This window comes from Pempheris klunzingeri, chromosome 19, assembly GCF_042242105.1.
Source record: "Pempheris klunzingeri isolate RE-2024b chromosome 19, fPemKlu1.hap1, whole genome shotgun sequence".
Classification (NCBI taxonomy): Eukaryota; Metazoa; Chordata; class Actinopteri; order Acropomatiformes; family Pempheridae; genus Pempheris; species Pempheris klunzingeri.
Window position 1 is genome coordinate 18,425,013 of NC_092030.1, and position 288,358 is coordinate 18,713,370.

Here is a 288,358-nt window from a genome sequence, read left to right on the forward strand (position 1 = left end):
AATCTTGATCCAAAATTTTAAAATCTTGATACATTTTACTTCTGTTTACTTGATTCAGTCTCTGAAATATGCCTCCAAGAGATATATCACTGTTTCTACAGTCACACATAGTGATGCTGGTCGTTTCTCCAGATTTTCCACAGAATTTCCATAAATAAACATATTACACTGCATTTTGCTTTCAAATTTGAACTCATCTCCACTGTTCATCTTATTGACACTACCAATTTGGCTCAAGTCCCCATTGAATTTTTAGTGATTTAGTGTCGTCACGCAGTGTAATCTGAATAAAGTTTTAAGTAAGAATGTCACAAAGTTCTCTAAAAAGAAAGGAAAATCTAAACAGATTTTAAGTCCAAAGGGAGAGAGTTGTTTTTTTTTTAAGTTTTTTTTTAATTTTGTTATTTTTTCAAAAAGTACTGCAGCAGCAGATTTTCATGACACGATAATCTCAACTCAAGGTCCACTTACTGTTTTTTTCTGAAGCTTCTCTCCTTAACAAATGAGCAAACATTGTAACATTGTAACATTCAATAAAGACTTTAAAATAAACAAACTGAATATAAACTGTAAAGCTAAAATGCAATGATGAATGAGAAATAAATTAAAAAGAAAAAAAAAAAAAACACCTCTGTGGTACTTTTTATCGTGCGGAGTTACACAACCCTGAAAGTTCATTGTGGGATACAGACAACTTTGTCTGCTTTTGTCAATGAAATCTACTGTATAATATCCCACATTTAAAGCTTCGTACTTGTTAAAGTCATATACAATTCTCATTGGAGCTTGAGCCACTTATCATATACAAAATGAAATACTCTTTTTCCACATGACATGTCCCCCTGCGGTTTGACAAAGCACTGACCCTTACAGAAGACACATGTAATTGCACTCAATATACAGTTAAATACACCGTGGTTGCCCCCATAACACATATATGGTTATTTCCAATATCGCAGCAGATGACGCTGACCTCCCTGTGCCCCCCCTGAATGAGCTGAACACCTGCTCTCTGAGGTGAGCCGGAGAGGGAGTTCGGCCATAAAAATAGAGAGGGGAAAGTTATTAGGGGGAGGGGGGAGGTGGGGCTGAGACGGCGAGAGGGAGATGACTTTATCATGGCTACATGCAGTCGTTGGCTTACAGTCAATAAAAAAAGGAAAAATGACTTCAGTGCAGCTGATAGTTTCGCCACATTAGATCTGAAAACCAGTGGCAGTCATCTCAGCCTCTATCTCAAAAAGTGTGTGTGTGTGTGTGTGTGTGATTGTGTGTGAGTGAGTGTGTGTGTGTGAGTTTTCCAGCCAAGTTGGGTTTGCGTATGTAAGCATGCACCTACCTGTACGTTTGTGTGATCATGTGTTGTATGTTAGAGAAAAACACAATTGTGTTCTTCGATGGCTGTGTGTGTGTGTGTGTGTGTGTGTGTGTGCGTGCGTGTGTGTGTGTGTGTGTGGAGGATGAGTATGTAAATGGGTTATTATGCTGAGGAGGTCTGCAAATCATTTCCTGTGGGCTGACTATTTATCAGATTCCCTTGAGGTTTAGATGCTCCTCTCACAAACGTGTCTGCTTGTGTTTGAGCGTCTTTGTGTGTTTGAGGAAAACAGCAGAAGGGAGACAAAAAAAAAACGAGACGAAAGATTAAACGAGTTTGTTCCCTGCATTTTAAGGATTAAAAAAAGCTGATAATTTGTATTTTTCACCACCTTCACCACCAGTAGACGCACAATAAAAAGTGCGAGGACTTTAATCTGAAAGTGACAAACAAGTCGAATCAGTTTCAGAGTGACTGTACCAAAACAGAAAACACTGAATGCATGTGTGCAGTGTGTGAGCCTCTGGGTGCATGTGAGTTCACTTCACATGTGTGTGTGTGTGTGTGTGTGTGTGTGTGCGTGTGCAGCCAGTAAACTCCCTCTACCTTCCCTGCACAGACACAGACCTGCTCACTGGGTGGTGACACTGCTGGCGAGGGAACTGAAAACTGCAAACGACAAAAGCTGGAACAACAGGAAGATAATTCAGATTTGATTGGTTTCACGTGTTCTTTATAAACAACAAAGTTTTCCTGTGCCTGCAGCATGTTTTCCTGCAAACATGGAATCCATTTGTCCCCTGTCTTCATGCCCTGTAGTTGCAACAGACTCTTATGTAGCAACACACACAGACACACACACACACACACACAGTGAAATGAAAGCAGGCGCACAGAGCGAGCCCACCACTGTGGCACTGGGGATCTTTTGATATACGGTCAGGAACTTATTTTGAAAACAGCCACTTTCAGCTGCTAAAAATAATCATGAAGGGACTCTGAGACGAAAATGTGAATGAGGCTCACCAGATCTGCCTCTCCCGTCAAAATAGCCAGAATGTCCCGACGGAAGATTGTCCCCTTTTATGTCATTGTAATGAAAAGTTTTCCTCAAGTGCAGCCAGTTCCACACATGCATCTAAAGGGTCAGTCAACTCAAATAGAAGAAAAGATGTTTGTTTTTTTAAGTTTGGGTTTTATTTGTCCGGGTTTTGAGACGTACGTGTCTGAGTGGACGTAAATGGAGCTTTGTTTGTGGTATTCACATTAATGGGAAAACAATAGTTTTAGTAGTTTAGGGTCATAAGACAATTATCTAGGTTCAACATTTAAGGAGATTAATAAAATAATCTATATAAAACTATGTTCTTTTCTATATTTTTTTAAATTTTGCTTCTTTTTTGCCCCTAAGGTCTCTAAATATTCTTCAGATTAATTAATCTGAGAAGAGACAACATGATGCTCACAATATATACGCATGCAACCTGTGATGAGAGGTCACAGTTGGTTTGTATTATGACGTCAAAGGCAAAAACAGGTTGGGAACCGCTGCCTATTTTTGTATCTTGGATAAACCTTTGATGGAAGCTCAGTTACGTAACAAATGTGTAACTGAAAAAGTTTACTGCTGATAATTCACTTAATAAGTCAGTTGGTTCACTGGCAATTAAGAAATAATTAACCTCCTAACAAACAGAAGTCATTAGTGGACCGTTCATTAGAGGCTGATGCAGCCAAACACTATTCAAACCTTCACTTTAAATTCTAGCTGAGTTTCCAAAGACTCATAGAAATAAGTCAGGCTACATGTGACAAGACATCTACTATATTTCTCTTTTAAGGAAAATACTGCAGGCTTAAGAGTCTCTCAGTGTAAACCTCAAATGGCTCCAGTGAAGACAAGATCAAATAGAATATATGAAACAGTCAGACAGTGTGAAATAAGATAATTTGAGCTCAACACGGTGGAACAAAATGGGGAAATGCTGTGTCATATGGTTAAATGAATATTTCTGATTGAAAGGTTGAAAAATCGCTGAAACAAACATGTTTTTTTCCAAGTTTGTCTGCACTGTCAGATATGTGTCGCAGCTTTTAGTCTGTCAAAACAACGCTTCTTGTTGAGTGCAATGTTATCGCAGAATATCCACACAATGAGCTCAAGTTACAGCCTAAACACCAACCTCAGCTGTTTGTGAGTAGCAGAGACCAAGCCCTCCCGGTCTTATTAGCATGCACCATATGGGAGTGTGGTGGTGTAACAATGCAAACACAATGGCTCTGTCCACCCACTGCCAGCATGTAGAGTAAGGTCAGCGCTAATTACACCAGTCTAATCATGATTTCCAGGGATTATCTGACCCTTTGGTATTTTTGATTTCAAAAGGAAAATGCCATCTCAGATGTAGTTTCCAAATCCGTCCACAAATGTTTAGCTGGGAGCACATGTGGTTTAGTGAGAGGGCCTCCAGCTCAGGCCCTCCTGCACAATCAAACCACTTTAGTGGCCTCACAATACACGCTCATCCTGGAAAACACGTGACAAAAAAACACAGACTGAGTAAGAGTTGGTCCAGTCCTGCAGAGATGAATAAATAAAGAAAAACACCTGTTGCCTCCAGGGAGAGCTTTAATGTTATGGACTAAACTCGTGGACTCTCTGGAGTCTATTTCTAAGTGGCAGAGTTAATTTATCCAGCTCGTTATAGAAATCATCATGTATTAGGACATATTATGGGCTGCCAAATAATTTCAACAAGCCCAATTTTGTATATAATTATAAATAAATGAGTGTTGTTGCCGTGTTGCTTTAAAGGAGCTCCAGCTGGAAATGATAAAATGTTTTCCCTTATTATTAACCACAAAAATTACTGATAATAATCTATTCATAACCTTAAAACACACATAAGGACTCACGTTCTCGTGGGATTTTGTTGCTGAATATTTCCACTTTCCCTCCCTCTCTTTTATTTAGGAGTTGTTATCGTTCAGCATGTTCCGTAATACTTTCAGAAATCGCCTCCAATGCTCCAAAATGGTGAAATAATGGGCCTTGTCGGCCACCCGCATTTTACTGTGCTGTAAAAATAATGAAAGTCATATTGCGCTGCGGTTTTAAATGTGCACAGGCACACGGCACAAGTCTGACGGAGGTCCTGAGATGTTTTCTGCTTTGCAACCAATTTTCAGTTTTCGACATGTTTTTTAGAAAGTTGCTTGGCGTGCGCGTGCTTTTTTGGAGCAAAGCCGACGGTTCATTTGAAGGGGATTTGAGCAAGTGTTTGGAAAAAAATGATATTTTCAGCCACGGAGTGAGCATCTACAGTGACATGTCACCTCTCCTGCACAAAACAAGTCTAAACTTTGATTTCCTATACCAGTGAGATTCAGTCTGCGAGTCACGAAGCATCAGTGAAAACACAGAACACACTTGTGGAGAATATAGTCCCAGGCGTCAAATATACATTTGCCTCGATTGTAATTTTTTTCTACAGTTCTGTCATTTTGAGAGCAGAACCGGTGGAGGAGCGTTCAAGTCAAAGAAATAAATCAACAAATGAAGTTGAAATAAAGTTTTTTTCCCCCCAAAGGTCTCATTATTCAACTGAGTCTCAAAGTAATTTGATTAAATAAGATGTTTATTAATAGATGAATAAAAACAGTGATGTTTTATTGTTGTTTATTCATTATTCTTTAGGACTTTATGACATGATCCGGTTTTTAAAACGTCACCTGCTGCTGCTGCATACAGACGTGTTTCTGTGCTTCAACTTCACATTATTTATTTATTATTTATTGTTTCAGGCACGTTTTATTCGCGTGGTACCTAAAGTTCTGCACTAAGACAGAGAAGAAGAGACGCATCTAAAAAAAAAAAAAAAAAAAAAAAAGTAAACGACAACAGGGCAGAAACAGGCTGAAGTTGAATAAAAGCTACAATAAATTTCATCAATTTATAATCATTTTTTAAAAATTATTATTATTACTATAGAATTCCTTAATCCCGGGATAAAAACCTGACATGACCCTTGAATGAAGGTGTATTGATTTGCTCAGTGTTTCTGCCCCCGTGTGGTGCAGACACACTTGTGTTTATCTTGCAAACACAACCCTCCTCAGTAAACTATTACATGTAAGTGAAAGATTGTGCAGGAACACTGGAAATAGACGAGTAGTATAGCAGAAGTACAGTACTTTAACTTTCATGGCATTTTTAAACACCACACAGAAATATAAGAAATGCTGACAATATGTGAACAATTACAATTAAATGCTGAATGGCCATTATGACTTTTCCCTCTTTTGATGTTAATTTTCTCCCACTGTTAAAAAAAATCCCTTTTTCAAAGTATCTCTAAATCATAAATGATGCCCAGATTTGTTTCAGGCAATAGTGACTGACTGCATTTGGTTTGTGCAGCTGTTGAGAGACAACAAACACTGGATAAATGTGCATTTTTTTATGCAGAATATAAATTTAGTATCTTTAAGTCTCCAAAACCTTAGAGCCCTCAGATAGAGCCGAGCTTGTCCATAAATCTCCATTTTAATGATGTTTTTTGACTTTGATTATATGACTTCATCCATAATTATTGTGGTGACGCTACATGATAACAGCTGCGAGAGGAAAGTGAAACATAAGTGAAGTTACTTTTGTGCTGCTGTGAAATGAAACATCAGGGACACTGAAGTTTGTTCTGCAGGACATCTTGTCATATCACTTTGACGTTGAACCTTCTAACAAGAAAGAGGAAGAGTGTGTTGGCTGCGACAGACATGATGCCAGAGTCACAGGAGGACTGTGTATGTGAAAGGAAGGGTAGATGTCTTCACATGAAGGAGGACGTGAGCAGGTAGAGCCGCTCTCGTCACCACGTCCTCTGTCTTCTCAGTCCTACAAGGAATCAAACAAGAGATCTCAGGCAGCCTGAGTTTGAGAGAACGCCTGGCTAATATCCAAATGTTTACAGGCCCAATTGGTTACGCTCAAAGCAAATGTTAGGAAGCCGATTGCCCTTTAAAAGAAAACACTGAGGTTGAGCAATTTCTCCCTTGATCGTTCCTCTATTTGGCATTAACCACTGGAAACATACTGAAACAGGTCAGAAGTTGTGACAACATAAGTGAGAGCTGGTGAGCGGAGCATGTGTTCATATGATCAGGGCAGCAGTTTATAGTTATCCTAGGTTAACTGTATTATTCCTGCTGTCTGATTTTATTAAAGTGAATTACTTTCCTGGAAACCTGCTGGGAGTAATTGTCTAAAAGCAATAAAAGAAAGTGAAAACTTGTAACTTTCCACTAACGGAATGCAGCTTTGTGTTTAGCAGGACATCTGTCCGATGATATTTGATTGGATTTCAAATAAATAAGATCCTGCAATTAGTGGAAAGAAACTTTTTTTTATGATAATACACACTGTTGTGTTTCCCTCAGCACTTGGTTTAGGAACAGGTGGAAAAATATGAATTCATGCCACAACTGGCTTTTCCTTTACAAAGCACACACACTGTGAAATTTCTTTGATATGACGTTACACAGTTGATTCTGCACGGTGCAGACCACATTGTGATGATACAGCTGAGCTGAATGTTTACACAGCAATGGGTGATTAAATAAGAAGACGGGGAGCTATTCTGGTCTTACATGTTCCCATTTCACTCACAGCACGCTTATTTTATTTTATGAGAAGGCTGAGATGATGTTAAACTGATCATCTCTCCCCTCTTAATTAGGAAATAGTTTTGTTTTGTTCCCTCTTCAGAGTGACAATAAACATAACTTTGAGTGAGTCATTTATGTGAATCAATACCACTATGTTGACTATCACAGAGAGATTAATTGCACCATAATTGGCTGAGAGGACACTGATGGCCAAAAAACTTTGAGTAGAGTAGAAAGTAGAAAGTGATCTTGCAGTTAATAAGAAATGAATTCTGGCACACTGTGTCTGTTTAAATGAGCGCCGTGAGAAGCTGTGAGTTTTTAACAAACTCAAATCTAACGTTCTAAATTAACTCTCTACCTCTGCAGGTTTTTATTTGCACCCGTATCAACATGTCTGGGTAAAAAGCAAAACCTGTGAATGACCTGTGTTGTTTTTTTTTTTAATTTCTGGAAAAAGTTACGCATGTACCTACCCTGCAAAACCACACATTCATCATTACAGCCTGTTTAGGTAATGAAGGGCCCCAGCAGGCATCTCAGAGGTTTGTGCTTCCTCAAACGCTGGAGCAATGTCTGTCATGTGTGCACTGTTGTTGCCTACCTGCTTCTCCTGCAGTTTGTGTTATCCACGGGGCACACAGCGTCATGTGGAGGGATAGCTGCATGGACGCCATTCATAGACCCGCCAGGCTGGAGTTCACAGACGTGGCATACTTCTTGGGTCACATAGTTATATGAGGGTGGAATACATGGTATTGTTGTGGCACCGTGAAACATGATTGGTTGATTTATGTGACTTAACGTAAAGGAATGTCCCGTTGAGGTTTGCTCCATCACAGGCAATACAAGCACTTCTTCATCCAATTGCCTGCAGGGCCAGCAGGAGAGGACCCCAAACCTGCAGACACTGCTAAATATGAAAGTGCCTCCGACAGAGAGAAGGATGGGGCCCAGGAGTTGGGTCGGGGTGAAAGTTGGGGTCGTCTTTGTACTGCTGAAAACCCATTATGGTAAAAGTGGCACCTACAAGGAATAGGAACACTCCGGAGAACAGCAGGGCAGCTCCAGTCTTCTTGTAATCCGACAAACTGTCCGACTGGTGAGGACGCGGCGCTGGTGTGACCATCTGAGTCAAGTCACCAGGAGGCACATTGAGGACTGTGGTAGGATTCCTAGCACTGTTGGTCTCCATTACAGGCCTTTGCACCACCATGTTGGTCCAGAACCCTTGGGGTCCTTGTTGATCCATGAGTCCACTGGGTGTCACATACGTGTAGAGTAACTCAAAAGACAAGCCAGCCAAGAAGATAAGTTAACTGGCACTTGAAATCTGTTGGTCATAAGAATATGGTGTTCCTGTATCAGTCACCATGCTCACAGAGAAACTTCTCTTTTCCAGCATGTGTGAATGAACTCATGTGGACAACAAGCTGCTTATGAAAATGACTGCACGCAAAAGAAATAGTCCAGGGTCGGTGAATTAGAGAAGATTATGGCTCAGTTTTGTTGTAATAAACGAACTCTTATGCAGTAAAATACAAGCTGGCAGTCAAATAATCAAACTAGTAACGATAAACTCCATGTGGTTAATATTTCAGTCATGTGTGAGACATGTCACCAGTCCCCAGGGAGCATAACGTGAGGTATTCGGACCACGAGAGAAGATTTGGTGTGTTTAAGGTCTGCCTGAGAGGCAGAAAAATAAGAAGAAAGGGGGATTCTTGCACGCATAGAACGTGATCCAAAATCCATCTTCTCATGTTATTTCACCCAGACACGTTTCCCATCTGCGCTGTTATGCATAACTTATTAGCGACAGCTCATGCTGCAATAGTTGAACAATCAGTCTAGCATGTTAAGTGAACGGCTTAAAAACACATCACGCAATACGTGTTACAGCTAACTGAGCTGCACACAAAGTGAAACCTACACACAAACACGCAGGCCTCCCACTGCAAGAGGCTCTGCTACCAACAGTGTCTGCTAAAGCTGACTCCACGTATGACAGGCCTTACTCAGTCAGTTTAATTCCCCTTTTATGCTCATTGGACACATCAGAATTTCTATCAGGCTTGCTAATCTATTCCTCCTAAATAGTCTGATTCAGTAGCAGCCAGTGTGTCTCCTCCACAGGCTGCAGCAGGGCTGTCTGCAACACAGCTAGACGTGTGTGTGTGTGTTACAGGGAAAAAACACCTATGTTCATGAATATTTAACTCAAATGCAAACACAGTGACATGCAAACATGTTTTTCAGTTGAATTTCATAGCAGTCTGCTCCTCTCCCAGCGGACAGCTTGCATTTGCCTACATAAAAGCACAGCGGCACCACATTGCGTGTGTCATGGCCTGCTGATCGGAGAGCAGGATCATGCACCGCTTACAGCAAAGCAAAACAAAAGGTCTTCACTGGGAAACAAGTGACTATCAAACACACAATGCCACTGGCTGATCAAACCTAACCTGTGTGTATCTGTGCCCTTGAGTGTGTGTGTGTGTGTAGTCTGTCTTTATGTTTACCATAGCCTCAGCTCATTTCACTCGGCACTAATGAACAAAGGGACAGATAGCTATACAAAGAATCCATATGAGTGCAGTGTTTAAAGAACCTCCCAGAATTGAAGCTGCACAGATTCTTTCAATTAGCAAACTCCAAATATTTATGGACTGAACATTTCCTCTCTGGAAGGAAGGAGAGGTCTGTGTGTGTGTGTCTCCTGTTGAGTCACACTGGGGTGTATTGATCCCCTGGGCTTACGCTTCATTTCACTTGAGCTCTGCCACCATCCTTTAAAAGCACATCTGTCCAACATCTATACAGTACACTGTCCTATTTATCACATGTAGTCACAAAGCATCTACATATCAAATGTCCAGTACAAGAGGTTAGGGGACCGCTGTTAAAAATCAAACAATGATGCCTCTTCACAGATGATGTCCTTTAAAGGATAAGATGCTAGCAGATTGGGAGAACCCAAATTCCACCCTCATCCCTCCATTTCCTTCACGCACCAAAGCACATTGTGCACCCAAAATCATCCCTATGTTCACCTGGTGGAGTCTGCAGCTTTCAATTGTGTACAAAAGTAATCGAGCCTCACCTCTTGCCTGTCTCTCCCTCTGAGTGAATGGTGTCCTTGCCTCTCTCCTCCTGTGTGAATAGTGTCCCTCTCTCTTTTCCCTCTGTGTCAACAGTGTCCTTGTCTCATCTCACTCTGCATGAATGGTGCCCTTGGGTTTTGGATCTCTATGGAGTTTCATGGTGAAGAGGAGGTCATGTGGCTCAGATCCTACCTGTTCTGGCAGCACAAGGAAGTCGATCAATGCCCGATGTGCTCTGCATTCTTCATTCTAATCTATCTACCTAATACAATCATTCTGATTTTCCAAGCTGTAATTTTCCTATCGTCATCAATGTTGAATGCCTACATGTTCTAATATGTAGAATTGTGCAATTTCTGATTCTGGGATATATAAATAAAAATAATATGACTTGACTAGACAACCAAGGTGATTTCTCCCATCTAAAATCTTCAAATTCTAAGGACTTCTGTGCTCCTCTATCATCTTCATACAAGGAAAATCCAATTGCAATGGTAGATTCTGCTGGGCCAATAAAGGAAGGCTAAAGGATCACCGTAGGAATTAAGATGTGGCCATTTCTCAGTCATCCCCTCCCCCAAACACACACACACACACATTCTTACCATGACAAATAGCCTGTGACGTGCCTCTGTGAACATGGCACGGAAGGGTCCACTCCCTCTCCCCAGGGCGGATAAGGCAGTGGAGTCTGCCAGTGGAGTGTTTCCTCACTGGATCTGAATTTTACTTCCAGCGAATGATTTCACCTTTCTATCGCAGTCATTCATGTTTACCTAACCCCATTTACATATCACCTGACTCAGTGCCTTGAATGTGCAAAAGAATCCTAGGAGTGAAGGAACATACGACTGCTTGCTCTGAGACCAGCCGGCCAGAATGCAGGATTTAATCACCTCCAGCTACATCAAGTGCAAATCCAGGTAATTATTTTCGAAATGAAAATAAATGGTTGTGTAGGGTACAATCCCAAAAGAAGACAGGAATACGTTCTATTTGAATGACAGCATCCCTATGGAGGCTTTGAGCGTCAAAATTTCACTGCAAAGGTCAAGTCATTTCTCCCTCCAGGGGAAAGATCACTGTAATGTGCTACTTTTGGTTTATCAGCAACTACATGTGATGCGTCACATACGTTGGAATGTCTGTGTAGAATGAAAGAACAACTGGGAATTGGGCCTGTCTGCCTCTGTCTCAAGGCCTCGGATGACTTACTTAGAGACAGAAACCTGTGATGATGCAGCCTATTTGCTCTTCTGGTGCTTTGCCTGGATTTTAGATAAGCTGACCAGATGTTTGATCAGGACAAGCCTCTGAAAGTTATCAGGTCTCCTGTTCCACCATATCTACAAAACACTCAAATCATCCAATTTTCAAATCTGACTTACACACTGACGTGTTTATAGGACGATCACTCATTCATAGCTGGAAGATTTACAGGACCAGTTTGTGATTCATGTTCTTTTACTGTAAACCTGCTGGTTTGTGTCAAAACGGAAACCAAGCTGTGAATAGTACACGTGTGACCGTTAAACAAAAATCTCAAACTACGATATTTAAACACACATTGTGTATATGATTGATTGATTGATTGATTGATTTATTCATTCATTCCTGGTAAATCTGGTGATCTGCCAGTGTCAGCCAGATAAACGCGGTTTGTCTAAGTCCTTTTGCAGTGATAAATTCCCTGTCAGTTTTCTTAACAGTGAATTGTGTTCATATTTATGTTGCCAGGGGGAAGCAGTTGACAGAGTTCTGCTTGCTGACTGGAAAATGTGACAGACGCCTGTGGATGTGAGTCTGACATGTTCAGGGTTTGAGTTATTCAAAAGAGGTCTTCTGGGTTTTGGAGTCTGCAAGAGAGGAAGAGGAGAAGAATCCATATCAATGCAATAAACTTACACCATCCTTGTTTGTTCAGATGGTTTTCCTCCTGGTGAAGAGAGATCAAATGGGCACATCAATTATAAATTGTCCATAAATGTTACTGATGTGGGGCTCGCTCTCTGGACTGTAGAATAACTCAAATCTATGGCTCCAGTGGGCCTTTGGACAAACATAACTGTGACGGTGGACAACAAAGACTGAATGCTCCCTCTGCTCCGACTGTTTCACGGAGACGATTCTGATGTTCAGACTCTCTCAATCGACACCAGACACGGACGACTAAACCATCCAAGAACCCAGACGTTCCTCGGTTTTTAAAGTTAGCTTGATATTTTGGAAAATACGCTAATTTGTTTTCTTGTCAAGAGGGAAACAACATGATTGATCCCACTCCCACGTGTGTATGGAAAAACGCTTAGCTTACAGATTAAAAACAGGGCAAAAGAAAGTCACATACCGAACCAACTAGGTTCGGATCATAGAGGTGATGGTAGGTGCCTTTTGTTACCTTCCTGAGTCTTTTTGCAAGCTAACCGCCTCCTGGCTGTTGCTCCATATTTAGTATACAGACATGAGAGTGGTACCGAACATTTCTCCTAACTTCCAAAATCTTCCAAAACTTAATTGGAAGAAAAAAAAAAAATAAATAATTTTTTTTCAACTGAGGAAGGTTAAATAAACATGATATAACTTGTATGTTTGTGAGCTTTGGTGGTTCCTGGTAGATGGTTACCGTTTGACAGAGCCACACTAGCAGTTTCGCCCAGTAGCTTCCTATTTCGCGTACAAGTGTGAGAGTGGTATCAATCTTCTCATCTAACTCTTGGCAAGAAAGCATATAAGTATTGTTCCCACAATGTCAAAGCACCCCTTTAAGGTCCTCCGATTCTCTCTACCAGCCTGCCACCTGTGCAGCCCACACACTCAAACTCACTGATCCTCTGAAGCTGTATAAAATGCCTGGCCACACACAAGAGTCTACATATGGACCAACAGAGTTTTTGGATATGACTTCAGCTCACATATCTCACTTTGGCCTTTGAGAGAATAACATTATACACATGAGACCCTAAGATCTCTTCCTCTTCATCTGAGTGAGGCGGACAGGGGAAAGTAGAGTCAACACTGATGGCTCACACATGTGGCTGTGAAAAAGGCAGCTCAGACTTTGTATTTCAAACAGCGAGGAGGAGGTCTGTAGGCGGAGGGACACAAGGCATGACTGAGTGTGTAAATATGCACAAGGTGTTGATGTAGTGCTGAGCGTATACGCACGATCATGCACACATCCTCCTAAGCAAAGCACTGCATGAGGTTCTTGCAGTGCAAACATTACATTAGTAACACATGTGTGGTGGTGTCTCCAAGCTTTGTTTTCATGCTACATCCTACATGGCGGTAGAGGCTTTAATGCAAACCCTTTGACAGGGATTATGGTCATAAAAAAACTGACAATAGATTATGTTGTAGTATTACTGCTTCTGACTTTTCAGCCAGAAAAGTCAGGAAATCTGTATTTTCTGTCATTTTGAGGGCTTTAAAGGGCCAGTTCGCCCAAAGAATATATTTTTTTTTCTCTAAGTGCTTTATCTGTCGATTCAGGTCATTTTAGTGTGAATTTCAAATATTTCAGTCAGTCAGTCTTTATTTATATAGTGCCAATTCATAAAAAAAAAAAAAGCTATAACAGGACACTTTTCACACAGAGCAGGTCAAGACTATATTATTTAAAGGAGTCACCAATGATTCAACAAGTATTCAAGAATCCTCACATGAGCAAACAATAAAGAAATTTAAAAAAAAAAAGCACACTCTCCGTCAGTCTCCATACATAAGGAATATTGTTCACACAAGCTTTGTCTTTCAAATTCAATTTTTGTTGCACTGAGCACAGCAGTAAACTCGTATAAAGCTCGTATAATCAAAGAAACTCGAGAAATATTGTAGCTTGCAGGGGGAAAAAAGTAAAAACCTGTAAACACGACTTATTGATTGGATCTACAGAAAAACACAGAAGGACAATGACCTGTAAGATCACGCCACCTGCCTAAAGTTTGTAGGTAACAATGACTTGGAACCATGAATGTGCTAATCCAACTGGTACATACTTACATATTTCAGTAGATAAATCCTGCTGGTGCCACGAGAGGAAAGGTCAGGGGATCACCGAAGTCACCGGGCTCCAGTTCTGGGGACCACGAATCCATCCAGTAATTATTGCCATCCCTAGAGCGACGCTGCTAGCTTGGCAAAAAAAAAAAATTACATAATTGACACTGTTACTGTATACCGTCATGATGAGGCTGAAAGGAATCACGCAGACCACACTTAGTCATTTTAATATATTTGTATATATTCATATATTACACATTTAATACAGGCACAATGAGAAATCATAAAGTAAAGACAAAAAGTGGCTGAGATATTGGTAAAAATGTACAATTTATGAGAATCATTTACACAATTTTGCTCTCTTTAAACTCTGTTTAATACAACATATAAAGAAAGGAAGAATGTGAAAGTGACCAAAAAAAAAAGGAGCCTTGTGAGTTTATTCTGAACATTTTGTAGGGACAGCAAGAACCAGCTTGCTTTGAATACAATTACAGAATCTGTGTTTTATTTTTAATGCATTCGGCTCATCTGACCAAAACCACTGATATAATTAATTAAGAGAAAACACTATACAAATGTCTGCTGCTACAATTTTAGGATCTTTTGTAAACTCATTCATCTCGACTACCTTCAAATATTTGGCTGATCAAAATTCAAAGTGAGATACAAAGTTTTAGTTCAGACACGACTTAAATGGGCATTTCCTTCAGCTATTTCAGATTAATGTCTGCCTCTAAATTATTATCAGGCTTGAGTCTTAAACCAGGTACTGGGTACAAGAATCATATCAGACATTAAAAACTGGTCATTACATGTAATCACCCTGGCCAGATATGATGAATGAAATCAAATAAATGATAAGTTTCCAAGCAAGATTGATAAAATATGGATATGAGTTCAAATCACCTACAAACCAATGAGTTAAAAACCCCATGGGCCATGTTTTGTAGCACAGCGGACAGTAAAAAATAAGCCTGATTTGCAGTTATTTCCAAACATCTTCTATGAAAGATCATTTGGCCACATGATGCACAGTGTATGAAACTCCTGCCCTAAAATGTTTCATCAATTTTCAATCACAGCTTCTAGGCAACGAATCACATCTCCAGCCATGTCACATATCAATACTTTAACCAATTTAACGTCAATGAAAAATGTCCTACACAACATAAAAGTACTCCATCAAGAAGTACAACAGCCTCTACACCAGCAGCCTTCATTAGTAAGAGACAAGAATGAAGCACCAAGCGCCAAACGTGGCAATTTACCACCCATCCATCCTTTTCCTGTACCCACTTATTGTGCTATTTATAGTTGCAAGAGGCTAGAGTTTATCCCAGCATGCACTGGGTGAGAGGCAGGACAGGTCAGTAACCTATCACAGGGCAATGGCAGTGCTGTGTCACAATATCTAACCACAGTCAACAACACTGGATTACTCAGTGTCAAGTAGTTGTGATAAGGCATTTTCGATCATGAATTTGGCCTCATTGTGCTACTGCTCATTTACATGGTCTACTGCACAGTGAGTGTGTGAGAGGTGAAGGTCAAACTGACCAGTAAGAAATAGAAAAAGACTAAATATAAAAGAGTTCAATGATCAAACTCAATCACAGAAGGCAAACACGAGTCATTCACTTCTGGAAGACAGTCGGGTTGTAAAAACATTTTCCCTTCAACATCCAAATAAAGGAGTAAAAAACACAACTGGCACATTGTTGGTGCTCTTCTCATTAACTGTGCTGTAGTATACAAACAATGATTAGAGAAAAGTTAGATTCAGGCACATTTCTCTAGTAATAGGGCACAAAAGTGGGACAAAAACACTGCAGGTTTAAAAAACAAGGCTGCAAGGTAAATTTGGGGCAATGTCCCTTGATTTTTCTTTAAAGCATCTAACGTTTGACACAAAGTTTTACAGTCAAGGTTGCTGAGCATTCTTTTTCTTTTATGAACAGTAAAAATTAAGGGCTTAAAAATGTAAAGAATGACAAGCTGTGACTTGACAAGGGAAAAAAAAGTTCAATTCTTAAAAAGACCACACTGATTGTTTAAAAAACTCCATGCATGTTATCACAGAGAAATGTAGCTTAAATCTGGAAACCCAAATTCAGGTAAAACATCTGCTGCCTATTGATCCACAGTATAAGAGGAGGCACTGAGGTCAGATTTTTTTTTTTTTGCATTTGTTTGAAAGCACTTCAATGTCACTTTAAAGGTCGAGCTTGTGCCACAAGTGTGTGAGTACTGTTTAAGACAGATTCTACCTTCATTGCTTCATTGCACATGATCAAAAAGACAAATGGTGAGGAGGAGGAAAGAGAAAATTCAGTAAACAGAAGAGACCGGAGAGCTGAGTCAGAGCTGGTCGAGCAGAATGTTCAGTGTTAATATTTACAGTTCGGATGCAGAAACCTTTTTTTCTCCACGCAGAAATGATTTTGTTTAATATCCTTATAGGCCCTTGAAAAAAGTGAATATAAGAGGAAAAAGAGCATCTGAAAGATTGTTAGTGCACTTTTTTTTCTTTTTTTTATGATTTCAAATACAATATAGATTTATATCTAATCCATAAATTGTTTCTGACTATACAAAAGTGAATTGATCAGAAAGCATTATTAGACTTCATATCTACACATTTCCTGAAAGCTCATCTTAGTTTTCTTTTATTTTCTTTTTTTAAACAGTGTTCAATACTCAGTGCTGTTTTATTGTAGTGAGATTCTCGCTTCCCAGGCAAAAGCACGACTGCTCTCAGGTGGATCCAGGGGTTCAGGAAACCTTGAAAAATTGCCAACTTTTGTGTCAAGCGAGATTTTTTTTTTTTTAATTGAGAACCAGAGTGGCGAGTCGCCTCAGCAATCTGCCATATAACGCCCTGAAGAAAAGAGCAAAAGACAGGAGTTTGAGTCGTTGGTGCATTAAATTTGAGGCCATCAGGTACGTATGGATGATCGAGCTTTCTACATACCTGTGGCAAATCTCTTCTTGTTGAGAGAAAGCCTGTATCCAGTGCCCTGCAGCTCCATGTCCACGCCTGACAGGGTGCTCCCCTCACTCATAAACTGCACTGCCAGAGTGGAGGGGTTCGACGGGCCATTTGAGAGCTCAAACTTGGCCCTTAGGGAACCTGCACCTGGGGTCAGACACAAACAAATACACTCTTCACTGCATGCACTGTTTATGAGGGGGATTTTGAGTGTATCGTCTCTAATTGCAAACAAAGCAGACAAAGATGTTCACCTTCATTTTCAGACTTTTCTGAGATGTCATTCAGCTTCCACAGACACTTATTCTGCTCAGCATTCCTAAATAAGAAAGAAATAGCATCATAAGCTGCTTCTTTTTAACTAAGATAGACGGTTTCAGCGCTTTCCACTCATCATACCAAATGGAGTTTGGCAGTGACTGCATGCTGGTGACTCCTCCGTCAACAGGCACTAAAACCTGTACGTTGGTGAGCGGACCAGGGGAGGCCATGGACTCCGGGTTGTATCTGTAGTCTACCCGCAGGTCTGATGTGCTCGGTGTACACTTCCAGTACATGGCCAGGTTGAGAGGAGTGGAATGGATCCCATCAGACAGCACCTGAACACAGCGGTACAGTATAGAATACATGACCAAAGCTGCTTTGAGTTTGAGCAATTAGAGGGATGTTCCCAATATCCTCTGCTGCAAAGAGACTATGTGAAATGTTTACAGAAGTCAGAATCTCCATTTAACTCACAAACATATTTAGCTTGTTCGCTGCGTTGAAAGCACAAGTGTTAAAAACAAAGCTAATGTTCCTCCAAAGCTTTATTGGAAAGCAGTTGTTTGCTGAGCTGGAGTTTGTTTTACACTTAGGTGAGCTTATATTTCATTACATTCCTAGATTTCATGATCCACCACACGTAAACTAAACGTTTATATTTCAAGAGAATTCCAGCCTGATTATGGGGTGGCAGGATGGCCTTCAGTGGTTAGTGAGGCTGTGAGCCAGGTGGAGGGCCAAGGCTTGAAGCTTGATGACAGTGTGGATGAAACTGCTGAAGAATCCCATAACAAAATATTTAATTTTTATTTGTATTTTATGTTATGTTATGCTTCCACTGCTGCACAACCAATTGCCCCATTGGGGTCAAATAAAGTCATTGATTGATTGATTGATACTATTTCTCCTTAATTTTGGAACACGGTTATCAAAAGAAGCATATTTCGCATTATGAAATACAGCCTAGTTGTCCACACGGCTCACTCCCCCACTGTCATGTTCTTTCTAGCTTCATTCTCAGACTTGTCTGGAAGCACTACAGAAAAAATGTTTTCAGAAAGTATTTCTTAACTATAGTTATTTTATCTGGATTCTGTTCTAGGCTCCATGTTGGCTGACTGACCTGGTATTTTAGGATGTCCACATTATAGTAGGAAGATGAGGGATTCTGATCTGAGGCTTTTCTGAGGTAGGATGTCAGTGCTTGCATGTTGAACCAGAAGTCCTTGGAATTTGAGTCACTTTGGGAAGGATCACTGGATAAAAGACAAACAGGACACACACACACACACACACACACACACACACACAGAAAGAAATAATAAGAGGCTCAATTATTCATCTCTCTTCTTGGCTTTGTGTGTCGAGCTCCAATAGCTTGGAAAAAATGATCCTGTTATATCCAACCAGCTACTAAATCATGAATTCCATTTCATTCAATTAGTCCAGCCATGTGGTCTTGGGATAACTGAGAGGAAGCAGAGCAAGGAACAAAACAAAAAAGCAGAAAAAAGATATTATTTTTCTTGACCTTTTGGAGGAAAGGATATAAAACTGGCCACATAAAATTTGCTTTCAGTTTTAAAATGGAACCAACAAATTTCATGTCATATTGAAACTTGCGCCGTGTGTGGTAAAATATACATTAACACCTCCGACTGAGACAAAAGAGGTGAAAGATAAAATATGTTAAATGAAGCAGCTGTTATATGAAGTTTGCTGTTCTTTGCCATCTTAGGGCGTGAAGTATTTCAGAAGAGACATGGGCTGTTGAGAACCTGGCTGTTAAAGTCTGGTGGAAAATACTTCCCTGACAGCTTAATGATAGGTTTATGTCAGATTACTAATTGAATTTCCTCTCTCTGACGCAGACTACATTTCCTCCTTCCTCACTCGTATCATCAAGTACAGATCCCTCTTTCCCTTAACCACGACAAGTTATCAACTCATAAGCTCTGCAAAGCCAGTTTGCATTTTACCTGTTGAGGGCTGAACTTTTCAGGACGCCTCACCTGTATAGTAGCTGTTGGTTGGGTAGGATCTGCTCCAACGTGCTGGTGTTCTTCAGTTTGAATGTGAGCACAGGCGGGGAGGGGTTGGTGGTGAACACCTTGATGATGCCCATGGGGAATGACAAGGTCATATCCCCCGTGATCTTCACAATGCACCTGTGGAATGTAGCCATGTGAATATGAGATACGTCTTCGATCGATCAATCAATACAATCAGTTGGTTACTGTTTGGTTTACCAAAAGTCAGAAAACTGTGAAAGATGTCCGTCACAACCAGTACCCAAAATATTCAATTTTATTCAATAAGCAAAGACAAACAACAGACAAAAGTATTAAATCCTCACGTTTTGAAGCTGGAAACAGAGAATGTTTGGCATTTTTTATCAGGATTATTGTTGTATTGTATCTTATTTTGCTATCTAACTTCCAGCTCAGCTTTTCACCACTATAACTGAGTACAAAGCTACATTGGACATATCTGCTCTAAATATGAATTATTCTTTACGAATGTACTTTTTTTTTTTATGAAGATCTAACCAAAGTAGATATTGAACACACTGGCTTTAGGTTCCTGGTATTTCACATCTCCACTTTTCATCTCCACATATATCTGTACGCTGCTATCGTCTAATATAGATAAAGTTTCTAAACAAACTGTGGGTTGAGAAGAGTCTTCTTTCAGTTACAGTTGGTCCAGGCTATGGTGGTAACGGCCCACAGCGGGTCTCAACCTCGCTCCGTGTCTCTGCTGCATTGCTTATGAAATGTTCCATTTGCTAATCCCTGCAAAAATAAGCCTTTTGCACAGCAGCAATTTAGCAGCAGTTAACCAATAAAAGGCTGTATGTTTTCTCTGCCCCAGTCTATAATCTGCCTCATGTAGGTTATCCACTCTGAAAGAATGGTGTCAGACTAACGCAAAACATTCCACACAAGCAGAGCGATAGGAAGATGCACTCTGCAAAATGCACAACCAAAGATCCACCAAGTGTAGTGCACATTGGACAAGGGACCATGCAGTAAGACACAGAGTACTTTACTCATAACATCATATTTGTTATAGCTGAAGTTCAAATATGGACAAAAATGTGTATGCGTGCAGGTCCATGTCGGGCCCTTTGAGCAGCAAGAGGTCATGTGAGACTCACTTAGTGGGATCAGCTCCTTTGAAGTAAGCATTAACTGACTCTGTGAAGGCCACGGCAATGGGCAAAGCATCTTGGGATGCCAGGGTCACAGGGCTGGGACCGCGAGACGTCCCTGAGAACGAGAAAGTCAGAGTTTGAGGTCTGTTGACTCAGCTGCAGATCAGACTTTTACAACAGCGGGGTCCAAAGCTTACATCAGAATTAGGAAGGTCTGATCATGCAAAAGATTCACTATATAGTCTAGAATATTTGGATTATTGCATTTCATGAAGTCAGTCATTCATACATTACAAGTCAGTACATTCTGTTATTTTTCAAATAAACAGAAATATGGTACGTTTTTTGAGTAAATCGTGCTACAGCTGCTTTAGTTTAAATTATGAAGGGCAGAATTACCTCAGATAGCAAATTAAAACTAAAGACGTGCCACTCAAATCACTCATTACATCATTATTATAACAATAAAATCTTTATCATGTTAGGAGCAGATGCTGTTGACATGAAGACAAATGTGAGAAGAGGTGAATATGGAGAGGACACAAGACACGAAAGAAATGCAATCACTGCAAAGCGACATATCCAGTTGTCCATCCAGCCCATCAAGCACTGCTGTTAGTTTTAGTTAAACACAGAGGAGAGTCCTCTTGTATGAATTTCAACCATACCTGCCGGTGTCTCACAGCGCTTCTCAAAGGTAGGCAGCTTTGCTATGAACACATCATCCTCTTTACGCCATATTAAAAGGCATAAAGAAGGAAAAAGGAGATAAACAAACCCAAAGAGGACAAATGTGAGGAGAGATGATGCTGAGCATGAACTGAGCGAGCTCCTAAATATGTCATGGCAGCAGGTGAGCCCTAAGCTGACAACTCTGACACGATCACAGAGACGAATGAAGAGCTAACAGGCCCTAATGATGACATCCTTAGCAACAGTGAAATGTATGCAGGGTAGAGATGATGACTGTAAGCACCACAGAAAGGAGTGACTCACTTTGGCTTAGTAGAAAGAAAGGGGAGAGGGAGAGCAGTTCTGGCTCTGGGGAGGAGAGGGGGAGAGTAAAGGTGTGCTCAGCTCCTGTAAGGAGAGGAGTCAGGGAAGGGAGGAAGCAAGGAAGGAGAAAGGAGTGAGAGAAGAGGAAAACAGCACACTGTGTTGCAGAGACAAAGGTACAGTTTGTGGCAGGTTGGTGAATAAAGGGAGGAAAAGGAGAATAAACAGTTAAAGAAAAGGGAGATTCTCTACGCACAGAGGTGGCTGAGGAAGCTTACCAACAGTGGGGGTGTTGCCGGCACTGAGTGAGGCATTCGAGGACAAGGAAGAGGAGCTCTCTGCCCGGGCGAGTGGTGCAGTAGGAGGGGGGCTGGCGTTCGATGTCTTGGGTGGGCTGAACGGCCGTACCTGAGTGAGTGAACAGGATGGTTTTAGAGTGTCATTTCAACAGCAATCAGTCTTGTGTTGCACTTATGTTGTAATTACTCACAATCTCATTGATTCCTGTGAGTTTTCCAGTGGGGAGTTTGGGCCTGGAGGAGGGTCGTGGTGGGGGCACAAGGGCTCCAGCTGTCAGTGGGGTTGTAGGTCGGTTTGGTACTGGGACTACAGAAAGAAACCCGTTTTAGGTTTTAATGGTGAGTGACACTTAAACAGAAAAGGAATCGAGCACAAACAAAACACGTGTTGCAAATGTGCTTCATTCAAGCAGATGCAAAACCATCATGCATCTAGCATATAAACTACAATGGCAAAACATGTTTACAGAACAGGAAACACGTTAAACACATTCCAAAATTAATTTCACAAAAAGGAACTTAAAGACAAAGAAGTTGCAAACCAAGCAGTGAGTTAGAGAAGCTTGTCTGTGAAATAAAAGAATGACAAAAACACTCAAAAATACGCAACTGACAACTTCAAATCTGAAATAAATGCACAAAATGAGAACATAGAGTTAAAATAAAATATAAAATTAAAACCAAACCTCAGGCGTATGACAAGTGTCTAGCTTCAGTAATAGTGTTACCATTGAATATTTTGCCTGATGGAGCTGCTGCCATTGATCTATCTGTAATCCCAGAGAAGACATCAGAGAAACAGAGGCTGCCATCTTCTCTGCAGCCTGTCTCTTTGCAGCAGGCTTCAGCTGAGTCATCAGAGAGGAAGCGACTTGACCTGCCAGAGCCGGACGGAGGCCTCTGGAGCTCCTTCACAGATGATCCGGAGCCCTGACGGCGAGGCGGAGCGAAATTATCACTGAAGGCGATCCACTGGCTCTGGGACCAGGACACAGAGGAGAAGGCGTCGACGCTCTTTGGAGGGCTGGCAGCAGCCGGGCTTCTGATGGGGTCAACTGGCTCATTCGGCAAGGTGATGGGGGCGCTCTGGGCCCTCGCTGGTGCGGGCTTGAGTGCTTGGAAAGGGTTTTCTGGCGAGTCCCAGGGGGAGGATGTGGATGAAGAGAAAGAGGAGACATCTTTGGATTGTTGGCTCTCAGCCAGGGGAGGCGAGTGCTCCTGTTGTGGCATCGTTTCAGCTGAAAGGGGCGATGTGATTGACAGAGGCAATAAGCATGACAAAGTGTAGAAGGTAAACCAATCAGACTTTTAGTATCACAAGCAAATTACAACGTGACCCCTCAGCTGTCAAGCAGAATCTTATCATTTCAAAGTCTTTATTCGAAAAAATGAACTCATTTTTTTTACCATTTCAATTCTAGAAGAACAGATACATATGCTTTATTGCTTTTATCTCAAACATGTGAAAAAATACTTTTCTACCAGAGTTTGCTGGCCTGTCTGTTATATACTAAGATTGATACTGCAAGTAAGGTGGTTGGTCTGACCGATCAGCTGTGGTCCTATGTGTAAGAAAGAAGCTGGCATAAGTAATCATACACCGGTGTCAGATCTATAACTAAACTTGCTGCTTTCTAATACAATTTGGTTTCTGAACTGCTGAGCTTTGACACCCCTTTAGCGTGATATTGATGAGTTTTAGATCAGCGGGTAATGTTCAGAACGAGTGATGTGTTATCACATGACTCATCCACTGACATAACAATAGTGCATCTGAATTTGCACACTCAACCCTGTATCATATGAAGTGGATGAGGCTCTATGATGACTTTGTAAAGTCAGAATATCTGGGTTAGTACATGGAGCCAAAATAATAATATTACCGTTGGTGTAACTTTGAGTTAAAACTGTATGCACATTAGTATTAGTATCTTTAGTTAGTGACCGTTGTTGAAATTACTACACATTTTTCTGTAAAATGAAAAAGGACTCACGGCATCTATGTATCTACTGTAGCAAACTGCATCCTAAAATGCATCCTTTTATCAGCAACAAATGTGTAAAGCAGTGAGCCTGATTTTAGACACGCATAAGGACAAAAGTATGAGTCAGTCTGACACTCACATATGTTCACATGCATGTGAAACAAAGAAATAAAGAAATCTCCAAGGTTTTTACATAAAAAGAAACAAAACTCAAACAGAAATACCATGCCAAACAGTAGCTGATGAATGCCTCATGTTGTTCAAACAAGTTTTCCTTGAATGAATGAAGCACCCATGTTTTACCTGATGCCTCTGGCAGAAAGACGTCTGAGTCATTCATCAGAATAGATGGAGATGGAGGGATTGAAAGGAAGATAGAGGCAAGGTCTAACAAGAGAAGTTCAAATAAATAAATACATAAATAAAACAAACCAATAAAACATCACGTAATTTAAACTCGGACATCATTGTAATAAAACAAAAAGCAACGTAAAAAAAAATGTAAAAACAGATGAAAATGTACAAGGAAAATCAAAACACAAAATAAATGGATAAATACAATATATAACATACAAGAAATGAAAAAAAAAATCCACATTTTCACAAATCCTGTTTAATTCAGTGAGTGTTTAATCTTTTTAATTCCTCAGACTAGACTTGTTTAATGTGTCATGTGTACATTTGGAGCTGTTAATACTGCTGCACTGTACACAGGGAGATTTAACAGGCTGTAAGTGGGGACTTAATTCCCATCACCGTATCTTAATCAGGGCACTGTACGATGCTCTTTTGACTTCTAAGCCGAGACCTTTGACAGTAACGAGACACTGTTTGACAACATACGTGCCAGTGGGCTTTATAGCCGACCCTCTGACCTTAACTAGGTGCCAATTAACTGTGGATTACGCTTAACCTAGGCAATGGGTCAGCGCTAATGTCACTCTGTTTAAACACTGGTGTCATGCACGTAAAGCCATGAGAATCACACTAGCAACCCAGTGTGTTTAAAAAACCTTTAAAGTAAAACAAACACTTTTTAGGGAAGTATGACTGTAGAAGCTTTAAGAAAATTAATATGCAACAAAAAGTAATGCATTTACATTTACAATGTTCTACATATATATTCTATATGTGATACAGATTTATATTTTAAAATAGGCAGACACTATTTAATACTATTTAAGCATTGAGAAAAGACAAGAGAATGGAGATCGGTACAAAATCAGAAGATGATTTAGAAGACAAACCGCAAACTGGAATAGAAAAAGCCAGCCATTTTAATTCCCTAAAGTCAAATATTCTGTTGACCTTAAGGGTCAGTTCCTTCATCTGGGTCTGCCCTGAGAGGAAAGGCTCCCAACTGAGTAGCTCAGAAAGAAAGAAAGGGAAGGGGAGGCTACAGGGAGAGTGCATAGAGAGATGGTGAGATCAAGGAGAGAGCAGACAGGACTGGATTACTGGCTCAGTTAAGTGAGTAAAATCCAAAATGTTCACGATTTGGTTGTTCCTTAAAGTTATAATCCTTCTTGAAATTAAACCCCGTTTTTCATACTATATGTGCATAGCATTTCTTCTAAAATAGCCATTCACTGTACTTACAAGTAACCCTCTATACAGTAGCTTGTACTGGTAGTGGCGGAGTCTGCCATTCCTGCACTCAATTCAGATTGCCTACCTAAACATGACAGAGGGATCCACAGGAAACAATGTGTGCATGTAATCCAGCGCAACTTGACTTTATTGATTTCAGCTTCACTGTTCACTCTCTTTACATTGTGCCAGAGCTGGTTAAGTTACTGCCAACTCAACATTTCCTGCTGCTTCACATTAAAAGTGCTTAAGTAGTCATAGAGGCAGTTCTTGTGCTGCATTTCAGTATTTTTTCCATCAGTGGATAATTCTCAATTTTTGCGAGGGATTAATGCAATAAAAATGAGCAGCCAGATGAAGAGCTGGTGACAGGCTGCACACCTCCAGCTACTCAGCAAAATAACCAACTCCTTTTAATGTTTTCTGTTGTGCCACAAATTAGTTGTGAAATCAGATCACTGCTGCAATTATTGCAGAATCTAAGTTAGTTTGGCAGCACTGTAAACAAATATACCATTTGCTCTGTTGTGTTTGCTGTTATTACTAGAGACCATGGGTGTCAACAAATCAACCAAGGCTGAAATCTTACAACTTCTTAATGGAGGTACACATTTTGTTGAGATACTGAGTGAGAATGTATGTATGCAAATTTGGCTTTTGGAATTACCTGTTGATGAAGACACAGAGAGAGAGGAGCCTGTTGCAAGAGTTGGGCTGAACGGGTCCAGAGACAGAAGGTCGTTGTTGGCCAGTCTGCCCAGAGGAGAGAGTGAGAGAGAGTCAAGTCAAACTTCGGCATATTTCAAGCAAAAAGGCAGCACGATCTGAGTCACGAGCAAAAGCATCCACAAAACACATACTAAAACTTTAAAAGGCATAGTAAACATGCAGAAAGTAGTGGCAGTCATGAGCACTTTCATACATACTCATATGATGTCGGCGCTCTGGGTTTTGCCAGCTCATCACCTGCAGTGAGGGAAAAACAAGCAGAAAATTAGAGCCCGCAGACCTGCACAGAGTGATGACAGCAAACACATTTCACAGCAACTAAAACTGAAAATAAAAACCCAACACAAGAGGTTTTCAAAAACCTAGTATTCAAACACACTTGCCAAAAGTCATGTTTACACTACATCACACCTAAAACCAGAAATATAAACTGAGGTGAGAACCATCTGCCATGAAAAGTCAGAGAAATATATTTGCAGTAAGATTTAGGTGAGATACAATATGTATATTATTTATTTCTGTATTGGACACTAAAACCTTAAAATCTTACCCAAATACTGCAAGGGGTTAAGTTCAAGTGTCTTTTTAATGTTATAGTAACACTTTACAACAGGGGATGGAGAGGTTTTGCAAAAAAAAATTGAAAAATAAAATCAGGCATTACTTATGTTATTCTGTGCCCCTTTCTAAAGTGTTACAATACAATGTAAAGATCCACATAAGCAAACTGAAACGGCATGTAAGCACCAGAGGTAAGAGGATACAATTGAGAGGCCCAGAATAGAAATCCATACATGTAGGTAAATTCTTCAAAATAAACTGAAAGTTTGGAGTGAGAGAACACAGTGTCAGTGTAGTCAGCTGGCTCCAATGAGGGGGCAGAGATGAGGGCTGAGGCGGATATTTTGAAGGGAGGGCGAGGCAGGGTCTACTGTAGTGAAAACATACTTACCAGGACCCTGAGCCTTAGAGCTTAATGTAGATACTCCTGTCATCCCTATTGTATGTAGAGTACACATCTATCAGTGCATACCTTGTGTAAACTGGCCTCAAGTTGATCAGCGCTTTAGCTGCAGCATGTGAGCTTCGCACCACTAAGTTACATACAAACACGGTGAGTGAAAGCACGTTTTGAAAAGAAAGAAAAGCATTAACACATAAAAAACACTTCCTGAATTAATGTTCAGTGCTTTTTCAAACCTGCACCGAGACCTCATGATACATGACCTGTAGGTATAACTATTCTTAAAGCATTCCTCAAGCATGTGGGTAAGAAATCAAACACACACAAAACTTCCCTTCTACATACTGTGCCAGTTGGCAGAATGGAAAAGATAATTTCTGACATGTCAAAATATAAACAGCTAATTAAGCAATTAATCTTATTTGTACCATAGGAGGGAAATATCCCTCAAGCTCACATTTACAGAAAGGATCAGTTATTTACTTTTTCTCGGGATATGTTGGTTTTGGCTCTGTGTCTGGATTTTCCTTTTAAAAGACAACCTCTTTAAAAACAACTTGCGCCAAGAAAAATGTAGTTGAGAAGTCGTACAGTCGACCCCCTTCACAGTCATCCACCAACACACAGATACAGAGAGGTCAGACTGAGAAAATACTCACTGGACTGGTTCCTTCGCATCTGTCCCTGAAAACAAAAACAGACATTAATTAATCAAAGACGCATGCGACCCACCACGAATTTTCAACCTTTGCTTGCCAGAAATTTGCTGCATTTGTTGGGGGAAAAAAATCCCAACTAGGACAAAACTGACAAGGCAGAGCTGATTAAACTCTGTGCAGGACACATAAAACAAACTGCTTTTTACACAGTAAAATGAAGTATTTTACGGGTCAGCGTGTTTTTTCTCTGCTTCGTTACAACTTTTGGAAACTCAAACTTCTTCTTTGCCTTTTACATTTCAAATGGGTTGAAACCGTGAGCCCTTTTGATAGTATTTATGATACAATATATAAGATTTCAAATATATAAACCAAAATGAAAATAGGGAGAAAAAGCTTTTAAGGGTTGAAAACAATATTATTAATTACTCCCAGTGGCCAGGGGAATTTTCCACTTCAGAGTTAAAGACAGTAAATCACAGGACTACTCTCAACTCACACATACCAGACGTTAAACCTAGGGTGAAAAATTCAGCAGTGCAAAACCGTGCATCGAAGCCCATACCCTGATCAGTCAGGGACAACGGACAGCGTGCCCCCAACACTTCGCAAACTTCCTTTACGGAGCCTTTTTTTTCCTGGACATAAATCTGACGCGTCATGCTGCTTAACACAAGATATGCATGATACACTCTTGAGGGTCACCAACCCGATGGAAACTTAGAGCATCAATTTCAATAAAGAATTTTTTCGCACAAGGAGAAAGGTTGGAGGGGGGTTGTCAAGGGAGGAGGGGAGAAAAAGAAACAAAATGGGTTTAAGGCACATAGCAAAAGCGTTTAACCACCATAGAGCTGTGAGGCCAGGGTTTAGTCCCACAGGCGCTAAGCGGCAAATGGGTTCAATTACGGCTCTTGCTGGCCACACACACACGACTTCCATTGCTATTTCAATAAAGAGAACACCGCAGAGGGGGAACTGAACAGGAGGAGAAATGAAAAAGACAGAAAAATGAGCACTGAGGAAAAAAAAAAAGAAAATCTCTTAATAATTCACACCAGATGATGCAACTTTCGTCATCACCTTCGATGTATGTTTTAACTTTAATCCAGAACTTTTTGGTAAAAACAAAATAGGAAAAGGGTGTGAAACATAAATGTGAACAGACAGAGAGGAAGGCACACATAATCTAATTCTGGTATTTAAATGCAAATCAGAGTCAGCACACAAACAGCAGTCTGTGTTTTTTTTTTTTTTTGTACTTTTAGGATGAGAAAGTACTTGTGGGTTTGAGTCTCAACAACAACCAAAACCAAACTGCAATGAAACAAGTCAAAGGTTTGAAAGAGAACATCTTTCCTTCTGAATCTTACTACATTAAAAAAGGAAAAAAACCATCCTCTATAAAGTTGTAACTTATCTTTATCATTAATTCCTTGGGTGGAAAAAAAGAAAACATTTGTAAAAAAACTAGGCAACTAACCCCATAAAGTATTCATAAATAACCACAAAAGAGTCCTGTCTAGAACAAGTGGGCACCAATAAAACCAAAAGAGTTAAAGCAAACAAAGAAACGAGGAAAAAAGAGTGAGGTACAACACAAACAGTGAGGAGAAACAGTGGTGAGAGCAGAAGGGAGAGGCTGAGGGAGTGAGCCGGGATGAAGATGCCGTGACAGGCGTTTAATGTGCAGCCGGGGAGTGTGGCGGGTGAAACCCACTAGACCCCCATCGTGACACTGAGCGTGCCCTCTCAGCCGCTCCACAACAACATTAACAACAACAGCAGCTCAGTGCGCACACGGTGCATGTTTGCACACAAGCAGTAGTGGTTTTAAAGTTTAATGGCAGCGGCTATTTTCATAGAGCAGCAGAGAGTGATTCAGAGATTGAGTGATGGTGAGAGACAAGGGGCTGAATGAAGGGCTCCATGACTGAGGTCATGGATCAGACTGGCTTCTGCGTGTGTGTAGGCTGGCCATTGCTGCTAAGCATTCCCTTAAGTGCCTACAAGGAGGGCAGTGAGCATGTGTGTGAGTCTGCAGTTGAGGCCAACAAAATCACATACTTAACTCAGAAATGATTCTTTCTTGATATTTTTTTCTTAAAAGGAAAAATAGGGAAAGTATCCCATGGATGTTTGACATGAAACTGAATCCAAAGTAAAAGCAAAACATGAAATGTGTGCAAACAGGCACCTTAGTGAATCTGAAGTCAATCTGGCGTGTGAAATAAATTAGACATAATACATGTGTCTTTCCAATGTAAATAAAATAAGCCTCAAGAAAGAGTGACGAATGGTGAACATCTACAGGAGGGTTAGTTTGGGATAGGGATAGGTTAGATATTCCCCTGTTGCCCTCTAGTGTTGCAGAAGCAGACTTCTGCTGCAGCAGAGCAGCAGAGCAACAGGTATGTGTTTAGGATTTTAGGTATTTGGCGTATTTTAAGTACGCAGTGAAGCCATACCGAGGTCGAGGGCGACAGGATGATGTTTCCGATGGAGGCTTTGAGCTCGTCTATGGTGGCGCGGTTCTGATGCGTGCCATTGTTTGGCTGAACGGGCTTTATTTCTACGTGGAACTTCCTGGGTTCATCGTCATCCTCTGAGTCGCTGGACGAATAGAAGGAATTCTCTTTGGCATGTGAGCAAAACACAGTTAAGGAGATAACAACAACAGAACAACAGGCACAAAGCAGAGAGAGAGAGAGAGAGAGGGATCGTCTGCCTTCAGCTCTTATTTAGCTCTGGTCTCAGACTGCAGATGCGAGAAGAGGACAAGAAAAAAAAAAAGAAAAAAGCAACAAATCCTTGATGTCTTACAAGCTGGACTGAGCCTCAGAGTGTGAACAGCATCAAGACAATTTAAAAGGATATCATTTTCATTTGCCTCCGGTCTGATACAGAAGCCCTCTGCATCCACTTGGGGGACATTCTACAACATACAAACAGCAAAAGTCTTGTTTAGAGTCAAACTTTGGTGAGCTATTAAATCAAGAAAAGGATTAAATAGATGTTTTGTATTTGTATTCTTTATAATTAAGTTTTAAAACAGCTTAATGATACTAAAATTGTATTTATCGTCATTTACACTTTTGCACATTTTATAGTTCTTACAAAATTCATTTTAGGCAAGAAATTCTTTCAGATTGCTTTAAATCAGTCAATCCATGTAATGTACAATGCAATATAGGAAATATAATTAACTGTTAATAATTAATTAGTTAATTAGTTGATTAACTAACTAGTACCTGATTAGTGATTACAACCATGTTTTTCACTTTGCATATTTACCATAAATTTGAACAAAGTCAAACTACATTTAGCAGGTACACAGTCAAGTCAAGTCAGTCAAAGAGAAAACACTGGAAAATGTCCAAAGAAACTTCTACACATAACGTTTGGCTGAAACACATCTGAACAAACATGTTGTCATGTGCATAGAGAGCTTAGTGACGCTAGCCAACATTTTTACAACTTGGATAATCATATTAAACATTTATATATCCTAGTTTAGAGGAAATGTCTAGAAAAATAATTACCCCTATTTTAAAATGTGTATGTTTAGAAAATGTATTTTCTTATTGTGATTTATATTTTAAAAAAAAGGTCTGGCTATGAATATTTACATGTGTGAGTGTGTTTCTGTGTGTATTAGCTTGCTTACAGCATTCTGGATGTCTATGGCCCCATAGTATCCAGGGGGAGCACCATTGGCAGTGTTCTACAAGCACAGACAGAGACAACTGAATGAATAAATGAATGAATGAAAGAATGAATGAGCAAATCTACAAAACAAACAACAGGCAAGAGTGAGCGCAACAGAGAGAGAGAGTGAAAGAGTCGTGCATTCAGGTCGCAAAATACACCGCAGAATAAAATGAACATGGATCTTTTCCACCTCCTCCTGTTTGAAATCAAAATAACACACAAAGCCGAAGTGTCGGCCGAAGTTTCGACTAAAAGATAAAGAATGAGGGTCCGTTTTGGTGAACATTATACTCACAGCAGCTTCAACTTCTGTGGACTCCCTGGAAGACAAAAATGTCACATTATATTGAGATATTTCTTTTTTTTACAGGAGGGAAAACAAAAAAATAAGTTGCACACATTGTGTTGATGTGGTGAAAATGCTGATGTCCTCACTCACGTGGAGTCTGTGTCCTTGTCTTTCCTGCGACCTGGGATGCCAAATGGTTTTCTCTTTCTGGGCTTTGCACCTTAATACAAAAACAATACATTTTTCAACCACAGACTGAAACATAACATTAAATGTGTTTGTGATCAACAATATATAAAGGTACAGGGGTAATTCATTCGTCAACACACTACTACACAAGGAAACTACATATCAAAATAACTTGCTTTGAACATTCAGGGCTGTATTTAGTGATCCATTTGTAGTGTACTTTGTAATTTTGTAATGAGACTTACCTTCAGTAGCAATAGCTGCATTGCACTCCTCAAACTCAATGGGTCCTAATGAGACAAAAAAAAAATCATTTAGGTTCATTTGGCACGGAAAGGGTCAATGACCCACTGCTGTGAATGCTGTGAATGTACATCACGCAATAATCGCACACACACACACACACACACACACCAAAAACGCAATTTGGCAAATACACAACATGCAGTCTGCCGTGTCATACAGAGTGTGTATACAAACAGCGCTAGGCTAGTCCCAGGGGGCAGACGGGGTCACTGGAAGAGTCAACTGTGTGTCTGGTGGCCCTCACAAAAGGTGCAACACTCCCTCCTGGGAACACAAAGCATTAACTCTTCCTCACAGAGTCTTCCTCACCGACACGTACACAAACCCTCACCTGGGACACATGAGTCGCCACAATCGTAAACCACTTCTAATTGAAAAGCAGGAGCCTTGGTATTGACAGCAAACAGCAGGTATGAAGACTAAACTGAGCAAAAACTAAATCTGCCGACACGGGACACGCAAAGTCACTAACCTTATTACAATAAGATAAACAAGATTACATGCAGTGAAGTGTTTAAAGCCACATGGGCAAATCTGCTCTCAGGCTTAATAGATCCGCTTCCCTCTGGCGTGCAATAATGGACAGAAAGCAGACTAACAGGCTGAATATAAAAAACCAAACGTAAGCAAGCGCACACAAACATTTAAATCCACTAAAGAGATCGTGGCAACCTTGATTAATACATTAAACTAACAAACTGTCATATCCATTCCAGCCAATGACCATAATATCACTTCGAGCATGACCAGCCATGGATTTATTTGAATAAAAAAAACACAAACAAAAAAAACCAACAAAGTTTACACTTAATTTGATGCTCATCAATTATTCACATACACCTCCAAGGTCCCGCACTTGGATTGTCACGCTTCAAATGTGCCTCCAGAAACATTTATGGGGGCTTCACATAAGGACAGGCGCCTTTACACACACATGCTCACACAAACGCACACGCTAAAAGCTGTAGGAAAACCAAAGGCAAGGCATGCAATCAGTGTACGCGTCAATCAGAGAAATCTGGGAGGTTGGGCTGCTTTGTCTTTGTGATGCTGTTGCCCATAAGAAGTAGTGACACCTCAGCTATACGATTAAACAAACTAAAATCATTTACATTAATGTAATATCTATATTAGCCCATCTAATCCATATATTAGGCTATATATCTCAACACACGCAACAGCGTATTTCATTCCCATATGTAACAGCAGTTCTACAGATATGTGACATGAAGAAAACAATATATCAATGCTCAAATGCAATTTTTAAGTACTTGAAGCAATTTTTTTCTTAAAATGCATGACCTGGAAGACATGCAGTCTGTGTTTGCTATTAGACCAGATAGACACAGATATATGCTGAACATAACTAGAAAGCTTAATAGCTTGCAAGATGAGCAAGAGAGACAGAGAGAGGGGGAAGGACCCTCTGGCAATATAACCAATACACTAACATGCCTTGACCTGAAAACAACAAAGCTAATGATAATTTAACTCAAAATGTATACAGTAGCAGCAGCCCAATGCGATCTCCCCAGAGGATGCCAGTCGCGAGCAGAATTGACGCATTGTTTGGCGTGTGCAATGCTGAGTGAAGCGCAGGGAAGCGGCGAGTCACGAGAGGCATGCATCACGCCAAGTGAAGTGGATAAAGTACACCAATGACCGATCTACTCTACTGTGCAATATCAGGCCTCTTCACCGCCGGCGAATACACAGCGACAGCACGAACGACGAGAGAGTTTCATGCCAATCAAAACAAAATTGGCATGCTCATTCAAGAACTTTCTCTCGTGGGAGGAAGTGAGAGGGATGGTAATTTCATTGTCTCCATTCGATCACTGTACTGACATAAAACAGGTAAGCGAATCTGAGCTCATGAGGTGTACCTTTTCCTGGAGAGGAAGCCCATAATCATTATCTCATTTGACATCATCTTTCATTAAATGCATCAGTTGTAGATATTGTCAAACAAAAGAAATTAAAAAAGGACCCAGAAAGGGGGGAATTACTGGAAAATTACAAATTCCATTCTTTATTCACGGGATGTTTAACAAATGCTGTGGATCTACGTAAGGCCCAGGCAGAGCAGGAACTCTTTGCCGCCAGCATCCTGCGATTGCATCTGACAATATTTATGCACACCAACTGCAAAAAAAGTCCAAACACTAGACACATGAATATTACCTAAATCTGGCCAGACATTAGGAACTGTTTAAACATCTCCTAAACAGACAGACGACTTTGTTTATACAGGGGAAGATGTTTCTTTTCTCTCTACTCTCTGTGAGGGAAGCATGCAGTCACGCATGAGCGGAGAATGGTTTTTTAAATTGCATATGCTTCACATGGCACTGGGAGTGGAAGAGGGGCGGAGGGGGTTTGCGTGTCTGGCCCACCGCCAGTTGACAGCTCAGCTGGATATCGTTGAACACTCCGAACCCCCCTGCCTCGCAGCGTGTCACTTTGGGATTGTTTCCGCAATAGAAAGTTTATTCAACCTCTCTCTCTCTAAAGGCACTGGACCGGCCATCCGTTCAGCTATTTAATCAGGGGACAGACAGGTTATTTTTCTGACAGGGCCGGGGCTGCTGCGCAATCCCTAATGAACAGCTTGATACAAGAGGAATTTTCTGACCGTTTTTTTAGCCTCAATTAATTCTGCTGTCCAAACAAATGAAGGCCACCACTCCTTGGACGCAGCGTCTGGACACAGGGGTCACCATTTGTGTACACACAAACACAGCAGAGGTGAACCTTTTGTGTCTGTGACCTGGCGTAATGTAGTACAAGTACAGGGACCAGTGAAGTAATTGGATATTTACCACAGGGCTTTAAGCTGTTCACATGCATCAGGTTTCACAGACTGATTAATATCATTAAAGGTAAAATAGTTGGTTTCAAAAAAAAATCCTCAAGGCGACTACTGTACAACAACTGCAACTGACTATCAATGAATGAGCTGTGCGTGCGTGTGTGAAAAAGAGGGAGGCAAGGGGGTAGAGCCAAAGGAGTCTGAGGAGTATTCCCTTGATTATTGTGGCATGGCAAAGTTTACACAAGAGTCATTGTTGAGCTCTGACCTCCTGAAAAGGTTGGTTCTGCCTGCTTAGTCTGCAAGCACAGCAAAGCCCCCTGTGTGTCACATGCTTACTGGAATGCCAAGCCTGCCTACCTTTATAGCAGATTACTATGATTGACTCTGATGGCCCTCTCCTACTTCTAATTGCCCCTCTCCATACACCCCTACCCGCCCCACAAGGCAGGACAGGCAGAAGGCCCATTCCCCTGGCTACTATTTTATTTATGCGCAGCACAGACACTGACAAACATTTATCGTAAGAATAAAACATGCAAGAGTCCGGCGGCTTACCTGGTCTCTCCTTTCCTGTTCCTTTGCTCTCGGCCAGTTTCTGTATTAAGCTCTCCACTGAGGTGTTCTCAATGTTCCGCACAAATTCTTTGTGGACCTACAAAATCCCAAAAAATAAATCATACGTTAAACTTAACAAACTGGGCAAACAAGTTAAACTGCAGCAGATTCTCTCATAAAATCTGCTGCCAGATTTTGGATTCTTTTAAGGTTAGGGATCAAGAATTTACACAGTTAATTGTTGATCAATTTGTTCATTTAGATTCACTGCAATTAATAAATGAAAACATTTATTTTGGGTCATTTAATGGGGTCCAATCCTCTTATAGAAAATGTCGCCAGAACTCTGACTACACCAAGATCAGATTAACTACATATCCTTGTACTGGCAGCACTGCCACAATTGACCTCATCGGCAAAGATGGAACAACACAAAGTACTGTGGTTCATAAACACACTATACCTTATATACTGTGTTTATGGACAATTTGAAGCTGCACTAACTGAATCCTTTGGGATGGAGGAGATGTATAAATCAATACATCACGCTGACTTTGTTGGTGAATGAAGAAATATAAAGGATTAGTGTCACGTAGTGAGTGTTTGGTGTGATTTGGTTTATGATGTATGGAATAGGATACAAATGCAGTGTGTTGCCGTTAGTGTTCCCTGTAACGATAAACTCTATTAATGCCTTTAAGTGGTATTTAAAACATTTTCAGTAACTGCCTGTGGAGACACACTGTACTTTACTGTCATTCTATTGTGTCAGGTTGAATCATTGTTGCTGGCACTGCGGTCTACTCATGCCCTTTGGGCAGTATCAGAGGAAGGATAGTGCTTGTTTGCTTGTTTGTTTTGGATGTGCATGTGTGCTTGTGTGTTTACTGAGGGGGAAGTGAAAGGGATGTATAGGCATGGGGATGAAGAAGAGCGGCTGACTGCCATCTCACCAAACCATTTAGATGTGCGTGATACTGTAAGCGAAGAGTGGCTCCACTATCAAACAAACACACACGCATACACACACATATGTGTCTGCCCCCTGGGCCCCTGCGGTGAGGTGGAGTGCATTAGCCTTCTGTGCCCTGGCAGGAGAGGATGTTAGGGGGAGGATGATGTGGGTGAGGGAGGGGGCGGCAGGGAGGTTGCCGCGGTGAGGAAGTATGCTCAGTGCAGCACACGCGATCTGTCAGGTGCTGCTGCCATGACGGAGGTCATCAACCTGCGTGCCCTGCTCGCCTCTCCCTCCCTCTCCCTCCCTCTCTCCCTCTCCCTCACTCCCTCTCCCTCACTCCCTCTCCCTCTCACACATACACACAAACCTCGTCCCACGGAGACTTTCAACCACATGCTCAAAACATGCATCTGCCTTCAAGGGTTCCTCACACACACAAATGCTCGCTTACAAAAACAAACACAGCACGCAAACTAACAGTCACACCTGCTCTTCTGACTTTAAAGCTCTCTACACAGGAGAGAACACTTCACTTCTGTCTACTCATATTTAAACTTTCATTTCTCTTTATTTACACTGCTCACTTTTTCCCCTCTTATCCTTCCTGCCCACTGAGCTGATGCTGGCTGAGCCTTGTCTTAAAATTCCAAATGCTTTGGTTTCATGTACTGCACTTCCCTGTGATCACTTGTCTCTGGTAATTTAATATCCCTGGACTGACAGCAACTCCTAAACTGGACTATTGGGGAAGCTTCATCCCCCCTCCCCAGAATTCCCCTGTCACTACTACCTCACTGACACTGGTGGGAGTGTAAACAGCCATGTCTCCTCTGATAAACTGTTACACATGGGGTCCCCAGCCGTTCACCTGCCAGCGAGGAGCTTCACTGGGAGGGTGTAACACACACTCTCAGATTCATGCTATCCCACACGAGATGTGCAGGCATCTTTGCAGGTGCTTCGACCATCAATTAGAATTCATGAGTTCACAACAAGCATATTGTAGCGAATCCACTTCCCACCAACCAATAACAGATAATGTAACGGTTAATGTCTATACAGATAGTAATAACTATAATTTCAAAATCACATATGTGATGCTCTACCCAGAAAAATGATGATTACCAATAACATACTACATATAACTAACGGACTCTCTAAGGTACCACGAAATTGCTAATTACTGCATAAACAGTTGTAGCTTCAGTCTAATGGACTTTATTATTGTACCACCAATTTAGCATGAACCTCAATTCAACTAAGCCTCAGACAGGAGATTCGGGTGTGTTAATGACTAAGTAACCTTGAGCCAATAGCCTCAAGAAGAAGTGAGGAGCGACTGTTTAGTTTTGTTTTTTCAAAAGTGGAAAAACTAATGTTGTTGTTGACCCTGCTGGGTACAGATGATGCATTTGCAAATGTACTTAAAAACTGTGAATCGAAATAATTGGACAATGTGTGTGTGAGTTCCCACTTATTGCTTGGCTCTTTAAACTGTATGGCCAGTGTATTGAATGTTCTACTACAGAGCATGTCATTAAAAAAATCATGTGGGTATAAGAATATTATTGAAGAAACTAGACGAAATATAATAATAATAATAACTGTGCTTTAGACGCAAATATTCAAACAGTTTCTTACTCAAAACAAAATACAGGCTGAAATTAAAGGTAGCACGGATATCATTAAAACAATCCCCAACAACACAGCACAGTGGCTGTATGTCTTCGGTGTGAGTTTCATCGTGTGTCACTGTCTAACCATAACAGCACTCAATATTTTATATTTTGAATGGAAATATGTGTGATTTTATCTGTGTGTTTGTTTGTCAGCATGAATGCCTGTGGACTCAGTGTCTAAGCACAATGTTGCCCCGCTCTCTCCCTCCTCCTTCTCAGCGCACCTTTATGTGATATATAATAATATTCACAAGGTCCCTCCTTGCAAACTAGTTAAAAAAATAAATGGATGAATTACAATTTCTTAGTCTGCTTGTGATATTTCAGCTTTGGAAGGACTGACCACTTGTCTACAGGCATTATTTCAATTTGCCTCAGCAACAGGCAGCAGCACTGCCCATCTCCAGCTCAGAAGCAGGAAGTGTGTGGCTGAATAACCTGCAGTAGCCTGTCTCTCCACAATCTTTCCAACTTGCTGTAAGAGTAGCAGACTGGACTAAGTTACTGTTGGTGGAGCTGCATCGCCCTCTATGGACAATAAGAGAACTAGAGCAGCAGCAGCAGCAGCAGCAGCAGCATCAGCACGGAGCAGCTTCAGATAATGATAATCAGAGTGGAGCACCAGATTGTGGTTGGTCTTGAGTTATTCTGTTTGGCACTGGTAAGGATGATTGCTGAACAAATAAATGAAAATAAAACTCTGCTTAACATTATATAGTGATTAATATAGCTGCGAATTATGTTTGAAAGGCTTCACAATTGGGCTTGATCGAACTTGATGCCATTTTCTCAAACCTAAACACACTCGTCCAGAAACAAACAAGCCCATGCAGCACTTTTAACTATCAGCCTCAGTATCTGGCAAGTGTTTGGACTTCTGGAGGTGTTTTAGATAGCCTGAGAGGGAGTTTTGATCAGTTTTTAATTGCTTGGCATAAAGGGCTGAATGGACCATTTCCTGGTTCTCAGTTAAACGATTAGCGAGATCAAAGATGACACTAATTGATATGACACACAGTGAACCCAATGAGCACAGCCTCAGGTCAGCAAGACACCTACTCCACCCACAGGAATGTTTCAGAGAATATATGTCAGGATATACGTGTACGTATGTGTGTGTACACACTCACCTCTCCTATTTGAACGTGCGTTTCATCGACAGACTGCGAGTACGACTGAATGATCTCCTTCATGTGGAGAATGTGGTTTTCTTCAATGTCTTGGAATTTCTGTAATACAGGGTGAGGGTAGTTATGGCACGGCTATGCAACAAATCATCGCTTGAAATCAAATAAACTTCATGCCTACAAACGTGCATCATGGTGTCAGTCTCATCGAACAGGCATGGAAACAAAAATAAGTGCAGCCTAGGAATCTTCACTTCCTTATTCTGTCCCTGCCACTTCCTGTGTGTCTGTTTGGGTGGTCTGTGGCGCTAACACACACACATAGCTCCTCCCATAAAATGTCAATTATTCAGTTTTTGGCTTTGAGCAGCAGTATGGTGTAGATTACAACCTTAAATGCTGGTATTTACTTCCATTTGTATCTGACTCTGGGCATCTGGGGTGAACCACGGAGAATGAGTATAAATAATCATAAACTGGAAAATCACAGTGTGGATGGAGAGGAGGATGAGCCCTTCTAACCACAAACACAAAGATAAAGGGCCACTCACTCCTCAATCTACACTACAGAGACGTGCACACAAATGAGGCTATACTTTTGTCATTTCACCACGATAACAGCAAGCATGCGCTCACACACAGACACACTCAGACAAACAGAACACACATGTAGGAGCCCCAGTGATGTCAGAGAGCACATGTGTTCGGTGTTTATAACTCATGTCCACATGTGCTGCGTTTGAGATGAGCCGTAGACTGTGATCCCGGGGAAGCAGAGCTGCAATGCCGCTTACTCTAAGGGAAAACAAAAACGCCAGGCTAACTGGAACCATTTCTGGTGGCGGAGCTGCTGCGGTGCAGGAGGATGTGGAGGCCAAATTCTGTTGATCTGATTTTAATTTGGAGTTTATCTAATCAGTTCTTCAGATGGATCCAATCAGAGCTTTCCACAACGATTCCGTTACGGAGGAAAAAACACAATCTGGAGATGATACAGGACAAAAAATGTGGAACATACACACACACACACACACACACACACACATGCACAGCGCTGACAGATTACACAATGAAAGTGTTGCATTCCACAGAGACCAACAATAGACAGAGTTTATGAGCACATATTTCATTAAAGTGCATGCAACCAGAACAGTCAAAATCAGTTTTCACAATACCTGTGCAGTTTCCGCCATCTTTTGTTCAAACTCTGACTTAGCTATGGCATATTTCTCCACATATGACTTGTAGGTCTCTGTGGCTTTTTTGGCTTTCACTCCAGCCTGCAAAACATAAACAGACAGATAAATGGCTATCATCAGTTTATAGACTATACACAATGGCCCTCTGTTTTCCCAGATCAACTGAAAAATCTGCAAGGAAACCAAGCTCCACTTAACATCTGAAGGCAAGCAGCTTTGGAGGTTAAAGTTTCTGTATAGAGTGGAGTGTTAAGGCACTTCATCAAGCCTTATTACCATACCACGATTACGTGGGTGTGTGTACGTGCGAACGTGACCTCCCACCTTGTCCACATCTCTCTGGGTGGCCCCTTCTTTACGGAGGCGCTCCTGCTCCACAGTTTTGGCATTGTAGATCTCCTTGGACTTCTGCAGAGCCTGAGAGGTGGTCTGGATGTTCTGTACGGCCTCCAGGGTAGACGCAACCTCCTCTTTTGTCTAACAACACACAAATATCTTATAAAGCAACTCAAGCTGAATAATAAGTGCAAGTGGCACCCATTGCTCTACTGTCTATTGTACGGTTTGACGTTAACATAATGCACAGTCAACAGTGGAATCCCCTGGTTTATTATGGCAAAACAGACAATTTTTAGCACAGACAGAGATCCTTTATTGCTCTTGTAAAACACTATTGCAGTTCCTCTGTGCCATTCTACAGCATGTGACACAGAGCTGTTTACACAGTACAGTACAGCAGTTAAAGCCCTATAGTGGCTATTAAAAAATGTATAAGACTGAATTTCTTCCATCTGTATAGCTCTTCACATCAACTAACTTTATAGGACATGAAAAGAGTATCATCAAATGGTAATGAGTGTAAATTACAGTGATCACACAGTAAGCTTGGTAGTTAGTCATCATCATCATCATCATCTGTGATGATATAATGTAAACATAATTGGAGTGAGCAAAACAAAACTAGTGAAATCCTAAATCTAAATTTAGAAAGTTTGAGATTGGTGTTCTTTTTTTATTTATTTATTTTTTTTGTTATTCACACTGCTTTACTACATGATGCAGTGTATCTGTTAGCCATAAAACACAAAGCAGAGATGAACAGAGAGTGTAGGGAAGAGAAACTGGGACAGCCTTTTTGTCATGCTGAAAGCACAAAGACAGCTCCACTAATTCTGAGCTTCTATTTAACTTTGTGTTCTGTGGCTTCATGCATGAGATATCAGCTCATGGTGTGTCTAAGGAAGGAGAGATAGACGGGAGAGGTGTAAAAAAGAAAAAAGCTTGACAGAATAACACTGCACATCATGTGTGTCAGAATGAAATCAACTATTTATCAGCTTCTCTTTTCTTGTTGAGGGTTGACTTCTAGCCCATATTGTCAACTTCATTCACTAGGGACAATAGCGAGAGTTTAAAGAGCAGATAAATGTATTTTTAACAGTTACTTTTCTCAGTGAGCATTGGGGCATCAAACTACATGTGATAATTGGAAGATGGGTATCACACCTCCTCTTCTTTGCTTCTCATTTCAATAATTGTTTCAGTTTTTTTTTATTTTGGCAAAGTTTTGTATAGCTGCTTATGTTTAGACAACATTTAACATGAAACTCACGTAACAGATCAACAGTCGTATAAAAAAAAAAAAAAAGCCCTACCAAGCCCTAACTGCCTGAATGCTATAGTTCCCTTAATTCTCCATATCCTTACCTTTTTGTGTGCTTTGGCCTGCTCTTCCACATACTTCTGAACCTCTTTTATAAGTTCCTGCAGTTTCCTCACTAACTCCAAGTGACAGCTGGCCAGCTTCTCTGTTGAGCTCTTGAACACATCCCACACTGGAGCAAAAGTCCTGGGATAAAAGGTGACACTTTAGAGGCTAGAGCACAGCAAGCCCCTCTTACATTCGTTCATGCTCTTTCTTTCGAAAACTAGAAAGCTGTACACACTCACCCAAGCTGAGAAAAGTTGCCAGCCGACTTGGCAAGTTTGGTCATAGACCTGGCATAGGCTTCTTCAATAGTACTCCTAGAACAGAGCGAAACACACAGATGTGACTTGTTATTAAGTCACTGAAACAACGGCTCGATTAACCATAAGTTAACAATATCATGTGTCAATAAAGGTCATGATTCTGCTTTTTAAAATGCTTTTAATGTATAATATGACAAAGTTTTACCAAATGCATTCACCACTAGGTTATGGCTAAAATACAGCATGTCACTAAACAACTGAAGATCCCGGCCAAAAACATCCGCTTGGACTTGCAACATAAATATTTGGCCATATGCACTGCGTGTGGGCAAATACGTGTGGCTTGGCTTGTGATTTGTTCATAAACTTCATGTTGAAGTTGACAAGAGTCTGAAAGCTAGCGTTTGAATCCTCTGCTTCACTCAATTTCCCTTTTTATTCCCTCACTCTGCAGCAAAGTGACAGGAGCACAAAAGCAAAAAAACTGCGGCAGTGTTACAGTGAAAGCCTGAATTATGCATGTCTCATTTAGCCAGCCTCTCTCTGCAGTTACTTCACAGGAACAAGGTCAGCCAGGGGGAAACAGAACAAACGTGCGCACACAGACACAGACAGACAAACAGAAACACACAACCATCCGTAACACACACAGACAGACAAACATCCAACGGGGGACTAAATAAACCCACACACAGCACAACACACAGATGAAGGGACAAGCTGGAAATGCATTCCCACTTCCACACCTTTGTTTGGGCTCAGAATGGCAGGTTATTTTTGTACGTGATCATGTGGTAAAGCGAACTAAATATTGTTTTCCTGTTTCAGGTTTTGCACGTTGGAAGTTGTTTTTTTGGTTAGTTCTCACATACTGTTTGTATTTGAACTCTGTTGCCCAAATTTGACTTGAGGCTGAGATGATCTTAGCCTAACTATACTGACTCTGTGGACTAAGACCTCCTTAGTTACCTCTTTTATTTCATGGGAACATGACAATGTTTTGACCATAGATGAAAGTTTATTCTTGACCTTGGAAACTGCACTTTGACCAAAACATTTTATATCTTAAAGCATACTGGACATAAACATGGTGACAACTGATCTATCTCCATGATAAGCCATACCACATACCATTCTAAGCAGGTTTTGTGTGTAATTCAATGTGCCCCAATTACAAAATAAAGAATTCTCAAAACAGTTGGTAACATATGGCTGTTTCTTTAGCAGGCTGCTGATGGACACAATGCAATGCACCAAACTAATGTAGTAGATGCTCACAGCTGGAGAAATTGAAATAAAGTGTGACTGGTGTAGAGATACCTCAAGATCTTGAAAAACATTTGACATCTTACATTTAATTGGCAGTTATATTCCAAAGTCGCAGTTTGATTGGCGTATGATGTTGCATGCGTTGAAGTATGTTGTGTTTTGTTTCCTAACTGCTACAACAGTGTACTTCCACAGGTCACTTCTTTGAAATGTCGTGTCCGCTTAGAATAAAAGAAGAACTGAGAATGAGACGGCAGCGTGAGGGTATTTTTCCATCTTTCAGTGAAAGTAACTGTGACAAAGCACCTACAAGGGGTGTTATGGATGTGTGTGTGTGTCTCTTGGAGTTTTATGTTAAGGATGCTTTTGGGAGACCAGTTGCCGATAGATGCAGGGAATGTGTTAAGACAGTGCACAGAGCTTCTTTCCCCACCAGAGGGAGTCACAGTGCAGTTTTTCAGAAGGGAAAGAAAACATGAAACATCACCCCTCTGGTCTGTCTGCTGAAAAGCCAGAGCCAATTGGGAAACTGGCACAGTCTGGTCACAGTTACAAAACCACTAGCAATAAAAGTTATTATTGTAAAACACAATAAACTAATCTCTACGTGAACTTGTGTGTGTCCTTCGTGAATGATTTATTGATTTATTTGTACACTAACAATATTACTGCTGACCAAAAAGAGTATTAATGTTTAAGCAAAGTGAAAAGCTAAAAGATGATTATAATTAGCTTTACAAGTGGAGCATTGGCAATCATAATCCAATCCTCTGCCACCAAAGGCGTGACTGTAGATGAAGTTTAAATGTTAGCCGTGTGTTATATTAAACTGAGTGCATTCCTCAAAGGCAGGTGGATGGTGGAATCCACTGTTGAATGCCAGTGGTAGACTATCTATCATGTGGCCAGGTTATAAACATGCACCTCTGCCACAGTGAGGCTGTGGAAAGAATTTGAACAGAAGCTGTTATTATGGCATTATCACGCTGCACTGACACTGAAGGTGTGTAACATTATGCCAGGTTACAGGTGGGCTAAGAATTAAGCTTCTTTCACAAAGAGATTAAGTTTGCATAACATTCACACTCATCTTCGGCCAGCTTTAGTCACAAAAACTGACTAAATTAACTAAATGTGGAGAATCTCAAATTCAAAGCAGATTTTAGTTTAGTTCAGATAAGCATTTGGATGTTAACACGTCACAAGTTTGCTGACTTGGAAATAGATTTAAGTACCAAGAAAACCACAAGTCAGGTAAGACGTGTATTGAAGAACCAGACACGTTGGAACAGGTTAATGAGTAATGCGTTGTATGTACTAAATTAACATGTTGTTAACTATGTAGAAATGGCCAGAACAAGACTAACTGTGTATGAGACTACAGCGTCTTACCTTTCTCTGATGAAGTCTGTCACCTCTTTGGAGGATATTTGGCCATGCTTCATGTTGTGGTAGAGCACGTCAAAGCCATTATTTTTTTCACCCTGCATTTCAGAAGACAAAAAAAAGAACATACAAAGATCAGTTATCAGAAAAATCGCTGGGTCTGACAAACAACAACGCCTCAGATATTGATCAGGCATTACCGGCAAGCCTTTTTCAACAAGCAGCATTCTCATTGTCTGCATAGCTTCCAGGTGCATTTGCAGCAGCCTCTGGTCGACCATACTCATCTTTGCCATTTTTGAGAGTAATGGATGTTAAAAATGTTTAGAGTTGTCGTCAGTTAAGGATAAGGCTCAAGAGTAAAATGTAAGAGATAGGCAGACAACTGTCTGTCTGTGTTGCCGTAACCATGCCACTGGGTAATGGTGTCCAGTTGCACTGATGCTTTAGAAATGCAAATGTACCTCTGAATAATTAATATGAAAGAAAAATGCTGAATTACCCTTCAAGAATATGTTTGATAGTCACAAATGACCATAGCCTTACAATACAGTTACAGTAACACCCTACTACTACTACATCATCATCAACAATGGTTTACATGGTAAACATGATGCACAGAAATAAATAAGACAGTGAATAAAACATGAATCTAATTTCAAGTTATGGCAAGAAAAACAACCTATGATTTCAAAGGACAACATCACACTAATTCTCATACTCACTAAACTACTTCCTGTATTAGAGCTAAACTGATCTGATCAGCCAGCCCAATGTGTCAATATTAGCTTACAATAAATATGTCTGTATCTGTGTATGTTGGCCAATTAGCTAGACGAAATTGCAGAACAGAAACTGGGTTTGACGTAATGTAGCAACAGTCTCGCCATTACCATTTGTCCACCAGGAAGCTTTTATTATTATTGTTAGCTTTTTTATTACTATTGGCTTATATATCGTCAGACTCAAATATCCAGAAATTATTCTTGACACATCTTCAATTCAAAGCCATCTTGTCACTTTTGAGAAGAGAAGAAGACGAAGAATCACCTCACTTCCTCATCACCCTCCATTAGGCTATTTCTCCATTGAGGGAGGAAACCGACAAATCATGGCATCATCATTTGGTCAGAGAAACAGGGCATTTTAAGATGTCACTTGGGATTCTGAGAGATATTTTTTCACAATTTTTGAGATTTCATAGACTAATGTATTAATCCATTCATTAAAAAAGGACCAGATGATTAGTTAGAGTACATCCATGAGATGTACATGTGTAGCAATCAGGCAAATTCGAAGCAGATTTTTAGCTTAGTTCACATTAGCATTTGGATGTTATCACAAGCACAATAGAAGGAACCAGAACCCAAGTTTACTGACTTGGAAATAGATTTAAATACCAAGAAAACAACAAGTCAGGTAAGACTGACCTATTGTCCAACAAATGACAATAATAGCCACTGATTTAATGGTTTTCATTGATGGCTTGTGGGATCTTATGTTGAGAGGAGTGAAGCACCAGCTCTAGATAAAGGAAACTCATTCTTTGGATAAAACACAGACTGAACTGAACATGATAACACCTCAGGTCACCGCAGTTCATCCTCATTCTTTTGCAGGCCAACTTCTCTTCACCTCTACCCGAGACTGTCACAGATATTTCCTGGTTCCTGGAACCATCCACTGTCAGCAGTTTGGTGTGCAGGCTAACATCAGTGCAGCTTTGAAAAAAAAAAAAAAGGATTTAGCCTTGTTTTTCCACGTTGGCAGAGATGAAAGGTCAGGAAGTTTGTGTCAAAATGAAGCTCAGAGCTCACGCCAATAGGACTATATTTACAGAGCAAATAGACATGAGAAGGTAAGCATCCTTCTCGAGGCTATAGATCACTGGCCTGCCTTTTAGCCCAGCGAGCTGAGCACTGAGATGGGCTTCCTGTTGTAGGAAGATACTTTCAAAAAAGAAGTACAAGTTTAGCAGTTAGCTTGTCTTCATCAAACAGCGTGATATGCAAACTACTGCACACATAGCATATCAAGACAGGAAGGTGAGACACAGGCTGTGACACTAACACTTGCTGTATACCACCGAAACTATAAGAAACACAAAGTGAGACGCAGACGATTGGCCAATCAGTCTACAAAACAGGGAAGTGACCAAAGCGAGTGAAAACACAGCTCCAAAGAGAGCACAGCAGCAACAGGAAGAGAGTCCATTCTGTCCAACAACTGTGCTCATGTGGAATGTGATATCAATGAATACAAAAGAAAAATAAATACAAACACAGGAAACACCCCAGGGCGTTTGACTTTTCAGCAGGTTACAATACTGAATTGATTCTGAAAAAACATAATAATCCAACAAAGCAGTAGCCAAGAATATGAAAACATGACCTTGACAAACCTGAAACATTTGAGATTTATAAGTTAACTACAAATCAATCATAAGCGTACAGGCTAGCTTAGGACTGTGCGACTACATCTACATAAGCAGTGGAGAAGGGAGGGAGACACAGTCTCTCAGTCTCCTCGTCTGGACACTCATTGATGAAAGCCCTCGTACCGGGTGTTTAATATTCCAACCACACATTGCGAAATTCAGACGTACTCATTATGCTGTGATTTAGACGGAGAGGTTTTTAAACTCTCTGCCCCGCCACCAAAGGCAGGAGAACATGCTGAGAGGTTAGCACACATGTCAGTCACAGTTTGTTTGAGCAATAGCACAGTTTGCAGCTGAGGCAGCTTCCAACAGACTGATAGAGTTCATGAAAAAGGAGGAGACTGAACAGTGTCAGTTGCCCAATATTTAGTCTGGGCCAATACTATTACTGAAAGGGACACATCCTGATATGAAGTTAAATCCTGGCGGGGACACATGGCACTATGTCTGCAATGCACAGACTACAGCGGGAACCAGTGTCTTTGTGTGCTTTAGGTGGAGAAAACAAACGTAGGTAATAGCTCAGGCTGACAGCTTATGTCATGGCTGAACGTACACTAATGCTTTTACTGGAAAGAGCAGTTCTATTCATATATGAGCTACAATTGAAAATGCGTCAACCTCACTTACCTAACTATTAAATGCAAATGTGAACATACAGCAATAAACTATAACTTCAGGTTATACAGTGGTACTTCGACTGGTCTGTTCTCTTCCTGGGAAAAAAAAAGCTCCTATGACATGACTACGGTCCCTGGACACTGAGTGAGAACTGCTGAGGGTTCATGGGCCTCTTGAAGTTATAATAATGTTATAGCAAAAGCTTAACCTTAGTAAAATAGCTTTGATTCTTTCTCCTATTTCCTATGTATAATTTGACCCTTTAATTTCAAATGACTCCTGTTCACTTTTGTGGGCAATATTAACAAGTCAGGATAGTTAGTGTGGGATGACCATTGGAGAGTTCATGGAAAACTGAATCTAAACTTGGAGTGTGGACTATAAGGTGAGAAAATGACATGAAAGTGTATCACTTAACTGTAAATCAGTAAGAGCACAAGAAAACACAACACAACACAAGATACTTGAAGTTTGGCATTTGAGCTGCAATGATCAGTTGCCTGACAAAAACAATTAGCAGCAACTCTTCTGATAATCAATGAATCGTTTAGAAATACCAAACACTCCCTTGTTCTAGTTTCTCTAGTGTGAGGATTTGCTGCGCGATAGAGAGCCTTAATATCCTTTGGTTTCAGACTGCTGGTCGAACAAAACAAGCACTCTGAAGGCATCAGCTTGGGCTATAGGAAACTGTATGGGCATTTTTTCACCGTTTCGTGATATTTTAAAGGACCAAACAATTCACTGACAATGTGAATAATTATAGGTTGCAGCCATTAATGTTTTGCCTTTAAATAAAAATGCATGAATAGAAGACAAAAAGCCAGAGTACACAAGATTAAAATAACCCAAATCCCTAATGAACCGACCTAATCTCACACCACTATATACACTATATTCATATATTGCCCTGCTCCCTAAACAACAAACAGACTCTGGATAAGGTATTTTACTGGCCAAAGGATGAGATGCAGGCAGTGGTATAATCAAATAACCACAGACTGCTTTTAAACATACACTGTATTTACACAGAACAATAACATCGGTGTAATTACAGAGTAAAATCAACACAAAAAGAAACTGTTGGGGCTACATGGGTGACATACTTAATCTCAAATACCACCTTAAAGGACAGATAAAAAAAACCCACAGTGCTGCAGTTTATCATGTAGCATCTGCCAGGCAGAGGAGGAGAGGAATTTGCTCTGTGTCTGTGAAAGTGCAACACCAGTTTCAATATCCTGTGTGTAGGGAATCAAGTGTTTATTGCCTGACAGGCAGTAATGCGACCCATGACACGGAAAGAGACCTGGTTATCTCTCAATGTTATACTGTCTTCTTTGTCAAACAATTACAGACAAGTAAGATGTACTACGCTCTAATTTTAGTTTGCTTATATATTGTTTTATTCACAATGCAGTCTGCATCTAGAGCTGCAGCTGAGCTATTTAGTCAAGAGATCATTTCATCAGTTATTTAAATATCTAAAATTTAAAATTTCTTCAAATCGTCAAATGGCTCCAAAATATTCAGTTCACCATCATTTGAGACAAAGGAAAGGCACAAGTCCTCACCATTGAGAGGATAAAGTCATATTAGTTTGAGAAGTAACTTAAGCAATTAACAGGTTGTTAAAATAGTTGCTGATTATTTTACTGCCAGTCAACTAATAATAAAAAAATAAAATATAACACATACTTCTTAACAGAGTAAGCAAATGTATGCAAAGTGGAACTACTTTTTTCACTTAACTTTTAGGGAGAAATAACTAAAAAACGACTTTGTTCTGGCCATTTAAGTCAGAGTGCTGCAGTGTATGTAGTATGTGCATTAATCACATAATGGTGCAAAATACATCATAAGTAGCTTAAGTGTGTTTTAGACAGTCTTGGTCTTATAATTTCCACAAGCAACTGAGTAAACAGGAAAAAATCATTTAGAATGAAGAGTGTCCCGGCTGAAATGACTCATTTTGTATGCATGTTCAGGTAAAAACAGCGGAAAGAAGTCCAACCGCACACTTTCACTGAGGAATTTGGGAATAGCTAAACAAGACTCAGTCTCTCCAGACAGACTGTAAACGCCGGCCTGGTGCAGCCTGTGGACCCCAGAGTGTTGAGCGGCAGGATGACATCAGAGTGTCTGGCCTGGGTCATGTGACCAGGGAGGGCTGGGAGCGGTGCGCTCAGCTGTCACATCAGACCAACAGCAACAAACGCGGCGGATGTAGCATGTGGTAAGCACACAGAGGTCGGGCTTTGTTTGCGTTGCAAACACATGTAGAAATTGACTACTACTTATGGTCAGGGATGTGACATTCAGTGTCTGGATGGGTCGCAGAGCAGGTTAGTTTATCACACATGCTCTCCACACCCTGCTTACAGTTCACGAGACCTGGGACACAAAAAAGACAACCACCGCCATGCTGCAGGATTCCTGTGTCAAGCAAACTAGAAGCCAATGTTGACCAGAACCTTTTCACCCTGGGGTAACATTACAGCAAATTCGCTGGTTTTTATGGCTCTTGGCTGTAACCTCACTGTGCTTTGCTGTGTATTGAGCCTCAGCTGTGTGTCACCATTGTCAATCCCTCCTTCTTACATCAGTCTTTGCTGGTTTATTGCGACACTTCATGTGTCTGAACTTAACTTGTGGGAGTTTGAGCGTGAAACTTGCACACAGAGAGTTGTGTGAGAACCTAATAGACCACACACACACACAATACGGACACCAGGGGGAAAAAGGCCATCCTGGGGCTGTTGGTTGTATCAACACTGTTTGCTTATCACACTGCCATCTTATTTTCCCATGACTCGCTGGAAGCTAGCAGACGGCACATTAAACATGAGTTCATCATAGATGCAGGGCTAAAACTAGCTAAAACCCAATTACATGTCACCTTTATTAACCTCACATAATAAACCACTGACATTTGAGCACCTGTGGGGATAGTCAGCAGTCAAACTTTCATCAACAGGCCACAGTGAACTTACTCATGCAAGACCACACAGGAAAAAAAAGGAAATGGGCATTTGAGATGTGCAAATAAATCTAGTGAGCGGAAATGATGATGCTGTGTCCAATCCAGTGCTCCAGCTTCGACACAGAAACAACATGGCGGTAGCATGTCTGGCTCTTAATTCCTAAAGAACTTGTTTATTCAGCTGAGGGGAGATATTGTCTGCATCAGAGATTCAAGCCGAGATTACACACAAGGAAAAGAACCAGCAAAAATGTCTCTGCAGGGAACAAGAGAGCGACAAGAGCACAGGATGGAGACACGCTACATACTCCTGCATGCCGTGCAAATGTTACAAAGATCGGAAAACCTTTCAAACCTGACCGCCTTGTGAGTGTGTATGCGCCTGTTTGTGGTGATGATTTGTAGTCAAGTCAAAGGGAAATGGACGCATCTCCTAATGCCAAGTGTGTGTGCGTGTGTGGCCTGCATGTTAAACACACAGCTGATCTTTGCCATCACAGGATCCTCTTGTGGCCCACTGCAGGGCACAAAGGGCAGATTGAAGAATCAGGAGTGTCTCGGCTCTCCTCTTTTCCATTTAAGTTAATGGTGAAGTCTCCTTTAGAAAAAAGGCTTTAGCGGTTGACAGTACTGTACTTTCTTCAGTGCTCCATTAACCCAAACTCTCAGCTTAGTGTAGTTCTCAGTTATTTCATTTTACCAGCTTTGTCAGAGGAAATAGCCTCGACCACCTGGAGCTGAGGTCAAATGAGGCTAAAAACTAGAGCTGTATTTCCCAGCTTAGAGAAGACAGGGATACAGCAGGAACGGGTGCCATCTCTAGCTGGGGAGCTTTGCAAACACACAGCGATACTGCAACAGTGTGCAAACTGGACATGAATGAACTTCTGTTTCGACACATCAGCACTAAAGCAATACTGAATGTAAAATATACTGTAATACTGCAGGACTGGGAACACAACTGATTATTGAAAAACAACAGAGCAAAGCAATAACACATTTATTAGTACATCTGCCATATACTGTAGTACTCTGCCAGCCCATTTACCTTAGAAAAGAGTTTTAAAGAAAACCACAGCGTGTTAAAGGAAAAGGCTGGTTAGTCAAAGAAACCACAGCAGCTTTTTAATACTGCAGATGACTCATTACAAGACAAAAAAGGAGCAATAAACATAGAAAGCAGGACCTTCCTTGATGCAGTGGCTGTAGTGCAACACAGGGGCTTAACTTCCAGCTGGCCCTAATAAAGTTATGGGTTGTTTTCAGTTTTAATAACACCGCTTTTATGGCTTTAGTGTTGTGCACAGAGCAATAAAAGAAAAGGGTCGCTGGGTGACATTCAGGTCAGTAATGAGGACTGGCTTTTACTTTTCAACCTGCTGCAACACAGCCACGTCAAGTCGGGAGAGAAATGACCCTTCGGCAGTAAATAGACAGCAACAAGTCACAGTAGCAGACACACTACAGCTCCGGCTCTGTAAAAGTACGAGCTAACTGTCCATTACAATATGAGGGTGATTCCGTGTTTTTAAAGCTCTTCTCTAACTTACTAAACATCTGGCCTCTCACTGAAACTTAGTGACGGAAGAAAATGACGCGTCCGGCCAAGGGCTATGACTGACAGCCGAAGCGACCAATAGGATTCATGGAACTGACCATAAACATTCCAGGCAGGCCCGAGAGAGCCAATCAGCTGGAGCAGGGGTGGATCCCGTGAGCTTTCAGGTTAGATCGGTTTACAGAGGCCCAAACCCCGGGGTGGCAAAATAATTATCGCTGAGCAAAATTAACGATGGCCGGGCCGCTGCTGACCGGTTGGCCTGGCGACACCGGACACCGCCGCTTCAGCGACGGCGAGCTCATGGAAGAGACGACTACCTCTGCGACGTGAACAATACTTGATTCCTGGCTGACATGACCGTGATAGGGAGGGAACACAGCAAGAGAATAATAAGGAACAGCACCGGTGTAAACACCGTCAATTAAAAGCACCACCTACCCAGAAATTCTCTAGGAAGTAGGGCGTTATCATCTTGTTTTATTCCTCTTCGCCGCAACTCCTGGATGTGTTGTAATGCAACTTTTAAGGCGTAAATCATCCACCGTCCTCCCCCCGTTTCTGTTGTATCTGCCTTTCCCCGTTTTCCTCCTCTCCCCTTTCTTCTCCCTCCCCACCTACAGACTCCACCTCCACTCGGCTGAGCCGACTCTCTCCCCTATGCTTTTTTTCCCGTCGAAATTCAGACTTTTGGGCGGATGAAACAGCGCTACCGATGGCGACTAATGACAGTGAAGGCAACGACGGGCCGTCGCTGGGTAAAATGCTGCTGCCTTCAGGTGCTCCACGTAAACTCTTGAACTATGAATGAATACTTAAATGTATTGAAAACTAGAAAATAAGCACACGCCAGACCAAATAAATATACACAATAACCCCTAATTAAAGCATAAAAATATTATATCCCAACCCAGCTGTGAACATTTAGGGAAAACTCATCTCATTAATTATATAAAAATAAAGGTTTCTCTTAAACAGGTGCGTACTAATTAGTCTGCTTACAGCTTTTGTTCATCATGCCTATAGAAATGTTATTTTTTGACAGGGATCAGGTGAATTAAGGCAGCAGATTCCACAAATAAGTATTTTATATTTATATATATATACATATATATACATACATATATACAAACCTTTTCTCCTGTTGCTGTAACAGGGGTACATTTTCCCAGTGAGGGATGAATAAAGTCTCTCTCATCTTGTCTTATACTTGTCTTATAATGCCCAATTACTTGTAGTGACAAATGAGGACTTTTTAGCTTCATGAATGAATATCACCTGTGATGTGAATTATGCACTAAAGTGCAGCACATACCTGTATAACTGTCTTTTGCCTAACTGATATCCACAAGTTATCTCATTAAATAATCAAATATAAATCTAGCTTTATCCTGCTTTTTCTAAACATAGGAAGACTAGGTTTATCTGAAGTTCTTCTTGTAATGGTCAAACACTGAGACTGCCTCAGAGTTAAGCCTTTAACCCTAACGCTTGATTTTAATTACACACTGGACCTGCATTTGTGAACTGCGACATGTATGCAAAGTGAATACATCACTATAATCTACAGCTAGAATCTAAGCCCTGGTTAGATGACCTGAGCTTCAGCCACTGTCTGAGCTGATAAGAGATAGGAGAGGCCTCAGAGACAGCAGTTACCAGGAAGACTTGACAATTGTGCCTCCTCTATGTTTCCTTGCACGTTAATATCATACAGCAGCAGCAGGAAAAAGGCTCCTCCAAATATGAGAAAATCCAAAACAAAGGCCCATAATAATGTAAACAATTTATTGGAACAATGTACAGATTCAAGCAATGGTAACCAGTCACATCCACTATATCATCTTACAAATATTACAAAATTACTACAGTACAATATAGATTCTTTGCATGATCCAAAATATTTGGTGGCCCCAAAAGTATTACTTTTTTAAAATTCAGCAGCTTATTAAAAAAAAAAAATCAAACCATGTCTATCAAAATGATGGGTTTTTTGCTTTTATTAGCAAAAAAGATGAAGGCAGATAGTCTAATCAAGTTCGAAGGCTAAATGAGAATACAGGAGTTCTTTGACTAGACATTCCTTAATATTGGTGGGTGTTTTATAAAATACAAATTTTCAGTAAAGCTTCATAGAAAGTCAAACTCATATTTGCAAACATTATGTTTGTAACAGTAGGTTTAGAAGTTGTCACCCTATTTCTTTGCTTTTAAATTAGGTCTTACCTGTTTCTTTAAATACAGTATACTGTATATCTATCGCAAAACAACGCCTCAAAGTATTTGCTCTCAAGGCATCGTGTTCACATTACACTAAATATTTACCGAAGCCCGATAACAATCACTTTTAACAAAAAGCACATTAAGTATGTGCAAGTTACCATTTTATTCTCCCCCCTGCCTTGCAACTGTAATCACATTTGACAGCTAGCAGTGTTGCACACATATAACATTAATGTCATTTAACACCCATAGTTACCCATTTTTAATATGAAGGGGGAGAGTTTTACTAATCTTCAGTTGTTGAGAGGAGATGCATGAAGGCATACACATTGGGGAATCGATAACAAATAACACTGAACACAGACAACCTGAGGTTAACACATAGAAAACACATATTCAAGTAGTGAAACACAACTACAATGTATAGCAGCAGTCAAGTCAGAAATACAGCACAGTAATGGTGGGGATTGTTTCGTGTGCGTTTTATAGGCCGACACTCTTTCAATGAAAGAATAACAGGACTGTGTACACACACCCCATCAAGCCGTGATTACTCCATTTTTTGCATGCCAAACAGCTGGAATGTGACAGACAAAATCACTTCAAAACACAAAATGATGTGGCACATACAAGTCTTTGCCTCTGTATTCCATGATGCATCATATCCTGCATTCATCGCTGTTTAAATCTAAGAGTTACATATTTTATGCTGTGAAAGTTCATCTACGACACTAAACTGTTTCCACAATCTAGTAACCCCATTGCATCGACATACTTATTGCATTAAGTTAATACATTTTAGCAGCAATACTTCATTAATAATCTGTGTTAAAACTAAGGTCATATTCTTAAGGGTTTGGCTACATCATTAATTTCAAGCACTTGCTATTTAAATTTTAAGTGCATGTCATGTGCATCGCAAAGGGTTAAAAATACTGCAGTTATTACTCTGGCCAGCAGAGGAAAAATGACTGGCTGGGCATAAAAAACAAAACCATTAAAAAAATCTTCCCATCTCTCCAACCCATCATGGAATACATTCAGGCTATCTGTAACTCAAACAGTCACGCACTTTATAAAATATAACAGCGCAAAACAACCAGAGACGATAACAATGTTGTAGTTTCACAGTATTTAAAAACTATACATCCAGCTATAGGGTAAAAGTTTAGGGAGAACACTCCAGCAAGAAAGTGTGAGTTAGAAAAGTCTCAGTGGTGCAATACATAAATGGTTACTGTGTACTTTTAAACCTTTTAATTGAAGCTCCCCTCCCTCCCGTAATCCCCCTCCCACTATATGTTGGGGTGTGAGGGGCCACCAACATGCAAGAGATGAAAGCATCCGAGTACCCCACAAAAGACAACCATCCAAACATTACAGTCATCCTCAAGATCATGCTTTTAGCACAAGAAGCCCAAGAAAAAAAAAAAAAAAAAAACCCCCAAAAACGTCAGTACATTGAGAAATAAACATTTAACATTCATTCGATGGACTGCATGGTTCTGACAGCCAAAGTCACAAGAATCACTAAGACAGGATTTGTGTCATTGTGGTGTCTCCTACGCGTTTCTCCTTCAATTTCCTTCACGAGGCTCAGACAATATAAAGGATTGAAAGCATCTAAAGCTTTGCTATGCTTGCTGATGAATGTCAGGTCACATTCACACCACAAGACCGAACTGAGAGATTCACTCCGACATTACATCACAGCCAAGATTTTACACGTTTCCTAAATTCGGTGTGTAAACCCAGTCATGCTACATTACAGCTGATTGCTGTAATTTTCTGGTAGAGGAAACAAAACGAAAAGTACTTTAAATAGATAAATTACAAGGTCAAAGAAGAACCTTATCACAGGGCAATGACAGCTGTCAGACGCAACGCACGTCACTAATGTTCCACAGCTTTTCACAATGATACAAGCATGCTACCTATTCCCAGAAAAGCTGCTCTTTAAAGAAAATCTTGCGTTCTCCAGTGACACAATAAACAGCCTTTGCCCTGCTAAATAATAGGATCGCTGGAAAAAAATCTGATAACTATATAGATGATAACTTATTCTTGGTGATATGCAGCATTATGAAATCATACTCTCCAGAGTCGGATCCAATATGATGCGTTTTTTAGCATCAGCTGCTACTCTTAAGCCTAAAGCCGTCCTTGTATTTAGTGAAAATGTCTCATGATGAACCTTCAACTTCACTCCACTTTTTAAAGAACAGTGTGTTGAGAGCTACCACTGCCATTTATCTGTACGACATAAATGCTTATCTGCTCCGACGACCATTTTCTGCACTAACCTTTCAATGTGTGTAACCTCCTCGTCTAACCGATATTAAAGAGCAAATGCTTTCCAGAGTTTTGCAAAGTTTTCTCCATTTTTCCATACATTTCCTTTCAGTAGTTCAGGTAACAGCAAATAAGATGTTTGGGGAATAAAATGGAGAGAAAAAAGGTGATACATTTCAGTATTTCTGATTGAGATAACATGAATTTTCCTCCCATGATAAGGTTGTTCTGCCAGTCCCTTTACCCCCTTGCCTGTGCATGGGGGCAGTGGGCACTGCAGCTACCACCTCCCTCCCTCCCCTTCCATGAGGTCGGGGAGAGGTCCGCACCCCTTCCCTCCCTCAGCAGGCATACCCTTCCCCCCAGTAAAGGGTAACATGTTCCCTGGGTAAAAGAGGTTCCCTATATTGTCTCCCATAGTGAATGACCTGTGCAGAGAAAGAGAGGCGTCATTAGAACACAATCAAGCAACCTTTCTTTTGAATTAAACACTGAAATCAGCATGTTTTTCAATTTATTTTCTACAATAGTGAATTATATGTGAGAGGAAACTGACCCCAGTGATGAGGCACACTGCTGTGGAAACAGTTACACCCCGTAAAAGGTTGCCAGTCGTTCCTTCAGTGGCATGGGGAACTGATCTGAGAAGCGCCTCCAGTTGTCCTCTCCCACCTGGTTCTTAAACCCGTGAAGGATCTGAAATTAAACACCAGGAGAAGTTCATACCAAGTTATAGCGGACTGCTGCCTTTCAAAATAGATCTTGTGCATGACAGAGTTATCAGTGTGTCAACCACAGACATATATACAGACGCAGGGCAGTGGCCACTGGATCGTCAACGCCACATTTGACTGGGCAGGACTGCTCCATACGCACATGCAAGTAAACAGCAGAGCTGTGTTTTTTCAGGATAAAAAGCACTAAAACATTAACACTTCTCACCTGATTTTAATGAGCTGTTTTTATATTGAAGGATTTATAATCTACAACTCATTGAAACTGGTCGAAAAATGTAGACCCAAAAATAACCCCCGACAAAATAACAGAGCTCCCTTGTGTAATTGCATGTGTTTACAGGCCAGTCTAACCAGCTGAAGTCAGTTCATGTCTGTGCTGTCCACTGCGGACACTGCTATTCCTCCATTTGGCCACTGGGGGGCAGGCGGGGTCACTGAGCGAGTGAAAGAACATGAACATGAACATAAATGCATGATTTAATCCTGTACCTTGTAGAACATGTCTCTGAGATCATCCTTCGGATTTACCCAGGAGGCCACTGCGTCACAGAAGAATATAAAATCCTGTTCCAGAGAAGAGACGTAAGGCAACATTTCAACTTGCAGATCAACTTACAACAAAGTGACCACGCTGCTGTGGTATTGCTGGACCTCACCTGCACTACACCTCCAGGATTTACACTGATCATAGTGCAAATTCCTCTGAATGCAGAGTCTTTCTCCTCATTGTCTCTTATATTTCGTAGAGAGGTGCACCTGACAACATGGACGACCACATTTAACATCAGACATATCAACTCCTCATGAAACAATTTTAGAAACTTGTACAAATCTACTAACAAATTCTACTACGAATGACTACTGCAAATACCTATATGAATCAATAACAGTCTATTTGTGAGAAATTAACAAATAAGTTGTATTTCTACCCTTAATATACATGTAATATTTAGGTTGATGATTAATACTTGTGTTCCTTATCAGTAAAAAACATAACAGACTCTATGTGTATACATCCATGTGAGGAGAAAACTGTGTCTATCATGACCTGAGAGATAACCACAGCAAGCATGCACACAAAACAGAGTAAAATAGAACAAATCAAACATTGTTACTTTAACAAAAATACTTTGAGCTCTTCACTTTTGTCTATAAGCAGTGTGTTCAGTAAAACCTCATCTATAGCACCTTGAAAATAGCATTACTTTTTGAAAGATTGACTAGAGAAGGTTTGGGGTCATTTTGGGACAGGCACATGCAGCTGGGTGACTACTATACGAGAAAGGGATTTAGAAATGCTCTTTTGCAGCAAAGACTGCATCCTTTCTCTGTTGTTGAACCAGCAGGCATGTGACAAATCTGATCCCATGCATCTTTTAGGTTAGCGACAATTAACAATGACAAAAAACTAGAAATTAAACAAATTAATGTATAATACATGAAGGTGCTACTGAGGAAAAAAACAAATCACAAGTAGGACCTAAAAGAGGACAGGGTTAGTCACATGGTTGGCAATGATTACAAACTGATAAGAAGAAACCAAAAAATAAAAACAACTGAAAAGACTTCTTTTGAGAAGGAAAGTGAGGAGTGAGGAGAGGAGAGCAACAGGGGAGAAAAGGGAGCAACAGGAGACAGACGAGAAGATAGGAAGAAAGCAGAGAGAAGATGAATTAAATAAAAGATTGAATAATACACACCAGGGTCTTATAAACTGCTGTAGCATGGGTGCCACCTCTTGAGGACAAACGTAACCAAGACGACCAATTGTTATTGCTAAGGTAACGCAATCACGGTTACACACCACCAAACGCCAACCAAGACATGAGCAATGAGGAGGGGAGGAGAAAAATAAAGAAAAAACAAACAACTCAGAGACATAAAATCAACAGAATCTGTGTATGATAATAAATAGAAGATTTCACTAGTGTTGATTGTTACTACCCCTTCAATCATGGGGAGGAATGTAAAATATGACACTCTAAAAAAAACATACAACACGTTTAAGGGAGAACACATTGACAACTTTGACAGGACATTCATAGAAAAAGGCAAACAATGGCATCTGCTTTCAAAAATCATATGGATCGAACAGCTATTTAAATCTACTGTGAGACTGATTGAAATTCATTAGCTTGATTTAGATGTAGATCGCAATGTAAAGACACAGGCTAGGTAAAATATAGCATGTGTGTGTGACTGGTCTAAACAAGAGCAGTTCACTTGGGCTTGCAGAGATTTCTCCCTTAAACTCACAAATGTTAATTTTCCATAACAAACAGAAATATGTGTGTTTTTTTTTTTTTTTTTTCGTTCTTTTGAAAAGAAATGACAGATTACTCCAAGCCAACTACATGGAGGGAGACTAGTATCCAGCACAGCAGGTTCTTATGAGGCAGAGAGGAGGGAGGACCTAAGTTTAAGAGACACAAAACTATGCAACATTCTCATTAACAAACAGGCATTTATGAACAGTCCAATGACACATGCAGAAAGCAGATGGTATGCTCATTAGAATAAAGTTCAGTGCAGGATAAGCTGATCAGAGACAAACTGAAAAGTGCTGCCATGCACCGTCTAAGAATTTCCTGCCATGACCACCTCTAAGCAACTGTGGTATTACATAGCCATCTATTTAAATTTAGCTCCAGTGATAAGCTGGTCCTCTTGGAGATCTCTATGGCACACATATGACTTAGAAATTGGCAAAACATCTGATTTTATTTTGTACGCTTTGGCTCGCAGTCGTGTTTTCAATCAATACATTGAAAACATGCAACAAACGGTGGAAAAGTTCACCAGTCTGATGCAAATATTAATAAATCCATATGAAGTTCAATTGGCATGACACAGTGAGGATTATCATGTATCCTGCATCAAACATTGGCCATTCTTAACAACATTTAACATCTATTGGCAGATATGCATCCACATTTAAAGAACAGTAAATAAAAGCAACAAATAAACTGACAGCAAACAAACAGGAACACATCTACAGAGTCCCTAGATTTTCTTTACTTTAAGCAGGTTACACTTCACCCTTGCATGCATCTTTTTGATGAAATGGTCAAATCATAGTTTCTAATTCAATCATTAAAAACAAGAGCACAGTGTAACCTCTTGGTTTTTGTTTAAATGCTCTAGGCTCGGTGCCCTACGTTAAGTCAGTTTAGGTGTTCTCTCAATCATTTATGAGTAGTTATTGTTTAAGTGCTCAGAAAATGTCTGTCTTAAGTCTTATGGTAACTGTTAACTATGTGAGGCTGTGAACTCGCCTGTCTAACTCACACACTGCCTGTGCTTGGCATTTTGTTCTGCTTCGGTATTCTACTTCACTTGACGGTGCAGTCAGTCCGCATTAGTTAATTCCAAGACTGGGCACTTACATGGCTCGCTCAATTCAAGAGTGTGAAGAATTTCACACCAAGGCGTGCCCAGGGTTTCATTTTCTTTTATCTCCATGTATGGGCCACGCTGCCAAGTTGCAAATCATTAACTGAAATATTTTACATGCTTTTGTGAAACCGGCGAAACCTGTAAGGCACATGGCTTGGGGAGGGTTTTTTGGATAGAGGATTAAAGGGCAGAACAGGCACCCTAGTGAATGGCATCCTGGCTGAATGGGCCTGAGTGTGTGAGCACCTCCCTGTGTGTGGCGAGCTGGCTGGCTGGCTCAGCACTGCCACCGAGTGGTACCTGTGTTCTCCAGTAGAGTCTTTGGGGTATTGGGCCTGTTAATGATCTCCACCAGCTGGTGCAGCACCATGGCAATGTACGGCTGCATTTCAGGCCCTGAGGGTGTAGGAACAGCAAGAAATGATGAAAAGAAATCTGTAGATTGTTCACTCTGGTGACTGTACTTTGATAAGAAAATATACAGTGCTGTGAATATGTATAGAAAGTGAAGCACTCACCCATTTGTATAGATATCTCTCCAATTGCCCATGTTGCATTGTTGCACACTGATATTAATTCTGGGTTTAAATTTGTACCCAGTATGGGCATGAAATCAGCTGGAAAAAGGAAAGCAAGTCAACTTAGCAACTGGCTAACAACTTCTTGGCGAACAGTGTTTCAGAGTTCACTGCACAGTGCTTACCAATGCATGGTTTGACGTGTTGGAAACAAGCCTTCGTCAGATCTCCCAGCAGGGCAAAAGAACTCTGACGCACTTCTGGCATTTTGTCCTGTACGGTTAGAGAGAACAACAAAAGGTGAATGATGCATGTGCCTTTATCGGTTTATCAAATGGCATATTATACACCTTAATGGCTTTTCACCTGCATGCACTGGTACATGAGGGTGAGGATGTTGCTACGAGCAACCAGCTGTTCAATGGTGCCTCCCAAACCCTCGGCCAGTCCACTAAGAAGATCCAAAGCCACAATCATGAAGTCTTTGTCAGGGGCCTCGTACTGGTCTGGCTGTGACTGATGAAGCTAGAAGAGTGACGGGTGGTAGACAAGAGGATAATTCATTAGCAAGTGTAGCATCTAGATGATCATATTACTTAAAAACTGTGAGTTATGAAGTCTGCACTCTATCCTGGATTTACCTTCCAGTCTGTCAGTGATTAAAGCTATAGTTTGCCTGTGCACCAGTACATTCAGCCTACATTTATTGGTTTTTTTGCCACTCAGGTGCAGTGCACCGAGCTTTAAACACAATGCTGACATATTATCACCTAATAAAGTTTATACAGCGAATGTTACAGAGACAAAAAGCAACTCCTGGGAGACATATTAGTCTCTTAAGCTGCTACATGCTCCATAGCGTACGATGATTCTAACAAAACTTTATAAGATGAAAACATCTTGAAGGGAGGTTGATGAGAGTGTGAGGCTGGACTAAAACCTTAAGCCATAAAACCACAAGCAATGTCCTGAAAGATGCTTAAAAGTAGAGCTTAGAGTCAGGTGATAATTCTCTGTGGATTTGTCAGTACAAGCAATTCTGTCAACTAATAAGCATTTATTTGATTCATTGTTATACAAACATATCGATGAGAGCAACTTTACATTTACCGTGGCACTACCTCCTGTAGTGCCACGGTAAATGTAAAGTACTAATAGTACTACTTAATAGTTTAAGTGTAGTGAGAGAGAGTGTGTGTGTCATTGTACACATCCGAGGGTCCTAGGCACTCACCATGGCCTGAGCAAGGGTCTTCTGGACCAGGTTAACACAGCGTTGGTACACAGGCTCACAGTAGGGCAGGAATCCACTCTGCAAGGCAGTGGCTACAGATGACAGACACTGAGGGAGGCAGGCAGGTGGTACATACAGTCAGCAGCCTGTTCATACAATATTATCACCATAGACCTTGGACTGGCACGACAGACTCACTGTCCATTAAATAATATGGCACGGGCAGAGGCTAAACTCACTTCTAATAAAGGGAAGAGATCTTTGTCTTCATCTTTCAGCTGGTTCCATTTCTGGATCAGTGGCGGCATCAACATCTGGATGTATTCCTAACAAATAACACAGTTTCAGTTAAGTCTTCACACAGACACAGTACGCATCATGAGTGAGTATGGCATTTGCTGAGGTTATTGCAATTCACCCAAACATTCAAACAAAACTAAGAAGCATGGGGAATTAGTTGATGCTTATTTACCTTCTGGGCATGATGTCTAACACTACAACATCAGAACGAACACTTACCACTACTAGCACTACAAGAGTGAAATGAGGAAGAAGAAGTAAATCATACATGCTAATTTCAGGTCCATATTGAAATGTGAAGTGAAACTGAGTCCTTATTTCTGTTCTGCATACCGGTTTATTAAGATGGTGCCCCACTGAGTCTGCGAGTGTTCCTATGGCGTCGTAAAGAATAAGCAGATTTTTGTGCTGGTACTTGCTGAAAGCGAACACCAGCGTGTCCAGGATGAATGCCAGGTAGGGCACCAGCTCTGTACAAGCCTCCTCCTCCAAAGTGGCAAAGGCACTGGTTGGGAGAGATTAAAAATTGGGAGAGGGAAGAAAACATCGTACGACAGGTAATGTGTGACTAGAACTCATTAAGAACTCTGGATGCATCTCAACACCTGAGGGAAAGCTGTGTGGGTAGCACCGATCCAAATGTGCTGTAAAATGACACAGCCTTATCAACACTTGGTGCTTACCTGCAAGCAGCCTCCTGCACACGCTTGTTGCTGTCCAGAATACGTTTGAGCAGCTCTGTCATTAGAGGCTTCAGGTAGGTATCTGGCGGCTGGCTGACAACCCAGTGGGCGTAGCGGCTCAGTGTCCAGCAGGTGATGGAACGCACCAGGGCCTTCTTGTCTGACAAACACTGGACGAGATGGGGAATGAGCTCAGGCAGGTACGGGATCATGCCTTGCATACAGCCTGGGGACAGAAGAAATAGCAGCTCAAAATGACTGTTCTTATCTGATTACATATTCTGGGGGAAACCTTATTCCCTCCTTCTTACCTTCAGCTATAGCCCCCAGCACTAGAATGCCAGACTCTTTAACTACCCACTCTGGGTGGAAGAGCAGCTCTTTGAGTAGGGGCAGAATGTGCAGCAACAGATCATCCCTGAACACGTTGGCCAACACGTCCAATGCTGCAGCCGAACACTTGCCTAATGTTTGGTGAAAAGCAGAGAGACATACATACAAACATAGAAGTGTGTGGACAAACATCATACAGACATCACAGGTACAGCACACACAAACACAAGACAAGTGATCAATGCACTGTAGGGTTGCTAGCTCCAGAGAATGGGAGATGATGAAAAGGGAGGGAGATCTAGACGGCTCCATTTACACAGGCACTGAACTCACGCAGGTTCCAATCAGAGATAGTATCATCATCATCATCCAGTTCATCGTCCTCATCTTCCTCTTCTTCGATCCCATCGCCCTCATGCTGCTGGGCGACGGTGCGGGAGCGATGGAAGCGCGGCCTGATGTCTTGCTCGTTGTCTGGAATGGCCTCGTCTTCCTCAATGTCCCCCTGATGACGAACGTATGGGACGAAAGAAACGTATGTATGTTGCAACTAAATTATATTCAACAAACAAAAATCAAAAGCAAAATCACAATTGCCATGAATGTTTGTATTGAACTGTATAGAACTCACATGTATTTTTACACCGCAGTCACAGAAACTGCTTAATTGAACTGCATGTCGTCCTGAGTCATGGGGCAATTCATTGTCTGACATACAGGTACAAGTGTTAGGCTATATAAACTGACCTTGAGCAGGATAATGTCAATCTCAGAGTACTTCATCCCGTTGACAAGCACCGGAGTGAGCCTGGAGAAGCAGCCGGAGTAAAAATTATGAGAACATAGGGCAAGGATAGGTCACAGCCCACAAGCAATCATTCACATTTGATTCCTGCTGTGGGTGCAGTTCAGTGTGACAGTGTGGTGACAGATGTTACAGCCGAGGTCAACGGCCAGGGTTCCTAATCAGCTGTCCCGAGGTGAGGAAGAAGAATATCATCCTGGTACAACGTCTCTACTAACTTACTGTCAAGGTTGCTGTGAATCAACAGCTTTCAATATTGGCACTAGAGTGTCTGTCTGTGTGTTGTATGTACATGTGTGTGTGTGTGTGTGTGTATTCTTACTGGGAGAGGTGTCCACACAGTACTTCTTTACACACCGGCTGCTCCGCCAGAGTAAGCCAGAACTCACAGGCCTCCAAAGCGACATTTTCATCCTGGTCTTGAGTCCTCTGAAGCATGTACTGCCAGGAAATAATGAGAAGTTTTAATTTAAATGTAATATATTTCATATTAGTAATTCCCTAAAACACTGGGGCCTGTTGTTTTCAGCTAACTTTATTCAAACTGGAATAAATAGTGTTTCTGTTAGGACTATTTTCAGCTGAAGATTCGGCACACACGCGAATATTTATGACAGCCTAGCGTGCATGGGATTGACTCAAATTAAATCACAGTGCCCATGTAACCACCAGTGACCTTGAAATCTGGTGCAACGGTGTGGCTCACTGATGTGTTTTTAATAGTTTCTAAACAACAGAAGTCTAATTGCACAGAAGAAAAATCTTTATCAGGCTTTAGCTAGACAGACAATGCTTGTTAGAATGGTCAGTGCATTACTGGCAGTTTTTTAGGAGAGTTGTTGACAGTAAGAAATATTGTATATAAATATAGAAAATACCCAGACATGTCCTATAAATACATCCGTTCAAATGTCATCTTCCCCCAGGCTCACTCACCTCTATGATGTTATGCATGTGTGGGAGGAGACGATCCAGTCGAACTTCCAGCAGCATGACGAGAGCTCTGCACACATTCTTCCTCACTTCTGGCTCCTCGTCTGTCGCCAGTGCAAACAGATTCTACAGAAGATGGGAACGACACCAGGGTCAAATTTCTTATTAAAACAGTGTGACATTAGAATAACTAAATAGTACTGATAATAATTATACAGCATGTAAAATACAACGTGAGTTTCAGTCGATACAGTAATATTTCACATTATATTCTCTTGTGATACAAATACACAGGTACTAATTTTGGGTCAAGATTTTATTAAGCACTTGTATCTTGCTATATGTTATATTTGCTATTAACATAGATCCAATTTTCCATATGACATTATACAAGAGGGGATTTAAAAGATGTTACACAACCAGCCAGGCTTCTTAGAGTAGCCACCAAGTGGCTGACAAGAGCAACAAGCTGAGAGTAAACCACTGACAACCTGTCAGTGCAGTAACTAACATTTACTGAAGTGAAACACCCAAGGGAGGGAGGTCATTCTAACTGGGGACGGACCATCTGTCTTCCACATTACATGTTTATGCGCCTTTGTTGTGTTGCGCAGTCAGACTTGCCTCAATGAAAGGGTCGATGTGTAGCATAAGAGCTTGAGTCCTGCTGATGATGAACTGATTGACGCAGGCAATGGCATGAGACCTGCAACACAATAACCACAAGTTGAGAGCCACACGGACTCAGCTTTCCTCACATGTTGTGCACTATGAATGCAGCCCCTGTCTTCTTCTTCTTCGTACCATCTCCACTGATTTAGCCTACAAATATAAGGAACTCTTTTCTTCTGACAAGAGGCCTGTTGCATTACTTCAACGGTACAATTATATAGACCTTTAGTCTGCCTTGTAAATGTATGTGTGCATATGAATGCACTTGCTGCATAAAACATACTCACTAGTAGATGATTAATTTATGAGATAAGATATGTTCCAGATAGAAATGCTCTATGTCATATCTTAGGAAAGGGGAACGCGGGACTAAAAAATAAATGATGGCCTATTTTCCACTAAAGATTTAATAGGTCATAGTTTTATGCAACAAATACAATAAATTATGTAGTAACAAATTAACTCATAGGAAATGAATTAACCTTGTTGGAGAGAAACGAGCTTCATGTGGGCACGATTGGAAGTTAACTTTATCCTTGATAACAACAGAAAGGAAAGGAAGAGAACTGGATACCTAATTTTAGGACTGCTGTGCTTGAAAAACTGCAGGAACTTGGGGATCATGATGTTCAGAGGACGATCCAGCATGTCACTGTCCAGGATCTCAGCAGAGTCCTCACAGATCTTCTGCAGGGCTCCAAATGCTCCCTGAGGGAGAAAATTAAAAAGGAAAAAACATCAACAGTGAATGTGATGGAAAAACAAGCTCTGAGATTTCAGAGCTCTGTAATTCTACTAGGCAGCTGGGCATGTTATACCCCAAACTACTGGGATACTGTGGCTAATAATAACAGTGATGTTACTGATTTCTGAAAGGAAATTCTCTTTTTGCTCATCCTCCCCCACCCAACCTCAAGGCAGGTTAGACTGCAGCTATAGACGACGGCCTGTGGAGGTGGAATGGATTAGGTTTCTGTTTTGCCTCTTTTGTCTTTTTTGGTATCACATTTTTGCAATATGTTGTCAGCTTATTGTTGATACGCTGTATATGTTCCTATCTTATTGGCTTTGCAGTGAACAAATGTTATCTAATGTGTGTTAGACATAGGAATCCTTCATACTGGGGATTGTGCGCAGTTTTTGGACAGTACAAGTGCTCAAAAAGGACACACACACACACACACACACACACACACACACACACACACACACACACACACACACACACACACACCTCCTTCTTAACACTAGCTGCTTCATTGATGGTTAGTATGCATGTTCACAATATGCTGCAGACTCCACTGTCTCACAAAAATGCAGTCTGAGAAGCAGATACAACAGCACCGCACTGACACCGACGCTGTCTGAAATGTGTTTCCATGGAAACTGCTCCTATGTCTGCACTGCTTTGAGATGTCAGATACAGAATGGGCTCAAAAACACACAGAGGAGCCAGTGGCACGAAATAAGACGAGGGGGATAAAGCCGAGTCTGTGTCAAGGTCACAAATAGGAGGAGACAAAGTGCAACAAAGGTGAATAAAGACATTTCCCTCATTAGTATACAGATTACTCACTTTCACCTTGCAGGGTAAAATAAACATGAAAATAAAATCAGTTTCAGAGCCGGCAGAGCTTTTTTGGGGTAAAAATCCTATGCATGACACATTGAAACAGACAAAAAAAAAAAAGACACTTAGAGTGATTTGATGTGTATGAGACTTGCTGGTGTTGAGGTTTTGAAATGAGAGTACCAGATTTGGACATGATGTAACTGAATAGCGCTAGATTTAGTATACTCACATAAATGATGGCAGATTTAATGCATTTTCTGACTTTGTATGGACAGATTGAGAAAAATTATCATCTGATTAATTGTTAATATTAGTGTCCAAATAGCTATGATTCATTTTGTTAATTATAAATCAAGCACAGTCAGATTTGTACTCTGGAAGCACTACAATATACTGAAATGTGGCTCAGTTACATGTGAGAATGTGTAGAGCCGCACACAGGACCACTCCCACTGTGGTGTGCCCGTGTGTCAACAGAGAAGGGCAAAGAAATGGGAGTGGCCTTCAAGCATTCCAGTGATGGTGAAGCATCCAAAGAGTAATCCCCCTTCCTGCTATGGAAGGTCATTAAACACGAGAATGTAAGTCATGCTGATGACATCGAGCCGGGGAAAGGAGACGTGTGTATTTGGTCAGCTAAGCAGCTCCTCCAGATTCCAGCTCTGGTCATTTGAATAGCGTTAAGTTACAAATGAGCACTGAGGTGACAAAGCATTTCCACGCATGATTGTTTGCCCTCTGGAGTGGCTTCAACTTGACCCTCAAAACACCATCACAATCACTGCCATTCATCAAAACAGTAAAACTGCTCTCAGGCAAAACTATATAAAGCCATCCACCAACATTACACTTGGCATCCAACACACCTGCTCGTGTCTTTTTATAGAGCATGCAGAGAGGGGTACGGTGTGGTTGCACAGGGGGCTCTTCCTACAACTGCTCTTAGCCTAAACCAAGACAGGACCAATGGTACAGCAACTCCTGGTGTTACTAGGGCGATGAACTGGTGTTGATTTTCTGTACTTTATACTGAAAATAGGGTTGTAGAAAGAAAATAGTGAAATAGCCCAACTTCGGATAACACATTGCTGAAACTGTACACCCCAATTACACCACGTATCCAACCCTCTCTTTCTGCCCAACATCAGCAGACATTAGCTGAGTCTGGGGCTGTTGTGCACTTAGGGGGAAGATAATTCAGTGACTAACAGAGGCATAGAGTACATGTAGACTGATGAAGTGGATCTCAACATGTATTCACAGCATGTATGCACACGTGTTTGTTATTGCTTAGATTGCAAAGTGCACACAGCTCAGAAACTGTACACTCGCAGCCACCAATAATAGATGTCACAGTGCAGGTGGTGACGATGGTGTGGCTTATTTAGTGGTTACTATAGCAACAGAAAATGTTAAAAATGAGTTAGCCAACAGTAGAATAAACAGTATTCATCCTGGGCAGACTGACATTTATATCCATTTACCATTTATTCATTTGGCTTTTGTCCAAAGCAACAAACAACCCTAACCAGCCACAACAGATTAAGGGGAACCTTTAAGATCTGACTGAAGCTTCATCAATTTGAAGTCTATTGTCAATTTTCTATATTATATACGCAAAACTCATTAATCAATGACAAATTCCACTACATAATTGGAAATACAGTCTAATTCTCTTCCTCGTGTAACAATAAACAGAAGTTGATCCCTGTTTTGTTTATCTCATGCACATGCAACGGGCACATGGAGACAAAGAAATCTCCGCACCAGCCAACCCTATGAAACCCTGCAGATGAACTGCAGTGATTTTGAGCTAAAGAATGTTAAAAAAAAACAAAACATTTTATTGCCTCTTTAAATCTAACTGGTCAGCTCTTGTAACAGTTTAAATCATTTTAAGTATCAGTATTACCATTAACATTACTGTGGAAATACACCTCATCCATTTAAAAAAAAAAAAAAAAAGACTAAAAATATAAATCAACACTGGTGGCTCTGTCAGGCTATAATTGAACAGTATGAAAAGATCTATGGGAGTGTAAAAACACTTTTGCTTCCCCACTACGTTGACACTGGACATAAATATGATCATTTATAGCCAAAAAACATATATTTTGCACCTTTTATCACAAAATTAGAAGACACGTTTTTTGTCCAGCCCCAACTTAACCATCTTCAACATCAGACGCTAAGAAGCTTTCCAGCCTGCAAGCTGCTTTTCAAAATTATAGTGAGTCTTATGAGGAGTTGCTACATTTGGTCACTGTTCGGCGTTAAGCCTTGTACACACACATACACTTCAAGATCCTCTGCAGTAAATAGCTGACCTAAATCTCCGCTTCTGAATGAGCTTTATAAGAGAGGCAGGCTGTGGTGCCACAGGGAGAGCCATTTTTCTGTCACACCTCTTCCTTAAATTTCAGATAGTACAGCTCAGAGAAAATCATATGAGCACTTCTGCTGCAAGGGGTGAGGAGCAATCCAGTCAGGATATATTTAAAATACCCTATCACACAGCTGAATTTAGTATGACTGCTTAACATGCTATTTAAATGTGTGTGTGTGCTTTCCAATGTAGTGTATCCACCTTCCCTATAGTGGCTGATGTTACAGGCACATGTAGCTGACATGACAACAAATTAACGACCGGGGGGTTTATGTGAGCCTGAGAATGGGTGCGGCACCATTAAAGAGATCAGATGATCCAACATCCACTTCATGCTGCTGTATTGTAATTTTAGCGGTTGCTGAGAGGGAGCATTTATCCACTATTCTGATGTAGCAACTGTAGAAGTGCTGATATCATCGAGAGCTGACGGCATCCAGCACTTCTAGTTGATCAAATCAAGAACTGACAATAAGTATTATACAGTAAAGCAATCAGCGAAGTTAAAGCTATTTCTCAAAATAGAACTGGATAGTGACTACAGAGAAAAACAACACTTGGAGAAGAAGACAGAACAACACTTAGCTGTTTTTGCTGACATGCACGTTATAAAAGCTATTCTGGGGGATGATGTGCGTCAAGTCAGAAAATGGGGTCATAATGGGGTTTTCTGGTAAAAAGGATAGAAGGAGAATAAATGATTCCATGATGAATAATCTGCAGTTGTGGCTTCTGCTCCAGCTGTGAGACTGCCTTTAGCTCATCTGGCCAGCAGGATGCTATCCAGATGCTGCTTTATAGCTGACCCAGCTCTCTTCCCTTCCCTTTCCACAGTAAATAAATTAACAAATAAACAGGCAAGCAGAGCAGTGTGCCCAGACTTATAGCAGAGGTGTGCTACAACACACGATCACAAATGCAACATATTTTATGCAACAGCATAAAACACATTTCCATCTTCTGATGTTCAAAGTAAATCAAGAAGAGAATTTGCCATCATATCCAAATAAAGCCAAGAGTAATCCCTGCCATATAGATACTGATTTTATCCCTCTGGTCTAACGCTTGCCAATTAATCTGGTTGAGGGGTCCATCATGGTATGTCAAACATGTTTAATTTTAGGATTTGAGTGTGGACAAATCCTGGCAGTTCCCCTGTGGAGTGAGAAAAGCATGACTAAATATAGCTCAGCTTTAACTTTACATCCATGTGTAATGCTGAGTTAGTTTTGTCAGAAGATACCTCTTATTCAGAATTCAAATGTCACCCTATCTGTGATTTATGAAATAAAATGTTAAGCAAACCGTATGCAAATGGTTTCTTTCATTTTCACTATGGTGTTATGACAAAACAGTCGATTTGTAGATGTTGCAGCATCCATCAAATTCAGTGATTTACAGCTCATATATCAAGCTCTTTACATGTACATTTGTGAAAGGATTTTTACGGTCTACTATTCTGTAGACAAGCACTAATGTCCATACTGGGAGGTCTTTTCTTACATTGGGACGGTGTAATGTCCAAAAGATACTCCCACATACTGTAAGCCCCCAGCTGATGAGCGGAGACTCAGATCCCACAATCACAGGACCCCACCTACATCTCCCATGTTTATGCTCACCTCACATGTGTTGTAGTCTTCAGAATCCAACAGCAGGCAGAGTTTAGGCAGAAGCTCCGGCCAATTTTGTAGCTCTCCCTTGGAGGCAATTGTGGTGATGAGGATACCTGTTAGGGAAAGGATTTAGTATTAGTTACAATGGTGTGACAAAGCTAAACAAATCTATCTAAACAAATCCAAGAACATAAGCAAGAATCAATTGAATTCACTTTAAATGATTAGAATTTGTAGGGACATGCTTGAAGTTGTGGGGCTGCTACAGATGTCAGCATGTCTCTGCACTGTTAACCGCACATAAACTTGGATGCAGCAATAGTAACAGGGAGTAACTGGCAGCAGATTGACAACAACTGTGATTTATCTGTTAACGTGTGCTACTTGACTGTGAGTTAAGACATCAAAAGCTGGCCTTAATCATGCTGATATGTTTTTGGTGCTCTGTGCTAATTAGGCTAATTACAAGCACCTTTAGAGCTGCTCTGTTCAATGCCCTGCTTTAATAGGGAATGATGCGTACAGTGCAAAAAGGTCCTCTGCCTGTCCTACAAACAAGTTTATCTAATGTGTATGAAAAGGAGACTCCATCCCAAAATACACCATATGTAATCAGTATTAAATGCTCAATAAGCTCTAGAGGTTATTTTGCAATTATTAATTCTAATTTATGTCATTGGTAGACATGTTTTACTTCAGTCCGCTTTTGCCTATGTCTAAACAATAATAGTAGTAAATTTGACTTTTTCCAAGTAATTTATGTGTTCACTAGCTGTAGGTTCAATGTTACAGTATGTTCAGATAGATAGGAACATGCAAGTTCACAGTAATTTCATGTAGCATCTTAAATGCAAGCCATCACAATCAGCAACCCTCGAGGATGCTACGTACCCACAGTGGCCCGGATGAGGGGAGACGAGTCTCCGATGTTTTGGAGGCACTCGCTCTTGATGAAATCAGACACGCCATTGGGGAAGTTCTGATAGTGGGCTTTCACATTGTTCTTTAAAATCAGTCCACTCAGGGACCGCGTCGGTTCATCTTTGGGGGTGGAGAAGAGACATATTATTGAATTTTAAAATAATTAGCTGGTAGAATCAAGACAAAGATTACTGTGTTGGTGACTTGGTCTTTAATTGCTCACAGGATCTTATTGCCTTCATATTATTTTCTATTCAGCCTAGCACAGTGCTTTAACTGGACAGCAATAAGAACTATTTGGATGAAATACTGAATACTTACACCATATTTTTTCCTTTTAAAAGGCTAACTAATACCTGGACTTAGCGTTCTATTCATTTCTGAATATACGTGGCTTGTTTCATCTCAACTAAGAGCAATAGTGCAACAACATGCTAAAATGTCTTAACACCACTTAACATTTCGGTCATCTACTGTGCAGACAGCAAAGCCAAGAGTTGAGTGGTGCCAGGAATTAGGTTTAAAATTAGAGTGACCCATATTCTGAGTGCCACATCATCTGTGGCAAAGATGCCATCGGGTCACCCGAGTCATGGCCAAACAGACCTGTCACTGAGCAGTTACATAAAAATGACATGTCTGTCCAGTAGCATGAGATGATTTAGGATCTAGGAACGGACACAACAGGACGACATGCTGGGACAGACAGACAGACAAACAGACAGACAGACAGACAGACAGACAGAGAGAGAGCCTACCTTCTGATTTTAACTTCGTCAAAACAAATATCAAGTAGTTGTTGAAGTCTGGGTACTGGTTCAGCTGCTCAAGTCTCTGGGAAACGTGGTTGAGGAAGACAAGGTGCTAACTGTGCATGCAGGGTGTTAAAAGGTTGTGAGCACATAAGCACTGCAGCCAGTTACACGGTAATAATGGCAATGGTTTTATTTTTTCTTCCTGTGAAAGGCCAGAAGTTTGTGTGGTGAAGTGGTGGTGTCATATAACAGTATAACTGTTTGTGAGAGAGAGAGAGGAGTAAGTGTGAGTTTGTAGGGGGGGCGGGGGGTCATAAATATATCATATGACGTGACTAAATACTGTACGTAGCCAGGCAGATGGCGTATTTAGGGCAAAAACAGCAGTTCGTCGATGAGTTAATGAGGCAGGGCATGCTGTATGAAGCGCTCCATAAGCAAAGCATTTAGGATCAGCGTGCAATGAAGAGAGGAGACACACAGGCCGGCAGCATGGAGCGGTGGATAATGACCGTTCTCTGATGCATGTACAAAACACTGTGCTGCATTTTGCATTTGACAACATTGCAGAGAACATAGGATAGATTTACCATGCATTATTATTATTCATTCTATTTATATTAATCACTGCCTACCATCTCTGATCACTAGCTTTTTCACTGTTATGACAGAATTGTGCATATTTGGATGCTGATGCATTTCAATTGTAAACATCATTGGAAAATTTGCATATATTTGCAGAGTAAGATGATTTCAGATAACAGACAGGCACTAATTGGATGTATGGTAACATTTTTCGACCCTCATTAGTGCTATAGTTATTATATCATAATTACAATGCTCATGATGACATTTCACATGTCAGATCTTCTAATGCTCCAGAGTTAAATGAATATCATGTTTAGCTATAAGCTCATTACAAACTAAACTGAACAGCACTTTGCCCAGTGTTGTTAGAGGATTAGCTTGTGGGTGATATACAGGAGTGTTGCATAAATTGGCTGCTAATTTAATTATTTCTGCTGGAGCATGAAGCACAGTGAGGGTGTATAAGGGGGGCAATTATCTGCTGGGTCAAACCTACATGCGACGTTTGCGTGCAGGGCAGCAGACTGTAGTATGGACCTGGGACGATACACCAGCTTCCACTGTTAGAAATGGCCACACATGAGCGGTTCAGCACGGCCCGGCCTGCTTTGCTGAGCTTATTAGACACAAAAAAGCACCAACCGGTCAGCACCTGCGTACCTGCTTATAACAGCAGCCACCTCGGCTAGTATTAGCCATCGCTAGCCTGTTGAGTCTGTGTGACATTACTGAGCACTAACACGTCCCTAAACGTGCGTTATCAGCCGTGAAAGGATACTTGCTGGACGGATCTCTGCGTGGACGTATCTGGCGACTGAGACTCTTTCAGCAGCTGTAAAATTTGTTGAAGTCCTTGCTCGTCTGGCTTCCACTCACACTCCATCTTGTCCTGCTGCTGCTGCTGCTGCTGCTGCTGCGGATAAAGAAATAACATTTGCTAACACACAGGATTTGTCATGAAACGACTCCATCGTGCGCACCCGCGACACACAAGAGCACGTAAACGTTGCATTATCTCAACACATGAGCTCGTTCTTCTCGCAGGGAGGCGTTTACCTGCTCTGGCTTCGCCGAGGTGCTCGAGTGTTGCTGACTTTCTGATGAAATGTGACCGTCTGTCTGGGTTTTCAGACATGGGCCTGTTACGGCAGGCACATCCGTTTTCGCAACAAGCTGAGAAAGCTGCGGGCCATAAAGGCTCCAGTCGCATATATGTGGCTGCCCTATCAGCTGACACACGTCCGAGTGGTCCTAGTGCTAGACAGCTTTACTCAACAGTGCGCACAAATCAGCATCCTCCTTTTTATTATCTTTAACACATACACTTCCAAACATGGCTCCGGCTCTTTAGGTTTTCACGTAAGAGACAGAGTGGCGGCGACAGAAAGGAGAAAAGGTGAAGGATATGAAAGATATGGAGGGCAGATGAGAAATCTTGTAGATTTCTGATAGCCCTGAAGGCATCACGGCTCTGGTGAATGCGTCGTGACGTCATAGTTGGTTTATAAACGCAGTAGCAAAGTAAAACAGTGACATCTAGCGGCTGATTGTGTTATTAAACTAGTACACCTGTACATTTATTTAGCTTTGTAGAGGATTAATTCATTTTCTAAACACCACTAGATACAAAAATAAACTATATAATAAATAATAAACTATCTAAAATAAATTATAATTAAGAATCTGAGCAAAAGATATCCAACAGACCCCACAATTCTAGATTAAAAGTTATGGGCATTGCTTTTTAATTTTCTCCTTCTAATGCTGGGGCATGCGCTAATTCTTAAAAATGGAAATGAGTCAAATATATACATGATTACATACTAACTCATTATATATCATATTCTTGGATGGTATTGTACTATTAGCTCAAATACAGCAGTAGATGTGGGTACTGTATGCATGTTTCTTTTTTATTCAAATTTTATCGTACATTTTTTATCTCTTTATCTGCACATGTTTCTGTCTTTGTGCTGCTGTAACACTCGAGTTTGAATCAATAAAGGTTCATCTTAGTGGGCTTATCTTAACATTATTATATACACCATTTATGTATTGTAAATTCTGTGTAACAACGTTGGCATGCTTGTATTTTCACATCCCAGTTTCTATTTTATTACACATTTGACCACAGTTACAGCTACATTATGTGTATTATTATGTATTATTATGTCATCAGTGTTCAGTCGTATTATTGAATAAAGTGATAAGTGTATATGTTTACAGATATTGATAAATCAGAATGATTAATCTACTGTTTTGTAAATGTATCATGGCGCTGCTGGTGTAGTGGTATCATGCAAGATTCCCATTCTTGCGACCCGGGTTCGATTCCCGGGCAGCGCATGATCTCTTTTCCCCCTTTGGAGATCAATTAGGATCTTTTTGTCTTACCCCGAAACTCAAATTAGAGAGCAGCAGTGGTGTCGATGTTTGTCCAGCAGGTGGCAGCACCTGGCAGAGATGCGTCTGATCGCCGCTGAAGGCCAGAAGAAGAAGAAGTCAGCCCCACATTCAGTACGCTGCTGCCTCTCAGCGTACAGAGCAGCATCCAGAAGACCAGCCAGCCTCTAACACTTCTTTTCTTTCATTTCATTCTTACGCGTATTTATTTCTGCTGCAGTCTTACTTAGGTCGGACTTTTCACGAGGAAATCGAGGAAAGAAACCCGAGAAGAAACCGAGGACGTGTGAGACTTGGGAGTTTTTTTTTTTTTTACCAAACAGCCCCTCCGGTCTGCCTCCACTCTGCTTGTTAGCCATTTGCCAGGAGAGTTGTATTCAGCGGTCCGAGGAAACATGAGCTTTCTCTTGTGAGTTATAATTGTGTCGTGAGTGCTTATTTTGCCTTGCGGGTTGGTTTTGTGTTTGGAAATATCCGTGGTGTTAGCGCTAGACAGCTAGCTGGCTAGCGATAGCATGAGACGGGATGAGACTACTTCCTGGACTCCCCTTCGGGTGTCTGATGTGATTCATTGTGCTTTATGTGGATTTTTACGAGAGTTAACATCAACATCGTTAGGTGTTTATCTGGAATGTAAAAACACCTGGGTGTGTGCTCTGCCTCAACACTTTTACCTTGTCAGCATCGACCCCAGACTAAATTTGAACTGAGAGGGGTTCACAGTCAGGCCTGGATATTTGCTGGTGTGAACACTTTGTCGTCACGGGTTTAATCATCCCCGATGTCAGAAATCAACCTGACGACCAAATACTCGATCAAAATATCACGACTGTATATTTGATATCATGCTAGCTACTTGGTAATCCACCCTGTTTGTGTCTGAAATCAGTAGGTGGAAGGGGAACACTGAATGCGCCCTCTGGTGAGGATGAGAGTGTTCTTAGATTAGTGGAAAAAAGAGGAGCCGAGTTATAATAAACCCAGCACTCAACCCCAGGAAAGCATTTACAGAATAGTTCAGCACCTCTTCCTTAATCCTGGGATGTGGATTCAGACTTCTGACATGTCCTGTGCGCTTTACAGCACACACGCCACCTCAAAAACCTACTTTTCATGTTTTATCGTGGTGTCCATCAGACAGGAGGGTGCAGAGACTGTAGCTCCAGCTGACTGCTGCTGGCTCAATGCTAAGTTGATCAGAAGGAGAGATCATTAACAGTTTACTTCCTAGACCTGTGTGTTTGGTTCAACCATTGTTCTGTCACAAAAGGATCATTTTATTTTTTGAGCTTTGAGCTAAATATAATCTGATATTCTCTTAAAATGCTAAAGTTTTGATGTAGATTGTAGTTTCGTAGATGTTTATGCTCCAATCAAAGGGAAAACTGTTTTAGTGTGTGGCCTACCATGTTGTGATGACTCAAAAATTCTTGTTTAATGGGGCAGTGAGAGGGACTGAATACAGTACCTCTACAAATGGCCTCATTACGCTTTATACACAGAGAGACATACTGTTCTGGTGCACCACTCTGATTCTGCCAAAGCCATCTAGTCAACGAGAGCTCAACTGTTTTGTCAGCTTTTTAAAAAGATCCTGACATTTTGTTATCAAAAGTCCCGCCACACCTAGGGGCGCCCGCAACTCACGATTTGTCATCATATCACACTGCCTCCTTATTTATCCCACTATTTGTCTTCTTCTTTGAACTGTGACTCACAGTGGAAACCGTTCATCCAGGACGTTCAAGCCCAAAAAGAATATCCCGGAGGGTTCTCATCAGTACGAGCTGTTGAAACATGCCGAGGCTACACTTGGAAGTGGAAACCTGCGCATGGCAGTCATGTTGCCTGAGGGTGAAGACTTGAATGAGTGGGTCGCAGTCAACAGTAAGCACAAACTTTTACCTTTTTTTTTCCCCCCACCCTTGTTTAATACACCCTTTTTAAGTTCACATTCCTGGCAGAGAAACGTCATCTTCACACACCTTTGTTGTTTTTATTTATCTGTATATCTGCTTCTAGCTTTTATATTTGCTTGTTTCTCAGTAGTCCTGTTCCTGAAATCACAATTAGTCCCCCGTCTAGAAGCAGTTGAGAGTGAACTATCAGGGTGTAAGATCTTGGCATTCCCTCTAAAGACCACGCGCATTCATGCTGGAAAAACCACTGTGAATGTTAAATAGACTTTATTGTCGGCGCTGTGAGAGCCCTGTTTACTTTCCTCTAAATTGAGACAAATGGCTGGTCAGTAGAAGCTTAACTTTTCTCGCGTCAGAGTGCCTTTAGGGTGTGAGATGTTCAGTGTCTCGGCCTGTTAACATCTGATTTAAGTCCTTTTTAAAAAGCTAAAACCATGTGTGATAAAGACTTCAGTGCTGATTTTCTACACTGGTGTAATGCAGATCACGAGTGAATGCCGCTTTTAAATGAGTTTTTCTTTGCTTATGCTGTCTTGAGACCACATTACATGCTTCTTCCAAAGCTTTGTTGTACTTTTGGATCCTTTAGTAGCACAAGAAAACAAAAAAGAAACAAATTCACACACTTTTTGTTATATGTGCCTGAGAGCCTCTGCGATGTCGTTGTTGCAACACGTGTGCTCTCCAGTTTTCTAAAAGGTTAGTAGGACGGATGTTAGTCAGTACAACACAAGCTGCTTTAACTTGCTCAACAAAGGGAAGTTAGAATAACTTCTCCCCCCACCAAGTTTATATGACTTTCCACCTGATCTCTGTCCTCGAGAGGCAGTTCACTTCATTTTTTTATGATTCTTTTTTTTGCCATTTTGCTTGTAATGGATAGAGCCAGTAGATGAAGAGAAAGAGGGTTATTGCATGCAGCAGAGGTTCCCTGCTGGAACTAAACTATGCTATAAATCTTAACCACTCAGCCAGGAGTGGGTTTCACTTCATTCTGACTTATCAAGCAGTTCATTCTGTATCACATTAGCGTCTCTGGTGTTCTGTAGCTCCGCAGCCTCTTTGCATGTGGAGCTCTTGGTCAGTCTGGGCTCACAGAAAATCTGTCATGCTGACGCCAACTTTGGCACCTGTCATGGAAAGTCAACAAGTTGACCAATTGAGAGGATGGCAGAAGCGACAGACATGATTTATTTGCTTTTCCCAGTCTTCCAACCAGTGGCTTTGTGTCACCATTCCAGATAAGAAGCATCTAAAATGTTGCTCAGTGATTTGGTAGTAGAATAAACACATTTATTAAGAAAGATTAGCTGGATATTTCCTTTGAATATGCATTTTCTGTAGTATGAAGACTACCTCCAGTCCTGCTCGCCCTCACTGGTCATAAGCAAATATCACATTTAACACCAAGAGTTTTAGTGGTATAAACAGCAGTGTGAGGGCTTTCAGGTCCTCACCATCTATGCATATGGTATTATAATGATATCCGTGCATATTTTTAAGGTATTATCAAGCTATGACTTTGTTTTGGACAAAAATATCCCAAGTGCATCTTATTAAAAACACAAAAGGGAGCTGGTGTCTCCTTTAACAAGACCTCACACAACACATATGCCACATCAGTTGTTCAGTATGTATTTTTTTTTTCTGTGAGATTAGCAATTGGCACACCAACACAAACGCTGCCAACACTTTAAATGGATCTGTCCAACTGATGGAAAGCCAACGTTGGCTGTATGCCCCTGGGAATGAGCGATAACACATTTTGTTGCAGATAACTGGAGTGTGGCCCTGGTCTACAGTCTGGACTGGGCAGTCAAGCGGGGCGGGTAAAAGGGCTGTGGGGGGGTGGGGGGGAACTTGATGCCAGCTATTTGTGCTGGCACACATGGTATTTTGTGTCATGTATGCTCGATTTGAATATGTTCTGTTAACTTTTTTTTTTTTTTTTTCTTTTTTCAGCTGTGGATTTCTTCAACCAGATCAACATGCTGTATGGCACCATCACAGATTTTTGCACAGAGGAAAGCTGCCCAGTCATGTCTGCTGGTCCTAAGTAAGTGTTTCATTGTAGGTGTGGAAGGTCGTACTTTGTTTCACTCACCCTGCTCTCTCGTGGCACAGCAGGCTGTGGTTTGGGGTGTTGTAAGCGGGACTAAATAATTTATAGCGATTTGCATGAAATGTGACAATTAAAATTTAATCAAATTCAGAATGCAGCACACTTGTTGTGCTTATGCAAAGCACCTTCCGTAGACCACTTAGTCAGCAGTCTGGGCTCCTGCCACTAGGCTCAGTGGATGTTTTAAATGCTAGTATCTCATAGGAAAGAAGTTTAAGATCAGCCTCTGTGAGGTCCATATGAGAGTGGTGTCCTTTGGTGACTTGCAGCAGCCTTTCCTAAACAGGACTGTGAAAATTAAGTCACAAATACCATTTTTTCGCACATAAAATGGCATCAGTGTTGAATGAATGTGGACCTAGATGAGCAATGCCTGACAAAGAGTTGGATCAAAACGCTGTACTGTTAAATTACATTTGCTTGCAGCTCTCAGTACTGTGTCATCTGTATCTCCTGTAGGTATGAGTACCATTGGGCTGATGGAACCAACATCAAGAAGCCCATCAAATGCTCCGCTCCTAAGTATATTGATTACCTCATGACCTGGGTGCAAGACCAGCTTGATGACGAGACACTCTTCCCTTCAAAGATCGGTATGCTTTGTATCTGTCCTCCCTATCCTGTCAAGCGATTTTCTTTGTGTGGGTCTGATGTGTTATTCTCTGGTTCCTATTATTGCTCAGCTCAAAAGACCAACGTACACCCGCCCAGTGCCCAGGTGTCAGCTGATCCTTTTGCCCAACATCTGTCTAATGTTAAAACGGCACTGCAACCCACAAGAGGGTTATCACTAGCAAAAACAAAGTACACACATCAAAGTTAAAGCTGTGTTATGTGGAAAAATTTAAAACGACGGCATGGGAAGATGTTGTTGAAGTCCGTGATGAAGATCTTCTGAATTGTTAGCAGCAAAGTGTGTGCAAATATTGTCTTCTGTCTTATTTACATATCCTGTAACAGCATATTTCATAAACACATTCCGTATTTTCTCTGGTTTACAACGAAGAGGGTCATTGAAAAGAGTTTCACATTTCTACATTTGCAGTTTTACAAACACACTAACAGTTCTCAGCCTACCAACTAGCAGAGGCTTGTGCTGTCCAGGGTGGAGCCTTATTAGAGCTGGATGGCTGCCAGCACAAATAATGTCTCATCTATCCCTCAGTGCATCTCAGTAGAAGGAGCCAGTGACTAAAGGTGCTCCCCTGGAGCGACAGAATTTGCTTAATTTTCCACGATCAATAGATCTGTAACTGACATCCATTTTGTACCAGGATGAAAAACTCCAGAGTGCGGGTAAAAGAGCCATGTGCATGTCCAGCCCTAGGTGCTAGCTTTAATCAAGAACTCCTTGTCCTGTCTGTCAACCACATCTTTTGAATAATAGATGTTGAGTTGTACTGTAGATACTGTAGCTATCTGTACACAGAAGCAGCTCTCCAGGCTTCTATGCTCCCCAGCTGTTCACTGAATCATAACACATCTGAGGTGTTGAGGGCAGTGCTGTAACTACATCAGACTTTCCTAACTGCAGATGAACACTCGACTCATTGTTAGCATGAGGTAGTTCCGTCACGATTGTTTGCACTTCCCTTAAATCGTGCTGTGGCCTGCCTGTGAAGACATTTGCAATCCAGAGAGCACACCATAGCTGCATCTGCCTCTATTGCTCTGACTTTCGGGGCTTACTTGGGTAAACAGTTGCAACAGAGAGATAAAGAGGGAAAAAAGCCATTCACAGCTTGATGGATTGGCTGAGTGAGCTTTTTATCTGTCTGTTAATCCTCCCAATTCACCCCTTGCATCTAAGCTATGTCTGAAGAAACCAAGCACAGTTTGAAAAATATCAACAAAAATTGGGCATTTCAAAGCTATCTTGAGGATCCCTTTATCTGAAGAAGCTGAACTGACTTTAGGATCTGTATATTTGGTTGTGCATTTGATGACAACCTGAATACCAGCTTTTCTTTCTTGCCTTCTCCTCTCCAAGGTGTCCCCTTTAAGCGGAACTTTATGTCCGTGGCAAAGACCATCCTGAAGCGCCTTTTCAGGGTCTACGCTCACATCTACCACCAGCACTTTGACTCTGTCATGCAGCTGCAAGAGGAGGCCCACCTCAACACATCGTTCAAACACTTCATCTTTTTTGTTCAGGTTCAGTATCTCTGACTTTTATGTATTTTTCACTTGAGTCATACTGTATATTAGCAATAAGAGGGGAAAAACCAGCGATAGTGTGATAATGTTTGCTCTCTTTCCTTTGTCTTTTGCAGGAGTTCAACCTCATTGACAGGAAAGAGCTGGTCCCACTTCAGGAGCTGATTGAAAAACTGACAACCAAGGATAGATAAACAGCAATGTAATCCTTATTTTATTGGTCTTCTAGTTTTTTGCACAAATACCCACCCCACCCTGGCTGTATGTATGCAGTATATACTATATTTCCATTTGGGGAAATGTTTTTAATAAGGCCAGGAAGAAGGAAGGGTCTTGATAGGTTTAAGGCACCAGGACTAATGCAATCAGGGATTACACATTTAATTGAACAAACCACAGATTAACATATTGGAGAAAATGGTTATAGCTCTATAGAAAGATCCCCAGTGTTCAGTCATTGCTTACATTTAATGTTAGTTTTCTATTTTACGACACGCATTTTTTCCTCTTGGATTTATGGCAACACGAGGCATTTCCGTGCTCTTAGATTCCTATTTCCAACTCACCCGCAGGGAAGAATAGTGAGCGAGCAAAGTTGCTGTATCACAATAGGAAGGCTTTGTTGGTGTTATGGCAAGAATTTAGGCCAGCCTTTAAGCCAGTTGGATGACAGTAGCTAGTTATTTTATTCATTAATCCACATAGAAGGATCTGGGTTGTGGTCTACTACTGTTCACATCTGTGAGAGTCCACATCTGTAATACAAAATAACCCTAAGTGCCTAGCATGGCTCATAATTGCCCTATATCAGCAGTGAGAACTGTAAGAAGATAAAGGCCATATACCACTGACTTGATTGACAAAAGAGAAAATTTTCCACCCCAACTCCCTTTTAAGTTCTGTTATTCCTAATTCCTTCTTCCTTCTAATTGTACTGTAACTTGGTTCATCATTTTCTCTGTAAAACCACACACACCACACCAACCTTATCCTTATTTAGTTAGTCTCTTTACCAAGTGTTCTGTGCAGGTTATGATAAATGAATGTGTTGAAGGACATAGAAGTGAGGCTAGAATATCGTCATGTTGTAGCAGGGACTAAAACTGAACTGAACTTTTAGCTTTTTCTAGTGATTAGTTTTTTTTCCCCTAAAAAAAAAAAAAAAGTAGAAACAGATTTTAGGAAAAGTCTTCAAGGGATCTAAAACCTTAAATTGTACATAAATATCCACAAATAGAAGTAGAGACCCGTGCTTAAAGTCACAACCTCCACAGATTCAAAATGCAAGCGTTGTTAATTGGATTATGCTGCATCCCTCGTTATTTCGCGAGCCATAAAGCACTTTGAACAATTATCCTGACCTCTCTTGCCTGAATGTGTATTCTGCATAGACTGTGCTTTGTGCGAAGCTGCGTCATGTGACTGATCATAGTCGGTTTCCTCCCTCTTTTTTTGCCCAAGTGAATGTTGAATTGCTTAACCTCTGCTGAAATTGGCTAGAAGGCACGAGTGAGATCTCTTATGCTTTTTGTATGATCGGAGTTGTTTGTCGCCGTGCTTCAAACAGCAGATGCATGCACCCTTCCCACTCTCAAAGTGTAGTTTACTATGCAATAATTGACACAACACTAAAAGGGTTACAAGTTGGCTCATTCATACTTTAATATACTTTTCCTTTATAGTGCTTAAATTCTGGTGTATGATATAAATAGAATTGCTTCTTTTCCAGGTTTGGTTTCAAAAACAGTGACATGAGCATTTTATATATCTTCTTAATCTGACATTTGTCAGAGAGGTGTAATACTTCGATGCACACGTGTAAATACTGAGGGTTAGACCTGTCTTAAAAATATTTTTCAGCGAGCATGGAGTGGTAGCTTTTGGTTTAAAGAATGCATCGAGTCTTTTTAGAGGCTGCTTCCCCTCCCTTATTTGGATATTAAAATATTGTTTGTTTTAATTGTTCGGTATCTTTTTCCACTTCCTTAGCCATTATGAATGTTACTGCTCACCAGATATCTGAAAATGTAATAGAAAATCAGTCAACCTTGAAAGCATCTCATCCTTATGAAATGCCCGTAACATAGCCTATTGCCTACAGTTTTTCCTCCTTGACTGTAATTGATGAAATGTTTGTAAATATTGGCTTGGTAGGGGGTTTTCAATGCTACTGAATTGATTTATGCTGTTTACAAGGCAAATAAAGGTGGTCTTGACTCTTTGAATGAATAGTTTGTTGCTGTGTGGTTGCCATATTCACTACGTAGGCTGAACTCAGTGCAGCCAAAAGTAAGGAAAGTATTTAAGTACCTTTACTTTCTCTAAAGAAGTAAACTTAAGTACTTTCTTTGCATGCTTCCCCAATACACTTCAAAGTGAAATATCGTACATCATGGGCGCCTGGTTATAGTTAAAAATGAGGGTGCACGATTAGTGATGTGCAAGGGAATGTAAAACAGGAACATTTTCATTTAATTGACCTGAAAATGCCGTTTCCCACAATACAGATCCTTGAAGTTTTATGAGTTTCATCATTCATTCATGTTCTTTATATAAAGCGTCCAGATAAAGTGTGGATGCAAAAACACACGTTTGCTCCACCAAGTCTTGTAATGGGGGGGGTGCACCTGCTCCACCATTGCTCAGGCACCTGTGTTGTATGTTTTACTCCACTATAATTACTGCACTATATAGTTCCTTTTAAACCCACGTCTGCCAAGTACAGTATTCTAATGCTGCTGACTCTTTAATAATAACAATGATTGAATAATAGAAGTTCTGCGTAATAAGTACATGTATTTATGATAATTAAAGTACATTATTATATACTGTAAGTGTACTTAATCAACGTCAACGGGATTGCTACTTTTATGGTAAATGCAGTGGTGGAAAGTAACCGCATTCACTCAAATAATGCACCGAAGCAAGATTTTGAGATACATAAGTACAGCATTTCCATTTTATGCTTCTTTCAGGAGGAAATGCTGCACTACTTACTGCATTTTTAAACAGCTGTAGTTCTCAGATACTGTTCAGATGAACATTAGACATAGAAAACATGACCAGATTGTTAAGTGTGAGGCATTCAAGTGCTGCTTAGACATTAATACAATAATGATGCAACAATACAACACTGACAGTGGAGGGAATATAATGCATTATCTTAGCATAATACTTTTGATCAGTAAAATTTCAATGCAGGACTATAATTTGCAATGGAGTATTTTTGCTATGGTGCACAGTTAAAATACTTCCTCTCTTCTGGCTGCAGCAGCACAACACGAGCAGCAGCTGCTTCCTGGGCGGAGCCACATCTGTGCCGCTTCCTGACTTTCGTTGCCGCCAAACTTAAACAACAAGTAGCCTCCACCGCAGCAGCTGGAGTATCAGCTGTCAGTAACGACGACGACGACGACTTATTGATTCTCTGAAAATGTCCCTCACTCCGAAGAGGCCCTGTCCCGACTCAATGAACGACTCTGTGGAGAAAACGATAAAGCGGATATCAATCGAGGGGAATATCGGTGAGTGCAGCGCTGTCACCGTAACAAGCTAGCTGTAGCTTAAAGGCGCAGGCTAACTTAAGATGAAGCTAGAAAAAAAAGCTTAAGATTAAGCTAGACAAACCAAACTAACTAATGTTGGACTGTGATTTCTGTGGGTTTCTTTGGATAGATTTTATAACACTAAAATGTCACCAGACTAAAACAAACTATTGTTACCGCCTCCACTAAACTGTTAGCTAACACACTCAGAAGCTAACGCAAAGCTAGCAGTCTGAAGGCTACATGCTAATTGTGCTGCTGTGCTGAAATTTCTGCATCTTTTGTGTTCAGCGGCGGGCAAATCCACCTTTGTCCGCCTTTTGGAGCAGGAAAACACGGACTGGGAGGTGGTACCAGAGCCAATCGCCAGATGGTGCAATGTCCAAACAAATGGCAGCGAGTTTGAGGTATTTGCATGTTGCACAGTGTTATTGCACTTAACAGTGTTGCTGCATAATGCTCCTAACTCAGTGCTGCCAGCTGACACCCATGTACAGCACTTGGTGTACAATGCTGTGAAATGGCTGCCCATCTTCTTGTGGACAGCTAGATACTCCCCCAAGAGGAACATGATCCTCTCAGTACTCACTGATTCAACATGCACGGCACAAGTTAAGATAAGTGGGAGTATCTGTATTTAGAGAGCAGCTGCCGTCTGTCCATATATCTGCACTGGTCACTTCCACCGCACACACCCTGCAACAGCAACAGATGAACATGCCATCATCGGGGTGGACATCGCCAACCTCCCACACAACTGCAGGCCTGCTGTAGCCTCACCCTCAGGCTCATTTTCAGTGTTTCAGCATGCCCATATACAGTATACACCACGACTACAGTAGGTCTGGCAATAAACAGCATATTGAGCTGCTCGCTTTAGTTATTTGAGCTAATATTCTGAGGCATATCATACCACATGATACTGTCTTATGAGAGTCTGCCCCAACTGAACTAATGTTACTTGTAAATCATGTGAAAGCAGATTTCATTATATTGCACAACCATATAGACGCAGTATTGGGATGGATCATTATTTTTACTGTGAGCTGGAATATTATTTTTCTCTTTCATTATTGACTAATCAACTAATCTGTCAATTATTTCCTCAATTTAACCGAGTGGTCTTCAAAACATTAGAAAATGGCAAAAAATGTCACAATCACAATTTTGCCTATTATTTCTGCTGTCTGACCAAGAGTCCAAACCCCAGAGATAATTGGTTTACGGTCTCTGAAAATAAAGAAAAGCAGCAAATATTCATTTGTGCAGAAGGTGGAACTGGAGAATCTCGGGCAGAACAGTGTAAACTGCAAAATGATACTATATGCTGCACAAGGCAGAGTGTAGTGTCCACTGCACACTGTAGTGCAGTGTAAAATGATAGGACAGGGGTATTATCAGTATGTACAACTGTTGAGGAGTCCTCTAACAAGGCTCCTGATGCCACAATTCTGTAACATACAGTTTGTGCAACTACTGTTATTTGATCATGCGCCCTCTGCTGATCGTGGGACAGACAGAGCTGCAGCAGAGCTGTGGGGTGTTAACACACATTCACTCATGTAGCTTATTATAGAGAACTGAGCCACATTTGGAAAAATGGGAAGGTTTATGGATTAAGTTTCACTTAAGTCATCATAGGTATGCCCTTGGTATGGACTGCATAAGTTTAAGAAAAGCCTGCCTCAATGGTTGGTCTCGGATGATCATTTTAAGCTAAGGATAAAATTTAAATTATTTAATTTCATTGCTGCATTCACAGAAAAAATGCACAGTAGGAAGGAAGATGACGTGTATAGAGAGAGTATTACATTACATTGGCACTAACATAAGAAATAACAAGGTGATCTGTAACAATTTAAAAAAAAAAAAACTAATTGCAGCTTTATAGTTCAGAACTGTCAAGTAATGAAAGAAATTACAAGACTTTACCAATATAGTTCTAGTACAATCTATTCAGTTTATGCACAGTTTTAAATTCACCCTGTCCCTTATGTCCCAGGAGCTGACCACATCTCAGAGGAGCGGAGGAAACGTATTACAGATGATGTATGAGAAGCCAGAGAGGTGGGCCTACACCTTCCAGAGCTACGCCTGCATCAGCCGGGTGCGCGCCCAGATCAGGTCGGCCAATGGGAAGCTCCAGGAGGCTGACAATCCTGTGCTGTTCTTTGAGAGGTCCATCTACAGTGACAGGTATCGACAAATCTCCAAATATAATCAAAAGAATTCCCTTTTTTTTTAAATCAATTAGTTCGTTTAAGACCATTCACCTCATATCACATGTATAAAAATCAATTTGGACATGCTTGATCGCGTGAATCCCTGTTAATATTAATTGATTGGAGCTCGTTGATTAATGTTGAAACCATTGAAAATTAACCCAACAATTTTTCAAACACACCAAACATTCTCTGGTTCCAGCTTCTCTAATGTGCAGACTCGTTGCTTTGTCCGCCATTTTATAAAATTGTAAACAGAATATTTTTGAGTTTGGGCAGTTGATGTGATAAAATAAGCAGTTCGGAGATGTCTCCATGGGACTGTGGTAAATTTTTTTTTTTTTTTTTTTTTACAATTTTCTGATATGATATACATAGAATTATTATTATATTCACCCGAAAAAACAAACGGCAGGTTAATCAGTAATGAAAATTATTAGTTGCAGCGCCACTGTGTAATTTCAGATGTTGGAGCATGTATCCAAAGTAGGCTGCTGAACTATATCCTTTTAATGAAAATAATGTGTTTTGAAAGACGACAGTAGTAATATGAATGAGCAGCTAGTACATATTAAAATATATTTAATGTTATTGTGCATTACTTCCCCTGATGTTCCAGGTACATCTTTGCAGCCAACCTCTATGAGAGTGAGTGCCTGAATGAGACAGAGTGGTCTGTCTACCAGGACTGGCATGGCTGGCTGCACAGCCAGTTTGGCAAGCACATCGAGCTGGACGGTATCATCTACCTCAGAGCATCACCAGAGGTGCATTCCTCGAGTCATTGTCATTAGTCTCATCTAAATAGAGTTGCCCTGTTTTTACTTTCAACCATTGGAAAAACATTTACAAGACTATACACAAAAATGTCAGCTTCCTTTTTTGTGTGTGTGTGTGTGTGTGTGTAGAAGTGCTTGGAGCGGTTGCACCAGAGGGGCAGAGAAGAAGAGCAAGACATCCCCCTGGAGTATCTGGAGAAGCTGCACTTTAAGCATGAGAGCTGGCTGCAGCACAAGACCATGAAGTGAGCACATGCACACACTTGTTTGGCACGTTTGCATCAGAAACGGTATGCAGTTGTGTGAGGACAACAGATGTATTTGTATTCTAAAGGAAAAGGGTCAGCAAGTTCTTTTGTCACACCGTGTTAGTTATCTGACTGATCTTAGCCAACATGGGGAAAAAGGCCCCATTAATGCAATAACCTGAGGGCAACTAAGAGGTTGAAACAGATTCAGTACATGTGATATTCATCTACCACATTCACGCATTCAAGAAATGTATGAGGCTGGAAATGGGATGTTTTTCTGCTGATGTGTTTTGAGCAACATGACAATGAATGCTGGATTTCATGGAGCTGCACATCACTAACCGTGTCCCCTCTGGTCCACAGCATGGAGTTTGACTATCTCAAAGACGTGCCCATCCTGACCATAGACGTAAATGAGGACTTTAAGGGAAAAGAAAGCAAGAGAGGTGACATGATTGAGAAGGTGAGCGATGATTAAGCCTGGTTAACGATTTTACTTGAATATTAGTTTCTGATATTAGTTTCTCTTCCACCTGCTGCATTACAAACAAATGTTCCATAGAAGTCATTTTGTCTTAGTGAGCCCGAAAAGTGTTTTCTTAAAACAAGTGAAAAGATCTGCCAGTGTAGAAACATGTTTGAAATACAAGTTGTTTAAAGACATGCAGTGTGTTCGTACAATAAAGAAATGATCTTGGTTTGTTTGTTTGTTTTCTTAAATTGGAAACACTTTCAAATTTTGCCAGTTTTCACTTGAAAGTGAGACTTTTCAGCCTCAAAAGATTAAAAAAATGACACACCCACCCACCCACCCAGGTTTCAGCTATGGAAATGAGACCTGAAGAGTTCCTTAGGTAGCAGTTTCATGTTAATGTTTTTTTTTTTTTTGGGTGTTTTTTCGTTTATAGTCACCACGGGCAGAAATTTGATCCAAACAAAGAAAAGGAAAGACATGATTGTCACTGGTGTTGTTCACTAGTGATGCTGACAGACTGTTGTGGTTCCTTTTCAGGTGAAAGAGTTCCTGAGCACGTTGTGAAGCTCACCTGGTGACGATATATCATCTGATGACTTTTAAACCATGAAGAACATCCATAATTCCATTTTTTTTAATGTATTAAATCATCATTTAAAATGATCTGAGCTGTAGCATTTTAAAAATCTCTATTGCAGTCTTCCTACATCTGTTGTTTTATTTATAAATGTTTTGTGTGCAAATGAAAACCTGTCCATTGGTGTTCAGAAATGACAATAAACTTGAAGAACTTTAGTGCTTCGTCCTCTAATATGTGCAATGGTGCAGTTAAGCTGCAGAAGGAGTGTTTCTGATGAAAGTCTCTTCCTTTTATAGGAAACCAGAGTCACAGTTGGTCGTCATGTCTCGCAGTGTCGCAGCTCTCCCAGATGGTGTCGCCAGTCCTCACACCAGCAGTCCACTCAGCTATTTTTGACTGCTGAGCTGGCCTTTACCTGGTAGCACCAATAGGATCTGATTAAAGCTACCTGAAATAGGTGCCTCCATTTTCACTTTGGGTGACTATTTTATAATTCCAAAGGTCAGGATGTGTAGTGAGGTGAAGCTCGAGTAAACAAAAAGTTTAAAATCAGCACTGACTGCAGTTCAGTCCAGTTGATTTTTTTTTTGTTTGGGAAGATAAACTGATCCAAACTGTTGGAAGAAGCATCCAGACGCAAAAAGGTGCGTCAGGCTTTTCCCCATCAATTAACAGATCCGGTGAAACTGTAAATTTCTTCTTTTAGATGCAAAGTGAACAACAGAGAAACCGTTTGTCAAGTTAAAGGTTTTGGTGCGCCACCCAGGAGTAACTTTCTGACCTCCGCCCCCACCCCCCCGGTGGCGTCACGCAGGAGGAGGGATGACACTTTAAATATGGAAAAAGACACGCTGCGCTCACAGAGTCTCTCCGCGCGCTTCCAGCGAGACATAACTTACCTTTTCTCCACGATGTCACCGAGCCGCGACCTGAAGAAGCCCGGCGCGATATGAGGAGTGTGCGCAACGCGTTAAATTTGATTTGTAGAGTCGAAGAAGTCATTCCAGCGACACAGCTCCAGCTCCTCGCCTCCTATCTCACTGCTATCCAATCGAAAAGCGCGACAGCGAGAGAAGGTGAAGATTTTCCAACATCGACTACAAAAGAAGTTTTGAAGTGAGCCGAACTGATCATCTTTCAAAGGCGAACTTTGGCACCATGAGTTCCGACAAGACCAAGTAAGTCCATGATTATCCTCTCTTTTCTTGTGAACGTGTTCTCACGTGTTGGGAACTTCACCATATATCTTGCAGTCCATACGTTAAGGAGATTTCCCGGCCAGGTGTGAATTAGACGTCAGGTGTGTCATTGTTGGATTTTCTGTGCGTAAATCTGGATTTAGTCTTCCACTTGTGCCATACCTATTCAGTGAAAGTTCAGTGGAGGATCAATTGAGCTTTTTTCTCACGTTAAGAAATGTTTTCATTCATTCGAGTGGCACCCTTGGCTGGATAAGCCACTGCTGCCGCACCGTTGTGGCTGTGAACCGCCGGTAATCTATTTTCCGAGAACCTGTCATGATCAATTAGAGAGACGCGGGAAGCGCCGGCCAAATGTTGCAGAGCTGTCTCCAGTGTAACTTTATGAATAAAACTGTGAGTGTGAGTGGGTGGGTGTGTGTGTGTGTCTATGCCTCACACTCACATACCATGTGGTCCTTGAGCAGACTCCCCAAAAATCCACTTGCATCATGGGCCAGCGTATGTGTCCACGTTGCGCAATGACGCGGATGCCAATAACAAAAACTTTACGGTTACTATCGAACAAGGAAACGCACTCATGAGTCTGCATGCGCTTTTCTGACATGCACCTGGAATCCATTGGCTGCTTGGTAACCCTCATCTGCAGCCAGTGTGAGTTGATTATAGATATCAGGATTTACAGTCTGGTCTGCTCCCCCAGAACCTTACTAGTAAAGTCTTACAACCCCCCCACCCCCAACACATAGCAAGGAGTGAGACCAAGAGTACTGTCCACAAATTGATTCCTCATTCTTTTGTAGACCTTGTGAAATCTGTTTACAATAGGGAAATGTTTTTCTTGTCTTTGTCTCCATCTTTGTGTTAACTGGAATCATAAAAGCTCTTTTGTGCACTGCTGAGTGATCATCTGTGTAAATAAGGTGTCCGTCCATTTCCTCATCCATACAAGTTATGTCATAGGAAACTCTGACAAAAGTCACAGCAGACCTGAAGAGCAGGGAGCCAGTTACATCTCACCTATTGTATAAAAGTTAGACTGTAATCACTTTAGTGCAAATGGCATGTGTCCTTTGTCACTTTTCTGATCAACTTATTGACTTTTTTTTTTTTTTCCAAAATCATTGACCCTTTGATTTGCAGACATATAAACTACTCCCGCAAATGTCTGTGTTCCCTAAAAGTCATGTTTCAAACCAAAAACACACAAAAAGCACATTCCCACTCCAATGTGGGAATGTGCTTTTACTTTTCTTTTGAACAAGACATGAGAAGATGTCCCCTTGGACTCTGGGAAGCTGTAAAAGACTTTTCTTTTTTATAGACCAAAAAATGGAGAATTGATGAAAATTGTTACTTGCAGCCCTAATACTTGCTTAGTATTAGCTGAATGAAACTCCTTCTAGTATCATCCACCTGGGCAGACTTGAAAGGTAGCTGTAAAGTTTGTCAAAATGTGATTACAGTTAAAGTGGCTGGTGCAGTTTCTGTAGACGCTTTAGTACTTTTAACATCTGAACTCATGTTAGGGTTTGACACCCAAAAGATCATTGTTGTGCAAGTTTCACTTTAAGGCTCATAAATCATCCATGCATTGCTTGTTGCTCTGACTGTGCTGGGGGCACCCCCCCCCCCATAGTGAACCTGGCTGGTGGGACTGGGTGCGTCATTCTGTAAAGAGATGGGGATGATCCCTGATCCCGATCAGCTGATCCTGGCTCCTCACGCACTGACAGGTTTATCCAGCCACACGAGGTCACCATGAACAGAAGAAAAGTGGGCAGTTCACCAGTGCAAGATGGATGAATGGCTGCTCTGACCCTTACCCAGCTTCTTTTTTTTTTTTTTTTTTTTAATCAGCCAGTGGAAGTCATAGCAGGAAATGAAAAAGAAGATCAAGAAGATTTCCTGCGTTTACAATGACGTGAATGAGGATCTTATCTGCCTTATGTTTTCATACACATACGCAAGATATGCATTTAGCTTCTGCTCTGCTTCTTGCTACCTGATTTGAAATAATGCTGAAGGAGATTTTAAGTTTCTTATTTTCTCATCATTGTGCAGCTCCCAACATCGCCTCGATACGTTTCATCCCACTCACATACTGGTCCAATTTTAATTTTTTTTTTTATTTTTTTGCTTTAGCACTCAATTCAAAACAGGAATGCTGAACTCTTCCCCCTCATCCTGGATGTCTGTGTACCACCTGTGGTATGTTTCTCATCATGAGGGTCCCCCTGTCTGAGGCCTCAGTGTGGAGTGATTAACATGGCTCCGTTGACTGGCTATAGCCAGCAGTAAACCTGCAACATGAGCTTCTTTTGCTCTCCTGTGTGGCCAATGGTTTTCTGAAGGCCCTCTCACTGTGTTACATGACCTGCCTCCATGCACACACACACCCATGCACACACACACCATCACTACCTTGTTGCAGGAGTAAATGCCACAAGACTGAGATGTGTTCCTGCAAAGATCCTGAAGTGTATCTCCCATATGTACACGTTTGTACAAGAATAAATTAAACTAGCTCCACCCATTAGTTTTTCTAGTTTTTTAATGTGTCCCCTCTGACCATATTCTCAGTGAACACTTAAAATTGTTGAATTCAAGACCTTTACCAAAGAAAACAGTGTGACAAAAGTAACTCCCTGAAGCCGGTGGTATTTTCTGTACACCCTGTCCTGGAGGGAGCACATGCAGAACAGAGAACGCGGTGAAATCTGGAGCTAGATAGCGCCGACCCTGTCCACACGGTGCCTTGTGGGAACTTGACCTCTCTTTTATTTGTGTGCAACAATGAGCAACAAAAGGAGGGTACAGAGGCTAATCACTGTATAAGTATTGCTTGAAAACTTGGCACCAAGCCCGGCCACTCCTCATCACTTTGTTTGATCTTGGAGCTGGTGGCTCAACATTACGTCTGCTATCGGCGCTATACCTCTATCTCTCTCAAGGCCAGATACCAAATCCACTGGGGAAATTCAGATGAGCTCGCAGTGCAATCGGAGGAACAAGTTGTATCCTTCCTGACTTTGTTTATTTAGTGGACTGTGTACACTGCTCCCATCCCCTCATTTTTCAAATTTTGTCATGCTCAGTTGGGGGTTTTTCAGTGGGAAATGGAAACTGTGTAATTGACATTCTTGATATGCGTCCGAAATCAAATATTTATTTTTTTCTTGCTTTATCAAAACCATTTGCATACAGCAGTAGTCAGATTAGCCAGATGGCAGATGAAGTCTTAATTTGATCCTGCACTTGTATAGTAACGACTCAGATGCACAGGTTATCTAAAGTGTCTGCATTTTGAGATGAGGCCTTAATAGAAATTAGATTTATCCTCAGTGCCATGAAATGTTAGTTTTTCTTTACCTTTTGTACTTAGAAGTGGGTGTATTGTTTCCTTTTTGGTGCTGTTTTGGCTAAAGTATATTCTGAGATTCCAATATGTTGTGGCTTGAAGCACCATTCATGACCTGGATTAGTCCATACTTTGCTGCACTGGAGGAGCCACATTCCTTCCAGCCTTTCAGGAAGGTTGAGGCTGGCCGATCAAAGGAAACTCCAGGTCATGAAGATGTCTCTTACACTGCTGGGATCTGGAAATTAGTATAAGGCCTTCTTTGTGCAATAGAAGTTCCAGTGTGACATTAAAAAAAAAAAAATTACTGATAATGCAGGTCCGTCTTACTCATGGCTGAAATGTATTCATGTGAATATGTGAAGCAGTGTAGGTGAATAGGAGGGAGACATTCTGGTCCTGTGTGGGTGATTTGCCATAGAATCAGAAGTTCTAATGCATTTTAAAGCTGATTTTAGAAGCTGTATGCAGTTATTCATCAATGATTCTGCCTAGGCTTTGTATAAAATATCACATTCAAATCTGAAAAACAGCAAGAGAGAGATGGTTCAAAATGTACTTGTCACTCTCTCTTTAACAAGGTTCGTCTGTCTCTTTTTGTTGTTGCTGTGCCACAGTTGGAGGTAGGCGGTTGCTAAACAAGAGAGAAATGGCTTGTCAGGCTAATATTCAGCAACATTAGGTAACTGAATACGATGTTGCTGAATAGGAGTCATTATCAGGATTGTGTTTCACGGTAACCCGACTTTAACTCTATTGGCCATAAAAATGGGACCTGAATTAAAAACAAGGCTTCAGTTATTCTTCCGAAGGGTGAAAATGATGCTGCTGAAACAATCTTTTTGATTTTTATTCATTTGAAGATTTGGGTGTGTCATTGTTTCAACTTAAGTTCTATAAACTGTTGATGATGATGGTGGTGAAAGACTAACAGTTGCATGCTTTTCTTTTTTTTTTTTTTTTTGCCTTGTAGAGTGGAGGATGAAGCGGTCTTGGACAGAGGAGCGTCCTTTGTCAAACATGTCTGCGATGAGGAGGAAGTGGAAGGTAAGATCAGTGATGAATGCCAGCACATTGTCTAACAGATTGGCACGTCACAAGCTGTAATTTATCTCTGTGTGTCCCCACATACTGCACTGTGCTCCATATATATCACTATCACCAACGCATAACTGGACATATTATAGAAGATGAATCATTTCCGCTTTAGCTTGACATTTCTGCACAGGAAGATGTTTCTTTAAGTGTTCTAATCCTGTCCAGTGCCGGCTGTCAGCTAAAGACACAAAAGAATTTATCTGGAGACGCCCTCATGGACTTACTGAGGCATTCACATGTTTCACAAACTAACATTTAAGGGTGCACGCAAGGGGAACCACGTCAGAGTTTCTGGCATTATGTCAAGTAGTTTGTTTGTATGCAGCAGCACAGTAGTTGCAAGCCCCTTTGCTTTACTACCTGGGAATGTGGTGGAAGTGCTTCGTTTAGTGTGCACCCCATGTGTTCTTTGGTCAGTCATGCATCCTTGTAGAAACCACCGTGAAGTGTGAAAGATGTCATTAAAACCTGCAAGATGTGTTTATGGAATGCATGGTTGAATTGGGAAAATACGTGGTCACTTCAGTGCTAACTTGGTCAGTTAAGCCCGGTATTTGTAAGAGTCCCCTCTCTCCCTCTTTGTCTCTCTAATGACTTCCTGGAGACATTAAATCATCATTTCCTGTATGAGCTGCTCTGTAGGAAGTAGTTGGCATATATTTAATTTGACTGATGACATGCTGTATCTCTTCCTGATTGGGAAATGAGTAATAAACAAAAAAAACTATGTGATAAGAAAAACATTTTTTACAACATCACACCCGATCAACCAGTCCCCATTGTGTTTTTTTTTCTGTGAATGTAATCTGATCTGCATCGCCTCTATTGTATTGTGTTGTGGCAGGTCACCACACTGTATACATTGGTGTGCATGTTCCCAAGAGCTACCACCGGAGGAGACGCCACAGACGCAAGTCTAGCCACAAGGAGAAGCGGGAACGAGCTGAACACAGTACGGAAGGATCCAAGTCAGATGGGGAGAACGCAGACGAATGCACCGCAAACATCCTCAAACCACTCAGTGAGTTCTGATCATTAAATAAAACCCAAAAGATCCAGTGAAAGCATCCACTGTGCAGAATATAATTTCTAGCAGCCACATTAGCAATGGTTATGTCACTTTTTTAGTTTTGTTAAGACCGTTGGGTGAAGTCCACTCTGCAAATCACAGCCTGCAGGATATCAGTGCTTCTGTAGTTAAGGAGGTAGTAATTCAAATGGAGCAGGGAATGCTGGGTGGGGTGGCAGCCAAGAGAGTGAAGTTAAAAAATAAAAATCACCAGACAGAAACCTACACTCAACAGAATTAATGGAGACGGGGAATGGGAGCATAATGAACACTAATCTGAAAATGACACTGGTTTGGCTTAAAGTGTGTTAAGTACATACAAGAGGGGTATTATCTGTCACCTTAATGATTAACACAGTACTCTGTGGGATTTGTGAGAAAGGATTCTCAGAAGCTGAACGACAGATGGGGAGAGAGAAGTAGCAAAGCAGAAGAGCCAGCAAAAATGGCAAAATATCAAGCAGTTTCCCAATCTAGATGAGGGCATTGCTACAACAAGCGGGCCTAATACGACCCCAGTGCTGACAAGAGCAATGAAAAAAATAAGGAAGGATAAAATGATCAAATGTGTGACAGAATCCATCAAATAGTGGTAAACCGAAGTATGAAAGCAGAACCTACCAACAGTACTCTGACTGCTAGTCCTCAAAGTGGTATGACATGCAAAATGCACATTAATATTGTTGTCAGGAAAGCACACCAGATGTCTTTCCTTATCAAGGCTTAGGAGCAGGGCATGGCAGAACCAATAATCCCAAGATCATTTTCTAGAACAGGAAGAATTCTAATTCTGAGAGTCTTTAGATACAAGTCAGCTTTAGCCTATATGTCTTGTGACTGCACAAGAAGAGATTTTATAGAAACGCTGTAACACAGGTGGGAAAAGATTATACAAAGAGCCTTTAGTGTCAACACCTTGATTTAGCCTCTGTGTACAGTAACTGAGCCTTATAATTGTTGTATCCATAAACCTTGATGAATACCACCATGCAAACCTGTTTGTAATGTTGGGTGGGTAATTTTTTTTAAAGCACCAATTTGGCTAAAAGCTATTTGCAAGATGTACAATTATCTCAATTCTGGAATTCACCTTTAAATGGCACACACTGGGAACTGGAATAATGGGAGACTGTTTGCTCTCTGTTTTATTGTCTGTGGAGGTAACCATTAAGGTCTCAAAATGGGCTGGTGATGGGAAAGGACAGGGATTTGCCTGCAAGCCAAGTATTATAAGATATAACTGAACTGGTGATTACAATGATATTTCAAATCACACATTCAAATAAAGCCTTAATCAAGCATGTTGTGAAATATGGTAAAATATAAAAGGGTGTAATGGCAACTCGGCCATTGCAGGTACTTCAAACAAGAGTATAAAGACATGGCAAGGAGAGTTTAGCTTATCTAGCAACTTCTCCAGACAACTGTGTATTAAGCAATAGACCCTTCTGTGGAAATGCAGTGGAGAAATTGTAAAGTGATTTGAATGGGAGCAAAGTTTTGAGCAACTCCCTTAGATAAGGTATACTAGTAAAATGGCAGATGCATCAGGAAACCTGTAAGGCATGCTCAAATAATTCAGGGACAGAGGATCAGCTGAGGAGGAACCACGGGGAGAGAGGTCATAGTTTTGGTGGGGGGGAACAGGACATGTAAATGATTTGCTACCTGCTTGAGATAACAGTGAATGCAGGAATTTACATCTATCTTTTTTTTTTTATGCAGCATCTCTTACAGTCTGGTGTTGTGACTGGACCTCAGTTTAGATATAAGTTTGTTCAACTAGGATCCAGATTAGCTGAGAGGAGAAGGTCCGTGAAGATGCTTTAACATTATCCGTTTAGTAGTAGCTCTGTAACGTCTAGCAAGGGTATTAGTGATTCAGAATCAGAGTGGAAATAAAATGGTGCAAAGGTGACTACTGTAAGAAGGAAAGCACGATCGGGTCAAACGAGAAACCAGTTTTACTTCTGTCATTCCCATCTTGGATTTGTTTACCCACCTGCGATCACACATCGGTCATGCCGGCATCACATCGAGCTGTCGGTTCGTAGACTCCACGCAGCAGACAAGTAATCCTCTCACAACACACTGCTGGTTCCTCTGATGCTGTAATCCTCCTTTGTCACACCTCATGCTCAGGTGTAAACCGGCCTGTGTGCTTAGTCACTCGAAGGTGCTATGATACGATAAGAGTTTTGCTCACATTAATCTCTCTCTAGATGTTGTAGGCCCCATCTAATTACTCTGTGAGTCAAATTTGATTGCAGGTAAACACTTGAACACAAAATAAAACTTCTAATAAATGCGCATCCGTTTTCTATTTAAAAGTTACACACGTCTCAAATGAATGCCCTTAGTTTACCCTATAGCATTTTATGTGTGTATGGTCCAAACATTGGTCTAAATGCAAACAGTGTTGCTGGTTGCTCATCCATAGAATCAGACTGAAAATCAGCAGGCGGGGGGGAACAGGCGTGGAACCAGAGTAAACACAGAAGCAGATCTGTGTGTGCTAGGAGGCATTTAAACTGAACACTTGAAATGCCTCCTAGCACACACTGACTTCTGCTTCTTCCTCATCCTACTGTATCTCTGTAGAGGATCTGAACTGTAAACAGTCTTGTATGGTTCAATGAGAGGGCAGACCCAATTGCATGATGAGGCTACAGCCACTGTTGGGATAAACATTTTTCTCCTCTTGTGCAGTAAACCACTGCAGTGACCCCCTGCAAAGATTTTCATATTAGATTTTTGTCCTTCCTTTAGTAGGAGGGAATGTTGCCTCTTGACTCGCCTTCACCCCTCTGCTGTCCAAGTTAACTTGTGCCTCACTGTGAGTAATTAAAGTAAATTATGATCTCTGGATCGGCGTGTGTCCTTAGGTTTAAGATGATGAGATTAGAGTTCTCCAGTGAAAACGGTGACATAGTGGGGATTTGTGTGTGTGTGCTGTAACAGCACATAAACATACATATGAGATAATAGTCTGAGAGGGTAGCGTTCAGGCTGACATGTGTCAGACGGCAAAAGCCCCAATTCAAAACACACACAGGCACTCACTGCTAGACAGTGCATACAGAGCCCTCTACTTGTTGGATTTTCCGCTGTTTTGCCCTCCATCTAAATCCCTGTAATCCTGTTGATTCTGGCAAACCCTGTGGAGCTGTCCACTTGAAAGTTGTGTGTAACCACAACAAAGACCTAGTTTTCATTGATAACACTAGTTGAGAGACCTAAGAGGTGAGCGGTGTTGTGTACACCATGTGGCGTCAGTAAGTGTCGCGTTGAAAGTCAGCCAGGGAAAGGACAGCAGGAAAGGAACACCGAAAGATCTCTTGAGTTTCTGTTCTGGGTCGTTGGTGAATGATGTTGGCGCTGCACAAGAATGCTGATGTGCGGGGAGGTGGGAAGTGATCCGTACCCTAATGCTCCATGTCTCCAGTGTTTCCAAGACATTGATCTTGCCCTTCATGTAGCTTAACGTTAGATTTTCTTGCTACAGCTGAACAGTTCCAGCTGTACTATTTTAAAAACAAGCGTCCTAAATTAAGCCTGGCTGCGCTGTGTCGGGATTAAAAGGTTACAGGCACTGTTACGTTGTTGAGGTATCAACCTGTGAAATCCTGACTGGTACAGTATGTCGGAAAGGAGCACAAATAGCCTCTTGGGACTTGCTAATTAAACCCCCACTTTGTCTCATCACAGTTGCACAACTTTCCTAGAAGTGTTAACAGAATAACTAGTTCTTTTTACAATCTATAACACGCACGATATAAAACGTTGTATAAGTGGGCCTTTGTCAGGGGTCCTGAGGTCATAGGTACCTCTTTAGGTCTGTAATATCTGTAGAGGAGGATGTACATTTACTGTAATGATCAGTATTCACAGTTCAGTTTGGTGACACAGAGCTTGGCACACCTTTCTCAGAAGGAAATGTAAGAGAAGTTCTTTCTCCATGAAGGTGTGTTGTGTCTTTCCCTCTTGTTTAAATGGCAGTGAACACTTTGTGTTCAACTTTTCATGTTTGTGATTCTGACAGATTGTCAGAGCAATCAGGGACTGGTTACATATGATTTCATGATTTGAACAATCTAAGCTAAGTTATATGCAAGATTTGCAACTGCTTGGCCTGTTTCTCACTTACACTCACAGTAACATATTATTTTCAATCATCATCAGTCAGATGGCTGGAATCTTTTTCTTGACATGAAATGAAAGCAGGCATAATTGATTTGTTGGTCCCTAACTTTCCTCTTTTCCCCCCCACAGTTTCCCCAGCTGAGAGGATCAGGTTTATCTTGGGGGAGGAAGATGATGGTCCCCCACCTCCTCAGCTCTTCACCGAGCTGGACGAGCTACTGGCTGTGGACGGGCAGGAGATGGAGTGGAAGGAGACGGCCAGGTGAGCCTCTGAGCCTAATGTCTTTGGCCAGACATGCGATCTGTCACCGCCCCCCCTTCCTTTTTCTTATATTAAGAGCCGCGGGCAGCGTAGCCTGTTTCCTGCTTCACAATCCCGGTGCAGTCAGCGGAACACAATCCCGTATGAATAATCGTGTTTTGTATGGGTAGGGAAATAGGCCGTACTCCAGTGAACTCCCAGTCTATGCTTATCTGATTGAGATCTGGAGTACCTGCTCTGTGGGATCAGGAAAAGGCAGAAACTCCCACATAGTCAGAGCAAGACATAATGTTACAGTTAGTTCTGGAGCACCTGGAATTTGGACATCGATATCATTAAACTTTCACTGCATGGGATTAATAAAGTTGACCTCCTCTTAAATGGGAACTCCACTGATTTTTACACATCAAAGTCAACAGTCTGCGACTCACTTGCATTGTGGGTAATGTAGGTGTTGATGAGGAAGAAGATTGTGTGTGATAAAAGTCTGTGGTTCTGCTGCATAGGTCTATTCCTGTTTTATGTGAAAAACTGCACCATGAGTCTGTCAATAGTCTTTATTTAAAGCACAACATCTATTGTAGCTTAATTAGCACCAACTTCTAAGAGCACTGCACTGATTTAGTAGTGTTCTCCATTAACACTGTCAAAGTAATGGATGTACCAACTTCAGTTTTTGGCCTTCTCTGGAGTAACATAGACGCACTCAAAAGATTTACAGACTCGTGATAAGCATTTCTTTTTCAGTGCTTTTGGGAAGGGAAAGTGGGGGTTGTTTGAAAGGGAAGACAAATGAACTCCTTGAGGTCGACGGTGTCTCCATGGTCAGGCTCCTCTCCAAGTAAGATGGCTGGTCACAGGCGTGTGGACCACAGCCAGAGGGATACTCTATCCCCAGAGGAAACCCCATCCTCAGGCCTTAGGAGAATGGCTCTTTGTGATGGTGACATGGAGGCATTATTATTAAAAAGAGTCCTTGTCCTGAGTCTTACCTTCATGGCTAAGCTCACCCATAGTAGTAACAAAGCCATGTTTCTCCTGCTACTATGTGGTCTGAAAGTTGCAAAAGACTGTCGCCGTTCCAGCGTGCCATCTATTTATTTTCTAAAGTCTCATGATTTTTTTTTTGATTTCTTTTATTTCCACGCTGTCCTGCATCCCCTATTGTTGCCTTTATGAACTGTGACCAATTCAAAACAGTGTAGGATTGTTTTGTAAAGAAAAGAGACCCCATCTTGTCTCCTTTTGTTTGTAGCCTGTATTTATTCATAAACTTATAAAGTCAACGTTATGTACTTTCATTTATATTTTGCAGTGACCTTTACTTTCAGGAACCGGTTTGTTCTGAGAGTGGAAAAAAATGAAAAGATTATTTTGGCATCTGGCAGCTTCTTCAGGAACATTATGTTTATTATTAAGATTGAACACAGTCCAGGACTGTAAATTCTTCTCAACACTCTCCATACTTGTGTGTCTTTTGTCCTCCCCAGGTGGATCAAGTTTGAGGAGAAGGTGGAGAAAGGTGGCGAGCGCTGGAGTAAGCCTCATGTGGCCACGCTGTCCTTACACAGCTTGATGGAACTTAAAACGTGCATTGAAAAGGGCACCATCATGCTGGACCTGGAGGCCTCCACCCTGCCGCAGGTTGTCGGTAAGTGGCTTTGACCAGAAAACCAGCACAGTCTGAAGGGTTTGAAGAAAAAAGAGTCACGATCTTCAATCTATCCCTCTAACAGAAATGATCACCGACAGCCAGATTGAGATAGGTCAGCTGAAGGCGGACCTGAAGGAGAAGGTCATGTACACTCTGTTACGGAAGCATCGCCACCAGACAAAGAAGTCCAACTTGCGCTCCCTTGCTGACATTGGCAAGAGTGTTTCCAGTGCAAGTAGGCTGTTTTCCAATCAGGAGAATGGTAATGCAAACCTTCACATTTTTATTTCTTTTACCCTCCATAACCCCAAAAGTTCCACTTTTATTCTCTTCACCTTCTGACTTCTGATTTCTGATGTGAACTCCTAATACTAACAGCTGACCCCTCATTTCTTTTCCTCCTTGTCTTTTCTCTGCTTTTCCTTATTTTTCTTGTTTTTTTTCCCCCCCTGTCTTTCCTTCTCTTTGGATCTATGCTGCCTCTGACCTCCTGCATCGGGGGTGTTGTAGCACGCAACCCTTTTGAGCAACCCGTGCCTTATTTAACCCCACGAGACTCAGAGGAACCATGTGAGGTCGTAAGGAGCTCCAGCATGGGATACCTCTGTAAGTGAGGTCACAGTACTGCTACTGAAGGCAACATAGTTGGAATATACAGCACTCCATGTAAAAGTAGCAGCATTCAGTAGCAAAAAGCTAAATGTGTTTATTGAAGCAGATCAGTTTAGAAATACACAAGGATAGAATGGCTTCACCCATTAACACCCAATGTACTAAATATTAATTTGGCTAAAATGTTGCAGACTCTGGAACTCGGTTTGATACGGTCCATTTACTGTTCCTGACTATGTTGGAGAACAAAGTTTACGTTCTCACTCGTTTGCCAGTAGTTGCCTAAGCATGTTTCTGCTGACGTGTATAAGCAGCAGACGTAGTTCTCTCTCTGAAGCGCCTGAATGAACGACCATCTGGCACTGGCCCCAAAGCTTAAGCCTGGCCACATTTAGCTAGGGTTTTCTAGCTCTCTTCATGTACTTTCCTTGTGCTTTTCTTTTCTTGGACTCCTCTCACCTTGATCAAAAATGTCTCATTTGAAGCTCTGCAGTCTGTGATGCTAGACGTGTCTTACCTCTCTGCAGGTAGCCCAACTACTGCCCATCGGAACCTCACCTCCAACAGCCTGAGCGACTTCTCTGACAAACCAGAGAAGGATCAGGTAATATGTTTGTGTCTCTCTGTATTATTGCATAGAGAAGACATGGCAGCACTTATGCAACCTAATAGAGGATACTAAAGGTCTCCAGTCACAAAGCAGCACTATGCATGGTCATGTGTTGGGCTGTGTGTATGCAAGAGCTTGTGAGCCTCACATACTGCTGGATGAGACCCCCCTGGCTCTCCCTCGCTCTATCTCACTCTGTACAACAAAGGCTCACTGTCTGCCGTCTTTGTTGTGCGAGTTTCTGTCATCCACGAATGCAGTTTCTCTCGCTGCCATGACTCATGATTAACTAGCTAACTGTAATTTGTCCCCGTGGTTTACAGACACGCCACACGTGGATGATGACAAACGCAGTTAAACTGTAACAACTGGAATTATGCTCCAGCAACAGTTAATGAATCTGTAGGTTTGTCCAAATGGTCTGGCCTTTGACATAACACCAAGGCCTCAGTTAATCATCTCCCTGCAAGGGAATTTTTTCACTTTCATCCACAGCTTATGTGCGTATGCTCTTTTAGCTAAATCCAAAAGGAGCGCCGTGTACTTTGCAAGTTAGTTTAGTGTCAGACTGTAGTAAAGTGTGTTTATTAGGTGGCATAAAGTCAAGCTGCTATTCAGCACATAATTCTAGGAAAGGGCAGGTACCGCCAGTTACATGCTTTATATCCTTCTCTGGTCTGCCAGTCACATTTATTTAAAATGTCACATCTATCATTGGTCATACTGCATGTGACAGCTATGGAGCAAGAGTCTGTGTGTGCGTGACCTCCCTCATAGGCCTGTAGCTTGTAGCAAATAATCGACATTCATTGTTACAATACTGGCTGACATTTTCATTCGCTGACTGCTCTCTGCTCTCTCTTCTCTGTCCTGACAGCTGAAGAATAAGTTCATGAAAAAGCTGCCCCGTGACGCTGAGGCATCTAACGTGCTGGTTGGAGAGGTGGACTTCCTGGAAACTCCCTTTGTGGCGTTTGTGCGTCTGCAGCAGGCCGTCATGCTGGGGGCTCTAACCGAGGTCCCTGTGCCCACGAGGTAGAGCGGCCGCATGATTCACTGAAAAACCATCGCCATCACTTAAGATGAAATGTGCCCTAACATCTCATTTTCTTGTTTGTATTTAGATTCCTCTTTGTCCTGCTGGGCCCCAAAGGCAAAGCAAAGTCCTATCATGAAATTGGAAGAGCCATTGCCACCCTGATGTCAGATGAGGTACTTTATTTATTACCAACTGACATTTGTCAGTGTACTTTCACTGCTTTTAACACTCAGAGATTCGATCTGTTCAACCTCTGCATGGCATGTTTCTAAAGTGCCTCTTTTACGGCAATGAATGAGTTTCTGCTTATGTAAATGGTGTGTCGAGCTGTGAAGCAGCAGGACTGACGCGGAACGCTAAATTGTTCCCGACTGCTCTAACATGTTAGATCATCCTTTTTAATCTCTGATTGGACTAACTAGGCTCTGATTGGTTGTGAGCCTGAGATAATAGCATCTTGAGATCTCTTTAGGAATGAGGTGGCCTATTCTCCAGACAGTGAAACCCCATTAAGGTTTTGAAAGTTGCTTGTCTAGAAATGAAGGATACTGATTCTTATGTGTCCACTCAGTCTATGGGCAGTAAATGAATGACTAATAAACTGCATTAAACGGTCACCTGAAATGATGCTACTAACGTCAGCATAGCATAGCATGCTCACAATGACGGTTATTGATAATTATTGATTGAAGTTTGTGAAAACCCATGTTAAACATCTTAGTTTAGGCCGTTTGTAATGCAGTCAGTTTTTCCATTATTTGGTCATGGACGTTTTATGTCAATCCATCCAATAGCTGTTGAAATATTTCAGTCTGGACCACAGTGGCTGTGGCCTGACGCCATCCCTACAGCCACACTATCATATCTAAGTGATGACTAGATGATGCATAATTAATACTGATCCTTTTCCCCTATTTCCTCACTTATCGGTATTTATAAAGTCCAGGTGCAGTGATTAACTAGTGTAAGAGGCAGTCTGCACACACCTCCTGCAGCACTTGTCCTCTTGCCAGATCTCTGGATATTGCTGTATTAAGCATCGCAGCAGTTTGCCTGGCCAGTCCTGTTGGCAGTGACCAACTTAGTTGTTAAGCTGTGTGTTAAAGCTGTGAGACAAATTTGTTTTGGTGTCAGCTGAATAAATGCAATACAATAAGGCAAATTATACATTTAAAAAAAAAAAAAAGTCTCTTCATTTCTTTTTACATCCTCCAATATTTTCAGCTCTGTCTGCTTTGTGTCTCCAGTGTCTATCTTCACTTATTCTAATTTAACCTGTCAGTGTTGTCGTAGTGTTTTTAACCCTGAGAGCTCTTTGCCTGCAAATTCCCACAGGCCTCGGCTCTTCCCAGTATATCTCATATGTCAACATGGCAGGAAGTGTTTTTCCAGGATTTCCTCAGGTTAAACTTTAACCCTCTCAGCTCTGTGAGAGTTAAGAGTTGTATCATCATCAGTACTAGTACTCATATTTGCTCGTCCACGTGGTCATGTTTTGCACAGATGACTCATTATTTGTGTGCATTGTGAAAGAGCTTAGAAAATTCTTAGCTTTCATTATGATAGTGGTGAGCTTGGTTGCCATGATTTGTGTTTAGATGACACGCGGCACTCTGTGTCCCAGTAATCAGAAGTGAGTGGGCAGTGTTTTTCAGCGAGCCATCGTTGTTGCACATTTTGTTTTTTTTCTCCCAAGGCCTGTATGAATAATATAAGGACATGTTGCATTATTGACTGGCTGATTACTCATAGGTTCGTTATGTCTGTTTGCTGGCAGGTATTCCATGATATTGCCTATAAAGCGAAGGACAGGCAGGATCTGCTGGCTGGTATCGAGGAGTTCTTGGATGAAGTCATCGTCCTGCCCCCCGGAGAGTGGGACCCTGACATCAGGATAGAGCCACCCAAGTCCCTGCCATCCTCAGACAAAAGGTCCGCTCTAATCCCCTTGACCTAATCCAAATTGATGAAGTCACTGCCCATAATTCCATCCAGTGTGTAGCATGAACATGTATTTGACACCATGACAAAAATGTGTTTGTCTGTTTATGAAGGAAGAACATGTATGCCGGATTAGAGCCGCCTCAGATGAATGGTGACACTCCTCATGATGCGGGACATGGAGGAGGGGGAGGTCACCAGGTTGGAGAGGAGCTCCAGTGCACTAGAAAGTAATTAAATAAAACTTTCCTAAATGATTGTACACACAAGAAAATAAGAAGAAATCATAATATTATCCTCAGAGATGGCGGCCTTTAAAAAAAAAAATAATAATAATAATAAAGGCATGATGCTTTCTTGTCTAAAGAAACACTTTTTCTCATTTAAAGAAGTTGTAATGTAAAATTGCCAAAATCTGAGGACACTTTCAACCTGATTATTATCCCAATGACATGTGATAGTCAGTGAAGTAAAAATGATAACTTGGAAAAAGTTTCCATAGAGGAAATATTCCACACATTCCACAACACTGCAATAAGGGAAAACTTTATTTTCATTCGGAACAATGAATTTTCCTTTCTTTTGACAATATATTTCCAAAGTAATCTCTTTTCCAGTGTATGCACATCATGTGTCATTTATATAGCTAAAGTAAGCCAAGTTATGACATGAAATGATGGTGCACCCACTAACTCGACTGGTTCTGTCTTTTTAAGGTTTTGTGGAGGTCTTGTCCTGGATATCAAGAGGAAGCTGCCATTTTTTGCCAGTGACTTCTATGATGCCATACATATCCAGTCTCTGTCGACCATCTTGTTCATCTATCTGGGCACCGTCACCAATGCAATCACATTTGGAGGCTTACTTGGTGATGCTACGGAAAACATGCAGGTAACCCACCCTATTTATCATAAGCATGCACATCATGGCCATCATCATGTTTTTTGTGTTAAGTTAAAATGGAGCAGCATATAACATGCTGTTTCATCATTTCCAGATGGCTTCTGATATTTTGTTAATGTTATTAAATTAGAGAGCTGGTGGTCAAGTACTGGTAAACTGTCTCCAATGCACATATCCATGCATAACTATAATATATAACACAAATGGGTAGTATTTCTCTGTATATATTCCTTTTTTTTTACCTTTTGCTTTTTCCAGTGTAACAAAAATAGAAAATGGTGCACTAGAGCTGGATTCTTTATGTATTCTTGATGATATTAGACCAGATTCAATCTTATTTTAAGATGTTTGTACTTTTTACCTCTGTCATAGCTCTGTCACAAACTAATGAACAACAAAAAGAGTTAACTTCAGCTGATTAGCCATGCTACTTTGGAGCTCAAAGGCTCTATCATGCATCCATCTGCCGTACCTGCTGTTGGCTGGACTGCATGTGTAGGCGTTATGAATTAAAATCATGTTCTAATGGTATGTATTGCTGCATCCATCCGGCTGCTCCTTGTAGCTGAGTGCATAGCGTAGCCCAGTGACTGCTGTACTCTCTCCTGGCAAAGAGCTCCATCCTAGCAGACCTGCAGAGCACCAGCCTCAGGGATTTGCCTTGGCTGTAAATAACCACAGATCCAGATTACTCAGCCACTGCAGCCTCGTCATGCCTGCATTTCCAATGCCCCCCCACCCCCACCACCAGCAGTGCTCCTCAATCCTCCACCCTCTTCCAATCTGAGCACAGCGGAGGGAATCCCTGCCCTTATTTGACCTTTCCCTGCACAGGTCTCAGAAATACAGCCTAGTTGCTTAGTTGTTAATTGCTCATCTGTATGTATTTTAAAGGCCTAAAGCTACAGACTCTAAACTACTGACACAAATGGAAATTAGGTGAAGCAGGAAAGCTGTACGTTGTTTGTAGGGAAAACAAAGCTTCCAGCTGAGTAAGCAAAATTACTAATTCATGTTTCATGACACAGAAAGAGTTGCAGTAATGGAGTTTTAAAAATGTGCTTAATATTGATGAATGTGTGAATGATTTCTCTCCAAGTAAGTCACAAGTCATGCTCTATGTACGAATGTGCCGTCTCCTCGCCTCTGTATGTTCTGGGCCTAACCCGCTCCATGAGCCGTGTGTAACGTCTGTATGTGTTTTTCCATGTGTGCTGTGCTGCAGGGAGTGTTGGAAAGTTTCCTTGGTACGGCACTGACGGGAGCAGTGTTCTGTCTTCTGGCTGGTCAGCCCCTGACTATTCTCAGCAGCACAGGCCCCGTGCTTGTTTTTGAAAGACTCCTCTTCAACTTCAGCAAGTGAGTAGTTACTAGTCATTCAGTAGCACAAAAACAGTGAGCAGGAGCCTGGGAGATATTTATAGGTTGTGTATCCCCAAAAGGATGGATGCTGTTTTTGTGTTTACAGAGAGGCTATTCTTATGCCCTTATAAATAAATAAAAGGAAATAAAAATAAAAGCTTGAGGAATGCATTTATAGTAAGTTGGCTGTTTTGCTTTAAGGTTTGTTTGTTCTAGTATCTCACTGGAACTTTCTCTGCGTACTGTAAATCTCTTGGCAGGTATAGTTGCTCAGTGTTAATTTCCCATCTGTTTTGCCTTTAACTTCCTGTCTTGATTGACAAGATCAGCAACATGCACATCCTGTTGTAGAACCAAATGTCGGAGACGGTGTAATAAGACCCATTCAACAACCGCAACACATCCTGTATTCACACAATTTGTTCACCATGTAATTTCACAACGCCTGATGGGTAATAAAGGCTGTTAATTGCTGAGCTCACCCTGCTCCTTCCACTGTACTCCCTTCCTCTCCCAGAGACAGTCTTCTAGCATTACCAAACGCCGCGCTGATTATGTTCCATTATTAATAATTCACTCTCATTTAATTTTACACTGTGAGTGAAGAATGTTTCGGTGTCTGTGTTCTCCAAATGTTTCCATGTCGCAAGTCAGTGGTTACTGAGTGAGTGGCAGCTGCTAGCCTGTCTGCAGCTGTTGGATACGTATAGCACAGGTGCATATTTTCCATACAGAGAGAAGCCCACTGACAACTCTAGTTGCAAAAATTAACATTGTTTTATTTTGAAGGGATCCAGAGTATAACTATTAACCTTAAGCTCGACAGAATTCAGGTTAGACAGGAGTGAAGTGACAGTACTGTGAATTCATGGATTTCTTCTCCTCAGGGACAACGGGTTCGACTACCTTGAGTTCCGGCTGTGGATCGGCTTGTGGTCTGGTATATTCTGTCTGGTGCTGGTCGCCACAGACGCCAGCTTCCTGGTGCAGTACTTCACACGTTTCACCGAGGAAGGCTTCTCAGCGCTCATCAGCTTCATCTTCATCTATGACGCTTTCAAGAAGATGATAAAACTGGGCCACCACAACCCCATTAACTCCGGCTACGATCCCAACCTCATCACTCAGTACGACTGCCACTGCATGCCTGGTACGTAGTCTTCACTTTTTCTGCAGTAGATTAGGACATTTCTGGAATGACCGTGTATAGATGGATTACAGGAGTGGCTTCACTATATCCAGTGTCATAGGCAGCAACTGATCCCACCACTGTAATCTCGAATTGTCCTTTTGTCCAAAGCCCATCAGAATCTCAGTATCACCAGTAATGCCAGACGGTGCAAACTGAACAATTGTGTTTGATTTTGTCCCTTTTGGCAGAGATGCTGCTACTGTATTCTAAACAAAGCTTTCAACTTAATTTTGCTGTGCTAACTTTGGAGATAACAAACGATACTCGTATGTGTCGGCCTGTAGATACCTCTGTTTACTTTCTCAACAGCCCTATCAGTTTCTGTGTAGTGAGTGACTTGGCAGGATTGTTCAGCAAAGAGAGACTGACACAGATCTGAAATGGCAAGTGTGATACTGGAAATGATAGAAGTATTCTCATTTTGGTGATTAGATATCATTGTTTCTCTTTACCAGGCAACTCATCAGAACTCATTGATGTCTCAACCTGGGCAAACAGTACTGATCTGGTATGTAGTGTGTTTGTAACATCTAGTAGAATGGGTTCAGAATTCAGTTTTTCTCTAAATATTGTTGCTTGTTGGTTAAAGGAACCTCTTTGTTCTTGCCTCTCCAGCCAATAAATGCCACCTGGGCGTCCCTGACCAGGAAGCAGTGTCTGAAGTACGGAGGGCGGCTGGTCGGAGAGACCTGTGGCTACGTGCCTGACATCACCCTGATGTCCTTCATCTTGTTCTTTGGGACTTACATCTGCTCCATGGCTCTGAAGAAGTTCAAGACGAGCCGCTTCTTCCCCACTCAAGTGAGTGATGGCAGTGGCACCCATTAGTCTGTGTATAGCAGATTTTCTTTTTTTTTTTTTTTAAATGCAGGATGCAAGTGAACATGGACTCAAACTGTTACAGACTTCACAGATGTTAGTGGCTCTCGATCTGACTCAAGATGAGTCAGATCCATAAATTATTGCTAATTGGTACAAAACACAAAGTACAGCTTAGGCTGGTTCGGCCTAGTAATTTAGGTATTTGGTCATAAACCAAAGTTGCCAGATGGAAACAGAAGGAATCACCAAAGTTATATTTCATCCTGAGGGCGTCATGAATGTCTGGTCCAGACTGAAATCTTGCAATACTTTTTGGATGGATTGCCATGAAATTTGGCCTAAAGTGTTGGACTGACATTGCCATCTAGAGCCATGCCACTAGCATGGTTAATAAAAACCCAGCATTTAGTGGATCTTGTGGTATTGGGTACCTAAATTACCAAATCACATTTGCACAACTATCCATTTCCATTTTTCTCTTGCAAATAATGTGACTTGAGCTTTATTGGCCTCTGTCAGTTGGTGACTAATGATTGTTTCACAGGTTGTAAACCAGACCAAACAACTGTGTTTACTTACTAAAATTGTAATTGCACTCACTGCACTTTGAGTAGCAAAAGTACACACTCAGCAAGGTAATGTCTGCCAGTGCTTGTTTTCCTACAAATGTGGTTAAGCAGGTTGCAGTTTTGCATCAGAGCCAGACGTTCATGCTGCCACAAGGTTAAAAAAAAAAAACCTTTTTAAAACATGTTGTAAATTTCCCCCTCCTGTTCCAGGTGAGGAAGCTCATCAGTGACTTTGCAATCATCTTGACCATTCTTCTCTTCTGTGGCGTGGACGCCCTTATCGGTGTGAACACTCCAAAGCTCATCGTGCCAAGTGAATTCAAGGTAGGTGCCACACATGGGAGAAATATATGTATCAGAAATGTGACAACAAACTATTCCATCTGTGTTTGTTTGTAATCACTGCACTGAAGTGTTTTCAGGAGAATGACGATGGCCAGCCAGGTGCAGTTTCCTCTGATTACACAGATAATGATCCATGTTTTTGCAATGAAGCTGAAATTGTGAACTAAACTAAATCTCAGTATAATGAAGTCTTTGTAGTTTACCCAATAAGTGAGACCCATTGCTTGAAACTAAGGCACAGTCAGTCTCAAATGTTCCCCAGCTGGCATTAAGACCACCCCCCTGTCTTGACATAGAGGAGGGGTATGATGGGGTAGAGGATCGGGTACCTGCATCAAATAACAGCTTGATTATAGGTGATGTGAGAACACAGAGGATCTTATAGTTGGTAGTACAGAGACGGCTTTGTTTGACCACAAAGTGTTAATTCACAGATTTGTCCTGTAATGATGCACCAGTAATTTTAGACTCTGTTCGGTGGGAAGTCTCTCTCAAAGTGTGGAGTAACCACTTAGAATTAGTTTTTTTTTCTTCTGCGCTATTTGAGATGTTATCCGTGTCTGAGATCTGGACTGTGTACATGCAGAAATAAGACGGTGCACTAGTCAGGTGTCGGCATGTAATGAGTTCACCTTAACATTTTCATTCTTCTTATTTTTGTTTAGCCCACGAGTCCACTGAGGGGCTGGTTTGTTCCCCCTTTTGGAGGCAACCCTTGGTGGGTGTACCTGGCAGCTGCCCTCCCCGCTCTGCTGGTCACCATCCTGATATTTATGGACCAGCAGATCACTGCTGTGATTGTCAACAGGAAAGAGCACAAACTCAAGGTTGGTGCGCTGCCTCGAAGTTTTAGTCAGTTTAAAAACTCTAGGATACAGTTCCAGCATGCAATTGTGCCGAAAGCTACTGAAAATAAAGGGCCGTGCCTAATCTGAAGTCAAGAGTAGCTACCCAAATATAGCTTCTTGCTTGATTGTCTAAATGCTGTCTTTCAAATGGTCCCTTCATTTTATTTTCTGTCAAACTTAAAACAGTCAAATGTACATATATATGTAAATATATTTTATATATAATTGTAGAATGCATTAGCATTTGTGAGCACCACAAGATCATTTCCATGTCTGGAGAAATGCTCTTGATGCTTACGTCATCTGTGTACTTTGGTGCTTGTGATATAAACCCATTATTCTGCTCTCTTTCCTCATGTCTTATCTCAGAAAGGTGCAGGGTATCACTTGGATCTGTTCTGGGTGGCGATCCTGATGATAATCTGCTCTTTCATGGGCCTGCCGTGGTACGTGGCTGCCACTGTCATCTCCATAGCCCACATTGACTCTCTGAAAATGGAGACGCAGACGTCGGCCCCCGGGGAGCAGCCCAAATTCCTGGGTGTGAGGTGAGTTTACGCTGCTGTCGGACACACTGTTGACATCATTCACTGATTAAATTCTTTCTTGATGGTGATGGTCCAAGCGTTTCTACCCCTTTCTCTACTTTCCTAGAGTATTTTTGGTAGGTAGTTAATTACATTTCTTCTGGTGTAAAGAAATCTCTCAGCAGATGGCTAGAAGGCAGAATAACACTGTTTTAGGACAAAGGGGACAAATGTTATGTTTAAAGGGAAAAGTTTATACGTACACAAAAGACAAAATTGCACGTGTCATGCTCAGTTTTCCTTTTTTTAGAAATCACAATCAATTTGAAAGTGTATGCAAGTAGACGAGCCTGATGTCCTCCTGCTATACTGCCATAGTTAACTGTAACTGCTTGGTGCAGAGCCTTCTTTGATTTAGGTTTGTGTACATAAAGAAACCCTGCACGCAGAGACAGAATTATTTTCTCACGATAAGAGAAAGGGGGGAATAATCCAGAAATAAGCAGCTGTACATTACAACGGCTTCATTGACAAACATCAGTGAAAAGGAAGACGTTTGTGGGTGAGGTGGAGGTCATGAAAAATGTTTGACTGTTCGCCAAGTCTTTAAAGATCATGTACCATGGCTTTGCACATTTTTGATTTTGAGTCGACAATGACTTCCTTCATGTTACACAAGACCTTTACAGTGTATTGTATATTAACTTCTACTGAAATGTGTGGATTAAACTCTAGAAACATGGTATGCATGTGAGGGTTATTGATTAATTTTGTGTTTGTTTTTTTCCCCCGCCTGATTTTCCACCAATCCAGGGAGCAAAGAGTCACCGGTATCTGTGTGTTCCTCCTGACGGGACTTTCTGTCTTCATGGCCCCAATCCTCAAGGTAGCGCTCAAACTTCTTAAGTCTTCCATGGAAATATGGATTACTGTCCGCCTCTTTTAGGACAAACTCCTGTCACCCCTCTCAAATTCAAAATAATTAGGAACTCCCATAGTTGAAGTAATGCAATGTGAAATAAGCATGCTCATCAGGGCTTATACTCCGATTGCAGCTGAGTGCCTTCTCAAGTTTCCATTCCCACATTAAGCTGCCAAACAAAAAATGTGAAATCGCAGGGAGGAGATTGTTGGAGCTGGTCCTCCCCCTGGTGGATATTCTGAATACTGTTCCTGCTGCTGAGAAAACACTTTTCTGGGCAGAGTGGCTTGACTCTAAACATTATTATAGTGACTTTGGGAAAGATGCAAAACTCTTAATATAAATTATGACTTATGCTGCAAATGTCTCTTTAATGCTTAAATACTGCCCATTTCTTTTGATTGCAAATTTCTGCACCAGCTTGCTAGTTTATATTGGATTTTCTTGCACTGCTTTAAAGTTCCATGGCTAATACTAAACAAGATGTTACCAGACCTGCACCAAGCACCAAGATGTTACCAGACCTGCACCGATAAAGCCAAGTGGTTGGTCACACTGATTTTAGTAGACACTTTAGAAGAGCATTCTTAGAAAAGCTGCTTGTGGACTATTTTTAAACAAAGCAATGGTGCCTAAAATAGACACTCACCAAATATATAAGGAAAGCAACATCTCTGGTGTCTGAATGTTTTTTTTAACATAAACTGACATCACTACAGCAAGTCAAATATCACATTTCTAACTCTTTTCATTGTGCTTCGTGCCCCTCAGTTCATCCCCATGCCTGTGCTCTATGGTGTGTTCCTCTACATGGGTGTGGCGTCACTCAATGGTGTCCAGGTGAGTCAGACTGAACTATTCAGTTCCTTCTAACCAGTGCTGGGAAAAGTAATCAGTTACGCATCATTGGAAAAAGTAATTATGTTACTATACAAATACCCCAACAGCATCTTTTTTGAATAATATAGAAATAAAAACCAGATTTTAATAAGCAGAAAGTCTACAGTTAGGAAACATCTAATCAACAGCTAATGTTGATGTGATGGTGATTAGTAAGAGGACTATAATTGCTGAATTTCAGTGTTCAGCCATAAACTAAAGGGATAACGAGCTCATGAAATGTTTGCAGCATTTTGCATATGCCATGCAAATATTGTTAAACCACACTTGTGACTGCAGCATGTCTGTTCTCTTGGCCTGACTGACCTGACTAACCTGTTTGCCTGTTGGCTTGTTAGTTCATGGACCGCCTGCAGCTGCTCCTGATGCCGGCCAAGCACCAGCCGGACCTTATCTACTTGCGGCACGTCCCCCAGAGACGCATCCACCTCTTCACCTTCATCCAGTGCCTGTGTCTGGCCCTCCTCTGGATCCTCAAGTCTACCGTGGCTGCCATCATCTTCCCTGTCATGGTGAGAAATGGCTTCAATTGCAAACTGCACACGCACAGCTCTATGTGGAAACGAAAGCTAATCAAGCTGTTTCTCCGTCTGCAGATCTTGGCATTGGTTGCTGTTCGTAAGGCAATGGACTACGTGTTCTCCCAACATGACCTCAGCTACCTGGATGATGTCATCCCAGAGAAAGACAAGAAGAAGAAAGAGGATGAGAAGAAAAAGAAAAACAAGAAGAAGGGAAGCATAGACAGTGAAATTGAATTTGTAAGTACTCTTTCATGTGTAAATGTTTAAACAGTCTGTATATGTAGATGAAGTATACCAAACTCCGTTGTTGTTGTTATGTGATTGTCTACAGCTTCCTGTAGATCCTTAAAGTCTGTAAGTGTTAATGTTCTCCCTCCCTCCTCCTACAGTCTGACTACCCCTACCATGAAAATATCCCCAGTATAAAAATCTCTATGGATATGATGGAGCAGGAGCCCATGTTGGGGGATAAATCTGTGGATAGTGAGTACTAGCCTGGATTTGTTGTACCGTCTCTCCGAGAGCTGCTGAAGTTTGCTTCTAAAGGCTTCATGCTTTCTCCTGTCATACTAACAACTACTCCTTCCATGCACAAACAAATTGAACGTCTTAATTTTCCCTTTTCTGACTAGACTTTAACACTGCTCTAACAAGCCAGTATGAATAGGTTTTTTGTTTGTTTGTTTTTTTTTTTGTCAGTTTCTTTATAACATAACCCCTAATAGCTTTCCAGTGCTTGCATTTTTGGCTTTTTTCTTTTTGGCCCATACCTCCAGTGTTTTTGAAGTATGTTTTTAAGATTGTTTTTCTTTTCTTTTCCCTGCAGGACATCAATCCCCGACTTTCCTTAACACGCATTCGCCGTGCTGAGCACTACTTTGAGTCTCCCACGGTGGCCGAGTAAGTGAGTACCAGCCGGCATCTGCATCACACATTTCCTCTGGAAAAACAAAAATGCACAAGTGATGCACATTATATGGTCTTGAGTTCATAAAACACCGTATTTATACCACTCTATATCTCCTCCTCTCTCAGCCTTGACAGAGGTTCTTGCACAAAATGTTGGCCTCAGATTCGAATAGACAGGGACTCGGAGGATAGCAGTTTCTTCTGGAAGAAGGGCTCTGAAACTGATCTGTGAATGAATCTTTCAAAGATGCAGCAGAAATGCTACACCAAAGCAAACATAATCATCCTCTTTTGTACTAAAGTACCTCTTTATGGCGGTGTTTTTAATATTCCTCAGAATGGCTGGAAGTGATTGTCTTCAAATTGAAACACTTGTGGTGGTACTGAATTTTAATGAGGGCTAACAAAGGATATGTTGAGCGGTCTCCATCTGCTGAGTACTTGCAGAAAACAAAAAGGGCTTCTTAAGGTCATTTATATGCAGTTTTTATGGGACATTAATATCTTATTAATGTGTTCGCTAATTATTTATAATAAGCACCCGGCTAATGTTTTATAAAAAGATTTCCAGGATACAGTAGGTTTGTAGAATACAGATGGATTTATAGCATCTACACCAATTTTTATTTCATTCCGTACATATCAGGGTGAGCTCTTTGTTAGATTACGTCCAAATAACACCAATCATAACCTGACATAACCAGACTCTTTTCTGATAAGTACTGTGTAATATATTCTTTATTTCGCAATGTTCTTTTAAGTCGTAACTACTGGAATCCAAAGATTAAAACACAGTGGAGGTATTGCATGTACACAGCGAACACATGACAAATCCTCCTTGACTTGTGAACAAAAACTGAACAAACGGGCCACAAAAGGTCATCTGTGCACACTAATGAGCGGACATTAATTTTGTATTTATGGGCATATTAATTATTTATCAACCGTCCATTTAAGGCTGCATAAGCATTAAACACGTCCAGAAGATAATGTAAGAATACCACGTTTGTTTCAGTGGGGTGAGATGTAAATGGTTCAACACCATACAGACTGGAACTTCTGTTTTTGTTTCCTAATAATCTACTTTTTTGTCCTTTCTCTGTATTTATTATATTTAAACTCTGGGCAAAATAATTAGCTGTTTGAATTTCAAGGTATGGCTTTATCATTTAACTTCCCCAGTTGTACAAAACTGAATTCTGTCTGTGGTCCGTATCCACCAAGCTCCCTGCTTTAGGGAGACAGTAGAGGTATTATACCTGTATGTAGCTCTACCTCTTATTTTTCTGTAGGTGCCAGGCATTATATATGAAAAACATCTGTTGTGCAATTATTCATGATCAAATACTGATTATTATATTTTCTTTTAACTGGCACTACATAGGATCTCTGAATCTTCATTTTGAGTTCCTTTTGCTGTTTGACACTTAAGATATTGTCTTTTTGTTTTTCTTGTCAGTATGAAATAATTATGTATGATTTCTGCAGTATTTTAAAGACTAAATCCACCAAGATTACAGTTTTTTTTTTTTCATCCCAAAAACATCATTATTTCAACAATCTCTACGGATACAGGGGGAATAAATTTCATCAGCTGAAAATAAAACATCAAACATTTTTCTTGGTCTTTCATGTACTGTAGTTGGAGAAGGGGAAGTGATTGCAGATCCTTTTTTAATCTATCTGAATGAATGCAGTTTAATGTTCTCACACGGTTGACCGTGAACTCTTAAAAGCCTATTTGCGTTGAATTTTCCTTTTTAAAATGTGATCATATTTAAAAGCTGTTAATGTGATAATTTTCAATCTTTCTTTTTTTTTTTTTTGTTTGTTTTTAATTATGTGGTGTTTCTTTTTTTCATGCAAATCAACAAACAATCACTGTGAGGCAAGGCAATGTTGTCAATTCCATTCCTGGAAGAACACTGCTTTATAGTGTACAAGTTTAAAAAGTGCTTGTGCGACAGTTTCATTTTTAAAACTGACATTTTGCTTTGACACTATCTTCACTGTATCATTATCTAAAACCCATTTAGTGATGGTTTGATGAGCGATGTCTTAAATTTTCCTGTTTTATTCAAATGACCTGATCATGCTTCTATTGCTGATTCAACTGATTCAGTCGATTTAGGATATCGGTGATGCATATCTGAATGTAATTCATCTCAATCATTTGAAATGTACACATATACTCCTTGAAGAAGAGGACATGCGCAATCAGTGCTGTCTCTTATATTTGTACTAGAAATAAGGGCTTTAATCAATGCATTCACAGTCACATTGATATGTTGTGAAGCACAAGACTGTTAAAGTTGCTCAGAACCAAAAACCAAAACTCACATTGTCTTCCACTTTGTTCTGTGATCTGTATGTCTTGACTTTGTGGTTCTGATTCCACAATTAATGTAACACTTTTCATGTTCTAAGTCTGAAATCCATTTTATACAGCATCTTATATGCTCAATTCGTTACTCAGAAGGAGGCAGATGTCGATGTGTTTTTTATGGACTAGTGTTTTGAATGAGAGCAATAAAACAGTCCAATGATTCTTAAATACACAGTGTTGTGTATATGTGCTTTTTTTTGACCATTCTTAGATTTTGAACTATACAGCTCCAAATGACTGAGAGCTCAAGACAAATTTTGTGTGAACTGACCTTTAGAGTGGACATAATCAACGCTACACACAGATGGTTTACTTCTGAACATACATTTTTATGCAAACATGCGTGTCAGTCAAGAAGTCACACAGTGCTTCCTCTGGCAGTGCGTGGAGCACACGTTTCTTTTTTTTTTTTAAGGGGATGAATTGAGTTGAATTCAAGCACACAGCTGAGCCATAACGCCTTCATCACATTCTGCTGTAGTGCTCAGTCTCAAAGCAAAGATGAAAAAAAAAAAAAAAAAGGCTGCATAGTTTCCATGATCACAGGACTTAAGTCTGCTGTAATGAAACTAATTGGCTCATTACTATGAGTCACTGTTCTTGTCATTGCCAAGAGGGGGGGAAAAAATGTGTAATAATTAACTCTTGTGGTGTGGGGAGAGCGCATCAATGTTGGTGGATATTTAGTGTTGCCCAAGTGACTGAATATTAGTGATGTGACTGTCACAGCTCAGGAATGGATTACCTGACTGGTGTACCTTAGCAAGTAACAGTAGACAGTCTTCACAAGTATGATGAATCCAATATATTTGTAACATGACATCCTGATGAGTATTGCCAAGGTCATGTACACACATTTCACTATGTAAAACAAGTAAATATATATACTGATTATCTCGTCACATGGTGTTTAATCCCAAACTGCATCACGCTTTCAGCTCAAGGGGGCAGTGGTGCCTCTTTTCAAAAACCGCATGCACTCACTGGTAGAAAAACATGAACCCAAACAGATCATTTCCACTCACAACAACTGTTACGACATCAGCGAGAGACGAACGCCTGCACAGTGTGACACACTCCAATACAATAGTCACTTTGTGAAACTTATGTTTTGTCTGAGAAGGATGATGATTGAAGTCAACATACTCAAAGTATGTTTTTGCTTCTCTACCAAACTAGAAACTCATTAACTTTTTATATACAATACATACAAGATACCATGAACACCTTTTAAAATATAATGCAATGTACTAAGATAACAGCAAATTACTCAACTTTTCCTTATCAACACTGGGATTGGCAAGTTGGGAAAACCACTTTGGTACTCTTTCTGTTTACTAATAATGCAGTTATCAATGTTGGTAATCCATTAATCAATACTCTCAACACTCAGGTCACTGTGGAGTTGGTCATTTATAATCAGCAGATACACAATGCAATCAGTTGTCTTCATTGGTCTTCACCCGCTGGCTCTCGACACACACTGTACATCCCTCCCATGACATGGTCTCCAAAGGTCCATAACAATGTCCTGTGATTGTCTGTCCAGACTCTGCTCACTGTGTCATTTCTCAGTGAGGAGCCATTAGTGTTTTTTCCCTGTGGGTGTTCGAGGCACTTCAACAAGTCCACACACTGTCCACACACAGCTGCGGCAGTCATGGATTTGTTATCAACAGTGTCAGTTAATAAAACCAATCTATATTTATGATTTAATTTGGTTTGGTCTGTCTGCCACCTCTGTCACTGCACATATGGTGGTGTGTGTCTGTTAATTAATAATCATCTGTGCCAACTCACATATGGAACATAAGGTGAAAAGAAAGGTGTTATGGGAAGGATGTTTAACACTGTCACACAGTGTGTTCTAATGACTACAAAAAAAAGCTATTTAGTTGTGCTCATTACAATGTGTATATAAGTAAAGAAAAGCATTTCCAAATGTATGTATGTGCAATCCAAGCACAGTGTGAAAGGGGAAGCTAATAAGGTGAGGAGAGGGATTTCTGGTAGACAATTTAATTGAGGTAAAGAGGAAGGGAGAACCATTCTGCGGCAAATTTCTTTTCAACTCGTGAAGTCTGTAATTATTGTTCTATTTAAAATCTGAGAGTAGAAAGTTATGCTCTCAGCCCAGATTTGCAGAGTGATTTCTTGGTGGTTCGTATGTGTTCAATTAATTCAATCTTTAATTCTTTCATTCTTATTCATATAGCGCCAATTCATAACAAATGTTATCTCAAGATGCTTTCCATAAAGAGCAGGTCTAGAGAAAACTCTTTAAGAGAGACCCAGTGATTCAAGAATTCAAAAAAGATTTAATAACTGAGCTTTTTTTCCTCTGGAAAAATAAAATGAGGTCCTTATTTTTATTCTGATTTTGGTGTGACGTTGCCAGACCAATTAGCAAATGTGAATTTGATTTCCAAGGGGTGTTATCAGCCGGCACAGACCAAAATACCTCTGGACGTAATTGGCTAGACCAACAACCGATCACAGCAATGGAACATTTGGAGGAAAAAAAAAAGCTATAAATGTATTTCTTTGTTCTTTTTTATAAAAATATACCATCCAGTTTGGTAGAAGTGATGTGATAACAGAAAATGCCTCGACAGCATATCGTGTTGTATCACACCCACACCGTTAGACAAACAGTTGTTACTGGCATTGCCCCAGGTTGAGCTTGGCCTAACACAGCAAAATGTATCAATTATACTAGTTCTATTCTGTATTAATACACAATTGTGGAAAGTTGAAGCTCTTTACAAATACAAGGTCATTACTTCAGTTTTGTCTTTTCAAATGGGCACCAAGTTGTAACTGGCATGTACATTTGTGTCAGGCCACAGCTTTCCATGCTATGATACAGGGCCATGCATTTTACAATACAAAAACTCATTTCAGTAGGTTTTATTCCCTCACAATCATTTTAAAAGGCCCATTACAAGCAGAGCAAACTCTTGTCTTCCACCTCAGAAAGGTAGAAAAAGGTTCGGTCTCCTGATGACACTGAAAGAGTAAATGCATGTTTTTTTTTTGTCATTGTTCATTTTAAATTTTTCTTTTGAACACATTTCAATCCTGAAGGTATGATGAGTGAAATAACCCCCCCCCCCATGAGAATAATTTTACTGAGCTGTTTACCAGTTTATCTGCAAGTAAGTAACATGACTTTAATTCTAATGCGTACCATTCACTAGACATGCAAACAGGCTTAAAATATATTTAATCAGTTCATGTTACTGTTTCATCGAACATGTGCAAAAGATGTGCTTTTGGAGTTAATGGAGTGAAGGTTACACTAATTGTTTCTCTCCAGAGGGACATGGATTAGCTTTGTTACACCTGTCTTTACAAGTTAGGATGAGTGGATGCAAACGGTTCAGTCACAATCAATTGTCATCTTTTTGTCTTGCCCTCCTCTTTTTTTTTGCGAATTAACACTCCAAGACAGATTAAATGGAAAAAATGTCTTTTGTTCGGATGTTGCATCACATAATCAAGTTATATTTTTTCAGTGGTTATGTAAAAAACACAAGACGTGAAAAATGTTCTATCTTCCAGCACTGATCAGAATCCTGCAGAGGTCAGTCAGGTGAAATGTAATAATGGGTTGTAAAAGAAATGTAGGACGTCAGCATTTTTTAATCGAGGGCACAGACACTGCACGATACGAAGCACAAACGTCGCCTGGAGGGATGAGCGCAGGCAACCGCAGGAGAAACCCCTTAATGTGCAATTCTAGCACCAATGTTTTACTGTCTCTCATTCTTATTTCCCAGTAACACTGAAAGGAGTTCCAGAGTGATGCATCTCTGTGAAAGAGAAACCAACAAGCCAAACAGCAGCATGGGCACCTTGTTGATATTGATGACGTCTTGCAAACATTAAAACACATCTGTCAGAGAAATCTAAGGGCCAGAAGAATGCACCATCTGCCATCTTTTAGCCTTTTTGTAGCCTTACTTTAGTTTTGTTACCTATTTTTAGCCACACTAGCAGCATAGCACTATGGATGGAAGAGTTGGTCTGGGAAAACACTGTGGTCCAGATTGAAAAACATCAGCAACTGATGGATGAATTGGCATGAACTTCGGTACAAACACTGCCGTCCTCAGGATGATGACTTTTCATCTAGCTTGTTTGAAATTCTTTTTTTTTTTTTTACTAATTCTCATAACTACTTAACTTCACCCTGAAAGATCTATTTTTACAGTGCCTTGAAACTTCATACACAGTAACTGACTGTATGTTTCATCTCTCTCACGTCTCTCTAAGGTGAGAATCCCCACAGTTTTGACAGAATCTATGCTAAAGGCATTTTTACGTGTTAATTAAGCATTCTGCTGCAACTGCAGTTACAGTAGTCTAAAGGGTTTTCTAAAAGTTCATTGACTGACAAAAAGCTGGCTAGAACTAACTCTTCTATATAGACACATCAGTAGCCTTGCTGCTGCTTCCATTCTCAACCATCCACCTATCAAGCATCAACACTTACTTCTCACCTTTAAACCCATCATCTCTCTCTTTCTACCATCTAAGCCAATACTCTCTCCGTCATGCCACTAATTGTGAATTTTGTTTGCAATATCGTGCGTTTTTTGCAAGTCTTCACCGTATAATTTGGGGGACATGCTGCAGCTTGAATTACTTAAAATACCGTAGCCGACATGTGCCTCAAACCCAATTAAAATACACTTCATCGAAGTCGGATTCATTTGCAGAGACTTTAGTGCACTACTTCACATTTCACTTAGGCAGCATAGGTGTGAGGGGTGAGTAGTAAAAGATGAGACCTGATATTTGTAAGACCTGATCAGGGGTGAGCACTAAGAAGGACTGCTTGACAACTGGGCTGTTTATCCGAGACAAGCAGTGACATTCCTGAACATCTATTGGCCAGACAAAACAGGTGTCTGATTCTCTTGAGATGCTCAACCTCTGCCCCTCATTGACATGGTGTCAGTGCATAGAGTGGCAGTTATAAATATTATATTCAATTCACACAACGCCTCCAGACGTGTATTGCTCCTAGCGCCAGCAACACCGTGCACATCTCTCCCAAGTGAATCTCATCTCGTCTCTGTCATCTATAAGCACTACAGCAGTCTGTGCCTGGCAGGCGGACTGAGCAGACGCACACGTTCTCACGTAAGGATAAGACCCAGCGAGTAGATTTTTTTTTTTTTTCTCTCTGAATGACCGGGATTTCTGTCAAATGGATATGCAGCATATTTAAGGCTGGGCTAATACAACTCAGATTCTGCTTCCTGCAAGGTAAGTTACAGTTTTTAATCTAGTAAATCTACCTCTGGAAGAGCTAATCACTTTTCATCCATTCCAGCTGGGGTAATTAATAATGCATATACTGTAAGATTTGCTTTTGTTTGTAAAACAGTGGAGATGTGTGCAGCCATAGAAAATATCTAATATCATTATTGGATAGTTTTTCTGACTGCACAACGATAAAAAAAGACTTTCTCAGAAGAATAAAGACTTTTTTTTATCAGTTGAATTGAACAGCCAAACCTTGAGATACTGTAGAAATATGAAGAAAATACATGGCATGACTTTTGAAAGCGTAGTGAGTACAATAACTTAATATAAACAACATTAAGTTACAACCATCTGATTTTTTGTATATCACAGAAATATTGAAGCTCAATTCAACTACGGATCTCCATGAATTGGTTTTTGTGTTCTAAGATGTATTAATAGCATTTTTGAATTGAGCTCAATCATCTTGTCAGTCATCCATGTAATTGTAACACAAATGACAGAACTATCCGTTGTATTGATTCAAGGAAAACAATAATGTCGTCAATAATTTCAGCCAAATTCCTGCTGATTAAAAGAAAAATACAAACTACAAACCAAACTGGGTTTTCCAGACTTCATTTAACCATTATCACATGATTCAGTTCAAGTTTGGTACAGTAAAATGAGCAATGTGATTGTATGAGCAAGGAACTATAATGACAGTAGCAGCACCACTGTATTCAAATATCCTCTTTTGGTCTGATTGTCTTTTGAAGACAGGGTGACACTAAGGGTGCAGAGTGACTCTGATTCAAATCTCAGAGCAGCACTGTCAATTAATTTGAGGGGTTTACGGCTTAAGGCAAATTCTATTACAATTTATGATAAATGATTCCAGGTTTTTTAAATATAAGTATATAATACAAATATAAATACGCTTATATAAGTAAAAATAATCAGTTTGATAAAACTGATTTCAAATGGAATCACTTATTGAAATATATATTATTAGGCAAACGACATCAATGAAATATTAATCACTGAGTGAACCTGGCCTACTTTGGTCTGTTTATAATGCTGTAGATATTTTTCACTTAAGAAAGACTGCACTTTGATTTGATAATCCTTTAGTTGTACAGTGGATGCTGAGCTGCAAGGAGGAATTACATTAAGTAAGTAAAAAACACAAATTGAATCAAACCTAATTCAGGCCATTGCTCTGCAGAAGGCGTGAGCATGGTCTTGCAGAGAATTTGAGAAAGAGAGTTGTGTTCAAAAATCCATCAAGATGTGTGAAATATGTAATACTTCAGGTGTATCAAGTGTAATACTTATATAATAACCTCATTTTCTTCCCATGGTGCTGGTTTCAGGTGATTGATGTAACCAAGCTATTGACCACACTTTCCCACTGCTCTCAGAGCAGATTGGTCATTTTGGTCTGCACATTGTAATAGAATGTGAGAGAGCATACACTTGACTGAATCAACCCATCCTAAAAAAGACACAAGAATTGGACTATTGGTTACTGGATAGGTTATTTTGTTCTTATGAAATTACCAACTGATTCCTTCTTCTTATCTGCTGGATTGCACTCCCGCTCGGAGGATGTGTGTAGTAACGATCTGCTCCATAATGTTTATTGTGTTCACGGATGCCATTGAAATCAGAACACATGCTGTGTACATAATAGCTTATCCATGTATTATACCTCTGCCTGTCTCTATTTCTGTGCCTCTCTTACACCCAGATATCACCATGGACCACAATTTAGCTCTCAACACTACAGTGGAGAGCCTCATCCCTTCTAATTTCTCAAGATTGCAGGAAAACCCTTTGACCCACCAGAACATCACCTATGTTGATTTCTACCTCCACAAGCCCTCTGTGGCTGCAGTCTTTACCGTCTCCTACCTGCTCATCTTCCTGGTGTGCATGTTGGGCAACGGGGTGGTGTGTTTCATCGTGCTGCGCAGCAAGAACATGCGCACGGTCACCAACCTGTTCATTCTCAACCTCGCCATCAGTGACCTGCTGGTTGGCATCTTTTGCATGCCAACCACGCTGGTGGACAACATCATAACAGGTCATAATATATGTTTTTAATTGTGGTTCAACTTGTTCTCTCTTTCATCGTATGCCAGAATTGGAGCTGGGTTATGAAAGGAGAAATCGCTACATGATTTATATACCTCTAACTTTGATTAGCAAATGGTAAAATATTCAGCTTGTTCAAGAGTACAGGAAAGCAAGTCTAATACTTTGTGATCATTAAGAGTAATTTTAGAGTTTAAATTATTCATGCAGTCTGTTCGCCTTTATGTTTTTGCACTCTTTAACAGTTTTTCTTTTTTCTGCAGGATGGCCATTTGGCAGTGTACTGTGTAAGCTAAGCGGAATGGTTCAAGGGATATCTGTATCAGCATCTGTGTTCACTCTGGTGGCAATAGCTGTTGACAGGTGAAGGCTGTAATAGTGTTCATGGCTATTATGTGCTTGCCCGTGTGGGCGTGTGTTTTATCCTAAGAGCCTTCTTGGCCTTTATTTCTTTATAGAATTAATTTAATTCTCTTTGTGTCAGGTTCCGCTGCATTGTCTACCCTTTCAAGCAGAAGCTGACCATCGCCACCTCAAAGCTAATCATCGTCATCATATGGGTGCTGGCTGTGTCCATCATGTGTCCCTCTGGTGTGATGCTCCAGGTCACAAAGGAGCAGAGGGTACGAATAGTCCTTGGCCGCAACAATGAAACCCGCCCCTTCTATTGGTGCCGGGAAAATTGGCCCAATCAGGAGATGCGGAAAATCTACACCACTGTCCTTTTTGCCAACATCTACCTCGCTCCTCTCAGCCTTATTGTCATCATGTACGCCCGCATTGGCTACACTCTCTCCAAGACCACTATGCCTTCGATGAGGGGCAGTGGAATTGTGTCTGAAGAAGGCATTGGCAACAACAAATCGAGTATGGAGGGTCGTCACACTATTTCAAAGAAGAAGGCTCGGGTGATAGTGATGCTGCTGGTGGTGGCTCTGCTCTTCATCTTATCCTGGCTTCCTCTGTGGACGCTGATGATGCTGAGTGACTACGCCAGCCTGACAGAGCACCAGTATCGCGTCATTAACATCTACGTGTATCCCTTAGCTCACTGGTTGGCCTTCTTCAACAGCAGTGTCAACCCCATCATTTATGGGTTCTTCAACGAGAACTTTCGCAGAGGCTTTCAGGCTGCTTTCAAGTTCCAGCTGTGTTCTGCCGACATGGAGCGCCAGAAGACCTACTCCCATCGGATCCGAGGGAACGCTGTGCTCCCGGTCCAGCCTGCTGCTCTCAGCAGGTCGGGCTCAGAAGTCAGATCGGTGCTAGTGGGGAATGGGAAGAACTCATGTCAGGAAGAAATGCACTTGGCTCATAGAAATCATAGCAAAGAACAGGACCTGATCATGGAGGACCTGGAGAAGGTGTCTCAGATTTAGAGAGACTGAAATACCTGACTAAAGTCCATGCATATTTCCAAGTGAATGTACTTGCAAACTCGGATCATTTTGAATATATCTTGTGAGTGTTTGTTAAGGTGTACATATGAAATAACTGTATAAACAAATAGAATGGCAATGTTGGTACTGGTATAACTTTAAAAATACATGACTACATAAGCAACAATCAAAGTTAAAGTTTGGAAAAAAAAGTCATCATTAGGATATCAGTGGCTGATTTACAGCTGTAACAGCAAACGCAGTTTGCCAGCTAGTTTGTCAGGTTTGTTTCGATCAAATTTGATTGACAGTGACCTGCTACAACAACAAAACAACCCATTGACTCTCACCATCAGATTTTCGTTCAAATCTTGTTGAATCCTGACAGGTGGATGGAGTGCGGCCTTGTTACAGCTGATCCTCATCCACTTTAAACCACGGGGAAAAAAACTGAATATTGTGTGTACATGAGAAACAAACAGGCCGTCAAGATAGGAAAGATAATCTGAATGTCCATTATTTATTGTTCACATACTGCGAACCAACCATGTTAACTCCTGCTACAAATTCTCTCTGCAGGCGATATAATACCTGTGAGGGTGCAGTTCAACCAGGTTCTTCTTCAGGACTTCACTGAACATAACTCTTGCTATTACTCCTAGAAGTTTTTAACATTTCAGGAAGAATGAAAGCCTCTTAAATCATCTTCGGGAAACTGAAAGTAGAATAACATGCCTCTCAAGGGTGAAGTGCAAGGCAATATGATGAGAACTGTGTCATCTGCAGTCAAAGTGCATATTCAGGGCCCGCAGGCAGTAGTGCCGGGCTGACGGCTGTGACATGCAGTAGCAGGGGAGGAGAACTGCAACCTTGTTTGGAAAGTCTCCATGTGTCCTTGTGCTCTCTATTTCCTTGTGGGGCACTGGGGTATTTTGAACACTTGAAGCACAGCTATGTCAAAGGGAAGAAAGTTTATTAGGAGCCTCACCTAACAGTAGAGCAGATAGGATGAGATGAAAAATACAATACCAACTGAATGCACGAGCGCATATACATAATGTAGTTATGTACATAAAGAGAGAGTGCGCTTAACAAGAAAGGGTGAGAGACTCACCATCAGTTGGGGACTGAATTAAATATGGAAAAAAAGCTTATCAATATATAATGCTTAATAGCCTTTCCTTGATTTTGCTTTGCACAAGGCGCGTTCTGTGTTTTTTCACAGCCGTTTGGACATGACTCCAATATTTAACTGTATATAAGGTGATTACAACTTTCAGATCTCAACATACAGTACATGTCGACCATACCAGTATGTATAGTGTGATATAGTTTGATAATAGCTGTGCACGAATGTACAGCAATTACATTTGAAATGTCATAATTACCTCAACATGGGATATGTATGGTGAAGAGTGCATTGCATGTTATTTTGTACAATTTTTATTTTTTTTTGTGCTAATATCATTTCAAGCTACAGTACACGGTGTGTTTGTGCTAAAACCTTAAAGGTATCCTGTCGAGTTTTTCACAGCTCCTAGCGCTACAAAGCCAATGAAGGCTGTGAAAGCAAAGGAAGGCTACAAGCTAGTGAACATGGATGAAAAACAATTGCACATGTTTCATGAGGAATGTCAGGCAATGTGTTTTGGTGACAAACACAGAATTTTATTACCTTTGCTTGCTCACAAGAAAACTCCACGCGGCACCTTTAAGGTCTAAAAACACAGTAGTTTTAATGATACATGTAGTTCTTGCTTCGACATTCTGCTGCCGAATAAGTATTATGTTATCAAGCGTGTTCCATTAATGAAGGTATGAGTCATGGTAATGGGCTCTTCTGTGTGCATGCTTTCCTTTATTATGGTGTGTCAGTGAAAATTCTTCACCATATTTCTCTGAGTAAATTTTCTTTTGGACAGCAACGCATACTTCTAAGTCCTACATGTGTGATTGTAATGAAGGTACACTTAGTGACACTACAGAGAGCAGCCAAATAACCAGCCTCAGGGATTGAGGGAAAGGAAAATGACCTCACAGACAGAGCCATGAAGTGTATGCAGTGTATTCAGTGCATACTTCTATCATCTATTTTACTGATTATTCTACTGACATTGGCTGTATCTTTATTTTTGGTCCTCAGCTAATCTGCATATAGATTGCACTGAATCACTGAATCTGAGGAAATATGGTAAATGGACTGCAGTTACAGTAAACAGTACTTTTTATCCAAATCGCTTCACGTTCACCCGTTCACACACACACACACACACACACACACACACACACACACACACACACACACCGAAGTGCTGGCCCAACCGGTGGGGGCACCATTTATTGTTCCATGTCTTGCTCAAAGACAGTTCATGGCAACCTTTATGTGTGTGTCTTCTGTCCTCATACACATAAATATGTTTAGAATATATAGCTTAAATTTCAACCACCTGTTTGGCTGATTGCATACTTTGATTTGCGTTTGAAAAAAAAAATGGGTCAACATATTGTATTGCCGGTGTTCTTTGCTGCTTGTTTGCAAATTGGAAAAAGTGATTTTTAGACAGTTTGCTGATGAAAAATAAAAATGAGCAGTTCCAAGGCAGAATGTTGTGACAATCCGTCAGTCTATAATTATTGTTCTCAAATCACAGAGGTAAGGCTACCGAGAACACGTAATGGTTTTATGAGAGATGTTTTATTCATGATCAAAGTTTATTTCAGGTTTTCAAGAGAGGCATACCACACAAAATACACAGGCACAACATGAAGGACATAACTCAATAGTGAATATTCAATATTTATGACTGCTAAAGATCCAAACTTTGTTAAATAGGTATCATGTACCCTAAGTGAGCATTTACATTTATGAAAATATATCTCCCCCCTCCTTTTTTCAACGATTTTATTTAGGATCTAGTCTCCTCAGTCTTAAAGGATAAGGCTTATAGTATTTTATATTATTGCATTGTCAACAAATCCAATTAAATGACCAAAACCAACAATATGTTAGTTTGTCTCTCAATACTTCTTTACCATGTCTGTGGCTCCCTGGATTTTAAAAAATCAGTTTGTAAATGAGACACAAATATACCCACTGTATTAATTGATTCTTTTTGTCTATGTATATAGATATATATATATATTATACACTGTGCTACCACTGTAATTTAAAAACAGGAAATTTGCTTTTAGCCATGTTTTTACCCCTCAATGCCGCGTGACTTGGCACACTTAACGTTTAACGTTACGGAAGACTGGCTGGTGTGTTGCTGGTTGCCAATAAAATTATAGGGGGCAATGATTCCAGTGTACGGGCACTCCTTGTGTTACACTTAAAGTTCCTCACAGTTTTGTAATTACTGAAGCATTACTACCAGCTGATTGTTGCTGTTGTCACTGTTGTACTGATAAGAATAAGAGGAAGATGAGGGAAAAGAAGAAGAAAATCACCATGGAGACAAACTCTGATCTTCTGGCCTTTGCAACAACAAGGCAAAGACTTCCTCTGCATCATTTGGACCTTTGTTTGTGAGCAGTAACATCTGCATCAACACAGCACTACTCTACAGATAATGGACATAATGATGCAGAGAGAGATGAGAGATGAGAGATGAGAGATGCAGGTGTAGACATTCATCAAGAATAGAATCGGACAGTTCATCTATGCTTGGCATTATGCTAACAATACAAACATAATGTGCTGCCATACAGTGTGTGCTCCATTTACCTCGGACTGTGTCTACTGATTAGGCTTCCAAGATATTACATGTAAGATATGTTGCTCTAACCTGAATTCATTTCAGTTACACATTATGACAATGAGCCTGAGTGAATACCACATAAAGGTTTAATATGTAGGTTTCAGAAGGATCTATTAGCAAACGGAACATAATATCCATAAGTATTTAATCACTTGAAACTAAGACTCATTGTGTTTTCTTTACCTTACAATGAGCCCTTTATTTCTGCATTGGGAGCGAGTCCTCTCTGACTGCCATGTTGCATCACCATGTTCACAATAGCAAAGAATGAACAAACAAGGTCCTTAACCCTTTCATGCATAGAGGTCACTACAGTGTACAGCTGTTCAAAAGCTGTTTTCTAGTATATGATGGCATAGTTGCACATCAGCCACTGCAGTGGAAGCTACTGCATCATCTCATACACTGCTACCCAGTGCTAAGCCATTGCAAGTGAAAAAAAAAACAGTTAAACCAAGATGGTCGACAGACAGCCAGAAACACCAAGTTGCTAATTTTTTTCTGTTCAAACCTTCTATAAAAAGAGACCTTTGCAGGTAAGAAAAACATGGTGACATCAAGTAACATCTAAGGAGTCATGCAATTGCCAAGTGTTGATTTTATATTGGGAAGAAATTATGATTAATCACATGTTCACTGAATTGTACATCATGCATCAGTAGCTAGATTTCAACTACTGGACGTGTAAATATATCTTTCTAAAATATGGGTTGAAAAAAAAACAGTTCAAACCTTGTTTTTCATGCCTAAAGATGAATAAAAACACAAAAAATCCTGACTGAGGTTATCATAATTCATGCATGAAAGGGTTGATGCACTGTTAAGCAGCTGAGAGATATGAAAAGCCAAAAGAAAATCTCTGAAGCAATTATATATCATAAATATACAGATGGGAGATCCTATTTACGATCTAGGGCTTCTTCACTACTTTCAGTGATCCAGCTTGTCAACTGCCATCACAGCAAAAAGTGAAGTTTCACCTGGCGGCTCAGACGGCCTGGGGAGAAGTTGCTTTGGACAGGGAGGGAGGCGCAGCGCTGACTCTCAGATGGGTCTTCCTTGAACTCTTGGGCAGACTTGATCCCACATCGTGACTCGGATTGAGTCAGTTTTCTTCATCTCTCTCGCAGCAGGCAGATGACAGGGGAATCATAAGCCAAATGATCAAAACACTTGAATTATCCACTCACAATGATCAAAGGGATAAAGACACAACTTGTCTGGTTTGCAACATTATGTCTGTGTCCAATACAGAAAAAGTAAGCTTCGAGTCTTTTACACAGATCAAAGTGCTTTGATAAAGTATCCACCTCTAAAACTGAGAGGAATTTTGCTCTTCTGCTCATTTACTTATTCCAGACAAAAGTTTTATATGTTTAAACTTTTATTAAACTTTTGTTATGCCATGGTGAGGTAAAGACGTTTGGTAATGCTGCTGAAAAGCCTCTCGGAAACGCTTGGAAAAACACATCTCCCTTTGGTATATTACTCACTCTATTTCCTTTTTTCTCCTCACATTTTAATATGCACCCATACTCATAAACTATAATGAATCTCTGAAAGAGAAGCATGTCAGCAATCTACAGTGTCACTTAAGCCATAAATGCAAAAATGTCAAATGAAGATGTATAGTCCTGTGTGCATCTTTTTTATTTGGTTTAGAAACTAAAAACCCAACTAGATTAGTGGATGAGTCGTTCATTGCTTCTTTTATCCTTGCTATAGTGCCATATGATTATATTTCTAAATAGAGGAGTATGTTGAGTCCTGTCTGGGAGATTTTCTGAGAAATTGTAGAAAATTACTGTGATCATACTTATATATATATATATATATATATAAGTATCAAAGCAAGACTGAAAGAAAAAAAATAAGACTAACTCACAAGCAGGATCCGTTTGTCTGGACTCTGTCTGGTTTGTTTTCTGTAGCCACAGTACACCCATAGACATGCAAATTGTAAGATACGTATGCCTTAAAATTGGGATCATTAGACACGAATGACAGAGGACTAACAATGGATCAGAGAGAGAGCAGGCTCCCTCTGGGCTGGAATGCAGACAGATTGAGATAGACAGTTTGAGAAAGGAGACAGGTTAGCTTGTACTGAACACACTTGCACTGAGGATGATAAGCACCACTGGTAATACATCCACCTCTGCTACTTGCTCAATAATAGGTGGAGCTTGGCGGAGGTTGGATGTTGAGAGCATGTTACATCATTGTGTAATGTTAGGGATGTATGAATTTGGATTATACCATTGAACTGCCTTGAAATAATTCCAGGGCTGAGCATAAATAATCCTCATGCAGTTTTTGACAGAACAATAAGAATAACGATATTGTCAGAATAAATCATGGGTTGTGTTACAATATTGGGCTTTAACGAGGCAGCAATTTGAATGTATGAGACATTTTACAAATAGAAAGAGAAATTTTACAAATATCTCATACATGTTTGCATTATTATTTTCAATTATAGGATGATGCTTGCCAAGGCTTAAACAGCAGATCACTAGATTGCTGTCATAAAGATGCAAAGAGCACCGTGATTTTGTGTAAGTGGTGAATTCTGGAGTAAATATTACTTCACTATTATTAACATCGATTAAGTCATCAGTTAAGTTGATGAGCGAATTTGACTTTAAACTGATAATACCATTTCAGTGTTTCTACTCACTAAAATCCTTTCTCCATACAGCATAGTGCCAAAGCCCAATGCTAAGTCAAATTGTCACTGAGATAATAATAATAGTTTCTAGGTGCACTGAGTGTGGTCAGTGAGGCAGAGCACAACAGCACTGGCAGAGAAAATACAATAATTTAATTATTGACCTTTACATTCAGGTCATTATTCCTCAACCTGCTCAATCAAATAATATTGTATACAGCGGCTCTGTCACATGTGAGCACTCTGACCTCTGGGTTAGTGGCTTGGAAACACAGTGTTCATTAGTTTGGCCTCCTGTGATGGAGAAAAATATGTGACCACTTCTGTACAGGTGTTTCAAAATTAGGTGGGAGGAGCTGCTTGAAAAACACAAAATAACTGTGAAATATCATACAAATGATGAGAAATTCAAAATTACTCAACGACCCAGTGAAGCATAGAATCAAAGAAAAACACTGGTGTTGACATTTACCTACCAAGACTGACAGTGAAAGAGCAATTAGGTCAAATGTGATCGGCTGATAGGATAGGTGATTAGCAAAAGCCATGACAAATGTGCACTAAATATCTATTAAATCTGTATCCTATGGGCAAAGAGAAAATGGACTGTCTTTGCAACAGATTAAAGTCAGCTTCTGGGCCCACTAATCTCCAAAAGCCATTAGTGTGTCTACCTTCAGCAATAACTCTATCCCTGCTCATCCATTAGGTTTATGTGTCATTTTATGTGAGACTGTCACCAAGAAGACATACGTGCCACTTTGTTTCCCCGAGCTATTTACTCTAAGAGCCAACGCCTTTTAGCTCCCCCCTCGCTCAAGGTGTTGTTAATCTCTAAATATCTGTGAGGATGTTTTTACTTCTGACGCTCTACACTTCATTAAATGTTAAGGAGCATATCTCAGTGCTCTAAATTGATTTGATTAGTTTTCATTATCTTATTCCACTTTGACCAAAGAAGATGACACATTGTATTGATCTGGATCACTGAGGCATGTTGGCTAATATTCACATGAGCTATCTGGTGATTGATGTGGGATTTGAATATACTGTAGACATACAGAAAAAGAACTGGTTGGCAGTTCAGATTCAAATATTATCATCTAGGAAAACAAATACTTCCAGTTTATTAGTGTAACTTTTGTAAATGAAGGGTTTCAGCAGTGTTTTTAGATCGTCTGTCTCATCCATTAGGTTTGAGACCCACATACTGGGTTACGGTCTAGTCTTGTTTTCTACGTGAAACACGTTGAACTTTTTGAGAGGAGCTTCAATAAGAATGCTTGATCCCCACTGACTTGTGCTTACATCTAGTCTTAAACTACACAGACTCTCTTCCTTCCTTTTTTCAGTCCATGTAATTTCATCTACAAAAAAATAAACTGCTGTATTTCACTGTCTGCTTGTAGCTATAGCAATGGCATCATATGATGCCTTCACTCATATCCTAACAAAGACATGAATTCATATAATAGAAATGACAGTGTCATTGCATTGAATTTTAATGGAAGGACGCTGTCTGACAACACTTGCCACTTATCCGTGCTCACAGATGCACTCCTGTCTCTGCATACTGATGCTTGATTGCAGTGTATGTTCAGAGAGCATTTTTAAAACTGTGACAAAAATAGTTTTGACGCTTTAGTAGTATTAATCCCACAGAGAATCAACTCAAGCTGCATCTCTCTGCCCACATGGTGTAATCCCAGTGGCTCTCTCCCGAGTATAAACCCATGGGAAGCTGCTCTCTAACATGCTCATATAAGACCATTGTATGTTACCTTTAAAGTGGAAAACTGTGGAAAACCAAAACAGCTGGCAGGTGGAGTGAGCTGGATATCTAGCGAGCAAAAGACATTTTTTTCTAAAGAGCTTTCTGACCAAAACAAGTCTAAAATGCAACAAGTGGTCAGAACATCGACTCCAATGGCACATTCATGTGTCCATGTGAGCAATAACAGTTGTTTTAAGTTTGGTTTGGAACCTCTCATAGCCCCATAGCTGTCAAACAAGTTAGGTAATGCGATTTTAAAGGAACAGTGCAACAACTGGAAAACAGACTTCTTTGCTCTCTTGGCGAGAGTAAGATGAGAACATTGCTCAATATAATATCTGATGCTGCTCATGTGGGAATTCTTGAATCCTTAATGTTGAATTCCCGAATTGTTGGGTCTCTCTCCAATTAAAAAGTTTGATCATGTACTCTCATAAAACACAAGTTCTGGTTATTTCAGCTGTGGATGGATTGTATACAAGTCACGAGCACAGCATGTGAAAAATGTCCATCCTACAGCACTTACGATTTGATTAGCACCCTAACCGTCTTTAACTGACATAAATTGACATTTTTCAAGGGGTGGGAGGGTGTTTGGGCCCAGATTGGCTGTGACATAGCCACAGATGGGCCCCTTGCTACAAACGTAAAAAGCAATTATTATGGGAGATATGACAGAAGCAGAGGCGAGGGATGATCATCAAAATTAAATATTAATTACCAATCGGGGCCAGGAGTACACATGGCACACACACTCTTTTGTTTTAAACGTTTGTTGTAAAAGAAACATGTTTGAAAGGAAATTGATGTGATTGCCATTGAGATGGTATTAATCTTTTGTTGTTGGTGGTTTTTGAGCCTCACTGTTCACCCACAGTCTGATATGTGTAATAATCGCATCAATTACAGCATTTTATGTAGAGAGAATAAAGTAAGGAAATGCTTAAAACACACACACACACTAACAGAAATGCTAAGAAAAGAAGAAACAGTTCTCTTGCACCACCTATTGGCACTTTATCAAAAATACATCACATCCAGTATTCACACTCTAAAGGGATTAACGCTGACTCTGGCAGTAGCTCCTGTCTTCATGTATTTGTTAAACTGCTGTATGTGACTGAATAATTGCTGCATTTAAATTTAAACCTGCCTAACCATATGTTTTTAATGCTTTGGTGACTATTTCACTGCACTGGAGTGATTTATACATGCCCTTATGACTACAAGTACTACAATAGTGATACTGCTTGTGCTATTATTAATAATAATGACAACAATAACCACCAACCACTGGGACTTTTTGGTAAAATTTATTTTCCAAGTGTTTAAGTGATACATGTTTCCAGGGATTGTCTTAACAATGATGTCTTTCACCTCCCAACAACCAGGAAAGTAAATGAAATTTAGTTTTTCACACAAACTGTACAATATGTGAATATACTGCAGCACAAGGGATACAAATGTTCAGCTTGAGTACCCTTGATTAGACCCAAACTACCGCCATCAGGTATCAGAAACAGACAAAAGTACTTTTTGTACCAGTATTTGTCAATCATCTTCTCACTTTCACCGTGGTTTTTATCAAAGATGTATCGTCTCTGAAATCGCATTCAGGGATTTTAAACAAACAAACAAACTGTGTTCATTTTTTCTTCTTTTCTTTAAAAAGACCTTCCCGTGTGCTTCAGTTCTGTAGCCCTGAACACATCAACATTGTCATCAGCGGGTGCTGCTCTGGAGGGGCCAGCTTCAGGAGAGATATACGCATCATGCTCGAAGACATACGAAGGCAATTCATACAATCAAATATATGGATTAAAAACAGTCAGTGAGACTGGTGTTTTACATAGTATTCGCTGAAGCAATCACAGGGACTAAGGCAGATAAAACGGAACTTATATTTATTGTAAAAGACAAGCGAAATGAAAAGAACAGCGCTATGTGCAGCAAGACATGTCTGAGTGGCATGAGTCCTCTATAAGAAAAAAAAACACTGTTCCATAAGTACCTCTCTTTGAGTGGGATTTCCTGTTTTATTTTCAAATATCTTTCTTTTACTTAGAAAATGAAGAAACCGATGAACATGGATGTGGCAGAGAATAGACAGAATACAAAAATGGAGGGCCATTCAGTTCAACCTTCATCTTTTGTGGTATTATCCTCTAGATCCTCATCACTGTCTAAATCACTGTGGAGTCTCTTGGCCATGGTATTTCTGCTTCTCTCCTCCTTACTCCCCTTCTTTAGCTGGACTGGTAATTTCACTGGTTACAGAAAGAGGAAAGAGGATAAGTTTAATGAAAAAAAGCGATGTATTTGTAATTTTGTTTGTATTACTTAAATAATGCAAAAGTCAAGTTGTTAAATGTAAGAGCAAGCAGCATATAATAATCATAATAATCATCTTCTTTTCGCTTTAATTTGGTCATTTGTAATAACACAACCATTCCTGAAGTGTGTTTTAACTCTCACCAGCTGATGGAACGAATTGGTCTTCAGCCCCGCCGCCATTATCGCTGTGACTGGCACTAACCGTCTCTTTCCGTTCCTCGTCTGTGACAATTCTCTGTCTTGCGCTCTCAAAAACAGACTTAATGACAATTGAATCCTCATAGATCTGCAGTGGTAAGCAGAGACACGTGCAAACACACACACACACACACACACACACACACACACACAAACAGATAAACAGAGCATGGGTTGTTCTTCAACACATCAAGATCCAAACCCATTTACAATAAAAATAATAGAATGGGGACTGTAAAAAACAATTTTGTTGCTTTCAAATGAAAGAATTCCTTGGGGTTCACCTGAGATCCCTCCAGGTTATAAGTCTGGGCATTGTGACATAGGAGGAAAATATCCTTTTCCAAATCCCCCACACTTCTGTACTTGTGATTACGCACACGTTCCTGTGAAAGAGAAGGTCGGCATCAAACCTCGATGTGACCATTGCAACCAATAATAGAGCTTGTCCAAGAGAGGGTAGTCTAACAAAGAAAAACTACATAAACATTCAAAAATACAAACCCAGACAAAATATTAAACCTTAACTGAGTTTCCTGTCTTTAAGCAGTAGTTCAGTATTTTGAGAATCACGCTTATGTGATTTCTTGCCATGAGTTGGATGAGATGACCAGTGCCACTCTCATGCCTCACTAAATTTTACACTGGAACGAGCAGGTTAGCTTAGCTTAGCATAAAGACTGGAATCAGGGGGAAACAGCTAGCCTGGCTTTATCTATAGGTAAAAAAGAAAAGGACACACATACACTATTCTGCTGCTGTAAATACTCTCAAGAGCGTCAATACGTATCACTCCGCCACTAAAAATAGTCCCCAACAAATACACTATTTATTCCAGTTTGAGTAATATTAGACTAATACAATATAGAGGTGCGCCATATTGCCTCTGACACCTCAGTCATGTGTGCTCTACCCGTTCATTAAGATATAGGCTTGTTGCTGTGGTGAGTGTGTGACTCAAGACCACTTGTGCTCTTCTGCAAGTACAGTTCAGACTGATTGTAATCCCTTTTAAAACTTAAGAGAACACAGTTGTGAAAGAGAACTGCCTCACTGTGATGTGGATATACATATTTTACTGGTTGGGGGGTAACATGAGAGTGAGTAGGAGATTTGATCAATTTTTCATCTTTTCTATTTTTTAATCCTTTCGATGTGACACAGAGTAAGGTGGCTGACCTTACCTACGAGTATTCAGTTCTCCTTTACATGATAGTCTGGTATTCATGCTGTTCTTCAAGCTATTTTTGGATTGTGTGTATCATATATTATTTTGACCTATTATGTCAAGAAATGAGGATTTAGTCTTGTTTCGTAACCCCACTTACAGCAGTAGCATAGTGGGTAATTCAAAGAAATAACATGTGGTATATGATAAATAGTTGTTACAGGTGTTAGTTGTTGTTTCTTTGAGCAGATAGCAATGATATATCTGTTATGTGAATCCTGTTCAGTGACACTCACCCTGATCCTCCTGAAGTCCACAGGCTTTCGGATCAGCTCATAGTACTCAGGTACCTCTTTCTTAGAGGGAAGCTGCACAAAACCTTTACTGATCTGTCGACCCAACCTGGAAGCACAATGCGACAGTACACTTAATCTCATGTTATCATGAAACCGTTTGATCAACACGTCAGTCAGTGCATGTGCATTTCCTACATGGCCGTGGTCTGCAATAATGTCTTTTACACAGAGGTCATGATTTCTGTCATTAACTTGAGATAACAAAATTCAGTTTTGTGGTGCTCACAGTCACCAATTAAAATATTCTTATCTCTGAATGACAATGTTGCCACAATGCCAACTTCATTGCTACATTATGTCACACAGCCGGACAGAATAGACACAAACAACACTATTGAATTATTGTGTTGGAATAATGAAATATTGTAACTTTTCAGCTTCATCACTGAGCCAAACAATTAGTAACACGTTTATTTGTGAACGCAAAGCAGTGCTTTTCACAGCTAGTTCATGTACTTTGACTTAGCCTGCAATTAATATAGTTGTATCAAAGTAATAACGGTCAGCAAATAATTGAACGTCCTCACCCGTCCTTGTAGTTGATAACCATATCCACCAGTGTGCTCAGTGTTCTGGTGAGCTCAGGTGGATTTGGAGGCAGTTTCTCAGCTGGTGGGCGTCCGCGCTTCCTTTTGACCTTTTCACCAGTTTCCTGCCCGGCCTGCAGTTCTTTCTCCCCAGGACGATCACTTTTACGCTTTTTCAGACTGATGTCTTCTTCCATCTCCTCCAGGGATCCGTTCTCTCCTGCCTCAGGCTGCAGGAAAAGGGAGCAATGAGTGGGGACATCTAACAAACTCAAGCAAACCTTTAGGGGTAGAGCAACCGGCCGGAGCATCGCTTAAAAACATGTACTTTATAGATTGTACGCACAAAGTCTGCCACGGCATAACAAGGACAATAACAACAGCAGGACAACTATAACTGATTTCCATCAAAAACTCATCCCATTCATTTGAACTTCTCTGACTTATTTGACAGTTGGGATGCTCAGAATCTGTTACACACTCTATATGCTTTCATGCTTTCAACATTAATTTGCCACAAAGCCAGAAACCTGAAGCACTTGAGATAGCGAGCTATGGAGACTATGTCTGAAGCCCTCAAATTAAAGCACTCCGTCTCCAGCTAATTAGCAGCACTGGCTGAAGTTGAAGCGTTCAGAATTACAGTGTATGGTTTTGTATTCAAATGAAAGAGGGCTTATTTATTTATTACGGTCGCATCTAAATTTGCATGGACTGGAGCGACCCAACTGCTCTGCTGTCTCTGCAAATTTAGGCTGGATTATTTCATCTGGAGGCTTTGATGTCAGATGATTATGAGAGGAGGCAATTTTTTTTTTTTTTTAAACACACAATGAATGTGAATAAATTTGAAGATGCCATGTTATCCCAAAGCACAGAGTCTAATGCACTGAATATTAACCCATGTTTCCCTGGTTTGTGCTTGTCTTCGTGCACAAAAGTACATAGAGATAGAAACATCATTTTAGGCGTGTGGTGTTCAACAACAGAGCCTGCTGCATCCTGACATATTTTCAACCATTTCATCGCTCCCTTTCGAATATCTGCTGCAACCACTGTATTTTCCACAAAGGCAATTAGAGGCCAGAAACACGGGTATGCATGCAGCAGGAGCAGCTCTAGCAGCAGCAGCAGCAGCCGAGGACGGAGGATATAGAGAAGGCATGCTGTCCAATCCGAATAGAATAATGATGCATCAATGATGCAGGCGCATACAGGACACACACCAGCATTCAAATCATATAATAGAGCATGTGCCAGTGAAGACAGATTTCTCAAGGACAGAGATGAAACCATGCTGAAATACTGAATTTTGCACACACTGGTGAGAGGAACAGGAACAGCATCATGCAGAATTATTACTGAAAAACAATAATAATCATGTAACGCCTCAAAAATAAATAGGAGTGATGGTGACAAACGGTGTGATACAGAGCAAACAAAAACAAAAAAAAAGAACAACAACAAAAAAAACCGCACGCCTGCACTTCCGAATCAAAAGGCATGGCAGATGATAGAGTAAGAGGAGACAACAACATTAGAGAGGTAACAAAAGAAATCCTGTTCATCATCGCTCGGCTCAAATGGAGGCTTTGAAAGCCCCGCTACTCTCTCTAAGGGGCTGCAATCGTTCCAGCGGAATACTGGAGGGATAGAGGGTAATCCTCAAAGATGTATAACGCAGCTGAGAGCTGCCTGATTGACTGTGCATGTGTGAGCGGAAGGGTGTCAGTGTGTGCATGTGATGCCCCATGCCTGTGCTATCTCCTAACAAGCCTGCCTCTTCCCTGACTAATCTGGCAAAGATTCCCTCTCATCTGTTACAACACACACCTACACACTCCCTCCCCCCCCCCCCCCCCCCCCGCTCTCACTCTCTCACACACACACACACGCGCACACACACACACACACACACACACACATACACACACACAGACAGACGCACACGAACTCGCAGACACACTCGCTCTCTTTCCCTGGCGCGCACGCACGCACACACACACACACACATCCAGACACAAACCCACACATACACACACATTTTATCCATCTCTTCCTCTCTTCCCATGCGATGTAGCCTGGCTGAATCCTGAGCCTGAGAAGAAAGACATGGAGGAGGATATTTACCTGACTGCAATCTGCAGGCTGGCTATCAGGATCGGCTGCAGCTGTGGGGGAGAGAATTAGCAAGCCAGCATAGCGGCGAGCTGCTAGTCTCTTCATCAGCTGATCACTCAGAAGCAGAGCCCAGAAGGGGGGAGAATAAAAGCGCTATGTTTTCATATACAAATCATTGGGCTGGGGGAAAGTAGAAATGCCATACCCATCTCCTGTCTGCAGCTCTCCGAAGTCTTTTTCCTGACTCTGGAAGGCCCCGAGCTTGTCTCCCTCTGCATGTTTTTAATATCGACTGGTGCCAGACGGTTTTTTTTCCTGTTCCTACCCTGCTGTTAAAGTTATCGGGTCCATTTTTATTTTTTTGTTAAAAAAAAAAAAAAAAAAAAAATGTTGCATTGCATTTCAGAGGGAACGTGAAGACTTCGTGTCAACTAATGCAGTGATCTTAGAAACACGAGTCCAGCCTGCTGCAGTACAGGACAGTCATGGTTCACACTGTGTGCGCACTTTTCTACCAGCGCGTAATCGGCACTGGAGACGGGGGGTCACGTCCCCTTCAGTGTATGAAGTATGGACATTTGCCCACTCTCAAATAATTGTGATGGCCAGGCACGTCATTAGATCCTAAAAAAAACTGAAAGACAACTATTTGTTCCCCTCAAAATTAAGTGTTAAACTGACTCCAAAACTCACTAAATTCTTCTACTTAACTCCTCCTGCTTCCTGTTGGTGCACGTGTCAACCAGCAACACAACATCTGTGTGTGCGGTTCAGGAAGCTGGCAAAGTTTTTGCTCTGGTCCTGCATCCCCCCTCCTCTTGTATCCATGTCTCTGATGCATGAGTTCATCTCACCCATGTCTTTACAAGATGAGACCACTGTGCCCGAATCGCCGCCACGAATAATTCATGTTAGATATGTGCCACTGTGTTGAGGAACATCTGGACTGATGTTCTCTGATATAGTAGGTTGGAAGAATCAAGCTCCACTCAGTGACACGACTTCAGAAAGCTGTTGATCGATCACTGGTCTGTGGCACCACCAGGCTTGGTGCTTGCAGGCTGAACATGGGTGAAGAAATAAGAGGAGCACCAGCTTGCAAGAAGTTGTGCTGTATTTGTGGTGAAACAACCCAGATAATGAAATGAGATTTTCTCAATACACACATCTAGTAGAACTATTTACCGTTTAATAATTTAAAGGCATGTAGAGGTCACCTTGTTTTCAAGCTTGCAAGGCAGCCAGGGGACCACTGTGTTGTATTTTCTCCATTTTAAGGGCATCTGTTATTGCACTGCATCACGTTTTCCTCACTGGAAAAGCACCCTGGGCACATGCAACCCCAGAATTCCAGTACAGTGATTAATGCATTAATATCGACTCAGATTACTCTTCATTTCTGTGCCAAGACAGCAAGAAAAAACTCTCTGCACCACTGAGCTGCTGAGCTTTAACATTTGCAGTAATAAGTGGACTTTTTCCAGTTTGGGCTGATATTCAAACACATCTGGTTTCTGTGAACTAGTTTTGTTTTTTCCAACATGTGCAAAGCGCTGCTGAAAAACAGCACACAATGTCAGGACTCACAACAAAGGAAATTGATGATACACAAGAAAACAGGATAGAAATTAAAGATCCTGTTGCATGTTCTTCGAATAAAGTCCAATTCACAATGACAGAGAACAGCCCTTTTGTACAGAGCAGAGACTTGTGTGGCTGGAACTGGAATTCAACGGAACCGCAGAGAAATCCTGATGCACATGAAGTGAAGAGACAATCCACAGCAGGGCTTTCATGCCACGCAGTTGACTCAATCGTCTAGCAGCTCGCCAAGACCATTTGTCATACTTAACTGTTACAGAGTGTATTTCCCGCTCCTCTAGCCTTACTGAATGTAGATTAAAGGTCTTTATGCAAAAATGAAATGCTTTCAGCGAACACTTAGGCTAACTAGTATTACATTTGGAACTTTCTTTGTTAAAGCATGGATGGTGCATGGATATATGCGTCATCACCTTTTTCCAACTGAGCCCAGCCGACTTCAAACTAGCGAGATGGGAACGACAAAAACACAACAAACGCAGAAATCTCTCATGTGAAATAACCAAAATGTTTCCTGCCAAGGCAGAAAATAGGACGTTCATGTAGAACAACATCAATATTAAGAACATGAAAAATTCATTCAATTTTTAGTTTCATTTACAAATTTTTGAATGCCAAACTACGTAGAAAGGAGCATGCACCAGTTGATAATGGATCAAGCAAATTAGTATCAACTAAAATGCTGAATATGTTAATATGCACGTGTGTGGAGGTGTTACAGCAGGGCTACAACACATTGGATTTTATTGGAGAAAATAAATGTGAAACCTTTTTCAGTGTGACTTTAGCGGTGCATTTCCATCAGCGACGGAGAACCCCCCCCCCCATCTTTGCATTGGTGAATTAATGCAAAGACAGGGGGGGTGTGAAATGCAAATTTCTCCCTTTTGACCGCTGATTTTTTCTCTCAAAGGAAACACGTGATTTACAGAGCAGATCTGTACGCTGTAGCAGACAAAAAAAGATGCGTTTGTAAACTGTAATGGGAAATAATATAGAAAACATTTACACTTTAAAGGAGGAACATGGCATTATGCCTGCTGATTTTCCCTGACTGCCACATTCATGTGACATTCATTAATGCTTCTGAAAATGAAAAAAGAATACAGCCCTCATTATTGTTTTGCTTTTTAAGATGGCTTATATGAAGGTGTAGTGGTTTAAAGCATGCCCACGTGAAGTGACTGGATTAGCTAAACCCAGTGAAATAGAAACATCATTTCAGTATTATTTTCCCAAGAAACACTTGCTCAAAACCGCTGACTGTTGCCATGGCAACTGCAAATTTTGATGGTGGACCTTGTATATCATTGTATTTTATTGCTGTTGCTGGGAAATGACTCAGAGTGCTCTCAGTCACACATGCACAAGCTCTCACTAATGGGACACAGTTACACACTAGGAATGTGTGGGGGGGTTGATTCAGGCTATCATGAGGAATGACATTATAGTTTTATACATCTGAAAAAACCTTTGAAAATATCATAAATCATATCCATAGATGCAGAAAACAAAAGCACAGGGACAGACTGACAATCCACAGTGATAAACTGACTTTCACATATATAGAGAAGACAGAATAATAGTCTCTCATTTGAAGAGCTGGTGCAAAACGTTACATTTTTTTAAATACATATTTTGTGTCCAAAATTGATGGATACAAAGAGTTTTGGAATTGATCCAGTAGATTGCCCCAGCCAGCAGCTACAAATGGGCTGCGAATGGCCTTCAAAGGCTGCAGCGTAGTCCTTTGGGGCAACCTCACCGATCAAAGTGCGTCCACTCAAAGTGCCTTGTTTCTGCCGCTGACAGGAATGGATCAATATTTTAAGTGTCCGGCAACATTATGGAAAGGATCAGTACAGACATTGATCCCTAAGATCCATAAGATCCTTTCTGTTTAACCAGAAACAGCATCTTTCCGTTCAAAGGCATCAGACTCACAGTAAAACAGTAATTTTATCTACAACAACATGGGAGTTGCTGCTCTGCCTCCATCAGCAATTTTTTGTGTTATTGTGTGACTTTGGTGTTTTAAAAGAGTTTGAATTAAAAAAAAAAACAAAAAAACCAAAGGCACAGCAACTAGACTTGCAACTCCTGTATTTTTTCAAGGTTAAATCAATGCTTTTATTAATGGGGTTTGGTGGTTTTCAACCAAGCGATATAATGACTGTTTCTGGTTAAAGAAACAGGATCTTACAGGTTTATCTCCACAGGGCTCAGTTTGATAATGTTGTTAAACACCTTGGATAATATCTGAGCCTGTCAAAGGCAAAAACAAGGACTTTTAGTGGACATACTTTGATGGGTGAGCTTACCCCAAAGGAATACACTGAGGCCATCACAGCCTGTTCACAGCTGCCAGCTGAGGCGAACTTCTGTTACAATTCCAAATTGTTTGTGCCTACCAGTCATTTTGAACTCAAAATATGTTAAGGTTTGAAAACACTGCAGTGATCCTAGGTCTTAGGGAATATTCTTAAAACAGGCTGAACTGTACCAGGACACAGGTTATTCTGGATGTTTGGTAAATAATTTATAGCTCACTCAATGCTGAAATTCAGTTTTATTTAAATTTGCAGTGGTGCAAACATGGCCAAGAATACTTTGATCAGAAATCCAGGCTGTAATTTGTACTGTCATGCCACAAAGCCAACTAATAGGGAGCCAGTCGTTTCTATGTGTTTTCTGAGAGGATGATTCAAATTGAAAGCATCTCGCTGCCATATCCCAATGAAACAGTCAATGAGAGGTCACTGAAAATATATGGCAAGGTAGAAATTAAAAAGTGGTGAGTAGATTGTGGAGAACAGAAAGCTGGGAATGAATGTCTCAAACTGGTGTCAGGCTGACAATGGGTGAGAGAAGTGTTGATGACCTACTGGTTGATCCACTGGTTGAGTTACTTCATGAGAAAAATATAATAATATATTAATTCAAGACACCTTCTGAAACCTGCTGAAATGGAGACCTTTGAATGTAGACTGAACAAAAAGGCTCCACAAAAGCTTTTTAATTCTATCTGTGTCTCTTTGTACCTTTTTCTGTAGGTGTTTTGCTTCAATTGATTGAATTGAAAAGCAGGACATAGTGCAGAAACAAATTCGGGAGAATTTTAAGTAATGGCCCCTCTTGAAATGGATATAACCAATGTAACTAAAACATATATATATAATATAAATAACAGTAACACAATAACTACTGTACTTGTGAGATTTCAGGTTTACAGACAAACTATTGACAGTCATTCATGAGATCTCACTTTATTCACACAGAAGAGGAAACATTGGGTTGTCCAGTCTTCATCAGCATTAGAATCATCCATTCTCATGAAGACACCACTTAAAGGAGTAGTTTGACATTTTAGGCAACACAATCATTTGCTTTCATGTCGAGAGTCAGATGAGAAGATTGATACCACTCTGTCCATCTCTGTCTGGCCAGCAGCTGTTTAACTCAGACTGATACAGGAGGAAACAACAAGCCCTAACAAGTGTCTGTCTCCCCTGCCCTTTCTCCCCCCTGTGCTGTCTCCCCCTACGTGCCACCTGAGCAGAGGTTACTCCAGGTCACTCCGCCCACACACCTGCAATTCACACACCCCTGACACCAATCCCCAATCAAACCACCCACTCCTTCCCTGCCTACATAAGCCCAGCCCAGATCACCACTCACTGCCAGATTGTCTGTTTCAGTAGGTACACTTCAGGCTCCTTTCTCCAAGACTACGTGTTATTTCGCTTGTGTTTGCTCTCTGTCCTGGTTCTGGTTTTTGTCTCCCTCCCCTGTCTGTCCTCCCCGGTCTCTGTCCAGCTCCTGCTCCCTGTTCCATCCGGTTGTCTTCCCTGGTCCCCACCCCGGTCCTGCTTCCCGCTAGCCCCTTTTCCCCGTCCTTGCTCCTCTCCATTGGTGTTAAAAAACCCATCTGTCTCCCAACCACCCAGTTGTTCTGTGTCTGCATTGTGGGTTCAGCCGGTCTAGTTCCGCACAACACTAAGATGTGTTTTTTCCCCAAAATGTTGAACATTCCTTCACAGTACATGTCATCGACAACAACACCTCTCATCAATCTTAGAAACAGAAGCGCTGTCGTTGCATGTAACTGCATGCAGCTGTGGTGTTGGTGTTTGGTAAAATGATCAAAATGATTAAAATACATGTATGTATACATACAGTGGGGCAAAAAAGTATTTAGTCAGCCACCAATTGTGTAAGTTCTCCCACTTAAACAGATGAGAGAGGCCTGTAATTTTCATCATAGGTACACTTCAACTATGAGAGACAGAATGGGGGGAAAGAATCCAGGAAATCACATTGTAGGATTTTTAATGAATTAATTGTTAAATTCCTTGGTAAAATAAGTATTTGGTCACCTACAAACAAGCAAGATTTCTGATTCTCACACACCTGTAACTTCTTCTTTAAGAGGCTCCTCTGTCCTCCACTCGTTACCTGTATTAATGGCACCTGTTTGAACTCGTTATCAGTATAAAAGACACCTGTCCACAACCTCAAATAGTCACACTCCAAACTCCACTATGGCCAAGACCAAAGAGCTGTCAAAGGATACCAGAAACAAAATTGTAGACCTGCACCAGGCTGGGAAGACTGAATCTGCAATAGGTAAGCAGCTTGGTGTGAAGAAATCAACTGTGGGAGCAATTATTAGAAAATGGAAGACATACAAGACCACTGATAATCTCCCTCCATCTGCCCCAAAACATCACTGCTCTAGAGGAGATCTGCATGGAGGAATGGGCCAAAATACCAGCAACAGTGTGTGAAAACCTTGTGAAGACTTACAGAAAACGTTTGACCTCTGTCATTGCCAGGGTATATAACAAAGTATAGAGATTAACTTTTGTTATTGACCAAATACTTATTTCCCACTATAATTTGCAAAGAAATTCTTTAAAAATCAGACAATGTGATTTTCTGGATTTTTTTTTCTCATTCTGTCTCTCATAGTTGAAGTGTACCTATGATGAAAATAACAGGCCTCTCATCTTTTTAAGTGGGAGAACTTGCACAATTGGTGCCTGACTAAATACTTTTTTGCCCCACTGTACATCTCAACATCATCAACTATCAACATATAAATACAAATAATATCATGTCAATGTCATGTTTAAAGATTTTAAGTTTCTTTTCAGAATAATGAACAAAATCAAGACTTCAACTTATTTTTCCTCTATTTGCTCTTATTTAGTAACCATTCTACATCTTTGGGTGTGATGCATCTACACCACTTGTTGGTTTGTAACTTATTTTCCTTTGCAATTATAAAATATTGCAATATAAATGTCATTTACAAAACAGAGAATTAAAATGATTATATTATACACAATAATAGATGACTACAGGATTGAGCTCTTATGAACACAGAATAGTAACATTCTCTGCCATGCATGTAATACCTGATGAGTTACAATATTATACACACTATGCAATGTTATGCAAACGCTACACTAGAATGCATGTCAATGGAGGATTACTAACATTTTGTCAGTTTATGGACCAACTTGGTAACCAAATATAAGTTTGAAAATGAAAAATACACTATTAAAATCCACCTTTTGATACAGAATCACCTCATAAGTGAGATTCATGAAGCATCCATTCAAGCTTTGGGGCATCAACTTATTCAAAGCTATTTCGGCCACCAGAGGAGGAGAGAGACTTGCCACTGAGGCGAGCAGCTGCCTGTTAAGACACATAAACATTCAGATACAGGGACACACACACAAACACACACACGCAGTAAAACCTTTTTTTAAATGCTGAGCCACATACCCCTGTTTGTCCTTTGGAGAAGTTGGCATGTGCATAAAGGAGCACTGCAATGTCATTATGTCCTGCTTCCAGTGCGATGGACAGGGCTGTGCTTTCATCCTGTAAACACACAAACTCATAAACATTATGAGAGGCTTTGTTGTCTATTGGACATTCACAGATGGAAAAAGCATACTGCTCATATTCAGTTATATGCAACTTCTACCGCTTTGTTCTCCTGACACATTTAATGGAAACTCTTCAGCAAATGTTTCCTCTGTGCTTTTGTAATACAATATGTGAGATGAAGTTGAAACACTTCAACTTCACAGCTTAAAGCCATTAGGCTCATGCAGCAATGACTCACATACACTGTCAGTCAGAGTGGCATCACAGTCTGGCTGTGCCAGCAGTAGTCTAACAATATCAGCATGGCCATGCTCGCTTGCACACATCAGCGCCGTGGAGCCCTCGTCATCCTGGAGATTGACCTGCGCCCCCTGTGCCAGGAGTGCCTGCACCATGTCCATCCTGCCATGGCTCACAGCCAGCATCAGAGCTGTCTGGCCGGCCTGGGTGGCAGAAGGGAGGGGTTAAGGTTAATGACGAGTCCACATATCTCAGCCATTTCAAATGTAGAATCAAAGCTTGTTTGAGGAATCATACAAATCACACTTTACTTCAGGCTTCACTCACATAAGATATGCACATACAGGACATGCACCCACTGATAAATGCATTGTTTCATTTTAAAACTCTGTAGAGACCATATTGCCTGTTATACCCTGTTATCTATAGAAACCTTCTGGCATTTACCAGAGCAACACAGTTGAACAAAAAGGAAACAATATGGAGAAACAGCAGTACATCACACCCACTACCGTTAGGTGAGAACGGGCTGACCTGGCTCGCCTTGGCATTGACGTCTCCTTTTGTGAAGAGCTGCTCCACAACTCTCAGGGCCTCAGAACATTCCACAGCAGCGAGTGCAGCCAGCATGATGGGAGTGTAACCTGCTTTGTTCTGCTGATTCACATTGCACACCTCTAGGTAGTGGTTTGATGGTGGTCAATTGGACCAAGTAGAAAAAACAAAAGAGAAGAAGGCAAAGATGTAAGAAAGAAAGAGGTTCATATCTTTTTTTAGTTGGTGATACATGCAAAATCTTTCTAACTATCCTGACTGTACAAAACATGACTTTTCTAAATAAAAATGCCAAATGAAATGGCCACAAAAAGTTATTCATTTGTACAGGTGTGGCTTCATAGTCGAAGAAAAGGTTGGCACTCTCAAAAGCTATAGCAGCCAAATATACAGGCCTTGCTCAGAGTGTCCTCAGGTAGCTGTGGCATCAATGCTGCTGTGCAATTAAAAGTTCTTAAAAGCACGATAAAATGTGGCATAGTATATATTATAGCAGGACTCGGACGCGAAGAATGAACACCTAAATTAACTCAGATCAGTGCATGCTGCGAGGCGTCAAACTACCCTGACTCACTCTTTGAAATGGGGTCCACTGTTTGTTATTTTTTAATTCTCAGATATAGAGTACATGGATGTACTGGATGTAGTTAAGCTTGCCTTTTAGGGCTAGGTCCTATTCATTTTGAAAGACACAAAAAGCTTTAGTCATGAAAAGTTTTTGCTGATTATACATTTCTGTTCCACCTGTACCAGACAGAGGTAGATACAATCTCTTCTGAAAGCAGTAGCAAGTCTTTTAGATAGAAATAGGGCATTTTTTAAAATGCGGTTCCATTTCTAATTTTCAGAAAGCTTGTGTTTGGGCAAACTATACCATCTGTACTACCGGTTACTGTAGCAATACACTACTTCTCTGGATCAATATAGTATTTCAACAAGAGCTTTTAAGCTACAAGAAATGCATACACTTTCTAAGTGTGGTGTAATTATTGTTTTGTAAAACAAGCAGCAGTAAAAAAAAAAACAACATTGGGGAGAGATAGAAAACACTGGAATGTCACTGGTGTACCTGCATCAAGCAATTTCTTGACAATGCCAAAGTTGGAGTGAGACACACTGTAGTGCAGAGCTGTATTCCCGTTGCCGTCAGCCATATTAGCTATATGTTGCAATACTGAGGCTGAAATGGCCCGAAATGTGGATAAGTAGTCGTCCACCGTCTCCGGAGCAGCTGACTTGTGACTGGACACAGAGAACCACTCTTGCTGGAGTGTTTGCAGACAATCATGCTGCAAGGAAAAAAAGAAGAATACAAAAAAGGGATGTCTTTATAAGAAAACATAATCATAAATGTCATGCAAGTTTTCATGATATACTGTGCGTACTAAACTAATTCAAAATAGACAGGAACATTTCATAATTACAGGGATGTGAATGAAACAGAAGACAAAGAAAGAGCAACAACTCACTATTAAAATCTCAAAAAAAAAGAAAAGGGAGAAAAGGAAAGAAAAAAAGGTTGCGGCATGTTGAGAGTTTTGTTAGTATTTCATGCAACATTGTGAAATCTGCCTTAATTTTCCTTTTCATGTGTACTCCTGCTTTTTGTGTCCATTTACCAAATTACTGTCAAAGCGAGAAGTCTCTTTCACGCAGAAATATCATTGTTTTGAAGTTCGGGGAAAATGCAATGACAGAAAATTATAGAGCCGACACATTCCTGCTCTTTTTGTATCCAGCACCACAGTCATTTCTTTTTAAATGACACACTTGAACACACCCTGCCCCAGCATCTCTCCGCACCCATCCAGTGACATACCATTAAACACACACACACACATGCATGCGCACACACACATGCACACAGTGACCTTCACTGGCTCTCACACTGAATATGCTCTACCAAACGTACCAACTCCCTGCTGGATAAAGCTGTGTCATCATTCAGGTGCAGCTTTAAGGCTTGACAGGCAGACAACATCTTTTCACTTAACTTACACCTGAAAGGAGTGAAATGCTATAGGTTACGCGCTGAAAATTTGAGTAAAATCAAAAAAAGTTTTGGCATTTGGCTTTTTTGACTACATTACCTTTGTTGTGCATGTGATTTTGAAGACCCTCTCGATCCCTTGTTGCCACCTTTGCCCTTTCTTGCTGGCGTTCCATCTTGTGAGGCTTCCCTTGATTTTTTGCTTCCTTTCTTTTCCACTTCCTCAGAGTTAGCCTTCTCACCGGCAGAGAGCTCGTACGATGATACGGGGTCCAATCTAAGGACCAAACACAAGAGTTAATACCCTGAATAATGTTAAGATACCAAGTTCTGGAGTCTTGTTGTTGTAAAATATTAGTTAAGACATTAGATGATTACCCTGTGGTCACTCTCATAAACTTCATGCTCTTCCTGTTGCTGCCACAGCCTTGGTCTCCATTCTGTTTCTTCACTGCAGACCGCAGCACACCAGCTTTAGTTGATCTGTCTAGAAGCAACAATGCAAAACATCCCTCTGAATATTAACATAAATATTTTACCTATAATTACTAACAAAATATAGAAATCATGAATTATATGAATTTACAATATCAATTTAGCATTGTGTCATCTGCAGTGTGTTATAAAGTACATTATGTAATGAAACAGATACAAACTCACTAGGCCAATCTGGGCAGGACTTAGTGAGGATGTATTCAAGAGGTTTCTTATATGTATATTCTCACAAATCTGAGGGCCTCCTTTTAAAAGACAAAGTTTTCTCTGACGCCAGCTCCTCCCACAAAGCCATTCAATTTTAGATCCTAAGCCACAAACTGGTATGTGTGTACTAGACGCTTTCCAAAAACCAGATATCATTCCAAACATTGCAAGTGTGTCCCTCAGAGAGTCAACTTGCCAAGCCAAAGGCAGCCACTTCCTCTAAACCTAAGACAAGTTTAAACTGGGACTTGGGAGCGGTCCGCAAGTAAAATATTTTTAAACTAGTTCTGCACACTATTTGACAGTATTCTTACCCACCAAAATGTTACTTTTTCTTTTCTTATGAAGATTTGCTTTATAACACATTGACACACACACACACACACAGACAGACACATATTTACCTTGCATAGCTGAGGATGTCTGTTGTTCCAGCATCTGTATCATTCGTTTGACCTCTGAATCATTTGCACCCTGTTGGCAGATTCCTGGGTTTGCTTTGTCACACTTGGAAGAGTCAACTAAAAGCTGAGACGGGGATTGAAACTCTCTGCTAACTGTAAAGAAGGAAAAGGATATTAGTGAAGTTTTTGAATAGTAACAGAACGATAATACAGATGTGGCATACAGTATGTTACAAAACAACAACAATAATGCAACATTAAAAAAGTAAAAGGTTTTGACCATTAGCGGCACTATGGAGCAATGTTTTGATCTGTGTCCCCATTTCGTTTGCAAGCACCTGACTGATGATTGCAGAGGACAATAACACAAAGGGTTTAGCAAGCCAATGATGTACTCTGGTATCATGCTATTCGGCTAACTGAGAACTGGTTGCCTTAAGATGTGCATATAAACCACTTTGTCAAGTCAAAAAGAAGACTGCTGGTCAACATAAATGTGTATGAAAACACCACATATTTAAAAATAAAAATCAGCTTTGCAAATGCTTTATGAAGACACACAATTGCCAAGCCATGCTCTTTTATTTGATATACTATATGTAAATTTAACTGTTTATGTTCACACAAACTGCAGAAGGTACCTTTAACACTAACTAAAGCTCTACAGTGTTACCTGGTGGCTGAGAATCTAAAGGATTGACTTCTGCTCCTTCTTGTCCTGCAGCTTTGGTACTGTTATTGAGGGACAGCTTGGAGCTGGCACCTCCTTGGCTACTGTGCGGCAGGACTTCCCTTTGCTGAGTGTAGTCATCTGTAAGCAGGTCCCCATGCTCCCTGAGGAGCCTATGCATCTTCTCTATGTAATGGTTCAGCTCAGCGTCCCACTGGGTCTGTGAAGATTGCTGGAACACCTGGCCAGGTTTACTGGTTGAAACTGACAAATCCCGTATCCTACCTTCCCCTACACCAATGGTCCTCGTCTTGATGGGGTCAGGTAGATGGGATGGTCCAGAGGCCATATTTCGGGTTTTCAGTCCAACCAGGAAATTCTCATTAATGTTTGTGAATCCAACACCAGTGTCTCGGGTAACCTTGGTGATTGTCCCTGGTGTTTGTTTTAAGGCACTTCCTAGCAGATCTGCAGTTCCGACACCAACTGTGCAGGTTTCTGGGATGCAATTGATGTCTTTGACCCTGTTGCCGACTGACACTGTTCTAGTAACAGTCTGATTGGTGTTGGTGTGTTTGTCTTGTGTACTTAGGACAGTATTAGTGCTGGAGTCTGTGTTGAAGGCGTGTCTGGTGTTGGTAAAGCGAGACACTGAACTGGAAACAGTGTTGGTACGCTGAGAAGTGGTCTGGGGTGATGCCATGATTCCTAGATCCACTCCTCTGACTTGATCTGTGGCAATACCTTGAGAAACCATTTCCTTTGCCTCACAAATGATCACATCAACAGAACAGTCTCCACAAGCCACCGAACGATACTCAATCTTTTCTTTCTTAGACCACAGATTCTCAACTGGTACATCAGTGTTGGTTTCTGCATCACATAACTTTATCTCCACCCCAACCCCTTGTGAATTTGTTAAAACTTGGATCCCCACACCCTTTTCTGTGGTCTCCACTCGCTCCCTGACCTCCCAGTGGCTCATGGGTATATCTAGCCCTGTGCAAACACTCTTCTGCTCAGGCCTACAAGATACTCCTACAGTCTTCACCTCTATTGCCTCCCCAGTGCTGGCATCTCTGAGCTCAGTGTGATTACCCACTCCCTGGGTTGTGGTGTTAGGCCTCACCTCGATGCCTGTGCTCACAGTACAAGGCCTAGCAAGTGAGGCTTTATCAGCTCGGTTCCTTGCTCCTGCAGCCTGAAGCTCCAGTTTCAGACGGCTCATCTCTGTCTGGAGAGCTGATTCTTTCAACTCCGCTTCTAAGTGACAAATTCTCTCCTTCAAGGTACCAATTATTACTTGTTGGGCATCAAGCTCTGCTTCTCGTTCTATGAAAATTCCAAGATTAACTTCAGACACTTCTGTTGCAACAGACCTCATCTTTACTTGATCAGTGTACACATATTTGTTTTCTTTTGTGGCTTTAGACAGGGTGATATCAATATCATTATCTTTTACAACTTTGACTGTCTTCATAGCCTTGTCATGTAGAGGGCTAGAGCCTTTTCCATGCTGTGCCTGCAAATGCCCGCCCTTGATAGTTCTTTCCAATGCCTGCATCTCTTCAGTCAGCTGCCTGAACTCTCTGAGGTCTGTGCAGTCTCCTCTCACTATGCCCTCAATTCTTTCCTCGGTATTCTCCTTGTTCTCAATGTCAGACTTTCCCATGCTATATGCGGTCTTCCAGATCACATCATTTATATCCTCGTTGTCACTCTGGTCCTTGAGTTGAGAGACCAGTTGCCTCTTTTCCTCCTGAAGGACTGAGATTTTTACCTGGAGAATAGGGATGATTTTGACCTGCTCCTCTAGCTCTTTTAGCCTCTGCAGAGCTACCACCATCTGGTCACGGACATGCTGCAGGTGCATGGGGCCGAGACCTGTAACTGGTGTGGTTCTACCAGAGCTTTGAGGGCTCAGCCTGAGGCATCCTGTGCTTCCTCTAATGCCCAAGGATGAGTTAAGGTGGACATGCATATCACCATCTGTTCCAGTAGGCTTGTTGCCATTGTTGTTTTGATTATATGCACCCAGGCCAGTGAAGGGGGAGAGCGACCCTGGGGAGCTTACCCCTCCAAAGCTGGCCAGTCGTCGACGTGGATGGGGCTGAGGGGGAGGCTGGCTTGTCACATCCTGATCGAAGAGTTTGCTGGTTTCCACAGTGTTTTTTTCCACCACGGGGCTTTGTCTTTGCGAAACAAGAGACCTTGCAGCAGGCTGAGGTTTTGACTCATTGAGTATCTGAGAGGTTGCTGGTCGTTCATTCCTGGAGGGTTTGTTATCCAATGAGGAGCCATGTGGTGGAGGAAGAGGAGGTCGACCTCTGGTTGTAGAAGACATGCAGAGTAGTCTTGTATCATCACTGCTACATGATGACAGGGATTCTGCAGAATGCCACTGGCTCGATGAAACGACATTCTGTGTTTTTTCCACATTATTGATGGCCGCTCTGGGCCTCCTCTTGAGGCTTAGCCGCTTAATGGTGGTGCCTTTTTGGAAATTGTCCACGCACTTGAAGTAATCAACGTCCGACTGACAACTGTAATCAATCCCCAGGTAGTTAGGAGTACACTCCTCAGTGTTTTGTCCTGTTAACCCAGCAGTGGAATAGCCATAGATTATTAAATCATTATTGATAAAATAGTCAAAAAACATTGAGCTGGAAAGTGGCAAATTTCCACCTGATTGCATGTGATAAAAAATAACAGAAGAACATTTCATGCATTGAGTTTAAGTTTAAAACCAGCTACAAAACTAGACAGCAAACCACTGACGATGAACGTAGAAATTGCTCTTAACTCTTTTAACAAAAAATACCATAGGCAAAATTTACAAAATGCTATGGAAAACACAATCTCTTTATACTTCTTTATGCTATATATTTTCTGCCTTTACATTGTTTTCTTTCCTTACCTCTGTATTATAAGTTCATCAGACACTGTTGCTATTCAAGTCTAGAGCCTTCCATCTATCGCCTCGAAATGTTTTTGACTATAAACTCTCTAAGCCTGTCCCACAAGGGGAGGGACAGAGGAGGATTTACCAATTGTGTAGACACTCTGTTTTCAGTAGTCGCTTCTCTCCAAATGGCATGCCTCTCTACATAGACTGAACCCACTCTATAATTACTCTGCAACTTTCCTTCTAAATGCCTGACCATACTCAAAACTGGCAGGTTTTCTCAACCACAGACATCTCCCAAGTATTTCAGCTAGTGAACACAAAAAAACACAGACATCTTGTTCATTTATCAAATGCATATACAATTAAAAATTGCAATTCCGGTATAACTGTATTCAAACTGTAAATGTTGAAGACTATAGTTGAGAGACAATACGTTAAAGCTGATGGAGATATCCCCTTCTTCACAATCATTAAATTCTATTATAGCAGCTACAATCAAAAAGCTGAACATAGTATGTGCATTACACATAGAAAAATGAAAGTTATGAAATCCACATCAAGCAAAAACTACAATTTAAGATATCGGGAAAGTAATAGTAACAGTTACCTGACACATTTCTCAGGATGTAACTGCCTTGAGCCATGAATATGATTCACAAAGTATCAATAATGGAGTGATCCATGAATATCCAGTTAGTGGTTTGAATAAGTCTGTAAATAAAAGAAAAAAGTAGCAAGTTTAACTCCTCACATCTTGATAACTACCTTTTACTGTACATGTACTGTCCTACTGCATCACTCGCTCAGTGTCATTGTTTCTCCCAGCCCAGGCCAGCAGTCAATAACAGCTAGCCTTACAATGCTTACATAAAGGAAATGCAATACCAGGCCATGACATATTATAGTTAATTCTGCAAAAGTAAAGTGAGCAAAAGGCTAAGCCTCAGTGCACAACAGTGACTCACCACATTGCAATGCCATATCACTTTCTCACCAGTAAGCACCTTCTGTACTCAGCATGTGGAGGTTTGAAGAGAGTTTTTTTTTTCTTTGGCAAAGAAAATGCACATAGGCTTTAGTCCTGTCAGTGTCTCAGAGTCATTTACATTTGCAAGTCAAGTTGAACAGTGTTTTCTGTATAAATTAAGACTACACGAGGTAGGTAAGGATAAATGAGGTTGTTTCAGCAGCAAAAGTATCACGACCCAGAGAAAAGAACATATATAATATGCATGAGAAAAAATATGAGCAAAAATATGGTAATAGAGCTAGAATATCACAGCCCTGAATATTTTAAAAAAAGCAGAATTATGTAAACATATACTGGTGTCAGCATCAATATAGTTATCACACTTAAATAGCAACTTCAAGTAAATATGATTCCAAACATTTATGGATTTTCTTCCAGCTTTTACACACACGTGTCACGACTAAGTCACTGCATCGGTCAGTGACATACATAACATTTAGAGAAATCACATCAAAACTGGGCTGTCTCCTCGCTGGCATCGAAGGAAACTTTATTTTTCATTTGAAGCCAGAGGGAATAAATAGACACGACATCAATCTTCAGGCAAGAAATCCAATAAGTTTAGCATGTTCTCCTTAGACTCAGCCACAGTGCCCCGAAGTACTATTTCTACTGCTGTCGGATGGATGCTACAGTGTGACTTGGGAAAACTCAGTGTAGGAAAGCAGTAAAATTTACAGCTAAACAGACAGGAAATGCAGAAATGTTTGGGATGCATGTAACGTATGTATGATAAGATTTAAATGTGTTTGGTTTATGCCTCTTCAAGGTGTCTACACCACAACATTATACTGCTTATTTATACATAATTATTCAAATAACTTTTTGATACAGAGCATCTTATGTAAGCACAACGCAACTCACATATCCTCATTTTATCACTCAAATAACTTGCACACAGACCGATGCCCGAGGGCCATTTAGACGTGTTCTCTCTATGTTGCTTGGTACATAAACAGATACAGTACGCTTTAGCTCTTGAATCAAGCTGTGCTTGGACTCAGGGTGTACTTGTTTCCAGTAAATGAAGTGGATACACCATCCACAGATCAAAATCTCAGAAGAAGCTGCTTTGCCCCTTAAAGATGACCCTTATGTTTCTGTGCTCAGCCTGGTAGTGGTGTGAACCTGCATTTCACAGGGTGGCCCCCGCCTGATGATGAGATGCACTCACATGTGTAAACCTACACTCTGGAATAATAATAATGTAGTTATCTTTCTTATCCTATTTGTCATGGTAACGTTATTATTGTTACTATCCTCATTGCTTATTTATGATATTACATGTTTAGGTACCCGACACTTGCACCCCTTTTGTTAGTGTCATTACTATTGTTGTTGTAAGGTATTATTAGCAATGTGATGACAATGATCATTATCAATTACATTTATTTACCCTTCTCAGTTTCTCCTGTCCCCATTTATTAACAAACTTGTTTTACGCTGTTGCTGTTACTGTTATTTAGTCATTTATTTGAGTTAAATCTATCTATATATTTATTTATCTTTTATAATTCATTTTCTTCCAGTCTCATTACCTCCCCCTTGCAGGGGGACCTATGACAACAAAGAGTCATAAGTCATAAGAGCAGAATAGAAAAACTACATGTGACACCAAACTATGCTTATTTTTCCAGACTGTAATCTTTTTAAATTGCTTCACAATTTCAAGTCTAAAAGGATCAAAATGAAATGAGAGAAGGAAAAAGTGAAGAACTTTTTTGTTGTGCTGGTCAGAGCTGATGAACATAAACCACTGACATCTTTCTCTATTCTGCAGGAAGATTTGGGAAGTCATTATTATCATTTAGCCTGGAAGATGAATTTCACCAAAGAATTCCTCCACGTTTGGCTCCCAGCTAGACGGATAGATGTTCCTGTAGAATGAGACGCTCTCTGGTTAAAAATAAACCAGGCCGGATGTTGCTAAAGCCTGACGCCTTTTTGTCTCGCTGCAAGAATACAAGGTAGAGTTAGACTGCAATGTGAAGCTGCTGTAAAACTGGACTTTTTCTCTGTTTTTCCTGTTTAAGAGTGAGATCCAAGTCGGTGCGCATTCCCTGGTTAGCCTCCATTAGCTAGCTACTGTGAAGAGATGCCACTCACCTGAGCAGAAGGTGGACACCTCCAACAACAGGTTCGGGTGATGTAGAAGTTAAAATGAATGTCATACAGGCGCCTTTATCAGTCAGGAAAGACCGACTGGCATTTAATAGACATTAAAGGAGCCGCGAGTTTATCTTTTATCTCCTTTTCTCCCTTGTTTCACCCTTTTTGCTTGTGAAACGTCACTCCTGGGAAGAAAGTTTTCACCCTGCAGGAGCAGCAGAGCCACTGCGCATGTGCAGAGAGCTGTCAGCATGCACAGCAGGTGCCCCTGGGAGCCAGTCAGGTGATGAATGGTGCTCTGTAAAATATTAATCATGTCCTTTCCTCTAATTAATCGATTATCCAGCATGAAGACTTACATGATTTTTGACTTTATTGTGTCAGAAGCATCTTTCTGGAGCTTTGCAATCTTCTGCACGCTTATCTCCAAGGGTCTTATGTCTTATAACATATTTTATTTCTTAACATGAACTCCATAGTGTATGTGTTCTGCAAGAATCTACTCAAAGTAAATAAAGAATATATTAATAAATTCACAGTTTTCAAAAGAGAAATAAAGTAAACTGCATGGATTGAACTGCACCTTTCCAACAATTTAAATTAGAATAAGTTGGTCATTTGTACATTATGCAGGGTGGTACTGTGCCTGACCAGGCCAGTTTTGGTGGTGCTGAAAACTGAAGCATAAATCGATTGCTTTTATTTGCAGAGAAAACTCAAATTGATTCAGGGCACATCAGAGTTAACAGCAGGGGACGACACACGTCTTGGAGTTGAGTCTTTGCCCAGACTTCATTTATATTCAATAGCTCGTCAGCTGCACAGCGACATCTTGTGGACACAGTGCAGAAATAACAATACCACATTTGTTTTTGTACAGTTTGACAAGGATAAGCAGAGAAAACAGTTTATTTTAGTGTAATTTATGTTTATGTTTTATTTATTTTTTTTAAAAAGTGAAGTGTTTTTGATGTGTGTGTGTGTAAGAGACCCATTAAACCTAAATATGTTGTGCAGTTTTTCTAGCTCTCACATGCTGGTCTGCACAACTGACCTTTGCAACTACATTTTTATCATTAACCTGAACAAGCCATGCATGGTGTGTGATTAACCATCATACCTGTTAGCCCACGGTGGTGGCTGTTATCATGCCTGGTCTCTTGTTGAGTTCAAAGTTCAACTTTAGCTTAAGTTGTGAAACAGGTCTCTGGCATATTTCGTGGAAGCTTATTTTGCAAGTCTAGTAACTCCACGGATGATGTGTAGTCCTTTTACCTTCCTGTGTGTGCGTCACAGACCATAAACTAATTAATTATGTGCATGCACAGACACACCGGCACAGAGACAGCACGCGCACACGCTCCCTCTGAACACAGCTGTCTATCTGCCTTGCAAATACTGTTTTATCAGCACATTATATTCTATAAATTCAAGTAGGCACGGACAGTGAGTCCCATGATGTGAACTTTACACTTCTTTGGGATCACGCGTGTTCAAGCAGTTTCCACTGTGTATCCAGAGAAGTGCTGAGCTGGTATGTTGAATTAGCAAAGTGAATCTTACAAATTACTTGGTACTTGTGAAACTAAACAAATTGAATTTGTTTGGTTGAAAATAATAGGAATCTGGCAACTATTTGAAAAGCAGAGAGCTTTTGTTGATGTACTGTAAGTGAAATAGGACTTAAGACAGGAGATGAATGTAGTGCTGTGTAAACATTGTTTCTGATTTTGGAATAATTCTGCACTTCTACACCATGCACAAAGTGAAACAAGACCCTGTTTCTTGGACTATTTCAAGTGTAACATCACACAATTTTGATTCACTAATGTGATTTCATTCATTCAAACATTGATCACAGCTTGTATTTAGCTAAACTTTACAGTACAGACTGATTGAAATATAATCTCAAATCAAAGGGATTGAATCAGATGAAGGCCATTGTTACTTTAAAACAAAAAGAAATCGACACTATCTTTGAACTTTGCTCTTTTAAACTCTCAGTAGCAGAAGTGATCCAACCAACCCCTAATTGTGAGAAAGGACACTTTTGATTGGTTAGAAGAGTTACACACCCCCATCCCTTCCCCTTTCTCACTTCTAGAGGCCACTTCTTAACTTTGGAGCTACACTCACCTGTTTCACTTGTGGCATTAGGTCCCGGTCCCACACCTGACAGCAACATGTCTGACAAAGGAACCTTCGATACCAACGTGCAGACCCTCACCAGGTTTGTTCTGGAGGAGGGCAGGAAGGCCCATGGAACAGGGGAGCTGACAAACCTGCTCAACTCCATCTGCACAGCTGTCAAAGCCATCTCAACTGCTGTCAGGAAGGCTGGGATCGCTAACCTGTGAGTAGTTTCTCCTTTATAAAATAAAGAATGAATAAATAGAATGAAATATACATGCCTCTGAATATGAAGGTGGGTACAAGGGTGTCCAGTAACTCCTGGACTGATTAATGAGCAGGGGTAGCTACAGTGTGCAGCCTATTAAACATTCATAATTTAATGATGTCACTGTTATTGGATGACCTCCATTTGCTTTTATCTAGACATTACTTGGGTTTAGTTTTAGTTTTAGTTACATGCAGAATGACATGAGAATCTGTAGGCATGTTTAACTTAAGCCTCGACCAAAGGTAAACTCTGCACATGTGTACAATCCTCCAGGGCAGAGGTCAGACAGATAAGCTTCTCATACCTTTCTTGCCAGTGCAATATTATACAAAAAATAAGACTGTGGAAAAACAGAAACCCTATGGGGATTATCACATTTCCTTAACTGTGCCCATTTGCATCAGAATGGATAGCTTTTAGCTTGATTCAGGCCTTGATCACATAAGTCCGCTCCCCTTCCCACTTTTGGAAGATATGGCATCGCTGGAAGCACCAACGTAACAGGCGACCAGGTGAAGAAACTGGACATCCTGTCCAATGACCTGGTCATCAACATGATCAAGTCCTCCTTCACCTCCTGTGTGCTGGTGTCAGAGGAAGACGAGAAGGCCATCATTGTAGAACCAGATAAGCAGGTACTCACACCCGTAGTGCATATAATTATGCACGCCTCTGCAAATATGTGTTGTTTTCTTAATGTTATTGGTTTTCACATGTTTTCCTGGTACTATCTTGACAGGGAAAATACATCGTGTGCTTTGATCCACTGGATGGTTCCTCAAACATCGACTGTCTTGTGTCAATTGGAACAATTTTCTCCATCTACAAAAAGGTTAGCAGCTACGATAGTGCATGCTCATTGAAAACATCACAGTTATCACAAGCCAGTTATGGCTTATGTGGCTTATGGCATTCAGTTATGTTTTATATGGACTTTCACTGAATTTATATTCTTCTCTGAAAACCCTCTCCATTTTGCAAATGAACACCTAGGAAGAGTAGGGTCCAGTGATGGAATATAGTTCATGTACTTTTGTACAAGTACACTACATATACTTTACTAGAGTGTTTCCAGTTTTTGCTTCTTGATGCTATTACTCCACTACATTTCAGTGATACTTTTTACTGTACTTTTTGTGACAGCCATAGTGAATTACCTTATGTTTTCTCATAGACCACAGATGATGAGCCAGCTGAGAAGGATGCTCTGCAGCCTGGCAGAAACATCGTGGCAGCTGGCTATGCTCTGTATGGCAGTGCCACCATGATGGTCCTCTCCACTGGTCAAGGAGTCAACTGCTTCATGCTGGACCCTGTAAGACCAAGTTTTTACTGTACAGACGACATCACAGCTCTTCTTCTTTTTTTTTTTTTCTTTCTCATCATTACCTTGCATTTCTTTTTCAGTCAATTGGCGAGTTCATCTTGGTGGATCGAGATGTAAAGATTAAGAAAAAGGGAAAAATCTACAGTCTGAATGAGGGATACGCACAGCATTTTTATCCAGATGTGACAGAATACATAAAAAAGAAGAAATACCCAGAGGTAATGGCAATGAGTGTACAGCTTACAGCATACTGTTCCTTTAAAACAGTACTATATTGCAATGGTCTAATGTGGAATTATGTCTAGTGACGATTGTTAATTATATTGTATAAATGAATATGAAATATTTTGACATTCTGACTTGTAGAATAAATTCTACTTGTTTTGCTTGTAGGACGGCTCTGCCCCATACGGCAGTCGATACGTTGGTTCAATGGTAGCTGATGTTCATCGGACTTTGGTATATGGAGGGATCTTTTTATATCCCGCTAATGTCAAGAGTCCTAAGGGCAAGGTGAGCAGGGGAGCTTATGCAAATGGACAAAAAAAGTCTTTAAACATGGAACCATCTCAGATAATCTATGTCAAGTTGCAGTAAAATCCACTCATAGATTATTTGTCATGTATCTTCTCATCAAGTCACTCCCATTTCTTGCCTTGCAGCTGAGGCTGTTGTATGAATGCAACCCCATGGCCTTCATCATGGAGCAGGCAGGAGGCATGGCCACTACGGGATCCATGAATGTCCTGGATGTCCAGCCCACCAACATCCACCAGCGGGTTCCTGTGGTCCTGGGATCTCCTGATGACGTGCAAGAGTATATTTCCATCTGGAAGAAGCACAACAAATGAGGTATTCAACTCTCTTATGCATCTACTTTATACAAATTCATATAAAATATAGTAGGTATCAATAAGCAAACTGCCTGGGGTTTTTTCTGTGTCTTTGAATTCAGCAGGTCACATCTGGTGCTGAGCAACCTAAAGCAGGACTAACTGCACTGTCAAGAGGCTCAATCAGGACATTCACTGTTCAGCTGATGGTGATGAAATATAATGTAACGAAGAAACCAGAAACCTCACTGGGTCTGCCACGTCTGCCTCACACTATGCTAATTCCATCTTGTTGCAGTAAGTGTTATTTGTAGAGACTTAGCCTGTATTTTTTAAATAAAGACAACACTAAAAGGTGCATGAATGTGTTAAAGTCTCAGTGGTGGGATATGGGGCACAAAGGTAGAAAGATAGGCAGGCACGACAGAAACCAGTTTTTTGGTCCGATGCATCTGTCACTAGGACTAGATGAAAAGCAATTTGTGTTAAAACTCTCTAAATGAAACATTGAATGGCTTTGCTTGTTATTGTTATTCTCATCTAAATCTGCCATTCTGTTACTCTTATGGCTGCCACACTCCTGCTATTCAAATCTCAGCTTCTCTCTCAAAAGCTGAAAAGTACTGTGTAATTTCATTGACCATCTGCTCAGATTGCTTTAGAAAGGAACAAGCCTAGTAGAACACTTTTGGCTAAGGTATAACAAGATGTGTATACACATACACACCTGGAAGCCGCCAAGTACACAGTCTTTTGTCATTTTTGCTTAGATTTGATTTACTAGTCTGGAAATCCAACCAGCCTGCTTCTGCCTTTTATAAGAATGTATGAACAATGCTTTCTTTTCATATTCTTGTTGAGAAAGCTGAGACCAACTCGTCTTACAACATTTTTTTTTGGACATAATGGGATTTTGGGACGCAAGCCCAGATATCTCAGAACAAGTAAAAGGACGCCATTGTTTCTAAGAGTTCTGACTCACCATAAATCAGTAACAACAAGACGATCCAATGTGTATACATACATATTTCAAAACTGAAAATCCAGTGTGACAAATAAACATAAGTCTCAGAGGTTTTCTGGACATTTTATTAGCTTTTTCATGTGGTTCATGATTTATCTCACATTTAGAACGATTGAACCTTGAAGGACTAGTTCAACATCTTTTGAAAATCTTCTTTTTCTGCTGTTTTATAGAGCTAGAGGTAGCAAGCAGTTAGCTTAGCTTAGCATAAAGACAGCAGACTGGATCTGTCTGAAAGTGACCTCTGAACTGAACTCACTGTACCTGGCCGATCTTATCTTATCTTATATAAGGATATTCCAAAAAAAATGAACTGTTCCTTTAACCTGAGGAGACACAAAGTTAGAGGGCAGCAGAACATCATTTTTTTTTCTTCTTTTGGATGAAAAACAACATTCATTTCTTCCAGACTTTTTGTTGCCTGGTTAGCCTCTGATGAGTTCTGGCAACAGCAAGACACCCTGTCAGGCCTTAGTAGAGCCAGAAATGTTTCAGCTTTGCCACTTAACTAATGAGCCATGAAGACTCACTGAGAGAAACAAAATGATCCAACAGTATGCTAACAAAAAAGCCTCATTGAATCAATCAAGTTTATCTAGGAAAGCAGCCATTATTGTCCATGGAACAACAAAGTCTTCGATGTCAGCACACACACAGTCTGTGTTTTCCCCAATATTCTACTGTAGCTTCCAGCGAAGGAAGGCAATTAGATTGAAAGTCAGATATGAAACTTAATGAGGTTTTAATAACATTACAACACAACAATAACACGTTATGTGGATCACTGGCAGCTGATGTCACTTGGAAACTTGGCACTGAAGTTCCTCTGAGAACGTGATGGAATTTTTACTGCCTTTGTTACTTACTTCTTGGCATTTTAAAGCCTCTTGATGTGACAATATAGTATGTGAGTCATGTGTAAGTTACATTGTGTAAAGTGGTAGCAGATGTTTGATCAGAGATGAACGCTCAGAGCTTCTTTGTATATTTAAGGAATACAAAATCATTTATGTAGCTCAAGCGTGCTGGATGAAATCCATATTGTCTGGTATTCACTTAAAAACTGAACCACTTGTTTTATGTGTTTGTCAGCGTCGGCATTCAAGGGCCTCAGTGCCCATGAGACATACAAACACTTACACATTACAGACACACTTGTTTATTTCGATTTTGTTCAGACTGTGTATGATTATAGGTTACTGAGTCAATATTTAGATTTTGCAGGAAAAGCAAAACCCAGCCTGTTTATGTTTCCCTTGCTACTGTGTGTGGTGCGCATGTATAGTATGTACTATATGTACGTGTGTACATATATACAATATAGACACAATGAGATGACATATCCTAGTTTGAATAATAGTCATACTATTCAAATACAAACTCAAAATAAGTGGAAAACAACAAAAACAAAAAGGATTACAGTTGAATGGGTTTGGCTGCACTGCAGTCTTTGCCATGCTTTTCAAGGCAGGCATTTCCTTTCTTTCCCCCAAAGGAGCTACTTGTTACATCTAGCTGCATCACTGTCTGACTATTAATTTTTCTCAGACAAAAACAGAACACTGTCAAATTAAAATTATATAACAAGAGCTTTAAAACAACAGTGGCAGCATACTGGATTATTTAAGACAAATCATGTTGTCATGGCGACCTCTGCCAAATGATTTAGTGTTCGTTTTAAGGAATAAGAAACATTCATTACAAAATGTCAGCGCTTTCATTTTTTGCTGTTCAACTATTTTCATATGCAGCGCTGTTTTGTCCTTTTCTTTCTGTCTAGCCATGACAGGTCAGTACTTGTTGTTTTCTGCTGTAGCCCTTCACTATCTGACTTACACCAGCCCGTGTCCAGACAGGCTCTGTTTACTTTACCCACTGATGAGGACTGTTATCTGTGGTGTGTCTGTGCAACTGACAGCTTATTCAACTGACAACCCTCCCCCCCTCAACTCCCCCTCCTCTGCAGCCCATCTCAGCCTTGCTGGTGCAAAATTGGAGGATCACAAAGACAACAGATAAGCAGAGTGCCTCTGTCTGTAATATCTCAACAACTACTGCACAGATTATCGTGGAATTTTTGTTTAGACATTAACAGTCTCCAGAGGATAAATGACTTTGATGATGCTCTCACTTCTCCTCTAGCGCCACCATGAGGCTGACATCAGGGGCTTTAGGTGAAATATCTCAATAACTTCATCATCAAAGCAAACAAAACCTTTACATTTTATCAAGATTATTTTTGCTTTTACCGATAGTTCTCTCCCCTCATTTGCCTCCTATGGCTAACTAAGTGTTTACACCCCTTTTGAGCGTTTATCACATCACTTTGGCACTATTCGCCGTCTGAGGAAGAAGCTGCTATTGCATGGACGTGGTCTTGGTCATAAAATTTAGTACAGACATTCACATTCCTTGCAGGACGAATTGTAATAACTTTGGTTATCGCAGCATACAAGTTATTCTCAGGTCAATGTTTTTGTAACAAGTAATCAATCTCCACCTGCCTCAGCTGGTAAACTATATTTGGTTGGAGTTATAATATTTCTTGAGGATTTTAAAACTAAAATGAAAGAGACAGAGACATTTTTTTCCTCTTTCAAGATAAATTTGTGTTTTAGTTTAGTATATAAAAAGGAATAGGAATATATAGAAATGTGAAACAGCTGATGCATGTGCTGTACAGTAGCTTATAAGCAAGAGAACTATATATATATATACTATACTATATATATATATATATATAGAGAGAGAGAGAGAGAGAATATACAGAATTATAAAGTATCTCTGCCAGGCTGTGTACAATAAAAAGGTTTTATAACTTCAGTCATCAGACTACACATTAGACCATCTCGCCCCTTGTTTAACTGATCAGCATGGCTTTCTTCAGCACAGTGACACTACGCAGACTCAGAAAGCCTATGTTTAAATTGAACATAAACTCCCTATCCAAGACCACCCTGACTGGAGCTAACTGCTAATCCAAATACTGCCGCAGCCCTCATCCAGAAAGGAGCCATATTTGTAGCAGATAGCCCATGCTTTCCAAATCCCGCCCCCCCACCCTATGAAGTACTCTTACTTTGGAGGTAACAGTCAAAACATCTGAAAGTTTCCTTGGTAGTTTCCCATGACAAAACCATGTTCCATACTTCCACATACAAAAATGTCAAATTCCATCTGACATCTAAGTGACTGTAGTACAGAATGAAAATCCCCCCATAACTCTCTGCTTCTCTACTAAAAGCTTTTTTGCCTCTTTGGATAAAAAACGCCTGTCTGAGACTGGAACCAAAACTGATGTAGGTCGACTGAAGTCCAAGTTGGATGGGAGAAACCATTACTGCAGTTTAGAGGGCAAAGATGTGAAATGTTTTGTCCAAAGTTATGTAACTAGGCAACATTAATACTTGCAGTGCACTGAGTCGGCCCAGTAACTTCTCTCAAGTTTACCTTTGATAGCAGATTTTATTATATGTCCACTGACATGCAATGTCTGTACAGCCATTTTATGGTGTCTATCTCTGCAAAATAACTACCGAAGGATCCGCAAGAAAATTAATCTCAGTGGATCAGGACAAAATAATATTCTATTACAAGAATGTGTGTCTACTGAATGATCCCTGAATCCTGCAAGATGGTTGATGTGGCAGTCCAAAACCAGTAGTAACCATGGTATTTTGTGGTATTTATCTATGGAAGTGGGAAAAAATCCACTCAGATCATCTTGATATATTCTATGTTGTCATGGTTGGGGACAGTTGGACCAGACCACCACTGATGCTGCGCCTTACAAAGGGTGGTGTTTGGATTAAAAGCATGCATGTGGTTACTGTCACTGAAGACAGCCTCATCTACGCTCTGACCACCAGGCTCTTCATGAGCTTAGAGTCAGCGGATCTTTCGCTTGTGGGGATATGTGTGCAAATTAAAGGTTAGGAACAGTGAGTGTAACAGTAAGTGGCATCTAACCACCAAACTATAGACAATTCCACCCATGTGAACAAAAATATAATATATCAAAGGATGCTCTTGGATGTGTTCACATTTCTATGTTTTGATGTTTTTTGCATGAAGGACGTTTCCCTCTTACCATGTAAAACAGTTCCACAGTTACTGTGTATCTAGGACTGCTTTTGCACTGAGCTTTGTCATCTGGGGCTACGCATCAACTGTTGATACTCACCAAAATATCATAAATCAGCCCACACGTTTCCTGTGTCTAGCCTGAAGTTCTAAGAATACTCCTGAGACTCCCAGAAAGATAATCTAGAAACTATTGCCCATGCTGTTCAAATAGTTTCTCCAGTTCTGCTCAAACATTGTGATTACTCAGACAAATGTCATGGAAGCCCTGGATCACATCTCATTTTCTGTCTTCCCGAAATAGCAGCTACGCCTTAAAGATTGAGCTCAAAATGTGCCCCATGGTGGCGGGATGCCAGACTGACTGAGTTACAGAATGTGCAGTGGAAATGAAAAAACTGGTAATCTTATATCCTGCTTCTCCCAGCTCTGTACTGTGTGTGTACGTGTACACAGAGTAATAATCTCACAATGATCCCCCGTAGCTCTGATTAAAATATCTGAGATATCTTTTAAGTAACCATAACCTCTCTCTGTGCTGTTTTACTTGAGGCCTAAAAAGAATAGTACAACAATTTGGGAATTCAAGTGACAGTTGAATAAGAAGACTGATACCACTCTGAAACGTATCCATTAAATATAAGGCTACAGCCAGCAGCCAGTTAGCTTAGCTCACTAATTCACACCATGTCTTATTTGTTTTGTCTGTACTGAAAATGACAATTTGTGGTTTTAGGATAGTTATTTGCTGTTTGTTGGAGTGACCAGTAACTTCCTGGATTTGTTCAGAGCCAAGAAATAGATCTGCACATAACACACCCAAATGCCATGAATTGCAGAATAGTCCTAAATTTCACATTCAAGTTCTGGTGTCTCAGAGGATTTACCAAATGGCCAAAATATGACTGTGAGCATATGACGACCAAATTCATTTCCCTTGGGAGTAACCCTTGCAATCCTTAACGCTAAACACTGTGGTTGGCATAAGTAGTCATTACATTGTCACATGAAGATTCAGTGGGTCTCAGCAATAATTACTGTGCTTGATCAGACTGTCTGTATTGATGCTCCTAATTATTGCTTATAATTATTATAATAATTTCATGCTTTAAATTCCACAACATCAATAACTCTGAGATTTCTAAACTTCTGCCACATCTATTCATATTTGGCTTTGATATGACTGGTAGGTAAAAAAAAAAAACTTTTGGATGTGGTCCAGTAGATCACCTCAGTCTGCAGGTGAGAATGGTCAGTGAACAAGCTAAAATGGCTGTGATGAAATCCTTTTGGGCAATTGCGCCTGATCAAAGTACGTCTCTAAAAGGGCTTGAATTTACCCCTGACAGGCTCGGATTGTTATCAATGGTGTATGACAAAAATATGGAAATCCCCTAAGAGATAGACCTCTGTTAGAGAGAATCCTTTCTGTTTCACAGGAAACTGCCGCTGGATTGCGCTATTCAAACCCACCAGACTCCTGTGACAAAAACAGTGATTTTACCTTGCAGAACACGTAAGTAGCTAGTCTACAGCTGCCTTCATCAGTTTCTTTGTCTTTGTTATTGTGTGTCACACAAATATTATGTTGGAGCCGTAACTAACCCTTCTAGGCACCACAGTCACACAATAACACAAACAAACTAACTGAATGAGACAGCCTCAGATCTGCAACACACATGTAAATTTATTATTTTTGCCGATGGAGTCTGGTGGCTTTGGACAGAGAGCAAAAACAACTATATCAGATCTAACAAAAAGGACCTTACACATCAGTATCAATGGAAATCCTTTCCGTAATGCTGCCAGACATTTCAAATAACAATCTGAGCCTGTCAGCGGCAAAACGAAGCACTTTTTGTGGATAGGCTTTGATTTGGCACGATTGCCATTAAGTATTACATTACAGCCATTATAGCTTGTTCGCCACACGTTCTCTCTGGTAAAAAATACTGGAGTTGTCCCCTAAAAAGTGTACTTCCTTTCTTTTCTTTGGCTCTTATAATGTGGATGCTGGGTCGGCATTTTCTTCCTTTCGGGTTTCTTGTTAAGGTCTTGATCAAGTGAACAATGTCTCCTCTGTGTTGAGGTTGTGGTGGCATATCTGTCCCTGAGGAGCTGTTTCCTCTTGAGGAGAAGAGAGGTCATGTTTCAAACAAAAGCTAAAAACCCTGTCTGCCTCGGAGTCTCATTTTCTTCTGTGATAGCCACACACATAATTTTTAGATACAGATACCCTCGATGGTGCTACCTATGGGGAAATTTGTGTGGCTTTATTATCTTCCCCTCCTTGTACCGAAGAGAAAAGGCTCTGCTATCTTTTCATTACCTGACCAGTGTCACTGAGTATCTCTATACTGCACCGGAAGGTTTCCATTGTTCCTTATAACACAGATTTTACTGCAGGTGTCATTAATCTATTGCAGCATCCACTATCAATTACCCTCCTTTGTGATGGTAAAACCAGCGTCTACCTCTGTGTCTGGATTTTAACTCTCTGTTCCAATCTCTTTAACAGCCCCATCTGCTTTCCTGCAAGATCCTTAAGTGAAACAATAACATCCAGAACATGAATCTTTTTGAAATCTCATCCAGCTTTACACTGCCTGTCATGGTATTAATCTGCTGCATGAAACAAGACAAAAAAAAAGGTCTTGCTGACGGGAAACCAATACAACAAAACAATTGCCTATTTGTTCATCCTCACATCGGACCACATCCCAAACTTTTGCCAATTGTGACTGCCTGAGCACTTTTGGCTAGTTTACAGCCAGAATGATTTTTAACTTTTAACTTTTGGGTTTGTTCTCCTCTGCCAATTCAAAGTCATATTCTTTCGTCTTTTATCCTCCCATGGTGCGTAGCTTCCCTCAGAGGGATGCATTTAGTCACAAACACATTCTCATACAGATACAGCAATTTCCATACACTCCCAAAATGACATATATGAGCATTTGCATTGCTTTCTATAGGACGACAGGTGACCAGCCACAGGCAGGAAAACAACTAAAGTTAAGTTTCATTCCTAATTCAAGGCTGTGAAATGGTTACTGTTTGGCTGAATTCAGGCATCAAAACCATTTGGTTAGTTTAAGGAAATGAGAATGGTTTGGGTTAAGATACGTTTTTTAGATGCGGAACAGACGGAAGTGACTGAAGATGTAAGTTAGATAACAAACAAGACATAACTCACGTCAGTAGAAATAAGTCACTGTTGACATCTGGTGTCACACGTTGAACTAACAGTCTCCTGAGTGAGACTCCTGTGTTTGACTCATCTATCTACCCCGGGCTCCTTGATGAATATATCATGAATATCTGCACAAAATTTCACAATCCATCCAGTGGTCACATTATGCTGCTCATGGGGCTGAAATCACTTTAAGGTGCATACCAGAAAGCACGATAACTGCAGTGCTGTACTGTTCATCTGGCTCAAGATGACATGACACTTACCCTGCAAATTCATGTCATGGCTGAGTTAATATTCTTGTTTTCACCAAAGGAAATATGAATTCCTTTCTTTCACGCGAAATGAATGCAGTCAAAATATCAACATATCTAAGAAAGACATCTATGATGTTTCCATGAGACACAAAAAAATGGAGAAAAAAAACAACTTTTGGCAGCTTTTTGATATTGACTTCTTCTCCTCCCTACCCTCTCTTTGCCTCCCTCTCTGCCTCTCTGGGTTTGGAAGCACTTGAATACAAAGTTCAGTGAATTGTTCTGGCATAACAGCTTGTGTGTAATGACTTCTGACAGCAGTGGAGACCAACTGACGAGCATGTCTGTTTCTGCATGAGTATTTACAAATCTACTCTCGGGAACCGCATTCCAATTCTGGAAACACTATTATATGCAAGTCGCCATGAACGACCGCATGTAGAGGATGCATATCCAAAGGTACACATTTGAAATAAATAGAGGACAAGACTGCAAAGGAAACTGGCCTCATTTTTCCCTTTATTAAATCTAAGAAATATGGTTAAAACAAAGTAGAGAATCGAAGTGATGTATTAGTGTAATTTAGGAGGCACAGTTTGGGGGAGAGCAGCTGCCTGTTCCATCATTCAGAGCCGCTGGCTGGACTGAATCTGGCCGTTGTTCTTATCTGGCGGCCATCCAACACTGATGGGATTTTGGTTCTGCTATGTATTATGAACTCCTTCTTAAAAGTGAAAGGAAAGTATGGCGAGGGTATGTTCTTTAGCGATGTCCCAGTTGTTAAAAAGTTAGAAAGTTTTGTTTAGGGTTTGCACATCAGAGTGTGTGACTGTACAAAGGACAGAAAAGTGCAAAAGTAGATGGTAAATGGCAGGTTTGATTGTCACATCCTCAGCTGTGACACAGCACCCACATCTCTCCCTATTAAGTGCCATCTTTGGTCATAGTGGTCTGGGCTGATGGCAGGTTCCTTGTACTTAATGGAGACCCTTGAGCAGTTCACCATTTGGGCTTCCTCTAACCTCCACTTTGATGTTGCTTTAAAGTGAGTCTGCAGTCGTCCTGTTGCTCTGGTATGCCAGTTGGATGAGGCGGAGGGGGCTGCTTGGGTTGTTTGGCTAAGAAACTCTTCTGCTCTTGTCTTGACTCCTCTCTAATCTCTCTAATTGGAATTGGGGGTCTGGGGGTCCTCTGAGAGCTGCCACATCTTTGTGTTCATGGTGTGGTGATGTGACAGGGTCAGAAGAACAGAGTTATCCAAATGACTGAGTGGTTTTCTTTTCTTCACTTTGTTCTTTTGGCCTCAACAGATCCATACTGTTTTCATTCCTAGGGGCTTCATGTTTGTTTAAATGGTGTGGGATGGCACTGACTATTCCTCTTCACACTATTTGTCCTGGTAACTGTTATTGTTAGGAAATAGGAAAGACTCTGTACCAAAAGGTAAAGCACTGGGTCATTAGGATTTCACACTGCTGATTGCTTATTTTTGGGCAGTAAAAACAGCCAAATGTGATTTTTTTTCTTTTACTTTTCTCATGTGAAGACTTCTACTGCTTTCCCAGCTCTATATCTGCAAATCATAGCTCTTAAACCTCTAAGCTATCATGTCTTTATTGGTGTGTGCAGATGTGCCAGTGCAGTGTTCATGAGTATGCTGTATCACAAGTATGCAATCAAGGCTTGTTATGCTTCGTGGAGGGAAGACAGGAGCTCTGCATGTGTTATAACAGCTGTCGTTTCTTCCTGCGGGGATGCAACACAACTCCAGTGTTTTCCAAAGAAACTCTGCCTCATTACATACCGGCCTCACTGCAGGGATGAGCAATTATTCAAGAATCAGACCACAGAACAGAACAGATATCATTAGAAACCCAAATATAGTAGCATAATACAAATCAGGAGATTCGTGTCAGTTTATGTAAAAGTTCTGAACCCTCAGATCTAAAAACAATGAATAACTGTAATGTATGAGCTCATAAAACGCACATGAGTTAATAAATGTATCAATAATCTTGAAGTTATCCAAAGTAAGATAATAAAAAGTTTCATTTTGATCCAGATTAAAACAGCAGATTGCGTCACTGCCCGCGCGTGACGCAAGAATCACAACAGTCTAGCGGACCAATCAGAGGCGCTCTTTGCAGAAACCTAATCGGCCGATCAGCGCACAGTCTTCATCAGCCTTCATCAGCCTTCATCACCGAGCTGCTGCTCTTTGAGTGGATGCGGGCTGGAAGCGAACGCGCATGAGTGACTGTCGGAATGAGGATATCTGGCGGTACTTTCGGAAAAGTTTGGGAAATAACTCGTTTTTTTCCGGACGTGTTAAAGTTGATCAAAACTTTTCCCTGCTGAAGGACGGGAAGGTCCTGGAAAAGTTTGTGTCCACGCTGAAACTCTTCAGATGTGAATATGATTGGCTTGTTATGGACATCCTTGACGGGTTGTTGCACACTTCGTGGCGCCTCAGTCGTCAACTGTGACATGATCTGCAACCATCGGGGTGTAACTTGGTTTTGACAGCGTGATGGAGTTACAGAAGTCCTAATGAAGTCTAACATTTTAGGACTAATTCTTCCTGGAAATGGCAAGTCGTGCCATATTGATGGAGTGGAAAGCAGTTTTTAAATGCAGTGTATTGGTCATTATCATAGGTTTATGTGTCGGATCTCCAAACCACAGCCGTCGGCTGATCTGCTGGAAAGCCATCCTCAAGTGCCACGGAGAGCCGGAGTGCCATTACGCTTATGATCAGTACCTTTATGCCTGCGCGTCCGTCATCAGCGGGGACTGTAAGAAGTGTCCCAGTCACTGCATATCTTCTCTCATTCAGCTCAACTTAACCCAAAGCGGCCCGGCTCTGGAGGACTGTGACTGCGCCCTGGACCCGGTCTGCAGGAGCACCAAACAAGCCATCGAGCCGTGCCTGCCGCGGACGAGCACCATGGGCTGCACCGAGGCCCGGCGGCAGTGTGAGGCGGACCTGCCGTGCAGCTCTGCCATGAGGGATTATTTATTTCACTGCCGAAAACTTTTCGGAGGGGAAAGGTGCTCTGATGATTGCCGCAGAGTCATCGCCAACATGCGCTCCATACCGAAGGCGCAGCAGCTTGACACTTGTGTGTGCGATGGCACCGAGAGAAACATCTGCGAGTATATAAAAGTCACCATGAAAACTTTCTGCTCCGATTCGAGTGATCGGTTCGCTGGAAGCGGCTTTTCAGACTCCGAGGAGGATTGTGAGGACGATTACATCGACCAGGAGGATTATCAATATGTGGAAAGCTCAAGTGACTCCCCAGCTTCTCAGACTGTGCTGCAGGTCCTGACCACCATTTTTGTTTTAACCAAATTAATCTGAAACGCTGCTGCCATTAAGGCCAGCTGGAAACGTGCTCATCGTGAGTCAACACCACAAATACCATCACTAGAAGCTGTTTTGTTGTAACCAGCCGGGATTGTCTTAAAACTAACATTTTGGGCCAGTAAACTCAGCCCTAAAGTTTCTGCTACAGGTCGGCACAAACACACACTTCAGGGCATTTGCTGTCTGATAATCAGTCATGTTAAAGCCAGCAAATGATGGTTTATGGATCAGATCAGCAGCAGATGTAGCCTGTAGTTTTACTATAGCATTTGTAAATGTTAGCCATCTGATGAAGCTGAAGGAACCTATTTTCATGTCAGCTATATAAAGATAAATTGTACAGTATATTTTATGAACTTTGTTTTTGTCAAAATGTTTGTTTATGAGTAACAAGAGATTTGCACTGTAAGAATAGGTGAGTCACACTTTTTTTTTTATTGCCTGATGAACACAGAGACAGGAAAAATATTTAGTCTCAAAGTGCCTAAAAGTCTGGTCTGATTCACCATTATGTGACCATATCAGAGGCAAGCTGTAAAGGCAGAGCAATTTTGTGTTAGCGGCCGCACAGAGACTTCCTCCCACAACCCCTTCATTAAAAACCAAAGTTGATGTAAGCCACTGGGATGTGTCTAAATCCAAGGAGCAAATAATGCAACTGAAACAAGAAGCTCTTAAGAGCGATACGCTTGACCTTGTGCACATAGATGTTTGTTCTTGAAAACTGTTCAAACAGACGAGGGAAAGGTAAACTCCTCCACTGGGGGGGGGGTTTGCTGCACGAATGGAGCCCAGAAGTGTTTGGTTTGTTTATCCTCACCCCATGTGTTTGTTAGAAGTCTTCACAAAGACACACTGAGAGAAAAAAGATGGCTGTGTTTGAGTAAGCGGGGATATTAAGTGCCCATTGTGAACACACTCCTCTGAATGTACATGCACATTAAATAAAGAGTTTAAAAAATTCTTTTGGAAGTTGTGTGGCTCTGACTTGAACTTACATTCTTTTGGTATCGTTTGTTGTTGAGGTTTTACATATTGATGGCAATGATGGTTTAGTTACAATAATCTGTTACTGCAGCTGAAATTAATGAGGAAATGGTGATTCACTGCACATAGATGCCTCAGATGTTTTTCACCCTATGTGCCATCGTGCATGTGTAACATCTGATAAGTGTCCTCACCAGCCTCAGTTCATCTGGTGTTCTTGGTATTAGTCAAACTACAAGTGAGGTCAGTATTTAAGCAATGAGAGTCAGTCAGCATTATTCTGAGCAGGTTATAGGCCTTAAAACACCTGCTTTAAAGTCTTTGTAGTCCCATCCAACAAGTGACTTTTGTTTTATGAATAAACGGCACAAAGAAAAAGTGGTTGCTAAGAAGAATGAACTGTTATAGGTCACAAATATACTTTTTGAAGCCAGCATGTCACAATTGGATTCCCAGTATTTTCAGAATACAATGCATTTAGTTAAATCAGTGATAACAGTGATAGTGCATGGTGTCTGTTTACATGCTTGTGACTCATGTTATGAGTCAGTCAGCCATCTGTACTAAAGAAAAAAGCCATCGTCCTCTCCTTCACTTGTGATAATGGGTCTTGAAAGCATTGATGGCAGCCATGTTGCTTTTCAAAGAAAAAGAGATGGGCCCTCCAGCCCATTGATTGGAAGAGAAGTCGAGTGGCACCTCTATTATGGAGATGCAAAATACACAATGGTGCCCGAGCACAATGTGGAGGCACTTCATTCACTCTTTTCCTCTGTCACCCCTTTCAGGGAGTGGGGGAGCGTGAAGAGGCAGCTATCCCAGAGGAAGACAGAGGAGTTATGTGAGAAAGTTCAGCTTTATTGCTTGGTGTAAATCCTGCCGAGACTCAGCGTTCATTTGTGCAACAGTTGGATACCTTACAGTTCGATGTTTAGTGGTCTAACTTCTCTCTGAGCCTATGAGGATAACTTAATCATAGTTTAGCACTCTATTATACAACATGACTTAACTCTGGAAAACACAACCATTAAAACACCCTTAAAAACAAAGACCCAAATAATAAATCCTACAATGGCAGCGATTGTTAAAAATGACCAACAATGTGATGTGGTGAAGGCATTTCTTGGCTTTTGTTACGAGAAGCGAAAGCCTGCCACTGTCACTTTAAGAGAGCAGGCCCCTGCTCAGACCATTAATAATTGTAATGCCTTTTTATTATTGTTGAAGATAATGAAGGGATGAGACTCATATAGGGGCCCCAGACCATACTTTGCCCTGAAATGTTTTCAATTAACTTTTGGCACCAGAAGAAAATAGGAATGTTGTGTTTTTTTCCCATGCTGAAGCAGAAAAGAGTCAACTGGGGCTTTTGGTGCAGGGACCCGAACATCATTAAAATTGCCTCTTCATAACTCAAACTGTTGCTTGGCGAACCTCCCCTCTGCCCCGCCCCGAACCCTTTGTCCTCTAGGTTACACTAAGAGAAAAGCAAACAGCCTAACATTTGGTACATTTTGACAACATTCGCTCACATTAGTGATGTTTCTACAGTTTCCTCATGCTGTACTTTTACTGCCACCTGGATTATTAGCTTCACCCAAAACATGATTATATTCTTATCAGGGTTTGTGCACAGTCTTTAAAGTTTGGAAAATGAATAATTTAACAGTTCTCTTTTCCAGGTTAGGAAAATGCTTGATTTCATATGTACTCCTTTAAGCTGATTATCAACATAAACTGGTTTATCATCTATACACTCTGTCATGTTAACCAAAAATCTTTGAAATGAAACATTCCTGTTGTCATATTTGTTTGGTGTCTCCTCCACCTTGAGATGGTGGCGCATCATATAAATGAGAAAGTAAAAGAAGTGAATGGGGTGCAATGAGCACTACACTTTTCTAATGTAGCTAGTTTCTAATGTAAATATGAAAATAGACTAAATAAACATCTACATATACTAACTTACTGAATTTTAGTAAGTATTGTACCACAAAACTTAGAATAACACGTCATCGCAATAGCATTTCTAGTACAATTCAATGTAATGTGAGGGTCGTGAAATTTTTGGTTCAGGTCCCTTGAAAGTGCTTCAAAAGTTATTGAAATTTACTCTTGAAAAGCTGCATGAACCTTGTAAAACACTGAATGAACAGTTAAACTATGAGATATGCTTTTGGATGGGGGAATTATTTGGGCCTATTTTGCAGATCAGTGTGATGTTGGATACTGTTCCTCAGCCAGGGTAGCACAGTGGTAATGAAATAACTCCCTTCCTCTTTAACTCCCAGTGGAACTTTACAAAACATTTTTAAAACTGCTCAGCCGGCAGACTGACTTTTTCCTGTTGAGCCTATTTTGAAACTTCTAGTCCTGGACTAAAGAGAACCGCTTCTAATTCTGTTATACTCATGTCTGCCTCATGTGAACCCACAGCGATATGTTTGAAAGACAGACACAGAGTATGACTCAAGTATTGAAAGTAATAGTTGGTTCTCTATGAATCTAACAGATATTCAGAAATAGAAACCTCATATTTATCGATCTTCACCGTTTGTTCTTGACCTTGGAAGCAGCTACAAAATGGGCCTTGTGGTGAGATACTGGAACACTGCATCATTCACATAATATAGACACAAAGTTGGCTTTCATTGAAACAGCAAAGTAGCAATCAAATAAATATTGCAGATGATTCATTTGGCAAAGTTCAAGCAAGTTGCTGAAACAATAAGTTGACTAAGTGATTGGTCCATCAACAGTCTTATTTTATCCTTCATTGTCTGTTCAGGAAAAATTGTTAAACATTTGCTGATCCCAGCTCTCTCTGAATATTTCTGTTTTCCTGTTTTGTATGATTATGAAATTGACTCTTTGGGTTTTCAGACTGTTAGTTGGGCAAGACAAACAATTTGAAGACTTCCCCTTAAGCTCACTGAACTTGTCATAAGTATTTTTGTGTGTTTTATAGACTAATAATGAGAAAAATCATCTGCAGCTGAAGTTCTGAGTATATTGAATTCAGCAAATGTGAGTTTTATTGCTTGTGAATCCATCTTTTATTCTTTTAAAAGGACGATTGTGACATTTCTGTTTTCGACATGTTGCTGGATTTGGTCTGAAGTTCAGCTTTGACCCAAAATTTCCAAACATTTCAGCAAAAGCAGAGTTAAGTGAGAAAACCCCAGTGGCCCACAATAATAGGGGGTTGGACTTGGGGAAGGCAGTACCCTGGGCTTTTAGAGAGGCGGGGAAGGTGGAGGAGGGGTTGATTTATGATTGAGGGTTAATGGGGGAAGGGTCTGGTATGGGAGCGGGGCTGTGCTAGGTTGAATGTCAGGGATTTTGAACCTCTCTGAATAATGATGCAAAGAGGGAATATTTAATCAACCAATCAGATAGGTTTTCTCTATCTGCCACACTGGCGAGGAATTGTCCTTTAGTTGCCCCCCCCCCAGCAGCAGCAGTGGTGCAAAGTTTCAAGGAGTGACAGAAGAACAGGAGGAGGGTGGAAAAGAAAACATAGCTGACAAGGGGCATAACTTCATTTCCACGGTGCTGGGACAGCTGTGTGGAGTAATCTGCCGTAGCAGCCCTCTAAAAACCTCAATGCCTTTAGTGACCCAGGGAAGTGGGGAGGGGGCAACTCCAACTGTGTTCAGGCATTTAGCAGTGCGAGGGGGCTCCTTTCACACCCTTCCAAGAGCTTTTGTTAAAAAAAATATCCCTTACCTCTGTTTCTCTGAAAGCAAGGACTATATGTTTATGAGATGAGACAACAAAGGACCTCGTTTTGAAAGCAAATTTCATTCTTTTTCTAGCTTGTGAACAACAAGCTGCAAAAACTTTTCTTGGAATAAGCTTTGAAATGCATCTGGAATATTTTATATTTTAATGGCGAAAAAAGGCAAAAATGTTTGACACATGATTTAAGTTTTGCATTTGGCTACAGAGATGTTTCTACTGTGCACAAAACAGTAATATTAGAATTAATTTCAGATTGAGGTGTTTCTAACATTTACACTGAACATCTTAAATGGCAAATGTGTTTCTCCCACCTAATGGATTCTATTGGAAATATAACCTATTAAATACGTTTATGGAACAGTCCTCATTTCAGCATCAAATGTTGACTGGTTACTCAGTTTATAGTATGAGTAAATATTAGTAAAAAGAGAACTGGGCAGTCCATCGATGAAGAGGGGTTCATTATTTTGTGCTAACTGCTCTGTTGAAGACTGAAGAAGGAACAAAACTTTTTAGACTAAGATAATGGCCTGAGGCTGGGTTGCTGTCCGGACTGAATGGGGTGTCCCCAGAGCTCAATAAGGTCCCAAAGTTTTACTCCATTATGCTGACATCCTAAAGGCCAGGGGGTACCACCCCCCGTGGTTACCTCTCAAGCATACATTCATCAACCCCCCTACACACACACACACACACACACACACACACAATCTTTTGGACTTTAACTCCTCTCTATTTAAGTGGTGACAGGAGACAATACTCGCAGAAAGCTTACTGCGAGAGGAAGAAGAAGTGACAAATAATGTGAGACCAGAAGGACTAAAGCTGCAGGTCAGTCCACAATGTCCTGCACTATATTCAAGATTCTAAGATTCAGAAGTGCAGGGTGTTATTATGTGGTTTGTTGCCTTTAAGGAGTCTTTTATAAAAACTCTAAGGGTTTTTAATAGTATTTATAGCTCAATATTAATTATTTGCTTTGCCCATTGTTTGACACATTTAATCATTACCTACAGTGTTAACAAGTACCCAAACTTTATTCACTTTATTGAAAAATCTCCTTTAAAACAGGCAGGAAATAAATACCTATTGTAAGCTAATATCCCTTTTACAGGTCTGTACACATTCCTAAATATTGTGCAAGGCTGCAGCAGTGCACCCAATTCTGTTTGTTTAACAAGGCCTTCTCTGGCACGAGGAGCTCCAGTCATGCCTGCAGTGCTGGCGCTCAAAGACTGAGTTTAAATCCATGAGCAAACATGGAAATCAAAGGCCCTTAAGCCAAGCAAATATGACAGTCAACCTTTTTGCTCATTGTGAGAGCAAATCCACAAGCATTAAAGCAATAACCCAGTGCTAATGATTTAAATGGGCCGTTTTCTCAGCTGACATTTTGTCATATAGGAAATGCACACATGTTACCAATAACATTAACAACGGCTCTGTTCTGTTCAAACATACCAGTAAGCCATGGCGGTGTGACTGTGAGCCAGCATGCACAATACCAAGACCCTGAAATGGAAGCAGCTAAATGGAATTCAGCCATTGTTCAATTTACACCTGCACTTTTCCTACTGTGACATCTCAAAATACCTATTATTTGGAATTTGACTCTCCGTGTAAATCCAAGACATACATAAGTGTAAATACATACTGTATTTTCATCTTCATTTGCACCATTTGAGCTAGTAGAGTTGCTTGAGGACAGTTCAAAAGAGATAGATGACTCTTGTTCCCAATTTAGACCACTGATGCAGAAAACTGTCAAAAAATACGTTGTGTTTATGTCCTGGACCTTAATCTCTAGTCCTGTGTGTCAGTGCTCTCTCCATCCTGCTCCTACTCATCTGGTTCTCATTTGCACAGCACAGCCAGCTGGAATGTGTGTGTGCTTTTGAAGATGAGTTATTAGCCCATTAATACATACTTCGGCCCAACACTATTTTAAGTGGGCTATCCTATTTGTAGTTAAAATGGTTCCTTTGCATCTAAATGTAAGAATAATTAATGATTAAACAGGACATGATCTTTTTTTCTTTATAGGGTGCTGTGGGCTGCAATAGACAGCAAAGACTTTGGGATTTTTTAAATGTGGTTTATTTTATCACAATGGAGCAACATGAAGTTGTGACAAACACCGTACCTGTTCTTAAAATGTATTTTATTTCTACTAAAAGACTTGTGTGTTTGAGTACAATGGATAATACAAGTTTCACTGAGAATGTTTTCTACTTAATCCATATTTGTCCATATTTGAAGTTTAAATCAAAATTCTCAAACTCACAAAAAATACCTATCAACACATAAAAACCTGTTATCTTAAGAATTGCATTATCCATTACCAGCCTCAAGATGGCTCTGTTATCCTAACTAAGTATGTAAAGACAGACACGTTCATGACTATGAATCTTTTGGATGTTAGAGAGAGAGAGAGAGAGAGAGAGAGAGAGAGAGGTTTGGGGATTGTTTGTTAAATGGTCATTTATATCCTTAGCAGTGTTCTTCACTGCTGGTGTCTCCTGTGCACGCAGCCCCAAGGAGCCCGATTGTGTTACAGTGGCGTGTCCTGGTGCGTTTCTGTCCGCTACAGCTGGACCAGCTGGACCAGCATGACCAGTTACCCTCCTGATTAACAACTGGTCTTTTACCTGCAAACATTGTCCGAATTAGCACATCAAAGAAAAATGACCTGAAGTGATATGAATGGCTTTATTTTATGATATGTTGGGATACTGGAGGATTTGACTTATCTTATATCCTACAGTTTTTTTTACTCTTACCTGGATTGTTAGCTCTGTCGCCCTTATATTTCTGGCAGGCCATGCCTTCAAACAGATGAGGGCACAGGCACATACACTTTCCATCCAGAAGAACCAGAGTGCCTCCGTTGTGACAAGGCCTACACTTGCACACATTATACTCTGCTACATAGTCTGCTGTGGCCTGCTTCAGGTTGGATATCTTGGAGTTTGCACCTGGCATTTCCAATGGAATTATCATATAGATGGGCTCTGCCTGTCAGAAACAAGAGAATATGTGCACCACATACTGGTGAGGGCTTGTGGATAGGGTGCCACTACCACATTTAATGGTGATTCAGCTCATGGTTGTTATATCAACCTCACGGTGGCACGAGGAACGAAGCGTTAAAGGATCACCAAAGTCAGTAGGATACATTGTGTGGGAGCTGTGAATGTCTGTACCAAATTCTGTGCCAATTCATCAAGTAGATCTTGAGGTATTTCACAGGATAAGAGCACATTTAGACCTGCTGGTGGTGCTAGATGGAAAGCCAATGGATCATTAAAGTCATTAGGGTTCATCCTGTGCACACCATGAATGTCTCTATCTGATAGTTATTTTAACATTTGATTCACTTGGACTGACCACCACACTGACCCACTGACAGACAGACTGACATCGCAAAACATTATCATAGTGTGACACCTATAATGATGATGTTACAGCTTCTTTGCCAGTCATTCTCTCCTACCTCACTGTTAATCAGTGCCGGGGCATCAGTGATGGTCCGGGCCCATTCCTGATACGTAGCGATGTCCATCACCCCTTCCTTATTCAGTTTAGCCCTCATGGTAACAGCACTTTGTAGAGTCCCTCCTTTTACTGACGTCATCACCTTGTCCACCACTGCTTTCCCATGAATATTACCTGTTTAGCAACAGGGTACAAATTTTTAGTGACTTTCCACAATTCATACATTAATTAGTATGTAAGTGTATCATATTTGATACATACGCCTCTACATCATCAGTGTGATATTTTTTTTGTATTTTATGTGTGTTTTATATTTTTTTGTTTGTTTAAGATAAACAAACTGTGAGCAATATGTAGCAAAAATGATACAAATTAAAACTTTTTAGATTTTTTTTTTGTAATTTGTCAGAAGGTTCAATAAACACTGGCAATTATATAATGGTTCAGGCTTTAAATGGTTAAATGGTAACTTTATAAGCTGTGCAAATAAGAGTGATGAGGTGAGCCGGGGGAAACAGACCTTCATTTTTCGTTGATACATTATTACAGCCGTCATGACTGTAGTGTCCTTTTCCATCAGTCAAACTCTTGCCACCAAAGTCTGCTGTGATGCCTAATTTGATGCATTCTTGAATCTTTCTCTCTGTCAGATCTGGAAGAATCATAAAGTACAGAGGATTAGTACCTATCCCTTTTCAGTTTAGTCAATACTGTGACATGACAAATCTGACGACAGAAAAAAGAGACACGAACTTCTCGCCTTGATGGTGTCCTGGTTGAGAACATAGATCAACTCATATTCGCCGCCAGACTTCCCATTTTTGGTGTAGTGGGTGCCATAGTCCTCCAGGAAGGCAAAATAAATACCCTTCTCATACTGCAGAGGCAAAGATTTGACATGCTCCAGGAATTCATCGGCTACTTGGAGCCCAAAGGAACGCAGCCTGTAGGTGCTCAGCTGTACTCTGCCCTTCACCCGCATGAAGCTCTTGTTCTGAGTGTACAGGAGAAGTGTTACTACAGAATGCAGAAGGGTCGTCACTTAATTCTATCTTATTTGGTTTAGTTTAAATGTGCTATGAACTGCTTAGAAATGGCAATGTGAATTACTTGTCACTAGCTGATATTTACCTGAATAGCAGTGTACTCTGAGACCTCCTTAATCATTTCTTTCTTCTCGAAATGATGCTCAAAATTCAAGTTTACAGAAGAATTGGACATGGGTGGCTCGCTACTCTTGAACTTAAAGGAAAGTCCAGCATCAATTGTAAGGCTCATCTCTTTCAGTATATCCCTCAGGAGGCTGTGTGTGTCGTCATAGATTTCTCTAGAGACGGTTTCTTCCACTAGAGTCTGGATAAACATGGAGTCAAAGAGTTAAGGGACTTTCAGAATCCTCACTGACAAGCTGTGTAATCGTAATAATTTTACACACGCATATAGTATATGCATCCTTCAGGATAAAATAATTCAGGAGAAATCATTGCGGCTAACCTCATAGTTCAGCACTCCAACATTCCAGGGACGCCTGTCGTAGTGTCCAGTGTATGGGTTCCTCACTCGGTCGCATTTCCCATTGAAATAATCATTATTGAAGGGGTTCATCCGAGGATCTGAACCCAAGGTGTTGGTTCTGGTGCATGGACACAATGGTCACTTTTAAGACTGTATACGGTATTATTACTATTTAGCTGAAACTCAAAGACTTGAGGATCACTTGAGTGTACTATTCATGTACATCACTTTCACTTGGAAGAGGAAGAGTTTGGCATTTTGGAAAATGCACTAACTTTCTTTCTTGCTGAGAGAAGATTGTTACTCCAGATACATATGCCTGTTAAATATGAAGTGAGAGCCAGGCGATGGTTAGCCTGGAAAGAAGGAGAGACAGCTAGCCTGGCTTTGTCCAAATTATCTCTTGACTCTTGTTTCATTTTTAGCATATAGGCACTGCTACTGAACTTCTCATCTGACTTATCAAGAAAGTAGCTGCACGTAGTTCCCATAATTTCAAACTATTCTTTTCAATATTATTCAACTACAAAGCAAATCATTTTTTTATTAAAAAACACTCCCCTATGTGGTGAGAAACCCTTCATTTTACTTTCATATTACTGTATTATGACTATTTTTATTGTATCTGAATTAGCTCTGTAATAATTCATTCTTACCCATATCCTGCTGTCCTGCCTTGCTCATTACTCTCCAGGACTGACGAACCACAGGGTTTACGCAAAGGATCGCAGTCCTCATCTGACCCATCCTCGCAGTCATAGTCCCCGTTGCACAGGAGTCTCTTCTTGATGCAAGAACCTGTGGAAAAATGGGGATTAAACGGGTAGTGCCTGAAATATTAAGAGAGACACTGTAAGTGACTTTTAAGAGGCTGAAGTACCTGATTCACACTGGAACTCTGAGTCAGAGCACTCAGGCGGAGGCGGTGCCACACATTCAGCATCTGTTGCACAGAGCTCTCTGTCCCCTATTGATCCCTGGCAAGCCTCACCGCCAAACTGGCCAAACACTTCTACACTTCGAGAACGCCTCTGAGGATCACAAATGATATTACACATAAGCCCACACTCTCCTACCAAGGCAGAAAGCAGAAACACTGAAGTTGATAAAAAAGGGTTTGAAGTCTTAGTCAAACTGTATAACAGATAAATATGAGCTGAAAAACATTAGTTTTATGCTTTTTGGGTGGATTTTCACAGACTTTACATAAAACCATATAAGAACATATAACATGCATACTGCACTATCTGTATGGACAATTTCAAGGCCACCTGGAAAATGCAGAATCTACAAAATGAATTATTTGTCAATTACAGGAAATAAGAAAAGGAGAGTAAATTAAATAGTGTTCCCTCTTTTTTGCTTTTGACAGCTAAAGCTCCTAGAGGTAATTAACTAACCAGTGAAGTCACTATAGTTTGGTTTTTACCTGTTAACATCGTCTCTTTTCCCTCAAAAACAACAGTACTGTATTGTAACGGGACTAAATTGAAAGTTGAGTTTTGTAGTCACTGGCTTTGACCAAAGTTTTAATGGACTCACTCGTATTTTTGTGCAGGGATCACATGAACTCCACTCTGACCAGCGGCTCCAAGCACAGTCTACTGCTGCTGGATCAGGAAGTTCCACTACCCTGAAATACACACATTAACTGATGCAGCTCTTTGTCTTGTACAAAGTCCTTACAAAGTACATATAATCCTTGTTGTGTAAAATGAAATAGGAAACATACATTCCTTCTCCAAGAAGAGCCAGAGTTAGACACAGGCCACAGAGACCCAGCTGGAGAGTGACCTCGATCCTCATGATGAACGTTTGAAGATGGTGTTGTGTATCTGTACCTATTCAGTCTTTTAAGCTACCACTCGTCAATTATTACCCAACTGCAAAAGGACCATGTTGTTGTGGTCAAAATCAATAGTTTGGATTTCAGGTGCAGCAATGTTGATTCAGTGCTTGGAAAAACCAGAGTTTGCAGTGTATGTTTGGATTAAAACATTTGACTCGTCTGGTCAATGTATGAAGTTCTTCACAGAGTGAGCAAAGCCTCTCCAAGCAAATGATAATAAGTAAAAGTGATGATTCATTTCTTGTCATCACCTCTGCAAAAATGTTAATAACTGTTATGTTGCGTTAATCTGTGAACTGTTCTTTTAGTTATGTGCTTATCCATTGATTGAATATACAGCTTGATTCAAAGCCAATAAAATAAATAAATTCACAGTTAGATAGATGGGCACATGACTCTATAAGAGATACTCGTGGCAAAAATATATTTTGAATAGAATTGAATATTTGAACAATCCAGTTTTGATACTGCACTTCCAGTAACCAGCACTCGCAAGTGCAAAAAAATGTGTCCGAAAATGTATTAAACAACTCAATTAATTAACAACAATTAAGTCTCTGAGACCACAAAAGTGTCAAGTGTGAAATCCTGATGAAGTTGCAGGACAAATGAATATAAAAGGCTGCACCATAAAGATTTTTAGGTTTTTTATTTCAGCACTACGTCTAGTTTGAGTAGTCATCATGGAGAACGTATTATATTGTGACATGAATAGAAATATAGAAATTACATGTTTGGTCATTTATTGTGTTTTGTATTGTGAATAGGGTTCATTCTTGTATTATTTGGAGAGAATCTGTTAATTTCTGTATTTCCAGGATGATGCAATCATCCTGGCAGGTTAACAGCAAAGCAGAGCAAATATTTAAAAAGGCAGTTTGTTGTAATATATTGACAAGAGGCGTTCGTGGTACATTCAGGTCATCATCTGGAGAGACTGGAAAACCGAATGTCAACACTGAAAGGGAAGAAAATTGAACCACGTATGCACTTGGTGTTAACTGCTCACATCGAAGTGCAACTCTTTGTCCACAAGATGGCAACATCAAACAGATAACGGCAGTATAAAGTAATGTAGTCTGTATACAGTCATGGAACACTCCAAGATAGAGATTATAAGAGTTTGTGTGCATACACTTACACTAATTCCTTTCTCTGACAAGTCAAACACTGTTTTATTCTAATGAATATATGGAAAGAAGCCTTGCACAATTCATAGGAAGTTTTAAACTGTTGCACTTAATGATCTGTCATGTGATCTGAGAGGCTTTTGCTGAGTCTGCAGTATTTTGTTCTTCAAAAGGAGAGAGCATAGTGCGTATGAATTACAAAAAGAGGAAAACAGAACGTGTCTCAGTGTAGAGAGATAAAAGTATGGTGGATTTAAATTGGACTGGATTCACAGGGATTATGATCAAATGAATCATTCAGATCAAATGAATCACTATTCATGGACACAAAGGTATGGCAGGCTGACAAATCATCTGCGTTCATCTGAGAGAACAAAACTGATGTTAAATTCTAGAGTTTTCAGCACGCTGACAAGCAGTTTCTGCTGACTTAAATAAACACAATCGCACTGTTCCCTGATGTCTCCAGAGTCAATCTGGGGGCTGCCCTGTTCGAGCTCTTTCCCTGTATCTGCAAGCAGAGCCGGGGTAGTCGAGGGGCTATGTGGTCATGGCCCGTTGGAGAGGCACAAATATGTGCTGAGGTCACCACTTTTACGAGGTTTGGCAGTTTCCTCCCAGCTTTCTCAGGAAACCAGAGGGTAGGTAAGGTGCTTGGCCAATATTTCTCCTGACTAGAAAGACTTCCTGTTTTTTGGAGGGGAGGTTGGAACTGTGTGGAAACACTTGAGACACAGCGTCGCTTTACTGTGATTTACAAACCTTCTGCTAAATATTTTGTCATCGTGTACAACAGAATATTATGACGTTGGTTCCTGCATTACCATTTGCCCAACTGCCTTATGTTGTATTTTTAGACTGAAATGGTCAAGAGCAGTGAAGGCAGTTGAGAGTTAAAAGAGCAGAGCGGGACAGAGAGGATAAAATCTAAGACTACCTCAATTATGGACTGGAGATAAGTGGCTATCTTGGGTTCTGGTTGTGTTGGCAGCCGGTCCCAGGATTCACGCCCTAAATGCTTGATGTTTGGATTGCGGCCTTCCTGTCATAAACTGGAAAGGACACTTCCCATTAGACTGTCTTTGTCAGCATTCTATCATAAAAATAAATCCTCTAATGTGTATGTGCTGACTTGTGCCATCTGTAGTCTGTTTCTGGAAAAGGGTGTCCCATACTTTTCCTTTTCCTACCAGAGTAAGTAGCGTCCGACACGTCCTCCTGTATGCAAGTGTGCGGTTGCATGGGGTGTGCCACTGATCTAAACAGACAAGGAATCAGATTCAGAAGAAAAACGAACCATCATTTTAACCCCACGTCATCAGGCAGTGATGCTGGACCAGACACGTCATTGAAGGGAAACGATTTCGAAATCTTACATGAGAAAACAACTTGTGATGTACATTAGAAACATATTGTTGCCTTGATACTTATCAGAAATACATTTTGTCTATATGTTTTCATGCAATACAGATACATGCATTTTATTCTGGGGTTCCACGGTCATTAATACAAGTCTGATGATATCAAATGTTAAATAAGAGACTATGGAAGGATCATTCCAGTGGTTGGTGACTGACGGGGAAAACAGACTCTCTGCTAGTCAGTAATCTCCTTTTGAGGGGCTCATCTCCTAAAAAAAAGCTTCTGTCAGCAGAACACAGGATACAAAGGCAGGAAGGACGTCCTTCCTCTGTCATTTTCTCTGCCATTCTTCAGCTCTCAGCCTACAACATACAGTACCATATACTGTACGACTCTCTACATCACACTCCATCATTTCTTCTATCGGCTGAAGTTACAGGTGCAGTTGTTACATCCGGCTGATCTCGTGTGGTGGTTGGTCGGCTCTGTGATGGTTTCAGTCTTTATTGCACCAACAGGTTTACAGAATGTGGCAGAATTGCTATCAGTGAATTCAAAATTCTCTATCTATCTATCTATCTATCTATCTATCTATCTATCTATCTATCTATCTATCTGCAAAACAAAATAAACACATTTTCTCACTCACTCACTGCTAACAGTTCTGATGCCACTGCATCACTAGCTCCCATACAAACCAATGGATTCACACACCAACACATAAGCACACCAGCAGTACCATCACCACAATCCTCAGTGAACTGCAGAGAATCTGGGGGGTGTTTTTCTGATGTTTAAGTTGCAAACAGTCTGGTACTTTAAAACTTGTCTGACATGTAAATTGCGATGGCTCACCATAGAAATAAAAACACACACATTTGCAGAAGTGAAACCCAGCAGTCCACAGGAAAAAGCCACACTGCTCAAGTTAGATTAGGTCTCAGTGTCAATGTTTACTCTAGTTTTGTAGCTGTACAGATGGTTGATGTCCTTTCCCAATCATTTGTGTCTATTTCTTTGTTTGGTAGTTCTTAATCTTTTTAAATATGGTTGTCCCTGTTTATACTAACTACACAGTTCTTCTCTTAATTATTCCAAACAAGCATCTATTGATGCTTATGCAAACATGAAACAAAGCACTTCCTGTGCGCCTGGAGGATCTTCTTCCTGGGAATATCCTAACTGGCACTTAGAACAGCAAATATGAAAACGGTCATTACACGGCTGAATCACTACATGGCATCAGAAGCAAAGCAGACATTTATTTTGAGGAAGCTGATGACACTTTTTCAGCCATGTGTTTACTGTAACTGCAATAAAACTAGTGCATGGCAAAGGAAATGCAGTGCCTCATCTTTCAGAAAATGTGCTTTGTTAGCAGCATCAGAGCTTTCCTCTTGGGTTTGGACTCTTCTTTCCCCTCATGCCGCCTTCATTTTATGATATGATGCTCAGTGTACATAACGTTCAGTTGATATGAATGAGCTTTTTCATTTGAAAGTCATCTCTGGTCAATGCTCCAGCCACTCTGTGTTGGCAGATGGAGGTGGGATGTTTTTTTTCTTGTTTCCAGTGTCAGAAGCAACTTCTGCCACACATGTTGAGCAACAAGGAGCCCTTGCTTCATCTCAGCCAAGACGCTGCCATTTTGAAGCCTTTCTGTCCCCTTACACAATAGAAACAAAAGAAATCATAATTACGCTTCAAATCACGTTTCATATAAAGCAACATATTGTTGAATTAGAATTTAATATGACCATAGAATGTTTCAGACCTTCTCAAATAAAGTTACTCTCTCCTCATGAGAGTGAACAGAATATGTCAATCTGACCTCCAGAATGTACCAGACAGACCTTGATTGTAGTGCTTTTGTTGTGCAAAACATTTTCTGAAGTTTGATTATAGATACACGCCTTGCAACCAACATCCAACTGTTAGATTACCATAACATCACTACAGGAACGTGCTATCTGTGACGCACCAACCTAAACAGTTAATCAGAAATGGTTAAGTACTTTATGATATCCAACAAGCATTTAAACATGAGATGTTTGGGAACAGAGACGGGACAGAGACAGGACAGGACACACCAGAGGGACACACACACGAGAGGGGGCTCCTCTGACCGGCCCCTCGGGTCCGTCATGAGCCCTTTACCTGTGACCTGTGACCAGAATAAACTGCTTGTGAGACCAGACTGAAAACCTCCGTTGAGTTCTTGAGCTGCCAATATAAGAACCGGACGAAAAAGATCCAACAATATGTTCTTCTGAACAACAATGACAACAAAAAAAGCAAGTCCATGTGCCCTATATTTAAGCTTTACTTAAAGGGGTGGGAGCAGAACTAAAGCTGCAGGCAACAATGTGTATTGTTACTTTTTAAGTTTACATGGTGCACTTGTTAGAAAATGTTCTTGACACATCTACGGGGCACCACTTCTATATGCCATATTTAACTCTCTTGTAAAAAAAAACAGGTTTTAGGTTTAACACTGAACGATTGGATTTAGGATTTAACTTTTAGATTCCAGATTTAACATTTACATTGATCATAATGACTTTACATTCAACATTTAAGGTTCAACATTTGACTTACGTTTAACATTTAAACTTAGCCTAACATTTAACATGACAACTACCATTTAGATTTAGATTGAATATTCAATATTTAGATTTAACATCAATATTATATTTGCTATTTTTTTACAAGATTGCTGTAAATCTGGCAAAAAAGTGACTTTAAAATACTAAAAGTACTTTTTTAAACATCATCCATGCTTACTTCTGCTTGACTCCTGTTTGGTGCTGAGCAGCATTCAGTGGATTTTTAGAGCTTTTTCATTGAAAACTGCTTCCGGCTGCACCTTAAAGGACACCATGAGAGCGGTGAGAGTGAACAAAAACAATGACCTTAAAGTTGAGGGCCCGAAAACCAAAACAATGAGCTGCAAGGAGCTAAGCAGCTCCATAGTGATGGTGGAAACTGCAGTCAGGTAATAGTCTAAACCTCTGTGGGTTTATCAAGAAACCCCTTTCACATTACATATAGTCATTCGATCTGTTGTTATTATAAACAATATTGACCAAAGCTGCTTTAACAAGGGCACATAAATAAACTTGATGAAACCTAATGTTTAAAAAACTTTAAAAATCCAACCAGGTTTGGCAAGCAGGGGTTGCAGTGTGCATGAAAACAGGCCAATGAAATCAATTGAAATCAGATCTATTATTTCATGACACAACATCATGGACATTTTGTGTGAATGTAGGCTATAGCTACCTCCCCGTGGAGAGACCGCCCCTCTTCCAGTTAAAATCTGCTGCGAGCTGGATCCGTCAGTCAGTGAAGGGTTAAGCTGGGAGTCCGCAGCGGAGCAGTCTCTCCTTTCTGTCCACGACATTTAGCGGAAAACATCTGACTCCTGCTCGCTTTTCGAAGCCGTGTTTGGTCTTTACTCATTTTGCGCCGGAGCCGCGGAGGCATCACTGGATCAAAAGTCACCGTTTGGAGAGCGGAGTGTCCACATCTTACTGCGCGCTTTCAAACAGGTAGGTCAGTGTGCTGTTCACTTTTTCCACTCATGCATTAATCAAGCCCACCAGAGGACTACAGGTTGGCGTTTTAGAGTTGTTACAAAATGTTATTTGCGTTCCCCCCACAGAGGCCATAATAATATCTACACGCAGCTGTTGGGGAGGCTGCTTTTCGCTCTAAGACACACTTTTTTTCTGTTATCTGTGTGAAAGACATGTCACTTTGGGAGGTAAAACTTGCTGTCATCTGTGATTCATTTCTTGGGTATTTTCTGGCTCAACAGTCTGGATCACAAACAATATAAATCACTTTTTCCCCCTCTAAGAAGTCTCCTCTAGCTGCGACCCTACTAAAAAAAAACACCCATCTCATCTTTTAATGAATACTTTTCAGTAAGGTTTTTTTTTACTTGCATCTGTTGTCCTCATACCTGCATATCTGAGGCCTAGTTTTAGTGCAAAACAGTTTTCATTTTGTGTGAAAGTGTCTGCATGCCCTTTGTGTTCACAGTGGGCCTGTGGTATTTCACCATCTCATTCACTTGCAGACTGAGTCATTCCCTGATTTCCTCCAGATGTGCAGTAGTTTACGTTTCCTGACGGCCCAGGATTGTGACATTTCTGCCCTTGCACTGCAGTTATTCTGCTGACAAATATGAATTTACACTTGTGTTCTCTGGGTATGTGTCATTTGCACCGTGGCGCTGATTTGTCTCCGACACAACCTTCATCTGGCAGTGGTGGCCACCTTCAGTCATTAAAGTGTAATCCTTTAACTCAAATCTGCAATGAACAGCTGACATGTCACTCTCTTTATTAGCCTTTCCTCCAGGTAGTGGGACTCTGACACCGCTGTAGTTACTGGACAAACGCAGTCATGTGTCATGCTCGTATAAGTGGAGCATCAACAAGTGTTTAGGGCTGTGTCTTGTTTTTCTACGCTTCCTGCACAGCAACAAAAACAGTTTGTGTCTCTGTGTTTTATTTAAATGTCACCATGGGGAACCTTAAGCTTAAGAATTAAGTGTTTATTATTTTACAGATGTGCAGTAGCTCTTGTGATGCAACCCTCGTTCAAAGAACAGATATTGAAATAGTGTTTTGAAAAAGAACCTCCTCTATTCAAACTCCAAACAGCATCATACCCTTTATTAATAGATGTTCAGGTATAGAGGCTCTGTCAGTCTCTGATATGGTCAGATATGGTTCATGGAGAGGTAACACTTGGCACAAGCTTGGAACACACTCAGTGCCCTTTTAAAGTTCCCATCTCTTATCTCATCCGCTATGGTTCTCATTTCCTTTATGAATCAGACTGATTGCCAACTTGATTGACTTCATTACAAACATCACCCCTGGACCTGACCGTGTTTTGGAATTTGTATAATCGCACAGGTGCATTTGCTGCTCTCCTTTTGAGGATCATTTCACTGTGATTCCACGTCATCACTATGGTTTTATACACAGATATGAAAATGAGAACCATGTGGGTAAGAGATCGTTCCAAAGGCTCCAATTTCCGTTTGTAGTTGCTTAGCTGGGCATCACGAGATCTTTTGCTCTGCTAGCGTAAGATTAACCTCAGGTAATTGCTCAACCTTTGCCCAACTCCAACCTTTGGTCTGTGCTACAGTATTCACAGCGTAGCAGTGGTGGTGTAGCCAGTGTAGCCTCTGGAAGTGGTCCTAAAGGTATGTATGTCCCACAGAGAGCTATGTTTGCGTTGGTCGTATGCCACAAGTGGAGCAGAGCAGGAGTTCTTTATGGCTTTTTTAGCTACGGCTGAATGTGATTTTCATGTATGTGCTTGTTACCACTTTGGTGTGATTGTTTGTTTCATGAAGTGACTAAATGATGATGGTGATGGATCCACATAAAAGACATTCATTACACCTAAAATAGCTGAGGAGATGAAGGTGAAGCTGCTGTGGCGTTTGGCTCATGTGACATTGCCTTGCGTTTCCTGCTCGGTAAATGCAGAGGTGTTCGTGACTCATATTGGCAGACAAATTAATGGTTGCATTGTTGATGTGCAGATGCATTTGACTAGTGTTTTTATGGGTCTGAAAATCACCTATTGTGACAATATGATTACTAAATGTGTTTCTTTATCTGTGCAGTTATAATGGAATCTGGTTATTCGTCCTTATTGAACCTCCTTGGCTGGAGAATCTTACATGTAATAGGTGACTGTGTGCAGGACCTCTTTTGATTTACCAAGTAATTTTCTCCTTTACAAGTCTAAACAACTGACACAGCATGTGTAAAGCAGGGTTAAAGTGTATGTGTCTTCTGCGATCTTGTCCTTATGTGTGTGATGTTTATAGGTCATGTGTTCTCTCATACATCTCTGTTTGCAGGCTGTTTCTGTGGTTGTAAATGTTTACGGTGGATTGTTAAAAGAATATGATTGCTAATTATGTGCAAAAAGTCTTTTCAGGAGCTACCGTCAAAACCTTTTAATTGTAGCCCTTAAAGGTGCAATATGTTTGTAGCTTCACCACCAGGAAAGAGCGTGCATTAACTATCTCCTTCTCCTTTTTTCTCTCTTCTCTCACACGCACGGCCTCGCTTCACTTTTTCTGCTCCAGACCAATAACAAGAAAAGCATGTGTGGGTGTTGAGTCATCTGTTCGGTTGACCTCGCTGCCCCTGAACACGGAGCTGCCGCCTGCTTTACCCCCGACTGTCCGCTCGTCCAGTGAGGCTCACTCCACACCATGTCCGCAGAGGTGGAGAACAGCGCGCCCGTCCCTGCCGATCCCAGCGTCGCGTCCCCACCTACAGCACCATCCTCCAACAGCCCTCCCACCTCCCCTGCCACATCCAAGGTCCCATTCAAGAAAGAGAAGAAGAAAGGTGAGTGATGGAGGATCTGATTAGAATCGTGCCACATCAGATTGACTGTTCACTTTTAAGATTTCCTGGTTATTCTGAAAGTCACAGTTTTAGTGATTTTCTGGACGGACCCTTTTCTTGCAGTCCCAGAGAAGACAGATGAGTACCTGCTGGGCAGGTTTCAAGGGGATGGCGTGAGGTACAAGGCCAAGCTGATAGGCATCGATGATGTTCCAGAGGCCAGAGGAGACAAGATGTGCCAGGACTCTATGATGAAACTTAAGGTGCAGAATGGGACCTTGGATTGAATATTAAGGGAATGGTGTTTTAATGCTGACCTCTCAAGTGTTTTTTTAATTAATGATTCATATGTGGGGTGGGTATCATGGACTCAGAAACAGACACATTGCTGCTGTTACAGGTCACCTGCCACTGAAAAAGTGTCATGGCTAGTTGCTTGAACAACATATTTGCTGTAGACCTGTAGTCCTCACTGCAGAGGGCGACGGTGTGCACAAACCTTTCAGGTATTTGCTAAATAAAAGGTAGAAAAATAGAATGTATTCTTTATTTGTCCATCAGGGTATGGCAGTAGCTGCTCGGTCCCAAGGCAAACACAAACAGAGGATCTGGGTCAACATTTCCATGTCAGGCATCAAGATCATTGATGAGAAATCAGGAGTGAGTTTCCTTCCATGACTGTCACATCACACTGTGAGGTTCATTAGGTTTTGTTTGGCCTGCTAAGAAAAACCGTGTCCCTATAACTCAGGTGATCGAACACGAGCATGTGGTGAATAAGATCTCCTTCATCGCCAGAGATGTAACAGATAACAGGGCGTTTGGATATGTGTGCGGAGCAGAGGGGCAGCACCAGTTCTTCGCCATAAAGACTGCACAACAGGTGAAGACTCACGCATAGATAAACTGACACAAACTCACAATCGCAGGCATACAAACTGTGACCAACAGATGGAAATGTGCTGTCTTTCTGTCACCTCACAGGCAGAGCCCCTGGTCATTGACCTGAAAGATCTCTTCCAGGTCATCTTCAACATGAGGAAGAAAGAGGCAGAGGCCTCACAGAAGGTAACTGGTTCAGAAGCATTTGCCTTCAAACTGGAAAAAGTTTTTTTTTTTTTTTTCCACAGTGAGAACATTTTCTTTCTGAAAGAAAAGCGTCTTGGTGTGGTCACCTGGGAGGGCTGATGGGGTGCACACTGTATACACCTGAATGTCAACACTGCCTCTCTGTGTTCTTTCAATGAATCACATCAGACATTCCATTGAAATGATGTGAAATGACACATGTCTCAGGGAATTAAGAAAACAAGTATAATCATTAACAGTCTACCTCTGTTTACAGAGCGAAAATGGCACCGCCGTAGTTGAGGTAAGCACTTGGAAGCGCTTGTTTCCTTCAAACAGTTCACCTAACTTCTTCCTTAACCGTCTGCTTCTCTGACCTGCTTTTCAGAATGGAAGCGATGCCTTGCTCAGTATGGGCAGTGAAGTAAAAACTGCTCAAGTAAGAATTGCTGCTCTGTTGTGCTTGCAGTTTAACATTAAATAAAATACCACTGATTTATAGGAGCTGAATAAAAACAGTATGTTTCTGTTTCTTTTTGACATCCAGCCAGTGGAGCAGCTTGACCTTTTTGGAGCCATGTCGACCCCCCCAGACATTCAGGCTCCAAATGTAAGTGGCATACTGTAAAAAGTTCCCTTTATCTGGAACACATAGTGGAATTATACTTAGTCAATGAAGCGCGAAGCGCAGCTGGTTACTTACAGTATTACACCTACAGCATATACTTTTTACACATCGTAATAATCCCAGCAGGCTGTAGAGGCTTTTATCTCTCTAGCAAGATTATTTTGGGAAAATGGGAATAATATTGAGGGCAATAATGGCAATATGGTTTGCTACATGCTGCCTCTGTTAAAGATGTTTCTAAGATCTGATTTAGTGTTTTTCTGTAAGAAAGATGTCTCCACTGAATAACCTCACCTTCGACATCATTCATGTGTGAACTCAATTCTAAAAAGGCTGCCATTTTTGTGTGAAGTGATTGATTGTGTCATATTTTATTAACTATTGATTTTTAGAATCAAAATGACCTTTTTTATTAATTGAGTTCAAGCTTTGTGTATGCCAATCTCATTGTTGTTCATCAAACCTTTTAAAGCTGCTTCAAGTAGAATCTGAACGTTTTTGCCGGCTTTGGGGACACCTGGAGTCTCATACTGGTAGTGTGAGTCTGGTCAACAAGCTGCTGCTGACTTAAGCACTTTTACATACCTTGCTGTTGTCCAAGGCAAGTAAAAATGTAGTAACAGCTTTTTTTTCCAAGTTGGAAATTGGACTCTAGGCTGTTTACTATAAAAATGTCATATGACAGTGATATTTAGAGGTAAATATTCTACAGGTAGCAGCTTTAAAATGTCATGTCATTTCACACCATCTGATTCATTTTTCATTTTGTTAACACATGTTTTTCTTCCTCTGCAGAACTGATTCATAATTCTTGTTTTTCTCTCCCACTGTCCCTCCCATGTTAACCAGGACTCTAATGATATTCTCTTGCTGGACTTTTCTGCTGAAGTTGACAGCAATCAGAATTGCATAAAGGGAAACTCCTTTGTAACTTCCTGTGCCCCTGACCGTAGGGCATCTCCCCAGACAGAGAATCCCTTTTCCTCAGCATTTGGCTACTTTCCAACCCCAGACGCTGACCCTTTCAGAGACGACCCCCTTTGCAAATCACCCTCTTGGTCGGCACCCGATAATTCGCAGATCTCCCTCACAACCGCTTATCACCCAAACAGCATTGCTGGCAACACTACTAAGACAATTATTAACGGTGGTTTGAATGAAGACTCTGAACACCTCAGTGAGCAGATAAATGGGTTATCCAGTAAGACCATGATCCTCGCTCTCAGTAACGGACAGTGGCCACTAGGGGGCAAAATAACTCAGGGCAGCACAATAACAATGATGGATGGGAATGAATCTGGACCAGTTCTCTCAACAAAAAACCCATTTTTTGACCCGTCTTTGAAAGCTGCGCCTGTCTCTAACGGCACAACTCATCACCCACAATCCCCAGTGACTCATAGCAAGGACTCAGTAGTCATAAACCCGCCTCCACAGAGCTCTAAGGCCGGACGAGGTCGAAGGAGTGCAAAGGTGAAATTCCATAGCTAGATGGATCCTAGAAGAGTTGCATGTGTGATGCCTACAAATGGGTTTTATGCACATTTCATATAGTTTGCTAACATCTCCCTTTCTGAGCTTTTGGGTTATGCATTGGTGTCTGGCAGGATATGCAAGAGGATAAGTTTGGTTAAGATGAGGTGAAAGGCTTGTAATTAAGGATTGCAGTTAAAGGCTTGCTGTGTAGATCTGTTCTGTTTTCATGCATGCACTGGTGATCACATGCTGCTCTAACTGGCTTGACTAAATGACACTTTGACTGTGGGACTAAACAATCAACTGTACCCTTTGTCATCTGTGCACTTAATCTATTTTCTAACCTTCATGCTTCGGTGATAAAAGCACTGGTAAGTGGCTAAGCATGCACTCGTATCACTGTTCAGGTAATAATGTAGTATTTATTTCTGTCCACAAAATAATAGTAAATGTTTTGTTGCTAATGGTTTGGTTTAATCTTAGTTTCCACACACTTTATCATGTATAAACTGTCAATTTATCAATGTGATGCAACAATACTTCATATTTATACCTTACTTTCTATGAATAGTCTACAGCAAGTGACCTGTTTGGAGCAGAGCTGTTTGCTTCTCCTGGTCAATCTGAAGGATCATCTTCTTCGGGTGACCTTTTTAACAGTACACCTGCCAACTCCGCTCCGTCCTCCATAGCTGCTTTGGGTAATACACAAGAAGGCAACTTTGTGTCTCATATAGAAATTAAGATCCTGTTTTGGCCTTACATTTTATTCACTTTTTAAATTTTCATATTCCATTTTCTTTATATTCAGGGAATCTTCAGTTAGGTCCTCCAGCCACCACAGGTATCCCCGCTGCAGGCTTGTGGGGAGCCTCCTCCGCTGCACCCTCCATGTTCCAAATGCCAGGAGTACTAGGAGTACCAGGAGTGCCAGGTGTGCCAGGCCCAAGGCCAGCCTTCCCACAGCCGTCTGCCTTTGGTGGTCTACCCATACCACCGATGGCCTGGGGCCAGCAAATGCCCTCTCAGTTTGTAAACCCACCGTTATCCCCACCCCACATCTTTCCTCCGCCGCCTGGGTCAGTTGGTGCTCCAGGCTGGGGTCAGCCTACCACAAGCAATCCTTTCCAGCCTGGCGCATTCCCTGGAATGGTTGACCAGCATGGCCCATCACGCCCCCCCCCAAGGCCACCTGCTAAGGAGGCTTCTCCAAAGGTAGAGAACAGTGCCTTCACAGCTTTGGACCCCCTTGGAGATAAAGAGAGGAAGACTGGAAAGGATATGTTCAAGGACTTCCAGCTCGCCAAACCCCCTGCCATCCCAGCAAGGAAAGGGGAACTAGGGCCTGCTACAGCCCCCAGCTGCAACGAAGCCGGGGCATTTGATCAGTACTTTACCAGTAAAGTGGGCCTGGCTCAGGATTCTGCAGATCATGATGACTTTGAAATCAAACAAATGTCAGCAAGTGTTAATGGTAAACCAGCTCCAGCAGTTATAAAGTCAAAATTTAGCAAAATGACAATAAGACTTGTCACTAATTATGTCCTCTGTTGCAATGTGCCTGTTTAGATCTTCCTAAACCAGCTCCAGCTGCAGCCCCAGCTCCAAGCTTTAACCCCGGCCTCCTCGATGCCGCCTTCTCTTCTCCAACTCCAAACAATTCAGCACTAGCCCAGGGACAAGGCCTCAATCAGGACATGTTTGATAAAGCATTTGGGGCCCCAAATTCCAGTCCGTTTGGAGTGCAGCCTGTAACTATGGTACAGAGAGTCACCCAGACACACATTCACACTGCATCAAGTATCACAAATACTTATTATACAATATGTAATTTTGGCCTTTTTTCCTCTTTAAGCAGACTCCTGCTGTTGCTCAGAATTCTGGTTCAACAGCTGCCTTTGGGGATTCCTTTGGAAACCCATTTGCTTGACCGTAACTCTGTCCATAAGTAAGTATGTGCTCAGATTAATTTCTTCCTTAATTGAATTCATGTATTCAGGATAAACAATATTCTCACTTTTCTCTTTACCCTCTGCCCTCACAGTTGAAATGGAGTAAGTGGAGCAAATGGAGACCTTCACATCAAATAACATCTTCGGGACAAGCTGCTACAACATGCGCAAGACAATCCAAATAATGAACTTTTCCAACTCTTGTCCCCTGACCCACCCTCCTATTACACCTCCACCTCTAATGTTGTTTTTTCTGTCCAATCAGTAGTTCCCTTATTTCTAAAGACCACTGATCCAAGAAGTAAATGTTATGTCATGATCTGCTGAAGAAAGAAATGTGGTGTGTGAGAGAAGGCCAAAGGTGTTCACTGCTGATGCTGTCTGTGCTAAAGAATAAAATAATTCAATCATAACGCTGCCATGTCCATTGCCTTACTCAAGACTTTGCAGTTCACTGGAGGTTCAAGTTAAGTTCCATATTATTAAACAATACACATAAAAAGATTCTTACCACTAAATGGACTGTATAAACTCAAAAAAAGGAAGTGTCACCACCGCTGATACCACTGTGTAAAAAAAGTAAAGGTCATGTGGTCTAATATACGAAGGAGAATGGCCCCTCAAAGTATTTGTTATTATTCTATTACATAAATTATTATTTATGAATTATTCCGGATGAATTAATGCACAGTCACTAATCTCTTTTGCAGTTTGTTGAGGTGAATTTTAACTAATTTATATACATTAAGTTAGTATTTGATAAAGTCACCAAGGGTTTTGTATGTACAGTTTCATTCATTTTTTTCCTCTTTATACATCAAATAAAGGGGAGGCACAAAGTGCAAGTATCTCAGAATTACAGTTCTTTAATAGTAGCCTACTTGAGTAAAACATGTTAATTTATGTCCCCCACTGATTATTGGACTATATACACCATTCCACACAAAAATACTCTCATGAGTATGTTTAAAAAAGGAAATGGGACAAAAAAATCAAATGATAAAATATCCAATTATTTTATATTTTAAGTACATTTTCTAACACATCTGTACCGTTACTAACTAAAATTATTATTCATTTTACTTTTAATTTAGTATGTTTAGATGGTTGTATTGTTACTTTTACTAATATAAAACATCTCAGTTCCTCTCCCACCGCAGTGTAATAGACATAATATATTGAAAGCCTTAAAATAGTTCCAATATGATGCTCAGGTTGAGAATAAAGCCCAATCTTGCCTATACACTTAACGATCTTGCCTCAACCAGCTCTTTTCAGCGATCTGACTACATTTCCCACAACCCCTTGCACTCAGGAAAATATCGCGTCATTAAAAACATGGCGGATTAGTGTGTGCATGGGGGTCCGCCGTCTGCTACTCGTCGTCGATAAATGAAAGCTTATTTCTCCCAGCAAACCACATATTCCTCATCAGGTACGGTGTCACACGTATAATAACACAGGTAGTCGTAAGATAATGATAAATGTAGCTGCTTCAGCAGCTCAACTTTAACAATAGGACGGTCCAAATCAGGAAGGTTCGCATACTGAGAGTGTTTGAATGCGAGTTTGAGCCCAGCATTGTGGACTTTTCGACTTGTTTTGTCTATTATTTCTGTGTCTTTCATTCGTTTAAATAAGCTGTGTCAACACATTAAAGCTGCTGCTTAGTTCCTCGTGCTTTTCTGTACGTCTAGACTCAACAGCTTATCAGCTGTCAACGTCGCTAACGTTAGCATTGGCTGTCAAACAGTTAGCTGATCATCATTTCCCTCATTTCTGATGGAGCGTTTCCCGGCGCAGTGTTTAACTTTACACTTGCAGAGCTAAACTCTTTCTAAAATGTGTTCTGTCGCTGTAATAACAGCCTGTCCTGCAGTCAAAGTAGTTTACAATTGCAATTACTTCAATTTTCACTCAGTGTCTATTTGCAGAATAATACAGCAGGCAATGCTTTTTTATTACAGTATTTTAATCCGTGTTGCATTTGAATAAAACGGTCATTGATTAATAGTCAGTAACCAGTAAGTGGTGGAAGAAGTACTCAGATCCTATGCCTTGGTCTAGAAGTACTCCATTACAAGTAAAAGTCCTGACTTATTGTTAATATTCTACATTATTATTATTAAAGTGATTCTGATTCTGATAACTGTTATCAGCGACTCTACTTACTGTTAGTGGTCATACACCTGCAGTTAGCTTTAGGAATACTGATGCCACTTTGACTTCCTGCGTGTTTTCAGGGCGACATGTTTCGTCGGTCAAGATTTAGTATCCGGCCCAATGTCAACACAGCAGGGAGAACAGCAGCAACACCTCAGGAAGCCCCCTCAGTAAATCAGGAGGCCAGTGAGAGCAGCCCATCTACTGCTCTGCCAGATAAGTCTATTGTGACCCCATCAGAAAAACCTGCAGCCCCAGGGTGAGTGACAAGCATTTACTATTAAGCATGATGGCTACTTTTGTTATGTATAACTAAATAACTGTACTTACTATCATTCAGGGATTGTAATGACCAAAATGGGGAAGGTACCAGCTCCTCAGCAGCTCTCCAGAGGAGGAAGCGGTTTTCTATCAAGCCCAAAGTGGCCCCAGGCCGCCCGTCCACGCTTGCTCGGACGCCAAAGTCTCCTGTCAAGGCAGTCTCTGAAAAGCCTGTTGAAGCCCCTGGCTCAGACCATGACAAGCCAACAACGTCCAGTCAGAGTGGAGCTACAGGGCGCCCTCAGGGGCTCCAGTCCCCAAGGCGAAGGAGGCCTTCAGAAGAGAGCAAGCAGCCCAAACTGCAACCTAAACCCACCCTCACCTCTTCTGACAGTTTAGGACCTTCAGCTGTTCCGCCAGCCGAAGCTTCGCCAGAACAGCCGGACAAAAGTGGCAAAGAGTTCGAAAGCACGTCAGGCAGTCAAGTCAAAGAAGTTCCTTCTAGACCATCAGACAAAGTCCCCCCGTCATTACCAATTAAAGAAGCTATTGCGATATCAGAGAAAGCCAGGACTCTAGTGTCATCTAAGAATGAGGTTTCACTGTCACCACCGGCGTTCTCCTTGAGTAGACTCCTGAATGACCCATCAGACTTACAGAGGCTTGCAAAGGCCCAAAAGCTCAGGGAGCTGCTCAAACAGGAGCTGCACAAAGAAAAGGTAAACTTTGATTCCTCATTTTTCTCATCCTCTTCACTTTCTAAGTGTAGTAACTTAGATTTGATATTCTGATATCTATCTTGATATTACATTAAATGAGCGTCATCATTTGATGTTGCAGAAAAGCAAGAAAGCTAAGGCACGTGTAAAGGAATATTCTTTAGATCCTGCCAAAATGACCATGCGGGACCTTATCCGTTACCTACCAGTGTCCAACCCCATGACGTAAGTGCCTCTCTGCAACTTAGTCAACCTTGTGTAACATTTAATCTTTGCCTTTAGCGATTATCTGTTCAATTGATTAATCCTGGACCTTATGTGCAATTTCTCCAGATCTAGTTTAGAATACTCAGCTCAGGAGAATGAGACAGTGGTCCCACCTTCTCCAGGAAGAGAAGAGTAAGTTTGTCCCATTATCTTTCTAAAATGTCTTTCTTTTATAGTCTATTGATGCGACTTGGTGAGGAATTAATTTAGCTTTGTTCAGACTTTCCTTATTTATATAGATTTTTGAATTTTGAAAAGGATTTGATGTTTTTATCTCACACACATCTTTTGATGGGGATTTATCTCATGGAAATCATTTAAATACAGCAAGGTTAATTTTAAAAGGGAAAATTGAGTCAAAAATAGGTTCAAATTATTTCAATTATGTCAAGGGCTGCTTTAAAAGCATAAAACAGAAGGATGGCTGAACAGGCAGTCCTGGCAAATCAAATGATTCAAACAAATTTATAGTAAACGTTGTCGTATGATGATATATTGTCTTCAACCTAAAAACCGTGTCTTTTAAAAAGAAAACAACAGTGAAAGTTATCCCTGCTGAGAGGCTGCAGTCATAGTGCTGACACAGAGACCGACACTCACATTCACACCTACAGGCAATTTAGGATCACAAGGTAACTTAACCTGCATGTCTTCAGACTGTGGGAGAAAACCTGCACAGGCATTGGGCTTAAACACCCAATCAACACTTTTTTAACTTGACTAAATAGATTTGTCTGAATGATTAGGATTAGTCATGATAACGCACTGCATGTATCAGCAGTATCCCTTTCATCAGTCATAGTTGTCATGTAGATCATAAATAAGCAGTGTACACAATGAGATGTACAGGTTGCCAACCACCTTCTTTCTGCCTGATGTTTGCTATGGAACCCCTGCAGGTCACCAGAGAGAGCCCAGGAACCTGAGGTCCTCCCTAAAGTGGCAAGCTCAGGGGAGGATGCTGGGGAGGATGCTGGGGAGGATGCTGGGGAGGATGCAGGGGAGGATGCAGGGGAGGATGCAGGGGAGGAGGCAGGAGAGGAGGCAGGAGAGGATGCAGGGGAGGAGGCAGAGGAAGAGCAGGATGAAGCGCTCATGGTTCCTCAGGTCAAAGTGGCAGAGGATGGCTCACTGATCCTTGATGAAGAAAGGTCAGTGGACTTCTATAGGTTATAAAATGTGTTGTTTTCATGTTTATCTACTTCCCTTCGCTCAGCTGTTGTAGATAAAATGTTGTACCACTTGAGTTTTTAATCACCTTGATTGAAGCTTAATCACATCCTCTCAACCTGTGTCTCAGCTTGACAGTGGAAGTCCAGCGAGCCAAAGGGCCAAACACAGTACAGGATCGAGACCCCATCTTTGAGCGTGGCTCCACTACAACTTACTCAAGCTTCAGGAAAGGGAACTATTCGAAACCCTGGTCCAGTGAAGGTTGAACTGATATGGCATTATAGATAGCTGAATAATGAGATTTTCTAGCACATATATGTTTGCATATTTGTTTCTTAATTTCATGATTGTTTGCTGTTTTTTTTTTTTTTTTTTTTTTTTTAATCAGAGACGGACATGTTCTTCCTGGCAATTAGCATGGTGGGGACAGACTTTTCTATGATTTGTCAGCTGTTTCCTTACAGAGCTCGATCAGAGATAAAGGTCAGTGATGAATACTGATACATATTTACAAAACACAATAAGTAGAAGCAAACTGCTACTTCACTAAATACACAATAAAATGTCTATTAATGTTGCCTTAATTGATTTAAACTTTCAGAACAAATTCAAAAAGGAAGAGCGAATTAATTCCTGGAGGATTGACAAAGCTTTCAGTAAGTGTTCAGTGGGACTATATGTTTAGCTGGTTGAATATAACATTCAATGATTCCTGTGCAATCCCTGTGTACATTTTGATGCAGCATTTACTGCTCATTGTTTTGTAGGAGAGAGACGCAAACTGGACATAGAGTATTTTTCTAAGCTGCTAGAGAAGATTCTGGAGGTTCAAAAAAACAGAAAGAAACTCAAGTCTCTTGCTGAGAAGAACTCCCCCAAGAAACACAAGAGAAAGGCAAAGGGTAACTATCTCTCTATGTTTTATTAAGTTTAATACTAAGAGACTTTTGTCATATCTTAAGTATTAATTGACTGTCAAACACACAATCCTTGTGTGTTCTATTTCCCTGTACAGGCAAAAAAGCTGAAAGGAAGCTGAGTGATGTGGAAGAGGAAGATGAGGAAGAGGAGAAACAAATTCCTGATTTGGAGGAAAAGGAGGGAGAGAAAGAGAACGAGGACCTCTGTAATGAGGGTGCAGCCGCAGTTTCTAAGCCAAAGAGGAAAGGCAAAAGAAAGAATAAACAGGATGCCTCGACCGAGGAACCAAATGGCAAGAAAAACAAAACGGGTGAAAAAAGTAATGAACAAGGTACAGGAACATTCAGTTGTTTCATGAATACTTTCCTGGTACTTTGAAACTTGGTAGATATAAATAATATACATTTGTGTGCACAAACATTGCAATGTAGAATGTAGATCCATTGGAGCTGCCATTTTGATGTTCCTAACTGGTTTGATGAATCTCTAGAAATTAAATGCATGTAGTCCTGGGGGAAGCAATACAGGAATTCTAAATTTGGTCAAAATGACTTTCTGGACCTTTTTCCTTTAAGTTATCTCAGTTTCTCCATGTGTGCGTGGCCCCTGTTGATTGTTGCTTGCAGCTTAATTTTGTTTTTGCTCTTATGCTCAGATGAGGCCAGCATACCCGAAGACGCCGAGGCAGCTCTTCCTGAGGACCGTACAAATCCAGACATGTAATGATACTTAAAAAATCTTGTTGTTGTTTTAAATTAAGTATTTTTTATGAATCTTCATTTTGCATTAAATGATTCTGTTTTGTCCCGATAATCAGGTCTGAGAAGACTGAGAATGAGAATGCAGCCAAGGACACAGCAATCAAGCCAGCTAAACTCTCACGAGGCAGAGCACCAAAGCCACTACTGCCTTTGGGCCGGAAGTGGGGTAAAAAGCTACCACCACCACCCACAAAGGCCAAAGATACTCCGTCAGATGAAGGAGACAAGAGTGTAAGTGATGGAGCCTCAAAAGAGCAGGTTATTATTTCAGTTTCAGTCTACAGTCATGAGATCTTCCCACACGCCGTTACTTTACCTTACTAATTGTTATGTTAACCTTTTAAGGAAAATAAAGACGCATCACCCTCAAAGCAAGCTAATAAGAAGTCAGCCAACGATGACATTTCCTCTGAAGACGAGGATGCCACCGTTCAACCTCCGAGACCTACCAGGTACAATATTTCATGTTTTCACAACTCCCATTTTAAGATTGTGTCCAGAAACATCCCTATTTTAAAATCCTAACGAAATGCTTTGGATATGATAAGATAGGAGTGATTCATCACCATCATTTATGTGTGATTGTGTTCTGTAGATATGGGAGAGTGCCCAAACCCACCAAGCCCTTGACTTACCCTGCCAAAGAGGATGCATCAGAAACCACTCCCGCCTCACCAGCGGGCTCCAGTGCTTCTGCTGCCAGGCCGAAACCCAAATGCACAGCCAAGAGGGGCAGATCATCAAAGTCACAAGTAGCCCCAGAGCCCAAAAAGCCCAAACTCGTCACCCTGAGGGCTTCTCAGTCAGATTACAGTGATGATGAGAATGAAAAGCAGTGGGAGGAAGAGGAGATGGAGGAGGGGCAGCACCCTGCATGTAGCTCCAGCAAGGACAGCAATGCCCCTGTGTTTGTGCCTGCCAACCTGCGCTCCCCACAACCTGTGAATTCAGAAGTGGAAACGACTATGGAGGAGGTGTGAGGAAATCATTTCCCATCATGTCTTGCAGAGTTAAACACCATCCATTCATTTTATTTGTATTTGTGTTTTTTGCATACCTTTTACTTTGTGCATGGTTTTACATTCCATGATTCAAACCCTCCACTCTGACCCCCCCTATCCCACACATAGCTTGATATCTTGGCCAGTATGACTGATGTGTTGAACATCTCCCAAGATGCCTCTTGCGAGCGGGCACAAAATGAGACAGACACAGCTGAAGCCTGTGAACATCAGTTGGACCTCCTAGTTGTAAGTGTCCTGTACCTAAGATGTAGTACCAGTGAAATTGAGATATTATCCCCAGTTAAACTGATCATTTGAATGTAACTCTGAGATCTATTCTTAAGATCTGTTGTGATTTATCCTCATGGATAAATATATAGAAGGGCCAACATGGAGATGTAACCTTATTTTATCCCAGTGTCTCCCTCTTTTAGGTTTTTGTCCATGTATTTGGGTTGTGGTTGGATCACACAGTCATACTATGACTTAGCTTCATTGTCAGCTTAGTTTAGTTTTTACACACTTTGAAAAAGGAAGAACTTTAAGTTTGAGCAATGATGCATGCACTCTTTGTATTTATATTTTGCTGAACTGGATGAACTCAAAGCAATCTTCCAGATGTATGTCCAGATGTAATAAACTGACAAAACCATGGAAAGAAAATGACTACGAACTGTACCTGGGGCTACTGCCATATATGTTTTCCATCTACATTGCATCCTTTCACAGGATAATGTGACTTATATTTGTTTCTCTTGCAGGATGTCATAGATTTCCTTTCCTCTGAACACACAGAAGGTATGTTGAAGTAGCTAAGTAGCTTCCAGTTGAAAAAATGTGTAAAATGGCTGCAAAGAATTGATTATTGGGGGTCTGTTTGTTTTAGTATCTGAGGACCAGAGCTACAACGAAGCTGCTCAAACCCTGTTGACCATTGGAAACCTGGCTCACCTCTCTCAGCCAGCACAGAATCAGATACCTACACAAGATCACATAACAGGTGAGAGACACAGAAACAACAACAAGGTATAGGAAGTGGATTTAATGTGTTTTAGAGTAAGCCAGCAAATCTAAAAAGTGTCATTATGTATAATTGCAGGGACGACATCACTCAGTGTGAATGAAATCACCCAAGACCTATTAGAGGAGACTGAGTCAAAGCCTGCCGCACAAGAGGAAAACAGTGCCACTCCTCTTATGTCTGCAAGTCGTGGTCATGAGATCGCAGAAACATCAGAAACTGTTGTCACTGCGGAGTTAAAAAACAGCACAACAGACAGGGGAGATGTGCCTGCTGTTAAAACCAGTGATCAGATCACTGGTTCTGATATAGATCCTACCACTCAATTGCAGTCAAGTACAGAGAGCTCAAAGACTAATTCCACACAACCCAGGAGAGGACGCTTATCCAAGGTAAAACCAAAACCTAACCTAGGCCAAGCCTCGAGGACTGCTCAGTCAAAATCCCAATCAGAGACATCAACAGCAGGGACAGCTAAAGAGAGCCACGCGGCTGCTCCTGACCTTTCTCAGGCCACTGAGACACTACCAGCTGCTGAAGAGATTCCCGAGATCGCAGACTGTTGTCAAAATTTGTTAAAAGATGAAATTTCATGTATTGAAGTCAAGGTTACGGAAGAGTCATCTGACAGTCAGGAAAGGTCAGTTGATCAAGAACAATCGAGTGCACCACCATCAGATCAGAGTTGCTCAAAAAGCCAAGGTCACTGCTCTTCCGCCGCTCAGTTTGAACCCCTGACACTTGAATCAGCAGTCACAGAATTAAAAGCTGGACAAGAAACAAACATTGACTTGTCCCCGGTCCAAGTAAGCAGCGACCATCCTTCTTCTTCCCTCTGTGTTTCGTCTGTAGACGATTTACCTGTCGGACAGACGGAACAAAGTGAAGGCGCATCTACTCGACAGGCCAGGAAGAGTCGATTCCAGAGAGTAAAGCCGAAACCCAACCTAGTTCGGACATCAAAAGCTGTACATTCTAAGCCCGAGACCACAAAAGACAATGAAGAAAAAGACTCCAACCCTATTCCAAACACCGAGCTCCATGAAAAAACAATAATAAAGGTTGAAGCAGACTCAATTTGCACCACTTCTCCTGCTTCAGACTTGATACCATCATTGAATGTAGGCTCTATTGTTACACCCACAGAGGAAGTGTCTACATCTGAGGAGAAAAAGGCAGATATTGGAGTTGTTGCTCAGGTGGAATCAGGTGCAGTAACGTCAGATCAGAGTGCCTCAGAAAGCCAGAACGTCTCTGAAGTCCAGTTTGAACCCAGTAGGGAGGAGGCTACCAGAGACACAAGGCCAACGTCTGAGTCCACAGATGAAAAACTGATGTCTCATGTTGGAACACCAGAGAGTAGTTGTAGTAATCTGCTCACATCTGACTCAGCAGTCACAGGATCACAAGAGTCAAACACAGACTCAGTCCCTGTCCAAGAGAGCAGCAACCACCCTGCTGTGTGTGCTGCACCTGCCGAACAGTCATCTGCCAGTCAGAAAGAAGAGAGTAAGGTCGCATCTACTTGCAAGGCTAGGAGAGGTCGAATACAAAAAGTAAAACCCAATTTACCACAGACATCAAGAACTGTGCGGTCTAGACCTCAGACCACAAAAGACCCTGTCACACACACACAGCTTGTGGAGAAACCCTTCAGCGTCACTTCAGTGCCTGAATCCATGGACACCACAATGGCAGAGGTAGAAGCACAGCCAACTGGCAGCACCACCCCTCCAGAAAACACTGCTTCAGCTTCAGCTTCAGAACCATCACTGGAATTAGACTCTGCTCATAAACCCACAGAGGAATTATCTTCAACTGAGATGACAGATGTTGGAAGTAAACAAGACTCAAACTCAGAGGGCTCAGAACGAAATGTTCCTCAAAAAAGGCAACGCTTCGCCAGGGTCAAACCCAAACCCAATTTAGGATCATCCACTAGAACTACACAGACAAAACTGCAGTCAAATGATATTGGTGAACCCTCTGAACAGTGCCATATGGACACATCTACAAGTGTAACTTTGGAACTTGCTGAAAGTAACAATGCACAAACAGAACTGAAACACTCAGAGAGAGACAGCAAGCACCCGACCTCAGCCTGTTGCTCACCGCATACAGAACTTCTCAGCTCAACAAAGTTAGAACCAGCAGAGACAGAGGAGTCATTAGACAGCACAAAGGGTACATCGTCTGATGGTGTCGTCATGGCAACACCACAGGTTGCAGAGAATCAGTCTATGCTGACAGACTCAGTTCTTGAAAATGAGAGCAGTGAAAAAGGCTCGGTTGAAGGGGAGTCCACAGGGGAAAAAACGCCACATTATGACAAGGTGGAGGCTGGACCTGCTTCACAATGGGACTGCAAACAGAACGTGTCCATCAGAACTACAAAGACAAATATCCAATTAACAGATGATCCAACTGCAGTTTCAGGTGTCCAGTCTGTAGATGATGGTTCAACTGAGTCAAAAGTGAGATCTATACTCCCTACTAATACACAGCCCTCGCCAGATCCAAAAGAAAGCACTCAGCAGCCACGTTCAGAGTACGACTCTGAGGAGCAAAGTCAAGATGTTGTCCAGCAGTGTTCTGAAACTAATCAGACAGTGGACCAAAGGTAAGGACTTGTTCATATTATCCTGATTCTCTCCCTAAATACTGTTGACATTCTTTATTTACTAAGGAAATTAGTGGAATTATTAGTTTATCATGTAATAAAGTTTGTTTTCCACTTAAAGCACTGATGATAATCACCCAGAGAAAACTGACTCTTCAAAGTCCTCAAGAAAACCACCTCAGACTCGACGAGGCCGGCTTGTTAAACCCACACCCAACCTGAGACGCAGCAGCCAACCTCCACAATCCCGACAGATCAAGAATACAAAACAAGCAGAAGCAGGTTTGACACCTCTTAAAATGAACATACCTTCACCTCAAAGAATGCTGAGCGTTTATTGACTTATTTATTGATCCTCAATGGCTATTCTTTTCCATAGATTCTGGTACTTGCTCAGAAAATAAGGATGTCTCAGTTTCCCACAAACCTGAGTCTGAACTCCAACCTGACAAACAAGAACCAGTAGAGGGAGCTGTTGAACAGCGCAGTAATCAAAGTAGCTCTCCGAATGAGGCTGGATCCTCGCAGGGCTGCTTGACACAAGTCATTGAACTGACTCAACATGACTTTCCTTCAAATGTCACTGGATCCTCTTTGGGCTATGAGACACAAGTACCTGACAATTCTACTAAAGTAAGATATTAATCAGCACATGCACATGAATGCGTGCATAATTTTTGACTTATAATTTGAGTAAACTGTAACATCTGAACAATACATGTCACCACATTTATGGATTAATCCTCTAATGTGCCTCCCCAGTTCTCCTCACAATCCCAGGAAGCATCTACATCTTGTATAGGAGGCACCCAAAGGCTCTCAATATCACCAGACAGTAAGCAAGCTCACCTTCCTTTCACATCAGTTGATTTTAGAGTGTGAATTATACACAGTTCTGTGATTTCAGCTAAAATCTCTCTCATTCTCTCTCTCAGTGTTGCCGGTGCAGGTGCCTTCAGATCCAGATGAACCGTTTTTCATCCTCTCTCTGACTGAGATCCCAGTGTGCTCATCAGGGGAGGTGGCGGACAGTGCCTGTGCGCCCCTCCCTTATCTTCCCGCAGCAGATGCATCAATACAGCAGCACAGGTCAGTGCCTGCCCTCCATCAGCCGGTCAGCCCGCTCATGCAGCTGTGCGGTTGGCTTTTGTTTGATGCCTGATTCTGCCACTTTCCTCACGCCTCAGCAGTGATCCTGGAGAATGTTTGGCAGCAGTGGGAGATGGGCCTCTGGTTAATGTCACTGTGCCTGTGTCTGTGGAGGAGAGTAAAAACGTAAAAGACACTGAGCCGGACCCAGCCACACTTAAAGTAAGTGAAGTTGCAAGGAACTACTTGTTGCTGCAATATGATCAAATGTCTGTATTTGTCACATTGTCTCTTTCTCACCCCCACCAGTGTTCGATTATGAGTCCAGTGGATCCACATGGTAGAGTGATGGCATTATTTTGTCATTTATTTAAACTAATGATTAATTTCTGATAAGAAATGCTAAATGTGGATTGCTTGTTTTTATTGGAACAGAGAGTACCACAGTCCGGCCACCCAAATCACCAGAGACTGTAGAAAATGAGGTTGAGGTTCTCCCTTCAAAGCAGAGACTAATGGGCTCTGGAAGAAGAGGTATGCAGTAGATGAATACTTATTCTTCACATGCATTCCCAGCCAAATTGACACATTCTTCATCATGCTCTCGTTTCCCTTTGAACCAGCCAAGTTGCAGGTTAAGCCCAAAACTACAATGAAGAAACAAGCCAGCAAGACCCTCGCTGCCGAGGAGTCCGTCTCCATCCAAATAGACACCACTGAGGACTCAGAGCTTCCTGGGCCGTCTGTGCAGCCAAAAGCCTTAGATGAGGTTGTCACTGAGCTACAGAAAGGAAGTGGTGGTGATGTAGACATTGAAAAGGACCCTGAGGATAGCATCTCAGGAGCACAAACACAGAGTAGGAGGGCTAGTCGTCGGAACAGGTAAGAAAAACCTTTAAAGAATTCCTTTGTTGAAATCTGATTTTCCTTGTATTCATGTTTCATATATCATTTGTAATTAATGATCATTTTCATTTTCCATTGCCTAACAGAAACCCCAAAGGTTCCCTTTCTGTCCTTTCTGGGACAAACAACACAGCCCAAGTAAGCGATTCGCCAGCTGGCAAAGCATCATCCAAGCGCCCTAAGTTCAAAACTCCACATGCAGCAGGGAAACGATCTACACCAGCACCTGTTGCCTCAGCATCACACGATGCTGCTCCCACTCCCGGTCCAACACAGCCACCAGAGGAAACCCTCTCAACATTCTCTACCACATCACAAACACAAACAGAGGTGGACGTGGAACAGACTGCTGAGCGCAGCCGACTACGCTCAGATCCAAATCCCAAGACTTCTGCATATGCAGCTGAGGTAGGGAGGGTACAAGTACTACAGAGGTGGATGAGGAGCCATCCTAATTCAGGGAATTAGTACACACCTACATGTAGTCGATTACATCTGATCCTTTGCTCTTCTTTGTTGTAGGTTTCAGCTTTCCAGCAAAACGATGGTGTGGAGAGCAGCTCAATAGAGGACGAGCCCACCAGTGTGTGTCAGTACTTCTTAAGTGACATTTTTACAGAGGTGGAAGAGGGATAAAAGCCATAGAGAGATGAATTGAGAAGAGGGACCTGCGAGTGGCTTTGCTTTTTAAACTTTTTGTTGTGTTAAGTTATGTCTGTAAAAGTTAATTTAAAACTAAAAGCTCTGCTCTGTTTTTGTTGTTTTGCTGTCAGTTGTAATGAAGCTAATATACTGACTAATGCATTTTCATTTTCAAAAGCACTTTGAATATGTACAGTACTCTCAATTTACTGAAATGCCTTTTTAAATGGCCATTAGGTCACATGATAAGCAATGAATTGTAAACATTAATTAATACAGTGATAAATAACTTGTTAGACTCAAAGAGGTGGCAGCTTTTCTCCCAATTATTCAACCTGTTTCAAGCCTCAGATTCCCCAAATTGATTATTAACTACTAGTAAGAAGTAAATATTAATATTGTACAACAGCAAATTGTGTTTATCCCCATGTCTGTTCCATTTTAGAACAGACCACAACATTGGTCTCAGGAAGAAAAAAAACAATTACTTGCCATCGTGTACAGTTGTATGTTTATGTGTCCGACCTTTTTTAATGCCACTTGTGTTTATTTTGTGATCATTTTTAATCGTCTGTTTTATTCTTTGTTATTTGACGAAAAACAATGTCTTAAAATTGGCTTTTCATTTAGAAAACAATGGCATCGGATAGAATTTCATTTAGTAAAACTGCATCATTATACTCTGTAAATTCACCCCATCCAGAGAAGAGGTAGTCAATAGGAAAGTATTCTGCTAACTGGGAAAGGCTAAGGCATTTTGTTGTGCTGTATATAGTGTTGATGAGTTGAACATTCAATGAGGTCTTTGTACAGATACGCACCATTCAGATTATTATGTTTGATACTTGAAACAAAAACACATCATGTTATCTACCCTGAATGTTTCATTAGTTCATTAAAAGCAAAGTGTGGAATTATGTTGGAGCTGAATAAAACGTATTCTTCCACCAACACTGGATTCAGTCTTTCATGTATGAAGATGCTTTTCCAGCTTTGTTTTTTGCTAGTTTTTTTTTTAATCCTACTGCTAAGAACATCTGTTTTTCAGAAAAAGAATTACCCGCTGATCTCATTTAAAACCAGAAGGATGTTTAACAACACTTCCCACTATTCTGGAGGTATAGTGAAGACTCGTCTAACCACCTGAATGAGAAAACCTTCCTCACACTGCATGATTGAGAAAATCTTTCCAGGAGCAGCTGCCTCTAAGGTAACCATCCAAAGTTGCACAAACACACACACACACACACACACACACATTACCCATGTATTCCCTACTTAATCTGATCTAATCTTTGCTCTCTGACCATGTATCCTCGCTTACATCAAAGTAACTCTTTTGTATTGTTGCCTGTATGTCCGTCCGTCATGCTAGTTCACCAAAAAAAGAGATAGGAAATTGTTCAAAAAACCATTTCTGTCTCACAGATGGTTAGAAAAGTCTTTGAAAAATCTGTGGTTTTATTTTTCAAAACAACAGATGCTTGGCTCTGACTCAAATGTAATGGCAAGACATTAGAGGCACAAACTGAAGCTGACTGCTAGTTTTATGAACAAACTGCCAGTAGAGCTAGACAGTGACCACCAGCAGCCATTAAGAATGTCATGTGCAATATTGGATACTGAAGTGTGGTTGTGACATTAAATGCCCCTGTCGCTATGAGATTGATCTTTCCTGACAAAACTCATAAAGGACTGAAGTGTATGGTCGGCTGGCCTTGTTGGACAGCTGTGAATGTTTACATCACCACTCGTCTATTGAAATCCTGTGTTTCAGGCCTGGCTGTGTGAGTTACATTCTGCCCTACAGTCAAAATATTACACCATACAATGAGACAATGCAGTTATTCGCAGTACCTCAATTAATGACACCATTTATTGAGGTGAACTCTGACTCAATGGTACTTTGGATCACAATGTCATCTAATGAAGTAAAAGTCTGTCTGTACCATTTTGGTTCAGATTTATATCAACTCAAGAAACACAAGTACTACATGTTTTTGAGGAGATAAATTAATCAACATTATGGTAATGATTGTAATTACTAGTATTTAAGGTTCACAGCTTATCATAACTATTTTAGAATGACAACCTTCACTTTATTGTACTCAAGTGTCTGCTTTTAATTCATCTGTGTTTTATGATACTGTTAATATCCACTGTACGTTCAGGCATTCATTGCTGCATCTGACGGAATAAATGAGACTCTAATCCGCTCATGCTGCAACCTGTTGTAGTGAGGCATAACACTCTTTTGATCTCTCTGTTGAGTAACTTGCCTCTCTGTCTGCAGGTCCACTCTACTCCTCCAGTCAGCTGTGAGATTAGTCAGTCCACACACTGTACTGCCTGCTGACTGCACAGGGACTCCAGCAGACCGCTGAGGCGCCGCAGGGAAGGACCATGAATGATAACACCCAGGTTAGTGAAAAAAAGACAGGGTTCTTTTTTTGGTTTTGCTCGTCTGAATAATTCAGTACAGGTGTCATTATTGTGGTCTGTTCAGGAGTGTATGTTTGTGCTTTGCTTAGATTAAAAGACAAAATATAACCTTTCTTTAAAAAAATACAGGATCAACATTATACATATTAGAAAAACCATCTGCTGAGCAAAAATCTTACGTGGTATGTGCTATAACACTATCGTTCATAATGGATGCCCTTTGTTTCAGTGAAACCTAATATAGCTGGTCTCTAGCCCTTGATACTATTTAAAAGGTATTGTAGTATGGCACAAATCAAACATTTCGGGTTGTTGCTAAACCTGTTGAGTGTTATGTAAGAATTTGGGATCAACTCAGAACAAAAACACAGCATATCCCCACAGCTTAGGCCCAGAAAACATGACTGAATTATGCAACGACCTTCTGATCCCTAAAGCTCTGATAGTCCATACAGAGGTCCACTATGTATTCAACTACAGCTCATTAGGAAACATGCTACTAGGTGGATTATCAATCCATCTACTGCATTAGGTCTTTTTAGAGTTTTATCCATTGCTCCATATACAGTGTCAAAGAATGTCAGAATCTGTTGTTCAAGACAAAAGTCACATTGTCTATTGTTGCAAAGTAAATTCTAACAACATGCACCTTGTTAGGGCTCAGACAGCCGGACTTTATCCAGGCATCGATGTGATGTACTAATTTAGCCCCGTCACCCCATGGCTTCTGGGCTCTTACATAACATGTGTGGCTCAGTGTGTTTGTGACTAACTACCATCTGACATAATGTGGTACTCGTGTTTATCATTCTACATCATCAACAACAACTGGAAATTGGAATTACTAAACACACTCCCTCACACTGCAACACCAAGACGATATGTGGGTAATTTTCATGGCAATCCATCCAATAGCTGTTGAGATATTTCAGTGTGGTTTAAAGTGGTGGAGCAACCAACAGACCAACATTAACATCAGTGGAGCCCTGCTGCCAGCATGGCTAAAAATGCAGTGTACTCGAGCTTTGATGGTTTGATTGTTTTTGGTTCTTGGAAGTCTGATGATTCTTAGTAGCAGCTTCCAACTAAGCACTCTAAGCTGATTATCTCTTTCTTTTTAGTTGAAAGAATATGAATATTTATAGTTTTGATCAAAAGTATGTGTTTTTTTCTCACTAATCTTGGACAGGATGAAGAAGTGCTAAAGCAGATTGAGAGGGAGGTGCGAATGCGGGAGGGAGCCAGTAAGCTACTGGCAGCTTGTTCAAGGAGAGAGCAGGCCCTGGAGGCCTCCAAGAGCCTGCTCAGCTGCAATGCCCGCATTCTGGCCTTGCTCAGCCAACTGCAGAAGATGAGGAAAGATCAGGTCCTACAGAGAGTGGGACGCAGGTCAGATGATGTGCAAGGGTATATCCCATATGTGTGGGTAAATAGACAGATAATAGAGAGGAATATAAAGGAATGTGATAATGTTTTATGGGCAGTGGCATGCCTCCTACCAGCCACTAGAGGTCAAGCAAGCAAATGTTTTGGATTGAGGTTTGCTGAAAGGCTGAGGGAGGTCACATCTTTAGCACATCCTTGTGTGTGACATCACTGGTTAGGCCAAATTTTAACGGGGCGTTTTCATACACATTAGCTAAAAGGTGGAGCAGGAGAAAAAGAGAGTTTGAGGGTCTCTGGACACAGCGGAGACATTTATGTTGAAAAGGTGTTAAAAAGTGGATTTTGCTCAATATATCCACTTTAATTCAAAAGAGAGACTGTGTAATAGATGTGTTGATTCAACTCAGTGTTGTTCTTCTCAAGGCTGTAATTTGTGTTGAACATGGATTACATTAGTGCTCCTGTATAAATAGTGTTTCTTTTACTGCAGGCCGTCTGAGGGTATAGCGACATGTTTGGGGAAACTAGCCCTTTCAGGTGAGTATTAACAAAAAAAAAACCTTGCCACAAAATCATAAAATAATTGAACCTGGCTTTCATATTTCTATCGTCATAATTTGCACCCTGTAGACCTCCGAATACCACTGATGTGGAAAGACTCAGAGTACTTCAAAAACAAAGGAGGTAAGACAGATGCGAACAAGGGAACTGATTGCTCTGATGTCAGTGGCTCAGTTATACGGACCTTTTTAACTTCCCCGTCATGTCTAGACCTTATGTCGCATATGATTATGGTCAAAGTTTGTTAAAGAACAGTAAGACTGAAATTATCGCCCAAACCCTCTGTTACCTGACTTTGCTGAGTGTATATCATTACTGGAAATACACAAATATATAGAAAGTCCCTTAGAATCAGGAGGTTTTATTGTTTTTCCTTGCAGAGCTACATCGCTGCGCTGTGTTCTGCCTGCTTCAGTGTGGCACAGAGATCCATGACACTGATCTGGTGATGGTAGATAGAACTTTAACAGACATCTGTTTCGATGACACTATCATATTGTAAGTAACCTGTTTCGACAGATTTTTTTTAGATGTTACGTTTTGGTCCACTTTGAGGACGTGCTATACATCCTTGTATGAATGTGTCTCTGTGTGTGAGCAGCAGCGAGGTAGGTCCAGGGTTTCAGCTTCGTGTTGAGCTGTACAGCACTTGTGCAGTTGAGGATTCCTCCCCGGTGGCTCTAGGGCCCAGGAGAATGAGTCGTCTGGGGGAGTCTCTGGGATGCTCCTCGGGGAAAAAGATCCGTGCTGCGTTTGAGTCTGCGGCTGTTTGTGGATCCGTTTCTAGTGGAGCAAATGTAGGACCAGAGAGTGTGTCACCGCCCTTATCCCCTAACCTGTCTACACTGTGAGCATGGCAACTCTCCCTGAATCACACACTACAGGAAGGTCTTTTCTAACTGAGTTTTACCTGGAAAAGTTAGGACTGATTTTACCCAATGCTTTCTGTCTGAAGGGGTCCAAAGTATAACCTGCTGGCTCACACGACGCTGAGGATTGAACATGTCCAGGAAAGTTTCAAGACACATGATTTGTCACTAGCAGCAGCAGGTGAGTCCTCTCCTATTTTTATCTTCTCTTCTCCTTCTATGTTTCTTTCCACATTGTGATGGCTTTATACATTGCTGATCTGCACACTGCGTCTGTTCTGGCTGTTTGTTTGTCTAGTTGCCTGTCTGGTAGTGTGACTATGTTGGTCTCTCACATAATTTACTTGTCAGCACAGTCAGTTTGGTTGTTTGCTACAGCAGTTATCCCTAAACAAACTCATTAGATCTCATGCCAACCTGAACTTATTCTCTGCTTAGAGGCATGAGAGACTGGCATGCACTCTCTCTATACTCTAGAATATTTTTCTGTCTATGCTGATTTGTTGCCAGTTTTCACAGATGACAGATTATAACTATTTAAACCAAACTTAAAAAATGGATCACCAGATTTTTTATCTCTCACTTGCCTCTCAGAGCTTCCATAGTTGAACTGAGAAACACATTTATTGTTTTTCAAAATAGAACTAGTTATTCAAGACGACCTTCCACCCTCACAAGGGGATCCCATTTTCTTTCTTAATTTATCAACTTTGTCAACAAAATGATCCTCAAATGACTTGCAATGTCCTTTGCTTTTGTCAACAAAATTCCATTAACCGCAATGAAAGCGGGTGCATTAGTCTTGGCTGTACCTGTTATTTCATTCAAGGTTTTCCAAAGTTTGCTACCATTATTCTTCCTCTCCTGAATTATATTTTGATTATACGCTTTTCATGTTTATTACTTATTACGCACTACTTTTGACATTCCAGTCTCTTTAGAATCTACTGCAGGTTTTTCTCAACTCATTTCTTTTAAGCTTACACTCCCTACGTTTTTTTTTTTTATCAATCCATGATGCTTTATTAGATCTCACTGTATATTGTTTCTTAATTGGACTTGGTCAGACACAGAGAGAAAGTTCAATGAACAACTTGAGGGATTTTCCCACCTAATTTAATGCAAAAACTTGACAGCTTGATCATCACAGATCTTGACCCTTCTCTGTCCTCTCTACATTTTCCACTCCTGTCAGCTCTCTCAAATTCCATGCGGGCATCTAGCTTAAGTTTAGTGGTGAACAATTTTTGCACTTTGGACTGTCTTTCAGGCCAGGTTTCATCATCTATAGCCAGACCATTAAGTCCATTAATCACAAGATTATTCCTCCTGCATTGATTCTCTAGGTAGGTGTAATCCATCTGCTCATAGTATCCCTCCACAGCTTATCCTGATTTCACCTCATTAAAGGATAACTTTGGTAACCCTAACCCTTACCTGAGCCCTATTTTTACATATTTTGAGTTTGAAATGAGTGGTAGATACAAAAAGTTAATTAAATTAGTCCAGTAGATTGCCTGAGCCGGCAGCCACGTGCAGTCTGCCATTGAGCTACATTGGCTGTAATGTAATCTTCTGAAGTGAAGCTCTTGTTTGTGTTATTGAGTGACTTTGTGTTTTAAAGTTTTAAAGGGTTAGTTCGAATAGGACACAATATTTGCGTAACACACAATACAAACAAGCTTCTCCTGTGTTCTACGAGATAGAATTACTGTTTTTGTCAATGAAATCTGGTGGTGATATAGAGAGCAACCTCCTCTCCTCTCCTCTCCTCTCCTCTCCTCTCCTCTCCTCTCCTCTCCTCTCCTCTCCTTTTGAAAATTAACCCTTAATCTCTTTATTTTTTCAGAGGATAGTCCATTTTGGTTGCCTCTATATGGCAGCATGTGCTGTCGCCTAGTTGCTCAGCCTCTGTGTATGATTCAGCCAGTCACAAGTGGCCAAATCAAGGTTAAGGTGACTATATCAATTTGTTATCCTGCCTTGTGATTTTTTTTTTTATTGTATCACATTATCATTCACTGTATCACTTTACTCCCTGCACTCATTCAGATTGGAGAGGACCTTAATTGCTGGCAAAATGTCTATGGCGTCCTCAGGGAGCAAAGTCTTTTCTGCTATCAGAGTCAAGATGACCTGGAGTCTGATGACAAGCCATTACTTGTAATCCCCATCAAAAAGGTTAGTTCTAAATGAGCTAAGTGTCATGAATAAAGAGACCGATTCATTTACAGTGTTGTCCGTGTTGATGACAATAACATGCTGAGACCACCAGAGTGCACTGGTGACCTAATGAAAGAAGCCCTAGGAGAGCAAACCTGAGTAGAATGATAAGATATGAACACACTTGAGCACTTTTTGAGACTTGCTACAGACAAGAAAGCATGGTTCAAATCCACTGGTGGAAATAGTAGTATTTTCCTACTGTTAACTTTAACTTCTAACTTGTATGTTTTTATGCTACTTTACACTTCTATCTTGCTACATTTCAGTCGGGAATATTGTACCTTTTCTTCCATTACATTTGTTTGGCAGCTATAGTTACTAGATACTTACCAGAGTAAGATTTTACAAAAAAAAAACATGGTATAAGCTTATAAAATACAACATATTGTTATACTGTATATTAAACTATTGGTCCCTAACCTTTTTGGCTTGTTTCTGGTGCCTCACATGGTTTAGATGCTTATGGGTTGTTAGCTGTGACTCCACATCTTATATCTCATACATTGTATAATTTGAACTGTTATTGAAGAGTTACAGTTGTCTAATATCTAACAAAAAATGCTAAGAATTACAAGAATTGCAGACCTGTGCTACAGATCTTTGTTTTTAGTTCATTAATCATGACACAATACCAAAGATTCATCTTGGGATCTTTTAGAGGGGACCCAACCCCCGGGTTGAGAACCATTAGACTAAACTAACTTATGTTATATGACGTAATTAAAGAATAAAACGGAGTTAAAAAGTAAAATGGTCTGTATGCAAACTTATTCCCAAAGGTGATGTACTTGTGAATGAATGCTTTTATCAGCAGATTTACTCTTGAGCTTTTGTCAAACTGCAGTTAAAGCTATGGAGTTATTTTGTCAATGCCCATGTCAGCTATTAAATACTATGTCAGTGGCACCCTGTTTTGTCTTAGCAGTGGATCTTTCTCAGAATACACTCCTTCTTTGATACGTTGCCATGTGCATTCAAGCAAACAATCAAAAATGATTATCTGAATAATTCAGTGTGAAAGTGATTACATGTGAGTGTTTTTCTTTCAGGATTCCCTTGTCTGTGTGTCAGAGAGAGATCCTGTCCCCTGTCCGCTGAGTGTATACATCAGTACACAGTGTCAAGGAGAGGATGTAACCTACACGTTAACTATGCATACACCTGAGGACACGCAGCGCTGGACTGAGGCCCTCTGGCAGCACATCTATAACATGAGTGAGGATTTGCAAAATTTATATTTTAACCCCAAGAGTATTTATACAGTCCTGTCTCTACCGCTGGCAAAGCTGCTGAGACTATATTTTAGCTGCCTAGTCAAGTCAAGTCAAGCCAAATTTATGCACAAAACACTTAACAAGCTAAGTTGGCCAAAGTGCTGCACAAACTAGAGCATCAAGACACACAGCTCATGGTAAAAGATAAATGAGACAATAACTAATGGCCATAGGCACAAGTGACTAAAAAACAATCACATGCTAGTGAGCAGAAGTATGAAACCTGGACTTATAAGAGTCGGTTGAGGGGGCAGATCTTGAGAGACATGGAGCTGGAATAAAGATTTAGGAGGTTTGTGATGTAGGATGGGCTATTAGGGCTCTACAGACAAACAGGAGAAATCAACCTAAATCAACCCAGGGACCATATTAACCCCAGAATAGGGGTAATTCTATAATTACCCCAGAATAGTTATAGAATAATGTTCCCTCTTCCAGGTATGTGTTGAGAGCCTGGCTGCAGCATTTTAGACCAGGTGGGACAAGGGTGACTAACTAATTTCAGTTATTACAGGGAAATGCAGTATAAAGGCGTGGATTACTTTCTCAAGATCTTTGAATAAAAGAAATGGCTTAATTTTAGCAACAGTACGAAGTTGGAAGAAACTGGCTTTTACAATTGCTTTGACCTGTTTGTCAAACTTAAAGGCCAAATCAAATATCGCACCATGGTTTTTGGCATAGGGTTTAACGATGGTGCACAGCCTGCCACGACTGTTGGTAATTACTTTGATGGGATGTTTTTTTGCAAACAAACACTGTCCTCGCTGCAGGTCTCAGTGCCTAAGGACTGGTGTGAAGTCTCAGTGTAGAACATTATTGGGAGGGTTACCCTGTTTAGCCTGTCTGTCTTTTAATTAAAGTTTGTGTGAATTTAGGCTGTCAGCCAAGGAAAACTTAATTGTTTTAGTGTGACCATTAATAAGGAAGTGCTTTGGCAAACCCTACAGGGTGTACACACAACAGAAGCAAGGTAATATACTAGCAAGATACAGTACAGGAGGTCTCGAATTGATGGATATCCACCTTGATTCACATCTGCACCCAAAGCCAATATCCTGTCCTTGTTTTACGGCCTGATTTTCCACCAAATTTCACTGAAATCAGTAAATGTGTTTTTAAGAAATCCTTCTTATTAACAAACAGACGGAGGAAAAACAAAGCAGAGTGAAGGCACAGCCTCTTTTAACAGGTAACAATGTTCAGCAATTAATTACTTTTGTGAAGCCAGTAATTTTATGTCAGATTGTCGAAGATTTATATTCAACTTCATTACTATTTTTGAGGTCGTGGTTAAAAGTGTTGAGGTGAATTCCTGTGAAATCACCAACCTACCAGCACCACTAATTAACATGTCATATCTACACCTACTGTTATTGCACGTCGTATTCGTCTCTCTCCCCTGTTTTCTCTATATAAAGGCAAAAAAATCACAACAATACATTATTTCATCAAAATCTACTTTATGTCTTACAGAAACACTCCTCCAGACTTTTCATTTAGTAAGTAAGAAGGCAGGTTCGTGCTGATGCTGATGCATCTAAAGTTTTTTTTTTTAAATGAATTTCTTTCATTCATTTCTCTCATTTCTTCAAGTCACTTAGGTGCCTGCACCAACGGGGTGTCCTGAACTATGCTAATGCAACATGAATTAGGTACTGTGCACCTTTGGGGCTATTATTGAAGCTTCTTAATGCCTCAGTGCATTTCTGAGAATTGAAATATGTAATAAATCTCCTATGATAAGAGTGAGAGAGTCGTCCTTTTTGTAGTAAGGTAAATGGATGTAGAATGTGTTTCCAGAATCTTCTCTCTTTGCGGTTGCTGTGCAGAGAACAAGCCTGATAACGTGTCTTTGCACCTGTTATCAAAGCAACAATGTGTGAATGTGGTGATGTGCCACTCCCTGCTGTGAAAAAGGGTGTGTTTGCTTATCACCTGTTAATTTTACTATTTAACTATTTTTGGAATTATGATTTGACTTTGGGGAGAAATAATCTGCATGTTCTTAATGCAAACTGAAAAGCACATGGAAATTGGATTTGGATTTATTGAAGTGTTGCAGTGCAGTAACCTTCCTCAAGCACTTACACATGACGTGTGGGAGCCAAATCTTGGTTTTTCTCTTATGCACCTGGTGCGCAAAATCACTTATCATGTATGACAGTTAGTACATTTGCCATTACAGCCCTCCTTAATTTGAATTAATTTTTAATTAAATGGGTTATTTCTGGAGTGCAAGGGAGCCTTGTTTGGATTTGTCACGATCCTAAATGATCTTTAAATTACTTGTTGATATTCACAGCTGCCTGCTTGCAGCACTCACTTATGGCTCACACTTTGTCCTGGGAAGCCAAGAAAACTGTTGGGTTTAAGACTGCAGGAGCACAAACGAACGCATCACAAACATTTATGACAAGAGCTATTTATGTGGTACAACAGGTATCACATGTCAGACTCAGGCTGACATAAGTGCTGAGATACTGATGGCTTGCCAGGTATTGAAAGTACAACTTGTCAGAAGACAGAAGCTGATAGAAGATTCTTTGTTGACACACACTTATATGATATTGCTTTGAAAATAACAGCTTAAATTATTTGTTGCAGACCAGTGGAGGCAGTGTTGTGATCACTTCATGAAGATTGAAATGCCGAGGTCCAGGAAACCCATTACAGTGAAGCAGGGATCGCTTTACCATGAAATAGGTAGCGTAACACAAGCACAGTGACACATGCCGCTCGCTCGTATCCACATCAATACCTTTCAGCGATGTCAATCAACTGAAGCCTTTGAGGATTGTATCAGTGGTTTTGCCGGTTTACTCCCTGTCACCCATTTTACATCATCATTTTACAAAAGAAGTTTAATTTGAATGTATGTATATCATTATGGGCCTTGGTTTGTTCCCATTAATTTCTGTACGTGTTCATTTCCTGAATCTTGCTAGTGTTGTTGTGTTGTTTCAGAATTGCATTAAAATGCAATGAAGACTTTTCAAATCAATTTGGACTTAAATGCATGACTGGTAAATGAATGTCTGGCTGCTTGGAAGCAATGAAAGGGAGCATTAAACGTGAAACATAAAACTTTTTAAGTATAGATATATATATATATATATATATATATATAGCATTTACTGGTCACACATCCAACAAATGCAACAGAGCTTCATTAGCAGTCACTCAGAGTCACTATTCTCTATTCTCACTATTCACTACTAACACCTGAGACAAACATCTGGCTCTTTAGCTGCTAAATGCTCCACAAGGTAGTCAGCAGAAGTCAGATTCTGTGGATTTGTCACTACTAGCAGCCCCTTTCACATACAGTAGTCATATGATCCATTGTTTTTTCCTTTTTTTTAAATGGCCATAGGCACTTTTAATGCAGACTTCACTGCTGACTGACTGCACAACTCAAGCAAGTTCCACGAGTCTGATAATTGATTTCCATTTTATGTTCAAATTAAAGGAAACTAATGGCTGCCTCTACTGCATACAGAAATGGAACACAATTCTTAGTTAGGAGCTAGAACTTGCAAACATACAGATCCATAAATGGATCAGATTACCATGACCTATTCAGACTTACACATCTGTCTTCCATGCCAGAAATTCTAACAATATAATGAGAGGTGATATGTAATCCCTAATTTGCACAAGCTTTGTCTTGATCTGCAGAAGCCTGTGGTGGCACCTGGCCCAAAACCAGACAAACGAGTTTCAGTAAATAGCAGGATGTTAAAGAGATAGATGATGTTGCCCAACAATGACCTGGGACAAAAAGCCAGACACTGCTGATGAGAATAGGTGTATTATCTCCAACACCCGCTGACAATAACATCAGTCATGCTGATCAGAAAATGTATACTCTTAAGCAGCAACCATGGGGAACAAATATGTTAGCACCTAAAATGTGGGTGTGCTGTTTGAATAACAATATGTTAAAGAGCATTTCCTTAAGGCAGGCTGTGAGAAGAGAAAATAGAAAGGAAGAGATGACAATATAATGCAGTAATGGAAAAAAAATGTTTCCAGTCATGAAGGAAGATGTTTAGAATATTTGTTCTAGAGTGAGATATCTTTCGACTGGTAAATTAAATTGACTCCTCTTCCTGTTTGTCTTCTTCCTTTTCTTTTCCAGCAACACCCTCCTCTCCAAGTCTGAGTCTTGTGACTCAGGATTTATCTGTTGAGATCCGCACATTGCTGTCGTCCTACCACAAGGAAAGGTAGGCTTTCAGTTAGGGCCGACATTCCCTCTATCGTTCTCGTTCTTACCTCTGCATGAATTTGCCAATATGATTAAACTCCCTCTGGTAAATACAAAACTCTCTCCATATGCTCTCTGTGGTATGTATACCCCTTCACAGGGCACTCTTTGAAATACTAAATTCTAAATTTCAACCCTAGACCATTACTGGTGGTCATTACAAGACTTTTTTTTTTTTTTGTGAGTTTTTCAAAACATTTTCAATGTTATGGTGAAAATCAAGGTCAATGAAGTCACTATATATGGTTTCTTGCTGGTCTGTCATGTAGCCTGATTGTTGCTGATTGGCTTGGAGAAATCTTGAAGTTCTACTGCCTCATGGTGAGACAAGGGGCGGCATTTTGAACCATTTACCATTTAAGCATTTACCAGATATGGTCCCTTGCCCGATAAAGGGTTAACTGACCCCCAGCCATCCAAATTAACACTGACTTTACAACAGGCAAACAAGAATGACTGTCTGTCTGAATTCGTCCATCCTGGTATGTAAAAAGTGTTCAAATTCTTGACAACATACTTTAGATAAGCATGTTCGTTTTCCACTGCATATCTTTCTGTCAACATTTCAGTGAAAAAATATGACAATGAAGGCGATAGATATGTAATGATGAATTCGTAGTAATATCTTCTTAAATAAGATATATATATATGTGTGTGTGTGTGTGTGTGTATATATATATATATATATATATATATACACAAACTGTTCCTCCGTACACCTATTGAGGTCAGCAGTCACTTCACAGGAGACATCACAGCCAAGCAAGATAAATACCTCAACCATGTAAATGGCCCTGGTAGACAATGAGGGTTATGTCTTCAAACCCTGACTGTTTTCCAGATAATTTGACTTGAATGAATAACAAACACAGCAAGTTACAAGTTTAAATCTGCATGTAATCCAACCGGGTGTCAAATGCTACAGATATTGTTCAGGACGGTGACAGTTTGTGTACAGAGAAAGGCCAGAGATTGGTCAAAAGATGTCCAAGAGAACAGGTTCTTCTGGAGATTTGATAGTTGATAAGTAACGAGCCAAGAAGGTTACCCGGTCCAGCTTTTACAATGCTGGCTTTGTTTAACTTGGCGTGTTTCCAGCGGGCTACATTTTTTCTGTGTACTTGTAGTGAGTCAGACCTCTTTCTGTATTATATATTTTCCACTAGTGAAGAATGTATTTTTAAAGCATGAAATATACTCTGCAGTGATGATAATAATAAAAATAGCAAAGACTTTTGGACAATTGGAAGTTTTGACAGTACAAGCAGCATAATCATGCCCCATAGCCGTTTCATTTATAAAAATATAAAACACAATGCATTTTCCCCTGCCCAAGGTGAATGCAGCTGACCAGCATACTTTAATGATATAATCATGTCCTTGCCACAATGATCTGACAAATGATGTTTTGTGCATGTGCTGGTAAGTAAAGGAATCATATCCTCATACCAACTACTTCCCGAATAAGAATTTGGCAGTCTCAGAGCAAAGGCTGTGGTTTTAACAGATACTTAGATAATGAATAGTCTCAACTGCCAGGAAGGCTTGAGGTTTGCTGATTTTCTAGACGGCAATGAAAGGGTTTGTGTCACATTAAAAATTTTCCATTACGTCCAGATACATCTGCATTGCTGTTAATTCTACACATTTACATTTACAAAAACAGAAACAGATGTTGACTGATAAAGTTAGGCTTATTTGATACTACGTAAAAGCACCAGCACCTTTTTTTTTTTTTTTCAACATACTCCATTTTACAGTTTTCTTTGTTCCTCTCTCTCTTTTTTACAGTTATTGATGGCCCTGCCACAGTTCGCTCTGGAGGGGTGAGAAACGGTTCGTATTCTATCCACTGGTTACTACGCCTGGTCAAGGAAACAGACATGGACATGATAAATGATGCTATTTCATAATCTGCAGGGGACACATCCCAACTTACTCCAAACTTACTGTTAATATCAGTTATTTTTCATTCTTCTACCTCTCCTCCATGAATCTGAGCTGCTTAGTGTGAGCCTGAAATCCTGACCCAACACTGACTGTATGGCAAATCTCTGTCTAGCAATAGTTTACATGATGTGCATTTAAAAAGAGCCTGGTAAATGTACCTAAGCAGTTGCAGTATTTTAATTTGATGATCTTGCTCATTTGAGTGCCAACTGTATGGTAAAACCACGACTGGTTGGCAGGAAATTTAAGGACAAACACAACACATACAAGTGTTTAATGTTTTCTGATGCTGTCAAACGTGTTCACACCAGTAAAGTTCCCCTGTTCTGTTCGTTTTCAGTTACATACTTGTATTTGGAGGTCCGACTAGAACAGGTTTACATGGTTTAATGCTCAAAAACATTATTCTTCTCATCACCGCTGCTGCTGTTTTCAGCCTCTGTCTGAACGCTTCATTTTAGAAAAACAGAACAATCTGCTGCTTTGCTTTTGCCTCCGGCATCTTCGTGATACCAAAAGCTGGTATTAGTGGGGGAAAAAGCGATGGTGGATAGCGAGGTGGAGTCAGGAGGTTTTCACTTGGTGTGCACAGTCGGCCTGCTGAAGGGCTGGAGGAGGTTACACGATTAACAGATTAACAGCCAAACTTTAACAGCATGTTTTCACACACATTTACTGAAACATGGAGCAGGAGAAAAAGAGAGAGGACAGTCTTTACTTTGTTAGTTTGGCCGTCTGTTGGCACTACCATTTTGAAAAGACATTAAAAAGTACATTTTGCATTATATATAGGGCCATTAATGTGGTAAAAATTGTATTTATAAATGTTCTATACTTACAGTTTTGATCTTTAATTACCTAACTACGGTATTACCTCCTCTGACAGCCAGGCTTTCATATTTTCTGAAACTACAAATGCAGCTCGGCCTCCTCGCACCTTTCTGCTGAGTCATAATACAAATAGTCCCAGAGGAGAAAGTTATTTAGGTTGAGAGCACCCTTAGTCTTGCATAACCAGACCCATCTCAACATTTCCCTTTAGCGCTGTGCCAGCGCTGGAGAAAGGTCTGGTGAATCTATTATCATTCTGGTGTGGGGGAAAATTGCTGTGGTTTGTTTGTTTGTTTGTATTTCTTTAAACCAATCACTGTTGTTTTGGGTGGCGCTCGGCCCAGGATGCAGCAATGGTGCCCTTGCAAAACAGTGTCGGGGATGGGGCAACTTGTTTTGGTGGAACATTTGGCCATTGGGAGGTGAGTCCTGGCATTAAAAAGACTAAATCCTCTCAAAAGAAAATGCTACATAAAAGTGAAAGGAGAGGAGAACTCCAACTGAAATAGTCAGCTGATGGCAGGCTTATACCCACAACTACCCTCCTGTAGCCAGACTGCAGCACCCCAAGATCCACCAATGGGTTCTTGCCGACATGATGGATGCTGACCTTCTTATGGTCACGTCTCCTGGAAGCCGACTTGATACAGTATATATAACCTCCTGGGGTTTACCTGACACACACACACACACACACACACACACACACACACACACACACACACACACGCTACCTCCCAGCACTCTGAAGCAACATGAAGCGGGTGTCTTATTGAAAATTACTGAAGACTCCATAAACACATACCATACTATAATGCTACAAATGAGCTCAGATAACATTACTCACTTTGAGTCATATCATTTTGAACTTGTATTGAGCTAATTCTTGCTGTGTTAAAATATGAATGAGCATGAAGTTAGATACAGTATCTAACTAGTCCGTCTTTGCAAGGCAATATTTGCAACATGCAAACACCATATTATGCAACGCTTGAGGGCTTACTAGGAATAAAGACCTGAAGCCTGTACTGAGCACAGTAAATCCCTCTCAGTGACTTTTGAAATGAAAATGCTTTCGGTATACTGTAACTATAAACAAAAATGTTTCTCCAAATAGCATGGCAATTTAAAAAACTGACTACACACACACAAGCAAAGAGACCTCTGAGTTAAGCAGCAATCTGTAGAGAAACAATAACACTCGCCTCAACATGTTCATACTGGATTTCTCACAATCATCACTTTTTTCTGGATGTGTCAAACCTCAGCAATGCAGTTCATGTGATACTGAGCAGGTAAACAAATGAACAAAGCAAACCGAGGAAAAAGTGGAATTAACTTAGAAGCCGATGACTCATTCCATATCGCTACATCTGCTAATGGTTTAAAGGCCTATTCAAATGAAATACATTTTCTGGACAATGAACCATAATAGCTATCACATCTCTTTTGTGATGTTAATGCACAATTTGCACGTAATAATCAGTGACAAAAATTACAGCGATGGGAGTGTTTGTTCTGTTTCCATTACACTGAAAACCCCTGACGCTAGTCCCGAGTCTGAGAATTATAATTGAAACAATAACACAATAACAGGCTGCGCATGTAAGCCTCAAGCAAGCATGTATGACTAATAAATAAAAACTACTAGGTATGAAGGTGACGTGTCTTCTTTTGATTTAACTGATTTATATGCATGAAATGTTCATTTAGGATAGAATTAACAAATTTAAGATCTGAAGTGTCTCCATGCTCAATAAACAAAGAGAAAATCCTACAGAAAACTATTATGATATATATTATTACATTATTTATAGTTTATAGGCCATTTAACTAGCTCACATACCTATACATCTAATTGCACTGGTGTGTGCAGCCTATACTTATCCATTCAAGGTGAGGTTTTTTATTTCTAAGAAGGCGTAAAATGTGTTGATAGCTGTGCGCTTTCAGCCTTCTTGTAACTTTTTCAAAATTAAGATAAGCTTTAAGACTGATAAGCTTAACAATGAGTAATCAACTGATTGAATGGGTTCATGTAAAAACAGTGTGCAGTGACGACAACAGGATCGGCCAATGAACAAATGAGTCATGAAGCTTCTATAATATTTGTTTGAATTTATTTAGATTTACATTATAATTACAGTTGGTTAAAAGTCTTTACCGTATGATACAAGCAATGTTTTTGTGCCTAAAAAATATCCATAAATCAAGCTCCACTCCTGATGTGAATAAGAATATCTTTTGTTAACTTGACACTTTTTAGAAATATATTTAATTGTTATTATTTACAGAACTTCAGTAAGATATAGCATATGAATGGGCAGTGTAATATGAGTTTGCTTAAGGGTGATGTCAGAGTGTCGGTGTAAATATATGAACTCTTCATGATGAGCTTGAGATCATTTTCTTCAGCTTCATCACCTCTTCATTGGTGAAGTGCAACAGAGAAGTGGAGTTCATCATGAGCGCAGCTGAAGGACCCGTGTCTGACTTCCCCTCCCCCCCCTCGGTGCTGTCTTCGTTATAGGATTTAGAGGCAGAAGAGTTTTGCTGAACTATGAAGGGACTAGAGTCAGTTTTCTCTTGGATGGGGGGAGTGCGGATCTCTTTGTCATAGGCGTCCCAATAATGTGGTCGTTTGTTGCTGTGTGACTTATTAATATCCCGCTGATCAAACGGATAGACATCCTGGCTGGCTGCATTTTTCAGAATGCCGCATGAAGGTAAAGGCTTGTAGCTGGTGAAAGGATTTGGGCTCATATCGTGGTGATAACTGGTTGTCTGGGTGGCTGCGGTGGGGCTTGGCAGTTTCCTCTGCCTCAGCCTTAGATCCTCAGCCGCTGAGCTCTGCTGTTGGAGATTCATGTGAAATGTCAGGTTGGTGGGGAGGGCATCCGTGTCGGAACAATTGCTTTGCCCAGATTGTTCTTCCAGAGTAGGAAGTGTAGGTAGCTGCTTAACTCTGTGCATCGCAGCTGAGAACCCATAGAGCCTGAGCCAGTCGTGAAACACAGACAATGGTATCTCAATTTCCATCTTGCCTTCGTTCTCTTGAGAGAGGCTGGGCAGTGAATGACTCAGACTGAGCTCCTTTTCTTCTGGACTCCCCTCTCTCTCATCTATCGGCCGGATTGTAAAGTCTGTCTGAGGAGAGCTGGGTTTTTGTGCCATTGTGGTGGCGCTTTCATCCGTTCTCAGTATTGGAGCAGAGTCGTGTGTCGGGCTGCTTGAGGCTGTTATAGCCTTGCTGTCAGGATATGAATACGGTGTGTCTCCTAAACCTGCCTCACCATCTTGTGTCTCACATACGTCATCTCTCACCATCTGCGGGTGGTGAGGAGTGTACAGAGGAAAGGGCTTATTCAAAAACTTTGGGTTCTTGCTGGATGAAGGTGGGGTGAACGATGACGCAGGGTTTTTGTTGGCCTCCCGCCTTGATGCTTTAACGGTAAGGTTCAGAGGCTCAGCCAGTCCAGAGGAGGTTTTGTACTTTTCCGCCAGGAAGCGCAGGCGCTCCAGTGGCTCTTGCTCTGTTGGGTTTAGATCAGATGCATGGAGAGAAAACTGGTACTTGGAGGCAGGGGGGCTGTGTGGTGTCAACACTGAGGAGGAGATAGGGACATGGGGGGGCAGAACTGCATGGCTTGGGTGATAGTAGTGAGGGTAGTGGAGCGGCAGAGGATAGCCCCTCCCATGTGGGTCTGACTGGCGGTTATGAGGGTTCTGTTGGAAAGATAAGTGCTTATTCACTTTTTTGCGAGAGTTAGATGAGTAGATCGATCACTTTCTGTTTGTACATCTAATATGAAGCCACTTAACTTAACCTAGTTTAGTTCTGTGTTCTAAAGGAAACAAAAGCTGCCTATAATAAAAGAAGAAGGTTCAACTAACTGTGAATATATGATAATTGGGATCGTAAGTTAGTTTCAATTGCATCAGAACCAGGTTATACACAAGAATAATTAGCTAAAAAAAGTCTCAAATAATTATCAATGTATCATGTCATACCATTTAATGTATGTGTTTTTAGTGATATATATATTTATAACCAAAAGAGGCACTTCAGCATGTAATTATTTACTATTTATTGTACTAAATATCTATTTAATCATAATCACATCAGTCTAAGTTTGCGTATTTGTCCACACAGACACGAGCATTGCAGAACAGTTGAGAAACATTGCTGTGTCTTCCTTGTTTGAGTTTAAATTAATACCAACCTGGTGCAGAGGTACTGATAACAGTTTGCGCTTGGCTGATCTCTGGCCATCACCGTCCTCTTTGTTGTACTTGGCATAGAAAAAGTGATTTGGCTGATTCTGAGGCAAGATGTTCATCAGTATGCCTTTCACATGGCATTCGTATGGCAGAAGCAGCCTGCACAAAGAACACATCGATCAGATGAAACAGAAAACATACCAGGCGGTCCCACCTTGAGAAATGCGTGCGTATTGTTTAAATTACTTCTCATAGTGTCTTCGGGTGCAGGTGGCTGCACTGGTGCTTCTAGGGTTTCCCCCAAGCATGTTGTATACTTGCTTCCACATCTGTTGAGCAGTCACCTGGAAGAGTGCAGGATATTTTATTTATTTCAATTTGTGTGTAGAGACAAGGATATGGCATGAACCAAAGCCACATACCAGCATTTATAGCTTCAGCTAATATACAGTATCATCAATTATCAATATTATAAGAGCTGTTTGAAATCAATCTGCGGCTTCGCACATAAACATTTTTCTTTACACGAGAATTAAGTAGTATTAGAGTTAGTATTAGTTTTGACAACATCACTGAATGACAATGACAAGATAGATAATGGTAATTTTATTGTTTTCAATATCAAATATATTGTTAATAATACTGACAGTACAGGTAATTATGAAATTAATGGTAAACTGGACGTATTGTTTACCTGATGGTAGCCACCGAAGTCACTTACAGTCTTGAACATCAGAAACAGATCAACTGAAAAACAGGGAAAATATACAAAATCAAATGCACGTCATTATTAGAATTAAAAGAATTTTCTTATCAATAAATCTGTAGTGTTTGCTATATATAGTTAGTATAGTATAAATAGTTTTGTCCGGCCAACAGTCACACGCAAACATATTCTAGTTATTATGACATAAAACGAAGAAACAGCTAATTCTCACATTTGAGCGAACTGGGAAAGCTTCGGCATTTTTGCTTATAACATTGCTTGAACAGTTGCCAGTTATTTTCCACCTATTAATTAATCAATTATTCAAGTAATCGTTTGAAATCAGAATGACTATAGTTTACTATGCAGTTAGAGTTTCCAATTTATGTCCATGTCCTTAGGAGGCAATAGGTATAAAATCTTAAAATAATAGAGTTCTGTTTTGGTGCATTTAACATGTAAAAAGCTTTTTTAAAAAAACGTGATAAAAGGAATAATATTTATATTTACTTTGTTTGAAGCCCAGATTTGGGATTCTCTCTATAGGTGTATCTCTCTTCTTCATGAAAAGGTAGAGCTCTTTAAGAAATTCTTCCTCTGTGATCTCCTTCACCGGCTCTTTGGCTCTCGCCTCTTGGCCCCCTCTGTGTGCCGTGTCCATATGTGCCTTGGGACACAACACGCACAAAAGATTCCACTTATTATCATGGTTAATGCTTGATAATTCAGCATTTTTAAATGATCAGTTTGATCTTTTTTTCCAATGGCTCTAAAATCTGAAATGTGACGTAAAGGACTATTTAACCACACACATCCAAACCTGAGATACTCAGACAATGCCTCACTGTTTTGAGGGCACATCATCTTGACTGATGATTGTCAAACACATCCAGGTTTCTGACCATATATCACATGTTTGAACTTGCTTCAGTGGCGTCAACCCTGTCCCTTTAGACAACACACCATTGATATGCCACTCAAAAATGGCATCAATGCACTCTTTCATTCCCTGGTCTCCGTTGTTTTGTCCCACTGTTCTGAATCACGTCAGTATACGTGTGTTCACGCTGGGAATCTCTGCTCCATTTTAAGTCCACGTTTGCTAATGGCTCCAGTGTTAGTGTCAGCTTTGCTGTTACTATCATGCTACTTTCATTTTGCATAATTTATTTCCTCTTATCACACTACTATCATCATATTCATGCTTTGTAAACACATAATGATGTCGATGATAATGCTTTCTTTCTAAATCTATCAAGTTAGAGGAGAGTTATTGTAGGTTTAATACTTGCAAATGGAAAGTATCAATTAAATAAGATCATAGAGCAACTCATTGGAAATGTTGTTCCTCACCTGTGTTTCCATTGAGAGAATAAGGATGGATCATATCATCTCACTGCCCTGATGATCAGAGAACAGGCTGTTGCTGTACTCAGGCTTGTGTTCCCTCCAGTGTAGGAAAAGAGACTAGACTGCAGGCCGTCATTAATGTCTCATCACCTTCGGTCACACACCTGTCTCTTGTATCTGTGAGACAATGTGAGCAACCGACAGAGGAGGTGTTTACTCCAACGGCTTCCTGCTGAGATTTCCATCGTCAGACCAGTTGAACCTGCTCTTCGGTGTGTGCCCAAAAAGGTTTACAAGCATACTCCAGACGAATTGGCAGAATAATGTGGAAATTTGTGTTCATCGTATCCATGTAACACAGAGTATTATTCAAACTAGTAAAATATGAATATTTAGGGATTTACAATCAAACTCCAAATCACAGTTACAATAGTGAAAAATCTTCACGTTTGTATAGCATTCATTCAGAAACTTAACTAACTCACAGGGCTATGATGCAATAATGATGTGAACAGGAAGTTTGATCCTAGTTGTAATTAACTGAAATGTCTCTTATGTTATTAGTCATACACATCATTAAACTGTCAATCTCAATATTAATTCGTGGTTGAAAGGAGGGTCTTGGAGTTTAGCGCAGCGACATCAGGGAATCTGCCCAAGTGGTGCAAAAAGTTGTTCGAATATTGAACAACTTTTTGTATCAAATTATTTATTTGCCTAAATAAATAAAAAGTTGTCGAACTGGGTGGGAAACTGCCCCATCAGGCAGCACTAGTTGTCGTAGATATTCTCATTTTAAAAAAATGCGTGGGTGTGTTGCCTCAAACCAAATCAACAAAGAAAATGAATTTGATGTTGAATAGAGAGCTGTACTTTTTCATCAGACAGCGACGTCTGTGCGCGATGAAGCTTGTCGGTTGTTCAGAGTTCTGTCCATGGGAATTATGTGGGTGTGGCACTGCCCTATTAAAACACATGATGTAACTGTGTGCTCATTGTATTGAGTTTCTAAGAGTACAAATGTATACTTGACAAGGATATGAGATGAATGGGTGAAAGTTATGTTAATCCTCCTCAGCTATGGATAACATAGGCATGTTATGAAATCAACCTCTGGCGATGCCATCATCTCTGCCTCACCTAATTCCAGTTAATCGCAAACAACAAACATCCTGAAATACCATAGATATATGTTTACCCCTATATACTTGGACCAATATTTAGTTCTAGCTATCTATCAATACTGAGGTCGTATCTACCAGTCTCATCAGAGTCTGACTAGAAAACCAGGATTGTTAATGTGTTGTACACACGTATGAATCTTCAAAAGATAAATAAATAGGTAACTATCTTTTGCAAGAAGAGAAAAAGACTGATGCCGCCTGTGTTTACATTCCCAGCTCATTGCTTTGGTTCACAGAATCGAACCACAGCTGGTAAACAAGCTCATGCACCGGGCGAATCTACACAAAATGACACAGAGACAAATCTGTGACTGTCACAGTTTTGGCATTTGATTTGAGCATTTGAAAGCCAGGTATTTTTCTCAGACCAAGCCAATGCTATAAAGGCAAAAATGCCCAGTTTGCTCTATTCCTGCTGTATATTTGAGTGGGACGGTTTTGCTAACTTACTAGCTGCATGAACTTGATAAAGACTCACTGCTTGGTGTTTTTCTGCTTTGAAATTAATTGATGATCAATGGATTAAATTAAACAATACTTCATTGATTAGATACATTTAATATGATTAATTTAAATCTTGTTTTGTTTAACTTTTCTAATCTTCATGTTAGAAATTGAAAATTGATCGTAGAAGTAATAAAGCACACCCTTTTCTTCATTCAATACATTTGCTGCAGTTTTATTTGGTCTGGTATGACGAAACTCAGATATCACAATCATTGTTGACTATTGACTATTGCAGTGCACTTTATTCTGATATCAGCAGGCAAAACATTCAAAGACTACAGCTGATACAAAATGTTAGGCTTCCTATGCCCATGCAAACACCTCACACCAACGCTGCCCTTCACTGGCCTTGCATGGTCTGGCTTCTGCCTATACCTCTAATCTGCTAACTCCCTATGAACCTGATCACCGCCTCCAGCAATCTCCACTAATGGTTCCAAAATCTCAATTTAATGCTGAAGGTCAGCAGGCCTTTTGCTGGGGATCTCAGGCAGGCAAACTCAGTATCCTCATTCAAATCTCCTCTTGAGTCTCACTTTTATCTTATGGTTTTTTTTGTAGCTCTTAGTGTTCATTTGTACTTTTTATAATTTTTCATCTTGTTATATGTGAAGCTCTTAAGTGGCAGTCACAGTTTCTGTGCTGATAACATAGAAAAGAGACAGGATGGAAGATTACTGGTGGTGCCATCTTTCAGGATCAATATACACCTTTAATGTGGAAAAAGGACAAAGAAAAATGTGCAGACATTTCCTTGATAACTCGGTGTATGAAAACCCCTCTTTGGCCAATCACTTCCTTGAATTAGCTTCTTCATTTCAAAGATTCCTGCTAAGTGAAAATGGGCCTTTAACATGATGTAATGCCTGATATTTCCTGCATGGTATGACAGTCACGTTGAATATTAGTCAGACACGTTCCGAACTGAATGACTCCTAACTGCATTCATGTCAACTTGAGAATGTTCTTTATTCACCTCAGGAATAAGGTGAGTTTTGGTAACTTTTACTAAACTCTACTGAATGACACAACCGTATAGATACATCAGTATCATACATACATACATACATACAACCCACTTAAATTCTTGCTACACACACGTGAAATCCATTCATTTGGGGTTTTTTTCGGTATCCCAAAAAGTGGGCTGTATACTGCAACTATGTCACCTTCATCCATCAAAGCAAACCAGGACATATTACTTTAACTGATGCAGGTGCAGCTAATTACATTAGTATTAGTAGTTACATAAGTTTTCTTTAACTAATGACATTTATTGTACTTGTGGTCCACCCATGTGTATGTCTGGTGGCAAAGAGCTCCATTTATTTACAATGAACAATGAACAAATGTAATGATTTCACCATTGTGTAAGCAGGTGTCAAACACAAATCTGTGAATTCCATGGGAGGGTGGCAGTATGTGTCTGTGGCTGTGTGAAAACAATAGTTGCTATTGTTTTCAAAAATCCGTAGTGATCTAACCATGCAGGCAAAAAATAATCCATCTCCTGAGATTTCAGCTTGGCATTAACAGTAAAAAAAGAAAAAGAAACCGCCGTAACCCTGAATGAGTGCATGAGATACATGCATGACATACACTCACGTCTGGCTATCAGAAATAATCAATAGTTATAGAAAATAACAGGATTTATTCTTGGGGAACCACCTCTATTAAAGGAGGAAGTTGAAATTTAATTGATTTAATTACTAATAATTACTTATCAACTTGGTGTCATCTGAAGTAACACTTCCTTAACAGTATGAGCTAACTAACAAGCGAAAATATTCCTAAATCTACTTCTAGCCTAACATTTCTTCATCACAATAGCATCAGATCCAGAGGTACACACAAACACAAAGTGTGACGGAGTTTCTTTCTGGCTGCTCGATCAGGATGTTGACAGCCTGCAGTCAAAGGATGTAACGGGCGTTGCAAGAAAGAGCACTTTGGCTCTAAATTGTTGTATAAAAACACAGACTGGAGCTTAAAAGCTTGCAAGGTGTCGGCTCTCGGCGTTGAAGAGAGGAGGCTTCAAGGCACAACTTGAGAACGAAGAAGAAGGAGAATAAAAGCTTGGCAAGAAAGCCACAGCAACAAGAGCAGGGAATGAACAAGGAGCAGACACAACCAAGAATTTAAAAGAAAGAACTAACTAGAAGCCTTTGGCTTTTTTTGTTATCATATTCTGTTTGGGGGGGGCACTGTCTAAAGCCAGAGCTGTGAAGCTGTTTTCCTCCCATGTGGACATCTCTCCTGTATCAGTTCTTTTCAGCCTTTTCTTTGTAAACTCTTCCCACATATATCAAACTATCCCACATAAGTATAGTTCGACCTCTTAATAGGTAAAAAGGCACTCAACGTCAGGGATAGTAACTATTATCTCCTCATTTCAGTCCGTCATTCTGCACCTCTGACATATATATGTATACATATGTTCACGCAAGCATGCTTACATGTGTACATATATGTATAAATGCACATGGGAGCCAATATAATAGATGAAAAGAAATAGGAGTAACCTTCCCCCCTCCCACCCCCCATGGGAAGCAAGAATCCCTTTGGTGATTTTCACACAGGCATGTTCACCTTCCTCATCCTGTGACCTAAACAACAAGACCACACATCCCACTCTTATTTTATCTAGGTTAGCAGATTGGCTTGTCTGCCGCTGGTTGTTCAGTTTCCCAAAATTCAACACAACACAACACAACACGGAACATGGACCGATGGATGTGTACTTCTAATTAAGTAGATTATTTCAATTAAACTCAGTCTCCTTTCTTCCTTTGCTTCTTGAGTTTGCAGTGTGGTATGACTTGCCAGGCCACATTCCACATTCAGGTGGAGGATGTTAATGTTGACCAGTTGAGAGGAAGGCCATCCTGCCATAGTTGAACCACTGCTCATTTAGAAGAAGTTCACCAGTTTCCTGTGAAAGATGCAGAATTCCTCTTTGTCAGTACAGTCAACACGCTACAATTCTCTTTTTTCATTGACAAGCTTTATTTGCACGGTGATGAAATACAAAGACACACTGAATGAAGTCAGCTGTGATAAAAGATAATTAATCTTATTCTAAAACAGTTCGATAAAAGATAAATCAACAACATTTTTTTTTTAATGAGAACTGTATTGTGCTTCTCACCAAATGCATTTCATTTGAGTGTATTCTACTTATTCCAGGAACGCAGCACTGGCTGTCTGACACCGCAGACAGACAGTTCTTGAAAGGAATGCTGTTTTACAGCTGTTAATACAGGCCAGGTAAAATGAAGGAGATGACTGACCTTGAATAGTAATGGCATGTACTGTGAGTCATTGCTGATACTAAAATATAACAGAGGTAAACAGTTGCTGCATGTTTTTTTGTTGTTAATTCTAATACCTGATGCAGTCTGTCACGCATTTATTCTATAGTTTTACTATTTGATGCCACAATTTCTTAAACTACATAATTTGAAATAAGATTTAGAATTATAGTTATAGTCCAGGTAGACTTTTATTTTGAAAATTTGAAGTTCGGTTTAATGTTTTTCTTTCTGTTTCTCTCTCGCTCTATTTGTGCTGTTTTATTCCAATATTTAATGCACTATATTGACCCGCGTTACATTAGCTATTCAAATAAACATAGATTGTCTTGTTATCAGCTCACACTTGTGTAAAATATACTTTATCTTTCATCGTTTTGCTGGTCACGTTTTCAGATACCTATCATATTCATGTAACTGAGATACACATACCATGATGATTATAGATTTGTTGCTGGGTAGAATCTTTCTGCTTCATCAACCATACACTGAAACTCCACGACAAGCTGCAGTGAACAACATTTTCCTCTTTAGGAGTTAGCTAAGTTTGTCTTTTAGTTATATGGAAAAACAAAACTAAATCAAAAGGGATAGTTTTCAGTTACATATAACAAGTAGGGTGAATTCAAGAGCTACATGTTTGGTATGTCATGTTGAAATTGGTGGACATCTGAGGAATGTATAGATTCAGATATTTAGAACAGCAGCTACGTGCAGCAGTGCTGTACAGAAGGTACAACCTGTTCTGAGGGTTTGTGAAAACAAAGAACGAGACGCTGATGTTGACAACAGATGGTAGTAAATATGTGTTGGCACTGGTGGGCTTTTGTAACTGCAGAGAAATTAGTCTCAGTACATGGGACAATTGCATGTTTCGTGATCCACAAATAAAAACAAATATGTGCAACGTTTTGTGACTAACCTTGTGTTCAACCTGTAGAAATGTAAAATGCTTAACAATTTACTCACAAATCAGCATACACATTTCTAAAGCTCTCTCTACTTGTGGATCACAAAACATACACAGTACTGGTCACCAGCGTTTAGACTAACTCTCTGCATCAATGTCATTTACGATGAAATTGGCAGTTGCCCTGTAGGGTTTTCTTTTAAGCACAGACTCTGATTACAGTTCGTGTTATTCATCAAAACCAGCCCATCCTCATACCGAAAATGACAACGGGACAAACACAAGACTTTCATACACATGACAGCTGTTCATCTCCAACCTCTGTAAAACTCCACATTGGGTTGTGTTAACAGATGTAACTTCTGTAACTAATGTATTTATTCCAACCCAAACCGTGATCTTTTCTCTTAACGTAACCAAGTAGGGAACGTAACTTACTTTATGTGCTTGCTTGTGGCACAGTCACATATGTGGCGAGTCATTGGAAATGAAACAAATTTTGTTATGAGGAAGCATGGACCAAAATGTATCCTTGAGGTCCAACTAAAAACGCTAAATGCATTTTTCTTATCAGCCTGAAACCAACATTGTTAACAAGCAGGTGCATTGCTGCGTTTCTTGGCACATTGGTGCCACCTGTAGATCAGTGGGATATTGTGAAACCAGTGCAGGGATGTGTGTGCCTCTGTGTCGATAACAAGCAAAAACCTTAGTAGTGCAACTTTAGAAATAGATAGATAGATAGATAGATAGATGGATAGATTGTCAATCAGTGTAAGAATTTTAGACTCTTGTTGCTCGAAACCAAGGAAAACCAACCCAAAAAAAAGATTTCTTACTTGCACTTTACTGTATCTCACTGTTGCTGATGCCCAGTGTAGTTTTTAGAAGCGATAGACTGCCTGACAGAGTGCGACTTACACCTACTACCACTCTGAGCTAAAAAGGCTCTAACACATTCAGCTCATCTGAATCATCTGACAGAGTGTGACACAGAGACAAGAAACCACACAGCAGGTGATAATCACAGCAATCACCTACAGTATACGCAACACCATGGCGATGCATGTGATGCACCATGGATGTGCTACGTATTCGACAAATACACGTTGTAGTGTTGGGTTGTTGTGTTGCCGTAGGAGTTTGGAACGAACATATGTCTGCTGCCGCTGTGTGTGCAACACGATCGCCCTGTTGCACTGGGAGACAGTGGAGGGTGTAAAGTCATATGAAGACAATGAGCCTTTGTTTTTATTTGTTTATATTGCTGTCATTTAGTCTGTGCGTGCCTCCACCTGCTCCGTCAGTTTCTGGAATAATCCGAGAGGACTGTAGTGTGATGTGGTCCAAGGTAAATAGCAGTGAAAGACAGATGTGTTTGGATAAGAGTTTATTTGAAGGTGTGTGCATAATACTGTTATTACTCATGAATATGAATTCAAATTTACGGTCAAATCTTATTCTCAACAGCTTTATTCAACGTTTGCACTGAATTATTCAAAACAAATGTACAGTAAATGTTGTGTTTTATGGTACTTCAGCCTTTTAAATGTGCCAGAGTTTTTCATGTGTGACTTCTTTGAAAGTACTCCTCAGTGGTTAAAGTGTTGAAGGTTCATTCCTTCACCACACAGCGGAGCTGTGGCTCAAGCTTACATATCACTTTGCTTGCACTGAAATGCCTGTGTGACATAAAGGTTTGGCTGTATATGATATATAATATTCCGTATCTTTAATTTTAAATGAAAACCGTTACCCCTGTGTATACGATTTGATATTTGATACTGTGCACTGTACTGTGCCTTGTACAACTTGGTAGGCATCAAACAAATGTTTCAACCGTAGAGGGGATCCTTATTACTCTTGGAGTTCATCTTGCTGATTTTATTTTCTGGTCTTAGATAACATTTTTCATTTCTGTCATGTGTTTTCGCCCCAGCATGCATACAAGACTGACTTCAGTGCATATTGAAGTGAGCAAACTGAGCAATGAGCGAATTTGGATTTTCTTTGTGGTTATGCTTTTTCAAATCAACAGACCATGCCATATTTGTAATGGAAAATTTTCACCGAAAAAGATGGCTGAACCTCGCTTTTTGTTCCATTGTGACATCTATAAAAGCAAAAGCAAAAGCAAAATCCTGCTGCTTGCTCTGCTTCTCCTCTGTAAGTCAACAGGAAGTCAAATTATAATTTCAGAGGCAAATGGTAAGACTGACACTAGATATGTTTGGTGAACTGCTGCAAAGGTCATGCCAAAGAGGGACTCCAAATGTCAAACACCCGTCTCTGAAGTTTAAGCCTTTGTAAGATCTGATGGATTGATATTCTTTTCCAGACTCCACAAATGTCATTACAGATATTTTGATGCAGAATGTGCGTTTGTTTTTCCGATAATTATAATAGAGCATTGATGGGCCTGTGGAAGACATTGGCTTAGTGATATGAACTTCTGATGTTTGCACTTCTGTATGTGTGCTATGCTGTGCCAAGTGTGTGCTTAGCTGTGTAATGGTAGTGGCAGTGTTATTTTGAGCAAATACCCCTGACCTTTTTTGCCCTTAATGCCCTTTCAAACCAAGATCGAATTTTTATCAGTGATAACCACCTGAGGCACTATAAACCAAAAGGGGCAATCTAACAGTTTGGAGGGCATTTATACAGCAGCAAATGTCACTATTTGCATGCCTGTGAGTCTCTAAAGGAAGCTTCTGCCTATCAACCACACTACTGTTTTTGGCTTTTCACGATCTACCATAAATATGACATTTCCTGTTTATGGTAGAAATATCTCTAAGGGCTTGTCTTTCCGGGGTTAAGATAGTCATCCCTATGATACAAATGACAACACACTGGTAAGTAGGTGCTGAACATCTTGATTAATCAATTAATTAATTTTAAACCGGCGTGCGCTGGTGAAGTTCCAAATCTAATATTGTTGTCATGCTTTATGTGGCACGAATTGGGATTATCTTGCCCTTAAAACAGCTATTTCTTAGATTTATTTATTCTAAGTCCACAATGTGTAAAATGTTTGTGATCATAACCTTTTGTAAATTGTTCAGAAATTAGTATGTTCCTGTAATTAAAATGTAATGTCATTTTTGATGTTACCACAAAGGGATGCTGGAGTAGAAATACTCTACAGAGACAGTGGAGGCAATGTGGTCGTAGAGACAACAATTAAGTGGACCAACCCTTTAAAATCTAGATCAGATTCCTCTTTCTTTTTAAAACCAGATTAAATAATTACACTTTAAGATTCTGGTTTAAATTTTCAGTTCATTTCACGACATGCCAAACAATACATGTAGCCTACTGTATGGTGTATAGCCTATAATGAATCATTTTATTGTGTGCGCATCATAGTACGTGTATACAGCCCTTTTTTCTGCCACATCTCATACCTTTTATTGGTGAATATGTAGATTTTACACTGCAGTGGGTGTTTAAAAACTTGCTTTAATCCAAATGTAGAAAGAAACGCACATGTGAATATTGCCAAAGCTAAGTGAGAGTAATAGACAGGATCACACCTTTGCATGTTTACCTTGCACCAAGGTGTTAACTGGTGAGAAGCACACATGAACTCTTTTAACAGTATCAAAACTCTGGCACAATTATCTGATTTTCCAACGCTATAATTGGTAGCATTTAGAAAATATATTGATTCATAAAAACGAGTAAGAAAAAAAGTGCTTCTAGCTAGGGAACCCTACAGAGATGGCCTTCTACACAGTTCATGCAAATGAAAGAAACCTGTAATAGAAAAGGGTGACTGTGAATGCTTTTCGATTTGTTGGAGATACTAAGGTTTCTGCCACCTTAGGCAGAATTAAACAAACCACTTTTCAAATACCTCTTCAAACTGTTTTCTTTGGCTGTTTTATGTGAGCTGAAATCTGTTTTGTTGGACATTCAGCGTGAAGGAAATAGTTTTGTGCTGAAATGAAAGAGTTTACTGAAGTTAAGTGAATATGAGCACAGAAAACAGGATCCATATTTTCCAGAGAGGCTGTTGATTGTCTACTATGAGATGTCATAAGAGCAGATATCTTTGTCATCATTGAATGTTGGCATAAATCTTATCCAGAAAAAGGTGTCACTTGGAGAGATGACTGAAATGGATGTAGTTGTTATTAATCTGCCACCATATAACAGTAAAAAGAAATTCAGCTGTGCTCATGCAACTTCGTTATTTGTAACAGTGGAAAGTTTGAACCTTTCCTCCTCCGTTTTCTTCTGCTTCTTTTGCACTTCTCCTTCTAAATGGTGTCCAATCATTAGCTGATACATCAGCACACCCAGCACTGCACCCAGGAAGGGGGCACAGAGTGGCACAACGAACCAGTAGGTGTTAGCTCTGTAGGGTATGGAGAAAAGAAATAAATTCGAAATGTTTTATTCAATTTAGCTACTGTTGCAGAAAATAAAACATGAGTGTATCTGGAGATGCTATGTCAATATCGAGACATTTAAATTTCATATGTTTAAAGGGGCGGATTCTACGTCTGTAGATGGGTTTACTCTGGTGTGAACCACAGAGGAGCCACAGGACTTGTGAGTTTATAGAGGTGCTATATCCCTGGAGAACACCTTTAATACTGTATGAAAGGTAATGGATGAATGACATCCCTGTCCCCCTATAGTTCAACCTGACATACCTGTTTGAAGTAGTTCAAAAAAGTGCTGAACTCACGTGAAAACCTCTGTGCCCCAGCCTGCAAGAGCCGTGAAGACACGTGGTCCCAGGTCCCTGGCTGGGTTCACAGCGTAGCCAGAGTTGAAGCCCATTGACAGGCCGATGACTAACACCACAAAGCCTACAGTGAAGGGTTCCAGACCTCTGTGGGTTGGATTGTTGTGTGGGTCAACTATGGCCAGGATGCACACGATCAATGCAGCTGTTCCAATGATCTGAGATACAGTAAAGAGAGAATGATCTATTAACGCTTTGTTTATATTAATTTGATCCTTAATTCTTTTCATTAGAGAGACAAATAGCCCTGCTGCTGCATGAACAAAAATCAAAACAGCTAGAATAGTTTATTGATATTTCTCTATAGATGAGAGACGTTAAAAGCTCTTTTTATCCATGCAACTCAATTTTGCAAATTAATTTGTCTTGTGATTCCTGTGAGCTACGTTTAATCACCTTTAAGAAGTTATGATATTCATAGTGGATTTATTCTGGAAACCATGGCAAGGAGCAGAACTAAAGAGGAATAAATGTGAAAAACTGGCAATCATTTCAACTTTTTCATCAGAGAGCAGCACATCACAGAGCTTTCACTGTCCACTGTTGTATTCTGACATCAATTGATGATGGAAGCACCGTGAGGAGAGCATAGCAGAGGACGGGGTGCTTTCTTTAATTAGCATGGTTGCATCACCACAGGTCTGCACTTTAGAACAGTTTCACATTATGGTAGCTATGGTATGGGTACTCCACACACTGTAACATGTCAGGATCTATATGGGTGCCACAGAAACGGCGCAGGCTAGTGGCCTCTGCTGGCCAGGGGCAACACCGCTGATGTAATAGAGCTGCAAGGAGGTGAAAAGTTGAGCCATGAGCACACAGCCAGATTACATTGCTGGCACCAGCACAGAGGACATGCCCTTTCACTGTCAACGCGGGTCTTGAAAACATCTTTAAAGATCAATTTAATTTCATTAACATGAGCAAAGATGCAATTTAGTGAGTGTTTATGAAGCAGCAGTGTAATATTTTATCATTTGCTTGTTAATTGCCAGGCCTGGTTAGCATATAGCTGTTAATATAGCATATAGCTCAACTGTTTGGTAGAGCACAATCTGAGTTGTGATATCCTGTTAAAAAATATGCAATAATATGTAATACATGCAACTTGCTGATGCGAGAGCTCTCTATATGTTATATTTATAGGTTGTGTCTACTTGCGTTTCCATCTGCTCAGACAACATCGCAAACAATCGCGATGCCTTTTGCGAGAATGCAAGTTCTCTTGAGGTAAATACGTGTAGACATCACAAGCAGGATTGTGTGCGTTGCATCTGCAGTGTCCCGGTTTTTGATGCACTGCGCGTAGTTTTATGCACAGAGTACCCTCATTAATTATTTGAATCTTATAATACAGAGGGATTTAATTGACCTTCCTCTTCAACACACTTACAAGCTGTTCCACACAGATTCCAGATCAAATGAATAGTGACACTGTCCTGCTCATTACACTGTCTGCTGCTTTTAAAAGGTTAAAGAAGATGAGCGGCATTGATGTAATGTGATTGGCTATTAAGCTATTACTGGTTTGCCAGAGCTCCATACAATAGCTCTGAGCAATAATAATTTGGGGCTCCAGCAAAGGAGCATGGCAAGTCTTATGCTCTGCTGCTATGTCTGCAGTAGTTTGTCTTCAGTGGATATGACTCAGTCACGAATTTAAATCATCTATTAGGTGAAATTAATACAACAGACACTGATGAAAAATGATTGTACTTGTACTGTATATTTTCTGACTGAGTAGAGGTGAAATACTTACAAAATCCAGGCAGCGTTACCTGATCAAAGAGTCCATTAACCGGGGTGAGGTGTTTGGATGGATATGTGGCAAAGATCCCAGCTGTGGCATTCTTCCCCACCACGATCAGCTCTCCCTGACTGAAGTCACATAATGCATCTGGTGCAAGAATGAGCAAATCATTTTCCATCATTTTTTTGTTTTTTGACTACAATGTAACATTTCTTTCCACCTATTTATGTATCATAATAGCACCAGAAGGCTTCTAGGAACTCAGGTGATTACTTGAGCTACATCCTCTTTACACTGCAGCTGTTTTCCTGACAGTTACTGCAACATTTCAGTTTCTTTTTTACTTTCCACCTGCTTGTATAGCTGCAGTCAGCAGTGAATAGGGGCCGGGATGCGCAATCATGTAGAAAAATATCACTGCATACAAGCATGAATATTACCAGCAAAAGCATACAAAGAGGGCAAATCTACATGCGTGAACTGTGAAAGATAGATTGTAATACAAATAAACACATGGCTGCATAGCGAGCACAACACAACATGGTGAGAAATACATGACTGCATGTAGATAACACCCTAATGTCCTATAGAGAGCCAAAGACTGACTCTGCTTTTCACCCAGACTCAGTTGAATGAACATACCCTGTAATCCACAATGTTATACTGATGGCTGTTTAGCAGACAGAGTGGAGATGAAAGTGTCACTCAGTCAGTCCAAAACCTTTCAAGACTAAAATATCTCAGCAACTGTGACTTTGGTGATGCCCTCACTTTTCATCTAGTGCCGCCATCAGGTCAAAGTATTCAGTCCCCTTTACATTAAATACATTACATTGCATTTCCAGACACTGTAGCTAAAAGACTCAGGAGTTGGTCTGACTTCTCTGTAGTGCCATCATGAGGTTGACATTTATTTATTTACTTTTAATTCATTATTCTGAGTGGTGTTTTATCATTACTGAATAGTGACAGTAGAAAGATGAGCGAAACAGAGATGCAACAGAGGTTGAACCCACAGCTGGCATTTCAACCTCCAAGCCTTTGGAGCAGCATATCTGAGCAGCATATCTCAACAACTATTGGATGGATTACCTTGACCTTTGGAACACACACTCATGTTCCCCTCCACGTCAAATGAAACAACTTTTCACTATCAAAAAAATGATCAAACAAACCAAATACCTGCAAACTATTGACGTTCCCATCGGCCCCACCTGCTTATCAGGTCAATATTATACCTGCTAAATATTTGCATTGTCATTGTGACTATATTGGTAGGCTGATGTTAGCATTTAGCTCAGAACACAGCTGTGCCTAGGTACAGTGTCACAGAGGCACCAGCATGGCTCCAGTCTCTGTAGTCCGTCTATCTTTGTAAAATGCTGAGAATCTGGTTGTTCTATTAATAACTTGATGGGTGTCCACTACTGTAGGCCTACTGTACTTTCCAGTGAAATTTGATGACCTTAGCAAAGGTATAATTACAAGTATTTTTTAAAGCTTTCAATAACTATAGATCCTGCAAATCGTAGTTTTGAAGTAAGCCTGTAGTGCCTTCATTGATTCAGTAGAAGAAAGACACCACATGTGCACCACATTGGTCAAGAGCTGGAAAGAAGGTGCTCATTTGTTCTCTGATGTGTTTTCTCAGAGCAAACAACCATTTGGCTTTACTTAAATGTCAGGCACGAAGCTACAACAGCTAATACATTTTTAATTGTCATCACCAAGCTGCTGTGCACTGAAGGAAATCAAAGGTTGAAAATTGTTCTGGTCCTCTGGGTCCATCCAGCTTTTGTCTCCTCCTACGACCTGCATAAACTACTAAGTGTGCCACTGACTAGACTACAACAATCTTGATTTGTCTGAGGATTAGATGTGTGTATGCTTGTTAGACATTAACATCTTTATTAATCTGATTATTCATGTTCAATTCCACGTACCAAAATACATGGCGAATACAATCGCTGCACCCAGAAAGGCTCCAAGAGTCTGGAAGAAAAAGAACAATGGGAACTTCCTCCAAGGCTCTCTCCCAAGTAAACACAGCGTGAAGGTCACTGCTGGGTTCAGATGACCACCTAAAGATGAGAAAAATATAGAAACCATGGTATATTTTTATACTTGTATCTACAATCAGATTCTGTGTGATTCACCCTGAAGAAACAAACACATGGAGGCTGCTTTATCTCTACTGCACATAGTACAGCCCCCTTTTCTCAGTGAGACCGAGGAGACAGTTCCAAGCCTACTGTATATTCAGTAATTGCGGTCTCTGTAAAGTCCTCTTAGTATGGAAGGTCTCTGTGACACAAATTAAATTGGCGGGATGAAAAGATTCAGAAAAGTATCCTTTTTTCTTACCTTGAAGGGGGATATAACCACTCTGATGGCACACTCATGTGGGCGCCCTGCTTGTATTCACACCTTAATCGTGTCAGAGTAGGAGCTATCTAATTATAAGAGCTTATTTTCTCAGCTGCGATGTGCATTAGAGGGGGACAGCCTCATTATAAAAGCATTGAAGAAGTAAGCATGAGCGAACTGAGAAACCCTTTGTAGTGTTGCTGCTTTTGACAGAGGATACTGAGATTGTGGATTGACTCACTCACTTTCCTTTCAATTACAGACCACGTCGTTTTCAAGTTATGAGGTGAGAGCTCTCTCCATCTGTGTGTCTCTTTTTAAGCTTTGCATTCCTCTGTCCACTGCTTCCTCTTCTGCTTCCCCTGCTGCCTTTAGCTGTCACTCGTCTGGCAAACACATCAGTGTGGTGAATACTGCACTTCACATAACTGCCAGTTTACCTTTAGCTGATATTTAGTGTCTGTCAAGCCATCAATGATAATGACTTTCTGTTATGCTGATGGAAGTTGGGGAAAAAAAGCTGAGTCTTGTGGAAACAGTCTTTGAATGACAGGTACTTCACAACAATGATGCAAATGACTATAGCTTAACAAAGTGTGATTTTCTTCATGATAACAACATTTTCTTCCCTTTTACTGAACTAACCCTTATGTGTTATTGATTACAACAGCAACAACAACAGCAATAACAATGATAATAATCTTAAAATCATACCTTTTTCAGTTTTCTTGTAACCTTATTAAAACCCAGCATGTAGAAAGGTATTGAAGATGTACAATTAAACGTGACAAAGTACAGAACTACCTACAAAACATTGTTATTGAACCAAAATAAGGAAATATTTAATGGTTTATATGTTACATGGGCCGCATAAAAACAAACATCTAGTTTCCTTTGTTTTCCAAAAAGTCACTCACTGACAGAGAGATGTTAATGAGGTTTGGGGTTATTTGGATCCCTCAGAGGCCTACCGCCAACTTAGGGTTTGTTCAGACTAACACTGTCTTTAATGCAAATTTGACCACTTGGCTGTTTTGTTTTCATTTACTCCGTCAACGCGCAGACATTAGCAACGGTGTTCATGCTTGTGTGTTTGTGTTTTTAGCTCAGCCTGTGACTGAACTCAGAACTCATCAGAACCTCTTCTCTCCGTTTTTTTCCCTCCAGTTTCTCTCCTCTTTCCCTTTTCCTCTTGCCTCTGTCAGTTTATGAAGCACATTCATGAAGGATACATGAGAATTTTTGCTTGGCACTATGATTGGCACTATGATTGGCACATTTTCAACTGACGTGTATTTCCATCAATATGCACAGCCCAGGGCGAATCCTTGTTTAATGCGTCTCGGCACTGACTTATTTGGGATTTGCGAGTGGTAGTGCTGCAGAAGTAATGTGTCATTTCTGTGGCGGACTTTGGAAAAATGTCATCAGTTAAAAATCACGTATAAAGGAAATTATCATAAAATTAGAACCATAAACAGAACATTAAGAATAAAGAAGATTTTTAAGGAAACAGTGAAGCTGTACCCGTTTAAATACAGAGTAGTACATCCTCACCTGAGATCTGTCCACTCACTAGGATGCCCAATGTTGCGGCAAAGCCAAAGGCGAAGTTGACGGCGAGGAATGAGCCATGAGAGCCTCCGCTCAGCACCAGCTGTGCTACAGCACCACAGCCAAACATCTGGATAGAGGAGTCGGTAACACTTTAAACAATCTTGAATTGTTTATTGAACACATCTACCTTTAATGTCTTTTTCCTAACCGCACACTTTTCAACACACTTCTTACTATTTTGAGATCCACCCAGACATATGCAGTCAAGTTTAAAAAGCAAATCCTAAGATTAAGTTATTTTTGTGGACAGACAGTAGTGGACAAGCCTCAAAGAGAATAATAAAGCCCCACAGTGGCCTGACCTCAAGTCAGGAGTCTAGCTGAGTCTTGCTTTTGGTTGTTTGCAGGGTGTGTTGCCTTGACCTCAGAGGTCATGTGTATGTTGTGGTTGGGCTTTGTGTGGGACTATTGATGCTGACAACAATCCGACTCCACCTGCAGAGCCCTCCTCCTCGGAGGGCCAGCTCTGACCACCGAGGGGACCTGAATGCCAGCAGAGTGAAAGGTCTCCTGGAATTACCAGATCAGTCACAGCAGGGGAGCAGAATAACAAATGGCCTGGCGCTTCACTGTTGGTGCCCTCCTCTGATATTTGTGTTGTCTGTGGGCAACCATGAGAAACAGGGGGATCCCAGGTTGTTTTGCACTGGCTAAAAAACATTTTGTTTTAATTTCAAAGAATGTGGTGGCTTCGTAATGTGTTGAAGTAGGTGTTGGGTGGACCACGGGTGCCATATGAAGTCGTCTATCAGGAGCAAAGAAAATGGATATACAATAGTTGGGTTTTATGTGTGTAATTTAAGTACAAAGAAGGAAATAACACAGGACATCAACAGTCTTAAGTTAAGTTAAGTTGCTTCATCTAAGAATCTAAGAAAGCAGCAATGTAATGAGGAGAAGCAGTTAAACTATCTGTACCTTTTAACACTGATGTAAAGGTTGTCTTTGAACTACCTAACAGACTAAAAGAAAAACAAATTATCAACTATTTTGTCATCAAACAACTTAACTCATGCCAGACACGACGGCACCCTCACCTTATTTTCTACACCAGCATGTTAGACAAGAAGGATACAGAATTCCTCGGGGCATTTTCAAAAGATATTTTTCTTTTTCCTCGTGTTGAACTGAAAAGCTGGTGAAAGGCTTTAGAATGTTATTAGTATGAACATCTTGCAACTTGGGAATCACCATATTTTGCTCTCCGTCTTGCCTTTTTAATTGCTGGTTGGATTCATTGATTGGTTGGATTCCACAAATGGCTTGTTAGTTGTCATGCACTCCACGATGTGGACTCCCACACCCAGTTTAGACATGATCTCAGCCATATTTAGTGGTAGCGCTTCCATTAAGATTTCATCATATCTCTCTCTATATGTGTGTTTTACTTTTGGTAATAAGCACGTAACCCGCAGACAAATGTATTTAAGATTTGGTGGCGTGGTCACTGACATCGCTCACACTGTAAATTCAAGACTGGTGAGAATATGTTTAAAGTTGCATTTTTTAAGCGACAAAAATGTTGCTGTAAATGGCAAAAGGAGCAAATTAAGAGACATGCAGATTATGTCAACCATGCAGCTATTTCAGAATCTTACTTGTACTTTTATGTAACACCTGTACGCAGCAGTTACCTTGTCCTTAGACAATAGTTTGTTCAGCTTGCTGTCCTTACTTTCCTGTGTGCCTGGTTATGTGTAAAGATTCTTGCATGTGTTCACATATTTGGCGAGTAAAGCTGATTCTGATCTTTTTTTCAAGTGGAACCCTTGGTACATTTAATTTCCCCCATTTCCTACAACCCCACAGCTTTCATTCCCATTAAATTTCAGTTAATTGAATAGTAGGAGACAGTAATCTGTAAAAATCCACTGCATTAATTTTTAAATTGAGTTAATAACTAGTATATATACTGAGTATGCTAAACATTTTATAATTGAATCCATTATCCTCTTTTACTTGAACAAAATGATCCACTCAGCACCCTGCAGGAGGGATGCAAAAATACTCTTTACTCACCACCAGGATAAGGGTTCCCAGGCATTCTGCCAGGGCCTGGCAGAGGAGCACATGTCGGATCTGAAAGGTCTCTGCCAGTTTCTCCAAAATGTCTTTTTGTTTTCCCATGATGCGGTTATTATAAGATTATCTTGAGGTAGGCTCTGTGGTCTTAACAAATGTGAGTCAGTGGCTCTGCATCAGCTTTTAGGGGTCTACTAAGAAGCCCTCCCTTCGTAAAAAAAAAAGAAAAAAAAAGGGGGGGGCTCCTTTGGACTGCCTGCCAGTCCTAACACATTTCCACCCATCTCTTCTTCACAGTTATTGAGGCTGCTGAACTCCTGCTCTGGCTTATTTTCACCACTTCCCTCTGCAGCACAGCCAAATGTGAATATATACTTTAAAATTATTCCCAACTCCAATTACAGTTAAATGAAGTCTGCCTTGTGTACACTTATCAAGCGAAGGACTTTTTCCTGAGGGATGCATGATAACGAAGGCCCTTTACCGAACCGATCCCTCTTCAGTTGCCCACAGAAAATTACACTTACAGCTATAGAGGACTCTTGTGGGGGTATGTATAAACAAACAGGTAAACTGTGGATTGCACACAACACTCCCCATCATAAGTAGGAAACAACCGTCACCATGGATACTGGTAGATGCTGAGCTCATCCAGCTGACAGGGCTCTATTGTGTGGTGTGTCACTGTGAATGGACAAATGCCTCTCCATCTAACACCATAACCACTAACCATATTGGCTCTAAACATTGATTAAGAGCATATGTGGGCTTTTTTTTCACAGTCTGTTCTTGTGAGGTAGAATCCATTGTTTTGGACTGGACAAGAAAGATGTACACATGTTTTGCACACTGTTTGTTTCACTGCAAATGCACAACGTCAAAACACTGAGTGTATCCAATAAAGCCATTAGTCTGAGCAAATGATTCGTTCTCAACACAGACATACAACATTCCTGGCATATTTCCCTCCTTTCCTCCTTTCAATTTGAGGCAATTTTCAGCATCAGTTGGGCCTGAAGATTACAAGTTTAAAATAAAATCTGGGGCTGCTGAGTTAAAAAGTTACCAGACCTCTGTAGCCTGCGTCTCATCTCAGCTTGAGGCTTGGACATTACATACCCAAATCTCTGACCCAATTCTCGGTGGTTGAGTGGCAGTGTGGGTAATGTAGATGCCAGGGTACGGAAGTAGGATGTAAGGAATATAAAAGTCAATATCTCTGGTTCAGCTGCATCTGTTTTAAAACTGTCCATTGCCAGTCTGACAATGTTTAGGAGTGTAATGGTAAATCAGTGTATAAAGCCAAGGAGGGGGGGGTCATGTTACCTGTGGAGAAAATCTGGCCTGATGGTGATGAAGGTTGAGCTTGTCCTTGCTGCTAATTTGTTCCATTTCTTTTTTTATTTTTATTTTAAAGTGTTGACCCTTCAGTTATCAGAGTACCTTGTCAGTGTTAATCTATGAAGAAAGCACAAATAAAGCACAAAGAGGTATTTACTCAAAGATGTTTTCACCTTGCTGTAACATTCAACTACTCACCAGTTTATGTGTGTTCATGTGTGTGTGTGTGTGCGTCCGCTTGCATTTGCACAACCCTCCTAAAGCAGGCTATTGCAAGTGTTATCATTATCTCAGAGTGCACCGTAATTAAGACATTCACATCTCCTGCTTTGTTCAGCATATTAGTGAGATAGGAATTGGCCAGAGGAGAGAGCTGTGATGGTTTATCGCAGAGGTTAGTTAAAATCAGACTGACTTGCTGCTTTGGCACAAAGCAGAAAACACCCCCATGATAACCCTAATTAGCATATTTATTCAAATACTGATTTATTTACACATCAGGCTATTTGTCTAATATTTTTCCGGACTGCTGTTTCAACAATATGTTTTCTCATGAGGCTGCTGCCTTTATTTCTGCTTTTTGTCTATTTTGTGTTGTAGACTCACCTTCCTGAGGAAGAAAAGCACAAAGGGCATATAAATAATTTCCTAAAATGGTACTTTTTTATACATTTTTCAGCATCCACCCATCCATCCATTCATTGTCTATACCGCTGAGCCTTAAGGGTTGCAGGGGGACTGCAGCCAATCCCAACTGACACTGAGCGAGGGGCGGGGTGCACCCTGTACTGGTCGCCAATCAATCACAGAGCTAGTTTTTCAACATCCAGAGCAAAATGATGTCCCCTTGGTAGAACTCCAGTGAACTGAAATACTAAATACCTGCAGTGTACGTCAAAGAAGATGATATTTATTTCCAATAATATTCAAATATGGTACTTCTGAAAATCCACATAAGTGTAAACACTGAGTGCAAATTATTTTCATGGAATAGCATCTTTTATTCTCACCAGACAGCCACAAAAAAACACACACACATATACACACACAAACACCATCTTCCATCAGGACATATAAAACACAGCATGTCCCAGCCAGCAGGCTGTCACTTTCACTAAAATGCTAGGTTTGTTTAGCTGAAGCCGTAAAATAAATTGATTTTTTGAATAAAAATCACAGTGATGCTCACTCTGGTAACCCCAGTGAGGCTTCTGTCACACTGATTACAATTGTTTGTCTGCCTGATATTGACCTACTACTACCAACCACAGTGAAGGCAGGTTTAATCTTGTCTTTGCACTTTAAAAATTAAACACACATGCTTCATATTCCTGAGATGGATTCATAATGCATTATGTTGTGCTCTGTGTATAAAATCAAAGGTCATAGATTGCTCTTTGTGAAACAACACATAATGTGTTTCACACGGGGGCGCTGTATGTGGATGACTAAGAAAAGACAAAGGTATGAGACAAAGATGAAGTTTAAGCTGATTATTTACATTGACATAATTATGCTTGGTGTCGTCCACCGCTTCCTCTGAATAAAATGAGTTTCCATTATCTGTGGATTGTATGAAAATTCACGGCTAATGCTGGAAGGTGCTCAGTGTGTGAGGACACGGCCAGAAGAGTGGCACCGCATTAGCATAACATCAATGTCAAGCTTACATCGCTGAATCGAGCTAATCAGTATTCCTACTGTCATATTAATGTGGCCCTCAGAATCCAAAGTATACAGATATCTCCTAATATCACCAATCAGCCATGTCCATGTACGCTGCAGTTACACTGAAATGGAATACTAAAAATAAATTATGTCGAAATGTAACTCTGCTGCCCACAAAGGTAAATTATAGATGAGCAAATGCTGGAGAAGGTGATGTACTATAATGGGAGTACACATTATCTGTGCTGCTGTGACTTGGACAATGGTATCTTGTTGTATATCATGAGAGCTCCAGCAACATGTTCCGTAAGAAGGTACCAAGTAGGTAGCAGTACAGGTACATTATTTGTTTGCAGGTGGCTGTTTTCACTGGGTCCCTAAAGTGATCTAAATGGCCTTTATGCTGCCGCCAACTTCTTTCATATGTTTCATAAGGAGAACTTGTGCACTGTAAATATCAATAAATGTTAATAATAAATCTCTAAATCTTTTTCTTAGCTCATGAAAAGCACCTGGAAGAGGGGGAAAAAAAGAAAGTATAAAATCCTCCAGTTAATTCTGTATGTAGAAACATGCATGCTGTGATCTCTCCCATGCACATACAGAACAGTAATGTCTCTCTGAGCTTTCAGCGATGTCTAATAAAACCACTAGAGTGCCATCTACAGTACGCTCTCTGTGAGGGAAAAGTATATTTCACTCAGCATTGCTTCAGTGTGATTAACACTGTCTCTGCCCCCTCTGACTCTTCATAATAAAGCTCGAACAATAATGTCTTGTTCATACTGTTTTATGTAAATGTAAAAACAAGCAGCACATTTACACATTCAATGATAATCATTGCTGCTCGACAGATATAATGAATATGCATATACAATGAATTACAAAATTGCATTGCAGAATGCAATGAGATCAGAAAATAGCCTGAGACATGCAGATGCTCATATAAAGTATGTTCAGCATGCTAGAATCATATAGGAGCTGATTTATTATGGTCTGTATGGTGGAAATGCATTTTAAACCTGCTGCAATGGTGCAGCTTTTCTTTATAGGAAGTTGTAAAGATACAAAGCAGCACACAGTACACTCGTAAGAAGTGTCAACTCCTGAATCATCACTGTAACTTTTGCAAAGAGAAGAGGAGGAAAGCTATTTTTTCTCAGTCAATCTCAGCTACAGAGAAGAAACTAAAGTGACAGGGAAAAGTCATGATTCAGAGTGAGAATGAAACAAAGGAAAGGTGAAGAATCAGCAGCTGCAGCAGAGAAGAGCTCAGAGAGGTGGCTCTCTGGAAAGCGTCCATGTTCAGGCACAAAAAAAAAAAAAAAAAGATGCACAACAACGCAATAAAATGAAGGCCGAGGCGGCGTCTACCTTCATTAAGCACTGATTTAATGCACCACCCGGCGGGCGCGCTAAGTGACCCAAATCAAACACACCCACGACGTCCCGTGACCAACAGGTGCATGCTGGGTCTGGATGAAAAGGTGAATACTGACATGGTGGATCCTCCAGGAGGAGTGGGAGGACTTCTGTCACTTTACTGACCAAACCAAAGTTTGAGGACGTGCTGCGGGGCCGAGGAGAGGTTGGATCACGGACCAAGCAGAGACGTTCATCCACGAGGAGACCAAGTGAGACAATGTGAGAGCTGCTCAGACAGGTGAGAACAACACACCTACTGACGTGAAGACCTGCTCTCTCTCCTGGCTGTAACGCTGCTGTAGCTGCTGTGGAGTTAATATTATTTCCGCAGCTCTGTGTCTGTTCCCTTAGTGATTTATTCTGCTGCTAAAGTAGCAGCTTATTTATATTCTGCAGCCTAATAACGCATGGTGCACCCACAGCTATTTTTATTGATTGTTGGACATTCTTTTTGTCCTCTTTCCTCGGTAGTTCTAGTGAGGCTGCACTGAGGGAGGCCATTGTCAGTAACGCAGTACTTTTACTGCAGTAAACTTTATTCCAAGTACTTCAGTAAACTCTTCCAGTACCAGTAGACAACACGTTGACCTTCTATGATGTGCTGATATCAGTCATTCAGAACAAGAGGAACATCTAGATTGTGGTTAAAAGAAAACCATGGATGGTCACCATCCACGGCTACACTGATAAAAGACCAAACAAACTGCAGCCCTGGTGTTTCTGGCATCTCTGATCAGAATCAGAATCAGAATTCCTTTAATAATATCCAGGGGGAAATTGCTTTTTGTTACACACAGCTCCAAAAGAATAAGAATAAACTTCAAACACAAAATTAATGATAATAATAATAATGATACAAATAATACCACTACTACTAATAATAATATATAACAACATGTACATTCAGAGTGAGATGTGTTATATAATACTACTAATACTACTACCACCAACAGTAACATATAACAACATGTACACTCTGATGTCCCTGTTGTGGGATAAACAGGAGGAAAGCAACCTTCAGTGTTGAATGTACTATTCACCACTTTGTTATTTGAGGTCATACTATTTTTTTCATGACCAATTTTTTCCCCTCACCTGTTTATCCTACTTTTCAGTCATCCTTTGGGGGATGGCTAAATCACTTTAGATTGAAATAAATCATTTTGATTTGAAGTGGATTTAAGACAAAGCAGAAGGTAGGGGCAGTGGGCAGTTCAGAGGCAGAGAGACTGTGTCAAACGTAACCGCGTTGACTCCATGACAGATAAGAGAACACGGCTTCTCTGAGTCTCCATTTTAGAGACGGCAGAAGAAGATGCAGCTTTCTGCATCAGCCAGCGGATGACGAAGAAGCACAGGGGAACAGATTTAAACCATTTAAAGTCCATGGAAGGAGGAAAGGCCTCCTGGTCAATTACAGGACGTTATATAATGCATCACATGATTTATTATTTCATCATCTGTTGTAGTGTATGCACTAATAGTGTTTCATTAAGGCTCTTCCACTTTGCTTTTGTTGCTAAATCATTTACTTACATATTGCAAAAACATCCCCAAAGCTGTAGGCAGCTATTATTAATGAGCTTGTGACTGCTTTTGTGTGCATTTTAAAAGGATGAGCAAATGAATGTACAATGCAAGGCCAATATCCCAGCTTTATGTTTCACTGCATACTAATGTAAATATGCTCATGTTAACTGACCTTAACTTTAATTAATGTCAGCAAGACGAAACAACAGAATTAATGCTATCTGAGGCATATCTTGTTGTTTTATGTAAATACCCACCACTGCTCAATATTACAAATCATTTTAATAATACTGGAGTGGTCCTGGCATATTTTGCCCAGTGCAACAATTTATCTCTGCAAGATTGGGAGCAGCAAGCAAAAGAAAAGTTATTTTAATTCATTTATAAGTAACATTTCTTTCAGTAGTGAATCTTGAACTATTGCAGTGACACCAGAGATTTGGTGGCGTCGCTAAATGTAAGTAAAACTCTTAAACCACTGAAATCAACATTGAGCATATTTTAAAGTGTTTTTATAGAAAAATAAGCATAAATTATATACAATTGGTATAAATGAATAATGAATATACATCATGAATAGCTTCGTTCTTGTGTATAATGTATAATAATTCGCTCCAAATCATGCTGCCTTTCAAAATCCCAAAAAACCTTTATGCCTGGAAGTCACTCTTGCAGCCAGAGACCTGTGAAACAGCAGGCAGCCTCTGCAAAGCCTAAAGAATACCAGATAATGGTCAAGGCTGAAAAGCATGATGGGGCAGTGCACCGGGCAGCTAAATGACATGTCAGGCCACTCTGCTGCCTAAAAGGATCAACAGCTACTTGTCTGACTGCCACTTGTACAGCAGCTTTGCCTCCTGGCATACAATGCTTATTGCTTAGCATTCTTTAAGCTGTCCAGAACCTATTGTATACAATAATGTTTGGCTGTTTGTAAGGCTCAGTGTCATTTTGGTGCTTAGCCGACTGTCCCGTCCTATTGTTTCGGTTCTTGGCAGGAATCTCAAATTATCTACAGAATTTGCTGAAGTCTGCCTTGAAGCGATGTATTAGTATTTACTCTGTGGGAGACTGTGATTTGTTGTCTAGTCGGTTGGCATATTATACTTCACTGCGGATGATGTTATGTTTTTTTAGGTTGACTGGAAATTGCCTCAAAAGCTAAATAATACTCCTCCTCTTGCTTGGAGCGAGATGGTAAGACTGAAAGCACTCTTATGTCTGCACGGTCAATAGAAAGCTACAGCCTGCAGCTGGTTAGCTTAGCCTGGCATTAAGACTGGAGGCCTGGCTCTGTCCATAGGGTAAAAAAAATCTGCTTAACATGTTAATGAGCCTTTTGAGATGCAGGTCGGCAGATTTTCTTACCTTTGGACTGAGCCAGACTAGTTTCCCCCGTTTCTCTTTATCACCCTTCTCGGCTACCTCTTGGCAAGAAATCAAAGTTCATTTCCAAAAGTGTTGCATGATTCCCTTAAGACACACTCACAAGATGATAATAGAGAGGTTACATGTATTTCTTCCAGGAAATCACTGTGACATCTTGAAAATTATAGCTGCCTTTTGTGTCTCTATTCTCATTCTCAATAAAGCCGGAAAGACAGCGTTTGAAGATGAAGGTTAGAGAAGATGTGTATTCTTCCCCAGAAGATATTTCATAAATACTGGTTGCACCCATGGGACAGGTAGCATTGCCAAATGGTTTCAGTATTAGCACTGGGAATTCAGAAGTAAAAATATTTGTGCTGACAAAATAAATTCATTAATTTGAAAAATGTATCGTCTTAATTTACCCAAGTAGCACAGCTGCATTTAATTTACTTCCTGTGTTGTGGCAGCGATTGTCTCAACATGCATATGAGTGTATATGTAATACGATCTAAAGCCTAAAACGTAACAGATTATGGCTGATGAATCTGCTGCTGTGCCGCCGTTGTCAGATCACCACACTATGGAGCATTCAGCTTGTTCAAACTTAACTGCAGTTTGTGTGTGTGTGTGTGTGTGTGTGTGTGTGTGTGTGAAGTCGATGTGGAGCTGTTTTCATTCAGCCTACTCCAGAAGACTGTTGGATAAGAGATAGTAGATAGAACTGCAGCCTGACAGATCATACAGTCTGTCTCAGTCTGTCTTTAGATGCCATATGCTGTGGGGGTGTTGCATTTTTAGTGCATATGATCTACGACTGCCTTCTAACCTGATATCTAATTTTAATGGCCTTGATGGTTTTGAAATTCAACTGGCATATTGACACATCGGCCTGGGTTTTGTTATTATTTATGTTCTATGAGAAATTTGCCTTTGCAAGCTTGAAGGTTTTATTGGGAATCTGTAGTTTACATCAAAGGAGTTAAAAACATGCCGTTAAACAATAGCAGTAGCATTTAAATATGCTTCCTTTGTTTTGATTCTACAGTAATTTTTATTCAAATGTCCACTATTACAAGCTTCAGTCTTAAAAATGTAATTAATCAGGATTTATTACAGCAATTTGTGCAATCAGTTAATTATATTTTCTCGTTGATTGGCGGCGAGCAGCTAACACCTTCCTATCTGGAGTCAACTCATCGCACTCTCCACACACTATTCCACTCTACATGATATTGTACTGGAACGTTCTTCCAGTACTCCTGCATACAGAGTTGTAGAGGTAAACTGATTCTCTTTGAACAGCTAGTCACAGGTGGTCAGCTGTGCCAACAACATGGGGCCTGAGAGTGACCCCTTTCTGAACCTAATTCAAATAATTTTGCTGTACTGTAAGTCTCCAGGTGTCAGAGCTCCGTCTGCCTTCTAATGATCAAACACAGACTGCACATGTCCCTGCACTAACTGAAGTCAATTAGAGGTTTGATTCTTTGTAACCTGTCGAATCAACTGAAGCAGAAAGGCAAAACACTGGCTAGATGCTCCACTGCAGAGGAAAGAGACAGTCTGACAGCCAGTGTTTAATCTGTCCATGTCAATCCATCACTGCCAGCCATCACTGTCACAGGCTTATACCTGGGGCGCATGATAGAAAGCAACAGTATGGAGACAAAAATGTGTTGGGAGCATCACATCACAATTATCTGTAGCTCAGATCAGAATGCACTCCATAACATTTCTTTCTGGTAAATTGTTATTGTTGTCCTTTGCATTCAGCTTTATGACTCAACTTGCTTTGAGACTGAAGTCTCGAGGATGGGTAGAGATATTTTTAGCTTGTTAAGAATATTATTGTGTTTATTGATGTGCAGATGTAGAAATCTAAGATGGGTAAAAGCTTACCCTGAAAACCCAACCAGGCATGTCTGCCTTGTGTCCCTTCTGTGGGCCGCTTGGCTGATTAGTTGACTTCCTCAGATTTAGTTGATTTGGTCATTCTCCTGTGATTTCTGTGCTTCTAATGTGTCCAAACAAGCTACGGTTTGTTGTTTGTCTGTGCTAAATGTGTTTGTTTTTGTGCTGCAGCCTACAGACGACAGCTAAAGTGAAAGTGTTTATTCCACATCAAAAGCAATCCTCTCATCGAACATGGTGTTTTAAACCCCTCTGACCGGTTAACGTCTGACTTAGTGCCACCGATTGTGAAATAATAATAATGTGGTGGTGGAATATATGATTGAAAGTCTGCACGGGGGCTTTTATCTTGAAAACTGACCGGATGCTCTTTGCCATTTGTTTGTCTGACTTCCTGCTCGCCACATCTGCTCTGTGCTGCTTGATGCGGTCGGGCTGCAGCCAGCGTTGAAGATAGACCAGGCACGTATCTTTAGCGGAGTGGAGCACCGAGCTGCTTCTGAAACTTCAAACTTCAAACTTCTAGTGGGTTTTGAAACATTGACTAGAGCGAATGAATGAAGATGTTCTCAGTGGGTTTTAGCCTTTAGAAAAAGAAACAAGAAAACATTTTTTTTTAAAATACATAAAAACTAAATCAATAAAATCCCAATGCACCATACAGGTACATGTGTATTTAAAATCTCTGGAAATCATGTGAATAGCAATTGATAATAGTACAAAAAAACTGGGTGGCCTGTACATTACAATGGAGAAAAGCTGTGAATAGCCTTTTATAATGTCAGACAGTGTATGAAATGAAGAGAATGACCCCAAGTCAGTGTCTGTGTGTTAGGAACTACTCAGTGTGGCCCCATCATGTGCAGTTTCAAATGCTATTACTAAGACCAAATGGAGAGAGGTGCAAATGAAAAACCCTATTGTGTTAAATTGACCTCAGCGAGTATAAGGATGCATTATGAGCTTTTACCTTGTGAGAAATTACATTATAAGGCCTGTCAGGGTTTGATAGAGCTTTCAGCTCTGACACTTTGTCTGAGGAGAGGGTATAGGGGAGAGTGCAGTGAGATGAGTCACTCCTTACCTTAGGCGTCTTTAAAACAAGGTGAAGACGTTAATGTCTCCAGTGATGATTTTATGTCTGTAAGATTTAAAATGATCTGTCATAGGAAACTGTGTGGTAAAAGTGTAGAACTCAATGTAGACTAAACCAGCCAGCAATCCAGAGTGAAAACTGTGCAGCCTTAAACTCATCCTATACTTTTTTCCAGAGTTTCCAGTTTAAGAGTGAAACTTCCCAATTCTCAGATTTGAGTCGTTTGTTAAACTGTTAATTGCAGTGACAAAATGCATAATTAAATGTGATGGTTAGAATAAAGTGATTAAAAGGTAAAAACAGCATCTCAACACCACTCAGGTTGAGTTTGGGTGAAGCTACAATATGCAGGAAATCATGTCACTGAACTTCATGTACTAATAACAGTGATAAAGTTATAATTTGTCCCCGTCCTAACAGGTGCCGCACAGCTGACAGGGAGGTGATACCACAAATCTGACAGGGAAGTGATGGAGATGTCAATCAAACCCAATCAGGAGACACCCAAACAGTCCTAAGAGGATGGAGGTACAGTCAGGAAGAAGAACTGAAAATATTTCTGTAGGTGGACCATGCAGGTGTAGGGCCTTTTTAAAAAGAATCATGGTCAGAGAACCAAAGTTTTCTATAAATAGGTCTAATTGGTGGCTCAAGTTCTCTCTCGGCTGTCACCTCACTCCCCATTACTTGGCAAGAATGAGTGGTTTTCTTTCGACATGTTCATTATTGTTACCGTCATTGTGACTTGCCCTGTCGAACTCTTGCCTCTTAAACATTTTCAGCTTTCAGGGACATTTGTATGTGGCACGTGTCATCGTATTTCCTTAACTTACCACACATCGATGGACATCTGTCGACCCCAGCGAGCTAACGTGACAGTTGAATTCCACTGAGAAAAGGCAGCTTGTAGCAGTAACTCAGACTCCACAAGGTTAGCCCTCGCAAGTATAGTGAGGAAAACGACCTGAGTGTGTCCCAGTTCACCAAGTTTGTTTTTTTTTTTTAGATTACATTCAGCATCTTCGCTAATATGAGCGGATGTTTCATCTGTGGTATATTGAGTCTTTTGAACTCAGTGCCCTGTCAATATCAGTGGTACTAATTTGAAGAGAGAAGGGGCTGATTCATTGGAAATACCGTAACACCGCCTCAATGGTACAATGAGCCCAAATTATCACCCCCACAAAACCAATTTAAACCCACCCAATCAAATAAAAAGTGCTCTAATTGAGTGGCAAACTGCCCAATCAACACCAATATTGAACTTTTTCCCTTTCTTTTGTGTTTCATGTAGTTTATCACATAAAAGCATTCCATGTTTGTCTCCCTGTAGACCCTCAATCATTCCGGTATATTTTCCACCTCACTCCTACATGCAGATCTCACGATGAATAGCCCTTCACGTGGGACACATTTGAACTTGTTATAGCAGTATAAGCACAGGTGGCTCCTTTCCATTGAAGTGTCCCAGTAAGCCATGCCAGTGAGAGCACATACACAATATCGGGCTCCTGGAAGTGGGTCGGCTCAATGCAATGGAGCCATTGTCATTAGTTACACCTGTGCTTTACCTTCTTAAGATGTCTTCCTCGAAAAAGTCTCTTGACCTCCTTCTTGTCTGTGTGTCTCTGCTTTATTTGGGTCTACATTGCTGCCTGACAGCTGAACTGCCACAGTAAACTATTTATCAATATTAGTTATTCATAGGTAATTCAGAAGATTTTTTTATGTGTAGAAAAACAAACGCTCTCCCACTTACCTTTTTATGTGTTCCTAAGATTAATCTCTCTTGTCACCAGAGCACTTTCCCTTACAGAGTACACTTGAATATGCTAGCCCAGGTTTCCTGTTACTCACCATGCCTGCTGAAGGTAGGACAGTGATGCAAACTCTTAAGTAAAAACCTCTTCAAAGAGCGTCTGCCCGGTGCCACCCTGCTGAGCTGGGCCCGAGCTGCGTTCATTAAGAAACGTCACCGTCTTCTCAAAGTACTGACGAATTGACAAAACCAGAGTAATTCTTGTCCTATCAGCAGTCCAAGCAACAGTTTTCATCTTCCTATCACTCAAAATAGGTTGGTGGTTCTCTTTTTGAGTGATATGTTGAGTATGTAGGTTTAACTCATCTTGATCAGTGAAATAGCATTGGAATAGCTGCATTAAAACACTTGGAAGCAGTTTCTGTTTTCATCACATCAGCCCCTGAAAATACTGGGGGCATCTGCTTGTACACAATAAAATGCAAATGGGACACATTGCAGATTAGTGTTTTTTTTTTTTCTTCCTTCCTTGAGTCACACAGACTAATGATGTAATCGCAGGTCTGTCCTTCTTTGCTTATTCCAGTCTTAGTTTACTGTTATGGAACTCGCAGTCAAATTCAGTGTGCTGCAAATCACAATGTTTGCCATAAAAATATGTCACAGAAAACATCCAAGCCGTTTAAGTTGTGGAAGGATGCCAAATAGTTCACTTAACAGAAAAATAAAACAATCAGGCTCACAGATGCATTATGTTACTGACATCTTTGGCATCACTCTGAAATATTGCGGCAATAGACTCCTAGGGATGATAAATGTGCGATGATGGGGAAAAGGATTAGTATGAAAAATGTTTGTACACAACATCGTTGCGTGGATAATTGTCAGTTGAACAAAAAGCCCTAACAGCAGATGTTTCATTCCCGAGATAGAAAGCCTCATGGCGATGATAATGAAGGTAAACCTAGAAAAACAAAAACGTACACATACACACACACACACACACACACACACACACAGAAACTATTTAGAAGGTGGTTAGCTTCTCCCAGTTTCTGTGGAAGGGTTATACTTGACATTTTGTGCTCACCAAATTACCATAAGAACAAGCGAATGGTCCGACAGGAGACACTAAACATGACATTCACTTCAGCCATCACAGTCATGCGTCTGGTTGGTATCCTTGATCACTGAAGCTTTTGAAGAAAGGTAGTGTGTTTTGGTTCAGAGTCAATCTAAGCTAGATGCGGCATGTGAGAGTACTGACGGCTAGTGACCTACCTAAGCTTTGTGAAGGAAGGAAAAACTCTACTTTATGCTTTGCATCGAGCGGAACCTGTTTGGCAAGACAGACCTGCATACTGCGAAAGACAGAAAAAACACTTGTACATGCCTCTTAACACCTTCACACATACAATAGCTAGACTTCTTAAATGAAAACATTTCAAAAACATTTGAAAAACATTAGAAGTTTTGACATCAAGAAAGACTGAAAGTGGAGTTCAGGGACAGAATGATGAAGAATAATATGATCTCCAGACTCTAAAGACCCGAGGAGCGCATTTCAGAGTAAAGCAGGCAATACAATAGATAATAAACAGTTCTCTCTCTACAATCCAACATTGACCCTGCCCACTCATGATTGGATGAATGACTAATGAAGATAGAAAACTGAATTCCATCTTCAAACAACAGCCCTGCCTTCCATCCATTAGCAGCTCTTGCACCTGCACCAGTGCTTGAAGAGTATTTACATGTTTTCCTCTTGGAGGACAATAACAGGCACATGTGGCAGTAAGAGAGGAGAACACCACCAACCAATGCAAAACAATGCACATTTCTAAACATTGACAAAATGATTTGTTAAGCCTTAAAACTATGTAAATTCTGAAAGAAGGAATCACAAAACTTTCATCCTACAAATGAAATACTGAATTCATAAGCAATGAAACTTTCCGGCTTACTGACTTACTAGCTTGAAACTCAAACGGAAAGAACTGACAAATCATAGTGAGTCAGTTTGATTTTACGGCTTTTCTCTACATGCACTGTTACATTTTGGCATCTACTGTAGGCTAATATGTGCTTTTGATAAGCTGTTTAGGAAAAGCAAAAGTAGCAGAAGTCTCACTTTGAGTATACACACAATGCATTTTGGTGAGAGACGTGTAGAAAAGCATGGTTGCTTAAAAATAAAACCTCCCCAGGATACCTTTCTGTTTTTTTGTTTTTAAAAAAGAGCACTCCTTGTGATTGCACACAGTCAGATTCATGATGATCTTTTTTTTCTTTGGGTATGTAATGCTAGTAGCAGCTAATGTAGCCTCAAGCTGCTAGCCTCAAGCAGAGATGAGGAGCGGGATACAGCGGTTTGGCAAACTCCAGATTTTTTTTCATTTCTAAATTTATCAGATTTCATGCAGCTCCCTCTGGAGCCACAAAAGGCTTTATATGACTTTATTTCCACAGATGCAGCAATACTCCCCAAGACCTGTAAACAGACTTTGATGTGAAAATTGGTGGAGTTCCCCTTTAACTAATGCCATCCAACTGTCAGAGTTACTTGGGGTAACTGCTACATGATGAAACAAGTTCATCTTTGATGGAAGCAGGACATGTCTGGACTTCCATTTTTTTGTATTATCCTCGTTCAGGTTGGTTTCCACCCCAGCCCTCTTGGCTAAATAAACCTCGAGCACATCGGCGCTCCATCAAGGTTGCGCCAGCAAGCTGAAAAGTTCTGCAGCAACATTCGGAATATGAGTAGCACACTGAAGCGAAATCTACAGGGTATGCGACAGTGATGAAAACGCAGGCAGACAGTTGCTGGGAGACAAAAGCTTTAGGTGCCATCGGCAGACTAAAAGGACGCAATTCCCTCTATCCTTACGCAAGCACTCATGGCACACAATGTATTTTTCACTGTATTCTTCTTAAATGGCTCTGTGAGAACACTCCTACTCTGCAATGCTTGATTTATGTCCACAGCACACATCGAATTCAAATTTTGACCTTAAGAATTTCATTTGTGACTTCCCCCTCAAAATTAAAGTGGGGTGTTCAAAAAGCCTAATAATCTTCTGACCATTGACTGATTCCTTATTCAGTGTTTAGTTCAGAGGAGGTGGGAGAAACCAACTCGATGAGCAGGGGCTGAAAATGGTGTGCAGCGTAGGAAAGTGGGGACAGTGAAAGAGGAGAATGTGTGAAATGAACAGTAATTAATGATGAATAAGGAAGGCTAGGAGAAAAGGCCAGCACATGCTTCGCTCATCCAGCCTGGCACTAATGGGAATATGATTGCATTCTCTTTTTTTTCTCCTCCTGAGGGTTCTTTGTCTAATTCAATCAATACTTCAGGGTATTCAATGCACTCTGAATGAGGTGAATCAAAGCAAAGCGATTCAGGCAGCGAACGGAGGCAGTTTGGCTCGTGGTCTAATTTGGTGAAAAGCCTGAAAATGCTTGAATGTTTTATCCTCAGAGAGCATGACAATCCATTCAAAGAACAAAACTGTCACGAAAAACTATTTGGACTACAGTGTTTCCAGAAAACAGTTTCCAGAGAAATCTAATCGACACCAGGAAAACTGTAACCCCCTGCTAAGCACAGTAATAAGTTTGAGATTTGGAGCAGGATCTTGCATCAGTGCATTATATTAAGCTGAGACCGGAGTTGACATTTTTTGAGTGTGTTGGAAGAAAATTTTGTGTCCCTCCCAGAGAAAGCTTAGGAACACGATCCACCGAGGGCATCTGATGTCACCCGCTGCAGAGTTTTTCAGCAGCTTTTTGAACCTTGCTTGACTCCAATTAACTTGCCAAGCCATGTAATACAAAATGATGACAGGGATGAATGACAACTGACCATAGGTCCAACCAAGGCCATCTAAGAGATTACATAAAATCTTGTTGCTGTATTAAATAAAATGGCATGGGTGTGTAGTGCAGTGAAATTAACAGGCTCCTACTTTATATGCATTAACGGAAAATATATTTCATAGTATGATAGAAATGCATAACATAAACACACTGAAATTTGTAACCAGCCATTTGTCCTTCATGTGACTTCAGGAGTTTTCCTGTATTGTATGTTTCAAACTACTTTTTGTCTGAAGGTACACGAGCAGTATGAAACATGCTGTTTTATTCTTTGCCTGCTGTGTTTTTGAGGTTTTATCCCACTCTTTCACGCTGCTTTCCTCCCTCCCTCCCTCTAACACATGTCTGCACACACATCTTTAAATTGCTGCATCTCCCACTGCAAGTGATGTAGAAATTATATATTTACATCATTTGATTAATTTTTTTTTCCCTTTACCGCACTCACCTCAAACGTCAGTTATCCGCCCTGTACAGACCACAGAATGCCAAGTAATATACACACTTTGGTGTTACAAGCCTGCCATAATTGCGTAATGGCTCAAGGACGCATGATTTCGCATGATTTTGCCTCTATAATGGAATTGACAATTATAATAGCTGCTTGCTGTGAAAGGGGTCCTCAATATATATTCTGTTGTGGTAATCACTCCTGTGTGGTTCAACCTCAGCCCCACTCAATGCAGTCGGGCCAAGCATCCTCACTCATGCACATCACTCAGCTGCTCTCCAGCTCTCCTCCCCAATAATTGTGTTTTTCTTTGCACTTGAGCTACAAAATTGCTTCTGTGTCCTCTCCCCTCCTTTTCACTTTCATTTGCTCCAGATGTTTTATCAACTTCAGGCTATATCTTTTATGAAAGTCATATGACTCCAGGGTTTAAGGGCTGCAGAAGGACTTTTTAACTCGAGAACAATGCACTCCTAAAAGATTCAATAAAAATAGGAATAAGTTCAGATCAAACATGTGGCACTATTGCAGGATGTGTTCTTCTTAGCATTTCTCAAAGACCATCATTGGATGTTAATGCATTCTCTGCACTGGCACCCCTATAATTAGGTCGTAGTAGAAAATCTCTCACAGCCACTTTCACTGCTTTACTGCTCAGATTGCAACTACTGCTGCACAGCATTCTAGGACTCATTAGCCCCACTAACACCCCAGCATCCTCCTGTAGGCTCTCAAGTATACTCTAAAATGAAATATGGGTGGTTCACAATGACAAAATGAAAGTACCAAAATGTTTTTGCAGTGAGCTGCAATGTGCACAGATTTACTGAAATGAGAATGTGGATGTGGCTGTGAACAGTCAGGGGAAAGTCCAGGCAAACCCGGCAATATTTTTGTCAACAAACCCCATTAAAAGACTAAAACTAAGAATGCATTAGTCTGTCCCATTGACTCAACACTTGACTTTGATATCTTGTCTGCGGCCATTAGGCTCAAACCCATTTAATCCCGACAGAAATATAATTGGGTCACAAATATTTACCTTCATTTTTAAAAGCAATTTCCAATAAGCTTTTTGGCAAAGGTTACAGAAAACAGCAGGACAACAGCTTAATTGTTTTGGTCTTCTCATGGGATTGACAATAATAAATACAGAGAATATCAGCAGCTTTATCCTTTTAGAAAACAATGAAGGAGCTAAAGGATGCAAGCAATAAATTAGATGTTTTCTAGATGCCCTTATATGTCTGCTGCCTGTTGCTTTACGTATATGCCTTCTTCTCATTAGCTGCCCTGATTACTGTGGTAGGTCAGAGGTTTGCTTTGGTCATGACATAAACAGTCTCCACTGATGCTACCTCAGCTCTAATTTATCAATTATCATCTTGGGCAACCAATTTTTATTGTACTTATTAGAAGTCTAAAATAAGGGATGGCCTTGACTGCAATTAGCTGAAGTATCTAGTAATAGAAAAGCCAAAGTTTCTCCAAATTATGTCTCCAATTTTTACTTAAACTAGTGCCCGGTCACACCAGAATGCAGCACAGGTAAATGTATTCTTGCGAAACAGATGGCGCCAAAGCATTGTGACGTAGTAACCTTTGAGTCATCCAATGGTAACTTCTGCTGTTTTGTAGACTCCAGTTCTCTCCACTCTGTCAAAGGTCAGCAATTGGAGATAAGAAAAATATGACATGCAAATTGCATATATTAAGTAGTTCTCCACAGACAAGCATTCTGCAAATTTCCTACTCGTCCACCACACAATCCCCCGATTGAACAGTAGATTGTGTGCCATGCATTTATAATCCATTTATAATATAAGACAAATCTGCAAATCTGTGAGGCTATACTTAACCACAGCAGTGCTTACCACTAAATGCTAATATTGGCATGCTAGCATACTCATAATGTCGATGCAAACATGCTAATGCTAAGCAGGTGTGTAATATTTACACCTCATCCACTGGGGATCATGGGTGTCTGTACAAAGGGCCATGGCCAACAATCTAATAGCTGTTGAGACATTTCAGTCTGTGAACTGATGGACTGAATGACAGAGCGACCTTGCCGTGCCCGGAGCCCTACTGCTACATGGCTTAAAAAAGATAACCACCCACACCCCAATTCCTCCAATCATCCCTTGACAGATGTATTTGAACTTGGAGTACATACACACATGCAAAGCCAGTGCCCAAACACCTGGCCAGGTATTCGGATAAAAAGAGTGACCCCTCAACTCCAGCAAGGTATGAGACGCTGCCTGCTCAACACTCATCAGGAGGGAGCCGGACCCGCGGGGTGGAAAAACTGGGAAAGGATGCAGGTCACACACAAGCACGCACGCACACTGACACAAACAGGAAAAACCTGTCTGTGAATAAGAGCCTCCATTGAAATTCGCGGCCATAGTCAGGGCTCTAAATAAGCACAGAGGTGTAAGGAGAGAATCACCATCTCATTCAAAGGAGCAAAAATTTCACACCTTCTAACATTATTATGCTTATCCAAGCCCTTATCGCAGCTTAGGAATTACTCAGGCTGCAGTCAGATCACAGGAGGCCTCCAGATGTAACTTTCCAAGAAATAAATAAAATGAAAATAAGATGGAATAAAATGCGCACTGCTACTGTACAGCCGCACTATCAGGGCTAAGCTCCCGCTTTCACTCGAGCATGCCGAGGGTGTTTTGTGCTGATAATTTTACCTAGTGTACATATGGATGCTGAGGAGGGAATCACCACCACCACAACTACTACCTCTTCTGTGGCCACAGGCTGTCATCATCATCATCCATCCATCCAACCGAATAAAGGCTACAATATATTAGAATAGCAACAAAAGGAACTGGAGAGTCTAAATCACCAGAAATCACAACGTCATCATAAAAAGAAAAGCCTAATAACAATAATAATAATAGAAAAGAAATGCAGTTGGCTAAAACGGCAAGATGAACTAAAGAAAAGTGACACAGTAATGCAAATTGATTCTGTTCATGCTCTAAAACCTTGGCTGCCAGGTAGGAGCTGTGAGGAGCAGAATACTAATATGAAAAACGCTTTTGAGCTTCAGGGGTCACAACCTGAGACATTTTAGCCAAGGCTCCAATCAATTCCAATTTGTCACTGCAACATCCTGGTGTCACATTTGCGAGAACAAAATGGGAGCAAATTGTTGTATCTGAGAAAGGACAAAAAGGATGTTTCAGGCCAACCCTGACACATTTACATCCCTTCAGTAATGGCGCAAAGAATTCTGGGTATTAGTCATAATTCTATTTTGACTATGGTGAACTTTTAGGAAGCAGTTCAGTACAGCGGCAGTTAATATGATGTGGCATGTGTGTTGTAAATACCATGTTGAATATGGACATTTTTCTATGATAACTGGAGCAACTGAGATGTTGTTACCAGGGTTTTGACTTGAATGCATTTTAATCATTGTACAAGAGTTTATATGTAAGAATTGCTCTATTCGCCATGACCCTCTTCAATCCTCGACAAGTCACGAAATCAAGCATCCTTCAGTGAGATTTAAAATAAGGTTCCAGGTCAAGTGTCCACACAGGAGGAAGAACATGCTGAAAAGAAAACGGATCAAGTCTCATTCATACACAATTCACATAGATACATTCATGCATTTAGATATATCACATTGACAGAATCATTCATGGCAGTGCAAACGTACTGGGTGTGCAAAAACACCTTTTGTCCATAAACACATTCTCCACAAACAAACAAACCCGCAGCAGCACTGCATTGTGAGGATTACGGGTCCTCTGTGGTTGTTTGCCTTTTTAATGGTGTCCTAATTATCATTTAACCCTAATTAACCTGCATGGATAGGAGTCGGCCCTGATTAATCCTGCACATTGTTGGTCCACTGTGGGGTAGAAATCAACTTCCTCATTCACTCTTTAATCAGCTTTCTGCCAAAGCGTTGCACAAATGAAGTGTGCCGGTACATGAATGTGCACACGCACACACACACACACACACACACACACATCCATTTAACAACATCTTTGTTGGTGTAAAAATCACTCCACAAGGACAGACGGCATTATGAGGCTGCAGCTAACTAGCTTCCAAAGTTTAGTTATTTTCATTTGAAGTCCTTCTCCTTGGTTTTCTTGAATAGAGAAACATCATTCACTGTTATCAGTTTTTCAAGTATGAGTTCCTTTGATGTTATGTGGACATTCATGTGGAGCTGTTGCTTTTCCAAAGTCTCCCTATTGAGTTTTATATTTAAGTTCGGTGCTTTCATGATGTGGTGGTTGTAGCGAGAAATGGCTTAAACGGCATTAAAATATTATAGCAAATAACTTTAATTTTGATAAGAGGAAGCAGCGGATTTACACTCACTTCCAGCTATCAGAAGGAATCGGTATCTAACTATAAAGGAAGGAGTCTGTCTACCCTTTGGTTTGCTCAAGAAGTGTTCACATGATTGACTCCACACTTGGCTGGTTTATTTCTGAGAGCCCAAGGGGATGCAGGGTCGAATTTGGTGCAGTTTGCCCAGATGTGGGTGCTACAGCAATGAACTTTACATCTTAGCCTGTAACTTTTAAACCATAAGTCTCAGAAGCAAAATAATTTTTTCCTGGATTCTGTTGGTCCAGTCGAGTTCATCCATACAAGTGATGCCCATTTTTTGCCATTCTGAATTTTGTCCAAATCAGATTTTTTTTTTCACCGCTTTTTCTGCAATTGTCACGAAATTTGGTGCAGGACATCTCTGGACCGAGCCGGAAAATGTTGCTTTTGCTGATTTTGATGTTTCATACAGTTTTGCTATTACTAGCCCTTAAAGTTTGTTCAAATGCTGTGGGAAATGCCTATTTTACCAAAAAATGCAATTTCTCCTGGATACTTTGTGCTATTGCATGTGTAGATATGATTTCTGAGTGACCATGACACATTTGGTGCCATTTAACCAACGGGTGGAGCTGTAGCATCGTCATCTAATATAAAGGAATGAATGTTTGACTGTATGTTTGCTTGACTGTCATTTGCATATCTTGAGGCTGAAGACCCAAGGTCGAAACCACAGGACATTATCTGAGGCAATTAGACATCATAAAGCCACACAGTTATAATATCTATATCTAACACTTACAAGGCGCTCCTATTAATCGATGACATCAACCTCCAGTCACAAGAAAAAAGTGTCGCCTTGCCTGGTGGTTCCACGAGAGCAGGGGAGAAGCTGCTTTGTACAGGGAGGGAGGCGCAGCGTCGATCTGTGCCGTCCAGGGGTACCTCCAGTCGTTTGCTCTCATCTCTCTCTCTCTCTCTCTCTGGCAGCAGGCAGATGACATCTTCACACACCCACCTTGGTTGAGTGTGTAGGTCTCAAAGTATCTTCAGTTCTAACTTTTGTTGTGTTGAACACAGAACGTCTGGTGAGGCAGGGCGGGGGGTTGCTCCTCCTCCCACACCGCAGGCCAGAGGGCAGAGGATAAGAGCTTGAGTTGTAGAGAAAAGAAGAGCGCCTTCTGAAGAGTTTTGAGAGCTCCTAGAGCTAACGGCTTTGTCTTGTTTTATAGTCTTCTGTAAAGGGGCTGGCATTGTCCAAGGTTAACGGCACTGCAGTTTCGCCTCTATCGTCTTGAGCCTTTTTAAAGAATGAATACATTTTATTACATGTCTAATTCTCCAATGCTCAAAAGTACATGTTTCTCTGCTGCTGATTGATACCAAACACATATCACACCCTATGTGTGTGCATCAGGCATTTCAGGTTACATTTTCTGTCATTCTAAACTATGATTAGACCCATACTTATTTGCTTTGGAAAAAGCAAAAGTTGCCAAAATCTTTCAGCCAGCACAAAAACTGTCTTTGGTCTTGATTATAAGCTAAGCTAATCAGCAGTGGGTTGTAGCCATTTATTGAATGGACAGATATATTGGTGGTATGTATTGCCTAAGTCTTGGCAAGAAAGTATATTTCCTAAAATATATATCTATTCCTTTTAACATTTAGCAAGTTTTAACTTTCATATGACTTTGGCATACTTTTTCCTGTCTGGCACCCCATACAACATTCTCAACCTGTTACAAAATGCAAAATTTTATATTTTTTTCATTTATCCAAAGCACACTGAAATGCTCCCCACTGTTTTGACGATAATGCTTCAAATTTGCAGAACTGCGCATAGAATATATTGAAAAATAATTTGAGCCAGAGCGTGCATCACCGTAACGCCACAAATTATGTGTCTGATGCTTTCCCATTATTTCAATGAGAGCAGGTCCTCACATCTACATGTTATCTTATACAGAGAGGCAACAGATGACATCCCAGGGAAAAACTGAAATTCATTAGAAAGCAATTACTTTCCAATCACTGGCTGACATTATCAAGTCACTGTTTCCTGTACCTGTGAAGGCAATATTCCTACAATGACACTGTATACTTTCCTATATACCTTTCCTTTGCTTATCTGTCTTCCATTTGTTCAGCCATTTGTGCCCCGTATGCCCAAATGTGGAGGTTATGAGACATTGTGGTCCAATGCTTTACGGCTGATAAGCTCAGCTAGAAAGCTGTCTGGCATTACTCATATTTTCTTTTTATATTTTTCTTTTTTACAGATATTCTATTTTCCATCCTTCCAGCCATCCATTTTCCACTGCTTATCTGTGTCTTGGTGGCAGCAAGCTAAGCATAGAATCCTAGGTGTCCTTCCCTCCATCCACATCCTCCAATTCTTCCAAGGAGATGCCGGGGTGTTCCCAGTCCAGATGGGGTATGTGTACATTCCCTCCAGTTTTGTAGAGAGAATACATGTGGGTGAGCGTTCCTGTGGAGGATCAGTACTAATGGTAAATGATGATCTATAATTAGGCCCCACGGTGGATATCAGGCTTTGCAGTCATAAATCTACTGAGCCTTTTTAAGTGTCACCCTGACTTAAACTGCCTTTGAATCACAATTCTAAACTGTCTTTTAGTCCTACCGAACCAAGACCAAGCACTTGGCTGTTTTAAATCATCTTACATTGTGTCTGCTTAGCTAAACTACTTTGGTTAGTTATGCTGGTTGTGTAGGCAGTGCTATGTTAATGCCATGGCCTGCTCAGTCTGGCCGCCATCCCTGTACAGTCGTTACAGGAACTAGCCAATAATGGTTTTAACACGAAGCTGAGTGTGTACCAGTGCAGAGAACTCTACAGGGTCAGGCCGGCACTCTCTGGTGTTTTATTAGTCTATTAGTTACTATTTGAAAGTATCAATAAAGTCAGCAAAAGAAAAGTTTCCATCCATAACTGTTGCAAAAACAAGTGAGTGCCTGCACAGACTGCTAACTCAAACATGATTGGTTAATATAACTTGGACTACAAACAGAAAACAGAATGCTGCCGTCCCTTGCTATAGGTTCTGCATTTGTTCGTAGATATCTGTTTATCGAGATTAACGAGAAGCACCTAACTAAGCACGTGTTGGTTAGTCCTACCTACTTAGAAGTGAGCCATACTGTTTTTATGCTGGACACCCTGTGGAATGCTCTGAAATAATCAACCATTGTTTAGTAGATCAAACTCTGCATCTCAGCAGGAGGTTATTCCAGAAACTGGGACTGGCAAATATGCCAGAGCTGATACTTTAGACTGTTTTTAATTTAGTGCTCATTAACACATGCCTTTTACGGGCTTTCCGGTTGTCTTACCAAGATTAATGTTTTTGCATGTTACCATTTTCCAGCAATTATATCTTCCTCTACTCATTATGAATTGCTCCTCGCTTTATGGCAAAATTGTTAGAATTGACCTTTGTCCACCTCTCACTGTAAAGGCAGAGCACCTGGGTAAACCAACTGTAAGCAGGTCTGTTTGAAAATGATGAATTGTACGAAACATTTCTGGGCTTTTTTCTTTTTATACCACCTGGCAGTTGATCAGCAAGGCTCATTAAAAAACATCCTATATTTCTATGTACATTCAGCTGCATATATGGTGCTCAGACGCCCTTTCCCCCCCTCCATGAGTCAATGATGGAAAATTAGTCAATAGGAAATCTTAACCCACCAGTAATATGAACATACTGGCAGAATATCGTTTTCAATTTCAGAGGTTCATTTCACAATATAATGCACCTCATTACTCTTACCCCTGACGGTTGAGAACAAATGCACACACTCTTAGTTAGATCATGAAAATCAAGGCAGTGGTTATGTAATTAGGAAATCTGAATGTCTATTTAGATCAAGTCAAAATTCAAGTTTAAGTTTAGGATTATCTAAAATGGATGCCTCCCTGATTAAATCAAGAACCTTCACAATGACTTCTAAATAGCCTAGGTTATCCACTAGTGTCTACATTAGACCCATTATTGTCCCTGTGATATATCCTTCTCCACTACCACTAACCTTTCCCTTGCCCTCTTCATTTTCTTCACCCCTTCCTCGCTTTTCATTCTAGCTCCGTCACTTCTGTCTCTCTCTACAGGCAATTTTCCCCATTCACTTTTCTTCTCCTCCTCATGACTCAAGTCACGAGTCATTAGAAAAGCCTGACCTTCTGGGAAAGGTCTTGGGTAAGCAGTGATAAAGTAGGGTTGCCCCATTGAAGAAAGCTATGCTGTAGCACTATAATAGGTGCAGCTATAGTCCAGGGAGCGGACTAATGGTCCTTAACCTCAATGTGCCATTAGCCTGAAATAAAGACTGGAGGGAGGAATACAGACTACAGGGAGGACAAAAAGTAGTCTCCCTCTCCTTTACCTTGTCTGACATGGAGATGTTGATAATGTGAACATTAAATGCACTTTACGTTTTGTCTCTGTATTGATATTTCTTTTATCAGTCGCCTCACTCACTGAGGAAGCATTAGTCATTGCTTGCTTAAATGACACATGCAGTACTTTCATGTGGAAAATATAGAACATGAGTTGCTATTTTTTGAGTGATTGAGTGTATCATATACAGTAATGCTTTGTGAAGACATTTTGGTTATAGGAAATACAAAAACGGTGAGGAATATTTGTGTTTTTGTGGTCAGACACCAGTGCCAGGTTTACAGCCTGATTATGAAAATAAACATTTGGTGTGCACAGTTAAAGTGGTACTCCAGTGATTTAGTACTGCACTTCTGTAGACCAAACTGATGCAGCAGAGGCAGAGAAATCCTGACTTAAGTCTTTATTACTGTAAGGCTCCAAAAAAAGCTTGACCCTGCGTTTTGACAATTGCTAACCCCCAAGGTCAGACTCAATGCCCCTGGTTCATAATGCAGGCTTTCTGTAAAAACTTTTGTTTAGTTTAATCCAAAACTACCTTCATGACAGCATGTGGGTTGTTTTCTCAGACTTCTCAGACAGAAATCTCTCGAGGCCAATAAAAGACATTATGCAACTGTTGCCATAAACAGCAAAATGATCTTTATTTGTAAAAGTGGTGGAGTGCTCTGCACATGGATAATGTGATGAGATTTCTTATAAACATAATATTCATTAGTGCCTGGAGCAATATTGCAAATGTGTGCTCTTCACACTTACAATTCCATTTGAATTAATGAAGTGTTTCACTGTTCAAACAGCTCAGTAATGATTCATATTGATTTCAGTATAAAAGTAACAGACCTTTGACCCTGTGGAAATGATTGTCCACACCTTGCAAAGACGGTCTAAATCTCATGGGTGCAGGGTTTGCAGCCGGGTTTTAGTCTGAAAGCCATCTACCGGCTGAGCATTGCAGTCAGAGGTACATTTTTAACCTAAGTGGTACTTTGTACAGCTGCTGACCAAATGCTTCCTGCCACTGTTCTTAAATTTGTACACACAAAATTGTACACTGTGGACTAAACAACAGTGGTTGTAGATCTTTGTGCATTCAGGGAACTGATTCAAAAGATGAATTTCGTTCCTGGAACCAATTCATCTTGGTGACACAAGCTGCCCATCTGCCCAAGGTCAAAAGTGAGGAGGGTGCAGGTAAACAACACATGTGCTACAGGGCCACAGGGTGAGTGTACCACTGATCACACAAATTTGTTATACAGTTGAAGGAGGCGATGCTTTAGTGAGCAGTGAGCAAGACAACAAAAAATAATCGGCTTTGATTCGTCACCTGCCGCCATTGAGAACATGCCAATAGGTGTTGCTTTTGTTGTCAATAAAATGGGATTCACTGTGGTGGGGGGGTAAATGTATTATAATAGATTATATTGACTTTATTGTCCACCTGGTGATGTCACGTTGCCAGGACACACCCTGCCGTAAACTGCAGCAAGGTGAGAAGTTACACCACCGGAGGTCAGCAAAACTAAACTTTGAGCTAGTGTCTAATGAAAATATACAGTTTACTCTGAGAGACTTTCAGTTCCGAAACATGTTTTATTACTATTCCCATGAAAACGCACAACTACAAACTAATGCATCTCGACCAATGAATGAACACAACACGGCATAGACAGTCTAAGAAGAAGAAACACAGGACACGTTGGCTGTATTTTATACACTGTAGTAGAAATAGTACATTGAGTGTCAGCAAGCTGCCAATTTTGCAGCTTATGTGCTCCTGCTTTCATCTGTGCAGAAAGATGCAGATTTTGTACCACTCTGTGCACTTCACAAATCATTCCTTTATTCTGCTCTGCGAGTTCCGTTTTTTTTGAGGCTCAGATAAACCCATTTATCTTGATTAAGACCACCAGTTATGAGATTATTTCAAGAGATTCACTGTGGCAAAGCCTATGTTGATGGAAAGATACATACTGATAGCTGCAGTTGAATTTAGTCAATTCTTCAAATGATTCACACCCCCAAATCCCTTTCTAAAAGACTGTCACAGGCAGTCTGTTTAGCATATTATGGCTAATCAATTAACTGCTGTGTTGATTAATTGAAGTCTAAGTTAAAGCTAGCAGACCAGAAGTGACTGTTAGAGACCTGCTCCCATGATACTATTGATTATATGAGGGTCAGCTACCATCTTGCTGAAGCATAATGTGTCACTGTACAGCTTACGCTTGGAGAAAGCACCTTCTGGTTCTGGCCTGCATGCTCTTATTCTGAAGTGGATTATTGAATAGCTGTCCATCATAACAGTGCTGTAGTAGGCATATATTCTGCACAGAGCGCTGGCACAGTGAGGGAGCAGATGGTGCCATTTTTTATTAATGACTAACATCAACATTATGCTGTATACAGATCAAAACAAGATGCACATATCACATATAACACCAGTGGGCGGACGCATGGAGCGTAGCCCCCCAAGCATAAACTATACATACATCATCTTATGTGTGTATTACATAGAATTTGAAATGGGTGCTGAAAAATACCAAGTTGGTCGCACTGTATTCAGTCAGCTGTATGAAACTGATTCTGGTAAAGTTACAGAAGTCAGCAGACGCATATAGGCTACCCAATGTAGTTCATGTTTAGCGGCATGTTCCACTTAACTTTGTTAGAAACTTTAATCGAGGAGAGTCTGTGTGCATGTTAAATAACGTTTGCGGAGAGGAACAAGCAAGCGTTTTTGAATTTCATGAGTTTCTCAATCTCTGCCCTGGTTTTCCATCTTCGGCTGCAAAACAATATGCAGTCTGGTCAACCCACAGTCTCTTTCAGCACTCACTTGGCAAATCTCATCACACATTTGGGGAATAGCAGTTCATTGGCTAGTAGTTGAGATGATTGTCTATTAATAAACATGGTCACTGGGGCTTGGCTGTGCACGGGTTTGTCACTGATAGGATCGGTAAATGGAAAAATCCCCAGATATGCACGCTAAGCTTTGACTCTGAAAAGTAACGTACTGCTATGCTGCCCTATGTGATAATACTAAGTCAAAGTCTAATCAGACTGGTTGCAGATGATAGTTTACTTGGAATGGTGAGAAGAGAGAGCTGGAATAATTTTGTTTGCTTCCTTCTTTCCACAAAAGTGCTTATGAATTTCATGGAAGATTGCTCTCTTTGTCGCTTTGTATTACTCATATGTTCTTAGCTAGCGAGTGTCGCAGTATAATTTCTGTGTAAAAAATAATATATTGACCAATATAGTAGTAATATTAATATTACTATGTTTCACATATCATCACAATCGTAATATGTAAACGTAGAATTGCATTTAAAAGCTGAAACTTTTCCTAATCTTGCAAAGTCCTGTAGTTCTAAAACAGCTTTGTTAACATTGATCCGTTGATGTTAACATCCCTAAGGGAGTGTATGTAACAAACAGGCCTAAGGCAGACAAATGTTGAGATGTTCCATTCCTTCAGAGTCCACTGTTACAAATTTCCAGCTGATAAAGTCGCAGTTACTCCTTTGAAAAGGTTAACATTTGCAAGAGAAAGGCCTATTTCCTATTCAGACAAGTCAATAGCTTTTGAAATGTCCATTCAAACACACAAAAACAAAAGCCCAACACATCAGTGATAATGCTGTCACACATTATGTCCATAATGTCCTAAATATGGTGACAGAAAAGAGCTTCTGTTTACTTTAAGCATTGGCAGCTCCGGCAGCACAGACTGCAAAGGAAACTATTAGTAATGTCAAAGAAAGTTAAAGATGTATTAGATGCCCATAGTTGAATATTTGGGAGATGAATGTCTACACGATTTAGGTTTACTGTTTCCTCTCATGAAATGCATTAGCTTATGAAAAATACAAGGCTTGAGTCTGGGGTTATGGAAATGCAGGAATTCAGCTTTGCTCTGCCAACAAGGTCTTACGCTCACAATTCCAATGATAACCTTCATTTATGTATAAACATCCTGATTTTCTTACCATCAAGGATGCAGAAATACAACCTTGCAGTGCTTGAAGTAGAAATAATAAGTGCTAGAACTCCCCTCATTCACACGTTGGTGTGTGTATTGGCTGGTGCTGCACCGTATTCTGTGACTCATCGGCTTCTGTAAATAGCAGTTTGATCTGTATTACCGCTGCAGATGTTTTCATCATTCTTTATCCCATACACATTTTTCATAGATAAACATATTGGCAAAGTTCTGCCCCCATAGTATTTAGACAGGGTCATAATGATTACAGATCAAAAAATGTCAGTTTATTTGCTCAGATAAGGAATTTGAAATGCTGTGATAGGAAACACATTAATGTGTAGGTCTGTCTGTAGAGCACAAACACATCTGCCAATATTTGGTGTTTTTCAACACATAAATTAGCCACTAGTGTGGCTCAAAAGGCCTGGTTTGAACACTCTGTGTTTTTATATACATCCAAACACTTGACAGGGCATCAAGTGTTGTTGCTCGTCTGTTGAAAATGATTGAGCAGATAACCAGGTTTATTGAAGTGAAGACATTTGACAGAATTGGCATTGGCACAACAGCAACCTTCAGCAACCACACGTATGACATATTTCTTCACAAATGTACATCTCTTCATCTGTCCTGTCGTGGATATGTGAAATGTGCTGTGACAAAGAAAATCATTAATCATCTTGTGCAAAATGGGACAGCAAAAAAAGGCTAATCACAGTGTGTGTGGCCGTGGCCTTGGCTTTCTACAACACAGGCTGTCAATATTTGTCGTATGAAGACTAAGTAGGAAAATCTGAGGTCTTAATGAAAATTACTGATCAAAGACTGGGGATAGTATAATTAGAGCGCACATCAAAGGCTCTGGATTCTCAGGAGAG

General features: G+C 40.6%; 17 protein-coding genes and 1 non-coding gene across 21 annotated transcripts; 10 read left to right on the plus strand and 8 right to left on the minus strand.

Moving 5' to 3' along the window:
- Positions 1-7,582: 7,582 nt before the first annotated feature.
- tmem174 (transmembrane protein 174) lies at positions 7,583-8,234 on the minus strand. The gene is given in 2 exon segments (XM_070851057.1): positions 7,583-7,972; positions 7,974-8,234. Coding segments are annotated over 2 exon segments (651 nt in total).
- Positions 8,235-14,308: 6,074 nt separating this feature from the next.
- Positions 14,309-53,362, minus strand: LOC139218474 (F-BAR domain only protein 2-like). 3 transcript variants are annotated; one of them, XM_070850042.1, is made up of 28 exons: positions 53,221-53,362; positions 45,184-45,275; positions 42,502-42,576; positions 42,259-42,400; positions 40,876-41,028; positions 40,528-40,632; positions 39,356-39,454; positions 35,589-35,685; positions 32,158-32,202; positions 31,874-31,943; positions 31,730-31,754; positions 31,391-31,447; positions 30,599-30,658; positions 30,192-30,365; positions 27,724-27,748; positions 26,298-26,337; positions 26,039-26,124; positions 21,988-22,103; positions 21,776-21,905; positions 21,498-21,581; positions 21,170-21,229; positions 20,505-20,616; positions 19,357-19,512; positions 18,468-18,600; positions 17,480-17,679; positions 17,335-17,399; positions 17,063-17,227; positions 14,309-16,969 (listed from the first exon to the last, which is right to left on the minus strand). In XM_070850042.1, exons 1-28 carry the CDS (start codon positions 53,251-53,253, stop codon positions 16,947-16,949), a joined length of 2,622 nt encoding a protein of 873 aa, XP_070706143.1. In that variant the 5' UTR covers positions 53,254-53,362; the 3' UTR covers positions 14,309-16,946. The 3 variants fall into 3 exon arrangements, with proteins under 3 accessions (XP_070706143.1, XP_070706144.1, XP_070706145.1); XM_070850043.1 differs by lacking the exon at positions 21,498-21,581; XM_070850044.1 differs by lacking the exons at positions 21,170-21,229; positions 21,498-21,581.
- A 1,191-nt stretch (positions 53,363-54,553) lies between these two features.
- Positions 54,554-75,851, minus strand: tnpo1 (transportin 1). Its single transcript, XM_070850105.1, has 25 exons — positions 75,801-75,851; positions 75,523-75,657; positions 74,160-74,235; positions 73,372-73,521; positions 72,487-72,593; positions 67,480-67,613; positions 66,858-66,939; positions 66,237-66,359; positions 65,623-65,741; positions 65,243-65,303; positions 64,829-65,000; positions 64,474-64,626; positions 64,163-64,388; positions 63,813-63,984; positions 63,419-63,505; positions 63,180-63,287; positions 62,312-62,470; positions 62,131-62,218; positions 61,946-62,044; positions 61,728-61,823; positions 59,732-59,807; positions 58,688-58,787; positions 58,521-58,595; positions 57,851-57,990; positions 54,554-57,722 (listed from the first exon to the last, which is right to left on the minus strand). Exons 2-24 carry the CDS (start codon positions 75,625-75,627, stop codon positions 57,883-57,885), a joined length of 2,676 nt encoding a protein of 891 aa, XP_070706206.1. The 5' UTR covers positions 75,628-75,657; positions 75,801-75,851; the 3' UTR covers positions 54,554-57,722; positions 57,851-57,882.
- Positions 75,852-77,019: 1,168 nt separating this feature from the next.
- trnag-ccc (transfer RNA glycine (anticodon CCC)) lies at positions 77,020-77,090 on the plus strand. The gene has a single exon. It is a non-coding gene; the product is annotated as a tRNA-Gly (tRNA).
- Positions 77,091-77,336: 246 nt separating this feature from the next.
- LOC139218969 (MOB kinase activator 1B) lies at positions 77,337-85,574 on the plus strand. The gene is made up of 6 exons (XM_070850725.1): positions 77,337-77,556; positions 78,868-79,034; positions 81,029-81,122; positions 81,648-81,781; positions 83,179-83,342; positions 83,462-85,574. The coding sequence occupies exons 1-6, from the start codon at positions 77,543-77,545 to the stop codon at positions 83,537-83,539; spliced, it is 651 nt and encodes a 216-aa protein (XP_070706826.1). The 5' UTR covers positions 77,337-77,542; the 3' UTR covers positions 83,540-85,574.
- A 1,118-nt stretch (positions 85,575-86,692) lies between these two features.
- dck (deoxycytidine kinase) lies at positions 86,693-91,412 on the plus strand. Its single transcript, XM_070850549.1, has 7 exons — positions 86,693-86,869; positions 87,182-87,297; positions 88,893-89,086; positions 89,732-89,879; positions 90,021-90,136; positions 90,506-90,605; positions 91,155-91,412. Exons 1-7 carry the CDS (start codon positions 86,779-86,781, stop codon positions 91,179-91,181), a joined length of 792 nt encoding a protein of 263 aa, XP_070706650.1. The 5' UTR covers positions 86,693-86,778; the 3' UTR covers positions 91,182-91,412.
- A 799-nt stretch (positions 91,413-92,211) lies between these two features.
- Positions 92,212-118,311, plus strand: LOC139219200 (electrogenic sodium bicarbonate cotransporter 1-like). Its single transcript, XM_070851006.1, has 25 exons — positions 92,212-92,375; positions 96,731-96,804; positions 97,700-97,876; positions 102,197-102,329; positions 103,820-103,980; positions 104,066-104,245; positions 105,123-105,199; positions 106,083-106,240; positions 106,330-106,417; positions 108,022-108,176; positions 108,299-108,415; positions 108,902-109,076; positions 110,314-110,447; positions 111,338-111,600; positions 112,098-112,150; positions 112,258-112,443; positions 113,244-113,357; positions 114,044-114,205; positions 114,596-114,774; positions 115,567-115,639; positions 116,447-116,515; positions 116,914-117,087; positions 117,172-117,336; positions 117,926-117,999; positions 118,135-118,311. Exons 1-25 carry the CDS (start codon positions 92,356-92,358, stop codon positions 118,238-118,240), a joined length of 3,267 nt encoding a protein of 1,088 aa, XP_070707107.1. The 5' UTR covers positions 92,212-92,355; the 3' UTR covers positions 118,241-118,311.
- A 9,100-nt stretch (positions 118,312-127,411) lies between these two features.
- On the plus strand, positions 127,412-129,129 carry LOC139218909 (neuropeptide FF receptor 2-like). The gene is made up of 3 exons (XM_070850656.1): positions 127,412-127,739; positions 128,014-128,113; positions 128,235-129,129. The coding sequence occupies exons 1-3, from the start codon at positions 127,412-127,414 to the stop codon at positions 129,127-129,129; spliced, it is 1,323 nt and encodes a 440-aa protein (XP_070706757.1).
- Positions 129,130-139,471: 10,342 nt separating this feature from the next.
- On the minus strand, positions 139,472-144,144 carry LOC139219247 (probable global transcription activator SNF2L2). The gene is made up of 6 exons (XM_070851058.1): positions 144,049-144,144; positions 141,919-142,148; positions 141,332-141,437; positions 140,152-140,253; positions 139,811-139,955; positions 139,472-139,602 (listed from the first exon to the last, which is right to left on the minus strand). The coding sequence occupies exons 1-6, from the start codon at positions 144,142-144,144 to the stop codon at positions 139,472-139,474; spliced, it is 810 nt and encodes a 269-aa protein (XP_070707159.1).
- Positions 144,145-151,284: 7,140 nt separating this feature from the next.
- On the minus strand, positions 151,285-159,658 carry LOC139219071 (KN motif and ankyrin repeat domain-containing protein 1-like). The gene is made up of 11 exons (XM_070850859.1): positions 159,622-159,658; positions 156,110-158,698; positions 155,437-155,589; positions 154,709-154,817; positions 154,431-154,607; positions 154,253-154,340; positions 153,410-153,629; positions 152,320-152,462; positions 151,788-151,988; positions 151,438-151,536; positions 151,285-151,347 (listed from the first exon to the last, which is right to left on the minus strand). The coding sequence occupies exons 1-11, from the start codon at positions 159,656-159,658 to the stop codon at positions 151,285-151,287; spliced, it is 3,879 nt and encodes a 1,292-aa protein (XP_070706960.1).
- A 4,603-nt stretch (positions 159,659-164,261) lies between these two features.
- On the plus strand, positions 164,262-167,072 carry LOC139219053 (fructose-1,6-bisphosphatase 1-like). 2 transcript variants are annotated; one of them, XM_070850835.1, is made up of 8 exons: positions 164,262-164,506; positions 165,027-165,189; positions 165,294-165,386; positions 165,729-165,869; positions 165,962-166,099; positions 166,275-166,394; positions 166,544-166,733; positions 166,840-167,072. In XM_070850835.1, exons 1-7 carry the CDS (start codon positions 164,337-164,339, stop codon positions 166,730-166,732), a joined length of 1,014 nt encoding a protein of 337 aa, XP_070706936.1. In that variant the 5' UTR covers positions 164,262-164,336; the 3' UTR covers position 166,733; positions 166,840-167,072. The 2 variants fall into 2 exon arrangements, with proteins under 2 accessions (XP_070706936.1, XP_070706935.1); XM_070850834.1 differs by having other exon boundaries at positions 164,263-164,506; positions 166,837-167,072.
- A 10,437-nt stretch (positions 167,073-177,509) lies between these two features.
- Positions 177,510-179,581, plus strand: LOC139218918 (growth arrest-specific protein 1-like). The gene has a single exon (XM_070850665.1). It carries the CDS (start codon positions 177,856-177,858, stop codon positions 178,630-178,632), a length of 777 nt encoding a protein of 258 aa, XP_070706766.1. The 5' UTR covers positions 177,510-177,855; the 3' UTR covers positions 178,633-179,581.
- Positions 179,582-185,859: 6,278 nt separating this feature from the next.
- On the minus strand, positions 185,860-190,185 carry c9 (complement component 9). Its single transcript, XM_070850681.1, has 11 exons — positions 190,112-190,185; positions 189,922-190,012; positions 189,260-189,410; positions 189,036-189,177; positions 188,359-188,497; positions 187,996-188,217; positions 187,618-187,858; positions 187,385-187,516; positions 186,863-187,038; positions 186,150-186,384; positions 185,860-186,017 (listed from the first exon to the last, which is right to left on the minus strand). Exons 1-11 carry the CDS (start codon positions 190,183-190,185, stop codon positions 185,860-185,862), a joined length of 1,761 nt encoding a protein of 586 aa, XP_070706782.1.
- Positions 190,186-196,076: 5,891 nt separating this feature from the next.
- On the plus strand, positions 196,077-204,652 carry dab2 (DAB adaptor protein 2). Its single transcript, XM_070850309.1, has 15 exons — positions 196,077-196,271; positions 198,848-199,115; positions 199,239-199,378; positions 199,677-199,775; positions 199,867-199,998; positions 200,100-200,183; positions 200,461-200,487; positions 200,572-200,622; positions 200,731-200,793; positions 201,661-202,284; positions 202,859-202,988; positions 203,099-203,761; positions 203,857-204,047; positions 204,143-204,235; positions 204,332-204,652. Exons 2-14 carry the CDS (start codon positions 198,977-198,979, stop codon positions 204,215-204,217), a joined length of 2,418 nt encoding a protein of 805 aa, XP_070706410.1. The 5' UTR covers positions 196,077-196,271; positions 198,848-198,976; the 3' UTR covers positions 204,218-204,235; positions 204,332-204,652.
- A 944-nt stretch (positions 204,653-205,596) lies between these two features.
- LOC139218959 (transcription factor TFIIIB component B'' homolog) lies at positions 205,597-218,725 on the plus strand. Its single transcript, XM_070850714.1, has 30 exons — positions 205,597-205,674; positions 206,483-206,661; positions 206,743-207,382; positions 207,504-207,607; positions 207,716-207,781; positions 208,549-208,657; positions 208,730-208,800; positions 208,950-209,083; positions 209,211-209,305; positions 209,424-209,478; positions 209,590-209,724; positions 209,838-210,074; positions 210,399-210,462; positions 210,561-210,762; positions 210,850-210,956; positions 211,100-211,478; positions 211,635-211,754; positions 212,270-212,306; positions 212,395-212,508; positions 212,608-215,149; positions 215,271-215,431; positions 215,529-215,782; positions 215,912-215,984; positions 216,085-216,238; positions 216,337-216,460; positions 216,548-216,578; positions 216,674-216,772; positions 216,862-217,120; positions 217,231-217,552; positions 217,667-218,725. The coding sequence occupies exons 2-30, from the start codon at positions 206,489-206,491 to the stop codon at positions 217,778-217,780; spliced, it is 6,975 nt and encodes a 2,324-aa protein (XP_070706815.1). The 5' UTR covers positions 205,597-205,674; positions 206,483-206,488; the 3' UTR covers positions 217,781-218,725.
- A 1,464-nt stretch (positions 218,726-220,189) lies between these two features.
- On the plus strand, positions 220,190-230,780 carry LOC139219174 (rhotekin-like). The gene is made up of 12 exons (XM_070850977.1): positions 220,190-220,207; positions 221,418-221,617; positions 222,105-222,151; positions 222,245-222,298; positions 222,556-222,673; positions 222,777-223,022; positions 223,131-223,225; positions 224,894-225,000; positions 225,097-225,225; positions 226,320-226,485; positions 229,152-229,250; positions 230,689-230,780. Exons 1-12 carry the CDS (start codon positions 220,190-220,192, stop codon positions 230,778-230,780), a joined length of 1,371 nt encoding a protein of 456 aa, XP_070707078.1.
- Positions 230,781-235,921: 5,141 nt separating this feature from the next.
- On the minus strand, positions 235,922-240,024 carry arid6 (AT-rich interaction domain 6). The gene is made up of 6 exons (XM_070851085.1): positions 239,879-240,024; positions 239,036-239,192; positions 238,514-238,566; positions 238,066-238,163; positions 237,822-237,978; positions 235,922-237,324 (listed from the first exon to the last, which is right to left on the minus strand). Exons 1-6 carry the CDS (start codon positions 239,888-239,890, stop codon positions 235,984-235,986), a joined length of 1,818 nt encoding a protein of 605 aa, XP_070707186.1. The 5' UTR covers positions 239,891-240,024; the 3' UTR covers positions 235,922-235,983.
- A 9,945-nt stretch (positions 240,025-249,969) lies between these two features.
- LOC139218514 (aquaporin-3-like) lies at positions 249,970-258,410 on the minus strand. The gene is made up of 6 exons (XM_070850102.1): positions 258,303-258,410; positions 256,224-256,350; positions 254,243-254,380; positions 252,328-252,446; positions 250,487-250,704; positions 249,970-250,150 (listed from the first exon to the last, which is right to left on the minus strand). The coding sequence occupies exons 1-6, from the start codon at positions 258,408-258,410 to the stop codon at positions 249,970-249,972; spliced, it is 891 nt and encodes a 296-aa protein (XP_070706203.1).
- Between the last annotated feature and the right edge of the window lie 29,948 nt (positions 258,411-288,358).

Bases quoted from the DNA above. Each gene is read 5' to 3' on its own strand.
- LOC139218969 (XM_070850725.1), top strand. The intron at 79,035-81,028 runs GTAAGCACAAAC...TTCTTTTTTCAG, and splicing joins TGAGTGGGTCGCAGTCAACA to CTGTGGATTTCTTCAACCAG. The intron at 81,782-83,178 runs GTATGCTTTGTA...CTCCTCTCCAAG, and splicing joins ACTCTTCCCTTCAAAGATCG to GTGTCCCCTTTAAGCGGAAC.
- LOC139219053 (XM_070850835.1), top strand. From the start codon at position 164,337: ATGTCTGACAAAGGAACCTTCGATACCAACGTGCAGACCCTCACCAGG. The intron at 165,870-165,961 runs GTAAGACCAAGT...TTTCTTTTTCAG, and splicing joins ACTGCTTCATGCTGGACCCT to TCAATTGGCGAGTTCATCTT. The intron at 166,100-166,274 runs GTAATGGCAATG...TTTTGCTTGTAG, and splicing joins AAAAGAAGAAATACCCAGAG to GACGGCTCTGCCCCATACGG.
- LOC139218474 (XM_070850042.1), bottom strand. From the start codon at position 53,253: ATGATAACGCCCTACTTCCTAGAGAATTTCTGG. The intron at 42,401-42,501 runs GTGAGTGTGTAC...CTTTTATCCCAG, and splicing joins GGCAACTTTTCTCAGCTTGG to GACTTTTGCTCCAGTGTGGG. The intron at 35,686-39,355 runs GTGAGTGTGTAC...GGGATTTTGTAG, and splicing joins CGCACGTTCAAATAGGAGAG to GTCCACAAAGAATTTGTGCG.
- LOC139218959 (XM_070850714.1), top strand. From the start codon at position 206,489: ATGTTTCGTCGGTCAAGATTTAGTATCCGGCCCAATGTCAACACAGCA. The intron at 207,383-207,503 runs GTAAACTTTGAT...TTGATGTTGCAG, and splicing joins AGGAGCTGCACAAAGAAAAG to AAAAGCAAGAAAGCTAAGGC. The intron at 207,608-207,715 runs GTAAGTGCCTCT...CAATTTCTCCAG, and splicing joins CCAGTGTCCAACCCCATGAC to ATCTAGTTTAGAATACTCAG.
- LOC139219071 (XM_070850859.1), bottom strand. From the start codon at position 159,658: ATGGCTCAAGGCAGTTACATCCTGAGAAATGTGTCAG. The intron at 158,699-159,621 runs GTAACTGTTACT...CTGGGTTAACAG, and splicing joins CATCCTGAGAAATGTGTCAG to GACAAAACACTGAGGAGTGT. The intron at 151,537-151,787 runs GTATGTGAGTCA...GTGTGTTTACAG, and splicing joins ATGCCACTCTGACTGACAGT to GATGAAAGCACAGCCCTGTC.
- LOC139218514 (XM_070850102.1), bottom strand. From the start codon at position 258,410: ATGGGAAAACAAAAAGACATTTTGGAGAAACTGGCAGAGACCTTTCAG. The intron at 252,447-254,242 runs GTACGTGGAATT...TTCTTGCACCAG, and splicing joins TGTATTCGCCATGTATTTTG to ATGCATTATGTGACTTCAGT. The intron at 250,705-252,327 runs GTAACGCTGCCT...ACTGTATCTCAG, and splicing joins TTAATGGACTCTTTGATCAG to ATCATTGGAACAGCTGCATT.
- LOC139218918 (XM_070850665.1), top strand. From the start codon at position 177,856: ATGGCAAGTCGTGCCATATTGATGGAGTGGAAAGCAGTTTTTAAATGC.
- tnpo1 (XM_070850105.1), bottom strand. From the start codon at position 75,627: ATGGAGTGTGAGTGGAAGCCAGACGAGCAAGGACTTCAACAAATTTTA. The intron at 73,522-74,159 runs GTAGGCTCTCTC...CCACCCCCAAAG, and splicing joins GACGAAGTTAAAATCAGAAG to ATGAACCGACGCGGTCCCTG. The intron at 59,808-61,727 runs GTACCACTCGGT...GCGTTACCTTAG, and splicing joins GACTCTACTGGAGAACACAG to CAATAACAATTGGTCGTCTT.
- LOC139219174 (XM_070850977.1), top strand. The intron at 221,618-222,104 runs GTCAGATGATGT...CTTTTACTGCAG, and splicing joins CTACAGAGAGTGGGACGCAG to GCCGTCTGAGGGTATAGCGA. The intron at 223,226-224,893 runs GTGAGTCCTCTC...TTATTTTTTCAG, and splicing joins TTTGTCACTAGCAGCAGCAG to AGGATAGTCCATTTTGGTTG.
- LOC139219200 (XM_070851006.1), top strand. From the start codon at position 92,356: ATGAGTTCCGACAAGACCAA. The intron at 97,877-102,196 runs GTGAGTTCTGAT...TCCCCCCCACAG, and splicing joins AAACATCCTCAAACCACTCA to TTTCCCCAGCTGAGAGGATC. The intron at 116,516-116,913 runs GTGAGTCAGACT...TTGGCTTGTTAG, and splicing joins CGTCACTCAATGGTGTCCAG to TTCATGGACCGCCTGCAGCT.
- arid6 (XM_070851085.1), bottom strand. The intron at 238,567-239,035 runs GTAAATATAAAT...CCTGTTTTTCAG, and splicing joins AAATCTGGGCTTCAAACAAA to TTGATCTGTTTCTGATGTTC. The intron at 237,979-238,065 runs GTAATTTAAACA...TTCTTTGTGCAG, and splicing joins ACCCGAAGACACTATGAGAA to GCTGCTTCTGCCATACGAAT.
- LOC139218909 (XM_070850656.1), top strand. From the start codon at position 127,412: ATGGACCACAATTTAGCTCTCAACACTACAGTGGAGAGCCTCATCCCT. The intron at 127,740-128,013 runs GTCATAATATAT...TTTTTTCTGCAG, and splicing joins GGTGGACAACATCATAACAG to GATGGCCATTTGGCAGTGTA. The intron at 128,114-128,234 runs GTGAAGGCTGTA...TCTTTGTGTCAG, and splicing joins GTGGCAATAGCTGTTGACAG to GTTCCGCTGCATTGTCTACC.
- dab2 (XM_070850309.1), top strand. From the start codon at position 198,977: ATGTCCGCAGAGGTGGAGAACAGCGCGCCCGTCCCTGCCGATCCCAGC. The intron at 200,794-201,660 runs GTAAGTGGCATA...CATGTTAACCAG, and splicing joins CAGACATTCAGGCTCCAAAT to GACTCTAATGATATTCTCTT. The intron at 202,989-203,098 runs GTAATACACAAG...CTTTATATTCAG, and splicing joins GTCCTCCATAGCTGCTTTGG to GGAATCTTCAGTTAGGTCCT.
- dck (XM_070850549.1), top strand. From the start codon at position 86,779: ATGTCCCTCACTCCGAAGAGGCCCTGTCCCGACTCAATGAACGACTCT. The intron at 86,870-87,181 runs GTGAGTGCAGCG...TTTTGTGTTCAG, and splicing joins ATCAATCGAGGGGAATATCG to CGGCGGGCAAATCCACCTTT. The intron at 87,298-88,892 runs GTATTTGCATGT...CTTATGTCCCAG, and splicing joins CAAATGGCAGCGAGTTTGAG to GAGCTGACCACATCTCAGAG.
- c9 (XM_070850681.1), bottom strand. From the start codon at position 190,185: ATGAGGATCGAGGTCACTCTCCAGCTGGGTCTCTGTGGCCTGTGTCTA. The intron at 190,013-190,111 runs GTATGTTTCCTA...TGTGTATTTCAG, and splicing joins GCTCTTCTTGGAGAAGGAAT to GGTAGTGGAACTTCCTGATC. The intron at 188,498-189,035 runs GTAAGAATGAAT...TCCATGCACCAG, and splicing joins GGCAGGACAGCAGGATATGG to AACCAACACCTTGGGTTCAG.
- LOC139219247 (XM_070851058.1), bottom strand. From the start codon at position 144,144: ATGAAGAGACTAGCAGCTCGCCGCTATGCTGGCTTGCTAATTCTCTCC. The intron at 142,149-144,048 runs GTAAATATCCTC...CTTTTCCTGCAG, and splicing joins AGCCTGCAGATTGCAGTCAG to CCTGAGGCAGGAGAGAACGG. The intron at 139,603-139,810 runs GTGAGAGTTAAA...TTCTGTAACCAG, and splicing joins CCAATTCGTTCCATCAGCTG to TGAAATTACCAGTCCAGCTA.